General features: G+C 36.6%; 5 protein-coding genes and 1 pseudogene across 10 annotated transcripts; 3 read left to right on the top strand and 3 right to left on the bottom strand.

The window, feature by feature from the left end:
- Window positions 1–15,193: 15,193 nt before the first annotated feature.
- Window positions 15,194–50,353, bottom strand: LOC127422035 (relaxin receptor 2-like). 3 transcript variants are annotated; one of them, XM_051665363.1, is made up of 18 exons: window positions 50,226–50,353; window positions 46,792–46,935; window positions 46,388–46,465; window positions 45,385–45,490; window positions 40,145–40,216; window positions 38,364–38,435; window positions 36,713–36,784; window positions 34,334–34,405; window positions 33,944–34,018; window positions 31,869–31,940; window positions 30,896–30,967; window positions 30,734–30,805; window positions 26,317–26,388; window positions 25,862–25,933; window positions 25,161–25,390; window positions 20,305–20,715; window positions 16,517–16,735; window positions 15,194–16,275 (listed from the first exon to the last, which is right to left on the bottom strand). In XM_051665363.1, the coding sequence occupies exons 1-18, from the start codon at window positions 50,314–50,316 to the stop codon at window positions 16,022–16,024; spliced, it is 2,256 nt and encodes a 751-aa protein (XP_051521323.1). In that variant the 5' UTR covers window positions 50,317–50,353; the 3' UTR covers window positions 15,194–16,021. The 3 variants fall into 3 exon arrangements, with proteins under 3 accessions (XP_051521323.1, XP_051521324.1, XP_051521325.1); XM_051665365.1 differs by having other exon boundaries at window positions 16,120–16,275; window positions 16,517–16,689; XM_051665364.1 differs by lacking the exon at window positions 31,869–31,940 and having other exon boundaries at window positions 15,195–16,275.
- Window positions 50,354–54,141: 3,788 nt separating this feature from the next.
- LOC127421922 (beta-1,3-glucosyltransferase-like) lies at window positions 54,142–168,805 on the bottom strand. 3 transcript variants are annotated; one of them, XM_051665147.1, is made up of 16 exons: window positions 151,267–151,313; window positions 142,795–142,891; window positions 142,050–142,263; window positions 140,019–140,058; window positions 109,360–109,487; window positions 87,211–87,287; window positions 84,675–84,786; window positions 79,375–79,511; window positions 77,367–77,430; window positions 75,259–75,390; window positions 65,092–65,161; window positions 62,539–62,652; window positions 57,210–57,309; window positions 56,946–57,065; window positions 56,444–56,588; window positions 54,142–55,305 (listed from the first exon to the last, which is right to left on the bottom strand). In XM_051665147.1, the coding sequence occupies exons 3-16, from the start codon at window positions 142,050–142,052 to the stop codon at window positions 55,150–55,152; spliced, it is 1,398 nt and encodes a 465-aa protein (XP_051521107.1). In that variant the 5' UTR covers window positions 142,053–142,263; window positions 142,795–142,891; window positions 151,267–151,313; the 3' UTR covers window positions 54,142–55,149. The 3 variants fall into 3 exon arrangements, with proteins under 3 accessions (XP_051521107.1, XP_051521105.1, XP_051521106.1); XM_051665145.1 differs by lacking the exons at window positions 142,050–142,263; window positions 142,795–142,891 and adding an exon at window positions 168,526–168,805 and having other exon boundaries at window positions 54,143–55,305; XM_051665146.1 differs by lacking the exons at window positions 142,050–142,263; window positions 142,795–142,891 and adding an exon at window positions 168,526–168,805 and having other exon boundaries at window positions 54,151–55,305; window positions 109,378–109,487.
- An 804-nt stretch (window positions 168,806–169,609) lies between these two features.
- hsph1 (heat shock 105/110 protein 1) lies at window positions 169,610–184,130 on the top strand. 2 transcript variants are annotated; one of them, XM_051665142.1, is made up of 18 exons: window positions 169,610–169,949; window positions 170,876–170,933; window positions 171,019–171,159; window positions 173,110–173,232; window positions 173,601–173,700; window positions 173,788–173,921; window positions 174,010–174,254; window positions 174,905–175,133; window positions 176,545–176,651; window positions 176,829–176,962; window positions 178,170–178,372; window positions 179,056–179,169; window positions 179,835–179,972; window positions 180,262–180,387; window positions 181,228–181,335; window positions 181,659–181,778; window positions 181,943–182,104; window positions 183,133–184,130. In XM_051665142.1, the coding sequence occupies exons 1-18, from the start codon at window positions 169,843–169,845 to the stop codon at window positions 183,313–183,315; spliced, it is 2,532 nt and encodes an 843-aa protein (XP_051521102.1). In that variant the 5' UTR covers window positions 169,610–169,842; the 3' UTR covers window positions 183,316–184,130. The 2 variants fall into 2 exon arrangements, with proteins under 2 accessions (XP_051521102.1, XP_051521103.1); XM_051665143.1 differs by having other exon boundaries at window positions 169,832–169,949; window positions 170,881–170,933.
- Window positions 184,131–184,549: 419 nt separating this feature from the next.
- Window positions 184,550–228,756, bottom strand: wdr95 (WD40 repeat domain 95). Its single transcript, XM_051665498.1, has 30 exons — window positions 228,689–228,756; window positions 227,508–227,784; window positions 213,186–213,239; window positions 212,999–213,082; window positions 207,889–207,954; window positions 207,299–207,529; window positions 206,765–206,850; window positions 205,467–205,559; window positions 205,235–205,280; window positions 205,090–205,136; window positions 203,370–203,481; window positions 203,171–203,240; window positions 202,309–202,552; window positions 199,334–199,439; window positions 197,501–197,652; window positions 197,218–197,320; window positions 196,055–196,161; window positions 195,895–195,974; window positions 195,713–195,767; window positions 195,577–195,622; window positions 190,057–190,116; window positions 188,903–189,062; window positions 187,874–187,972; window positions 187,721–187,779; window positions 187,473–187,611; window positions 187,314–187,353; window positions 186,430–186,518; window positions 186,027–186,205; window positions 184,834–184,934; window positions 184,550–184,709 (listed from the first exon to the last, which is right to left on the bottom strand). Exons 1-30 carry the CDS (start codon window positions 228,754–228,756, stop codon window positions 184,550–184,552), a joined length of 3,213 nt encoding a protein of 1,070 aa, XP_051521458.1.
- Window positions 228,757–241,041: 12,285 nt separating this feature from the next.
- On the top strand, window positions 241,042–244,495 carry LOC127421923 (uncharacterized; annotated as a pseudogene).
- Window positions 244,496–246,345: 1,850 nt separating this feature from the next.
- LOC127421927 (high mobility group protein B1-like) lies at window positions 246,346–252,749 on the top strand. Its single transcript, XM_051665151.1, has 5 exons — window positions 246,346–246,479; window positions 251,117–251,272; window positions 251,427–251,572; window positions 251,664–251,838; window positions 251,966–252,749. Exons 2-5 carry the CDS (start codon window positions 251,126–251,128, stop codon window positions 252,092–252,094), a joined length of 597 nt encoding a protein of 198 aa, XP_051521111.1. The 5' UTR covers window positions 246,346–246,479; window positions 251,117–251,125; the 3' UTR covers window positions 252,095–252,749.
- Window positions 252,750–258,361: the final 5,612 nt, after the last annotated feature.

Here is a 258,361-nt window from a genome sequence, read left to right as displayed (position 1 = left end):
TTCAAACTTTGTTTAACCAAAGTCTTTCTAGCACTGTCGGCCATCTTTGGAACCCTCCTGGGAGGCTATATTTCCAGTCATGAAAGTGCAGCTCCTATCTCCTTGAATGGGGGAACACTGAAATCTACAAAACTGTCTGCCAAGCTTACGTTTAAATGGCATATTTAAAATCAGCAGTAAAATCAAACAACACTGGTATCATTAATTGTGCTTCTTTACCTTAGATTATGCTGAAAAACGCAATTTTAACGGCTTGTTTTGCTAATGCGCATGCGCATTCTCAAGTTGATTGACAGGCGATGTCTGAATCTAAAAGGTGATTGGCTCTTTTACCTGTAAGGCAGGACTTCCTTTCTACATCCATTGACCATTGGGCATGAACTTCTTTGTTGGATGTTCTAATTTCTCTCATTCATTTTAATAGAAGTGGCCCATCTCTACTAAATAGTCTCTGGTTTAACTTGACACAGCGACCTAAAAACTGTACATTTATGACCCGACGCAACCGAGACACTCCAAAAGCATCTGTGTGATGCAGATGTACATGGACACGTCCTTAAACATCCCCTTATAATAAATCTCAGACTGATTGATGCAAAATGAACTATAAGCCAATGATAGGCTTATGTTCAACAATATAGAAATAAACAATATATTGCATTCTAAAGCCACTTTTTGTATTGCCTTTTTTAATTCTTGTGTGCTAAAATAATGTAATGGATTTAAATTATCTGTATTTTATTCTTTTATAATAATATATAATTTATTTAGAATTTAAATATAACTATTTATAATTATTTAATCATTATATATTGAATTATTGTTATTTGAGGGGCTTTCAAAATATAAAATATTTATGTATGCGATTAATTGTGAATAATTAGATTAATTATCATGTATCAGATCGGCATATCATGTAATTAATTTGATTAAAAATTGTAATCGATTGACAGCCCTATAAAAAATACTTTTACAGCATTTACTAATCTTGGTTCATTTTAATTTCTTTATATACTATAGACATTTAAAAATATATAATTTTAAAAAAAATTTTTTTATTAAAAGTCAACAGTTCATGGAATACGAACTCAAATGAACAAACAATAAACAATTGTATTTTGATAAATTAACATTAACCTTAACATTTAAGATTAATAAATGCTGTAAAAAAACATTAATCATTGTTAAAGATACCTAACGTATTACTTAATGTTAACGAATGCTTCGCTTATAGCCAAGCTTCCAATTTTGCATGAATGAGCATATCAAAATACATCTGCTTTGTAAGAAAATATTTGCAGCTTTATTTAATATCAAATGTGAAACTTTGTCAGGTTTATATATTTCAGATTTGATACAAACCAAAATATACATCCCTCTAGGCAAAGTGAATTTTTTCATTAGTTGCTTTAGTTAGAAAATGTGTAAAGAGCACAAATGTAATAAAACTTACTAGAAGTAAAACTAAAACACATCAAGTCACATAAATAATGTAAAATACTGTAGATTTTTGGAAAGGCCTGTTGCACTCTAGAAGAAATAAATGGTGAAACTGCGCCCCCTAGAGTATAAAAGTACATAAAGTAAGTGTATAAAAGGTCTGGCACGACTTGAAACAAACTTGCATGTTTCAAGAATGCAATCCAATAAATGGCAACAGATGCACCTGATACTACATATGCTACATAAAAATAGATTTTATCAATTAAAAATGAACTAGGCTAAATAATAATCTAGTTAAAGGTGTCTTGTGACAAATTCACTTATCACAGAGCATGCTTTCTAAGATATTTTTTTTTAACTCAGTTCAATGTCAAAAACTGTTTCACAAGCTTTTGAAATGCAGAGCAGGTCTCTGTGGACTGTGAGAAGAAGGCAACAGTCTGGCCAAAGGAAGCCAACACCTCTGGGCAGTGGGAGAATTCAGCAAGCTGTTGCCATGGCGAGGGATATTTGAATTTGCATGTGCAGGGAAGGCCTGGGTAGGGTTGCACCAGCTGTGTGTAAGTTCTCACGTAAGTTAGCACCTAAAATTCACATTAAGGGCTTAGTAACTACTAGATAGTTTGTAACTAGGTCAGTGCTTAATTTGGTTGCACCACCTGTTCTTAAGGAAAGACTTAACTAGTAGGTCGTAAGCACTCTGTAAAGTAATGCGTAGTCACATAATATGACATTTACCTGAATTTATCCAATAAGCAGCCTTCCAATTTGTACACAGAAGTGTTAAAAAGCCATGAACTTTGATTTGATTTTGTTACGGTTGATGTTCAAACCTTGTTTGCTCACGTAACTGTCAGCTGTAATAAATTATATCCCCATTAAAATAAGATATGTAATAAAAGTAGATTTGATGAATAGTATATTTGCCCTGTGTATATAACAATATTATAGGAACTGTATCTAAAATAAATGAGAGGTGATAAATAAATACTAATACAACAGGCTGGAAAAACAGACATTTATTCATTTTAATATCCTATATATATTTTGAATGTGTTGAAACTTGACACCAGGTGACACACCCTGAAAATTGCACTGTTAGAACTGTTTTATGCTGAAGAGCCACTTAAAAGTACGTTTTCTCTCTCTCTCTCTCTCTCGTGAATGTAAATGAGTGTAAATGTCAACACCATCATATATGTCGAAAGGACTGAAGCCTGTCATGCAAAACACGAGCTCATTGATGTCATAAAATGTCAGTCTGCTTTTTTATTCCATCCATTACTCCTGGTCGGATTCCGTAAATATTTAGTTTATACGTAGGGTTACTTTCTACCTAAATTTAATGGTGCAACACTCAAATATTTAGTAGTGCGTAAATTGTGACTTAGTGCCCATTTACCCCACAACTAGGCTAAGTTTGAACTTATGCACAGCTGGTGCAATGCCCTGGTGAATAATTGATGAATGCCTATTATTAGAATAAACTCATTTAAAGTTAACTGTACTCAGGTGAGAATTATCTGTAAATTCTATAGAAATGAAGGGAGCGAATTTAAGTAACAGCTACAAGCATCTGCCGCTGTGCAAATAATCAACCTGACACACTTAGCTGGATAGTGTGTGTACTTTGTCTCTTACTTACATGTTATTTCGCAATCATTTGCACTCAATGTATGCCCAAACACTACAGGAGAGCACATCTGCAAATTAAGTTTAAAGTAGCAATAGATGATGAAAACAACCATTTTTAATTAACCACCTTGGTCCATCGATACATCCAACCATACAAAGGATTTTAAATTTGAATCAGCATCTTAGGGCAGCCAATAATGTAATGTCTGGGTATGATGAGAACATTGTATCATGTAACTCATCAAAGTAAAGAGCCCTTTCACCTGATCTCAGGTGTGTCCAGCCAAAGTGCTTCAGCTGCCATCTGGAGAGCCCAAGACTCCGACCACATTGGGAAGCAGCTATTGCTCCACAATGCAAACACAAACACACGTAAAGCTAGTCAGAGTAATTAAGAATATGCAGACACCTCCACTATAAGTTTAACACATGTTTTATACACATAAATCATAAGTTAGAGAGAGAGAGATACTGTAGTGTCCCCAAAAGTATTAGCACACTTATGCCACACTTAAAAATGTATTTCAAGAGATATTAAGTTACAAAATATCAAACCAGGTGGCATTTATATTTTAAAGACAGCACAATCACACTTTTCAAGCAAAACATTTAGCAAAAAGAAGTTTGTTATACTGTATATACTAATCAAAATTAAGACAAATTTAGTTGAACATGCCCATAAAGTAGTTAATGTGATAAACTAACTGTGGTTACTCTGCTAGGTCACCTGCATAAACTTGAGGGGAAATGACTTTATAATTCAACTACAAATTAACTTCAGACCAGTTGGTTAAAAGTAATTGCCAAAATGGGTAAGAAAAGCGAAGTTAGTTCTGAGAAAATAAATATTTTGTTTGCAGATACCACTTTTTAATATTGTTGTATGTATGGTGGCAGATCATGTCAGATAAATTACTTTTATTCCCTCTCACACAAATTACAAGTAAAACAGCAGATTATTCATAAACCGTTACTTTTCATTCTGTTCCTCTCACAATGCTATATTATGACATTTAAACTTTTACTATAGCGCATGACTTGCAAGGCGATACATTTAAACATTTACATTACATAACCAACTATATTTACAATTCATTTGCACGGTACACTCAAAAAAAGATTTTTTAGTTACTTAAAATGAGCTAATGTAGCATAATTCTTTGATATTTTGTTACAACTTAATTTCATTGTGTACAATCAATTTAAATTTGTAAAATGGAATGTCACTTAATCTATTTGTGATGGAGGAACTTTTTTATTGCCCATAACCAGATATATGTGATGTCAGATTCCCAGAATGCACCCCAACATGAGTAAAAACTGTGAATTAATCTCTTACAGTTTTTTTTCAATCCCTTTGGCTCTCAAATCTCTGAACAATTAGTTTCTTGTTCACACTAGATTTGAAATCATTAAAGCAAATTGCATGTGTTTTGACACGTGTGCAAAAGAGAAAGTACAATTTGCACAATAACTAAATGCACATGGCTTGTTGATCAAAACTGATGATGATGAGTTGATTCTCAGTGAAATTGTCATACTCTTCACAACTTCTAAACATTCATTCATCGTGTGAGCCATCACATGCAAAATGATCCATTCAATTATCAAAATCTCTCAGACATACATGTATATTCCATAAATATCTATGACATGGAATGTGTGTAATGTCTAAATCTCTGGCCAGACCAATAAGAGTGACAGCATGTCCACCAAGAAGATGGGACCTTGTAGTGTTACGTACTGTGACGAGGTACAATTTATTGTTTTTTACAGAACTACTGCAGGTTTTTACATATTTTTTTATTTTTTTGCATGGATTTCATTTTGTGGCAATTTTCTGTTCACTATATATGACTTTACATGTAAGAAATGTGTAAAAATTGACACGCAAATGTGAATTTTCTGTTGTTTACATAAACTACAAAATTGCTACAAAAATAAATTTACTGTATACATACAAATGTGCATATCCTTTTTCTGTGTACTACAGTATTGTACAGTATTGACTTTTCCCAGTAAACTTTTACCTACTGTTGAAATCGGTATCTAAAAAGCTCAGTGTGATACACAATAGCATTCAACTAGACAAAACTGACATTCTTGTATAGTACAGTAAGTTGTCAGTGTCAACAAAAAAGTAGAACAAAAATGAAATTTGTATATAACAAACATTTCCAGGGTTGACTGCCATGGTGAAAAAACATCTAAACATTTTGACCAGTACGGCTCACACGATGACAAAAAAAACTTTTCATTTGGTGACACAATAACTAGGTTTTGAGGCATGAATTAAATGTTTTTGGTGAGTTACTACATTATGCAGACATGCAATAGAGTTGTGATGTCCCATAAAACTGTTGTGAGTTTAGAGAATGTTAAGACTGTTTCAAAAAATGAGCCAAAGCGATTGAGAAAAACTGTAATATTTGTTTTTTGCAGAATTAGCACTAGTGGTGTTGTGTTTGTTGTTCCTATGGGTTTTGTGTCATGTGAGTGCATCTATTTCCATGACTGCTGAGTGTCACTGTCATTGTGGTTTGTGTGATGGATGTTAAGGACCCCACATGCCTGGTTAGAAAGCTTGACTTAAAACTCATTGGCAAGATGTCATCCTCTATTGCTGAGACTACAAGCTTACGGCTTTTAAAACATCCAACAACATATGTTTGACCAAATAAAAAAAAAATAAAAAAAAATGATGACTGACCAATTTATATCTAGTAGAGACATCTACTAAATGAATTCAAGTTCGTACAACAAAATTTGTTAAAATTCATTCAAATATATTAGTTTTGTTGAGAAATTTTAAATTTAAATGTGTGGAAAAGATTTCCTTAATTTTATTAAGTTCATTGAACATTTTTATTTTTTGAGTGTGGCTCAACTGATAGTGTTACACTTGCAACCCGAAGGACTGAGTCCAAAGAGTACACGAGTTGACACGTGATCCAAAAGTGTCAATATGTTGTGGTTGCTTCAGCAGTTGCGCTTTTCATTTCACATTTGACTATTGATTAGATTAAGGTTTAAGGTGGGGAGGTGTGTTTTAATGATTTAAAACTCGATAGAGCACTAATCTTAAAGGGATAGTTCACCCAAAAATTCTCTCATAATTTACTCACCCACATGCAATCCCAGATGTGTATGAATTTCTTTCAACTGCAGAACACAAACAAAGATTTTTAGAAGAATGTTTCAGCTCTGTAGGTCCATACAATGCAAGTGAATGGTGATCAGACCTTTCAAGATAAAAAAAATCACATATAATACAGCATCAAATAATGACCATATGACTCCAGTGGTTAAATCTATATCTTCAGAAGTGATATGATAGATGTGGGTGAGAAACAGATCAATATTTAAGTCATTTTCTTTACTTTTTTAGTGAAAGTGGAGATTTATAGGTAAAAAAAGGATTGAAATATTGATTTGTTTCTCACCCAAAGTGATTGCATCGCTTCAGAAGACATTCTGCCTTTATGTGATTTTTGGAGCTTGAAAGGTCTGGTCACCATTCACTTACATTGTATGGACCTACAGAGCTGAAATATTCTTTTAAAAATCTTCGTTTGTGTTAAGCAGAAGAAAGAAAGTCATATACATCTGGCATGGCATGAGGGTGAGAAAATGATGAGAGAATTTTCATTTTGGGGTGAACTATGCCTTTAAAAACCTCATCTGTTTGGGAGGACATTTAACTTGCTTTTAGCGCCACACAGTTGACATTTAACCTCGGAACTGCCGCAGTACATATAAGGAACCACATAATGTAATTTTGCAAAAATGTTGCCACAGTCACGTAATTTTCATGAGATAAGGCTGGTTCTAATGCACTGGAATTCATATATTCTGTCTGTTCAAATACTTTTTGGGGCCTCTTTAGATGATTCCATTTTCAAGTCCTTGCTCAGAAATATATGCTTTGTGCCTGCAATGGTGACGACTGCAGTTTGCCAATGAACATAGCATTCCCAGGGTTGAGGCTGGTGTTTGCTACATGAAAGTTCCGGTTCTATCCGCTCCACTGATAATGGGGTCTTTCATGGCACTTGGGTCCTCACCCTGCACCTGTCTCTCAGACTGCATGCCCGTCAGCAAACAGAGGTGGGGCTAACATCTTACATCCAATCAAACTGCTTGGAAACAGCTAATAGGTGGACCTAACAACTCTTCACCCTATGGCATCGCAGAGAAACGATGCCAATGACACAGGCAGAACCACTCGTATCCAGTTACAGCCAGGTGATTCTGTTCTTTTTTGAGCCCAGCATCGATACACACAATAAGTGCTCATTGTTCAGTCTTCAAGATGGGAAGAGGAAATCAGCCGTTGGCTCAGGTTCAACAATCAAGCGTTTGACACTCACAAATGATGTCCTCTGTCTCAAGTGACACCAGAAGACGTTGGTTTTTGAATGTCCCTGTGCCTTAGCCACTTTCTGATCGCCAGTGTGCATGCCAAGTCATCATTGAACTGCATACGAACAGATCTCCAGGCTAATTAGAGATATTCACTGGAGCTTTAAGTTGAAACGCAGGGGAAATATGTGTTGGCGGATGAACATGAGGAACATTGAAATATAGAGGAAGAACATGAGTATGTAATTTATACCAGATCATAAAGCTCCTGCCCACCTACTCACATATTTATAGTACTGTACTAAAACCAGCACGGTTGCCTGAGAAACAAGCAGGAACAAGATGTTCTACTGATCAAAGTGATCCACGGGAATGTCCTGTCACAATGTACAAGATTATGTCTATGCCATTATAAAATAAACTCAATGTGAATTACAACAAATAATTTAAATTGAGCCTATGTTGTAAAGGTCAACTGAGGTGATGGGGGTGTGGTTGTGTGTCTGTCTGCGGGAGAGAGAGAGAGAGGTAAGCCTCGTCACCTGGGTTGTCATCATCTCTAACACCTGTTTCTTGTTGTAGTGATGGCGGAGGGAGATATAAAAAGGCGCACGAGGTGTCAGAGTACCAGAGAGAGAGACTGTACCTGTGTGGGCTCAATAGAATCCTTTGCTCATTTGTTGAGTGCCTTTTTGTTTATGTTTTATGAACAACGCTGAAGAGTTATAAAAATACTCACGTTGACAGTTCGCTGCCCCTGACTCCATTGCTTAGGCAGCGAACCTTCTACAGTGGGGACGAAACCTGGGATTCTTGGAGGACAACAACATCATGGAGTCTTCACCACTGGGTGAAGTCATCAAGTCCCTTGCCAGCATCCAGCAAACACAACATCAGGCCCTCATGGAGTTACGCCTGGAGCAGGAGCAGTGTTTCCAACTCCTGCTCCAGGCTCAAACAGAGGACCGACAGGCATTCCGGAGCCTGATGGACCGAGAGGGTGCTGCAGCTGCGACCCTGGAGCCCACATCACCGGTGACCCTCGTCAAAATGGGGCCAGGCGATGATCCCGAGGCCTTCCTCGACCCCTTTGAAAAGACCGCTGAAGTGTGGAAGTGGCCTCCCGACCAGTGGGCGGCCCGCCTGTTAACGCTACTCTCTGGGGAAGCACAGCTAGCGGCCCAGCAACTTCCTGCTGCCAGCCTCCTTGAGGATAAAGACCTGAAGAGGGCCATCGTGCAATGGGTTGGTCGTTCTCCCGAACAGAGCCCGAACAGAGCCACCAGCGTTTCTGGTCCCTGAGTTTCGGGGCCCACGGCCGCACATTTGCTTTTGCACAACAGCTCTGGGATGCCTGCCAGAAATGGATGCTGGCTGAGGGAGCCCACAGCGCCGTGGAGATCGTCAACCTGGTGACATTCGAGCAGTTAATCTCCCAGCTTCCTTGAGGGATGGCAGAGTGGGTCCAACTGCTAGAGGAGGCAGTTCAGCTGGCCGAGGACTACATGGCAGTGTTTCTGGGAGGCAGTGAACCAGAAGCTCTTCCTTCACTCTCTTCTCTCTCTCTCCCCCCTGCTTCTCAACCAAGTGAGAGTCATCGATGGTCAACATCTCCAGCCGGGCGTCGCACTCACGTACTCATATTTTTTGATTATTAAAGATTGGTTGTATCGAGTGATACAGGACACTCAAACATAAGAAAATACAACCCAGTTATTAGTTCCGAAGAGCTGTCGGGAAACCCTCTTCCAGGCAGCTCACTATAATCCAATGAATGGCCATTCAGGTCACGAGAAAAACCTGAACCGAATAATGGCCCTTTTTTTTGGCCGGGCACGGGGACGTTTGCAGGTGCGGCATGCTGTGAATGTCAGTTGGTAAATCCACCGGCCACTCCAAAAGCGCCATTGCTCCCCCTACCGCTGATCGAGGTCCCCATTGAGAAAATTGGCATGGACCTCATCGGGCCATTAGAATGGACCACACGCAGGCATCTCAGCACGTAGTGTTGCAGAGGCACTCTTCAGAATAATCTCCCAAGTGGGGATTCCAAAAGAAATCCTCACTGATCAAGGCACTACCTTTATGTCACAAACACTACGTGAACTATACGAATTGTTAGGTATTAAATCGATTCGCACCAGTGTTTATCACCCACAAACAGATGGGTTGGTGGAACAATTTAATAAAACCTTAAAAAATATGATTCATAAGTTCGTACACGAGGATGCTAGGAATTGGGATAAGTGGCTCAAACCCCTGTTATCTGCAGTGCGAGAGATCCCGCAAACCTCCACAGGGATTTCCCATTTCAAGCTGCTGTATGGGCTTCGGCCACGCAGCATTCTCAATGTCAATAGGGAAGCTTGGGAGGAGGGACCTTCAAACAGTAAATATTAAATTCAGTACGTTCTTGATCTTAAAGCAAAACTCCACATTTTGGGTCGATTAACACAGGAGAATTTGCTCCAAGCTCAGGAACGTCAAAGCCGGCTGTATGACAGGGGCACTCAACTACGGGAATTCACACTGGGAGATAAAGTGCTTGTATTACTGCCCACCTCAAGCTCTAAATTACTCACCAAGTGGCAAGGGCCCTTTGAGGTCACACGGTGAGTCGGAGATCTTGACAATGAGGTTAAGCGAAAGGATAGGGGCGGAGCACGTCAAGTTTACCATCTCAACCTCCTAAAATTATGGAGGGAGGCAGTCCCTGTGGCCTTAGTGACGGTAGTCCCCGAGAAGGCAGAGCTCGGGCCGGAGGTGACTCTCAAACCAAATTAATTATCCCCGGTCCCATGTGGAGACCAACTCTCACCATCACAGGTCACAGACGTGACCAAGTTGCAATCGGAATTTGCGGATGTGTTCTTCCCTCTCCCCGGTCGCATGAACCTCATAGAGCACCACATCGAGGCCACCCCGGGGGTGGTGGTTCGTAGCCACCCCTATCGCCTTCCTGAACACAAAAAAGTTTGTTAAAGAAGAATTAGAGGCAACGCTTGATATGGGCGTAATAGACAACTCGCACATCGATTGGGCCAGCCCTGTGGTTCTGGTACCTAAGAGTGACGGGACGGTCCAGTTCCGTGTAGACTATCACAAAGTGAAAGTGGATTGACGAATTGCTCGATCGGTTGGACACGGCTCAATTTTATTCGACACTGGACTTAACAAAGGGTTATTGGCAGATCCTTTTAACTTCAATCTCCTGAGAAAAAAACTGCTTTTTCCACACCGTTCAGCTTACACCAATTTGTGATCCTTCCATTCGGTTTGTTCGGGGCCCCGTCACATTTCAGCGTCTCATGGATAAAATGATCAGACCCCATACAGCATATGCCGCCGCATATTTAGATGATATTATTATCTATAGTAATGACTGGCGGCGGCACATGCAACATCTGAGAGCTGTCCTGAGGTCGCTGCAACAGGCGGGACTCACAGCCAACCCGAAGAAGTGCACAATTGGGCAGGTGGAAGTTCGGTTTCTGGGGTTCCACTTGGGCCACAGGCAGGTGCGTCCCCAGGTTAACAAAACCGCAGCGATCACGGCCTGTCCAAGGCCTAAGACCAGATAGGAGATAAGACAGTTTCTGGGGCTGGCTGGCTACTACCGAAGGTTTGTACCTAGTTACTCTGATGTCACCAGCCCGCTGACCGATCTTACTAGAAAGGGGGCCCCCGATCCATTCCAGTGGATGGAGTCGTGCCAACAGGCTTTCCTAAAAATAAAACCACGCTTTGTTGGGGGCCACTTTTGCATGCTCCTAATTTCTCTCTCCCCTTTATTTTACCGACAGATGGATCTGACAGAGGGCTGGGGCAGTGTCTCGCAGAATGTGGAGGGGGAGGAGCAACCGGTGCTGTACATTAGTCGTAAGCTCTCGCTGAGAGAGACTAAGTACAGCACCATAGAGAAGGAGTGTCTAGCAATCAAGTGGGCCGTCCTCACTCTCTGCTACTACCTGCTGGGGCAGGCCTTCACCCTCTATTCCGATCACGCCCCACTCCAGTGGCTCCACTGCATGAAGGATACCAATGTGCGGATCACCCGTTGGTACCTAGCACTTCAGACGTTTAAATATGAGGTGGTCCACAGACCAGGAGCGCAGATGGCTGTGGCTGACTTTCTCTCCAGAAATTGGGAGGGAGTTGGCAGGCCGGATGTTGCCCTGGCCTGAGTTGGGCGGTTGGGATATGTGGTGATGGGGGCATGGTCGTGTGTCTGTCTGCGGGAGAGAGAGAGCGGTAAGGCTCGTCATCTGGGTTGTCATTTTCTCTAACACCTGTTTCTTGTTGAAGTGATGGCGGAGGGAGACATAAAAAGGCACACGAGGCATCATAGTGACAGAGAGAGACTGTACCTGTGTGTGCTCGATAGAAGCCTTTACTCGTTTGTGTGTGTGTGACTTCTTGGCCACTGAGTGCCTTTTTGTTTATGTTTTATGAACGACGCTGAAGAGTAATAAAAATACTCACGTTGACAGTTCGCTGCCTCCTGACTCCATCATTGCTTAGACAATGAACCTTTTAGGTACATCGACTAACACTGTTAGTTCCGCCAGATTCTATTTCCTATTCTAAAACAATGATTATTATTATACTGAAAAGCAGACAGGAACTTTGCAATTATTTGCCATAAGCAACCACATGCAGCTACACTAAAACACCTAAATGCACCTTCCTACAGTACATGTTAGTAAGGAATTGCATTCAAGATTTTTCTAGATCAGCAGCAAACTTACTCTTTGTTGCAGAAACATTTCAAAAACTGATTACGACAAAACTTTATTTCGACTTGTCCCTCTTTTCTTTTTTTTTCTTCTTTTTTTTTTTAAGTCAAAATTTGGGTTACAGTGAGGCACTTGTAATGGAAGTGAATGGGGCCAATCCGTAAAGCTAAAATTCTCACCATTTTTTAAAGTATAGCCACAATACGAAAACAATATGCATGTTAACATGATTTTAGTATGATAAAATGGCATACTAACCTTTTCTGTGTAAAGTTATATCCAATTTTACAACTCTGTTACCATGGCGACGTAATGCTAAACCCTAAAAGGACAACTTTACAGCTCAAATAATACACAAGTTTTAACAGAATTAATTTAAGTGCTTTTATAAAATTATAAGCTTCACATTTCTGCCTTTAAACCCTCCAAAAATTGGCCCCATTCACTTCCATTATAAGATTTTTTTGCGCTTTTTTAAAGAAAAGGAGAGTTGGGTTGAAATAATTTTTTTGTGGTAATCAACACTGTGCCACAAACGCTGTTGACTGAGCTTAACTCGTATTGAAACCGGAATATTACTTAAAGGAATAGTTCACCCAAAAATGAAAAATTGCTGATAATTTACTCACCCTCAGGCCATCCAAGATGTTCTTTCTTCATCAAAACAGAATTTAAGACTTTTAGGATTTCATTTCAGGCCTCCTCCTCTAAACAATGCAAGTGAATGTCCTCCATTTTTTGACGGTCCAAAATGCATATTTAGGGTGCATCAAAATAATCCACATGACTCCAGTCGACAAATAAAGTTCTTCTGAATGCAAACGATTTATTATTTTTAGAAACAAAACAATACTTATGTACTTTTTAACTACAAATGTTCGCTTCCGTACATCTCTGTGGCGTGCGCTCATGAGAGGGATGATGTAAGTTCGTTGGTAAGGTCACGCATCACGTGGAGGAGGAGTAAAGAAGCGCGTCATTGTTTACATTGTTTTGTTATTATTATTATTATTATTTGGAAATGATTTTTTATTTAATTTTAAATTGTTTTGAAATTGTTTTGGACTGTTTTGGTTTGTGAACGGCACAAGTTTCTCTTGTAAACAATGACGCGCTTCCTGACTTCCTGCAGAACTTTATTTGTCGACTGGAGTCGTGGATTATTTTGATGCACCCTAAATATGCATTTTGGACCATCAAAAAATGGAGGACATTCACTTGCATTGTTTAGAAGAGGAGGCCTGAAATAAAATCCTAAAAGTCTTAAATTCTGTTTTGATGAAGAAAGAAACTCAGATACATCTTGGATGGCCTGAGGGTGAGGGTGAGCAAATATTCATTTTTGGGTGAACTACTCCTTTAAGACAAGTCTTCATGAGGCTAATCTTGTCACAATAGTATAAAACATGGAAAACCTTGGTTTACAGTTTACTGGCATTAAATTGCACATTATTGAACATATTAAAAATGTTTTACATCATAGGATTTGGCAGTCCTTCTATCAGCATTGATATAAGCCTACATAATGCCTTATTTTGTCAAACTCTGTATTTATTTACCAGGAATGTATCAAAGCTTGTTCATATGTCGATTAATATCCCTCCATTCAGGTCTATTCCCTAACTAGAGGCAGCCTAATGTTGAAACATATACTTAAGTGGGACAACTGAAGTAGTTTAAAGACTTTGTATTTGTATAAAATATGCCAGTCAAAACACCTGCATAACGGTTTGGGTAATTATAGTGTAGTGAAAGTAATACAACATACAATTATAGCCCATTCATGCAAATGTACTGATGTTGTACAGTTGAATTTACCATAAAAAAATGAAAAAGACTAATAAATTCGACCTATAAACTATTAAAGAAAGATGATTATTTTTTTTAAATCATAAAACTGGTTAAAATAGAGATGTCACTCTGAAAGGGTCTAGCGTTTTTATGTTTAATGCAACCTATTTTGTCATGCGCAACATGTTTCAGCCTCATCACATCACGCATCATTTCTCGCGACCAAAATTAGCCTTCTTCCAAGTACAGAACCTTTCTTGGAACGGGATTCAGGAAATGTTAAAGGATAGGGTTGAAGTTATGAATATTTCATACAAAGTGTGGACTTACTGGGGTAACAAATTAATTCGCTGCAAATTAAGGTCGCTAAAATAAGCGAATAAACCTACCTGTGAGAGGACGACTTTTCTCGACTATTCCACCATAAAAGTTGATGCTGAGCGGTGAATTCTCACACTTGCCTTGAGGTATACGCAGCTTCTGCCTCGTTTCAACTGTCAATCAACAGAGCAGCGTGAAGAATCAAACTCCTCCTACTGAATTAATCACCTCCCACTAACAGCGTCTTGAAACAGTAGCCCACGCTTGATGCGTCAAAGTGCCCTCACAAAATTACCATGGTAACCATAATTTCCGCCAATATACCAGTTACATTTATTTTTACTACTGTAAGATCAAACATTAATATGGGATATCGGCATCAAACAGGCTTAGAAACATTTTGTCATTTTAATGTATTTTATGTTTATTAATTATATTATTTATTGTAAAAATATATTATTAATACATTTATATATTGATATATTTATTAATATAAAACAATTGGGAGTCTTATTTTTTTCTGTATGTGTATGTATACAGTATGTGTATATGTAAATATGTATGTATATGTGTACATATTTTTATAAATTTTTTTATAAATATTATCTGTAATTTGGGCAGTTCTTGGCCATCTTTCTGTATATAGTCATATGATTTGTGATCTATATGCTCTTTTTATACAAATATGAAAATGTTGATCACAAAAAATATATATAAAAATTATATATATTTATAATCAAACATTATATAAGTATATCATATTCATTTTAATATTTATTTAAAAATGTATAACAATTTTATAATTTAATATTTATTTGTAAACATTATTGTTATTATTATTATTATTATTATTATTATTACAAAAAATTACAAATCAATGTGGTAATGTTTTATGAGTTTAGGGCCATATCAGAGCTGAATGTGCATCTTAATCATCTTTATACTCACTGTAATTTAAATTATTTATTATGAATGGTAAAAGGACTATGAGGAATGTCACATGACTAAATGAATTAAGGATATAATTAACTCTAGCTGAATTGTACATACTTGCTGCTATAACAGTAAAATGAGTAAAGAGTTTAGTGTATGTGCACCACAATATTACAATTCTTTAATCTAGTAAACACAGGATAACAAATAATAAACAATAACGAATACATTTGTGACACTACAGTGTTACAAAAAAATAAAATAAAAGCAAAACACAACATAAAACATTAGTGGGTATTTTTATCTTTTTGCAGAGAGCTAAATGACAATTCAGACACAAATAAATACACTACAAAAAGATAATACAAAAATTATACATCATAATTTGTAAATATTTGTCCACTGCTGATGGCTGTTGCACAGTTTAAAAGCCTCTGGCACATCTCACAAAACAGATCAGTGTATATCCGAAAACCTACTGACAAGTGAGGTGGTAGGAGATCTTCAGGAGATTTTGATTTCGTGGACAATCCACTCCCAAGTGTTCAAACACAGTGACTGGATATCTTGCTTTTTATGGTAAATTTGAACACTTTTGCATTATTGTCTGACCATAACAGCTCCAAGTGTTTGATCAAGCATAGGACTACAATGAACACCATTAAGTCTTCAAAATTACCAAATTTAAACGTAGTCCATGATCCTGTGGTAATGCCAGTCCACCTCTAAGGAACTTTTTTGTGACTCTGTAGATCCACTACAGACAAAGTTCAAAATCCAGTGTATACAAATGGATATCTTCAGCTGGTGTCTGTGTCTAATACAGACTGTGGATTGTAGCTGCAATGGTAGCAGGAGGACCTTGAGGGGTCCATGTAAATAACAGAGCTTGTGAGACTCTTGCAGTCCTGTTTGAATCTTGGTTGTCTCTGCCAATGGCACCATAGAAGTTTCACCTGTTCTCTGAATAAGCTGGTTGTCAACGTGTAAAGGATGGGATTCAAGGCACTGTTGATTGGGAGGATGAAGATCACCACCCACGATGTGATGGTTCCTGTGGGAGAAGATAAGAGGGGACATTTCTCTTAGTAAAATACATAGTTTTCTTTCATGTAAATTGGATAAGATCCAGAAGATCTACTCAAAGTGAACATAGCACTCATAAACACAGCCAGTCAAAATATATATTGACAGCAAAAAAGTAATTGATATTTACTTGTATAATAATATCATTTAAATATATTATACAACAATTGCAACACTAACCTCCACGACACATTATTATGCATTCTAACCTGGTATCTCCACTTCCAGCAGAGAGAGGATTTTGACCAGGAATATGGGAATCCAGCAGAGGGCATCAGAGAACACGATGAAGAAAAAGCGGTGGGCCATGGCCACATCCTTGTGCAGCCCTCCACGCAGCTCTGTGGCATTGATGCTGGTCTTGTAGATGGAGTAAAACATGCTGGAGTAGGAGACGACAATGATGAGGAAGGCCATCAGGTTAAGTCCTACACAAGCATAAACACAAAACTCTAATTGAACCACAGCATAAAGTGCAATGTAAACAGGGCCAAGGCCTTCTCGGTACTGAGAATGGGTGACTCCTTAACTGTGATGACCATTCTACTTAATGTGCAGGAAAATAACTTTCATCAGTGCAATGTGGTTGCTGCCATGAATGAGTGATATCAGCAGCAAGTTGCCAAACAAACAAGAAAGATATTTTTATAGGACTGTAATGGTTTTGTCCACTTATATGTTAGTCAATGTTTCATGTGCCAAAAATTTCGACAGATTTTGTTTTTGGATTACCATACCCCACTCTCTGTCTGACACCTAGACTTTAACATGCTGTTTTTGCAGAACATACCTTTTAGACTTTCATGTAAATTACCTTTGTTATGACTGGCTAACCTCAATGCATGTGAAATGAGTACTGTAATAATGTTTACTTAATAGCTTGTGGATTTGCAAAGCCGTCTTTTTCTGGTGTTACGGAATAATAGTATCTCATACTTTCTCTTATACCGTGACTGGGAAGGCTTAAAAGTTGCTGAATAGAGAATAGGTATTGGTGTGTAAATGTTTCCGGTGTTGTGACGAAATCTGACTCCCCACCCGATTCATACTCCCTGTTACCTGATTGGTCCCTATCCCTAAAGCTTACCCCTATCCCTATCCCTAACCATAGTATTGGTCCTTATCCCTAAAGCTTACCCCTATATCTATCCCTAACCATAGTATTGGTCCCTATCCCTAAAGGCCACCCTTACACGTAGCCCTAAACCTAACCATACTAGGGAGTCAAAAATCGGCATGACACCAGTCATTCTCATGGTTGTGACATCAACATCCATGAAGATTTCTGAACGAACCATTGTGTCCCTTTGTTTTTGTAGTAAACGCCAAACATCTCTTCACAGTGCCCCCGGTGTAGTCCAATATCCAAGTGAAAGGCTCTAATGAGCCGGTACTTTTGAATCTACAGTGTGCAACATACAGCGCTACTAGTGCGGTCAGATTCCCGAACAAATTATTCTTATGACCCGGTTGTTTTGAATCTACAGCGCTACTAGTGTAGTGTGCGGTTCCCGAATAAATGACTCTTATGAGCTGGTTATTTTTAGAGAATCAAACACACGTTATTCAGTGAAGTTCTCGAACGAAATGAACCAAGAACTGTTAGTGTGTTATGTAACGTTATACTTAAAGGTGCACTCAGTCATTTTTTCCTCCTTGAGAAAGTTTAACTCCTAAAGACATGAATTGTAATTTTGCAATATATATAGGAAATCATGACCACTCACATTAAAATGAAGACTCCAGCCAAATCAGTAACATTATCAGAGCTGTTTTATTCTACATGGAGATGGTCCGCACATGGGGGCAGCCATGTTAGAATCACATGACCAGCCGAATACTCACTTAATCTCATTAACCCTCCTGTTATTTGACACTTTCAATTACTGATTAAAATAGTCATGGCTGACTGTGAATTCTAAATTTCCACAGTGGCATCTGAAAATGAAAACTACTGATTTTAAACGATGCTGCATCAAAGCCACTAGGCGTCAGTGTAACTCCAAGATGACACAAAGACAAAAGTTACTGAGTGCCCCTTTAAGTATAACATTTAAAAAGGTTACAGCTTAGATTCAATTTAATGGTCTTTTTGGACTTGGGAGGGAGTTATGAGCTCTAAAAGTTTGACTATCTCTATTCTCTACACTGTGCATGGAACCCTTTTTTTTTTTTTTTAAAAGTGAGGAAAATCTGTGATATGAACATGAGCGGCGCTAAGGGTGGGCTACCAGGGCTTAAGCCACAAATGTAACAATATATTTTAATATTAAGTAATATATTAAAGATACCTGTCTTTCTACAGTATTGATTACACCAAATACAGACTCAATTCAGTACACAGGTGCTGTGTTGTTGGCAGCTACTTTCCAGCACATGTTCGTGCATGCAAGAAGAGCACTCACAACACGCGATTGCAGTTATGTGTCTGGTCAACATTCTAGTCTTGGTGAGAGTCTGTGTTGAATTGGTCCATCCATATACAGTAAGTACCAAATATTTAGATATATATATATAGGCCTAACCTTAAAACAAAGAGTAATATACACTCACTGAGCACTTTATTAGGAACACTATGGTCCCAATAAAGTGCCCAACGTGGTCTTCTGCTGTTGTAGCCCATTCGCCTCAAGGTTCTACATGCTTTGCATTCTGAGATGCTATTCTGCTCACTACAATTGTACAGAGCAGTTATCTGAGTTACCGTAGCCTTTCTGTCAGCTCGAACCAGTCTGACCATTCTCTGTTGACCTCTCTCATCAACAAGGCATTTCTGTCCGCAGAACTGCCGCTCGCTGGATGTTTTTTGTTTTTGGCACCATTCTGGGTAAACTCTAGAGCAGTGGTTCTCAACCAGGGGGCCGGGACCCACTAGGGGGCCTTAGCACACTACCAAGGGGGCCTCAAGATGATTTAAAATTAATTAAAAATAAGAAATATTACAATAATCCAACTTAATTAAAATGCTAAACTTTAAATTAAGATAAATGACTTCAAATTATAAACAAATTCTTCTGAAACTTTACGGAAAAAAAAAATTTGGAAAATTATCCATGATTAATTATTTTAATCAGACACGTCTAGTTTCGGGGGAGGGGGCCTTCAAATATTGTCTTGAACAGTCAGGGGCCTTGGAGTCAAAAAGGTTGAGAACCACTGCTCTAGAGACTGTTGTGCGTGAAAATCCCAGGAGATCAGCTGTTACAGAAATACTCTAACCAGCCTGCCTGGCACCAATAATCATGCCATGGTCGAAATCACTGAGATCACATTTTTTCCCTATTCTGATGGTTGATGTGAACATGAATTGACCCGTATCTGCATGATTTTATGCAATGCAATGCTGCCACAGGATTGGCTACATGAATAAGTAGGTGTACAGGTGTTCCTAATAAAGTGCTAATTGAGTGTATACAGATGTGCTCAAGGAATTTACGAACTTTAAGTCACAAGCTAGGACATTTGCGTTTTTTGCAAAACTCTTTTAACAAGACACAATACCATGAAACTGACAAACTTTGGAAAATCTAGCAACTAATTTTTCCTCATAATTACCTACTTTAGCCTATTTACAGCATGCCATCTTCTAAACTATCTTAAAGCATCCATACACAATGTGCATCAAACTACGGAAAGCCGAAAGGGCCAATATTGTATGTGTTTTTTTTAAAGTACATTCAAGTTTTTTAAGCACGTAGTTTTCTGACCTTCAAGAGTATCTGAAGCTGAGACAAAATTTAGTAGAACCTTTTAGTTTAAGTTCCAGTATTATTTAAAGATTTACTTTATAAATGACATCTCACAGAAATAACATTTAAACGTATGTTATAAAGTGCTTTATTTTACAATATTTCTTCAAAGGATGGCCTCATATGTATCCACAGAGGTCTGGGCTAAGCCCAGAATATCCACTGACCCTAGAACCACCCCTGGATATGACCTCTTTAACATTTATTAACTACATCAAATGTTTTTACCATTGGTAAAACAAACTCACCAAGAAAAATTCCAGTTGAATATCCTTTCGCAATGGGCTTTTCCAGGCGCTCTGAGTGAAGAGGGAAACACACGCCGTTGTGTCCGTAGTAATTGCCAAACATATCCTCATTGAATAGTGGCACAGCAGCTATACAGATTCCCAGGAGCCATATAGAGGTCAGGACAGCAAAAGTTTGACCCTTGCTTGGTCGTAAGTGACTGAATGGAAAAACAATGACCAGGAATTTCTCCATGGTCAAGTAGGTGAGCAACATGACGGAAACTTCGGAGGACAGCATAGCCATGAAGCCAATGGTACGACACTCTAGGCTCTCCATCCACAGCTGTGCATTCTTGTTATATTCACCCCGGAACTTCACATCAAAGACCCCCACAAAAAAAAGATAGACCCCCATCAGGCAATCTGCACCTGGGAACAAATGGAGCATTATTGTTAATGACTCCTCTTTGATTAATACACATTGGATGACAGAAGCTGAACTCATTAATGAATAAAAAGCTTGCTAAATGCCCTGATTTACAATTTGGTACTAAGCCAAAAAGCTAGAAGTTTTTTTGAGTAGATTTGTGAAAATGCTTCTATTTTGCCTTTACACATTTTATTATCAGCACCCCCACTATTTTCAGAAGCACCCTCAGCAATTTTTATCTGGAACCAGGCCTGATCATAACATTTAAAAAATTCTAACCCCAGATCGCCACTTATTATAACACACACAAACGAAATGGAAACTCCTGCTCAAGAACTGTAGATTTTTCTTCTGCATTAGACACTTACTTAATGAAAACTATTTCAAAAAGTGGTAGGGACAAAATTGGCTAAGGCAAAAAGTGTTAGGGACATGTCACACCCATATAATATGCCTAACACCAACAGATTGCTTCAAATGTTTATATTGTTAGTGAATAAAGTATTCATTCAAAGTATTCAAGTCAAAATATTCATTTGATGGAAGTGGTCCTGACTGAACCAATGATTTTTGTCCTCTAAACCCTATCCCAAACCGTAACCATGATTTTAATAGGAAAATAACTTTTGTGTAGCATGTTAGAAAGGAAACACTGGGTTTGGAACAAGATGAGGAAAGCATGTTACAGGGTATTGACATACATCAGTCATTTGTATTGCATAAATAAATATAGAAAGAGTAACCAAATTTGTTCAGACGATTCATTTCCTAAAATAAAGTGTTGGGTAGGAGGCTAGCTAAAATTTTATGCCTTTATTGTATCGATTTTAAATTCTTTTTGTTGATTAGTTGGTCTTTATGGGAATAAAAGTCATACTGTACCTTTTTGTACAAGCCAAGTTGTATGGTATCTTATGATTTAGCCATACCATACAAATCATTATGAGTTGTTTTGCAAAAATGTCATTTTCAAAAGACAAAACTCCCACACAACACAAGACAACACTAACAGGTCAGAAATCATTCTTACAAAACAGGTGCATAATCAAAGCATGTGTGGTAATGACATTGCAGGGTAAATTGGACATCTTTCCTAGCATTATTTGTGGCACCAACCCAGGAATGCCAGCATTTGGGGAAGATGCCGAGGACTTGCAAAGAAGAGCTAGAATTGATTACTTGAAATGATTGTAATAGAGAGTGAATCCTGTGTGTAGAGAATTGCGAGAGGGTTATAGATTTCCTGTCCAGTCATGACAGCTTGTCAGCATTGGGACACTCTGGTTAAAAGGGACAGACAGTTAGTGAACCTGAGTAAACAGGGTTTTTTAACATCTCAGCAAGTGCTTACTGCAGGAAATAACACTGTCAACTGATCTCACATATACACTACCTGTATGATTACTGAAAGTCTAAGTAAAAGGAGAGTTCTTCAGTGAGACAGCTACATAACCAAATGTACCCACATGTTTTTTAAATAAATGGAAATACATGAGATGTGTATATCTATCATTATATAAGGACAAAATGGGTGCAGGAACAGTTATAATTCAAGGGCTCGGTGCCCTTGAAAATGGTTTCTTCCATCCTGCGCCATGTTGATTCCATAACAGTACTCTGCCAAATATAGTGAATGAAACCTACTAAAACAGATGTACACTGGCAGCCAAAAGTTTGGAATAATGTACAGATTTTGCTCTTATGGAAAGAAATTGGTACTTTAATTCACCAAAGTGGCATTCAACTGATCACAATGTATAGTCAGGACATTAATAACATGAAAAATATTGTATAAATTACAATTTGAAAAAAATTTCAGAACTTCTTAAACTACTTCAAAGAGTTCTCATCAAAAAATCCTCCATGTGCAGCAATGACAGCTTTGCAGATCCTTGGCATTCTAGCTGTCAGTTTGTCCAGAAACTCAGGTGACATTTCACCCCACGCTTCCTGTAGCACTTGCCATAGATGTGGCTGTCTTGTCGGGCACTTCTCACGCACCTTACAGTCTAGCTGATCCCACAAAAGCTCAATGGGGTTAAGATCCATAAATCTCTTTTCCAATTATTGGTTGTCCAATGTCTGTGTTTCTTTGCCCACTCTAACCTTTTCTTTTTGTTTTTCTGTTTCAAAAGTGGCTTTTTCTTTGCAATTCTTTCCCTAAGGCCTGCACATCTGAGTCTTCTCTTTACTGTTGTACATGAAACTGGTGTTGAGCGGGTAGAATTCAATGAAGCTGTCAGCTGAGGACATGTGAGATGTCTATTTCTCAAACTAGAGACTCTGATGTACTTATCCTCTTGTTTAGTTGTACATCTGGCCTTCCTTGTACATCTCTTTCCGTCCTTGTTAGAGCCAGTTGTCCTTTGTCTTTGAAGACTGTAGTGTACACCTTTGTATGAAATCTTCAGTTTTTTTGGCAATTTGAAGCATTGTATAGCCTTCATTCCTCAAAACAATTATTGACTGATGAGTTTCTAGAGAAAGCTGTTTCTTTTTTGCCATTTTTGACCTAATATTGACCTTAAGACATGCCAGTCTATTGCATACTATGGCAACTCAAAAACAAACACAAAGACAATGTTAAGCTTCATTTAATGAACCAAATAGCTTTCAGTTGTGTTTGATATAATGGCAAGTGATTTTCTAGTACCAAATTAGCAATTTAGCATGATTACTCAAGGATAATGTGTTGGAGTGATGGCTGTTGGAAATGGGGCCTGTCTAGATTTGATCAAAAATGACTTTTTTCAAATAGTGATGGTGCTGTTTTTTACATCAGTAATGTCCTGACTATAATTTGTGATCAGTTGAATGCTACTTTTGTGAATTAAAGTACCAATTTCCTTTCGAAACAGCAAAATCTGTACATTTATCTAAACCTTTGGCCACCAGTGTATGTCCTTTCTGTCATCATTGGAGAGTGCCTCCTTCAAAATATGTTTCTCTGACTGCAGTACATAGGCAAACATTTTAAATAGTACTAGGTTTGCATTTGCTGAAGAAAATTGTCTGCAAGGACAATTTACTATGCAAATATTGCAATGATGTCACCACCTTCCGTTAGATTTTGAAATCGATGGAGGTCAAGTGAGATTTTCAAACTTAGAGATAATGCACCCAAAAATGAAAATTCTCTCATCATTTACTCACCCTGATGCCATTCCAGATGTGTATGACTTTCTTTCTTCTGCTGAACACAAACAAAGATTTTTAGAAGAATATCTCAGCTTTGTAGGTCCTCACAATGCAAGTGAATGGGTAACAAAATTCTGAAGGTCCAAAAAGCACATAAAGGCAGCATAAAAGTAATCCATATCATCAGAAGCAATAGGTATGGATGAGAAAATATTTAAGTCATTTTTTACTATAAATTATCCTCCCTGCCCTGTAGGTGGTGATATGCACAAAGAATGCGAATCACTAGAAAACAAGAGAAGAAGATTGTGAAAGTGGAGATTGATAGAACTTAAAAAAGGACTTAAATATTGATCTGTTTCTCACCCACACTTATCATATCACTTCAGAAGGCTTGGATTTAATCATTGGAGTCTTATCAGGATTATGTTTATGGTGCCTTTTTGTGTTCAGCAGAAGAAAGAAAGTCATACACATATGGGATGGCATGAGGGTGAGTAAATGATGAGAGAATTTTCATTTTTGGGTGAACTATCCCTTTAAATCCTAAATTTCTTAAATGGATTAAAGTTTTAATTAAAAAAAAAAAAAAAAATATATATATATATATATATATATAATAAAAAAAGAACATTACAATTTTTTTTTTGCATATAATAAATTATAGTTTTCTAGAATTAGGGGTTTAAAACAAATCCCAACCAGCATGTTTGAGGAATATCAATATACTGTAGTGTTGCCTTGCAATCACTGTAATAAAAGGAAAATTACCACAATGTACAACAGCTTACACAGGTGAGTTTCTTATTTTTTTTTTTTTTTTTACCTAATTTGGAATGCCCAATTCCCAGTGTGCTTTTAAGTCCTCGTGGTCGCGTAGTGATTCGCCTCAATCCAGGTGGCGGAGGATGAATCCCAGTTGCCTCCACATCTGAGACCATCTACCCACGCATCGTATTACGTGGCTTGTTGAGCGTGTTGCCATGGAGACATAGCGCGTGTGGAGGCTTCACGCATCCGCGCTCAACTCACCACGCGCCCCACCGAGAACAAACCACACTGTAGCGACCACGAGGAGGTTACCCCGTGTGACTCTACCCTCCCTAGCAACCGGGGCAATTTGGTTGCTTAGGAGACCTGGCTGGAGTCACTCAGCACACCCTGGGATTCGAACTAGCGAACTAGCGAACTCCAGGGGTGGTAGCCAGCGTGTTTTTCCACTGAGCTACCCAGGCCCCTACACAAGTGAGTTTAATAATAAACCAATGTGGGCGGCATAGGTCAAATGTATACCTCTGGTACTCACAACACAAAACCTTGATGCAGAGAGCATGCAGGTTGTTTTCAGCCCGCAGGACCGTCCGCATCCCAATGACAAACAGGTTCCCAAAGCAGGTGATGAAAGCCATGACCCACACAGACACACGAAGGACTACATTAGCCAACAGATCCTCAAGAGACGAGAGCCCGTCTGAGTTTGGTTTACACTTTCGCACATGTGGGGCGTAAAAGCAGTACTGGAACTTCTTGAAATATCTGAGAGAAAATGTATAATATTTTTAAATTGATAATAAATATTAAAAAATTCTATGTTCTTGGGTTAAATCCAGCTATGTCAGATTTATGATTTAAAGGTGAAGTTTATATAATTTCTGTTGCACGGATCAAACAGAATTGTATCGGGATTCCGAAATGTATCAGAAAATAATGGACTGTTTCCAAAGTGGTCATGACAGAAGGTCATGTATTATTATAATTTTTTGTCTTGCTTTCTTGAAATAACTGTTGTTTTGCCGAGATCATGAGGAAAAGGCCATGATTTTGAGAAAACAAAAGTTAAAAATAAAAATCTTGGTGCTATGTGAAATGACACTTCACCTTTAAAACAAATATATAATGTGTATAGAAAAATTCTGAATAAAGGAAAAACAAATATAAATACCAATACCACACAAATATATGCATATATCTGTTCACATTATAGGATAAGTAGAATCAGATATCTACATGTAGGACAGGTTATCCATGGACCGGAACATGCGTGTCTGGATGTTTGGGATCTCCACTCCCTCCAGGCCACTGCAAAAATTTTAGAGTTTTAGAATTCATTCCCTTTTATCAAGGGCCTTTGGTTATTCCGCTGATAAACACTGTCTTGGTACAGTCTCTGTACACAAGTTCTGAACCTCAGTGGATACTGGAATTTCCAATTCTGGCACACTGGCACGGTTTTTTGTTTACTTTTTGTTTTCTTTTCAATCTGCTCTCATGCTTAAAACAAGCCACAAACACTAATTTGATTAATACGTGAGAATCATGCTTTGCCTGTTTCTAAGAGGGACATCTGAAAACAAACATTTTTGTGTGATCACTAAAGCATATCGGATTTATATAATTTTTGTTGAAAATGTTCCAAAGAGCACTCAAAGGTAAAGTTTGTAATTTCACTGTAAATTACTTACAGTGACTGGAGATGAATAAGTTGGTCAAATTGGCCTGGATGGATTTGGTCCAGTGGGTTCTGGGATAGATTCCTACAAATGAGAACACACACAGTAGGACATTTCAAGGTGTAGTACTATACAAAAGCAACAGCAGAGCTTTAAAAGATGAACACATATACAGTTGTGCTCAAAAGTTTGCACACCATGGAAGAAATTGTGAAATTTTGGCATTGATTTTGAAAATGTGACTGATCATGCAAAAAAACTGTCTTTTATTTAAGGATAGTGATCATATGAAGCCATTTATTATCACATAGTTTTTTGGCTCCTTTTTAAATCATATTGATAACAGAAATCACCCAAATGGCCCTGATAAAAAGTTTACATACCCTTGAATGTTTGGCCTTGTTACAAACACACAAGGTGACACACACAGTTTTAAATGGCAATCAAAGTTTAATTTCCAACACCTGTGGCTTTTTAAATTGCAATTAGTGTCTGAGTTTGTTAGCTCTCACGTGGATGCACTGAGCAGGCTAGATACTGAGCCATAGGGAGTAGAAAAGAACTGTCAAAAGACCTGCTTAACAAGGTAATGGAACTTTATAAAGATGGAAAAGGATATAAAAAGATATCCAAAGCCTTGACAATGCCAGTCAGTACTGTTCAATCACTTATTAAGAAGTGGAAAATTCGGGGATCTCTTGATACCAAGCCAAGGTCAGGTAGACCAAGAAAGATTTCAGACACAACTGCCAGAAGAATTGTTCGGGATAGAAAGAAAAACCCATAATATGGTGAATTTTGATACACCCAGTTACACATTTGCTCTTTGATGCAAAACATGGCAAAGAAGTCAAATTCCTCGGGCTCTGGAGATATTAAAAGACACTTACGTGTTCAGGATGAAAGCCCCGACAGACCTACAGACCGGGGACTCGATTTGGATGGCATGGCGGGAGAAGGAATCCAGCGTCAGTTGTCCAACATGTCGGTGATGTTGACGAAGATTCTTGCTGACTTGGAGGATCTCGCTGTAATACATCGATCGATTACGGCGATGGAAACAAAATTATTTAGAGTTAGTTACAAGAGTGACTGATGTTGAGAGACAAATCGATTGTCTGGAGTCTTCGGAGAGGGAATTAACCTCTAATCCGCCCGCGACCAAAGCTGATTTGGAACATCTCCTTGAAAAGCTTGAAGATCTTGAGAATAGAAGATGCAGGAATAACGTTCGAATTGTTGGAATTCCTGAGCATGAGGAGGGCAGAGATATGGTGAAATTCCTAGAGGAGCTTTTCCCGAGTCTGCTCGACATAACAGGCCACAAGCTGGAAATCGAGTGAGCTCACAGAGACCCAGCTCACAGATTTGCTGAGGGAGACAGGCCCCAACCGATTCTGGCCAGATTTCTGAGATCATCCGATAAAGATCTTGTGTTGCGCCAGGCGAGGAGCAAAGGGAAGCTTTCTTGGAATATAAGAAACTCTTACATCAGCGAAAGATTACATTTGCTCTGATGTTTCCAGCCAAACTGAGAATAGAAACGAAGGTCGGTCGCAAAGTATTTACATGTCCAAATCAGGCAATGTCTTTTATTGAATCAATGTCTGAGTAAACCACTGGATGTTTCTCATGTGAGTGGGTCGACTCGCTGTACTTACTCTTGAGGAAGATGGGCATCATTTTGGTTTCTTTTTTCTTTTTGTGTTGGCTCCGCCGTGTGGCTGGAGCTTGTTTTGTGAATAACACTTTTCCTTAAAGAAATTTTGCATTGAAGTTCCCGGCCAGTTTGAGAGTGGACACTACGGATGACCGCAAAATATCTACATGCTCACACAAAGGATGTCTTTTATAAAGTTGACGGATTGTGTAAGTCATGGTATATACTTTTATGCGGCCTCCGAGTGAATTGACTCGACCACCCGGGGAACCGGGATGGAAAGGAGGATGATTTTCCAGGGGTGGTGGCGGGAGGTGTGGCGCATAAGCTTCTGCTTTACGCGGATGATATTTTATCATTTGATATTACTAGATCTATGCCTTGCCTCCACAGAATTATTAATTCCTTTTCCAAGTTCTCAGGATACAAAGTCAATTGGGCTAAATCCGAAGCTTTGGCTCTGACAGCGTACTGCCCAGTAACGGCTTTTCAGCCGGGTGCCTTCCAGTGGCCCAAACAGGGCATTAAGTATTTGGGGATTTTATTCCCAGCAAATTTGTCTGATTTAGTTAGTGTTAATTTTGACCCTTTAATACAAAGGTTTTTGAGCGATGTGAGCAGGTGGGCTTCATTACATTTATCGATGATTGGGAAGGTTAATGTTATTAAAATGAATTGTATTCCAAAATGTAACTACCTGCTACAATCTCTCCCAGTAGATGTCCCCCTCTCTTATTTCAAGGAATTTGATAGCATAGCGAAGTCCTTCATTTGGAATGGTAAACATCCCAGATTGCATTTTAATAAGTTACATAGGCTGATAGACAAAGGAGGGCTAGGCCTACCCAAGATTTTGTTTTATTACTATGCGTTCAGTCTCAGATATTTGGATCATTGGTCACTTCCACCTGAGCGAGCCCCTCCCTGGTTTGTTATTGAACAGGCAGTTCTTGCCCCTATTTTGCCATTACAAAGCATCTCTATCAAACTAATCGGAAAAGTTACACCACGTTATTTCGCATGTACACTTGGTATGGACTAAAGTGTCCAGATTGTTTAAATTGGACACTTATTTAAATGTTGCCTCGAGCATATGGCAGAACCCAAGACTGTGTATTGGCAAGTCTCCTTTCTGCTGGCCAGAGTGGATTGTGAGGGGGGTTGCTACACTCGGTGACCTATATGAAAGTGGAGTGTTGAGATCGTTTGAAAACTTGGTCCAACATTTTGGGATCCCCAGACCTCAGTTTAATAGGTATTTACAACTGCGCCACCTGCTTTGTACTATTTTTGGGAGTAGCATACATCCCCCTAAGGAGGCAGATGCTTTGGGAGAGGTGATTGCGGCTTTTGGAAAAGGTCATGAGGCACCAGTGTACTACTCCCTGTTAATTCAGAGTATGGGGGATGGAGCCTTAACTTCTCTCAAGAGAGTATGGGAGAAAGATTTCAACTTGGCATTGGAGGAAGGAATGTGGGCTAAGATTCTTAAAAATGTTAAGTCTGCATCTAGTGATGCAAGGGTGCGTCTTATACAATTCAAAATTTTGCATAGATTTTATTGGACCCCCTCTAGACTGTATAGGCTTGGTCTTAAAGACACACCCACCTGCTGGAGATGCCAATCGGAGGATGGAGACATGGCCCGTGTTTTTTGGTGGTGTGTCGAGATCCAGAAATTCTGGTTGAAGGTTCAGAATTTTGTGTGCGACGTGGTGGGCACTCAGGTTTCGTTTTGCCCCAGACTTTGTGTTCTGGGCGATGGGGCGGTCATTGATGTGGGGGATGGCCTTATAGAGAACTGGGTTCTGACATGTGTGATGATTGCCAGGCAGGTTATTATGAGGGGTTGGAGGTCAGCTGGTGCGCCCCCATATCTGGAGTGGTGCACGGAGGTGGGGAGGGTGGCAGCTTATGAGGAGGTGTCATCGGGAAGACGGGGTGGCTTGGATAAGTTTATTCGGAAATGGGGCAGGTATTTGGAGTTTTTGGAGGGCTCTCAGGTGGGGTGTGGAGAGAGCAGTGTATTATAGTTAGTATGATTATTATGTGTGTGTGTGTATGTGTATATATATATATATATATATATTTATGCATATGTATTTATGTTTGTATATGTACGTATGTATATGTGTGTGTATATATATATATATATATATATATATATATATATATATTATATATATATATATATATGTATATATGTGTGTCGGTTAGATTTTTATTTCTAAAACTTTTCTTATGTTTGACCACAGGGTGGTTTTTTGGGGGGGGCGGGGTTGTGGGGTTTAAATGTTGATTTTATATATATATATATATATATATATATATATATGTTTACATTTCATAGCTAGTGTATGATTTAATAAAAAATGTTAATTACAAATAGACAGTATCTATACTGCCCATTCTGAACATACAGTAGGCTATTATTCCTAAAAACCAGAGGAAGAAAATACTATTATTCCTGATGATGTACTAACAATATGAGTAAAAGTGTATTATTGAAGGATGGGGCAATGGCAACTATTTTGGACCAAACAAAATGGAAAATTTCAGAAAATTGTCAAGAAAAACTAAATTTTGACTGGTGTTGGTGGAAGCAGCCTTGACTAACATTATAGGTGGACCTAATAAATTAAAAAAAAAAATATATATATATATACAATATATATCACCCCTTTAAAATATGTTTGTATATTAATTGAAGCTACATCTTCCAAATCTGTTCTAATAATAATAGTTGTTTAACTGACAGCAAATACTCACAGAATTTGCAAAGAAGGCAAATCCCAGAATATTCTGATTGGCAGCTCCTTTATCAAATTACTGGACAGGTCCCTGCAAAAAGTGATAAGGACATGTCAAATATTAAATTGTTCTTTTTCTCTTATCCTTGCATACACTCATCCACAGCAATGTTTCACTCACAGATCTCCCAGCATGCGCAGGCTTTGGAAGGTGTTCTCCGGCAAACTCTTGAGTAGATTCGCTCTCAGTGATCTAGAGAACAGCAGAAGACAGAAGATCATCAAGCCTCATCTAGATGACCCTTGATGAGGCTTTGTGATTTGAAACTTTGTCAATCAGCCCTGTGTAATTGTTTCTGTTGTCAAAACTGGCCATCATCAGCTACAGCTCGAAATAAAGATACTAGGCTCCACAGCACTCAACTTCCAGGGGTAAAGAGAACGAAAACAAGGAGGTACTTCAGGTAGATACAGTAGTCCCAAAGACACTTATAAGCTGCACTTAAAAATTTATGAATATCATTGCATTAGATTACAAAATATCAAATCAAATTGCATCTATTTTATATAAGTTATCACAAGCACACTTAACAAGCAAAACGTTTCATAAAAACAAATCTGTTACTGTAGGTTTGAAATAAAACTTTTATAAAAAAAATAAAAAATGAAACTGCTGTTATGTACATGTATGAAAAGTTTTTTGCTATACATTATCTAGTTGTCAAACTTTTAGTGGAAAATGTGCATAGTTAATGTGATGAACTAAACTCATCTACAACTCACTTCATACTGGACATCCACTAAAATCACATTGTTATTTGGAAAATTTGTAAGAAAGATCTAGCATTATTTGTTTGCAGATGCCACTTGATGTGATATATTGTTATGCAATGATATGCAGACATTTTTAAGAGTGACTTACGTCTACAAATAATTTTTGACGTCACTGACCGAGTCTAAAATTGTTGATTTTACATGCGGAGTTACACAGCATATGGTATGACTTAATAGGTAGATACGACAGACAGACAGACAGACAGATAGATACTGTAGATAGATAGATAGATAGATAGAAATGTTTATCTCTTTTTTTGGCCATTTGCGCCTCACTTCCCTACAGCTCTTCAAGAAAGCTGTATTTTGTTAATACTCACAGTACAGTAAGATGTTCACAAGTGAGTAAGGTGGACAAGCCCATTGTCATAATGTGGTTCTCCTCAATGTCCCTTTAAGGGAACATATCAGAAAGCATATCGATGTGGAACATTCATTATGCAAAAAAATACCTGACAGACAAAATTGCTCTAAGTGAATAAAATATAAATACAATATTGACATATTGATCTGTACATATTACATACACACAGTACATGATATTAAGAAGTAATGACAGCTGAAGGCCTGAAAGGATTTAGTTTCACACAGATAAACACATGGACACATCCTGTTGCTTTTGGCTGTCAATAATGGACGCCATGGCCAACGAGAGCATAATGGTGCATTTGCAACTAAGCACATACTGTTCTTGTACTACACAGAGACAATAACAAGAAGGATGAACCCAAGGTAGCATTTGCGCAGCATTTAAATCTGGCAGGGATTTTGTAGTGCACATCCTAAGAAAGTACTAAAAGTAATAAAAATATACATTATGTACGAGTCTTTGACTAAATAAACTCACCTTGCCTAACTTTTGCCCATGAAACCCATCAGTAATGCTTCGCAAAAAAAAACGTTAAGTTATGAGCATTGCTCAATATTCAATGAACACTACTCTGATGGTCAAAATGTAAATACATAAAGAACTTGCACAATATAATATGAAAAACAATAACTGACATAAAATAATATTCATATGAAAGAATGGAGATAGTGGTGGATATTGGTTAGTCATTTTGAGATGTCTGTTTCCCACACAATACATGCTACTCATTTATTTAATATTGTTCACTGCAAGGTCAGTCCCCTTCGTAACACATGCACAGCTCATGCTTCTCCCTCTCAGTTTTGCAGCTTTTTTAGTTTGCACTCTCACGCTCAAACACTTTGTTGTTTTTAGCACTACTAGTGCCAAAATGAATTTCAGTTCAAGAGATATTTCATATACACCACTACTGTTGACTATCTAGCAATATATAATTAGTTTGTCATTATGTGACCCACATTTGGTCATAACATGATGTGACGACTGGTACAACTGCACTACAGGCAGCTCACTTGTCTAATCAGGCACAAACACAGCAAGAAATAAAAAAAATCTTATGAGACAATAAAGTTTTGATTAATGACCCTTTTTTCATTAGTGAATGATGAACAATGTTCTAAAGTATGTGAGACCTGTGAGTGAGTGGTTCATCAACAAACCATAAAACATTATGTTAGTCATTCATTTGTTAGTCTTACACTTAAAATAGTGAAAAGAATTTCACTTAAAATCCCTTTAAAAAGTATATTTCATATTTTATTTTACAGTATAGTGCATCAAAAGTTTTAAGAAGTAGATCCTAGGGGTCTGAGTAGTTCAGCGAGTATTGACGCTGACTACAAGCCCTGGAGTCGCAAGTTCAAATCCAGGGTGTGCTGAGTGACTCCAGCCAGGTCTCCTAAGCAACCAAACTGGCCCGGTTGCTAGGGAAGATAGAGTCACATGGGGTAACCTCCTCGTGGTCGCTATAATGTGTGGTTTTTGCTCTTTGTGGGGCGTGTGGTGAGTTGTGCGTGGATGCCGCGGAGAATAGCATGGGCCTCCACACACGCCACGTCTCCGCGGTAATGCGCTCAATAAGCCACATGATAAGATGCGCTGACTGACGGTCTCAGACGCGGAGGCAACTGAGATTTGTCCTCCGACACCCGGATTGAGGTGAGTCACTACGCCACCATGAGGACTTAGAGCGCATTGGGAATTGGGCATTCCAAATTGGGGAGAAAAAAAAAAGATGTAGATCCTGAAAATAATTTATATAAACTGGAAGTAAATATGTTTTTCAATGACATATTCTTAATTTTAGATTTTTACCTGGTCCCCCTAATTCAAAATGTTTGCTTACATCTTTGATGTATGTTATTCATGGAAATGCAGTGTCTTGTTACAAAGACATGATTGTATTTAACTTGTGTTTAAGTAGGCAAAAAAAAAATTCTTTGTCAATCTCTGTTAAACTCAAAAGGATCATGCAAATACTAAGTTGTGATAGTTACACTGAGTAAAAGAAAAGTGGATACTTACAGCCAGCTGAGTAAGGGCATATGGGCACAGAGTCTGGCAGAGGGGAGTTGCTCCAGAGAGGTATTCACCATTGACCTACAGTAAACAAACCATTTGGCGTGGTGAGTCACAGTTTAAGAAACATTATAACCTCAGCACACACCTTGTCCAGATATTAAAATGAAATGCTTTGAATAATTAAAAAAGCAAAGTATACATTTTTGAAGCCACATTTTTTGTGACTGAACAGACATAGGGATGTAAATATAAATTGTAATAATTCTGAAGAACAGCACATTTGCATACAAATAATGGCATTTATAAAAAAAATTTAAAAATATTTTTTTTAAAAAAAGCAGGAAATGAAGTGCATCATTTCATAATGGAAAATGTATAAATAGAGACACTTACAGGAAAAAGAGGGAACTCAGGCCAGTAAATGTGTTTGCTGTAATTGTTGCAATAGGATTGCCATCCAAAATTCTAAATAAGATCAAACAAGAACAATTCAAAACCTGCAAAAAATGGCAACGACAACCCACCCTGCCAAACTAATGGACTAATGATTTTTGCTGCCTTTCCATAATTCACTTTGACAACATATAGTTTATATGATGCTGTCATGCTATACTATTTTAACTCTTATATTGTGTTCGGGTCAAAACTGACCGATTAACTTTTTTTTCCCCCTATAAACTGTAGTTTATTAAATCATTTTCATAAAATTTTATTGGATTTATTTAACTCTGTTACACCTGTGGTGTTCCCGGTCTAAAGTAACCGGCCATTGGAAATGAATGGATTAGACTAAAAAATACAGAAATATTAAGTGTTGAGGAGCATCCAAATCCTTTAGATGAGCAGATATGTGGATGTGTGTTTGCACACACAAACTCCTCAGATATGTGCACAAACACACACACACGCATGTTGGTGCGGCTATCCTTATGAGGACTCTCCATAGACATAATAATTTTTATACTGTATGAACTATAGATTCTATCCCCAAACCCTATCCCTAAACCTAACCCTCACAATTATTATTATTATAAATTTGATTTTTTTTGCATTTTTAAATAATAAAAAAAACCAAACATTGTTTAGTATTTTTTTAAGCGATTTGAATTATGGGGACACTAGAAATGTCCTCATAAACCACATTTATAGCATAATACCCTTGTAATTACCAGTTTGTAACCTAAAAAAACTTCCTTGTAAACCACCCAAACCTGCCCAACACACACACACACACACACACACACACACACAGCCCTTTTGTACATCGCCTTTCCATGTACACTCTTTGAGGAATATTTCAAGATCTACTTACATTATGTTGTGTTTGGGCTCGTTTGAATCAGGATAGTCTGCTGCAAGTTAAGATTTGTCATTGTCTATGTTGTTATGTATGTTTCAGGAAGTAATAAGGAAAAACATGACAAAAAGACACTATTTATTATATTTATGTGTGTCAGTGGGAATTTCATACACTAAAACTCACTACAGTTTGGCCTCTGGGTGAAACAAATTTGTTCATTGCATTTTACTAATTGAGACCTTTCCAACGATATATATATAACACATAGCTATCTCATCTTTTTTATGTTTTTACCAACTCTGAATATAAAATTAGCAAATTATGAAAACAAAACAGTTCTAATATGTCAGAAAATTAAAAATCATTATGTAAGAATTGGTAGGATCAGCTACATGCATTGTAAAATCCAGATTCTAAGCTTTAAAAGAACACCTATTGTGTTCAGATCAAGTAAGTGGTTATTAAATTATTACAGAAATTTGTATTTATTTATTTTTTTCGCAGGGAGTGCCCCCCACTAGCTCGTTATGAACTCAGTTCAATGAATCCTACTATAAATAAAAAATCTATTTTTTTAAAATATGTTCCAAAAAGAAGTACAAAACTTGTCATAATTACTAAAAAAGAAGTTGGCAAAAAGATCTAATGCAACATCTTGGGATAATATATGCAATATGAGAGATTTATTAACAATCTGAGTGGGCCGGTCATTTTTTACTGGGAACACAAAAGGTGTTAGCACAAACTAACACAACACAAGTGTTAAATGCACCTTGAAACTATTTTTAATGTACCAACGCATTACAAATAGATTAAATATTTTAAAACAGATTTTTCTTGTTCAAAAGCAAGATTAAATATGAATGTTGTGTTTAATCTACAAATTCAAAATAAAATGATTTGTGTCTTGGTAACCTGTTTATCCTAACTTAGTTAAAACTGGACCAACTACCACTATTTTAGAAATGCAGTAACATTATTTTACAGATTTTATGCAACAATTTGAATAATTTGCCTTTAGTTGGTGGCAGTTTTAAGTGCTTTATCCATATGAATGGCATTTGAGTGGTTGACGCATAACATGTCCATGGACTTATATTTTAACAATTTGTATGAATAAGGCTAACTATAAATTTTTCGATGCTGTGACTGATCACTGTTTCTTTTATAAGTTTTTTCACCATATATAATCACCTTTTTGCCTTCATTATAGTTCATAAAAAATGGTTCAGCAGTGTGACAAATGAATATTTAAAAGTACAAATATGCCATATAATCTAGTATAAAGTACGCAGTGTATGACTAATTTTAAGTCATAAAAGCTGCATGCATAATAACTATAAAATAATAAGCAAAATAGCTTTAGATGGAGGCTTGCATGTCATATCACAGGACATGCCTACTTTCTAAAAGCATGTTATGTCAACTACCCATTTACAGCTTGTTGTTGTTGTGTTGTTAGTTGTACTCACAACCACTTGAGTTTATGAAGGTCACTGAACACTCCAGGAGGAAGCAGTGAAATGCAGTTTTGGCTCAAAGATCTGCAACACAAGATACAGCAATTATTGTCTTTATCTTTCCCTATCTCCACTCCCCTCCCTGTGCTTCCTTCCTGTACAATTAAAACAACTGAATAAAATAAGGGTGGGAACACTGTCTGAACTATAAACCCACAGCAGTATTTTCTAAAGTTGAGGTGTCACTCTATCATTGAGCCCTGCATGTTTGTTTGTAACAAAGACAAAACAATTTCCTTGTATTAAAGGAATGTTCTGGGTTAAATAAAACTGAAGCTTTATCGAAAGCATTGCATCATAAAGATTAAAAAACTAAACAAAAAACATTAGGCAATCTACAACAGTGTTGGGAAGGCTACTTTGAAACTGTAGCTTCCTAATCTACAAGCCACTAATAACTTAAAGCAGTTTAACCACTGTTAAGCTGCTCTTTAAAGGATAGTTCACCCAAAAATGAAAATTCTCTCATCATTCACTCACCTTCATGCCATCCCAGATGTGTATGACTTTCTTTCTTCCGCAGAACACAAATGAAGATTTTTAGAAGAATATTTCAGCTCTGTAGGTCCTTTCAATGCAAGTGAATGGTGACCAAAAATCTGAAGGTTAAAAAAGCAGATGAAAGCAGCATAAAAGTAATCCATAAGACTCCAGTGGTTAAATCTACATCTTCTAAAGCAATATGACAGGTGTGGGTAAGAAACAGATTAATATTAAGTATTATATTATATATATAGTGTAATATATACGTATTTTTTAACTATAAATCTCCACTTTCACTTTCAGAAGTAAAAGTGAAACTAAACAGGTGCCAACATGACTTTCAGATGTGAGAGTGAAAGTGAAATTGCAGATTGATAGTAAAAAAGGACTTAAATATTGATCTGGTTCTCACCCACACTTATATCGCTTTAGAAGATATGGATTTAACCACTGGAGTCATATGGATTACTTTTATGCTGCTTTTATCTGCTTTTTGGACCTTCAGATTTCTGGCCACCATCCACTTGCATTCAAAGGATCAACAGAGCTGAAATATTGTTCTTAAAAAGAAAGAAAGTCATACACAGCTGGAAGGGCATGAAGGTGAGTAAATGATGCAAGAATTTTCATCTTTGGTTGAACTATCCCTTTAAGCTGCTCTTTAAAACAGTACTTTTATATATATATATATATATATATATATATATATATATATATATATATATATATATATATATATATATATATATATATATAACAATTAGATTATATTTATATTAGGGTGACATTTAACAATTAAGGTGACAACATTAAATTGAACATATACATTTATACTGAATATAAACTAATAAAACTACAATTATGACAATTATGACTATTTGAGTCCAAATATAGTGATAAACAGCAATTAAACAAATCTTTAGCTTAAAAAATGAAGGCAACATCTCTTTACACGTTGGAAAATAGCTTTAATGGAAAAGCTACATTTTTGTGAAAATAACTGAGCTACTGTCATGCTACTAAAAATTTAAGTAGGTTAGTAGCATCACTACTTTTAGTTACTCCCCAGCACTTGGTACAACTGTTGTTAGTCTGTATCTTGCCAAATAAACGCACTTACAGTTTTTGTAGCTTGTATAGTCCATTAAAAGCCTGAATGGAAACTGTTCCAATGCAATTTTCCTGGAGAAATCTAAGGGAAGAAAAAAACAAAAAAAAAAACAATCAGCAATTTAAGCAAAAGATGGTTGTTTAACAGGTGTACAAAACTATGTAGCTCAGAGAAATCTAACCTGTTGAAAAGGGGAATTTTACCATTTTGAAACAACAGGGGTAGCTCCAAAAGAGTAAGTGAATTTAGAATATTATTTTGTCTATGAATCACTTAGGCATGCCATCTTTGGAGTGTCTAAAGAACTGTACCCAAACACACATAACAACATGTACTTAAAGAATGAATATATATTTGAATATTAAAGAACAGATTTAGCCCCTTAATCAGCAAAAATGAGCCTATGTGTCTGTTCATCGTCAGCCAAGCTGACAAAAACTTTTCTTCTTTATAGCTACTACTTCAATATCTAAAATAACACCCATTAAACAGTGATAATGTTCTTAGACTACACAATTAATCTAGTGCTTGTTATCCAATGCAGATCTGTCTTTTGAAAGGCTCGTTAATCAATAGACAGCAACAAAAATAATCCAAGGTTTAATAGTGTGCTATAAAGAAACCTGCCAATATTGAGATTAACAAGCAGCAACAAGCTCTAATGAAGGTGACCATTGCCTCATCATAAAAGCTTCACTGGATTCAGCAGAAACGTTAATCAATAGTTCCGTCTTGGTTGTATCAGCTCCAGGAACCAATTATGTTTTGTGTCACATAAACAGGGCACGCTGACCATTAAATCAAGCCTCAGTGTTGATCTGTTGGCTTGGTGGCTGTGTATAACATCTTCCAAAGATCAATGCAATAAAAGTTGCAGCATCTACCTTGGGGAGGTCTTAGGACATCAATTAGTATGCATGCATGAGACAATAACGCTACTAAGATACAACAAACTGAAAGTAGCAGATAATGAGGGTACGGACACTGATAAATCGATGTTTTAAATTTACATGATTTAATTCATTTTGGGCTTGCAATCTTTCACACTCAAATTTAAAAGCTCACCATTTACACATACTGTACATAACTGCCAACAATTGGTTTTATTTTTTCAGACTTTTTCACAACATAGTGCACCCTTTTGGACCTGCTGGCAGGTCAGCAGAGTTGAAGAGTTTCATGTACATCAGTTCCACGTGAATTAATTAAGTACAGTACATAAACATATTATTTCCTCTTGGTTTAGTTAAGTCTTTGCCAGAAAACATAATTTGTTCATTTAATTCCAACATAATGGAATAAAGTTATTTTTAAATGACCCAATTAAGTACCCTAAAAGTGATTTTATATGCATTCCTAACATGACTGATTTCTTCAGTTTTCAATAATATGTTTGTTTCACATTACGTTTTATGTTATTATGTTAGGCTAGTTCACTACCATTTCCATAAAAAAAAATTAAGGTGACTGAATGCAATGAAATCAAGTTTTAACAAAATGTTGCATTTGCTAATTTTAACTAAGTAAATGTAACAATCATCAAAAACATTTTTTTGCGCAGTTGTTGAACATACTTTATTCACCCTACATAATGTAATCTAGCAGAGTACACCTTTTAAAGAATTTTATTAACTGAAAGCAAAGATAACAATTTCAGAAGAGAAACACAATTATGTTGTGTAGATCACAAATAATATGATTTAGTAAATTGGACCTGCGTTTTCCAGTATTTTCAGTGAGTGATATATACATGTGCGCAAGCATGCATCTCAGAAATTCTTTGTACTTACAGTCTCTGTAGTTGCATGTTTTTGATGAAAGCCTCATCAGGTAATATGCGAATCTCATTGCTCTTCAAGGACCTGCAACAGCAACAAAAAGACAGTTACACATTTAATGATGCATTTGTGCACTGAGATTAATATTTAAATCTTGTAATATTACAGGTTTCATGAAGGACACTTATAATGGGGAATCAAATTTCCCTTGATATTTTGAGATAAAAGAGTTCACTGTACTATGAAAGCATTTTGTAACTTTCAGAACCTAATTTAAGTTGTCCAAAATGTAATTGTTTAAAATTTCTAATGTCAGAAACCTGAAATATTAACATATGACCACCCACATTTAGACACGTGGAAAACGGTCAAAAAAAGTTATGACTGTTTTGACACACGCTTTTCAGTAACATTATTAAAACAAGATAAATTTACTTGAGAAGCAAAATGGCATAAGGTATTTTTATTTTGTCTAGTTTCAAGAAATTTTTTAATAATTTTAGTAAAATTTGGTAACATTTGTGTGTATAACAAGTAAACACTACTTGCTAATGGGAATGGGAAATTATTTAAAGGGAAAACAAGTTTATTTTTGCAAGTTTATTTTTCCCCATTGGAAAATCGTTTTTGTTTGTTATCCATCCATTTTCTTTACCACTTAGTCCATTAGGGTCGCGGTGGCAATAGGGAGAGCAGAGAGGCCCAGACATCCCTGTCCCTTGCAACTTCCACCAGTTCAACCCGGGGGATCCCCAGCCGCTCCCAGACCAACTGGGAGACATAATCTCTCCAGCGGGTCCTGGGCCGACCTCTGGGTCTCTTCCTAGTTGGCCATGCCTGGAACACCTTCAACGAGAGGTGCCCAGGGAGCATCCTTACCAGATGCCCGAACCACCTCCACTGGCTCCTCTCAATGCGGAAGAGTAGCGGCTCTACTCTGAGTTCCTCCCGGATGGCCAAACTCCTCACCCTGTCACGGAGAGTGAGTTCCGCCACTCTACGGAGAAAACAAATTTCAGCCACTTGTCTCTGTGATCTTATTCTTTCTGTCATTACCCAGAGTTCATGACCATAGTTGAGGGTAGGGATGTAGACGATAGGTAAACAGAGAGCTTGGTCTTATGGCTCAGCTCCTCCTTCACCACAACAGTCTGATACAGCGACCACATTACTGCTGCCACTGTTCCCAGTCTGCAGCTGATATCACGCTCCCTTCTCCCCTCATTCATGAATAAGACCCCAAAATACTTACATAAACTCCTCCACCTGGGGTAAATATTCTCCCCTTACCTGAAGGGGGCATGCCATCCTTTTCCATGAGAGAACCATGGACTCAGACTCGGAGGTGCTGATCCTCATACCAATTGCTTCACACTCGGCTGCAAACAATTCCAACACATGCTGGAGGCATCCATGTGACGGTGCCAAAAAGACAACATCATCCACAAAAAGCAGAGACATTACCTTCCGGCCCCCATATAGAATACCCTCCTGCCCTCGGCCGCGCCTCGATATCCTGTCCATGAAAATCACAAACAGGAGTGGAGAGAACTACCCTGGTATTTGGCACACACTCTCCGGTCCCCTTTCTTAAATATAGGGACCACCACCCTGGTTTGCCAATCCAAAGGCACATGTCCCCGAGGTCCATGCAACATTGCAGAGGTGTGTCAGCCATGACAGCCCCACAACATCCAGGGCCTTAAGCAGTTCCTGGCGAATCTCATCCACCCCCGGAGCTTTGCCACTGAAAAGCTTCCCAACTACCTCCATGACTTCCACAAGCGAAATGGACTCTGATACCCCGGAAGCCTCTGGCCCTGCCTCCTGTAAGGGAGGCATATCTCTAGGGTTTAGGAGTTCCTTGAAGTGTTCCTTCAACCTCCCGACAATGTCCTCATTTGAGGTCAGAGTTTCTCCACCTTTGCTGAACACAGCTTGAGCGAGGCTCCTCCGACCCCTCCTGGGCTGCCAGATGCTTCTCCAGAACCTCTTTAAGGCCAACAGAAAGTCTTTTTCCATGGCCTCACCAAACTCCTCCCATGCTCCGGACTTTGCTTCTGCAATCACAGCCACTGCCACCTTTTTTGCCTGCCAGTATCTATCTGCTGAGTCAGGAGTCCCCTGAGCCAACCAGGCCCTAAAGGCCTCCTTTTTCAGCTTGATGGCTTCCCTTACCACCAGTGTCCCCAGCGGGTTCTGGGTTGCCGCCGTGACTGTTTGTTATTGCTTTAAGCATAAATCCCTCCAAATTTTGTAATATTTCTCTGATTTCTTAAGACTTAAAATCTTATGTTATTCTGCTTCTCAAGTAATTTTTTCTTGTTTTGAGGATGTTTTTATATTTTTCCCTGAAAACAATACAAAAATACTGCCTATAAAAGATTTGTTGCAATACATTATAAGTGGACCTCACAGAGAAAATTCAATAATTATAATATATGATATGACCCATTGAAAATTCTCACATTCAAATCTGATAACAGATGAGATTAGATAGACTGTGTGAGAGTGTGGGCTTTATATATACAGTTGAAGTCAGAGGTTTACATACACCTTAGCCAAATACATTTAAACTCTACATAATTGTTTTTCACAATTCCTGACATTTAGTCATAGAAAACATACCCTGTCTAAGGTCAGTTAGTATCACTACTTTATTTTAAGAATGTTAAATGTCAGAATAATAGTAGAGAGAATTATTTATTTCAGCTTTTATTTCTTTCATCACATTCCCAGTGGGTCAGAAGTTTAAATACACTTTGTTAGTATTTGGTAGCATTGCCTTTAAAAAATTTTAACTTGGGTCAAATGTTTTGGGTAGCTTTCCACAAGCTTCTCATAATAAGTTGCTGGAATTCTGGCCCATTCCTCCAGACAGAACTGGTGTAACTGAGTCAGGTTTGTAGGCCTCCTTGCTCTCACATGCTTTTTCAGTTCTGCCCACATATTTTCTTTCGGATTGAGGTCAGGGCTTTGTGATGGCCACTCCAATACCTTGACTTTGTTGTCCTTAAGCCATTTTGCCACAACTTTGGAGGTATGCTTGTGGTCATTGTCCATTTGGAAGACCCATTTGCGACCGAGCTTCCTGGCTGAAGTCTTGAGATGTTGCTTCAATATATCCACATAATTTTCCTTCCTCATGATGGCTTCTATTTTGTGAAGTGCACCAGTCCATCTTGCATCAAAGCACCCCCACAACATGATGCTGCCACCCCCTTGCGTCACGGTTGGGATGGTGTTCTCTGGGGCTTGCAAGCCTCACCCTTTTTCCTCCAAACATAACGATGGTCATTATGGCCAAACAGTTCCATTTTTGTTTCATCAGACCAAAGGACATTTCTACAAAAATTAAGATCTTTGACCCATGTGCACTTGCAAACTGCAGTCTGGCTTTTTATGGCAGTTTTAGAGCAGTGGCTTCTGTCTTGCTGAGCAGCCTTTCAGGTTATGTCATTAGGACTCGTTTTACTGTGGATATAGATACTTGTCTACCTGTTTCCTCCAGCATCTTCACAAGGTCCTTTGCTGTTGTTCTGGGATTGATTTGCACTTTTCGCACCAAACTATGTTCATCTCTAGGAGGCAGAATGTGTTTCCTTCCTGAGCGGTATGATGGCTGTGTAGTCCCATGGTGTTTATACTTGCATACTATTGTTTGTACAGATGAACATGGTACCTTCAGGCATTTGGAAATTGCTCCAAGGATGAACCAGAATTGTGGAGGTCCACAATTTTTTTTTCTGAGGTCTTGGCAGATTTCTTTTGATTTTACCATGATGTCAAGCAAAGAGGCACTGAGTTTGAAGGTAGGCCTTAAAATACATCCACAGGTACATCACCAATTGACTCCAATTAGCCAATTATCCTATCAGAAGCTAGTTGGCCAATTGCCTAAAGGCTTGACATCATTTTCTGGAATTTCTCAAGCTGCTAAAGGCACAGTTAACTTAGTGTATGTAAACTTCTGACCAATGGAATTGTGATATGGTCAATTAAAAGTGAAACAATCTGTCTGTAAACAATTGTTGGAAAAATTACTCATGTCATGCACAAAGTAGATGTCCTAAATGACTTGCCAAAACTATAGTTTGCTAATATGAAATTTGTGGAGTGGTTAAAAAACGAGTTTTAATGACTTCAACCAAAGTGTATGTAAACTTCTGACTTCAACTGTATACAGTATATACAGTATATACGTACTGTATATATCATTATAAAAACATTTAATTCTTAAAATATTTTAAGACATTCTATTACTTCCTTTTTGTTAGTAACCCATGACCTCAATCATTAAATTACCAAGAACTATAAGCAGGGTTGGGAGGGTAACTTTTAAAATGTATTCCACTACAGATTACAGAATACATGCTCTAAAATGTAATTTGTAACATTCAGTTAGATTACTCAAGATCAGTAACATAATCTAAATACTTTGGATTACTTCTTCAGGACTGGAAGATTTTTTCACTTGTTTTTACTATAAAAAATCTGCCAATACAGTAAGATGAAACATGTTAAAACTACATTCTCTGAAAAAAGCCTTAATATCTTATGGAGTGTTGCTTCTAAAACAAGATAAAGCAAACTGATCTTGTCTTAAGGATTTTTGATATTTTTTACAGAAAAAACAACACAAAAATTATCATCAAGAATAAGACTTTTGCCCTAATATCAAAGGTTTTACTTGAGAAAAAAAATATGATCTAACATGGATTATCTTGGTGAAAAAATATGATCGTGCCTGGTAACAACTGCATGTAAAATGGCTCGAAATAGCATTTTAGCTTAATATAAAGCTAAATGTTCTTATGACAATTTACACAAGGTTTATTTCTATTTCTGCTGCTCCAAACTTACTTCAAACTTACATCTCTGTCTGCTCGTATAAATATAACATATCTTAAGAATGTGTTTCACCGCTTATCAAACGCTCTTTGGATCATAACATTTTTATGGGTAAATGTTTTCCAACTGAATGGACTAAATATTAAATGGAAAAAATAAAAAAGTAGTCATCTCTTCAGTAATCAAAATATTTTTTGAATTGAACTGTATTCTGATTACAATTTACATTTAAATTGTAACTGTAGAGGAATACAGTTATAATATTTTGTATTTTAAATACATAATCTGGTATTTAATGCATTCTGTTACTCCTGACTATAAGTCATAATCAATTACAGTTCTCATCCACATGTTGATACACGTCTACAAAGTAACACAAATTTGCAATGAAAGCTGCGTACAGGGAGGTAACACTGGCTGACACCTGCGGAATGGAATTCAAGCTGACACGCACGCAGTGGACCTCCGTGTTAATGCACTGGCAGCGATCTGGGTACTGCTCCAAATCTACAAGGCAGCACAGGAAAGAGAGACACACACATGCACATGCACGCACACACAGACATACAATTTTTTTTCTTTTTCTTTTTTCTTTTTTTTTGCTCAAGGGACCAGATTTTGCATTGGACATCAACTGGCAACCCAACACAGTACAAAATGTAAGTTACCCATATTTATTGTAGTAGGGGTCATATTTTATTTTACTTTGCATAGGTTTAGATAGGTTTTTGAGGATGAGGGCATGTCACACAACTTGTTTGTGTTAGTATCTGCAGAATTTGACTAGCTTATCAAAAGACTGATGAATTTGCAGCAAAATGGATTTGACGTCAACAACAAAATATATGGGAACCGTTTCCTCCATTTTAAAAACTGAAGAGCCTATTTATTTTGATTGTCTAATTATGACAGATTATGACAGGTTAGTTGCATTTTATTAACTGCAATTAGCATTTTTCCCCCTGCTGTCTGCAGCCACTTCAGTAGAGCTGAGAACCACTGTATTAAAATATAGAATATAAACACAATAATGAGGATGGAGCAAATAAAAGAAAATAAATTGAAATAAAAAACTAACATCAACAAGAAATATATTATGGTAATATACAGAGTTTATGGTAGGTCTCTCTTTAAAGGTTTACAAGTAATCAATAAAACTATATTTCCCTACGGAAAAAAATAAAAATTGCTACTTCTGACTGGTTGTCAAATAAAAATGTTTGCATTTGAAACAGTTTACTGTTTGCCTCCATCACAGTCTGTAATAGTTGTAGTAGTTTTGTAGTGCACAATCCTTAAAGGCTCCATAAAACATTTTATGACAACTTTAAGCCATCTAGTATTGTGTTTCTGAGAGAGTAAAATGTCTGTCAAGAGGTAATGACTGTATTAGGTGTATTTTACAGCAGTCTGTAGTAAGCTCTTGTGGATTAACCCTTTTAAATGCCCGGTCGAAGAGGTCGGCCCAGCCACTGTTATCCCCTTTAGAGAGATGGACAGTTGATGAGATAGAGGTCAAATTGCATACACACAAACACACACACAGACACACACACACACTGTCAGTTAAGTATACATGATGATAATAAAATATAAATAACTTCATCTCAATTAATTTTTCATGCCCATTTATGTATTTATTTAGTAGCCGTGTAATAAGTGGGATAAATGTAAGTCAGTGGATCATTATCGTAACATGATCCCATCAGGGTAATCAGGGCCCCAACATCTAACTGTATATTATCCCTTACTAATAAGCTGTGAAGAGCTATTTTATTGAGTGACTGTGGATGTGGAACGGCTCTGACCACAATTGTCCTCGTCAGCTCCGTTGGGACAGTCTTTCTGGCCGTTGCAGTGGAGAACCTGTGGCAGACATATGCTCACATTGCCACATGGAAATTGACCCAGTGGACAGTCCTCTAAAGGCCTGTTGTCCAGCCCTGCTGTTTCTACAATAGACAAGAGCATTCTTGAGAAATCACTTCAAACACTTGCTACTGCTTGTTTATAAATATCTTTTAAATCCACTTTCATATGTTAAAGGATAGTTTACTCATCCTTGTGTTGTTCCAAACCCATATGAATTTATTTCTTAGGTGGAGAAATAACAAAAGGAGATTTTAGGCAGAATGACAGCCTCAGTCAGCATTCAGTTTCAGTGCATCTTTTTTTGACCATACAATGAAAGTGAATGGTGACTGTCAGGGACTATACACTCACTTAACACTTTATTAGGAACACTATTCTAATCCTGGGTAGGGCCTTCCTTTGCTCTCAAAACAGCCTCAATGATGTTGGAAACATTTCTTTGAGATTCTGGTCCATGTTGACATTATTGCATCACAATTTCTACAGATTTGTCAGCTGTACATTCATGCTGCGAATCTCCCATTCTACCACATCCCAACGGTGTTCTATTGGATTCAGATCCGGTGACTGGGAAGGCCACTGAAGAACAGGGTACTCATTATCATGTTCATATCACAAAGCAATAGTCATCTTAAACTGGTTTCATGTGTATTATCATGCTGGAAGTAGCCATTAGAAGATGGGTACAATTGGCCATGAAAGGATACACATGGTTAGCAACAATACTCAAAAAGGCTGTGGCATTCATGCAATGATTAATTGGAATTAACAAGACCAAAGTGTGCCAAGAAAACATTCCCTACACCGTTACACCATCATAGGGCTGAACGATTTGGACAAAAAAAAAAAATCGAATTGCAATAATTTTGAAAATAATTGCGATTGCGATTTGAACTGTGATATGATAAACATAAAAAAAAATAAAAAAAAAACGTGTGATTCCTTCTAACAAAAATTAAACAATGTTTTGCCCATGGTTTACTGCCAACTGGAAATACTGTTCTAGAAAGGCTGTTCACACTTGAATTCTTTAAAAAAAAAAAAAAAAAAAAAAATTTGAAACCCTGTCAACTTGAATTTTATATTATTGCAATAATAATAATGTTAAGAAATTGTTATAGAAATATATTATTGTATAATAATAATTATCATCATTATTATTATTTAATAGTAATTTATTTCTTTAATAACTTCTTAACTTACTATGCAGTCCCGGTAAACCCTCAAGCTTTTATTTCAGTGGAAGCTTTTATTATTATTAAGTGACGAAAGTTTATATTGTTTGAAGTTGAGTTGACAACAGCCTTTTAATGCACTGAAATGCTCTAATCTGCCTTGCTGTCAACAAAAACCCGCTCTCATGATGTTATTTTAAATGTGTATAGTAAATTGTAGCGGCCAGACATCGAGGTATGTGAAATTACACAAATGTGCAATTAAAGTAAATCTGCTGTGCTTTAAATTATGCACTCAGTGCACGTTAGCACACCTAACTGATCTGAGAGCACATCTGTCACTTAGGGCACCAGATAGATAGAGTTTGTGTGTATGGAGCACAGAACCACTCTGAAACCACATGTGTAACACAATAATCCCATTTACATGTTTTTAAGATACAGTAGCACTATACACTACAGACAAAATAGCTGTGCTGCCACAGGATTGGCTGATTAGATAATGGCATGAATAAGTAGGTGTACATGTGTTCCCAATAAAGTGCTCATTTAGTGTATCTTTGAGTGGAAAGATGGCATTAAATTATTTTACTTTAACAAATAACATTTTAATGCTTTAGTGCTTTACAAAGGGTCCAGAAATACAGAGGAGAGAGACTGGCCTCATCACACCACAATAAAGTCATTGAATCTTTATATGATCTCTAACCTTTATCTTACAAAATTCATCTAGAGTTAAGACTTAGTTATGAATCGAACCTTTAAGTATGGATTTGAGAATTTCATGACGAATTGGCCTATAGTCAGTGTGAATTTTCTGAGGCCTCTGTAATCCTCCTGAGATCAGTCTGAATCATCAGTTGTAACTGTCTGTTCAGTACTTGTTTTGAAATGTGTTCAGCTTCAATAGGAACTCAGAGTACACGTCTGAGATGAGACATTATGCCGTCTGAAGGCAACTACAGGAAAAAGGCAAAATCTCGCACTTTCATATCCCATTTTTTGACTACACTTTCAATGCAAGTGCAAAAATCAACATAAGTATAGGCTACTTGATTAACATTTTATAAAAAACATAAATTATGCACTATAATACATTTGATATACATGTGCTTCTTCACTAACTTAATTGTTAACATTAGTAAACTACATTAGTTAACATTAACTACTAATGAGAAATACTTTTTCAGAACGTTTTAATCTTGCTTGCTTACTGCTTATTTCAAAATATACTGATACTTTATTATTATTATTATTATTATTATTATTATTAAAAGCTGCGTAACAGTTCTTAAAATTGTTAACATTGTTTTTAGCATTAAGAACTAACATGAATATATGTGAAGTATACATTGCCAATATAAGCAAGATTAATCATTGCTGTAAAGATCTAATGTTTGTTCATTATTAGTCCATGATACCTAATGCATTTCCTAATGTTAATAAATAGAACATTATTGTGAAGCTTTACCACATAATTAAGCAATCAAACCATAATAACACCACACATTTTAAGAACAAACCCTTTACTCTTTTTATTTTTCAATGTGGGGTTTTCAAACTTTTTGATGCCAAGGAGCCCCAAATATGATAAACCCCCTTGCAAGGACCCTCAGCTATTTATTTCAATTTATAGAGTCATTTATACTGTCAAAAATAGTAAGTGTAATATTATAAAGACATGTTGTTTGCAAAAAAATTATAAAAGGCTTTTATATTGTTATTGCACTAAAGACTAAATAAATAATTAAATATGATCTAGAAAATATTTACTCTGTATTAAGTAGACAGTGTATCCTTTTACTTCACAATATTAATATCATTTTATTAGAAACTGTTTAGGCTATAAACCTGAAGCTTTACAATGTACAAGTACAATCACAACACAAGTACAATCTATTCTTGAACGTATGTACATTGCAAAGAAGGCGATATATATATATATATATGATTTCTTCCTCTTGCCAACAGTAGCTACGTAGTATGGAGATATTACACTTAGATCAATTTACGATGTTCAGTTAAATACTAAAGCATGTACTGGGAACTACAGCTATATAAGGAACATTAGCACAAGACTGACCCAAAAACGGCAACAAGTCAGTCTTATTTTTTTGTCTTAGACAAAGCACCCAGCACTTGTTTCAATGGCATTAATCATTTGATGGATTGTTTGTTAAATATTTATAACATACCTATGATCGCTGATATCGATATCGTGAAAAATATCCATATTAAAAGTAAATCAGATGGAAAAGCGGACTCAACACACCTAACGAATCTCATTGCATCGCCGCGTCAGTCGTATATGCCCACGTGTCCAATGACATTTTATCCAAGCATCGAGTAAAAAAAAAAAAAAAAAAAACGCGTCAGAGTGCGTTTACAGGCGGAATACAGGTGCAAGCCTATTGCATGTAGAGGTGATACAGAGAGAGAGAGAGAGAGAGAGAGAGAGAGTCTCAGTGCTGATGTGGTTGCTATGGAATCTGCTCATCCTCACTAACCGCTGTGTTCTTTGTTAAAGCAATGACCATGAATGGTCGTGTGTAAGTGTTGTTGAGATTTAGTTAAAACAATATGATCATATTATTTCTCACTCAGGTTTTTCAGATCAACCCCTATAGCCTACATTTTGAACTTTGGAAGATAATGAATGCTACTGTAATCTACATAAATTACAAATAGCCTATTCCGTAAAAGAACATTTGAAGAAATGTGACTTAAAACTGTAGATGTTGAGGGGAAACATCAAATCTCGTTTTCTTGGTTCATTTTTAACCCATTTAAGAATTCAAAAATGTATACTTGTACGCAATGTCAGGGTGTTTTGGGTGATTATAGGGTATAACTAAATGGTGAGGCACTTACAATGGAATTGAATGGGGCCAATCTGTAAACGTTAAAATACTTACTGTTTCAAAAGTATAGCCACAAGACATAAATAATATGCATGTTAATATGATTTTAGTGTGATAAAATCCCTTCCTAACCTTTTCTGTATAAAGTTATAGCCACTTTTTCAGCTACATTGCCATGGCATTGTAATGTCAACAAACCCCAAACCCCTAAAACACAACGATTTAAACAACTTTACAGCTCAAATAATACATGAATTTCAACTGTTAATGTAAGTGGTCGTATAAAATAAGCTTCACATTTCTGAAGAAAAAGAGGGATGAGTCGAAATATTTTTTTTTTTTTTTTTTTGTGGTAATCAACATTATGCCACAAATGCTGTCGATTGAGCTTTAAGGTGCTGTAAGGGAATTTAGGCATTCTACTTTCAGGAGACTTTAGCCACGCCCCCTCTTTCCAAACCCCTGCTCTCCAAAGATACCAGAATGAGCTTTATTGAGACCGACATCATGCAGAAATGGTTGTTAAGAACAACAGCAGCAAAACAGCGCCCTTAACTGACAACTTGGCATTAAAATGGCCATAAACCTTAATAATTTGCTGAAACTACAATATGTCAGAGACTGCGGCCCGCGGACACATATTTGTTTGCTGTTTACAGAGTCTAGAGCTGTCACAGTGACCGGTGAGATATCTCAAGACACTTGTTTCATTAATATATTTTAGGGAGTAGGAGAATTTGGTTCATATCTTTAGATGAAAAAAATCGCTTACAGCAGGGTTTCTCAATCTTTTGCCCACTGCGACCCACTTTTTTTGAACGCCAGTCATCTATGACCAACAGGGACCCACTTTGGTGCTGCTGGCTGAAGTTTCCAGATGGTCCCTTACGACAATTTCCAAAGTATATCAGGGTTAAATTAATGATCTTGTATGATTTTGCGGTGATGCCATCAGACCAGCTTAAATATGGGACAAATAATTTCATCTTTAAATACAGGATGACTCCGTATTTTACGGGATGGGTGGCAACCCTACTTGGGTCTGCCACTCTGAAATGATGATGTCCACAGATTGGATTGCATTTAGACTAGCACAGTAATGCATGGAGCTAGTGCATGTCATGCAACTCTACGTAAAGACATCATTTGGACCATTCATTGAAGCACATGGCTTTTCCTACCACTGCTACGCAGATGACACGCAGCTCTACCTGTCGTTCCAGCCTGATGACCCTGCTGTCTCAGCTTATATCTCTGCCTGCCTCTCTGACTTTTCGGCCTGGATGAAGAAACGGCACCTTAAGCTCAATCTTGCCAAGACAGAACTCCTTGCGATCCCAGCCAACCCATCTGTTGACCACTAACCAGAACAGCTTGGAACCTGGGAGTGGTGGTAGATGACCATCTTAATTTTACGGCCCACATCTCATCAACTGCCTGGTTTTACAGATTCGCGCTCTACAACATAAGGAAAATCAGACCTTTTCTGTCTAAATATGCTGCACAGCTCCTGGTCCAAGCTCTGGTCATTTAAAGACTGGACTAGTGTAATGCTTTGTTGGTTGGCCTCCCAGCTAACACAATTAAGCCACTGCAGATGGTCCAGAATGCAGCAGCATGTCTGGTCTTCAATCAGCCAAAAAGGGCTCATGTCACCCCACTCTTGATTTCACTTCACTGGCTACTTGTAATTACCCGCATCAAATTCAATGCTTTAACTCTGGCCTTCAGGACAGCCAATCAAACTGCACCCTCTTGCTTCAATTCACTTCTCCAGGTCTATGCTCCAACTCGCTCTCTGCAGTCTATGAAGGAGCGGAGCACTTCATTGTCTCTGTTCCTCTGTGGTGGAATGAACTTCCAACCTTCACACGATCTACTGAAACTATCTCAACATTCAAGAACCAACTAAAAAACACATCTGTTCCACGAGTACTTAACCAATCCACACTATTTGCACTTACTGTACACAAAAATAAATAAATAAATAAATAAATCCTTCTCTGTCTCTTTCTTCTGCTCCACCCACCTTGAGAGCTTGGCAGTACAACACTTAAGATGTTGTTGAATTTTGTATGACAAATGACTTGCTATGTTCCTCATTTGTAAGTCGCTTTGGATAAAAGCATCTGCAAAATGACTAAATGTAAATCTAGCAAAAACAACGATTAAATCAACTTTACAGCTCAAACAATACATGAGTTTTAACAGAAGAATTAATGTGCTTTCATAAAATTATAAGCTTCACATTTCTGCCTTTAAACCCTAAAAAAAATGGCCCCATTCACTTCAGTTGTAAATGCATCACTGTAACCTCGATTTTTACCTTTTTTTTTTTTTTTTTTTTATACAGAAAAGGAGGGTCAACCCGAAATTCTGTGGTAATCAACATTATGCCAAAAATGCTGTTTATTGAGCTTAACTTGTAAACGCGGAATATTCCTTTAACTGTGTTAACGGAGTTCAGATTGTGATAATTATGGAATGCTGGTGCTTTCTACGTGAGCAAAACAAATTTGTATTTAAAAAAGGTTTTGAAAAACATAAAAACACAAATAAAACAGGTTTAACAGATTTAGTGTCTTCCTTTAAATGGTGCGATCATGATTTGGGATAATTTACTAATACAATGGATTTATCATATATACAATTATGAAAAAAAAAAAAAAAAAAAAATAGAATTGACAATTCCAGTTATGTGCAATCACAACTGTTTTACAATGGCTTCAAGTATGGCTCATCTAATCAGATTTTAGAGCTGAAATAGTTTTATAAAGACCCTTTTGGAAGTTGCATAGCCAGTATAATTGAATCTTGCTAATTATTAAGTGGGCATAAAAAAAAAAAAAAAAAAAAAATAAAAAAAATATGAATTGACATGAAAATGCTTTACCATTGAAAATGTGTCATATTTACAGCATTTATTATGCTTATATCAGGTCAGTTTAATCAGAGTCCTCTTCCACCACAGAGGACAAAATTAATTTCCTTCCCCCTTATCTCAAATTAATCAGGTGAACACAATCTTACAGTTACTGTACCCACCACTTTTTTCTTCTCTCATTTCACAGGGCTCGGACAGCACCTTCCCTTGAAGCAAAGAAAAGCAATAGTGGCAAGACTTTGCCATTAATTTGGTGCAGATTTAAATTAAGTATTAAGTATTTTTGAGGAGTGCAGTTGAGCAGACAAACCGGGAGAAGAGGTCTCATCTTGTGATGCTTTTATTCATCATCAAACATTCAAAAAATGAATTATTCATTTTAATTGATACATTCCTAAACTCTCAATTTTTATTTAGTAGTGACAATGATTAGAACATCCTGTGTTGTTGCATCATGGTGTTTATAACAAGTGAACCTCGGATAACTTCCCTGAAGTGTACAAACACTGTGGTGATTTCAACCTATGGTTCTGTTTGTTTGAGTGGTTTGGGCATATCAACTTCGGTCCAAACAACAGTGTGAATTTGAGCTGGGCCAATGGAAGGAGTGTTTGGAAACCAATTTGGAACCAGTTATTTTTGCAATACTTTTTGGTGCTTAGTGGCAAAGAAATTCCACACTACACCTTCAAGTTTCATTTTATTTTTTATCTCAGTGAACAATCTATTACAAACAGCCGAGTAAGACTCTCATTACCATGGACAAACATTAACTTACATCTACAGTAGAAATGCCATAGAGACTAGAATAGAAATCTCTTGAGACTAGTACTTTGGTGTACAGTCTAATTTTAATATTATCGTTAATTATAACCAACTATGTTCCTGTGCTCAAATTCACTTGTAGCATTATGGGCCTAAAACAACCTCCCAACACATTTTTCAATTATGAAATGCAGTCAGTTTAGCTCTTAATTCTGAAATCAGGACTCTGCAACCACTCATTTAAGGCAAAAGGAAATAGTTTATCGCACATTTCAAAATTAAAATAAACAGATTCACTTTTATTTATTTATTTATTTATTTTTTTAGAAAACAAGTGTTCAAAAATAAACCTACCAATTACCCTGGATAGGTCATGATAATTGCAGACTATAAATATTTCAGATATATTTTTGAGACATGCAACGCTTGGCAAAACACAGTGAAATAGACATTCATACATGTTTGTGCAATATTCACAATATAAAAAAACATACAAGAATGGAGACCGCTGGTAACTTTTACCCATGTGTCAGACCAGAAAGAATTTGCATAAATGCACACATTCCTATTCACACACACACACACACACACACACATGAAACTTTGACACTATAATTCCTCTTTAGTGCCTTTTTGTAGTCCATCTGTATTTTTGTCCTTCAACCACTTGTTAAAGACTTCAATCGGCTCTATGTTCCAGTGTTTGTGGAAGGAAACTGGGGTCTGGTGGGCCAAAAACTCCTTTGCATAATCTTCTGGACGGGCCTGAGATAGAATATGAAAATAAACAGAGACACAGATCTGATTAGTCTTACTAGACAAAAATAAAACTCCAATGACTACTTTGTTCCTCTTATTTGGTACACCAAAAGAATGTTCAAAAAACAATTTTTCCCCCCAAGTGACATGTTCCTTAAAAAATAAGATCAGCAATAAAAAGTCTCAGACATTAACCTTTATATTAAGGGGCAACACTGGAAATTTACCTTTAGGGCATATTGATTTTCTAACTATATGTAACACAGTCTGCCATATAGGCCTATATGTCAAATACTTACATTGAATCAGTTAATTGGAAAAATGAGCTGATCTGAGCATTTATGACTTCTAGCCGTAAAATTATATTAACATAAATTACACAAGTAGCTCTAAATAAAGCAGAACAATAACCAATCTGCTAGAATACATTTTAAATAATTGGCCCGTCCATATGTAAGATACAACTCTCGACTGGCTCCCGTCATGGTTATTGGGGCGTTATTGGATTGTTTTTGTCTCATTCATTGTTTTCAGAGCTAAAATATCTTCATATCATAACACTCATCTCAGAGCCAGCAAATATCTGATATCTACATTCACTGCAGTGTCTGAAGAGGTACTAAACATTGCAAAAATAAGTTTGAATTAGTCAAATTAGTTAATTTGTCATGTTTTCCAGTAAAAAATATAACCATTGAAACAAGATACATTTACTTGAAAAGTAACACTGCATAAGATATTTTGACTTATTTTCAGAGAATATATCTTGAATATAAGTGTATTTTGTAGGTCATTTCCACATGTTTTAAGGAATAAGAAATAAAAAATAAGTGAAAAAATGCACAAGATATATTCTCTGAAAAAAAAAAGTTGAAATATTTTAGGCTGAACTATTTGATCTGAATATTTGATTATGCACTGTGTCATGTATATTTGGACAGACAGATGTAGCTGGACTACAACTTTGCATGTAAAAATCCTAAGTCATCATCACACTGAGACAACCATTTGGAAAAAATGACTCATAAAATGAAATATTTTTTTGTTCTAAAACTGCTAAATGTTTTCTTTGAGGGATAGGGTTAAGGATTGGGTAAGAATTTGTGTAATTATAAATAGCTTTAAAAAACAGTAGTGTGTTTACCTGGTGGAAGAGTGGACTGTGTGTAACAGGGACTCGTAGAGCATTGAGACACATGCCCAAAACCATGTCATCAGGGGCGTCGTTACTGTAGCACTTACAGCCGCTGGCCAATAACTGGACCACAGCCTCTCGACTAAACACCATCCTATATAATACACAACACAACAATACTTACTACCATACTCACTGACCTCTCCGATGTACATTCAAAAACACTGGTCTTGCACAATATTATTGAGTATTGTGATAACGGTCATTTAATTTCCTTTGTCCTGCTCTTGCAATGTCTGTAAAAATACCACATAAGAGACTGTCACATTTACAGAAACCACAGTCACTTACAGTAAGTAAAATTTTGTTAGTATTGTTCGCAAAATACACTACAACACTGCACATGTGAAATTACCTTTGGACAAATTAGAGAGCTCATTTTGATAATGTAGACAGCTAAATATCAGAAAAAAGGAAAATAATTGAAAAAGAACATTTTGTAGACACTCACCCCCCACCACCAGTGATGTAACTGTAGCCTCCCTGGCCCAAACCATAACCATAGCGCTCTCCCAGACACACTGCCTCACTGGACTCATAACAGCTCAGCAAGGCCTGCAGTCTGGGCAAGCTGGGAAAACCAAACACATTATGCCACCCACTAATATGTTAACAGATATAAACACCACTTATTCCTCTTAAAACCATAACATTTTCCCAGAAATTAGGCAAATGTTGTCTGCATGTACACAAACAGACAGCTTACACCCCTTACCTTATAAGAGTATCATCATCCACAATTAACAGCCAATCAGTCTTTGGCACCGCACTGCTTAGAAATCTCCTCAAGATAGCAAATGTTTTCCCACAGTGACCTTTAAGTGGACAGAGACATTATAAGGGGAGAAATGGTCCACTTGTTTAAAAATACATTTTTAGAACAGAGAACTGCCGCTCGCTGGATGTTTTTTGTTTTTGGCACCATTCGGAGTAAATTCTAGAGACTGTTGTGTGTGAAAATCACAGGAGATCAGCAGTTACAGAAATACTCAAACCAGTCCATCATTTTCTCAATTCTGATGGTTGATGTGAACATTAACTGAAGCTCCTGACCCGTATCTGCATGATTTTATGCACTGCAATGCTGCCACATGATTGGCTGATTAGATAATAGCATGGATGATTGTTGGTGCCAGACAGGCTGGTGTATATATATATATACACTATATTGCCAAAAGTATTCGCTCACCTACCTTTAGACGCATATGAACTTAAGTGACATCCCATTCTTAATCCATAGGGTTTAATATGACGTCGGCCTACCCTTTGCAGCTATAACAGCTTCAACTCTTCTGGGAAGGCTTTCCACAAGGTTTAGGAGTGTGTTTATGGGAATTTTTGACCATTCTTCCAGAAGCGCATTTGTGAGGTCAGACACTGATGTTGGACGAGAAGGCCTGGCTCACAGTCTTCGCTCTAATTCATCCCAAAGGTGCTCTATCGGGTTGAGGTCAGGACTCTGTGCAGGCCAGTCAAGTTCTTCCACACCACACTCGCTCATCCATGTCTTTATGGACCTTGCTTTGTGCACTGGTGCGCAGTCATGTTGGAACAGGAAGGGGCCATCCCCAAACTGTTCCCACAAAGTTGGGAGCATGGAATTGTCCAAAATCTCTTGGTATGCTGAAGCATTCAGAGTTCCTTTCACTGGAACTAAGGGGCCAAGCCCAGCTCCTGAAAAACAACCCCACACCATAATCCCCCCTCCACCAAACTTCACAGTTGGCACAATGCAGTCAGACAAGTACCGTTCTCCTGGCAACCGCCAAACCCAGACTCGTCCATCAGATAGCCAGATGGAGAAGCGTGATTCGTCACTCCAGAGAACCCGTCTCCACTGCTCTAGAGTCCAGTGGCGGCGTGCTTTACACCACTGCATCCGACGCTTTGCATTGCACTTGGTGATGTATGGCTTGGATGCAGCTGCTCGGCCATGGAAACCCATTCCATGAAGCTCTCTACGCACTGTTCTTGAGCTAATCTGAAGGCCACATGAACTTTGGAGGTCTGTAGCGATTGACTCTGCAGAAAGTTGGCGACCTCTGCGCACTATGCGCCTCAGCATCCGCTGACCCCGCTCTGTCATTTTACGTGGCCTACCACTTCGTGGCTGAGTTGCTGTCATTCCCAATCGCTTTCACTTTGTTATAATACCACTGACAGTTGACTGTGGAATATTTAGTAGCGAGGAAATTTCATGACTGGACTTGTTGCACAGGTGGCATCCTATCACATTACCACGCTGGAATTCACTGAGCTCCTGAGAGCGGCCCATTCTTTCACAAATGTTTGTAGAAGCAGTCTGCATGCCTAGGTGCTTCATTTTATACACCTGTGGCCATGGAAGTGATTGGAACACCTGAATTCAATTATTTGGATGGGTGAGCGAATACTTTTGGCAATATAGTGTATATATATATATATATATATATATATATATATATATATATATATATATATATATAAAAACTACTTAATATGCTTTGAAAATTTCATGCTGACCAAGAAAATTCATGCAGCATCCTCATAAAATATATATGTCTTCCATCATGTTGTATACAGACAGAAATTCAATTATCCAGCCTCTACAACTTCATATAAAAAACCCAGAGGCAAGTTAACTTTGTCTGACTTTCCTGAGCACTTTACAATTAATCTTTTAACCTCAATGCTGTCATTCAGCTGTCAGGACAAACAGCCAAATAAGACACACTGTCTGTCCACAACCTGAATGGAAACAGCAATGGTACTCAAGAGAATGCAACACTATATCTTTGATATGTATTTTTTGGATAAGTAACAGAGACATGATGTGATACCTCACAGTATCTAAGGAAACTTTTTCATTAGCAAACAATCACATAATGATATTGAATAGAGATAGTGACTAAAGAAGTTCTAGCATCAGAAAGAAAATAAAAGAGAAGGGGAAGACCCCGAAGGCACTGTTCATATAGAAGAATGCAGGAACTGCTCAGTGAGAATGTAGTGAGAAAAACATAAAAGCAAATTTGGCAAAGAAGTCTGAGGGAAAAGGGCAGAACAGGATGTGCTGCTGCCAAAATTTACAGGGGGAACAGGAACCACTCCATAACAGAGTGGCGGCCCATCAGATAGCCTTCAACCATGTCAACCATGAGTTAAACACTCCCCCAAGGCAGCGTCTCTCAGGACAGTAATGACAACTCTGTCTCTTCTTCATAGGGACACCACCCGAGGTGTGATGGGCTTTATGAAATACATGCAGCATCCTAGGACAGGGAAGGACTGAATACACGAACCTTATGTAATTGATATATAAATTACTGCAAGTATTGCAATGGAACAAACCATACTTTACCTTAAATATACTGTAGAGTATGTAGAAATATTAAAGGTACACTACAAAGTATTTCTCTTTAATTTTTCATTAGAAATGAACAAAATACCATTATTCAGGTGTCTGTGTTCAAAACCGCATTCTTGCCTTATCCTATTTACTAAGCCTACAATAAGGATTTTACATTCAGAGCTATCAGGTTTCCATTTGGCAGGAAATTAACATTTGATTTAATAACTTGTATGGCAAATTAACCCAATAGTTAAACCATTTTTTCTTATGTTTTAGCCCTCTGAACCCTAAATCTAAGCCCTCCAAATGCAGTGAGCGAGACTACACTCTACCAACAATAATAAAAGCAAGAATCCTCTTGTTCTTTGGCTTTGACATCGGGTGAGAATATGAGAGCAACCTAATTGAATGCAGAGAGTGGGATTCTTAGTCACAAATTTATACACTTATGAATAAACAAGGAGTAAGAACAGAATGTGCCAATAGCTTTTCGTAACATCAAACAGAATGGAGAAGATGACCAAACAAGGGGATGACCCATACGTTTTTTCACCCTGTTGCCAACACTAGTTCATTCCTGCAGTGTGATGAATTAATTTATTAAAAGGTATAAACATTCCACGAAGTCTCTCTATTAATAATGTCCAAGGTCATAAAAGCTGAAATGCATTGTAATTTAAAAAAAAAGAAGAATTAGCAAATAGTTGTTTAAAATTGCTTTAGATGGAGAATCAGCATGTCACACCGCAGGGCATGTCAACGTCCCAAAAGTTTTTCATATCAACCACACTTACACTTAAATAGGGCACACAAAATGGCAAATTAAAAGTATCCACAACAAAATATGAAGGTCTCCCACTTTGTGGCTCTTATAGGTCTTCCTGTTTTAATTACAAGCCAAGAACCGAGTTTACTTCATAATAATGATAACCATCTAATAGGTCAATAGTGACAAACTGCCATGAATGTGTGACATTTTTGGAAAGAGATAATGAATGTTGACCCTCGAGAGATGTCCCGACACAGCATTTACTGACTGTTTCCTACACGCCTAAATTACTCCATGAAATTACATGGTTCCTCATGAACATAAACCAGCTGAAAATTTTAATGAAATCAGATTTTTTGACTGGAACAGAAAGTGATCTGGTATTTTCAGGTCCTTTCTGCTTGTGTGTCACAAAGTATAAGATCAAGAACAAACACATAATGCTCCTTTAGAGAATGATTCACACTGTTAGATCCATAATTCATCCTTCCAATGAAAAAAAAAAAGACAAATTCTTAATCAGCATTTTTGTTTGAGTACATATTTAAACATCCTTAAAGCGAGATGAATTAACCTATGTAACAAATTGTACATGAGTTTAAAGAGAAGTATTAATGTAAGTGCTTTTCTAAAATTATAAGCTTGACATTTCTGCCTTTAAACCCTCCAAAGATTTAGCCCTTTACTTCCATTGTAAATGCCTCGATTTTTGCTTTTTTAATAAAGAAAAGGACAGAAAATTCGAAATTATTTTTTGTGGTAATCAACATTATGCCACACAAATGCTGTCCATTGAGCTTAACTTGTATAGAATCAAGAATATTCCTTAAATGACTTCTCTTTATAGAATATGTTCAGTTAAGTATTTTTCCTTGTTTTAAGCATACATTTAATTCATTAAGTCATGTTTGTGCTTAAAATAAGAAGAAGAAAAAATGAATTGTAAGTTCATTTATAATGAATTTATTATAATGAATTCATAATAAAACTATATGCCAATGGCGTAAGAAAAATAAACTTAATTCATGATAAATTTTCAATGAGAAAATTTAATAAATTCAATGAGCCCCTAAAACTCAGATGGCTCTACTACATCCAGCCTGAAGCACTATACAAACAACTTAAAGCTTACCCTACGCTAAAAGTTTTCATTAGAGGTATTAAAGCTTTTAAATATCATTTTGAACATTCCCTTACAAAGCAAGAAAATTATAATGTTTATGAAAATTAAAAAAAGAGACAATAGTATGCTTCGGTACATTTGTATATGAAAAGCATAGCGATTCCCAAGGCACAATGCTACTGTGGCGCAAGGAAAAGTTGCAACAATAGACCGAAATAAACGTATACATTTATTTATATTGTATATATTGATTTAAAACTTAAAAATATACAATAATAGACTGAAGGAAACTCCAAACAGTATTTTGACACTTCTGGACACCTAAATCATACATTAATTTATTTTTTAATAATTTCATATCATTTGATAACAAAATAAAGTGGTATCTGAAAACAAATGAACTAACTTCCTTAGAGCTAACTTCACTTTTTTTAGGCATTTTTGCAATTACTTTTAATCAGCCGGACTCAAAGTGATTTATTGTGGACCATCTCAATTTCACACAGGTGTCCTTGCAGAGGAACCACAGGTGTAGTTCATCACATTAACTATGGACATGTTTCGCTAATGTCCAAATACTTTTGAATAAATATATCTATTATATTATAATTTTAAACCTAACAAACTTCTCTGTGTTAAAGGTTTTCCTTGAAAAAAGTGTTTGTGCTATAGTTCTTTAAAATAACTAACACTTGGTTTGATATTTTGTCATTTTTAAGTGTGGCTTCTGTGTTCAAATACTTTTTCGGGCAATAGTATCTAACATCATCAATATACAAGGTTATGAGTATAAAAGCATAAGATTTATATAGAGTGCTCACCTCTCTCTGTGTTGGGCACTCCCAGATTAATGGTTGGTATAGAGGGATCGGCGTAATCGCTGTAGTACTCAAGCAGCGTTGCCTGCTTACCCCATGTTTTCTTCACCACAGGGACTGTCATGGATGAACATGGAATCAGATAATATTTTATCAGTTAATAAAAGAAAATCTCCACAATCCTCAAATTTATTAGCTGTGACAGTGATCAAAACTTTATATATAAGTCTTTGGAGGTCATTTAATATCACATTTTTTTTTTTTTTTATGTTGGAGATCAAAATTTAATTTCTCCCCATGGAAACAACCGGATGAGATATACACAATTCCCAATCTAGCAATCGGCAAATCCCCTAAACCAACCTGCAAATGGCTTACTTACAGTTGCTTCTGCATATTAAGTTTGGATAGCAAAAAGTAGGCATATTTTAATGTCGAAAAAATTGCACACCTTTAAATGGTGTGAATGAGAAATAAGAGTATTACAGATAATAATGAGCACTTTCTACAGAAAAGAAAGGCTTATTCACTGTTCACAGTTTTGTAACTGGCTGTTCGATCTTATTCCCCAGGTGTAATAATAATTCATCCATTTATAGCAGGACTTTGTGAATATAGCAGTTTTATCTCAAAATAATTACAGGGACAATTATTTCCCCTTATACCATATACAGTGCATTCAGAAAGTATTCAGACCCCTTCATTTTTTCACATTTAGTTATATTGCAGCCTTATGCTAAAATGCTTAAAAAAAAATGTGTCCACATAAATCTACACTCCATACCCAATAATGACAAAGCAAAAAACAGATTTTTGATAACTTTGCAAATTTATTAAAAAGAAAAAACTGAAATGTCACATTGACATAAGTATTCAGACCCTTTGCTATGACACTTGAAATTTAGATCAGGTGCATCCCATTTCTCTAGGTCATCTTTGAGATGTTTCTATACTTTGACTGCAGTCCACCGGTGGCAAATTCAATTGATTGGACATGATTTGGAAAGGCACACACCTGTCTATATAAGGTCTCACAGCTGAAAATGCATATCAGAGGAAAAACCAAGCCATGAGGTCAAATAAACTGCCTGCAGAGCTCAGAGACAGAACTGTATTGAGGCACAGATCTGGGGAAGGCTACAAAAAATTTGGCTGCATTGAAGGTTCCCAAGAGCACAGTGGCTTCCAAAATTGTTAAATGGAAGAAGTTTGGAACAACCAGGACTCTTCCTAGAGCTGGCAGCCTGGCCAAACTGAGCAATTGGGGGAGAAGGGCCTTGGTAAGAGAGGTGACCAAGAACCCGATGGTCACTCTGGTTGAGCTCCAGAGATCATGTGTGGAGATGGGAGAAACTTGCAGAAGGACAACCATCACTGCAACACTCCACCGATCTGGGCTTTATGGCAGAGTGGCCAGACAGAAGCCTCTCCTCAGTGATATAAACACACAAAAAAGCACCTAAAGTACTCTCAGACTGTGAGAAACAAGAGTCTCTGGTCTGATGAAATGAAAATTGATCTGTTTGGTGTCAGTTTGAAGCGTCATATCTGGAGGAAACCAGGCACCGCTCATCACCTGTGCAATACCATCCCAACGGTCAAACATGGTGGTGGCAGCATCATGCTGTGGAGGTGTTTTTCAGTGGCAGGGACTGGGGGACTGATCAGGGTTGAAGGAAAGCTGAATGCAGCAAAATACAGAGATATCCTAAATGAAAACCTGGTCCAGAGCATTCAGGACCTCAGACTGGGTCGAAGGTTCACCTTCCAACAGGACAATGACCCTAAGCACACAGCCAAGACAACGCAAGAGTGGCTTAGGGACAACTCTGTAAATGTCCTTGAGTGGCCCAGCCAGAGCCCGGACTTGAACCCAATCGAACATCTCTGGAGAGACCTGAAAATGGCTGTCCACCGACAGTCTCCATCCAACCTGAGAGCTTGAGAGGCTCTGCAGAGAAGAATGGCAGAAAATCCCAAAATCCAGGTGCGCAAAGCTTGTCGCATCTTACCCAAAAAGACTTGAGGCTGTATTAACTGCCAAACGTGCTTCAATTAAGGGTCTGAATACTTATGTCAATGTATTTCAGTTTTTTATATTAATAAATTTGCAAAGTTATCAAAAATCTGGTTTTTGCTTTGTCATTATGGGGTATGGAGTGTAGATTGATGTGAAAAAAAATAATAAGTGAATGCATTTTAGCATAAGGCTGCAACATAAAAGAAATTGAAAAAAATGAAGGGGTCTGAATACTTTCTGAATGCACTGTACCACCCTTAAAACTCTTGAAAGTTACTTGAGAAAGATAATTATTATAATCGGTGCAATAAGATAGATGCAACTGACATGTCAGTTGGTTTGGCTGTATTTTTTTTGCTTTCCCAGATGGCTCATTGAATTTAAACTACAACACTTTATCTGTTGGACTGATGCCTGGGGACGGTTGCACCAGCTATGTGTAAGTTACAACTTAGCCTAGTTGTGGCATAAATGGGCACTAAGTCACAATTTACTTATGTGTTAGAAGTACTGATTTTCAAGAACGTACAACTTACCTCTTTCGGAATGGAACTTCTTACAAGTTTTCACCGCTACAAAAAGGTTTTCACTCTTAATGGGCTGGCCCTGGAGATACACAGATTAAGAGAAACTTTAGACATATTTTTACTCAGTTCTATACTAGGGATGCACCGGTATGTGAATTTTTGGCCGATACAATACCGTCTAAAAAACAAATTATAGACCAATATGATAACGATACTGATATTTTGCCAATTATTTGTTTAACTTAGAAATTATGCTTTAAAAATGTACAAAAGCTTTTTTTTTTTTTTTACTGTTCTAACAATATATAATTTCCATTGAATATGGATTGGATCTGTTGAACAAAGGTCAAAATTTTGAGAGCCACAATGACATAGAAATAGAAGATAAAAATATAAAAAAGATACAAAAAATAACTAAATATGATAACATGATGATTGATATGACAAAATGTTATTTTGTACTTCTGCTGACTGAAGCGCTGAATGCAGACTATATTTTAAAATGCCTTTTAAGTTTTAGTAACCACAAAAGGCCATATTGTTATTTTTTCTTAATTCAATCAATCATGCAGAATTAATTTATATCATACTGATGTCTCAGAAGTCAAAGTCTGCTGGTTTCAAAGTGTTTTGAACTGTTTCTCTCATCATGTAGCCTATAGGTAAGTGCCGATTTCTGTCACATCCGAGAAAGAAACAAATGAGAAAGAAAAATAAAATATTGCATGTTCTTAGGAGTGCCAACCCTTCTGGATTGCGCATTTGAATTGAGTTTTTACCAAGTGTGGTTCTAATTAATTGTGAATTAAACAATCTGTTTTTAATATCTGCGGTTTCATGCTAATAACCAATATGCTGATGGTTTTCATTTGGTCAATAATTGGCTGATAAATATCGGCAGCCGATACATTGGTGCATCCCTACTCTATACCAGTAAAAAGATTTAACAGCAATAAAAGATTAGTCACTCTTAATATTTTTGTCCTGTTTTCCAGTACAAATACCTAAACATCCTAAAAACAAGATACATTTACATTTATAGGAAAAATTTAAAATAAAAAGAATAGTTTTCAGAGAATATATCTTTAATTGGGTTTATTCTTCTTACGACACAAAATAGTTTTCTAATAGCTGTTTTTGTTTTAAGCCTAAACCTCACTTAATTTATTTTTAGATTAAAGGCCAAAACATACTCTACACAAGTACGTGAAGGCAAACACTTCGATTTCAAGTGTAAATGAATTCCAAAATGTCTCAGAAAGCAATTTATAACATAACGCAATTACACGATGCATTCTCAACATTGCCACCAGGGGTGCTATAGCGAGATTAGTGTGAACTGTCCACTTCCACAGTGAGTTTTTTTTTTTTATTTCAAGCCAACTACTCTCATGGCGGGGCAACAGTTTGAAGAGAATATTGCTGAACAAGTAAATAAAAGTAATATTATTTATAGCAACTTACCAGAACAATAATATATCCTATTTAATGGAACAGACATTTGAAGGTAACTCTATCGGACCTGCCACGTTAATGCAAGAACGCAAGTTAAAGTTGCTGTAATAATTTCAGCCGTTCTACTTCCACGAGACTGAGCCTTTGGATAAGTCACGCCCTCTCTTTCCAAAACCTTTAACTTCAGAAATACCAAAATGAGCTTTATAGACCAATCCTTTGGTAACATCACACATGGAAGTGAAGGCAGAAACCATCTGCAAACAATAAACTTTTATCGGATTTCGTTGTTAAAAATGATTTTGAGGGTTCTCGTAGATGGCTGTGGCTTCAAGCCATCAACAGAGCTGACTGGACTGAGAAGATCATTTCAACTCACTGCTTTGCAGCAAACATATAAAGCGAACATTACAGATATGTTATTAGCTCATATTGTATTGTTTGTATAGCTAAGAATATTTGAGTATTTATGATGATTTTGTGTCGTACTTTCGTTTAATCATCTAATCTGTCAAATCTAACACAACAGTCTATTGGCTTTCTGCCACTACTTACTGCGCATGCAGTTTTGTAAACAACAGGATTGGTCTATTGAGAGCAGAAATGGTTGTTAAAAACAACAGTAGTAAAATAGTGCCCCTTAACTGTTATGAACAACATGGCTTAAAATATGCCTCAATAGTTCGTTGCAACTACAATACAATGAGAATGCGCAAAATGATTGACAGGCAGAAAGCGTCAGAGACCGCAGCCCGCTGACACATTTTTGTTTGCTGTTTACAGAGTCTAGAGCTGTCACAGAGACCAGTGAGATATATCAGAGCTATTATTTCATTAATATCTTTCAGGAAGTAGGAACATTTTTTTGCATCCCTTTCCATGAAAAAATCTCTTACTGCACCTTTAAACATATGGCAACGCAGTGGCCAAGCACTTGCATCTGCATTAAGGTACTTGCATAGAGTTTGCCTTTATACCTAAAACAAGAGAATTTTTTGTAAAAATCTTTTGCGTTGTTTTTTTTTAAATTTTAAATATAATATTCATTAATTGTTTTGTAGTTTAGAACAGGAGCTCCCCAGGGGGCTGCAAGGGAGTCTGCAGAAAATTGCGAAGAAAAAAAAGTGCATAAAATATTTTTGAAAAGAAGTTTGACATTAAAGAATTTTGCATTATTACAATTTCATTTTGCTTTCTTAACCCTTAAACTCATACTTTGGGTATTTAGAGACCCGGGACCTCATTCCACCCCGTGTACCTCATCCATTTTTTGGAGTTGTGCCCACACCTCTTTAGTATTCCTCAATCCATCTCTTATAAATAGTGTAACACACAAAAAATGGCAAAATTGCAACAAAACAAAAAAATACAATAAAATTGTATATTGTGTATAGGGTCTCTAGAGACCCGAGGCATGCAAGATTGTCATTTTTTTTTTTTTTTTTTGCACTTCCATAAATTAGATTTAATCTATTTAAGTTTACTATCACAGGATACATATACTGTATCTTTGTTTATTACAAGAGAAATTAGTAATATATTCAAACAAATAAATACTATATCACATTGAAATTCTGTGCAACAATGAACTATCAACAATGATGAATTATCAGTATTTTATATGAGTATACACATAAATAATATACATGTTATTTCTTACTCAAGGTGGCACTGATGTTTCAATGATATACTTGATTTACATTTGACATTGCTATTTAACGAAGACACAACATCAAGTAAACTAATAGCAAGTACAACACATGAACAGTATAATATGACTACTGTCATTAAGGTGTTCTACTGAAATAATGTAAGTTGTGCATCTATTTAGACTCAACAAGTGCCCGAGAAAATACACATAAGACACACATAAGCTACACATAAGTTACACATAAGTTACACGTGTAGATTATGTGTTATGTGTAGCTCAATATGTGTTTCACAGCCAGTTGCATTTCATGAAATTTCAGTGTGAAAATAATTAATCCTGTACTTGATTTGTCCTGATTTGTTGCATTATCTATTTAATTTATGAAAAATAAAACATCAAAATATATCAAAATATATTTTAGTTTATTGTTTTCTAATTGTCTTGAAAATATATTTACAATTTTACACTATTTGGGCATTTTGTAAATCCATTGTTGATAGATATAAATGCCGGGTCTCTAAAGACCCGAATATGTAAGAGTGTTTGGGAAAATAACCATGCATTTAAGGGTTAAGACTGGTCAAAAATCATGAGATTAATTACTGCAAGAAATAAAAAGAATCTGCCTATGGTTTTATGATTATGGTTTTATTTCTACTTAAAATATATCTACCTTTAGCTGCCACCTTTACTTTGTTCAACAGGAATTATATGGCCATATTCTCTGTAAAACTTCTTTGGAACTATATTTATTGTAAAAAGCACTATACAAATATTGTATATTTGAATTTAATTGAACATGTTTCTCCTCAGGTAGTGATAGTGAAAAAAAGATTTAAAAAATACAATGTAAACTTAATACAAAGAAAATATAATTACCTTTGATAATATTTTGCAGACTGAGATTTGCAAAATGTTAGGGACTAACAGCTTCAGTCACCGTTCACTTTCATTATATGGAAAAAAGATGCAGTTAAAGTGAATGGTGACTGCGGCTGTTATTTTGCATAATACAGTTGAAGTCAGAAGTTTACATACACTTAGGTTGAAGTCATTAAACCTCATTTTTTAACCACTCCACATTAGCAAACTATAGTTTTGGCTAGTCGTTTAGGACATCTACTTTGTGCATGACATGAGTAATTTTTTCAACAATTGTTTACAGACAGATTGTTTCACTTTTAATTGACTATATCACAATTCCAGTGGGTCAGAAGTTTCCATACACTAAGTTAACTGTGCCTTTAAGCAGCTTGGAATATTCCAGAAAATTATGTCAAGCCTTTAGACAATTAGCTTCTGATAGGAGGTGTACTGAATTGGAGGTGGACCTGTGGATGTATTTTAAGGATTACCTTCAAACTCAGTGCCTCTTTGCTTGACATCAAGGGAAAATCAAAAGAAATCAGCCAAGACCTCATAAAAAAAGTATTAACACCATGGGACCACGCAGCTATCATACTGCTCAGGAAGGAGACGCATTCTGTCTCCTAGAGATGAACGTAGTTTGGTGCAAAAAGTGCAAATCAATCCCAGAACAACAGCAAAGGACCATGTGAAGATGCTGGAGGAAACAGGTAGACAAGTATCTATATCCACAGTAAAATGAGTCCTATATTGACATAACCTGAAAGGCTGCTCAGCAAGGAAGAAGCCACTGCCCAAAACTGCCATAAAAAAGACAGTTTGCATGTGCACATGGGGACAAATATCTTACTTTTTGGAGAAATGCCCTCTGGTCTAATGAAACAAAAACTGAACTGTTTGGCCATAATGACCATCGTTATATTTGGAGGAAAAAGGGTGAGGCTTGCAAGCTGAAGAAAACCATCCCAACTGTGAAGCATGGGGGTGGCAGCATCATGTTGTGGGGGTGCTTTGCTGCAGGAGGGACTTGTGCACTTCACAAAATAGATGGCATCATGAGGAAGGAAAATTATGTGGATATATTGAAGCAACATCTCAAGACATCAGCCAGGAAGTTAAAGCTCGGTCACAAATGGGTCTTCCAATGGATAATGACCCCAAGCATACCTCCAAAATTGTGGCAAAATGGCTTAAGGACAACAAAGTCACTGCCAAATGTATTTGGCTAAGGTGTATGTAAACTTCTGACTTCAACTGTATATCCAAATAATATATTTTATGAAAGAAAGTCATGTTGGGTTAGAATAACATGAGGGTGAGTAAATGATGACAGAACTGTAGATTTTTGGTAATCTAACCCATTAAGAGTTAAAGCAGCGCTTATCACTAACAGTTTAAAAAAATAAAAAATAATAATTACTTGTCCCCTGGAAATATATGTCCTTCCAAATCAATCTAGTGAGTTTTGCTCTTTCATCAAACAAACAATCCAACTTTTTTACATGTCAGTGTGTGTCTGTATGAATTTCTGGTTAAAGTTTTAGTTATGGATCTGAGGGGGGCATGCAAACACCAGATAATGTCAACTCTGAGGTAAGAGTGCTTAGCACTGCTCAAGGGAGAGAATGTTTTGCGCCAGACACAGTGTGAATATTAAAGACTGGCAGATTCCAGACATTTATACTCTGTGGGGACGAGAGATAAAACATTAGGGCAGGAGAGGAGATCTGCCCCTGACTACAAGCTGTTGCCCTTTTAGAATAGCCTGTAGTTGAGATGACTGGTGTAACTGTGCTACAAAAAGACGTGGTTATTTAATATATTATGTTGGTTTAATTATTTATTTAATCCTTATGTTGGCTTGGTAAGCCCACTGAAAATGTATTTCTTTCTACAAGGTTTGACATGGTTGAGATAAGACATTTTTGCACAAAAAAAAAAAAAAAAAAAAAACTTACACTACCATTTTTCTTTATAATGTGTGTTATACAATGCATTCTAAAGTTTAATTATTAGAATTGAGGTGTTTTAACACCACCTGAATAAAAACAATTCCAGAAGAATAGGGCTATTTGTCACTTAAGGGAAATATAAATCTACAACTACAAGGGGCTTGCACACAACGAACGCAACCTTGTGCTACAAAAAATAAAAAAACACAGCTTTTTTAACCACTGAAATTATATAAAAAACTGCAAGTATGGCACAAAGGTCTAAGACATCAGTCTAGTGTATGTTTACATAAGAAATCATCTGAAAAACAGCACGGACAGACTCTGTATGAACGGCCCCAGCGGTTTTGAGTCAAAAATCCAATTGCAAAATCGCTTGAGTTCTCTAGCAGTAGTTATCTTTCAAAGACCAAGTTGAAAACTAGATTCAATTAGCCTTAAATTAGAATAACTTTTGTTCTAAACTAAAATTCCAATATTGTCATACTTTGTAATGGCTCTTGGATAAACAGGTGAACACTATAAAACCAAACTGGGATACAGTAAGGCAAGGTTCAACTGCATATACTCAAAATACATTTTAACCATAAGGTTTTCAATACATTTGTGTTTCTTATAAATGTCAGGTAGGGGCAAGTTGTCACACTGATTTACCATTAACTAATTACAATATCTGTTGGCCAAAACAATGGTTTGTTGTTTTTGTACATTTTGTATGATACCCTTTCCACTTTTGCATGTTAACTATTTATTAATTGTTTTGTTTCACAACTGTTTAAAGTTTGCTTAAAGGAACATTCCGTTAAGCTCAAAAGCTTTAACTTAAGCTCAATTAAAAGCTTTTGTGGCATAATGTTGATTACCACAACAAAAAATTTTTTTTGACTTGTCCCTCATTTTCAGTTCAATGCAAATATCTGGGTTACAGTAAGGCACTTAAAATGGAAGTGAATGGGACCAATTTTTTAGAGAGTTTAAATGCAAAAAAGTGAAGCTTATAATTTTATAACAGCACTTACATGAATTCTTCTGTTTACAAAAAGTGATTTTAAAAAACAATGCACCGTGATAAATATTCAATTGAGAAAATAGTGTGATCCTGGTCTCCCCGAATACATTTCAACACTGTCCCCAAAATAATATACCTTATTAAAAGGAAAATTTCCATTCCATCATGAGGTGAGAACTGACAAGCACATTTGCATCTGTGAACAAAAAGTGACTGAAAGGTACGAAAAATGTAATTGCTTCATATCACTATAATAATATATAAAAGCTTTTCAAATATGACTCTTTGGTTTAACTAAATTTAGAGTCCCAAACTGATTATGAATTCTGAAATGCAATATTTCAAACAGAAACCTTAAAGTAGCATATAAATCAGTGACTTTGTAATGGTCCATAATGATAACAGGGGACAGGCTCTTTAATGCAGTTGATGCTGATGTCGGTAAACAGCCTGGCTTCACATTTTCATACTCAATTGTGAAAAATTTGAAGCATATCACTTCTATAGGAACAAATGGCAGCTGAGACTAAAACAGGATAAAAGACCAGGAATATGCATTAGAACAAATGGATTTTTAATTTGATTTAAAAAAAAAAATTCCGGGCTCAAACCCAGAGGCTCTAAATCTTCATCATGCTCATGTATTAATTTATGCGATTCATTTTTCAAAGGTTTTAAAACTTTGGCAAGCCGACAAGGCTTTAAGACGTACTGCTGCATAAAGAATCAAAACAAAACAATAGGCTATGTACTAAATTACTTCACTGAAATTACACCTTAAAAGCGAGGTGTACAATTTCTGTGGGTGGAATTGCAAAAAAAAATGGCTTTCTTCAAACAGGTTTCCCAAACAGTCCACCCATCTTCCAATGGCCGAATAAAGATAGTCCTGCCCGAAACTCATGCAATTGGTGGAGCCCATATAGCTATGTCATGCTGGTGTCTAGACTTTTCAACAGACAAATTACTTGCTTACTGTTACATTTTAAGCTGAGGTGAGATACAGGGCCGGAGTGGCAATCGGGAAAATCGGGAGAATTCCTGCTGGGCCCAGGGCTGGAGTGGGATTTTACTACTATTTATTTTACTCATTTACTTGCATTGAATAGACCAACAGATGCTGAGATATTCTTCTAAACATCTTCATTCATGTTCTGCAGAAGAAAGTCTTACACATCTGGGATGGCATGAGGGTGAGGAAATGATCAAATATCCCTTTAACATTCATTTATTTTTACAACACATACAATGAAGTCTTATGACAAAGTGAAAATCTTAGTGAATGCCGTATGTGGTATAATGACATGGAGAGCTTTGCATATGTAATTGCATATATTTCATATTTTTGCTGTGATCTTGTTTTATTGTTATCATCTTCACCTCCAACCCCCCTTTTGGGTGTGGGCTTACTTGGACATGACATCCCGGGCTGAATATGAATCCCAGTCCGGCCCTGGTGAGATAAAATCATTTTAAAAGATACTCTCCCCAGTTTTTTCCTCCATAAAAAGGATTATCCCTCAAGAAATTAATAGTGGTTTTCAAAAATAAGTTAAAACGATGTACACTTACATGAGCTGAAGACTCCAGCCATATTGGCAGCCTAAAAAAAGCAGTTTTAATATACACAGAGTGGCTCGCCTCATAGGGGCCACCAGGCTAAGATCACATGATAAGCTGAAAACTACTCATGTTATCTGACAATTTCAGACACTGAATAAATTAAATATGGCTTACTGCGAATAAAGCATTTTCTTTTTTTTTTTTTTTACAATGGCACTGAAAACTGAAAACTTTTGCTTTAGTGTGATGTTGAATACTTGCTGCTAGGTGTCAGTATAAGTTTGCAAGGTCTGCCCACGAAACGAAGAAAAAATTGCACGTTTAACATAAAAAAATAAATAAAATAAAAAGTACATACTTCACCTATAAGGGATTAAGCTATTTAAAGGGATAATTCTCTTACCATTTACTCAAACTTGTATGTCTTTCTTCTGCAATATATGAACAAAGATATTTTATGTCCTCTTTGGAGCTTGAAAGTCACAATTTTCTTTCCTCATGATGCCATGTATTTTGTAAAGTGCACCAGTCCCTCCTGCAGCAAAGCACCCCCAAAACATGATGCTGTCACCCCCATGCTTCACAGTTGGTATGGTGTTCTTCGGCTAGCAAGCCTCACCCTTTTTCCTCCAAACATAACAATGGCCAATATGGCCAAACAGTAACATTTTTGTTTCATTAGACCAGAGGACATTTCTCAAAAAAGATGAAAGGGGAAAAAGATATTTGCCCCTATAGTGCACTTGCAAACTGTAGTCTGGCTTTTTATGGTGGTTTTGGAGCATTGACTTCTTCCTTGCTGAGCAGCCTTTCAGGTTATGTTTATATAGGAATCGTTTTACTGTGGATATAGATACTTGTCTACCTGTTTCCTCCAGCATCTTCACAAGCTCCTTTGCTGTTGTTCTGGGATTGATTTGCACTTTTCACACCAAACTACGTTCATCACTTGGAGACAGAATGTTTCTCCTTCCTGAGTGGTATGATGGCTGTGTGGTCCCATGGTGTTTATACTTGTATACTAATGTTTGTACAGATAAATGTGGTACCTTCAGGCATTTGGAAATTGCTCGCAAGGATGAACCAGACTTGTGGAGGTCCACAATTATTTTTCTGAGGTCTTGGCTGATTTCTGTTGATTTTCCCATGATGTCAAGTAAAGAGGCACTGAGTTTGAAGGTAGGCCTTAAAATACATCCACAGTTACACCTCCAATTCCATACACCTCCTATTAGAAGCTAATTGGCTAATTGTCTAAAGGCTTGACATCATTTACTGGAATTTTCCAAGCCGCTTAAAGGCACAGTTAACTTAGTATATGTAAACTTCTGACCTACTGGAATAGTGATATAGTCAATTAAAAGTGAAACAATCTGTCTGTCTGTAAACAATTGTTGGAAAATTACTTGTGTCATGCACAAAGTAGATGTTCTAAACGACTAGCCAAAACAATAGTTTGCTAATATTAAATCTGTGGAGTGGTTAAAAAATGAGTTATAATGACTTCAATCTAAGTGTATGTAAACTTCTGACTTTAACTGCAAGTGCAAATCATGGTACGGAAACTCTTACCTTACTAAGATTTGCACTTTCTCCCCTGTCAGCCATCTCCACATACTGATTAGAGGTGTGTGTGAAAGGTGTGTTAAGTGCTCTTGCTATGTGTCGAGGTTACCTACACACTGTGGTGAGTGGCTGTTGACAGTGGTGGCACAGTGTTGGGCAACTGGAGAGCGCTCAGGCAACGTGCAAAGTTCTGGAACCGCCGTTAATCGAGGCCCCTTTCCGTCCTCCCAGATATACAGCGCCACCTGTAGGATGAGGTGTACTTTGAACCACATACAGCTAAAATTCCTCAGTGCTTTTGAGCAAGTACACCTAAAGATGGTTCTTCAACACAGCTTCAGGCCAACATATGAATGAAAACAAGAAAGTAGAAATATCAGGTCATGGTATTTATGATAATTTCAATGCCCTCATACATACGGATAACCATTTACAATTTCTAACAAAAATATCACATAAAAAAGACATGATCGATAGAAACATATTCAGTAGATGTACCTGCACGTATAATGATGGACATGTGCAATAAATTTATTGTGAAATAAAAAAAGTTATATTTTGCTGCTTTTAGTCCATATCGATTAGCTTTAAGGTAATCTATATGCTAGTGTAATTCTAAACATTGACAAAATTAGTTTTCAGAAGATAAAAACATTTAAAATCTTTTTGTTTGCCATACTGGATTTTCACTGATAACTAGTGATGTGTATGCAGCATCATTCAAACACAGTACTTTTTTTATTGCCATTGTAGAAATTCACTATTCACAGTCAGTCATAAATACTTTAATCCATTAGTAAAAGTTTCCAATAATAGGGTGGTTTACTGAGATTGTATTTGACTGGTTATGTGATTCTAACATGGCAGCTCCTATTAGGGGATCCTCTCCATGTAGAATAAAAGGTTTTTATAAGGTTACTGATATGACTGGAGTTTCATCTCTTGATTTGAGTGCTCACGATTTTCTAAATTTGTTTCAAAATTACTGTTAATTTGTTTTACGGAGGAATAAATTACTGAGTGCATGTTTAAGTGCTAAACAATGCAATATCTCACGTGAACACACAGACACCATAAATTCGTTTCTCTCAAAGTGCTCATGAACAAGCAATAGACGTCAAGATTTTCAAATAAAAATTACTTCAATTTAGGATTGTTTTAAACCAAAACCTATCGTATACCTTCAGAAGACTTGGAATATGAGGTTTGAGTTGCATGGATTGCTTTTATAATACTTTTGGGTCCTTTTATAAGCTTTATAGTGAAACACTATCCACTGCAATTGTAATGAGAAGATGGACTGTGATATTCATTAAAACAACTTTTATGTTCTTCATAAGAAAGAAAATCATACAGGTTTGGAATGACAAAAGGGTAAATTATGAGAGAATTTTCATTTTTGGGTAAATCATTCATTGATACCAATTCATTCATTACTGTATGTATATTTATATTTTGTTTCTCTGTTTGATTAGGCTTTTAATAATGTTTAAATGGCTTAATAGCTTATTTTTGTGTAAATATTAAAATTCAAATAGAAATGATGCAGAGAAGGGGAAATAAATATCAGGAAATGTTGCAAGCCAAATTCAAACTCACATAACCTTCATGAGCACCACTGCAGCTCACAAGTGCTAATAATTAATTCTTTAAATTAGTGCAAACAAATATAAATTTATTGTTGATGATTTGGAACATTAAAAATCCATCAAAAGCAAGGTAAGAAATGTTCTTATTTCTATATATATATAATTAGGTCCCCGAAACAGGACAATGTGATTCTCGATGTGCATCCTAATAAGTTATCAGACTGTCTGAACTAAGCTCTGCAGGGAGCTCTGTGGAGAGGAACAAACTAAATGAGACATGTGAGGGAGAAAAAACATATTACTTATCCTGAAAAAGGTACAGAGAACATGGTGTTTTTTAGAGACTATGGACTGAATGGGGTAAATCTTTTTTCGAGAAGAATTTGATGGAAAGAAAGGGTGTGTGTGTGTGTATGTGAGTGAGTGAGTGAGAGAGAGAGAGAGAGAGAGAGAGAGAGAGAGCAAGAGAGAGGGTGAGGGATAGATTAAAGAAGTTTGGTTTGAAGCTTTCCATTGCAATGACATAACACCTACCATCAAGTTCATCAACCCCTTTATTAAAATTAAAATAATGACAAAGTCCATCACTGGAGCTGATTTAATACTCGATTAAGGGAGAAGAAAATTCTCACCTCATGTTTTAGATCTATGGTGAAGTCTGACTTTAAAGGCTCTTGTTCAATTTTGCTTGCCAACCTAAAAGGCAAAAGAGCAGCAAAATTAATGAACTAAAACAAAAACAAGAAATATAAATAACACTCAAATACCTCTCCAAAATATAACATTTCAAATCAGACCAACAAAAAGTATGAAAAACAACCAAGTTCCATGGCAACATATGTACCATGCAAACTGTAATCATTCTATAATGTACCATGGTAACAGTGATGGGTAAATTTCTCAAAGTAAGTAATCCACTATAAATGACTAATTATTTCTCTAAAATTGTAATAAGATTATTGATTACTTCATCGGAAAAGTAATCACATTACTAAATACTTTCGTTTTGTTACTTTCTAAAAAACGAATAATTATTTTTTTCTTCTGCTCAACAAAGTGAAAATATGTATGTATTTCCTCCTTGTTCATTGTCGCACCCGAGTCATACATTTGTAATAAAATGACTAGTTGGGGCGCAAACCTTTTAGCTGTCACAGAAAAACAAAGAGATGTTCATATTAATATAATTCATGTTTTAAATAAATAATACATATTTAGAAATATGTGTGATCCAAGTAATGTATTTAAAAGTAATGAATTTATTAACTGTAATCTGATTACAAAAATTAAAATGTTATGTGCTACACTGTTTTTGACTAAAAAGTAACTAGATTCATTAGTGCATGTTAATCCAATAATAAAAAAAGCTTGTCTGTGAAATCTTTCCATCAATATTTAATAACTTGGTTGCCTCTAAAATGACCCCATTTCAGCTGGCGCCATAAATTCCTTTTATTTTTCATCCCCTCCCCTCCAACCACCTGACTCTATTCAGGTATGTAACTGTAACTTTTCTTAATCTCACAATCTAAATTTTTTCTAATTGAATATAACATTTTATGTCAGATAGCAACTGAGGTGAAAAGTTGTGAGCAGACATAATTTTTTTATTTTTTAAATAAACTTTCAGAAACTGTAAGAATAACACAAATAAAATAGTTTTAATACATTTCATTTACTGGGACAATCTTTTGTAAAAGCATATCAAAGTATAAAAAAATGTAATAATAAAAAAGTATTAAAAGCATATAAACAGGGTTGGGAGGGTTACTTTTGAAATGTATTCCACTACAGATTACAGAATATATGAAGTAAAATGTAATTTGTAACATATTTCATTAGTTTACTCAAAGTTACTCAGTAACATATTCTAAATACTTTGGATTACTTCTTCAGCACTGGTAGATTTTTTCACTTGTTTTAAATATAAAAAAATCTGCCAGTACAGTAAGACAAAATACAGATGTTAAAACATATTCTAAAATAAAATAAAAACTAAATATCTTATGCAGTGTTGCTTCTAAAAAAGTTTTTTTTTTAGATAATTTTACAGAAAAACAAAACAAATTCTCATGAAGAATAATTTTTCTTTGCCCTAATATCAAAGGTCTTACTAGAGAAAAAAGATAATGATCTAACTATTTTCTTTATAAAAAAAATATAGTCGTGCCTGGTAACAGGTGCAAGTAACATGGCCAGAAATAGCATTTTAGCTTAGCATAAAGCTAAACATTCACTTGACAATTTACATGAGGTTTATTTCTATTTCTGCTGCTCCAAACTTACTTCTCTGTCTGCTATCTTAGGAAAGTGTTTCACAGCTGTTTAAACGCCCTTTGGATCACATCATTTATTTGGATAAATGTTTTCCAACTAAATAGACTAAATATTAAATTAAACAAATGACAATAAAATGCAAAGTAATCTCTTCAGTAAAATACTTTTTGAATGTAACTGTATTCTGATGACCAACAATTTAAAATGTAACTGTAGTGGAATACAGTTACTAATATTTTGTATTTTAAATACGTAATCCTGTTACATGTATTCTGTTACTCCCCAACTCTGCATATAAAGCATATATTGAAATAGCTCAACCTAAGCATATTCGTTCTAGTGACTTCAGTGATTCATTCTAACCTGTTGACAAGAGGGATGCTAAGCGCCCATCCAGCAGAGAAGTCTGGGTACTTGAAGGCTGTGGGGTTTTCAGAGAAGGCATAATGATGGATGATGGTGGACTCTTCATCATGTAGTGGCTTGCCAAGAAACCACTCCTGAGGACACAATGTGGAGATCACATACTGAGTGATGGTCATCTTAGGCTAAATTACACTGTTACAGCTGCCACCCATTTAAATGCCACAGCTTGCACAGCTGGGCAAATGGAAATAAAGAGTTTGGCTTGAATGCAATGATTTTGAAATCTGATCTTGTCTGCTTGTAAATTGTATGAATCATATCAGTTAAAAAGCTTTCCAGACACTGTTTACACTTTTAAAAAAGATATTCAGGACCTCGTTTCCCAAAAGCATTGTAAGCCTAAGTAGACTGTAAAAATGATCGTATGAATTATCTTAGAATTATGGGCTGTATCCCAAAAGCATCGAAACGTAAGTAGTACTTGAAAATCTATGTAAATCTACGTGTGCTCTGGAATATTCGTAGAGCGCTTACGAGCATTGTAAGGACACAGACTTATGCTGGACAATCACAAAATTTCACAGTTAATGTTGAGATTATCACACTTCATGCAGTAGTATTCAATGTGACCAAGATACTTTTATTTGGAATTTTGTTTGTAAACAGAATAGCATTATATAGGTCTACTTATCAAATCAATTAGCCTATATATTTTGATTAGGCTATCTAACCTATAATAATATACAGTATAATTATATAGTTAGAAAAAATTCATAAAATAGATTAACAAATGACTGCAAAAATAATTATGCCTAAATCAATAAATTACCTACACGGATTTGTGTGCACAACCACATAGTTGGTACAAAAAGGCAGCACGACTGTTTTGCAAATTAAATTCAGAGGGAATGGAGGTGTTTTATTTAAGAGTAAAATTGTCTGTCTTGGCTTGTCAAAATGTCTTCCCACTTTTCTCCTCTTCAACAACCTCCTCATCTTCCCCTCAGGCACTCAAGTGCGCTCTTGCCTGACAACAATGTGCAACATTGGCAATTATCACTTTGGGGAGCAAAGAGCAAACCTTCGCTTGATTGGTGCTCAGCCTCCAGCTTTCTACTTTGCACTCCGCTGATAACATGGTGAACCTCATTATATTTAATACATGCTTTTCATTGACAGGATCATTCACAGTGCCTTTGTGGCTAACGGCAGTCCATTAACATATGTCTTAACTGACCCTGGAAGCAAATGCACCTCAACCCACAGACTTTGTGAAAACGAAACATTGCAAATGCACATCTGATGAATAAAGCAGTGATTGTCTAAAGGTAAATTGTAAGTATTTATAAAGTTATGCACATATATAATGAAGTTACACTGACGACTGACACAACACTGTTGCATTTCAGCACCTCAAATATGGACAGCAACTCTCTTAAGTAGCACTTAAAACGCACATAAAACAATAAAGAATGTTTTTAAAAATCTATATACATTATATATACACTGGTGGCCAAAAGTTTGGAATAATGTACAGATTTTGCTCTTATGGAAAGAAATTGGCACTTTTATTCACCAAAGTGGCATTCAACTGATCACAGTGTATAGTCAGGACATTAATAATGTGAAAATTACAATTACAATTTGAAAAAAAATGTTCAGAGCTTCTTAAACTACTTCAAAGAGTTCTCATCATAAAATCCTCCATGTGCAGCAATGACAGCTTTGCAGATCCTTGGCATTCTAGCTGTCAGTTTGTCCAGTCCAGTTACTCAGGTGACATTTCACCCCACGCTTCCTGTAGCACTTGCCATAGATGTGGCTGTCTTGTCGGGCACTTCTCACGCGCCTTACTGTCTAGCTGATCCCACAAAAGCTCAATGGGGTTAAGATCCATAACACTCTTTTCCAATTATCTGTTGTCCAATGTCTGTGTTTCTTTGCCCACTCTAACCTTTTCTTTTTGTTTTTCTGTTTCAAAAGTGGCTTTTTCTTTGCAATTCTTTCCCTAAGGCCTGCACCCCTGTGTCTTCTCTTTACTGTTGTACATGAAACTGGTGTTGAGCAGGTAATATTCAATGAAGCTGTCAACTGATGACATGTGAGGCATCTATTTCTCAAACTAGAGACTCTGATGTACTTATCCCCTTGTTCAGTTGTACATCTGGTCCTTCCACATCTCCTTCTGTCCTTGTTAGAGCCAGTTGTCCTTTGTCTTTGAAGACTGTAGTATACACCTTTGTATGAAATCTTAGTGCATGTTAATCATTGTATAGCCTTCATTCCTCAAAACAATTATTGACTGATGAGTTTCTTGAGCTCTGAAGCTGTTTCTTTTTTTGCCATTTTTGACCTAATATTGACCTTAAGACATGCCAGTCTATTGCATACTGTGGTAACTCAAAAACAAACACAAAGACTGAGGCTTCATTTAATGAACCAAATAGCTTTCAACTGTGTTTGATATAATGGCAAGTGAATTTCTAGGACCAAATTAGCAATTTAGCATGATTACAAAATGTATAAAAAAATGATTGTGAAAAAATGATCAAAATTACTTTTTTCAAATAATGATGGTGCTGTTTTTTATATCAATAATGTCCTGATTATACTTTGTGATCAGTTGAATGCCACTTTGGTGAATTAAAGAACAAATTTCCCTCCGAAACAGCAAAATCTGTACATTATTCCAAACTTTTGGCTGCCAGTATACATACACACTGAACTACTATTTTACTGTACAAAATTAAACTAAATAGGTAAAGTTAATCAATACAAAATTTTATGTTGGATTGACAAAGCCTTGTCTGAAAATTTAAACTAGCTTTTAAACTTTGAAGTTCGATGGTTACACAGACATTACAGTAAAACAAACCACCAGCCACAGTAGCTATCTTATTAGATTTTTAGACAGAATAGAGAGAGAGAGAGAGAGAGAGAAACTTAAAGGTGCTGTAAGTGATTTTGTTATGGAAAGATATGCAAAAATGTTCTTACTCATCTAAAAATATTAATGAAATAAGTGCCCTGAGATATCTCACCGGTCTCTGTGACAGCTCTAGACACTAGAATGTGTCCGTGGTACACGGACAATGATGCTTTTGATCTGTCAATAATTTTGCACATTCTCATAGTATTGTAGTTGCAGCAAATTATTGAGGCATAATGCATTTTTAAGCCATGTTGTTCTTAACAGTTGTCAGTTGAGAGTGCTGTTTTACTACTGTTGTTTTTAACAACTGTTTCAGTTCTCAATAAAACTCATTTTGGTATCTTTGGAGTTTGGGGTTTTAGAAAGAGGGGGCGTGGCTAATCCACCGGCTAAATCTCGTGGAAGTAGAACGGCTGAAATCACTTACAGCACCTTAAAAGCAGATTAAAGCAGAAATTTTTCAGCAGAGATGGCCCACTTCTATTAAAATGAATGGGAGATATTGGAACGCTCAACCAAGGAGCTCTGAGCACCCAACGGTCAACGGATGTAGAAAGGAAGTGCTGCCTTACAGTTAAAAGAGCCAATCACCTTTTAGACACAGACATCACCTGTCAATCAACTCTAGAACACGCATGCGCATTAGTTATACAAATTTGTGTTTTTTTAGTAATATAAGGTAAAGTATCACAGTTTCTGATTCCAGTATTGTCAGATTTTATTGCTGATTTGAAATATGCTCTTTGATCGTAATCTTGACCGACCGTTTTTGAGATTTTTCGGTCTTTCTCCATTCAAGTAGATAGGAGCTGCACTGGCATGACTGGAAATAGCCTCCCGAGAGCGTTCCAAAGATGGCCGACAATGGACTGACTTGCTAGAAAGACTTTGTTTAAAGGCCTTTTGTGGGTTTGTTTTCATTTTAATTTTTGCAGTTGGAGTTTGAATTAACAAGCATTCTGTTGGCCTGTTTGAACATTCTGCCAATGTACATTTATGGGATTTTTCAGATATTTTATTGTCCGCTGTGTGAACACTGTAAGGCCGATCAGTTAGAAAAGTTAAAGCTTATTATTTCAGAACAGTCTGAAGGTATGTACCAAGTTTGGTGGATATAGTTTAAAAGCTCTAGGAGGAGTTATAGTTAGAATTTCTGGTGTTTTGTCAAGCCAAAACAATGTCTTGGTTTTTATTGGACTAACAAGTGCAAGTGATCTAAGCAAGATCTTGCTAGCTCAGATTGTTATCCTTACATTACTAACTGTATTATTTTCCTAAATAAAATTACGACTATTGCCATAGGTATAAGCAAATACTTTAATTCATTTCTTGAAGAAAAAATATTACACAGCGTTGTGTGCCAATACCATGGCATTTAAATAAAGTAAATGCATAAAATGAAAAGTGGACACCTGTGATGAGTCGCTTGTACATTTTACATGACAGACTAGGGTTAAACAACAGAAAATCTAATTTCAATCATTTTGAAAAATATTGCAATTGTGATATGACTATTAGAAAGAGAAAGAGATAGCTATAGATACTTAACTAGGTTGAAGAATTTTAGAGTGGTCATCTAATCACAGCCATAGTACAACAGCAGGATTGCAAGTATGATGCTAAAGCTCAACGAATGGAACACAATGCAGGAGTCCCAAGACACAGTTCTTTTAACTTGACATGCCAGCTACTACGCAAGATGCTGAAAAAAATTGTCTATAGCATTTTTACACAGAAAAACAATTACAAAACAGAACAGATCCATGTTCATTGTGAACGGCCCCTTAGATTGTACCTTGTTCAATCAGAGTAAAATTTTGTGCATGGAGCATCCACTGAGTTTATTGATCAGGACAAATCATTTCACAGTTCCATGAGAAGAGTAATGCCAGACCGCAAATCAATTTCTCAGAACAACTGTCAACATAAAATGCTAACACCCTTGGGTTTAACATTTAACATAATTCACATTGACATCAATTGGAAAAAAGACCAAAAAACAGCCTCATGAAAGCAGGTAACACACTGGCCAATTGAAAAGATTTTGGCATGTGGTATTTTAATGACATGAAATGTGTCGTACACGTTGTATCAAAATGACTGTAACTTAAACTGAATGGCAACTGTAACTGGATAAGACGTCTTGATAAAATGGCATTATGGAATATTAATAAAGACAGCACTGGGTCACACCAGTCTATCCGCACAAATGTTGGCGACAAGAACATCAAGTGAATGTCTTGTGTAATTTGATCGAAGACAAGGCAGCATAATTACAGAGACGTGCATTCTTTGGAAACAGTGCAGCCAAAGGAAAAGCCTGGATGGATTTTACAAACAGTGATTGCACATGAAAGGTTCTTACTTTCCTGCAGTCAATTGTTCTGAGGACTTGATGAAGTTTTTGAAGTTTCACCCTGGTGTCCTCCTCCAAAAACATGATCCACGAAGAGTTCTTCCCAAACTGGGATGACAAGCTAAAGAAAAGGACAGTGTGTCTTATCAGCAATTTTGAAGAAGTAAAAAAACTTCAATCCATTTAACAAAAACATATCACTGACATTATTTTATTTAGAAAAAATACAGTCAGATCCAAAAGTCTTTGTCCACTTGTGAAAATGCTTCTACGGTATACAGCTTTTATTATTTTGTTTAATTACAAATTATATTTTTAGCATACCGATTTGAAAGAAAAGATGTCTTGAATAAATAACATGATTTCAGAATATTTCAGTATTTGTTATGTCCCCTTTTGTTTTAATGACAGCATGCACTCGAGCAGGCATGGACTCCACAAGTTTGTGCAGATCCATGTTATTCCAGCATGATTTGAAAATGTTCCAAATAGCATTTTGTGTGCTTCAATTGACAAATGGAAATCAGATTTTTTTGTACAAAGGAGTTAACATGGTTAATGTTAAAAATTTTGTTTATTTGAGTAGTAACCTAGAAATTGTGCAGAATATATATTTCACTATATAGAAATGCTATTAGAATCCAAAATAAAATAATACAATATAAATATAATACATGTAAAATATAGTAATATTATGGGCCTAAAGAACTAATATATATATATATATATATATATATATATATATATATACATATATATATATATATCACACACACACACACACACTACCGGTCAAAAGTTTTGAAACACTTACTCATTCTTTATTATAATTTTTTTTTCTTCACATTTTAGAATAATAGTAAAGTCATCAAAACTATGGAATAACACAAATGGAACTATGGGAATTATGTTGTGACTAAACAAAATCCAAAATAAATCAAAACTGTTTTATATTTTAGCATCTTCATAGTCACCCTTTGCCTACAATTTGCAGAAATGTACTCTTAAACAGTACTGAAGGAGTTGCATCTATGTTGGGCACTTATTGGCTGCTTTTCTTTATTATTTGGCCCAAGTTATACATTTAAAAAAAAAAAAAAAAAAAAAATGTTTTTTTATTACATTTTAGATTTATAATGAAATAAATTAATACGGTGGCACAATTATATTTTTGTCTACAAAACTAATTTCAAACATTTAAGCATACACCTTCAAATCAAAAGATTTTTAAGATCATGAGAAACATTTCGGTCAAGTGTTTCAAAACTTTTGACCGGTAGTGTGTGTGTGTGTGTGTGTGTGTGTGTGTATATATATATATGTTATTAAACTGTTATAAACATGTAATTGCTATATATTTATACACAAATGAGCCAAAACATAATGGTCAATCACAGGTGAATTGAATAACGTTGATCATCTCCTAATAAGGCCACATGTCAACATCTGGGTAGATTAGATGGTAAGCGAACAATCAGTTCTCGTAGTCAACGTGTTGAATGCAGGAGTAAAGACCTGAGCAACTCTGACAAGGGCCAGTTTGTTATGGCCAGACGACTGGGTCAGAACATCTCTGAAACGGCAAGGCTTGTGGGGTGCTTCCAGTCAGCAGTGATGAGTACCTACTGACAGTGGTCCGAGGAGAGGGAAACAAAGGCTATCCCATCTGGTCCGAACCGACAGAAGATATACTGTGGCACAAGTCACAGAAAATTTTAATGCTGGTTACGGGAAGAATGTGTCACAACACACAGTGCATCGCACCCTGTTGTGTATGGGGCTGTGTAGCCGCAGACCGGTCAGAGTGGCCATGATGACCCATCCACCGTCGAAAGCACCTATAATGGGCACACGAGCATTGGAACTGGACCTTGGAGCAGTGGAAGAAGGTTGCCTGTCCGATGAGTCCTGTTTTCTTTTACATCACATGGATGGCCATGTACGTGTGCAATGTTTACCTGGTGAAGTGATGGCACCAGAATGCACTGTGGGAAGACGACAAGCTGGTGGAGGGAGTGTGATGCTCTAGGCAATGTTCTGCTGGGAAACCCTGGGTACGCCATTCATGTGGACATTAATTTGACACGTGCCACCTACCTAAACATCGTTGCAGACCAGGTAAACCCCTTCATGGCAATAGTATTCCCTGATGGAAGTGGTAATGTCTTGGTAACATATACCACAGGACACATTCATGGGTCTTGTATAGTCCATGCTTCAGTAGATTGGCGCTGTTTTGACGGCACGTGGAGGACAAACAGCATCTAACGGCAGGTGGTCATAATGTTTTGGCTCTTCAGTGTACGCATTATATACTATTGTATACAGTATGTAATTACACAAAATGCAAATATCGTATGTTAGTATTAAGATGCAAAATGTATTTCTAGTATTTAAACTTAATGTGAACAGCATCTATAGTTTTTATACTAAGTATAAGTTACCTCTGGCAAAATTAAGCAATAATCAATGCAATTCTCATTATAACCTTTAACACTGTGATTTCACCCTGCTGAGTGTTTATAATGTCAGTTACAGCACTTACTAGGGCAATAGCGGGAGAATGCTCCAATCTCCTCCATTGTCTGACAGTGTGTGCAGGAGGTGGATTACAGGGGGACTCTGAAAGAGACAAACACTCCATTACAGCTACTGTCAGATGAAGAAAATATGGGAAGATACCACGAGAACTCTCACAGCTATCAAATGCATCTGTAGGAATTAAGACAGCGGTTTTCTTTCAGAGCAACAGCCAGAACACTGGATGGACTTCAAGGAGAGAGCTATATCAGTTTAAACAGAACCAGACCAGTTTTTTCTCCCCAAAACACTAAACATTTCCAGTGAATTCTGATATGGATTAAGTTTCTTATGTAGTTGCCAAACATTGGCAGTCCGCTCCAGCAAAATGTTTTATACAAATGTAATATACAGTTGTAACAATATTGATCTAACGTCTTCAGCTTAGATTAACGTGATACTGATGACCATTTTCAATTTACTGCAGACATTTTTGCTGCTGTATTATTACGTGAGTCATAAACTCCCACAGCGGGATCAATATCCCAAAGAAACAAGTGAAAATAATGAGGCGCTGTTACATAAAATTGCTTGTTCATCTTCACCTCAGACACAGAATTAACTCATATTTCAATTAATAACTCCTAAAAGCACTACAAAAGCATCTTTATTTGAGTAGGTACATAAAAACATTCGTAAATTAACGACAGCTTTGAAACATCCTTAAGTCTATTAAGTGCAACTTAAATGTATCTTTTTTTGCATATTTTAGTTTGAGAAAAAGGAACATTTAATAAATTGTATTTGTGTATTTTGATCATTGGAAAGCCATTGTATACTATTTCAGAGGATTAAAAATAAAATAAAATAAAATTGCATTGAAAACACTTTTGACTTGAATGATAGGTCTAAATTTGACACATAGACGAATCATAAGAATCAGAATGAGCTTTATTGCCAAGTATGCTTACACACACAAGGAATTTGTCATGGTAACAGAAGCTTCCAGTGCAATGAGAATACAAAAAATATACATATACAACATATACATACAAACATTTGAAATTTATATATAAACACATATATATATATATATATATAAACATGCCTGACTGTTCTGGTGCTCAGTGCTCTGTAGCGCCGATCAGAGGGCAACAGTTCAAAAAGATTGTGTGCTGGGTGAATAGGGTCCAAAGCGATTTTTCCTGCCTTTTTCCTCACTCTGGAGGTGTACAGTTCTTGGAGGGTGGGAAGGTGAGAACCAATAGTACGTTCAGCAGTCCGGACTATACTTTGAAGTCTTCTGATGTCTGACTTGGTAGCTGATCCAAACCAGACAGTTATAGAAGTGCAGAGGACAGATTCAATAACTGCTGAGTAGAACTGTATCAGCAGCACCTGTGGCAGGTTGAACTTCCTCAGCTGGCGAAGGAAGTACAATCTCTGCTGGGCCTTTTTCACAATGGAGTCAATGTGGGTCTCCCACTTTAGGTCCTGTGAAATGGTAGTGCCCAGGAACCTGAATGACTCCACTGCTACCACATTCCTTCTGTAAGCAGGCTCATCGTCATCTTGGATAATTCTGTGCACTCCTACAATAATCTACGTTTTACAAAAAACAATTAAAACTGTAACAGATAAAGGTCGGGCAAGGAGGAGAAGGGAACCGGCTGAACAGTCAACGTAAATTTTAATATCAAACTCAACATAAAACACACACACACACATGCAGTGCGGCCGCATGCATCTCTCTCACTCTCTCAAACTGGCTGATTCAGCGCCGGCCATACACCCTCAAGGCCCAATTCAGAGCTTCCGGCCGTTCTGTCAGCCGGTTGTCCACCTCGCCTCCTGGGAACCTAGGGGAGAGACAAGGAGAGGCGTGGGGAGAGGCAAAAGGCGAGCGGGAGACACACAGGGAGAGAGAGAGAGGAGAGAGAGAGAGAGAAAACTTGCTTGCCAGTTCCCAGACACGCTGTCACCCGATCCTCAACCGCTCCTCCGCCCTCTGGCGACCGGAAGCGACCCCTCCATCCCCAGGCAGATGGCCGTGGCTGCTCCCCTGGAGGATGGCAGTGGTGAGGACTCCAAGACAGCACATCCCTCCTCCCTCCCAGGCACATAAACATAAACAAACACACACACATGCAGCGCGGCCGCGTGCGTATCTCTCTCTCTCTCAAACTGCCGTCTCCGGCTCCCCTTTATCTCGCTCTCCTGCTGATCATCTGATGCCCTCCTCCTCGTCACATAAACACTGTCATATTTCATCAACACTATATCATCATCAACAGTTGATCTTTAGTGATGGCTTGTCATAAATTTCAGATTTGGCTTAATGATTGTGAAATGATCTGCAACAGCTGAAATCACTCACAAGCCCCCACGTGCTTGGAGAAAATACAACAGTTCCATGTTTTCACTCTGAGGGACGCAGCGCATACATTTATTTAATTAAATCATATTCTTTTGAAGTTTGATAATCACATTAGGTAATATCACGATTACTGTCTTTCTGCTATCAAATTTTAGACCTCTTTAAATAAAAATTAAGATTTTGTTGTATCATTTAAGATATTTAAAACTTTTTAAGACCTTACATTTTGGAGAACTGAAGACATTTTAAGACTTTAAGGATCTGCGGGAACCCTGCCTAAGCCCAAAGAGAAAAGGATGACTAAATATAGATCCGAGGACTTTGTAACACTCATTTTGTGTCTTTATCCAACACATGAGGATGTGAAAAGAGCATGAGAAATGGATTGTGATTACAGCGTAATTTAGGGTGAGGATGATGAAGATGGGGGTCAGCGAGACCTTGCTACCTTATTATACCTCTCGGGAAAACAAAAAGTCACTCTCAATCACATGGCAACAGTGGCGTGAAATTAGTAAGTGTACGCCATTCTAATCTTAGGTGTTTGATCTGTCTTTCCAACTGTATGTCGTAGGGAGAGACAGTACATAAAGTAACAAAGCCAACATATAAGAAAGACCCTAACAGTTTGTCCCTTATTATCTTTTAATTATCAGGTGGTGGTTGAGTAGAGTCCCCCTATACCAGGGGTCAGGGGCAGGAGGATATTCTGGCCAAACAGACCACAGTAGTAACTAATTTATAGATTGTCACTGTAACCAACCAGTGGTCAACATCATTTCAAGACTCACATGTCCTTGGCAAACCTAGGACTACAGGATTTATTTATATAAATTACTGCCATTATAAAGACAAATGCACATGTGTGCTAGCAAGTGAAATGTTCTGCACCAATTACAGTATAATTATTGTATTTCATCACATACACACAGACGTGTGTAATAATAATTGATAAACCATATCAATAAAATATCGTACCTGTTGAGTAAGGAAAAAGCCATCTCTGGGTCGCTTTTAAATCCTTTCAGATCCCGGAGTTGTCGCCACCACTGAAAAGCCAAGCCGAAGTTGATTAGGGTTTTATTATGGACTCTGTCACTTTCCCTTTTTGCTTTGTACACTGCTCTGTTCAGGGGTTCTTTGTTTTTACAACCGGTGATTCCCCGGAGGTTTGCCGTTTTGAATAATCCATGGTAAATTTTTCTCGTTTGTTGTGACAACAAACTTTCAGCTTCAGCTACTCCCACACATGCGCTACAGTAGCCGGATCTTATTTTCTAGAGAATGACGTATGTATGCAATTTCCCGTAAAATCCATCCCAACAGCTCTAAAATATAAATGATTATTATAGGTTTATCAAAGTGTATTTGGGTAAAGATGGTTTGGAAGATGGATTTTTGTTGCACTCTCTCATTAATAACATTTTGTTATTTTTTTAACAAAAATAAAAAAAATTACAGTGTATCTTTAAGAATAAGATGAGCTCTGAATAATTACAAAATGACAAATAATGGCAAGTTACAACAAATACAATATCAACAGCATAAATAAAATCGACAAACAGTACAGCTATGAGCAGTACATAGTCATTTGCATAATTTAATCATATCACAAAGCATTAGTGGGAGCTGAATAATGCTCACGATCAAAAAAAATGCATAAAATAAGTCATGAAAAATATTAATTTGTGGCTATTTGAGCCTTTGAGGCTTACTTTGTTTAAAGGATAGCAGAAACAGCACTTGTCAAAGCACAGGGCTTTTCACTTTTTCTCAAGAATAATCTGGGGAAGGAATTAAAACACTGCAGATATAAAAGATGCAAAAAACTCACATAGAGGGAAAATATGAGCAATTAATCTGCAAAGATCTACACTTTAAGAGGTATGTTTTTTGGTTTCTATTTATATTTGTTTAAATGTATACATGTACATATTCTGGCCAACTTTGTTTTCATTTATTTATTTTTTAATAAAAATGTACACATTGTTATGTGGGTAATTGAAGTGAGATTTTAAGCACTGTCATCAATGTCCTGCTGTGTGACACTTTCTTCATCTAACTACTATCTAAGAACATTTTATGATCTTGTATAACTATATATACATACATAATATATTATTATACTTGTTTCCACAACCTCATATTAACTAAGACAATAGTTTATTTGCACTTCTCGAAAAAAACTGAAAGGTGATTAAGTTCTTTAAAAACTTTGAAGAAATGCTGACTTGTCACAGCACCTAAAATACACACTTTCCCTTGTACTTTCATGTACATTTTAACCTAACATCTGTATGTTGGGAAAAAATGTTTCCGGACATGTTATCTGTCTGAGCTATAAAGCGCTTATTTTAGTGCTTTCTATAAAAAATCCACTCATCACATTTACAATGGTTTTATATGTTTTAAAATTATGACAATTTTTGCACTGTGGGGCCCGTTGTCATGACTAGCAATCAATAGAAATTTCATTTTTTGAACACAAACATTTTAAATTGAGCTGGAAAATGAAATCAATGAGCCAGTGTGTTATGGTGTGGTGTGGTGTGTTGCGGGATGGGTTTGGTAGGCCGCTCTGGGCCAGAAAGTACAGGGCCACTTTTTAGTCCCAGTCCACCCCTGCCAGGGGTACTCAATAGGCGGACTCCGGTCCAGATCCGGACCAAAGAACAATTCAGTCCGGACCGAGATCTAAACCTTTGTTTTAGTTATATGACACCTGGCTAAGTGATTGTGTAAGCATATGTTTATACATGCGTGGCGCTGGCGTGTCCAGCGCTACACGCTTATTCCCTTGCGCTGAACACGCTTTTATTCCTGCGCTCTGTGCGTTGCCACTCTCCCTGCTGTAGAGACCCCGCATAAAGCCTGATTCACTGTACGTAGTTGCAGGCGTGGTTATTTTTAAGAACAGTAGTGGAGACACCACTACAGATACTGACATATTTCGCTTAAACACACTGCAGAAAACAAAAATGAAGCAAAGTGAAACTATCTTCATCTGTCTTATGTGTGATTCAGACAGGTCAGCTAAGCCAGTTTTGTGTCAGGACAATTTAACATGCCGCCTATAGACAATAATGTTTTTTTTCCGTCTAAATTTAGCATGATTAATCAGCATGTTATGCCTTTCATAATAATCAAACCGATTTTTGTTCTAATTTTGTGTAAATTAAGCACAGATGTCATCATGGCATGGGTGGCAAGGAAAGCCTATTTATATTTTAATAAACAAACAGTATTTTAATGCTTTACTGTTGTTATGTAAATTGTTTGTTTGTAACTTAGTAGATTCTCACTTCAAGGCCAACATTAAAATGGTCCATTCAGACTTTTACATATTTATACATTTTCCTCTCAAGGGACACTCCTATTTTTATCCGTTCAAAGACCTCCTATGTCCCATACATATATATTATGAATGTAAAAATATTTAAGCACAAAAACTGGACTGCTGTCATTTAGCTTAAAAACAAACTGCTGATATAATCTTTTAATATTCATATCCAAGTTCCCTCGACTGATGAAGTCTTGATTAAATATTTTAAACTTTTGGTAGAAGATCCCTCAGACCTCACTACTTTGGCTGTCTCTGGGCACCCAATGTCCTCATCCCTGCCCAGTTTTGAAGAGACTATTTTGACTGTTTAGAATTTTATTTTTATTTAGTTTTTTACAAAGTACTATTGCTGCCAACGTGGCAAGTTATAAAAACTATTAATATATATATATATATATATATTTTAGAATTTCATAGCCATATAACATAAAGTAAGCTACGTACTATTATCCAGACCTTTGCTGGGGAGGAAATGAAGAGACCGGACCTCTTGGAACTTTAATTGAGTACCCCTGCCCTATACTATGTAAATCACTTTGAGTGTCTAGAGAAGCGCTAATATATATATATATACACACATACAGGTGCATCTCAATAAATTAGAATGTCGTGGAAAAGTTCATTTATTTCAGTAATTCAACTCAAATCGTGAAACTCGTGTATTAAATAAATTCAATGCACACAGACTGAAGTAGTTTAAGTCTTTGGTTCTTTTAATTGTGATGATTTTGGCTCACATTTAACAAAAACCCACCAATTCACTATCTCAAAAAATTAGAATATGGTGACATGCCAATCAGCTAATCAACTCAAAACACCTGCAAATGTTTCCTGAGCCTTCAAAATGGTCTCTCAGTTTGGTTCACTAGGCTACACAATCATGGGGAAGACTGCTGATCTGACAGTTGTCCAGAAGACAATCATTGACACCCTTCACAAGTAGGGTAAGCCACAAACATTCATTGCCAAAGAAGCTGGCTGTTCACAGAGTGCTGTATCCAAGCATGTTAACAGAAAGTTGAGTAGAAGGAAAAAGTGTGGAAGAAAAAGATGCACAACCGAGAGAACCGCAGCCTTATGAGGATTGTCAAGCAAAATCGATTCAAGAATTTGGGTGAACTTCACAAGGAATGGACTGAGGCTGGGGTCAAGGCATCAAGAGCCACCACACACAGACGTGTCAAGGAATTTGGCTACAGTTGTCGTATTTCTCTTGTTAAGCCACTCCTGAACCACAGACAACGTCAGAGGCGTCTTACCTGGGCTAAGGATAAGAAGAACTGGACTGTTGCCCAGTGGTCCAAAGTCCTCCTTTCAGATGAGAGCAAGTTTTGAATTTCATTTGGAAACCAAGGTCCTAGAGTCTGGAGGAAGGGTGGAGAAGCTCATAGCCCAAGTTGCTTGAAGTCCAGTGTTAAGTATCCACAGTCTGTGATGATTTGGGGTGCAATGTCATTTGCTGGTGTTGGTCCATTGTGTTTTTTGAAAACCAAAGTCACTGCACCCGTTTACCAAGACATTTTGGAGCACTTCATGCTTCCTTCTGCTGACCAGCTTTTTAAAGATGCTGATTTCATTTTCCAGCAGGATTTGGCACCTGCCCACACTGCCAAAAGCACCAAAAGTTGGTTAAATGACCATGGTGTTGGTGTGCTTGACTGGCCAGCAAACTCACCAGACCTGAACCCCATAGAGAATCTATGGGGTATTGTCAAAAGGAAAATGAGAAACAAGAGACCAAAAAATGCAGATGAGCTGAAGGCCACTGTCAAAGAAACCTGGGCTTCCATACCACCTCAACAGTGCCACAAACTGATCACCTCCATGCCACGCCGAATTGAGGCAGTAATTAAAGCAAAAGGAGCCCCTACCAAGTATTGAGTACATATACAGTAAATGAACATACTTTCCAGAAGGCCAACAATTCACTAAAATTGTTTTTTTTTATTGGTCTTATGATGTATTCTAATTTTTTGAGATAGTGAATTGGTGGGTTTTTGTTAAATGTGAGCCAAAATCATCACAATTAAAAGAACCAAAGACTTAAACTACTTCAGTCTGTGTGCACTGAATTTATTTAATACACGAGTTTCACAATTTGAGTTGAATTACTGAAATAAATGAACTTTTCCACGACATTCTAATTTATTGAGATGCACCTGTGTGTGTGTGTGTATATATATATATATATATATATATATATATATATATATATATATATAAAACGTTCATTTTAAAGATTTATTTCAACCATAAATGAACATTAATTGAACATCATTTCAAAATGAGATGTTAGGCAGCCGCATAATGTAAGCCTCAGTCACCATTCACTTACATTGTATGTAAAAAGGATGCAATCAAAGTGAATGGTGACTGAGGCAAAAATTCTGCCTAACATTTCCTTTTGTGTTCAGAGTATGAAAAAACATCTAACGTGTTTGTATAAAAATGAGGGTGAGTAAATCTTGACTTAATTTTTATTTTTGGGAGAACTTGCTGGTAAACAAATTGAGGTTTTTACCATCACCGGAAAAGTTCACTTTCTCAATTATGGGCTTGGTATACATTTACCTTTGTGCCATTTTTTTTTTTTTTTATGAAATAGTATTTTAATCTAAAAGAGATACAAATGCGCTTAAATGTCAGGCTTCGTGTGGACAAATGCCTTCGAAAACATTATAAATGAACTGATGATGTAATAAAACCATCTTTGGAAACTAGGTTGATAGCTTAAAATACTGTTAACACAACAAATACATGTGGGATATTGTGCCCAGCAACAAATAATTTTAAGCAGAAAAATGACAATGATCCCATTAAACTAATCTTTTAACAAAGAATAATGTCAACAAATATACATGAGCTGCATTTCCTATCCAACAGGCTGCATCCAAACTGTATTTTAAAAAGCTCCATGTCAGGTGAAACTAATAGAAATCATGTGGATGCATTTCAATCGTGAGGTCAGGTTGACTTAGCTAATGTTCTCTGTCCATTCACCTACTTACCATGGCGATTGGGGCAAACATAATATATCACATTGGCCTGCTAAAGAGTGTTGAATCTAACCATGTCTGTGTGTCAGTGTAATTTATTAGGCAAATTTAAGAAAAAAAAAAAAAAAAAAAAAAAGGCCTCCTCGCTGTCTATAATGAATTACCCAGGTGTCTTTTTCCACGTAATTTGCAATTACAGAACTCACTCCACTGCTTCTATAAATTATGAGGCATACTTTAATAGTTATATCTTGAGAATACATCAATGCTCATTGAAGGCACTACTTTTCAATATTTTCTAAACGCATACTGAGAGCTTTCTGCGAACTCCATGGACTTGTACCAAATGGCACACTTGATGTGGACTTGCAGTCTCGTAGCCTTCATTTGCATGTGCCCGCGAAGTCACGTTGTCAGAAATTACAGAAAACTTTTAAAAATCGAGTTTAAAATACATGCATCAACTTTGCAGCAAAAAAAGTTAAGCCACGAATATCAAGAAGTTTTCTTAGGGTTACTCCATTTGACCTGAACAAAATGTACCTTTTTATAAAAATGTAAAAAAAAAATTTTTTACTCTGATTACCTAAGAAAATATACCTTTTATCACATCATGTTTGCCGTCAGGTTAGGACACAGTGTGACTGTGGCTGCCTGTAGCCTCCTCTATGTTTCAGTTTGATTTCGGAGTACTCAGTTCAAAAAGATAAGGCTGGGCATAGAAATGCATCAATTCTTCGACTACAAACTCTTCAGACATATTTAATAAATTCTGTTTTCTGTGCAGCTGTGTTGTGTTCTGTTGTCACTATTGCTGTGGTGGAACTGTTTTTAGATAAACAAGTTTTCGCTTGACACTGTCGCGAAACTGTTGCTCTCGTGCCCTATCATGAATGCACACAGGAGATGAGCACAACATTTTTTCACAATTTCTCCCTTTGTGTTAAGAAACAGAAAGTCATATAAGGTTTTAACAACACAGTAAATAATGACTGAATTTTCATTTTTTGATGAACTACTCTTAACTTCACACACAGTCATGAGAGTGTAAAGGGGCCTTTCTTTGTTTTGTAACATGACAACAAAATGGCTATATGCATGTTGGCTACAACACCTGACTTTGGTTTGGTGGACAAAAGTTTTGCTGAAAAATAAAAAAAGATTAATAACATTTTAAAACAAAATTCTTCTGAATTTGTTTTAAGAAATAATAAAAAAAAGAACATTCAAAACAATATTTTAAAGCTTTTTTGTTTCTTAGTTTTTTAATTTAAGCCCCAGATATAAATCTAAATTACTTTTGAACTGAAAACATTTTCATCATATAGTAGAGGTGTATTCAAGTCATTGATTTGTGTAAATCACATTTTTCATGTATTTTTGAGTAACTTAATAGATCTGGACAAACAATTAGCACCATGTCATTGGCCCATAAAGCTGGGATAGCAGAAAGTATTGTGGAATCGGAAACATAATAATCAAAAACATTACAAACATTACCTATAAAGGTGAAGTGGGTAATTTCTGTACCACTAGCGTAACAAAACAGAATTGCAAAAATAATCAGTTTTAAAAAAGGTTTACAAAACACTCCCCTCATCTTCCATTGGTCGGGTAAACATATACAGTGGTGTGAAAAAGTGTTTGCCCCCTTCCTGATTTCTTATTTTTTTGCATGTTTGTCACACTTAAATGTTTCAGATCATCAAACAAGTTTAAATATTAGTCAAAGATAACACAAGTAAACACAAAATGCAGTTTTTAAATGAAGGTTGTTGTTATTAAGGGAAAACAAAATCCAAACCTACATGGCCCTGTGTGAAAAAGTGACTGCCCCCTAAACCTAATAACTGGTTGGGCCAACCTTAGCAGCAACAACTGCAATCAAGCGTTTGCGATAACTTGCAATGAGTCTTTTACAGCGCTGTGGAGGAATTTTGACCCACTCATCTTTGCAGAATTGTTGTAATTCAGCCACATTGGAGGGTTTTTGAGCATGAACTGCCTTTTTAAGGTCATGCCACAGCATCTCAATAGGATTCAGGTCAGGACTTTGACTAGGCCACTCCAAAGTCTTCATTTTGTTTTTCTTCAGCCATTCAGAGGTGGACTTGCTGGTGTGTTTTGGATCATTGTCCTGCTGCAGAACCCAAGTTCGCTTCAGCTTGAGGTCACGAACAGATGGCCGGATATTCTCCTTCAGGATTTTTTGGTAGACAGCAGAATTAATGGTTCCATTTATCACAGCAAGTCTTCCAGGTCCTGAAGCAGCAAAACAGCCCCAGACCATCACACTACCACCACCATATTTTACTGTTGGTATGATGTTCTTTTTCTGAAATGCGGTGTTACTTTTATTCCAGATCTAATGGGACACACACCTTCCAAAAAGTTCAACTTTTGTCTCGTCAGTCCACAGAGTATTTTCCCAAAAGTCTTGGGGATCATCAAGATGTTTTCTGGCAAAAATGAGACGAGCCTTAATGTTCTTTTTGCTCAGCAGTGGTTTTCGTCTTGGAACTCTGCCATGCAGGCCATTTTTGCCCAGTCTCTTTCTTATGGTGGAGTCATGAACACTGACCTTAACTGAGGCAAGTGAGGCCTGCAGTTCTTTGGATGTTGTTGTGGGGTCTTTTGTGACCTCTTGGATGAGTCGTCGCTGTGCTCTTGGGGTAATTTTGGTCGGCCGGCCACTCCTGGGAAGGTTCACCACTGTTCTATGTTTTCACCATTTGTGGATAATGGCTCTCACTGTGGTTCTCTGGAGTCCCAAAGCTTTAGAAATGGCTTTATAACCTTTTCCAGACTGATAGATCTCAATTACTTTCTTTCTCATTTGTTCCTGAATTTCTTTGGATCTCGGCATGATGTCTAGCTTTTGAAGGTCTTTTGGTCTACTTCACTTGGTCAGGCAGGTCCTATTTAAGTTATTTCTTGATTGAGAACAGGTGTGGCAGTAATCAGGCCTGGGTGTGGCTAGAGAAATTGAACTCAGGTGTGATAAACCACAGTTATGTTTTAACAGGTGGGGCAAAAACTTTTTCACACAGGGCCATGTAGGTTTGGATTTTGTTTTCCCTTAATAATAACAACCTTCATTTAAAAACTGCATTTTGTGTTTACTTGTGTTATCTTTGACTAATATTTAAACTTGTTTGATGATCTGAAACATTTAAGTGTGACAAACATGCAAAAAAATAAGAAATCAGGAAGGGGGCAAACACTTTTTCACACCACTGTAGTCTTGCCCCAAACTTACATCATAGGTTCAGCCAATGTTACTATGTTGGGCTATATCCCCTTTAAGGGACCAGTTCAGTTGCAGCCAAACTGAGTTTATACACTTCTGTGCCCTCTCTGGGACTTAAGAGTGGATGGATGATTATCTCAGTAACTGTGTCTATGGACTCTGCAGGTCTGGGGTTTCTTGAATTTGCTCGATGTTGTGTGCGCCCACTGTTCACTTCTTTGGCCCTCCAGTGGTGGAACAAATACCCATATCCTTTACAGCACAGTCACTGCTAACTGTACACTGGGGGCTGAATATGAGGAAACAACCAATGTTCTTGAGCACTATGTGGTCAGATAGGCTCTATGTCATAGGGCATCTGAAGCAACAATGGTCACAAAGAGTGATAAATATCAATTGTAATTTAAACTGACAATCCAGGAGTTGACTGGGTTCAGGGACTGACAAAGTAGTGTTAAGGTGGTGAAATATGGGCATTTTTTTTGTAGCACATAGGTGTTAGACGTCCAAATCCAGCTAAAGAGAATAAAATTGCTCTATGGAGAGCAATTATGCATGGGCAATACAAGGCTATTGCCTCATTTCTCAGACTAGTGCTGACATCTTGTGGAAATGCACATTAAGCATTGAGAAGATCAGAGGGAGACCTTGTGCACAAGTTATGAGAGATTTTCCTCCAATGGTTTGATAGCAGAGTGAGGCTTTTAGGGAGTGATAAAGTTGTATCTTATCTCTTAAAGGAATATTGCAGGTTCAATGGAAGTTCAACTGACAGCATATGTGGCATAATGTTGATTACCACAAAAAATTATTTGACTCGTTCCTCCTTTTCTTATGAAAAAGCAAAAATAGAGGTGAATGGTGCCAATTTTTAGAGGGCGTAAAAGCAGAAATGTGAAGCTTATAATTTTGTAAAAGCACCTAAATTAATTCTTCTGTTAAAACTTGTGTATTATTTGAGCTGTTGTTTAAATTGTAATATTTATGATCATTTAAGGGTTATGTCATGGCAACGAAGTTGAAATATTAGAAATAACATTACACAGAAATGGCTAATAAGCAATTTTATCATGCTAAATTTATCTTAACACACATACTGTATATGTCTTATGGCTATACTTTTGATACAGTGAGTATTTTAACGTTTACGGATTGGCCCCATTCAATTCCATTGTAAGTGCCTCACTGTAACATGGCATTTTAAGTCTAAATCAATGTTAATGGTAATCAAATTTATGCCACAAATTCTTTCAATTGAGCTAAACTTGTTCCTTTAACTTGTACAGTGGCCAAAAAAAGAAAGAAAAGTGGGACACTTAAAAATGTATGAATTTTACTGCATTAAACAACAAATATCTAAGCAAGTGGCATCTGCTAACAAATTATGTCAGATCTTTTCTCTGAACTAAGTTAACTTGTAACCAACCAGTTTTTTACTTGATGTACAAAGTCAGCTCCCCTTAAGGTGTCCTAGCAGAGAAACCACAGGTGCAGTTCATCACATAAACTATGGACATTTTTACACAAAGTTTAAACATCAGAGAATGTCAAAAAAAAAAAAAAAAGTATCTGAAATTTGAACGGTACATCTATTGTTTAATCACCTACTGACACAAACTGTTTTGCAAGAAAAGCATTCGTAGATGTGTGACTTGTGTGTCCATATGCGTTTTGAATTTACAAAGGTTTCTTACCAGAAGTTCAAGCACATTATTCATTTATCTGAGTTTCAAAGTTGTATGGAATTCGGTTACATCATGCATCATTGTTTTTGTGTCCTTGCCATTGACAAAAGGCCGTCAAGTTTCCTGATGCTTCAGAACATTTTTTTGACTGACAGAATAGTCACTGGCTCTGAATGAGGAGATATGAATGAACTTTGCACTTGAACATATTTGAAACCTCCGAAGAATCATAATTAGGGAATGCTGTTGGTTTGATGATTATTGATTTTAAAATGATCAAAGGATGTCAACAATAGCGACTAAAAATTCAATAAAAAATTCACACACGAGCTTTAAAAGGAATATTTTTGGGTTTAATACGAGTTAAACTCAATCGACAGCATTTGTGGCATAATCATTGTTCCCACTCTTTTCAAGGCACAATTTTCCAGGACATTTTATGTGCCCAACAAGTGTAATATTTAAGCAAAATATGGCCACACTCACACATTCATTATGAAGTGCGCATCACTTACAGATTATATATTTATTCAATTAAATCACATACTTCTGCAGTTTATCACACTAGGACATATCGTAATTTTAATTTGATTAATTGTGCATTCAAACATTCATTTTCATCCAAATATGTCATATTCCATGACATTCTGCGTTTTAAAGCTAATGCCATTTTTATGTCTAGATTCCGGGATTCTGTCCGTGTTTTCTGCATACCACATGTAGTAACCAGATAAGTATAGTAATCTAAGTATAGTAAGTGTAGTAAGTATAAGCAGATTCCAATTGTTGAATTATTGAAAAATAATTCACATCCCGAGGTGTGATCCTGAATCACCACACTACCAAATCAGTAGTCCGACTGTCATCTTTGTCTAAAGTTTATAACTAAAATTGTTTTGTGGTTAACACAACAGCAAAGTTGGAACTAAAAAATCGTATTTTGTTCTATATCAATACTTAAACCATTTTGTCAGAGCAAAGTAAAGAGGACAGCAGATAAGCAGAGAAAGTATGTGACAGGGATTTGTTCGTGACAGTTGACCATTGACATTGTTTCACAATGTGCAGCCAACAGAAGTGACAAAACGGTACGAATTTGTGTATTTGAATTCTATTTCGAGTTCTGATCGCTACCTTGTTTTTGTGCATGTAAAACACTGTTAGCAACACAGTCAAACAGTTCGATTATACTAAACTATTTTCCAGAACAAATAATTATTTTCCAGGACATTTAGGCATTTTCTAATTTTCTATGACTGGAAAACTGCATTGCAAAATTCATGGGTACCCTGATAATGCTGATTACTACAAAAGAGTATTTCGACTTGTTCCTCCTTTAAAATAAACAAAACAACAAAAAAAAAAAAAAAAAAAAAAAAATCTGAGTTACAGTGAGACACTTACAATGGAATTGAATGGGGTCAATCTGTAAACATTAAAATACTCACTGTTTCAAAAGTATAGCCACAAGATGTAAACAGTATGCTTGTTAAAATCACTAACCTATTCCGTGTAAAGTTAATCAAATTTTACAACTTTGATGCCATGACGCCATAACATCATTGACAAATAACTATCAGTTAATTTACCTAGAAGAGTAGTTCGCCTCAAAGACGCCATCTTAACTTTACAGCTCAAATAACACAAGTTTTAAAAGAAGAATGAATGTAAGTTATTTTATAAAATTATAAGCTTCACATTTCTGCTTCTAAACCATCCAAAAATTGGCCCCCATTCATTTCCATTTTAAGTGCCTCACTGTAACCCAGATTTTTCCTTTTTTAAAGAAAAGGAGGGATGAGTCAAAATGATTTTTGTGATCATTAACATTATTCCATAAATGCTGTCAAATCAGCTTGACTTGTATTGAAACTGGAATATTCCGTTAACCCTTGTGCGACCTTTTGTTTTTTTCGATCATTTTGGCTGTGTTAATGCCAACGGCATACATTTTGCCAAAGGTGTGTATTTTGGGGGGAATTTTGATATTTCAACCTCAGTTCCTAAAATACATCTATAACACATCTTTTGTGTACACAAAATAGTTACATTCAGGACCTTCAGGACAAAAATGTCCCCACTGAAACCCATTAAATCTGCAATATTTGATCCCAGTGCCATTAAAGCATAAAATCATGAATTCTATGATATTGTGCTTTCATTCCCTGAAGCCCTGGTTTCAAAATTTAAATTTGTAATATTTTCCACCAGATGGCGCCATTTTACTCATGTTTAACCTATGGAGCAAATACATGCTTTTTTCCTATTTTCTGTTTGCTGTATTATAGAGTACTGCAGGCCAATTGAAAAAAATGATGCAGCTAAAATTGTGTGGGTGTGTTGGTATGGATGTCAGAGTGTGTTTTGTATGTGTGTATTGAGAAATTTGTGTGTGAAAAACAACAGCTGCTTTATGTAAACAAGCTAGCATTTAAAGGGTTAAAATCCTGAAAATATTTGGTAGTTATGGTCAGGACTGATGTTGGTTAAAAAATCTAAGTCAGTGAAAGTGGAAAATAACATTAAAATATTATATTTTTATGGCAGTTTTTTGACATGAACATTTTTGCCCTCTAAGGTCCTGAGTGTGAGTTTTTTTTTTTTTTTTTTATCTGACACTGCACAAAAAAATATTAATGCATCAAAATCAATGTTGTTGCTAATCACTGAAATATCCCAGACTGTGATGATCAAAAAAAAATAAATAAATAAAATAAAAAAAATCCCCTTAGCATTTAGTATATAGATTTTTTTTTTTTTTATATAAAAAACAACAGCGGCATTATATAAACAAACTGGCATTTAAAGGGTTATAATCCTGAAAATGAATTAATATTTGGTAGTTATGATCAGGACTGATGTTGGTTAAAATAATTAACTCATTGAAAGTGGAAGATAATATTAATATATAATATTATTATGGCAGTTGTTTGACGTGGACATTTTTGTCCTCGAAGGACCTCAGAGTAACCTTCTTTTATTGACGCACAAGAGTTAAGGTTCTATATGATAGGCGGCACAGTGGCTCCCTGACACATCACAGCAAGAAGGTCCCGGGTTCAGGACCATTTTGTGTGGAGTTTGCATGTTCTCCACATGTTCACGAGGGGTTTCCTCCGGGTGCTCCGGTTTCCCCCACAGTAAAAAAAAAACATGCAGGTTAAGTGAATTAGAAACTCTAAATTGCCCATAGGTGTGAGTGAGAGTGTGAATGTGTATGCCTGTATGTGTTAGACCTGTGATGGACTGGCCATCCACTGTCCAGGGTGTTTCCCTGCCTTTGGCCAGAGACAGCTGGGACAGGCTCCAGCACTACCCGTGACTACATAGGACAAGTGGCAATAGATGGATGGATGGATGGGTGGGTTCTATGTGATAGTACACACTTGATCATTGTTACCATGCAATTACTGTGATGGAACTGTAATGAACTATACTGTATTACATTCCTTTCACTACATTAGTGATCAGAAATGCCTCCTACTCAGCAACTAATCTGACAAAAGAAAAATAATAGAATTGGAAAGATAAATGGAACTTGTTTACTGCAATATAACTCAATTAATGAGAAAAAGGTGTAGAAAATCTAGTGTACATCCTCTAAAAAATTATAGATTCTTTTGGGAAAAAGAGAAGCCTGAAAATGAAAGGAAGCAGAACAGATATGGTGGAGGATAACAGAGATTTCTTAATCTGGTTTTGATTGGATCGGAGTGTGACAGCTCAGTGAACTGGAGGTTATTGCAGTTTGGCACTCCAGTTTTTAGAATCGGCAGACAGAAAGAGTTAGTCTACAAAAGCAGTATACTATCAGTTTTTTTTTTTTTTTTTTGGAGGGGGTGTGTGGGTGGGGGGAGGTGGGGAGGGGTAGACTATTATATTTTCACCCTCAACGGATGGTCTCCATGCTGGGAAATAAAAAGATGGCAGTATTGAGAATTAAATACTGAGGCTGAACCCAACCGTTTCTCTCAATGCAATCAAGCTTTTAACATTCTGAAATCCACCAATATACTTATTTAAAATGTCACTATATGAACTGTCCTTGCCTTCCCTGAAACGAGAATTTCCAATAGGACAGGTTATGAAAAATTAAGTGAGAAATGCAAATGTAAGATTGCATAAAAATATGTATAGAATTTATAACAGTATTACTTAAAATAGATAAGTGTACTTGAAATATAACACTATAAAATTCTAAATGCAATTTTAGATAGTGATATAATAATAATAATAATAATAATAACAATAATAATAATAAGTAGTTTAATTTATATAGCGCCTTTCCAGAGCTCAAGGACACTTTACAATAGTAACACAATAATACACAAACAAAGAACAGTCACAAAAACACAGTTCAGATAGCACAGTCATTGAGAGTGAATACATAACACATTAAGATAAATAACACTGAGAAAACAAAAAGGTTTAAATTGAGATTTAAACTCAGAAGAGATGCTGCGAAGTGTCAGGGGGAGTGAATTCCATATATTGGGTGTTACTACGCTGAATGACCTGCCACCCATAGTAGAGAGGCGAGATCTAGGGACAGAAAGGAGTCCGGACCCAGAAGACCTAAGCGAGCGGATCGGGTTGTAGGGGAAAAACAATTCACTAAGATAGTGAGGTGCCAGACCATGAAGTGATTTAAATGTAAGCAGGATTAGCTTATATTTAATGCGAAACAAAACTGGTAACCAGTGAAGTTCAAACAGGAATGGAGTAATATGAGCTGAGCGCTTGGTATGTGTAAGAATTCTAGCAGCAGAATTTTGAATATATTGCAACCTAGCAATAGAGTTAGCAAGTAAACCAACGAAGAGGGCATTGCAATAGTCAAGACGTGAGGATATAAATGCATGAACCAGTGTTTCGGCATCTTTGAGACTAATAAAGGGACGAAGGCGAGCAATGCGGCGAAGGTGAAAGAAGGCAATTTTAGATAAATAATTTTTTTTGTAAGTGTTGGTGTTCCAATAATAATGATCTCAGTTTTATCCATGTTCAATTTTAGGAAGTTGGAGTTAAGCCATTTTTTTAATTTCATTTACACATGTTGATAGTGGACTGGTCTGGAGAGTGGGAGCAGATCATATTTGAATGTCATCAGCATAACAGTGGTAACTGAAACTGTGGTGGCGATATATATACCCAAAGGCAGTATATATATAATGAATAGAAGAGGTCCAAGAACCGATCCCTGAGGGACACCTAATTTCAGGGAAACAGTAGGTGACTGATAATTTTGCATTGAAATGTAAAACTGTCTATCCGTGAAGTATGAAGAAAGCCAGGAGAGAGCAGCACCAGTGACATCAACATCCAAGAGGCAGGAGAGAAGTAATTCATGGCAAAAAGTATCAAAAGCAGAACTAAGATCAAGTAATAGAAGAACGGATAGAGAACCAGAGTCACCAGTGAGTAGTTAGAAAGAACAGTAGGGTCAAAGTTAGGTTTTTTTAAGGACTGGAGTTACTGCTGCAGTTTTAAGTGGTAAAGGGAGAGAAGCAGAAGCTAGAGATCTGTTTATGAAATGTGAGATAGGTGTGGAGATGACAGAATGACAGAGTTTGAGGAGGGATGTGGGAGCAGGATCAAGTCAGCAAGATGAAGAATTGGACTTCAGTATTAAATCAATGATAAAGGAGGGGTTTGTAGGAGTAAAACTAGACAAATACTGACAAGAGTGGTCTGGCATAAAACTAAAATCTGAAGCCTCATCTATAAAGCACTGGCGGACAGCATTCAACTTTACCAGGAAATAATTCAGGAAAGAACAACAAAGCTCATCAGATGCATTGACATCATGAGCTGGAGGTTGGGTAAGCTTATTTATCGTGTCAAACAAAATCTTGGGCCTACTGCTTGCTTTATTGATAATTCTAGAGACATAGTTAGACCGTGCAGAGTTCAGAGCAATTTTGTATGCATTGAGGTGTTCAATGAGGGCTAGATGGTGAACAGTAAGACCTGTTTTCCTATAAAGCCTCTCAAGCTGTCTACCAGTGACTTTTAAGGCCCGGATCTCAGGTGTATACCGGGGGAAGTGTGGGAGGAGGGAACAGATCTAGTCTTAATAGGAACATGCTCATGCAAAATTTCAGAAATAACAGAGTGGTACTTAGAAAGTATCAATGAAGGACAGGAGACATCAAAGACATCAGAAATTGCAGAGGAAGCGATGGAAGCAGAAAATAATGAGACATCGACAGATTTAAGGTCACGATAGGATATCATTTTGTTATTGCATTTTTTCTGAGCAGCTAGACTAAAACTAAATTCAATAAGCTTATGATCAGAGATGACAGTGTCAAAAGGAGACACTAAAGCAATATCAAACCCAAATGTACTGATTAAATCAAGAATATGACCATGAGTATGAGTAGAAAAAGACACCTGTTGAGTCAAATTAAAACAGTCAAAAACAGTTCAGATGAATTAGAGCAAACTGTATCCACATGAATATTAAAGTCACCAAGCAGGAGGACACGAGATGACGAAGCACAGGCAAGAGTCAACAGTTCACTGAGTTCTGAAAAAAAGTCAGATTGAGCCTTAGGAGGACGATATAGTAGAATAATTGTGAGAAGACAGTGAGAATCAGCCTTCAATACCATATATTCAAATGTATTTGTGTTGTGGAAATCAAGTTGGGCGAGACGCGAATCATTTCGACAGATGAAAGCAAGGCCACCCCCCCTTGCCATGTAGCCGCGGTCTGGACAGGTGTTTATATCCATCTGGTGTAAGAAGGTTCAGCTGCAAATAATCAATGGCTGCTTGCCAGGTTTCAATGAATAGTAACATGTCCAGGTTATTGTCAGTGATTATTTCATTGAGGTAATAGGCTTTATCAGAGATGGAACGACAATTCAGAAGAGCAAAGTGACAACATGAAACATCAGGGTTGATCGACGAATTATGTTGCTGGTCATCGCTGTTAAGATATGTCAATGATCGGCTTATTCTGCAGTCAGTAGAAGGGAGCTTAGACTTAGGTGGAGCCCTGTTGTTAGACCAGATGCATAGGATAGCAGCAAGCATTGAACAGTGAATGTTCAGGGATCTTCTGGATGAGCAGTGTATATATCGTGGACGACGTGTAATTCCAAGCATCTGACAGTACTCATATGTCGCAGAATCAAGGTGCAGATGGCAGTTTAAAGCCCTGAGTTGAGATGATGAGTATGCAATTTCCATTTCAGTTTTGTCAACAAAAGTGAAGCAAAATAAAAGCAGAATGAGCGCTAATGCCCGAGGCATATTTACACTGATAGATATAATGCGGGCCACCAGCGATACCACATTAGCCAGAGCCCCAACCCTCACATCACCAATATACAGCTCACCAAAAGGAAGGCAACCCATCCAAACAGTAAACAGTAAACGATCAGCGCAACTGACACAGAGAGCGTCAACTCATCAGCCAAGCCGAAAGCGGTGGCAGACAAAGCGGGGAGAGAGCTCGCAGCAGGCCGATGGCCAAACAAGCATCAGGCAGCACAAAATTGGAACATCAAAATATCAGGATCCAAGAGAGTCCAAAACAGAAAAAGTTGGGGAACCAAAAAACGAAATAATCCAAACAAGGCACAGAACAGAACAAAACAGACAGAACAAACGATAGTCCAGGTGTGAAGCAGCATCCAAACGCCCCGGAAAAGAACAGAGTCCGTCAGAGCAAAAAAAATCTTAAAATACACTGTAAAGCCTAATGCTGTTATTACTGGAAAACTCAATGTTGAGGTGGGGGTGTGATCGAGCGCCGATCTGTGGAGAGTGAGGTCCGGGAAAGCTGAGTGGTTAAGGATTTACACCTGTGCTAACACCTGTTTGTGTTCCCAGTGAGCTGTGACATGGAGATAAAAGGGGAGGAGACGGCGGCAGATGAGAGAGAGCCGAGCTTCAAGCTGTGTGTGTGTGTGATTTAAGAGTGTTCCGCTGAAAAGCGAGGTTTTGTGTAAAATAAAAGACTGTAGTATTGGAACGAAGTACGCCGTCTCCCGCTTCCTCATTCCCTGGAACTAAGGGATTTATTACACTTAAGTTGTCGTAATTAAACATTACTTGAAATGTCACAGTTCAATAAGCTGTGTTATTGTATGATCTAAGTTTGAGTCCATTCAATGAAAATGATTAAGTAGAAACAACAACATTTAAACAGCAATTCAAAGTTAAGTCTACTTGCATATTAGTTACCTTAACTAAAAGAGTATTTCATTCTAAGTTCATTCTATATGATCACAAATTGAACTTAATTACACAAGTTTTTGGAGATGCCATTACCCAATTACATTGAGGGAATTAAAGTCAACTTATTAGGGTTTTCAGTGTACAATGGGGTTAAAAAATTCACTTCTTAAAATGCTTCTTTTAATTGTCATTTCTCTATGTTCTGAACTGATGTATGATAAATGTTGTCAGTGTAGTGCTTTCTGCAACATTACGTAAAAAAAACATGCAAGACATGTTGTCAAAAAGTCATGAACCAAGAAAGTTAAAGTGTGAATATGGTGAACATACATTTTGACTTTTCTGTACCTCTTCGAGAGCTTGTATCTGCAGAAGAAGGTCTTTTCTGAGTTTCTCTGCCTGCCGCACATGGAAAGAATTCCTCTGGCTCTGGATGATAAACACCACATCTCTCAAGTCTACAGCAAACACAGAGGAAAACAAATACAATGCCATACCATTAATTTGATTTCAGCGGAGAACTCAAAGATCTCCCATTGAGAGTGATGACATTTATCATTTGACATTTAGTGTGTGTCAGATGGATTTTGCTGCTAATTTATCTATGAGAAGCACAAATTCAAATGCCAAACACAGGAATGACAAGTGGATTGTTCTTCTAAAACCTCTAAATTCCAAATTCTTGAGCAAATATTAACCAAATATAATATTTCAAGTAGTTTAGGAATGCAAAAGTATTTTTTTTTAACATCAATTAAACAAATATGCATTTTTTCAATGTGATTTTTGGATGTTTTAAAAAGTTCAATTATTGTATGTGGTAATTGCCAACATGCCACATATAGTATTTCTAGTTTAACTTGATATAGTTTATACACAGATAAGCCAAAACATTTTGACCACTCACAGGTGAAGTAAATAATGCTGATCATCTCCTAACAAGGCCACATGTCAAGGCCAGGATAGATTAGATGGTAAGCAAACAATCAGTTCTTGTAGTCAATGTGTTGAATGCAGGAGAAATGGGCAGGAGTAAAGACCTGAGCAACTTTGACAAGGGCCAAATTGTTATGGCCAGACGATGGTCAGAGGATCTCTGAAACTGCAAGGCTTGTGGGGTGCTCCCAGTCAGCAGTGGTGAGTGCCTACCGACAGTGGTCCAAGGAGGGACAAACAACAAACCGGTGACAGGGTGTTGGGTGCCCAAGTCTCATCAACGCACGAGGGCAATAAAGGCTATCCCGTCTGGGCCGAACCGACAGAAGGTCTACTGTGGCACAAGTCACAGAAAATGATGGTTACAGGAGGAATGTGTCACAACATGCAGTGCATCACCCTGCTGCGTATGGGGCTGCATAGCTGCAGACTGGTCAAAATGCCCATGATGACCCCAGCCCACCGTCGAAAGCACCAACAATGGGCACGCGAGCATCGGAACTGGACCTTAGAGCAGTGGACAAAGGTCACCTAGTCCGATGAGTCCCGTTTTCTTTTACATCACGTAGACGACTGTGTACGTGTGCGCCATTTACCTGGGGAAGTGATGGCACCAGGATGCACTGTGTGAAGATGACAAGCCGTTGGAGGGTGTGTGATGCACTGGGCAATGTTCTGCTGGGAAACCCTGGGTCCGGCCATTCATGTGGACGTCAATTTAACAAGTGCCACCTACCTAAACATCGTTGCAGACCAGGTACACCCCTTCATGGCAATGGTATTCGCTGATGGCAGTAGCCTCTTTCAACAGGATAATGTGCCCTGCCACACTGCACAAACTGTTTGGGAATGGTTTGTTGCCCTGGCCTCCAAATTCCCCAGATCTCAATCTGATTGAGCATCTGTGGGATGTGCTGGACCAACAAGTCTGATCCACGGCGGCTCCACCTCGCAACTTACAGGACTTGAAGGATCTGCTGCTAATGTTTTAGTGCCAGATACTACAAGACACTTTCAGGGGTCTTGTAGAGTCCATGCCTCGGTGGGTTGACGTTGTTTTGGTGGCACGTGGAGGACCAACAGCATATTAGGCAGGTGGTCATAATGTTTTGGCTCATCAGTGTAAATAAATAAATACAAAATGTCAGAGCAATGGCACGGTTATTAGCACATGTGCTTGTGACACGTTACACCTTGATGCTTATGCAGGTTTGAGTCCAGCCTGCAACACATCCTAACCCCATCCCTCCTCTCAGTCAAGTAATTTCCTGTTAAATGTGTAACTGATCTTGTTGATGAATATGGATTATGATGCATTTATAAAAATAAAAAAAAATATGGAAATGTTCAAGTATTTGTTATCGACAGCTACTTTCTGCAATACCTGTAAATTGGGAAAAAAAAAACATTTAAAAAGGTTAAGGAATGAATCAGGTATTGCTGGAAAAATATTTTAATATATCTATCCCATGGAGAGATGTCTTTAGGTCCCTTTATGAGACATCATTAAGTGTACAAATGTGGGCTTTTCAGTTTAAATTATTTTATAAAATATTACCTTCAAAAAGGAAGCTTTGTAAGTGGAACATTGAATTGGATTCCTCCTGTAGATTTTGTTCAGTGGAGGAGTTAGATATTATGCGTTTATTTTGGTATTGTCCTTTTGTTGTTTCCTTTTGGTCTAATATAGTAAATTGGTTAGTTACACTTGACATTAAACTACCACTGAATCCACATCCTAACCCCATCCCCCCTCTCAGTCAAGTAATTTCATGTTAAATGTGTAAATGATCTTGTTGATGAATATGGATTATGATGCATTTATAAAAAAAAAAATATGGAAATGTTCAAGTATTTGTTATTGACAGCTACTTTCTGCAATACCTGTAAACTGGAAAAAAAACATTTAAAAAGGTTAAGGAATGAATCATTACCTGTTGCCTGAATATAAAATTGATATATGGTTAATAAAATGTCAAATTAATAAAGACATATAAAATTTTGCTATACAACATAAAAATATATGTTTATTGCCACAGCGCTTCAGGTATTGCTGGAAAAATCCTTTTAATATATCTATCCCACGGAGAGATGTTTTTAGGTCCCTTTATGAGACATCATTAAGTGTACAAATGTGGGCTTTTCAGTTTAAATTATTTTATAAAATATTACCTTCAAAAAGGAAGCTTTGTAAGTGGAACATTGAATTGGATTCCTCCTGTAGATTTTGTTCAGTGGAGGAGGAAGATATTATGCGTTTATTTTGGTATTGCCCTTTTGTTGTTTCCTTTTGGTCTAATATAGTAAATTGGTTAGCTACACTTGACATTAAACTACCACTGAATCCATACATGATAATTTGGGGTCAGTATACACAAAAAAAAGTTAAAGTATTACTTTGAAAAGGTATTTATTATTAAAACCAAGGGTATTTAAGATTTGAGTATTCCTGCATTTAAAGCATATCTGAAGTACTATTATTTATTAGAAAAAATGACAAGAACTCGAACAGGTAAAGATATGTTTTTTTAAAAATGGGCAAAATTGGTGAGCTTTTTGAAGATTAATTAAGTTTTGTGTAAGGTTTTCTTTCCACTGTAACAAGTTAAATGATTTGCTATTTATAAGATTTTTATTTGTAAGTCTAAATGCATAATACTTACAGTGCATCTGGAAAGTATTCACAGCGCTTCACTTTTTCCACATTTTGTTATGTTACAGCCTTATTCCAATGGATTAAATTCATTATTTTCCTCAAATTTCTACAAACAATACCCCATAATGACAATGTGAAAGAAGTTTGTTTGAAATCTTTGCAAATGTATTAAAAAGAAAAAAAAAGAAATCCGAGGCAAGAATTAAATACAAAACAAAATCTAGTCTTCACTATGCAGAACTCTCAACCAGACTCAAGGTCAAGACTCAGTTCTGCTACTCATCTACAATAGCAGTTTCGCCCTTATAATAACCTCTTGAAAGTCTCCTGAATAATACATATATGATTAAATTACAATGAGTTCTAAAAACAGAGAATGAACTCAAATAACCTTGGAATAAATGTGTCAAAATAACCATAAATGGTAGCGAGTGGGCCTGATAAAAATGACTCTGTTAAAAGGCCTGTGAGTGGTGACTTTGATATGGGTGTAATTAGATGTTGATCTAATGCACTGAGATGCTGCTCACACCGAGTACAATGTGTGACATTTCTCGAATGTCACAACAGTCACTGCAACCTTTACATGAACTTTATATTTACCATCAAACCACAAGGGCCATGGAACAACATCTGCATTTATGTATTTGCAATACATAAACTAATATGACATAGAATCTAAAAAAATGATTAAAAAAGTTATTTAAAAAGCTAGTTCAACCAAAAATGACAATTCTGTCATTATTTTCTCATCCTCGTGGAGTTGTTCCAAACCCGTATGATTTTCTTTCTTTCGTGCAACACAAAAGGAGACATTTTGCAAATTGATGAAACTGCTCCTTTCCATGAAAGTGAATGGGAATGGATGCTGTTAAGCTCCAAAAGTGGCAATAAAACAACATATGCTGTATTGTTTTTCTGCTTTTAGTCCATATCTACTAGTTTTAAGGTCATCTTTTTGCTAGTGTACATCTAAACATTAACTAAATTAATTTTCAGAGGATATAAGCATTTAAAATCTGCAGTCTCTCTCTTCCAACTAAAAGGAACATCCATGATGTCAGAAACCTTGTCCAATCAAATGCTTTCAACTAAAACACACCCTCCCCTTACAACTGTTCAGCGCATCTGGCTGTGTTCTGTGATCATGCCTTTGCAGGGCACTTCGAAGGGAACACAATCCATGTTGTAGGGTCATTTCAAACAGAATTTCCTAAGAATCGCTTAAAAAGTGAGTTCTGATTACCGTTATCCTCAGCCATATGAAGCTCTCACAGTGGAGTGAAACTGTCTTTGAAGGGAGTAGGGCACGGTCACTTCTGAATGGGACGTGCCAATGCGGGAGATGGGCGCAAGAAAATTGTTCGAATTTATTTATATAAACTGTAGGTTTCAACTCGAATAAGTGTTCTGTAATTTTTATACTTAGTTTACTGTGATTCAAAACATGGATATGTTGTCTTTTACTCGCTTCTTTTTTCTATATTCATCTGTTTTGGCACTGGCTCCAGCCTCGTTGTAAGCAAAGACTGCGATGCGCTTGTTTGTGGGCTTGTTATGCAGTAACCGGTTTAGTTAGATCATCATTCGCTTCTCAAGTGTTTAGAAAAACTAGCTGGCATTTAGATCTCTTCTCAAGTTTCCCTGGTAAGTGACTCTGACATGAGCAGCATGGTTAAAAGGGGTATGTGTGTGTGGCTGTACTGGCTATCTTGACATGTCCAACCCCTCATTTCCTGTTTCAGCAGGAAATACATCAAAACACCAAATCAAATCAGGCTCATCAAAGCACTTCACGGGGACTTTAAAAAGGCATATACAGAGCACGGGCTGTACGTATGGACTAATTTTATGATGCTTTTTTTGTAATTTTTGGAGCTTGACAGCTACCATCTCCATTTGCGTTTCACACTGGTTTGGAACAGAGGTCTGCACGGGCCTTAAAATGAAACCCAAACCTGACCCATACCCGAGACAGTGTGGCCCGACCCTACCCTGCCTGAATGATACCGTCAGATTTTAAGCCCGAACCCGACCCCAAAATCGTTCAGTGTCTTTATAATTTCTTCTCCTATCAAGTACTGTTGCAATAGGCTATATTTTATGTAAGCATATAGGCAACATTCATAACACTATTGAATCAGTAACACTTTTAAGAAGGCACGGCAAACCCTCAGTACATTAGAGCAGAAGAGAAAAAAAACATTGTCTTACCATTTATGCGCTGAAACTTTGCTTAATATGAAATAATGCAACAGTCCCCTCTTTGCAGCCTGAACTTGTTTAGAATGATGAATGTTTGTAACACCTGCGCTTAAAACAAGCTAGACGAAACACAACAAATGAAACGGAGGGCAGTTGTCTCGACATGCGCTTTTGAAAAAAAGTCATTTTTAACTTGACACGGTGTTTAAAATGTGCCGGTCCTGCACGAAACGATGAAGAAACAGTGAGACACAGTGCAACAGTCAAAGACATTCGGCATAGGAAAAAATGGGGAAACAGAACAGACGCACGCAAAAGCCTGTTCGGTTGTAACGGCCCCTAACTAACGCGAAACAAGTTCGGTAGGTTTATTTTTTTTTATTCATTACAAACCCGACCCGAACCCAAAGCCCTACTTGAAAAACTGCCCCGAACCCGGCCCAAAACCTGTCGAGTTCTCAGGTCCCATTGGGCACGGTCAGGTTGCATACCTCTAGTTTGGAATGACATGAGGGTGAGTAAATGAGGACATTTGTTCAGTTGACATGATTTTTCCAACCTAGTTCTCGTTTATTCTGCATCAGTTTACATACATGAACCCTACAGGAAACCATACACAGCTTTAAAAGCTATTTACTGGTTATACATCATAATTAAAAGCCTCCTCACAGGTGCAGTGTAAATGCAGATGTTTTTCTGAAGAAATTAACTTATATTCCACTTCATTACACAACAACACCCACACAATGAAAACACACAGTAAATCCGTAGGCTGTATAAGAGAATTAACTTTGCTTTCATACATTTTCCAGAGCGAGAAAGCTCTGGCATGTAATAAAACCCATGCAGCAATGAGAAGTGTCACTTCTTTAATAAGTCTTGCAGTCACTTCATCATGCACTCCATTCCCGTTTAACTCCAGCACATGAACAAGGCACTCTGCCAGCCATGGCTTTCTGGATGTCTTTATTTTCGAGTGTTTGCACAAACATGCGTCCAAAAAGTTAATATTGCATGCCATAAATTATGATTAAACAGCAAGAGTTTTTCACTTTGTGACATTTTTAAGCAGCTCTGAGAAATTAGGCTCATTTGTCAACAACACAAACAAGATTACATGCACAAGGAAGGCGACAGCTTGGTAATCTTTCTCCACGACTAGCCGAGAGAGCGGGAATGCATGAAACAGCTGACGTGAGCAAGACTGTTGGAGGAATACATTTAAAATTAACTGTGCCAGCTGCTAGCGATGTTTATTTCTAAAACATGCACTGTCTGCATTGTTTTAGGAACCAACTTATGTAAATCATTTAAAAGCACAAACATGCCCAAAACATTACCCCAAGAAATCCATATTTTGCAGGCAGGTTCTGTGTGCTAAGTTGTGCAGGATACATCAGCTACAACTACAATCTGGCACAGTTTATGGAGACTGTACAGCATCACTCCACCACTGCAATCCAACACCTAAATCGGCTCTTTAAAATGCCGAAAGTACACTTGGCTACACTGCATATCTGAATATACTGTATGTTATACGTTATAAAGCTCTTTTCCATCATTTGATATTTTTTCGAAGAGTTTTGCTGCCATGATAATTAGAAGATGCATACATCGGAGATGTAAACATCTGTTTTAAATAAAATTCTGTTTAACGCCTGCTTTCAGTAGGTGCGAATAGCACTGACGTTTATGAATATCATGCAATCTATCCACCTTTTTCCTGATTTCTCCATGGGCAGCGCCATTACGGTGAGAGACTTCCTCTTGGATGCTCCGCACTTCCACTCCAGGTGGCTTAATACCTGCTGGAAAATGAATGTTACACCGATAAGCCCCCCCCCCCCCAAAGCTGGCAATGCCGAATAATTTTGAGTCTCACCAGATATAATAAGCAGAGGTTGCATTAACCCAATTCTCCGTCAGTTGCCTATTTTTTTAAAACACTGACGGATATTTCCAAATTCTGTTCATCATTTTGGCAGATAACAATGATGGAAAACATTTCAACCAAGCTAATTTAAAAACGAATCATTTTTACGAGGATCGTATCTCATGTCATGCTGCGAGTGTATGTGACAGTGTTTTGTCAGCAGTCTGTGTGAGAAGGGTGAAATATTTGCGTGCTTTGTCTAAAGGTTGATTTTGAGGCAATTTTATCCATTTTTTAATAACTGTCCAATAAGTGAAAGGATATTACTTGATGCAGGGGCTAAATGCCCCGCATAAAACACATTGATTTAGCCTTTTAACCCAAGTGTGGTGTAAAAGGCTCCCTCACCACCTTTTTTTAAAAACTAAATTTTAATAAAAACAACCTATGGGGGGGCCTGGGTAGCTCAGTGATAAAAGACACTGGCTACCACCCCTGGAGTTCGCTAGTTCAAATCCCAGGGCGTGCTGAGTGACTCCAGCCAGGTCTCCTAAGCAACCAAATTGGCCTGGTTGCTAGGGAGGGTAGAGTCACATGGAGTAACCTCCTCGTGGTCGCTATAATGTGGTCCATTCTCGGTGGGGCGCATGGTGAGTTAAGCGTGGATGCCACGGTGGATGGCGTGAAGCCTCCACACACACTATGTCTCCGTGGCAACACGCTCAACAAGCCACGTGATAAGATGCGCAGGTTGACGGTCTCAGATGCAGAGGCAACTGGGATTTGTTCTCCGCCACCCAGATTGAAGCAAATCACTACGTGACCACAAGGACTTAAAAGCACATTGGGAATTGGGCATTCCAAATTGGGAGAAAAAGGGGAAAAAAATAAAAACAAAAAACAAAAAAACAATAATAAAAACAACCTTCAATTATTATTTCTTTTTACACAAATTATGTTGCTCCAATATATATATAAAAAATAAAATAAAAATTCCCCCTGATTTGAGACCAGAAAAAAAGCTAATTTTCCTTCAGGTGTGCCTTTAGCCCTATTGTATCCAATATCTAAACAATTATATTGTTCTTTGACTTTTCCATGTTTTTTTGTTTGTCTATTATATTTAATTTAGATTAATGGTGATGTTGAGGTTTGTGGCATATCTATTTTAGAAGAGAAAAAAAAAGATAAATGAACAAGTCAACAGTGTAGACGGAGAGGTGACAAGCTTCTGAAATTGTTCAGGTAAGATTATATTTGACAAAGACATCAAGGATTTTTTGTTTCTTTGTGTGTGCTTTGATTCTTTGGTTCTGGTTTACTGGACCAATGTTTGACCAGTTCATACACTGTTTCTACATAGTTCTAATTATTTAAGTTTTATCATAAAAAATGCTGATGTTTCTTAAAAGTTCAGTTGATATGCTTTCTTTCAAATGATATCACATATTCTTAAAAACATGAAACATATTCTAAATTTTTTTTATTCTTTCAAACTATCACATCATGAAGAGAGTCTGATTTAGAATGTGTCCCCCCAGTTTACAGATCGTTCCTAAACCCCTGCCTGAGACCAATGAATTTCCATTGATTTTCAAGATTTTTCCAGTCCTTCCAGATTACTGGACAAAGATTCCTAAAAATCACATTATAGAGACTGCACTCGCAGTAGGTAATGTCTAGCTAATGCAGTACTTTAAACAAGAGAGTAATTAGAAAAATCTATATTGACTATAGAAATTTCCATTACTTTTCCATAACTTAATTTCCACAATATTTTCAGGCCTAGAAATAACCATTTTAAAATGATCTAATATTTACAGGTTTTTCATGACCGTGGGAAACCCAGTAATTTAAATATGTATGGCACAGCACTAAACCAAAACATTTAGCGCCTGGTTTGAGCACAATGCTCAAAATGGAGTGGTGGTGGCGTAGTGGACTAAAGCACTGAACTGGTAAGCAAAATGTTGTTGGTTCAATCCCCACAGCCACCACCATTGTGTCCTTGAGCAAGGCACTTAACTCCAGGTTGCTCCAGGGGGATTGTCCCTGTAATAAGGGCACTGTAAGTTGCTTTGGATAAAAGCATCTGCCAAATGTAAAATCGGTGCAACTTTTTAGTGTATTTTTACCTGTGTGTGGATTATGGAGCTTGTGTAGAGATTGAGCTTCAGTTATTGTGCGTTGTCATGAAATCATTTTCCTCCAGCTGCAAAGTGATTAATCACATGGCTTTTACAGCTTAGGTGATTGTCTCAAAAATTTCTGAACCATTAGCAAAGATGGCAGATTTCATATTGCTTGCTTTCTTGGGGGTCCTGCACAAGCTGAGCGACTGCCATTGAGATATATGGGAATGCTAACAAATTTGCAGGCTTTCTTGGTGGTCATGCACTAGCTGAGCAACTGCCATTGAAGTAAATAGGAATGCTAACAAATAACTTTCTCCAGACCAGAGGTAGGTAGTAACACGCAACATTTACTTTGTAACATTTACTTGAGTAACTTTTCGAAGAAAAAAAAATTACTTTTAGAGTAGGTTTAAAAGTGGGTACTTTTTACTCTTACTCAAGTAAATTTCTAATGAATGAAAGTTCCTGTCGTTACATTACTGGGTTTAATTTTAATTAATGCGTAACTTATTGAGAGATTACTGAATGGAGCTTTTACGACAGCAGAAGTTCACACAGTTGCGCACGCTGTCACAGACTGTCAGTCAAGCTGAGTCTATCACTGCTGCAGCATCATGCTCTTCAAACAAAGTGAAACACTTTCTTCGCTCTGCACAGTGAAAAAAAGATTATTTCGTCATGCAATGCCTTCATTTAACACCAAGACGTGGATATTTCAAGATTAAAATTGCAGCTCCAACTTAAGGCAACACATTGAGGTAAGTTGTGGCTCTAATGATAATGTAGGCTTTTCTGTGACATGGTGATGGACATTTTCAGGGTGATTCTGTAAATATGGGCTCTTGTGACATTAGTTTTTAAGTGTACATTTATAAATCAGTGCAGAAATATATCAGCGAGCTTTGTCCCGCGTCCCGCATGTCATGAGCAGTATTTACGCATTTACTCTGTGCCCTCGCGTGGGTACTGGAAACTATCACAGCTACTTCGGGCTGATTAGTGCATGTGGATTAAACTGCCTAATGTATAAATCCATGTAAACATCCAAGTTACAGACAGCATTTCTGTGTGTGCACAGCAAGGCGCACGCGTGAGAGATGCGCGGGCACGAGGCGATCGTATGATGAAGAGAGTGTTGCGCGACCGAGGTTGGGGCCTTACCCAGGCTGCGTACTCTGAGTTTAGGGAGTGGTGGTACTGCTGTACAGAAATAATGATCTAAATTCTTTAGACACTGAAAACTCTAACTACACTGAACTAAGAATCCATGCAGGACTTTAAAAGCTATGAAATTGCGAAAGTAGGCATTAATAAAGCATGATCTTGCTTTGGTTTATGTTTCAGCATTATAAATAATGTCCCTGTGGGACACTGTTCACGTTTTCACCGTAATAATTACTAGAAGTTTCCAAACCTCTCTTCTTATTGACAAATTCATCTAGATCTGACAAGAGCCCTTAAAGGAATAATTCACCCAAAAATGAAAATGCCAGATGTGTATGACTTTCTTTAATCTGCTGAACTCAAATGAAGATTTTTAGAAGAATTTCTCAATTTCTCAAGTAAGTCATACACATCTGGGATGGCATGAGGGTGACTAAATGATGAGAGAATTTTCATATTTGGGTGAATTATTCCTTTAAAGTGATAGCTCAGCCATAATTTTATATTCTGTCCCTGCCCTCAAGTTGTTCCAAACCCATGTGACCTTCTGTATTCTGTGTAACCCAAAAGATGTTAGACAGAATGTTAGGGACTGACAGTCTCAGTCACATTCACTTTCAAAATATAGAGCGAAAAAAAAAAACATTCACTGAAAGTAAATAGTGACTCAGGCAAACATTCTGTCTAAAATCTCCTTATTGTGCTGCATGGAAGAAGGAAAGTCAGATGGGTTTGGAACAACATTATGGTGAATGACAGATTTTCCATTAATAATAATAATAATTCTGTAATACATGTTAAATGTGTATTATTTAATGGAATATAGGGGAGTTAACATCCATTATGTCATTCATGAAAGTAACGAGTTACTCACTACTTGAGTCCTCTTTTAATTGGATACTTTCTTACTCAATTATTTATGTTAAAATGTAACTTTTACTTGAGTACAATTGTTGGCTACTCTACCCACCACTGCTCCAGATATTAAATACCTTCTTGGCTCAAGCACTCTCTGTCCATGCAAGGCCAAGGGCGACAGTGCTAGGGGTCATTGGCAGAAGCTGTAATGTAGTGTCATGCTGCTTTAATTTAGTGTTACTGTTTGCCATCTCCACTCTGTACTTCTCCACCTAAAAGCAGCTATTGATCTGCTGGCTCTGATGGGAAGGGAATTTACCTTCTAAACCAGGCCATGCCCATCTCCAACAGATCCGCCTGCCTCGGGGAGAGAAGCTTAGAAAGAAAATGTACAGCATTCACTCCAGCACATTTTTTACATCCTAGAGCTTTGAGCAGCACAATGCCACTTTTAAAACCCTCTGTGCTAAGTCTGCTTTTTAAGTTTGTGTATGGATGCGAGTATCTGTATGTGCATACAGAAGTGCCAGAGTAATATTAATAGTATGCATGCATATCAGTGTATTAAGCATGATCTGTAATATAGAACTGGATAGCTGACACAACGGTTAAATGCCAGCAGCAGGTGAAGCCACTGGAAGTGTTTAAATGGCCATATTATAATAATGGTTATCCAGACCCATAGAGTATCAGAGATAAAGCTCTTGCTGATCTCTAATTTTCTCTCTCGAATGCCTCTGTGGTGTCAGAATGAAAGCACAGAGCAATGTGTATAAAAAAAATAATTAAAAATTAAGGAAGGGTTTCACTGGTGTGGCCTCCACACTAATGGCATTTAATTAATCATCAAACAACTGAACTGCAGTGAGATGGAAAAAGGCAAACTCTTCTGGCATTGTATCTTTCTTTTTGACCTTACATAGCGGCCCAATCCACTCCCTGCTCGGACTCCATCACCTTTGTACGCTCTAAACATGCGGACGCAGATAGGGCAAAGTTAGCAATTAAAATGTTATTGAATTATAGAGTAGGGCTTTTAAGAAGCAATTATTTGTCTAAGACACTACAAAGCAGATCATCTCAGAATGCTAAAAATGCAGAGAATAACTTAGTCCCAAAACCAAGTGAACCGTCTCGCTGCTACAGTATGCAGCTGCCTTCTAAGGGACAGTTCACACTAAACTCGTTTGTGTGCACAGTTTTAAGTGAGGGTGCAAAAAGGTTTTAACGTTTTTTTTTACTTTTCTTCCCGAGACACCTGCATTCGGTTTTATTCAATAAGCTGCATAGCTTTTGTAAATGTTGTGTTCAGTTTGAATGGCCCCTTAAATTTAACATTTGCATTGCATAACCAACTACTGTACATTTTCAAGCTTGTACGAGTGAGTAATTTTCATGAGATCAGGCTAGATACATGTGATGCTTTCTTAAAATCTGGCCAAAACGAGGTATCTTAGGAGAGAGCATAATTAAATTGCCTAGTTTTTGGAATAGCCTTTACATTCGGAGCATGCCTATGATGCCTTAAAATGCTGCCTCTGTAGGTTTTGGAATAGAGCAAATGTATCAATCTCTTCAATCTCTCAGTGAAGCTCCTTTTTGGCTGAAGAGGCCAACTAAACTGTGAAAAGAGAAAACGCAGAAGTGCCTGGAGCTCAGAGAACCAAGTAATGAACAAAACAGTTTTTTATACATTTATCTGATTATAGGTATATCAGATATCATCTGATTATAGGGCTTGGAGGCATATGATCTTTCGTCAAGTTTATCTTTTTTCGCCCTTGTTTTTATTTCTCTCTCCCACCCTTCTCGTTCCACAATTTGCATTCCATGAAGGGTGTGACTCCAAAGATAAAGGGACTGAATCTTTGGGATAAAAGAGATGCAGGAAAATTGGATGAGATGCAGGAAAATTGGGCTTCAGTCACCTGTTTTGTTTTCCCCATACAAAGCATCACCTTCAGAGCTTTACCCTTTACTTATGTTTTTTGCTTTTTGCTCTCCAAGGCCTGCTATTCAATCTCAGAGTCCTTGAATTTCAGAAAGACCAATACCTAATAAGATACTGATAAACAATGAGCCAAGTCTTTAGACTTTCAGCATCTGTTGAATGCAAGTGTATCATTATATTCACAAAAAAGAAACAACTCAAACAGAACATACTGTGATGCATCTTCCCGAGAACCGAAACCAATAAGATCCCATTCCACTGTGCCACAACAAGCTGTAACCCCATGAAGACAATGGGATTGGGAAAGAACGGGAGTACACTAAAAACGCTGAAGAGAAAATAGCACATTTATCCCCCAAGGGTGGTGAATAAGCAAGACCAGGTGCAGTAGAATGACTGGAGTGAATTAAATGTTAGTTAGTAAATATACAGCCTTGACAAAGCAGACTGATTATGGAGTAAAACTCTATTATTTTCAAGATATAATATTTAGGCCTAAATGGCATCACATGCCAATTTTACCTCCAAAGTCTAGGCACAAAAGAAATAAGACCTTGAGTGGTTATGATAACCATAGGCAAAATGCACAAAACCACTCTCCAGTAAGCGATTTTCCAGAGGACAGCTGAACAGTTGGTGGCATTGTCTTTGTTGAAAATGGGGTTGGGAAAATTTAAAGATATCTTGCACAACCAACCCACAGGCAATAAAGACTTTCACAGAGCCACTTTGCTTGGATAAGCTATAAAAAGTGAAACGTCTTTCATGTGCATTCACACTGTCTCAAATCGAAATCTTGCATGACTGGTTAGTCAAGACATACAGCAGCTGCTGAAGTGTGAAAAATGGTAAAAACTAAAAAACAAATTCCTGAAGATTAGTGTGCTTGAAGATTCAATCAAAGTGTGTACTATTGCTCATCACTGCTGAAGTAATTAGAGGTGATGTTTGAGGGTGTAACAGCGGGAAGCACAACGTGTGCCATTAAACCAGTCTACCTACCGTTTTAGGCTTATTCTCCCCTGTCTGACCTTTGCTCAATAAGCCCTGGCTCTGCCTTTTTCATCTCCTGGCTTTTCCAACATTAATTGGAGCCACACAGACCCAACAAGTCTCAAATCAACATCGGAAGGTTAAGCAGACACATTGCATCAATAATTAGAGAGATTGAAAACGCCTCTGCACATGCCAGATCGAATGCAAAGAAACAAAGGCAACTGCCTGCATGTGTGTGCATGTGTGGTACATCCATTCACCTGGCACAAACCAAAACTGACAGGTCACCGCGCCTGAGGTAGCAAGAGCACACATAAAGGACAGTCACCTTGTACCCCCCTCCCCGGAGGTCTGTCAACTCTTAAAGGGATAGTTCACCCAAAAAATATTCCATCATTATTTATTCACCTTCATGCCTTTCCAAACCTGCATTCTGTTAGTTTCAAGTTTATTGTCAAACAGTAAAATAAGTAGCCTATAAAATCATGTGCCATATTTTAAGTCCTCTAAAGCCAGATGATAGCTTTGTGTGAGGAAAAGTCAGAAACTTACACTACCGTTCAAAAGTTTAGGGTCACTTGCCTAAAATGTTTCTCATGATCCTAAAAACCTTTTGATCCGAAGGCGTATGCTTAAATGTTTGAAATTAGTTTTGTAGACAAAAATATAACTGTGCCAACATATACATTTATTTAATTACAAAACTAAAATGTTATTTAAAATACAAAAGATTTTGAAATTGATGACTTGGACCGAATAATTAAGCAGCCACTAAGTGCCCAACATAGATGGGAACTCCAATACTGTTTAAAAAGCATCCCAGGGTGATACTTCAAGAAGTTGGTTGAGAAAATGCCAAGATTACATTGTCTGCAAATTCTAGGCAAAGTGTGGCCACTTTGAAGATGCTAAAATATAACACAGTTTTGATTTATTTTGGATTTTTTTAGTCACAACATAATTCCCATAGTTCCATTTCTATTATTCCATAGTTGTGATGACTTTACTATTATTCGAAAATGTAAAAAAAAAAAAAAAAAAAAAAAAAGAATGAGTAAGTGACCATAAACTTTTGAATGGTAGTGTAAGTCGTTATTTACTGATAATCTTGTCCTCTAGTGAGCTGTTAACTCAAGAACTGGATCGCTGATACAGTCAGTTGAACTCGATAACCTGATCATTGATTTACGGAGTCGAACTCAAGAATTTAAACATTGATTCAATGAGTTGAACTTGAGACCCAGATTCAGTCATTCACCTAAGAACCGGATCATTGATTTAGTCGAGCGACAGAACAACATAGAACAACATGACAGTGAGTAAATGATGATAGACTGTTCATTTTTGGGTGAACCATTCCTTCAATGCTTACCAGATGCAAAACTAAAAACAATACTGGCCCAATAATGGCCCAATTTTTCACCTATTCCTAAATTAAATTTAGTTTGAACAATAATAGGCATCTTTTTAAATGACAGAGACACACAAGAAGGGCCATTAAGCTGTATGAAGGAACAATGAGAATGTCAAAAGTGGATTTTGCACACTCGGTTGTGGGCGATGGGAGACAAGAAAGGATGTCACTGGCTCATTTCCATAAGCAGTGGCATTGTGCATCCTGGCCCGGAGCTGATTGTTTCAGTGTAGGACTGGCTGTGCTCCAGTGACTCAGATCATTGTGCTGCTGTAGATGTAATGATTTGGAGTGATCCAAGTCTGTATGCAAAGCTGCTCAATCCCTTTCCACTCACTGGGGTAATATAAGAGGGAGAGAGGGAGTGAGGGGGAGAGAGAGAGAGAGAGAAAATGGAAGGGATCAAAAAAGAAAGGGGAAAAAATGATGGGAGAGATGGAATGAAAGCGATTAAAACAGATAAGAGAGAGCAAAGAGAAGCCAACATGAGTGTTCAAGCCAATAAAGGCAAGCTGTATCAATCAAAGCAAAAACAGCTCTTCTGATATTAGACCCCCTTAGGTGGCACAGGAGGACAGTAATTAAAATGCACAATATTCTGCCATTTTAGGCTTAAATGAAAAGCTTTCTGGTGGAAAAAAAGGAAAATATAAATATTCACACAGCATGACTAGTACACCATGATTTAAGGGTAACTGAATTTGTAATCATTTCTTACATCTTCTTTATATACCTGTGAATTTGTCTTTAAAGCAGTGTTGTATAAAGTACACAATCGTCATACTTAAGTAAAAGTAAAGATAACTTTATGGAAATTGACTTAAGTCAAAAGTAAAGTAGGCCATGAAAAAATACTTAAGTACATTTAATATCAGCTACTTTAATACTTAGGTACATTATTGATTCATACACATGGTACCTTGGTTAAATGTAATTGGAAACCGTATTTCACAACATTCATAATGTTTAAGCCAAAAACGTATTAAATTAATTAACAGCCAAAAACCCAGATTAAAACATACATTAACACTCTCTTCATATTAAATCTTCTTATTAAAAAGCACGTGTTGTCCCGGGCTCCCCTCATGATTTTTATTCAGATTTGCCAAACAAATCATTCAGTAAGCTTTTTGAACCAATTTGACTGATTCAAAAAAATGACATTGGTTAAAAGGTTCAACTCAAATGATTTGTTTGCGAAACAGACATTGCTATAACCGAGCCGCATGCTGTCTACATATACAGCTGTTATTTTTTGCGGTATTCGGTCGCAACAGTAACAAAAGGGTCTGGAGAAATGTATTGGTGAAAAAGTATTAATTTTTCCTTCAAAATATAGTGAAAAAAAAGTAAAAGTCGAAATATTCAAAAACTATGAGAAATGAGTGTCACTAATTACAGTAACAATGTATTTGTACTTCATTACTATACACTTCTGCTTTAATGGAATAGTTCACCCCCCTCAAAAAAAAAAAAAGAAAAAATACATTTTAAATCGCACTGCTCGTTCCAAACCCACGTGCGGTTATTTTTTTACTGTGAATCACAAAAGAAAGTGTTGACGAATTTTCAAACATCTCTTTTTTCATAAGATAGTTCATAGCAACCATGTCTGTCAAGCACTAAAAAGGGACAAAAAAGCACCAAAAGAAATGTCCCAAGTCTCCAATATTCCAATTCTCCCGACACCATATGTCAGCTTTGAGTAAGAAACAAACTGAAATTTAAGTTGTTATTCACTGTTAACATTCCCCTCTGGCGAAGCTCTGAAACCTAAACAAATGCACAAAGCACTGGACTAGGTTGACGTTTTTTAAGCCAAAATTCCATTGCTCGCATGCATCAAAAACCAAATGTGATGCACCAGTTCAGAATATGCAGAAATAAGAATGACATTTGAAAGCTGCAGCAGAGGGGAAGCGTATCATTGAATAATGACTTTTGGTCTGTTCCTCACACAAAGCTATAATATGGAAAGGTCAGTGACATAAATAGAGATTTCAAAAGGAGAGAAAGAGTGTTTGAGAGAAAATGAGACAGAAATGTGCTAGAGGAAGGAAAGGAGAAAAAGCGCATACTTTTTTTTTTTTTTTTTTGGCAGAACAGGAAAAAGAATAACACTCATTATGATTCTCAGCAAGGGTTGGACATCAGAAATCCGCCTGGACTCCAACACCTGAAGTTAGACAAGGGAGCTCCAGCCAGTTTAATCACACTCATTAAAATGCTGTAGTCCCCGTCTCTGCTCACAACTCACCCAAAGACTAATGAGCATTGAAGGCAGTTTTAAACCTCCTACTTTGCATCAATAATTCAGGGCCTGGAGGCAGCTCAGCTTTAAAAGTTTCCAAATCTGTGAGCCTCATTATCAGGTTTTAAACTGTTCTCCGCTCCAAGGAAGTGGATTGAGTAAACATGATTTTCGGCACTTAAAAAAGGCTGAGTTTTACTTTCATCACTCCATCTTTGCATATTCACAGTGAGTAAAAGAGATGAGTCTTTCAGTAGAGGTAATGCCACAAGCTTTTCTGAGAAGAATCCCAGAAAAGGAATGCAGGTCACTCAAGTTCAGAGAGATTCAAGAAAAACATGGGACAAGAAGGAAGATAGATATGAAGTAGAAGAGTTGCTTTTTTAGTCTCATGGCCTATCAGGCAAGATCAACCTTGTGGTGCTCAACAGTTTATTTTAACCATGTGTAGGTATACAACAGACAATATTCCTACAGCATAATATTGGCCATATCTAAGGGTGGGCGATATATTGAAGATTCACAAATACTGTATTTTCAAAATAATCTTGCTGGCCACATAAGATGTAGGAACATCGTGAATGTCGTGATAATTTTGATGCAGCATTAAATTCCCTAAAGAGCGTATTTTTAGACTACTCATACAGACTACCTTGTCTTGCAACTCACAAGTATTAAATCGCTAATACATGGATATTTTTATAGCATTTGTGATTTAAACTTTAATAGCATAAACAGTGTTAGAGTTGGTAAGTTTGATTCATTTCTGTAAAACAATTTCAGTCAATTCAAAATTGTGATTCATCGATTTGTCAGCATTAAAAATGATTATTTACAGAACTCCCCTGGTATAATTGTAACTGACAGGAACAGGAGAGAGCAAACAGGATCGACAAGAGAACAGGGCTAGAGAACAAGACGAGACAGGGAACAGGATACAAGGCAAGAGAACAAGATAACAATATAAACTCGCACTGGACAGCAAACACGAGGAGCTAAAATATGGAGAGAAATAAAGCGGGTTAATTCAGGGCAGGTGTTAACAATGAAACAATAACTAGCAAACAAGGAGGTGGGGTGTGACATCAGACCGAGAAGCACGCGGCGCTACAGAAACAATAACAAAGCCGCGTGCTCTCACAAGCAGGCAAAACATTCGATTGGCAAGAGCGCACATCGCCCAGACAAAGAGGCAATGTACACTCACGCCACTCGACAAACACGATGAGAGAAGACACTTGTGTGAGAGTTCGGCCACACCTTACCGAAGTGACCGAACCTCAGCACAAACATGAAGACAACTCACGGCCCAGGCGCGTGGCGCAAAGTGCGTCTGTGGACGCAAGAGGCAGATACGAAGACTGAAATAGATATTTGACGCGAGTGCATGCAGCCAAAATGACACAAGCGAGATGCACCCACGTCAATAACAGACAGACGAGAAGTATGAATGTCCAGGTCCCGACACAGACCGGAACCGAACTAGACAGGAAGTCAGGACCCAGACACCATACTACAGACATGAAACACAACAGACAGAAGAGCGCACATTCAGGAATAAAACAGGGGCCGCACGCTCCCATGAAGACAGACATGGGTGAATAATGCCACGGCCCCAATGACACTTCATTTCCATTTTGGAATTGACACAAGGAAATGTTAACACTTCTCTCAATTGGCCAAGTGGACGTAGTAATCGCAGATGCGGATAATTGCGAATTGGCAAAATATTGGTGGACTATTCAGCCTGGCTGATACTGTATATCAGTAAGATAATTATAAATATCATTCTTTCATGCAATGTGTGAGTAAAAAAGGTTTGATTAGTTTTTTTAACTAGATTTTTACTGTATTTTATGTCTTAATGATTCATCTGGTTGAAAAAAAAAAATGACATTATTAAGCCATTTCAGAGCAAATATACAATCAAATTGAGATTTTGAGAAATTGTCATATCAAAGGCAGAAATTGTAAAAATACTTGGTACATGCCCAAGAAATAACTCTGATGTCACTCCAGTATGAACAATGGCTCAGGTCTTAATCATATTTACTGGCTTCATCACATTAATATAGCTGCAAGCGGCAATCATCGGGGTCCAAGCACATTAATATAATCAGAATTGACAGAAATGATCCAGTGGATGCCAAATAATACAAATTGACAGAATAGTTCCTCCCTAACCTAAATTTGCTGAAAATTGTGTACCAAAATTTTGAAGCTGTAAAATGCACAAAGGAATCATAAAATTAATCCATACGATTACATTGGTGAAATCCATATCTTTTGTAGCAAATTCATTCAAGAGTTATGACCAAAAATATGATTTTTGTTTGTTTTATTTGTTTTGTCTGTGTCAAATGAACAAACCGGAAGACTCTACTATGTTCTGGTGCAGAGATATACAGGTGCATCTCAATAAATTAGAATGTCGTGGAAAAGTGCATTTATTTCAGTAATTCAACTCAAATTGTGAAACTCGTGTATTAAATAAATTCAATGCACACAGACTGAAGTAGTTTAAGTCTTTGGTTCTTTTAATTGTGATGATTTTAGTCTCACATTTAACAAAAACCCACCAATTCACTATCTCAAAAAATTAGAATATTTTGACATGCCAATCAGCTAATCAACTCAAAACACCTGCAAAGGTTTCCTGAGCCTTCAAAATGGTCTCTCAGTTTGGTTCACTAGGCTACACAATCATGGGGAAGACTGCTGATCTGACAGTTGTCCAGAAGACAATCACTGACACCCTTCACAAGGAGGGTAAGCCACAAACATTCATTGCCAAAGAAGCTGGCTGTTCACAGAGTGCTGTATCCAAGCATGTTAACAGAAAGTTGAGTGGAAGGAAAAAGTGTGGAAGAAAAAGATGCACAACCAACCGAGAGAACCGCAGCGTTATGATTGTCCAGCAAAATTGATTCAAGAATTTGGGTGAACTTCACAAGGAATGGACTGAGGCTGGGGTCAAGGCATCAAGAGCCACCACACACAGACATGTCAAGGAATTTGGCTACAGTTGTCGTATTCCTCTTGTTAAGCCACTCCTGAACCACAGACAACGTCAGAGGCGTCTTACCTGGGCTAAGGAGAAGAACTGGACTGCTGCCCAGTGTTCCAAAGTCCTCTTTTCAGATGAGAGCAAGTTTTGTATTTCATTTGGAAACCAAGGTCCTAGAGTCTGGAGGAAGGGTGGAGAAGCTCATAGCCCAAGTTGCTTGAAGTCCAGTGTTAAGTTTCCACAGTCTGTGATGGTTAAGGGTGCAATGTCATCTGCTGGTGTTGGTCCATTGTGTTTTTTGAAAACCAAAGTCACTGCACCTGTTTACCAAGAAATTTTGGAGCACTTCATGCTTCCTTCTGCTGACCAGCTTTTTAAAGATGCTGATTTCATTATCCAGCAGGATTTGGCACCTGCCCACACTGCCAAAAGCACCAAAAGTTGGTTAAATGACCATGGTGTTGGTGTGCTTGACTGGCCAGCAAACTCACCAGACCTGAACCCCATAGAGAGTCTATGGGGTATTGTCAAGAGGAAAATGAGAAACAAGAGACCAAAAAATGCAGATGAGCTGAAGGCCACTGTCAAAGAAACCTGGGCTTCCATACCACCTCAGCAGTGCCACAAACTGATCACCTCCATGCCACGCCGAATTGAGGCAGTAATTAAAGCAAAAGGAGCCCCTACCAAGTATTGAGTACATATACAGTAAATGAACATACTTTCCAGAAGGCCAACAATTCACTAAAAATGTTTTTTTTATTGGTCTTATGATGTATTCTAATTTTTTGAGATAGTGAATTGGTGGGTTTTTGTTAAATGTGAGCCAAAATCATCACAATTAAAAGAACCAAAGACTTAAACTACTTCAGTCTGTGTGCATTGAATTTATTTAATACATGAGTTTCACAATTTGTGTTGAATTACTGAAATAAATGAACTTTTCCACGACATTCTAATTTATTGAGATGCACCTGTATGTTTTGTTACTTGGTTGCTAGGGTAACCCCATCTGGATGCTAGGCAGTTACCAAGGTGATATTCAAAAGGCTCCTTGCTACCCTGAGTCAAATTAATGAAACCAGAAGTCTCTCCAATGTTCTGGTGCAGAGATACACTATGTTGCCAAAAGTATTCGCTCATCTGCCTTTAGACACATATGAACTTAAGTGACATCCCATTCTTAATCCATAGGGTTTAATATGACGTCGGCCCACCCTTTGCAGCTATAACAGCTTCAACTCTTCTGGAAAGGCTTTCCACAAGGTTTAGGAGTGTGTTTATGGGAATTTTTGACCATTCTTCCAGAAGCGCATTTGTGAGGTCAGACACTGATGTTGGACGAGAAGGCCTGGCTCGCAGTCTTCGCTCTAATTCATCCCAAAGGTGCTCTATCGGGTTGAGGTCAGGACTCTGTGCAGGCCAGGCAAGTTCTTCCACACCAAACTCGCTCATCCATGTCTTTATGGACCTTGCTTTGTGCACTGGTGCGCAGTCATGTTGGAACAGGAAGGGGCCATCCCCAAACTGTTCCCACAAATTTGGGAGCATGGAATTGTCCAAAATCTCTTGGTATGCTGAAGCATTCAGAGTTCCTTTCACTGGAACTAAGGGGCCAAGCCCAGCTCCTGAAAAACAACCCCACACCATAATCCCCCCTCCACCAAACTTCACAGTTGGCACAATGCAGTAAGACAAGTACCATTCTCCTGGCAACCGCCAAACCCAGACTCGTCCATCAGATTGCCAGATGGTGAAGCGTGATTTGTCACTCCAGAGAACGCATCTCCACTGCTCTAGAGTCCAGTGGCGGCGTGCTTTACACCACTGCACCCAATGCTTTGCATTGCACTTGGTGATGTATGGCTTGGATGCAGCTGCTCGGCCATGGAAACCCATTCCATGAAGCTCTCTACGCACTGTTCTTGAGCTAATCTGAAGGCCACATGAACTTTGGAGGTCTGTAGCGATTGACTCTGCAGAAAGTTGGCGACCTCTGCGCACTATGCGCCTCAGCATCCGCTGACCCCGCTCTGTCATTTTAAGTGGCCTACCACTTCGTGGCTGAGTTACTGTCATTCCCAATCGCTTCCACTTTGTTATAATACCACTGACAGTTGACTGTGGAATATTTAGTAGCGAGGACATTTCACGACTGGACTTGTTGCACAGATGGCATCCTATCACAGTACCACGCTGAAATTCACTGAGCTCCTGAAAGCGGCCCATTCTTTCACAAATGTTTGTAGAAGCAGTCTGCATGCCTAGGTGCTTCATTTTATACACCTGTGGCCATGGAAGTGATTGGAACACCTGAATTCAATTATTTGGATGGGTGAGCGAATACTTTTGGCAATATAGTGTATGTGATTTGTTACATGGATGCTAGGGTAATCCCATCTGTTGCTAGGCAGTTACCAGGGTAATACGCAAAAGGCTCCTTGCTATCCTGAGTCAAATGAACGTAACCTGAAGTCACAATGATGTTCTGGTGCAAAGATATGTGATTAGTTACTTGGTTGCTAGGGTAACCCCATTGGTTGCTAGGCAGTTACCAAGGTGATCCTCAAAAGGCTCCTTGCTACCCTGAGTCAAATGAACAATGCTAGAAGTCTCTACGATGTTCTGGTGCAGAGATATGTGATTTGTTACTTGGTTGCTAGGATAACCCCATCTGGTTGCTAGGCAGTTACCAAGGTGATCCTCAAAAGGCTCATTGCTACCCTGAGACAAATGAATGAAACCAGAAGTCTCTCTGATATTCTGGTGCAGAGATATGTGATTTGTTAATTGGTTGCTGAGGTAACCCCATTTGGTTACTAGGTAGTTACCAAGATGATAATCAAATGGCTCCTTGCTACCCTGAGTCAAATTAACAAAACCAGATGTCTCTATAATGTTCTGGTGCAGAGATATGTGATTTGTTACATGGTTGCTAGGGTAACCCCATCTGTTGCTAGGCAGTTACCAGGGTAATACGCAAAAGGCTCCTTGCTATCCTGAGTCAAATGAATGAAACCGGAAGACTCTATGTTGTTCTGGTGCAGAGATATGTGATTTGTTACTTGGTTGCTAGGGTAACCCCATATGGTTGCTAAGCAGTTAACAAGGTGATACTCAAAAATGCTCCTTGCTACCCTGAGTCAAATGAACGATGCTGGAAGTCTCTACGATGTTCTGGTGCAGAGATATGTGATTTGTTACTTGGTTGTTAGTGTAACCCCATCTGGTTGCTATGCAGTTACCAAGGTGATCCTCAAAAGGCTACTTGCTACCCTGAGTCAAATGAACGAAACCAGAATTCTCTACGACATTCTGATCCGGAGATCCCCATCTAAGCATTTTGATGGAAGTCAATGAGGTTTGATTACTAGGGTGCTCTAAATGGCTGCTAGGGCGTGGCTAAGTAGTTTCCATGATGATAGTTGAACAATGATTGCTCATCCAAGTTAAACAAGCCAACTGTCATTTCTCTAGGACATTCTGATCCAAAAATATCACTCTCAGCCATTTTGAATGTAAGTCAATGGGATTTGGTTGCTAGGGTGCGGCTAAGTATTTTCTATGATGATACCTGAAGTCTGATTGCTCACCCAAGTAAAACAAGCCAACTGTCATTTCTCTAGGACATTCTGATCCAAAGATACCACTCTCAGCCATTTTGAATGGAAGTCAATGGGGTTTGGTTGTTAGGGTGCTCTAAATGGTTGCTAGGGCATGGCTAAGTAGTTTTTCAAGTGGATACATGAAAACTGATTGCTCACCCAAGTGAAACAAGCCAACTGTCATGTCTGTAGTCCATTCTGATCCAAAGATATCCCTCTCAGCCATTTTTAATGGAGGTCAATAGGGCTGGTTGCTAGGGTGCTCTAAATGGTTGCTAGGGCGCTCTAAATGGTTGCTAGGGCATGGCTAGCCAGTGACCAGAGAGATTTTTATTGGCTGATTACTAACCTGACTCAAAAGATCCAATCCCCAAATGTCTACAAAATTCTGTTCTGAAGATATTCTTCTGAGCCATTTTGAATGGAAGTCTATGGGAGTGGTTGCTAGGGTGCCGTAAATGGTTGCTAGGGCATGGCTACGCCACTTCCAAGATGATACTTAAAGACTGATTGGTAGCCCGAGTGAAATGAGCCCACCCCTATGTCTCTAAGACATTCTGATTGGGAGATATGATCCCACAAAATGAATCGTCTTGTCATAGTAGGAAAAAAAAATTAAACTTGTTTTCATGGGCAAGAGCCTTGCCATAGTATGCCTATGGGGCATTTTTGGGCTGGTTTTAAGGCAGCATTTTACAGTTTTCAGACAAAGCCATAGAGAAATGACGCGAGACAGAAATGGGGATAATGGTAAAATAAACACATAATTTAATTCCAGACATATGTAAACATATCCCTAAAATAATGTGACAGTTAATCATGTCTGGCAACTTGACAAATATGTTTTCAATATGTTTAGGATATGTAAAAATTAAGGTGACATTTGATTATCTATAATCATTTTGGAAATCACAGATTTATTTGCAAACTAATATTATAAATATATACTAATATATTGTCAGTGTACCACGTTTCTTCAAATAAATTTATATGCATTCATACACATGAAAGCCTTTGACTTAAAAGGATTTCTTATCCTGTGGCTCCCTTTGGTGTACAAATAATAGTATTACTGCTTTCATTGGTCAGTTAAAATGGCTGATTATTTAAAATTTGCTGTTAGCCCCCGTTCATCATAAATCCATGAAATTTAGTAGAATTCCTCAGAATGTCCTGTTTTCCATATTTACACAGTTTTGTGAAGTTTGGCATTTGTTACGCTACATTTGGACGTTTAGTTTGGTAGATATAGGTAAATTTCGATTACATGGACGACGCCTGACCAGTTCGTTGGCTTATATCTTTGTAACGCTTCGACAAAATAAAATTATTTTGATAACTTTTTGTCAGGAGGTGATAGATGATGCGTTCCAAATTTCGTTCGAATCGGACATACGGCCTTGGAGGAGTTCGAAAAAGTAAATTTTCTCAAATTCAAAATGGCGCAAACAATTTAATAGACAGAAATGAAATTGGAGATATACATTTTGTAGACCCCGACTCAAGGATTCAGAGGAAAAAAAGAATTTTGATCCTTGCCCTTACGGTACCAGAGTTATGACCACAAACGCAAAGGTGCTTATTATAGCGCCATCTAGCGCATATAATGGTGCTTGGACCCCTAATAAGAAAATCGGAACAAATACACTAGGGTTCCTGCACCTTCGGTGCTTTGACCCCTAATAAATCAATGATGGCTGCACATCGAAGGTGTTGTGTTATGAAATCAAAGTTTCCCCTTAGTATTGGCACAAACACACAAGTAAAGCCGGGTTAATCCACCATAATATTTTGGCTTAAATCTACATAAGATATTTTTTCATATGACTTGAAATGAGAATATGAGGATTCATGGATAACAAGCTTTAGAAAAAGTTTGAGCCATTTTGTTGTAATTTTGCATTATTAAAAGGATACATGTGGTGTTTTACAAACCATAACTTGTTAAAGGAAGTTCACCATAAATTAAAATTCTTTCATAATTTACCCACCCTTATGTCATTCCAAACATGTACCATTTTATTTGTTCCATAACACAGAAGAAGAAGAAGAAGAAATAATAATAATAATAATTTTTATTTATTTTTTGCATAATGTCCAAGCTGCATCAGATCCGGTTTGACATTGATGCTTGTTAACGAGACAAACAAGAATACAAATAAACTGAATTGAACTAAATTAAAAATAAATCTTGTGTGATGCATCTTGATGCAGCAATTTTGAATGTGCATAGGCGCAAACGAGAAATGAGAGCTATGGCGAAGTAAAGTCTTTCAGCGAATATTGACATACATTTATGTCTGTTCCCCATACAGAGCCATTGTGTGCTTTTTCAAGGCTTAAAATACAGTGTGTGAGTTTTATGGACCATTATAATGGAGCTTTTAGTCTATTTTCATTGTATGGAAAAGAGCAAGCTTGGACATTCAGAAACATATCTCCTTTTGTATTTAAAAAAAGAAATAAAATCAAGTGAATCTTTTTCTTTTTCAGGCTTTGACTGAAAATGATGCATTATTTATTTATTTGCTTGATCTGTAAAGCACTTTGGGTCAACTTCTGTTGTTTTTAAATGTACAATAAAAATAAAGGTTGACTTGACTAACTTGACTTTGACTGAGATTGAATGCAGTCAAACAAGCATTATTTATTTAAAAGAAACCTTGAAAATTCTCCCTTTTGAAAACAGGAAACTTACAGTTCAGTTAAGCTGTGAGGTATTGTTATCTCACCCCTCCTGATGCTCTTTAAAGACAGCATTATACTGAGAGGTTAAGTGCACCATATGAGTGTTTACCATAAGCATTTCACTGATCTTCAATGATGCATAAAAAAGAAAGCACTAGCCCTGACATTCAAAACATCCAAGGACACTCCTGAATAGGAACAACGTTTAATTTTACAGTTTGATGTGTCACTAAAAACCAGAGTAAATAACTTAAAATGTATGCTTTTATCCCTTTTTGAATGTTCAAATAGCCCATTTCTCAACCACTCCATCCAGTTCTACCTTCACACTTCATTAGATAAAAAAAAAAAAGATAAGACAGGACCGAGAGCAAAATACCACCATAGCAACAGTAACTGTGTTAAGTGACTATGATGCACAGTGCTGAAGAGCCATTTGGTACTACAGCTCTGGAGTGGTGAATGGTGAATGTGGAGAGTAAACCCGGCCTGCTTTAAGGGGTTCTTGTTTCGATTATAACCAATTCAGGAAATGTGCTTGCTTTCAAACCCTTCTCAAAAGCAATATCTGAGATAAAAGGAATACAACTTTGAAAGTAATTGTTCTGCGTCACTCATCACTCACAGAAAAGGCTCTGAGAATATTCTTAATCATGCCACAGGTTGAACCATTAGAAATACCTTTTTGACAGAAAGACTTCAGTGAGATTAGATAAGCATCTTTGCACTTCAAGCTTCTTTCAACTATTTGATGTATGAAAGTCATTATATTTCTACAACTCAACCTCCACTTGATGAAGTTGATTAATGGCTGTACTTGCCTACGTTCTTTCCATCTTGTACTCATTTTCAGTCAGACTAAGGATAATTTCAAACAAACATCATTGTACTCGATAGAGCTGTTCAGTCTGTAGTCCTAAAACCCACAAGAGAATAAGCATTTTCAAGCCATGGGTTCCCTCGAGAATTTCCGTTGCATTTTTAGAATAGTAGTTTTCGATGTATAAATAAAATAAGGTCAGTGTTTAACATTCTTTAAAGAGACTTGTTTTGTTTAATAACCTAAATTACTTGCAGTCAAACCTCAAGTTAATTTTGAAATGGAAGTTGATAAGTTGCTAAATAAGGCCTACAACTACCACAAGGATGAGAAGTACCTGCTGGACGAATCAGACAACCACTGTTGTCTGTACTTTAAGGCAAGGTACAATGGTGTCTAATTTATGTTGTAGAACAAAACATTAAAGTATCTTTATGTAATGTTAACTACAGACCTTATTTTTTACTCATTCGAAAAATTGCTATTCTAGAAATCCATCGGAAATTCCAAAGGGAACCCATGGCAAATAGCCCTCCATATTGTCCCACAAATTGACATTATGACTGAGAAGCTCTAGTCTGCTTTTTTATAACCTTGTGTGACCCCGCATACACATGCGTGGACGTTGTATTTTGGCTTCGCTATATGCAATGCGTAAATTTAATTCATTTAAACTGACTGAATACTGTTCACAACACTCTAGACTGTCATTTAAGGATTAAAATTCTGGTGCAACAAGTCACATGAGACAACAACATGATGTTGATTTCCGTGAAGCGCTTCTATAGGCACAGAGCCAACAAAAGTGTCTGTGGTAAGAAACCGCAACGTTTTTCATTGAAACCTATTTGGGTGTAAAGAGAAGCATCTCTAGTTTAGTCTGATATGCTGCTTTAAAAAATGCACTCATTTGTCACACAACAGTGCGCTGATAAACATGATGTCCACATATGTGGATTCTGGGACATTATTCCATCAAAAGCTTTCAACATTAATACATCTGTGGGTCATTTCACTTTATTTTAATATAAATGTTATATTTTATTTTGTTATCACTGTACAACACGGTTCTATTCATTAGCATTAGTAAATTCATTACTATTTTTATTGTGCATTTTCACACTGAGAATCAATGGGTTCATTCAAAACCAACTTTATATAAAGTCAGGATGAAAATGAGGTGCATTTCCAACTGTTCTGAGACCAGTGCAGACAGTCAGCACACTGGATGTTAAGTCATTTGATAAACAGGGAGCAAGGGAGCATCCTATAGCTCTCTATGCCGCTAAGTGCATTCACTCCTAAAATCTGACTTAAAGTTCAGTTTCAGGCAGCAGATGATGTTTGGACCACTCAACATGTTTGGCAGACATAGGACAATGGTATTCAGTACATGGATTCAGAATTTATAATGTATAATTTTATTTTAACATGGTTGGCAGTGATTGGATGATGCTGGTCATTACTTTAAATCAGAATTATTTATGCTTATTTCTGATGTTATGTCTGTAATGTCTCAAAAACATGAATAACCAACACTGCTGGAAACATAAACAATATGATGAAAAAAATCTGACTTTCTATAGCTTGGTATTATTTAAAATAACTTAGTCCTGTTGTCCACATATATGGACATCAATTTCTAGGAAATCTATTTGCTCTAGAAATGTTTTTTTTTTTTTTTGTTTGCTTGTTTATTCTGTGCTACTAGTTACAAATCAAAAAGGGGAATGGAAAATGCACACAGCAGTCACACTCAGGTCTCTGGAGGATAAAGGCTCATTTAATAGCTGTACATAATTGAAAACACCGTCTACACTTTGACAAACTGTTTAGCTGCTTTCATCTTTCAAGATATCCTGATCATTCCTGTCTTACTCTACCTAATCTGTTGTTCTTCCACACAGATTTCATTTGTTACACCACTTCAGGGTTTGAGGTTATGAGAATAAAGATTTCAAATTACTATGATAATTTCGTCTATATTGTCTATAGCGCCTTCTGTTTGGATATTTTTACGTAACTGCAAGAGCCAAAATTACAAGCCTTTTAATAAACACCTGCGATTGTTCATCATGCTGGATTACCATAATTTGCCTCGCTGCACTGAAATATCAAACACATACAGCACCCTGCAAACGGTGACCCAAATCAATTAAGTGTGCCCTCAAAATCTAATGCTGCTGCACCAATAAGAGAGTTGTGCCTGCTAAAGCAATTCTAAAATAAACCTTATGCCCATGATCAAATAGATCCCAGAAGGCTCTGTTTGATCATGTTGTAAGAACAAGAGTTTACCTGCTTGAAACCGTACTATAACATGACTTGTAGGCACTGACAGCCTGATTATTTCAGTGGGATTTTGGTTTCTTTAGAAAACTGCTCACAATCCATTTTCGAAAAGATAACAGAAGCTGCTTGGATACTTACCGAGATGACTCTCTGAGGGAGGTTTGTCAGCATTGTGCATCTGAGAAGAGAAATTGAGAGATAGACAACATAAGGGGCAAGGAAGGAATTTTTACAAAAAAATGTTCCAGAAAGAAAATAAAAGTCCAACCTGGAGGCACTCAATAAATCATTCTTTTTGACAAGAAAATCCAGCGCTATTAAAGCTTGTCAATAAGTAATAATACCACCTAAAACTTAGAGAAAGAGAGAGAGACAAGACATATCATCTCAAGTAAGGTATCTTCAATTCCTCCTGGAAAGTTCCTACCGTGGCGGAACGACCCACCCCTCCCTCTCGTCATCATCGCCCTGCCTCTTAGGGCCGTCCTTCAGCCAGGCTCACGACGGGAGTTGGGCAGGAGAAGAGGTACATAATTAATAAGACTCGTTGGGGTGGCGTTTGATGAGGCTCACTTGAATGCTGCCATAAAAATGCAGAGCACGCCTCTTCTCGGGGAACCGGCTTCTATTCTCCACGTGCACACACTGTCATCTTAGCAGGCCCAGGATCAAAACGGGGAGGGTTTGGCCGAGTTAGATGTGTCGCCCTTTCGTTTTGGACACAATGCCCTCTGGACACTATTTGCTCCATTTTATGTTTATTATTATTTTCAATAAATGCCTCTCAGAGGCTTGACACCACACCCACTGTGTCTGTCTCTTGCTCTTCAAATGTAAAAAACAAAACATGCATAGCAATTTTGCCCTAAAAAAAAAAGGTGGAGTGCCTCAGCCAGCGGACAATGATGCAAAAGTAACTTAACATACAACTATTTAATTCATTTAGTTACTTTTTTAAGAAGTAACACAATATTCTACTTATAGAATAGTTACTTTTAAAAGTAACGTTTCTCAAAACTGATTACAATTGGTCATGTCATAAAATATCTATATATTGATTTTTGATCTGCATGTTATTTTATCAATATATTTTTGAGGCATCGCTATACTAACATTAGCCAACATTTAAATTAGAAGCCTAATTTGCGTGCTTTCCTATTCACTAAGTTGGGCTTCTGTTTAATGTCTGGTGTAATAGCATTGGGAGACCACAAGAGGGTGATATAACATTTAATGAAGTAGGTCGCAAGGCACAGGTATCACAACACAGGACCAGAATTTTAGAGTTACTTGCACATGATGCATACATGCTCAAAAGTTACAAAGGTTTTTGTACTTCTTTAAGAATGAACAAACTGACGTTGAGTTTGCAGGTTAGTGTATAAAACTGGTTTAACTGTGCAAACTGAACTATTAGAAATTATTATGCAATTTCTCTGTACGTATCTTTGAAGAGGTTTCATTCAAGCTGTCAAACCACAAAAAGAAATACTTGACACTGAAATACATTGTATTGGGTATATGAAAGATGCATATACACAGTATATCATCCACTGATGGCTAGAGTAGGCTCTTTGTCCTTTGATAATGATTTGAGTCAAATTTAATGGAAAACTATACAAGTTACTGCCTTTACAGATGGTGAGCCTTTGGTGTGTATGTAGCTTCATAGAAAATAATTATACTGAATTTTAGAACACGCCATGTTGTCCGCCAGGCCCGTCCCATGTGCGACCCCCTTTAATTTACCCTGCCGCTCACACTTTACCACAGTTTTGTTGAGAAATATGTTTGAAAAGACAAAGAATATTGTACAATGGGTGGCCCTATTTATATCTGAAAAACTCCCGTTATATATCGACAATCATCTGAAAATCTTCCGATTATTGATGCGTGAACAAGGCATCGATCCCAAGCCTAATATACAAAATCTTAATGACCCTAAAAATAGGCTTTATTTTTTATATGCAAAATTTTATTTTATCTTTTAATTTGAGAGTAAAATAGAAGCAGGAGTTTTTTTTTTTTTACATGTTTCATTAGAACCACCCATTTGCCATTCAGTATTTAGTAATGTACAGTAATTGCCATTCAAATACATTTTGAAATAGACAAAACATGGAGAGGATCCTCTAGGTTGCATGAACTAATAAGTTCACCATGATTCACCATGTCATTAGTCCCACCGAACTGTGTGGTTTCAGCACCCGAAGCTGATGCTGTTCTAACCCCAAGCACTCAGCTCAATTAGGGCATTAGGATCCTCATTCCGCCACAAGAGCTGTCAGTGCTGGCTGCCAACTGTGGAGGAAAGAGTGAATCGATCACACTTGCTGTTGCAGACTTTCAAGGATTCTTCCCCTCTCACCCCAAGTTTCAAGCCCTTAGGGAAAGAAGGAGAGAAGTGAGCAAATTCAAGCAATGCTTCTAAGGTCTCCCTCATCACATTGTGGCATTTAAGAGGATAACAAGTAAGAACAGCAATGTGCTTTGATTTATGGCGACCACTCTGCTAACAATTACTCTAGTCCTGAGCTCCAAGCAGTCTATGGAGAGCAAAATTTAAACAAGCCATATATCTTTACACAAGGCTGCACATGGCAAATCATTACAGGGTTGGAGAGGGAGTGGCTGAATCATCAAGGTGACGTTGTGAATCATGGCACTGTTAGAAGTTCAACCCATGGCAGCATGAAGCAGAGAAAGCCACACTGATACACTATAGAATGCAAACTTTACCTCCACTCATTATTCATTAACATAGGGCCATACACCTCTGGATCAACTTCATTCTGCACTGTGCAAAACAACATATTTTCAAACTTTACCACAGTAGCTTATGGACTGTCTGATGGAATAGTTGTTTTTAAAGGGATAGTTCACCTAAAAATGTAAATTGTCATCATTTACTCACCCTCACATTGTTACAAAACTGTATGACTTTGTCTTCAGTGAAATGAAAAAGCAGATGTTAAGCAGGATGAAAGCCTCAGTCACCATTCACTTCCAATCTATTGAAAAAAAAAAAATGCAATGAAAGTGAATGGTGACTGAGGATAGATTTAGCCAAACATACCCTTTTGGAACAGCAATTTCCTTTTTGAGTTAACTATCCATTTAAAGAAGCCCTGTATAATTAGGATGGTTTAGCCAACCATACACTTTTAAACAAAAAAGCAAAGATTCACAAGAAGTTGAGAGGGTCATGCATAATAAAAAGGACATTACTCAAATTAATTGTAATTGTCTAGAAAATTATTGTTGAAAGTGGTGATTTTTTTTTTTTTTTTTTTTCTTCAAAGCGGTTATAGCGGTGTTTTAAAGGAAATATATTTAGACATGCAGCTCAATAGTTCACCCAAAAATCAAAATTCGGTCATAATTTACTCACCCAAGACAGTCATACAGGTTGAGAACAACATGAGGGTGAGTGAATGATGACAGAATTTACATTTTAGAGTGAACTATCCCTTTAAAATCCCCTGACATCTTGCCAAGAACTAGCACAGGTTCCTTTCAGAAAAAAGTTCTCACCTATACACTGTATCTTTTCATAGATGCTTTCTATTTGTCATATAATCAACTGAGGACTGATATAAATCTGTTTGAAGACAGCTGATAACAGGATGCCAGGCAAAAGCGTTGGCAAGGAGCGCTATGCACTGTCAGATTTTTTTATCTGATTGCAATGAAAGGAAAATTTATGCACGGCAGAAAGGCCCACATCACATCAGAAGTGATTTAATTCAGTGCCAGGGGTGGGTACAAGGCACTGACTTAATTAGGCTCCATTACGTCAGACTCCTGTTCTTTGCACATATTTTCTGGAAGTCAACTAAACATGAGAAAATGGGCCATTGCCACAGCTGTTGTCTAGATAACGGAATTATGTAGAATAGAATAAGTCTTGGTGGTTACATCATGCTAATTTGCAGATTACAAAAATGAGAATAATATGTACATTAAAATTACATATGGTGGACATAGTTTTAATTAGGCTTTTGGAATGTGTCTTTTCCCAGACTTTTAGCAACTGACATGTTAGCTACAAGTGATTAAATCTTCATTTAAATTTTTGGAAAATGGGAAATTTTTCATGGTATTAAAAATGACTTAAAAACAAATCTGCCTGCATACCCACATCAGCCTAATTTATAAAGATGTTTATGGAGACATTTACAAAGATTCTAAAAAGAGGATTACATGTTCCATAGAGTGTACATATAATGTATAATTTATAAACTGGTACATGCTTGTTCTTACCTCACTTATAGGGTAACAAATTGAGCTAGGATTGCCACTGGTACCCACTTAAAAACATTCTATTATATTATATTTAAGACTGTGAATCGATAAAAACATTGTGACTGTAATCATACAGGTTTCTGTGATTAATCACGATTAATCATGGTACATGTAAAACAAATAATAATATTTAATCAAAAATATGTTTACTTTATCTCAACGAACTTGCAAAAAAATGGTTAGTTATCATTCAGTTTGAAATATTTACTTTTTTCTTCAAATAGATTTTATACACATTTCTACAGGTTTAAATATTTGATAAAAGAACAGTATAAGTTTACATGCCATAAAAGTGGACATGCTGTAATTGAAAGTTAAAAAGACTATTTTTCAGAGGACTATTTTAATTATAGGATAAAATGGGCAGATTCAATTTATATTATGCTTTATTGGCAAGATAAACTTAAGAGTACATTTCCATTACATTCCAGTACATTGCATTATAGAATACTATACTGTACATACAGATATAAAAGAAATTAAATGCTAAAGTTTATTTTCTTAAATTTTAAATATCAAAATGATTATTTTCTCTGGTTGTCATTCAGTCTCTATCACGCACACTTTGGGTTTCTCTCATGCTGTTTCGCTTTGACATTGACTGGTTCAGATGACAGTGAGTGAGCGTTTTCAGGCGAAGAGATACGGCAGCTTGCCCGTATCTCTCCCACACCTGGCTCACTGCTTGCATGTTAAGTCTCCATTCTCCATACAGTAAATTCACTGCAGTGTTTAATATGCCCGGGACATATGTTGTGTGTAATGAATAAGCATGTACTGTTCCACTAGGGATGGTACAAGAACCGGTTCTTGTCCAGAACCTGTTCCATTTTTTTTTTTTTAAACGTATGAACCGTATGATTTTCATAACTTTCAGTTCTGTTAATGGTTCCTGTACATGCAGTTTTCCACCAATATGGACCGAACACTGTCCAAAAATACTCTGTTTCCTGCAGCGCATTTCATTGACAGTGCTGCCCTCTACTGAATCTACAACATAAAACAGAGTGCTACCAGTGTATTTTAATTCCCAAACAAATGACTCTTATGACTCATAATTCAAAAACACTTTTGAATCTTTACAGCATAAAACATATGGTGCTTCCGATATAGTCTGATTCCCAAACAAATGACTCTTATGAGCTGGTTCTTTTAAGTTAATCAAAAACACTTCTACATCAGTTGGTGCGGTCACTGAATTATTTTATTACTGATGCTGAAGTTATGAATGTCCAACTTGAAATAAAATAATAACTGTTAAAGTCTTACAAGCCTGAAGTGCAACATTAGACTAAATAACACAATTGTCTCTGGATCTGTTACTATTATGTCATGTTGTACTGTTTATATATGACAATGCGTTGTTATCGATACATGAGCTTTGTTGTGATAAGTGAAATGTTATAAAATAATAAATGCATGAATGAAATATTCTAATCACGTTTCTTGTTTGTTTAGAATTTTTATTTAAAATAGTTAGTAACAATTATTGTATTACATTTATGACAAACACACGGATGTATTTCTTATTTGTTATATCTGCTTTGTAGAAACTTGAAATGATGTCATCATTTGGCAACAGATTGCAGAGGGCAGTAAATGCAATAAAAATAACATCTCTTATTTCCAAATAATTCTTTCTCAAAAGTACTACAATAATTGTTTCTGGAATGGGAATTGTTAAGCGGAATCGGAACCATTAAATTCCTTAAGATTCCTATATGCTCCACACAATCAGCTTCTGTGCTAGGATGTGCAGTCAAGTCGAGTGTGTACCTCCTGGAAATTGATATGGCAATTTTGGCCACAGGAAGTGGGGGAAAAACATTAGTGAAATTTCAGGAAATGCAAAAAACAGAAACTGCATTAACCACGGACATTTCTTTTAACTTGCTAAATCAGAAATGAAGACGTTAAATTTACTATATAAATTAACCGTATTATATTATAGACAGACGGACAGACAGAACGATGGATAAATGGATCTCGGGTCACCCATTTCAGTGATATCTGTTGTGTTGTAGGAATTAAACATTTTCTGTGTGCTTCTCCATAAAAACAATAATCACTTACAGCACCTTTAAGGATAACCGAAGAATGGGCAAAAGTGTTTTTTGTGGGCGTAAGTGATTTGTTCCGTCTCAAGTCTGGTTCAGAGTTGGGAAATTATAATGTTTCCTCTCCCACTATCCCCCACTTGCAATCTTTCTCCCTTTCACACACACACACACAGACACACACACAGACACAGTAAAGGTTATCTTGGTCAGCAGACACAAACAAAAGGAAGTGAAGCACAATCTGGAAAATGGAGACTGGCATTTAAAACCACTATTCACTAATATTATATAAAAAGAGTTCTTTGGTCATTTCGCGTGATATCTCCTTTTGTGTTTCAAGGAAGAAAGAAAATGACACTGAGTTGGAATGGCACTGACGTGAGTAAATAATGACAAAATAGTAATTTTTGTGTGAACTTCTTTGAAAAAAAAAAATCTTGCTTTTAGTGCTTTACAAGGTCATATGGGAATTTAATAAATTCCATAATTAGAGGGCTCTCAGGCCTGTACAATGGGAGCCCCTTTCACAGTTGATTCAACTCTTACTCAGCCAATTTCTATTCAATGGCCAATGGCAGACTGAGAAACTTCATGTACCGTCCCACCTATATCCTTTAGTTAAAGGAATCACTATCACAAAGCTCTACAAAGGAGTCTGTTTCTCTTGATCCGAGCATTGCGTCTCGTGATATCCCACCTACCGCCCCCCCCCCGTTTTGCTCATTTCCGTTGTGCTTCATCTAGCAGTTTGGACCTCAAGAATGCTTCATCTTTGCATTTGGGTCACATTGTAGCTAACATTTCATGAAATATTTAAAGCACAAGAGAAGCTGTATATTTTATACTGGTCTAACCACGGCTATATAAATGATGCAAAAAAATTCCATAAATAAGATTTACCGCAACTCCATCTTCATCCCTGGTGAAACCACGGTTGCAACCCCAAGGTTGAGAAGCTCTGATTTAAGCTAAGAATAACGTTTTGTTCCTTTACCAGTCCTATTGGTTGGACTGCCAAGACAAGGCAGGGTTGTAACACTCTTCTGGGGGATTCTATGAAAATCATCATAAAGGACAGTTCAGCACAGATGGTGAATTGCCAGTGAAAGCACATTGAGATTGCATGCTGCAGCAGAAAGTAGCTCGAGTAACATTTGCCAGCTGGCTCTCGATTTCCTTCATCTAAACCAGCACTGACAGGGCTCAACTTGTTTGAAGAGGTAAAAATGAATCACCAGTCATTTCACATGGGCCAGACTGCTTGAAATTATGGGCCAGAGTTTAATTGGAGTTAGGTTTAATGTGCAAGCTCGTCTTCCTGGACCAATTCAATCAAGGGAACCAGCATCCTTGATTGCACCGCCTTTCAATTTTTTGATATGCCAAGGCTGGTTCACTCTCTCTCTGTTCTCTCGATATATGGCAAAGTATTTCAGCACACCTTAGGCGCTGGCGCTCCAGTGACCTGTCGAGTCTTATTTGCCCTCCATTTTCTAAGCTATTTAGATTCAGAGTCCGGCATCCCTCCTTTAGGCTGCAAGGCCAATGTGGCTGGTAATTGAGAAAAAAGTTGACAGAAGAGATCATGCAAGATTGAAAAGCTGAAAATGAAAACTGCAACCTTGGTAGATCTTTTATGATGTGTGGGTTGTGTTGTACTGTAACTCAAAAATGATTTTCAGGTTGTGCATTTTATTCTCATATTTCAAGCCAAACTCTAATCTCTGACCTGTAACAAAGAGCAAGGACAAGTGTTTGTAGTGTTCTCTAATTTTAGCCTTACTTCTGAGATTGTTCTACATCACTTTGGCTTTATTTTCAATAGAGTAATTGTGATGGCATGCCAAACCTGAAATATCTCAGACTGACTGTTATGTGATCAAATCAACCCTTTATCAGGAAGAGAAATTATCTTTGGTAGGAACTCTTACAAGCCTTCTTGCAACTTTATTTTGCAGCCATTTGAACGCAGGGCTTAATTTTTGCTGAAATAAGCCAGGCACATCGTCTCTGAAAGAAATAATACTAATGTTGTCTATAACTTGTAATAACCCTGTAAAAAAATTTTTTAAAGTAGAGACACAGGTAGGGGAGGGCATATAAGCAAAAATGTATATTGTATATGTATCACGATATAAAAAAAAAAAAAATGTATGGAAATTTTTCATTTACCAAATTTTAAAAACACTGATGAATAATTCCAAATTGCCAAAATAACGCAAAACTAATGAGAGATAAAAATGATATAATAATTATAAAATAATGGTTATTTGTAGTGTAACCTCTGATTGGAATGTACATTCCCTTTAATGTGGCAGCATTTTGCATAACCACAAAAGAGATGACACTTATTACGTGTCTTCTATACTTAATACTTTAAGTATTTAATTATAAATATTTATATACTTAAATATTTTGTTCTGGTATATCGATTTAACCGGTTTATCACCCATCCTGTGATACAGGTTTTTAATGTTATTCATATGCATTAGCTTATGCTATCATGTCACAGCAGATAGGAAACCAAGTGGTCTGTTATGCATCTCTTAAAGGAATAGTTCACCCAAAAATGAAAATTCTCTCATCATTTACCCACCATCATGCCATCCCTGATGTGTATGACTTTCTTTCTTCTGCAGAACACAAACAAAGATTTTTAGAAGAATATCTCAGCTCTGTAGGTCCATACAATACAAGTAAATGGTGACCAAAACTTTAAATCTCCAAGAAGCACATAAAGGCAGCATAAAAGTAATTCATATGACTCCAGTGGTTTAATCCATGTCTTCTGAAGCGATCCACTCAGTTTTGGGTGAGAACAGATAAAATATCTTCCTTTTTCACTGTACATCTTGCCATGTTTTCAAGCTCGATTACACTTCCTAGTGCTTGACGAATGCGCAGAGCGCTGTGAAGTGTAATCAAGCTTGAAATAATGATTGCCAAGGAGACTGCTGATGTCAAGATTTATAATGAAAAAAGGAGTTATATTTGATCTGTTTTAACCCAAAAATCGATTAGATCGCTTCAGAAGATATGGATTAAACCACTGGATTACTTTTATGCTGCCTTAATGTGCTTTTTTGGAGCTTCAAAATTCTGGTCATCATTCACTTGCATTGTATGGACCTACAGAGCTGAGATATTCTTCTAAAAATCTTTGTTTGTGTTCTGCAGAAGAAAGAAAGTCAAACACATCTGGGATGGCATGAGGGTGAGTAAATGATGATGGAATTTTCATTTCTGGGTGAACTATTCCTTAAAAAGTCTCTAATAGCTGCGCAAGCACCTTTCATTTAGATTCCTGATTGCAACCAGTGATTCCTCATGGCCCGCACCCTGAGGACATGACATCAGGATGTCTTTGAAGAGCATTGATTTAACAGTAGGATGTCCTCAACAACTGTCCATCCTGTCATCCCAATGCTGTGCAATACAAGCGAAGCTTCTCATCTAGCCTATTTCATGTTTGGACATGTTCTGTTTCTTCTCTGTCTATTCATTAAAATTTCCTCCTTTGTGTTGGTACCAAGTATTGGAGTGGTTTTCCCTTTATTTACACTCATAACCCATAAATATGTGGCTGAACAATTTCACATTTAATTTGACCTGCTTAAAGAAAAAAGAGCAAGAAATCAATAACGAAGAGGAAATTGCTAGAAACTTGAAGTACAAAAACATCTTCTGAACCTGTTTCAAGATCTAAACACAATCATATTACATCTTCTCTTAGTTCTAGCATACTCACTTTCTCGTTCTCTCTATCCTGACCCAGAATGTCAGTGGAGTTTCTGCTTAAAACTTACAAAACCTAGAAGAGCTGCACCAGAAAACGAATGCATTAACTGTGAAACCTATCAGGGGAAAGCACAAACGGCTGATGCAATAAAAGAGGAGAGAGTTACTTGCCGCGAAGATCATGCTCTCAGCATTTCAACTGTGAAGGCCCCTGTCAAAGTCTCTTATACTTAGACAAACTCAATGTAATGTTTATTGGTAGACAACAAAACAGCCTGACAAGATAAAGATTTATCTGCTTTCAAAGACGAAACGAGTATTGATTAAAATGCAGAGATGTATCAAATTAAATATTTTATTTTTATTGGGACACCTTTGATTATCAGAATATGGTAAACAGAAGCTTGCATTCATGGCGTTGGATAGGGCTGGGCTGTATGACCCTCAGTATCTTGCGATGGTAGAAATGTGTCAACCAGCAGACATTCTGATAACCCCTTTATATCAGGGTTTATACATGAGCATTTAAAAAAAATCTGACACCAAGCCAAAACTTGGTGTCTACCCTTCTCAGATGGGCAATTCAATTGTAGACAGCTTTGTTAAGTATACAAGTATAAGTTTATAAGTATAAAAGTATTGATTTCATTTGAAACACACTGTAACTGTAGGTTTTTTACAGTTGTTTACAGCTTAGCACAACTTGGCACATTAATATTCAACTGATGACAATTGCAGCTGTAAAACTCTGGATGGATCAGCTATTTTACAACTGCTTTAATCAATACAAGACAATCATACTTAATAGTGTTAAATATGATAACTTCTTCTGTTTTTATCTCATGTTACATTAAGTAAAACTTTTGTAAGGATGCCAGATTTATAATTAATTTGTTACAAATAATCTTTTGGTTTGCATCCATCAAGTTCTGACAAATAAATAAATAAATTCAAATGAGATTTAAGTCCTTTCATTTGTAAAGTTTTTAAGTCAATACATTACCGAAAAATAGCCATCACTACATTATATAACATGTACAACTTTGGGGATGAATTTCAAAAGCAAAAAATAAATAAATAGCTATATTGTGCTATATTACCATTATATAAAATTACTCGTACTGTGATATAAGGTTTTGGTCATATCACCAGTGGTATGCCAGTGTTGGAGAAACAAAACTTGAACAAGGGATGATGGTTCTTGAGAAGCATACAAATAAAAAAGGAGAACAAGAGATATTACAGGTCTAGAATTCAAAACACAAACATGCAGTGATCCTTACCTTTGTGTGACTCTCCCCGTCATCTCCCTTTGCATTGATGAAGGGCACTGGAAAGGAAACCAAACAGAAAATGTCAGGCAGTTACAAACAAAGCCCAACAATGAGAGCACTGTCATCGAGCCATTTAAAATGCTGACAGAATTGAATATGAACTGAAAAGGATATGAACTGGTCTAAAAGCCTATGGTCTCATATAGCCAGACTTTTGACTAGATAGCATAAGGTCTGGTACACACTGCAGCTGATTATGGCGACCGACCAACCACCCAACGCAAAACGTCGGCAAAATAGTCTCAATCGTTTGTGCTGTAAAAATTTTCGTTTGTGCTGCTTCGGTTTTTTAGATATTAAAATAATATTTATAGGTCATTCCGAGGTCACTCAGCCCCCCACATGCTCCAAATTCACCCCAAATAGTCTCGTTTGTTTGAGCTCCGTTTGTGCTGGTTTGTGCTGTAAAAATTGTCGTTTGTGCTGCTTCGGTTTTTTAGATATTAAAATAATATTTATAGGTCATTCTGAGGTCACTCAGCCCCCCCCACATGCTCCAAATTCACCCCAAATAGTCTTGTTTGTTTGTGCTGGTTTGTGCTGGTAAAAGTTTAGTATGTGCTGCTTCGGATTTTTTAATATTAGACATTGAATTATAGGCGATGACGTCACCAGCCCCCCCACATGCTCTAAATTCACCCAAAATAGGCTCAATCGTTTGTGCTCCGTTGTGCTGGTTTGTGCCGGTAAAAGTTTGTTTGTGCTGCTTCGGTTTTTTTTAAATATTAGACATTGAATTACAGGCGAATTATAAATGCTGATATTTATTGAATACAATACTGACAGAATAAAATAGATCACTTTATGGTCACAAAAATCAAATATAGGTTAGTAGCAGTCTCGGTCATTCTGATTACTATATATTAGGCTACTATATTATATATTTCTAAAATAGGTCTATCTTGTTTTGTGTGTAGTCAGTATGATTTATGAGCAGTGAGCATTTTATTTCGGGTTTGTCATTTCAGTCTCTTACCAAAATGTTGGATGAAGATGTTTTAATACAACAACAACAACTCCTTCTTATCAATGTTTTTGTAGTCGCTATGGTGTTTATTAAAAACTTTATTGGTGTTCGGACAGCAGCAGCTCAATATTCATCTGGTGTCTGTCGGACTCTTTTTCTGTCACTCACTTCCGCTCAGCTCTGGGCACGAGAACAAAAGCGCAAATTTCCTCAATGTGAACACACTTTTAGAGTCGAATTGCCGAAGACTTTCAGTCAAGACTAATCATCACATCATTTGTTCAAAAAACAATTATCTTTACTTCATTCACTGGTCTTTCCTGATTGAACTTTTTATTTATTTACATGGAGTAACATCTGCTACACTTCACTGCCACCACTAGGCGCAAGTGACACTTCTGTTCAAGATGCTTGTGCAAATTAGTGTAGAGTTAGTAGAGAAAAAGTCGATATAAATCAAACTACAGAAGTTGTTACTAAATCAAATTTCTGGCCAATGTATGTACAATGTTTTAACACTGTCAGTTACAATATTATTTGTTAACTTTAAGAATAATGGTACAACATTCAAGAGAGCTAAGATTGTCAATGTTTATTGAACAGAAATCTCATTGCTAATACTAATATATGCTAATTACAGTTGCACATGTGACCCATGTTAGTTTTTTGAATACATTGTGCATCTAGGGGTCAACATTACCATATTGGTCCTAACATAAGATATATTATCCTTATATATTATATTATATTATCCTTATATTCGGACCAATACAGTAATACATGAAAACAAGTTTATACTGAACATGACATTTTTTTGAGTCAGGATTATTTAAGTGGGTAATTATGTTTTGCTTATGCCAGATGCCCAAGAAACCAGCAGTCAACAGAGATTCCATTTTCACTGTCCTGTGTTCATCAAAAGAGGCCATAGTCCAAAATGGCAACATAGCTACTCTTAATCAGAGCATCTGGACAGAGCTTAGTAAGCAGCTAGAAAACAAGATCACTGCAAAGGCTCTATACACTTTTGTTAAATTAAATAGACACAACATCTGGACTGCTTTAGTGTTTACTCATGAATGTGATCATGAAACAAATGGCAGTAGTGATGACACTAATTTTGAGCCAGGGTCCCTTTCACCCAGACCAAAAGATTGCTGGACTTCTGATCTTGAAGTTCCATTTCAGAAATGGATTGAATTCATGCCTGAAACGGTTAAATACAACAAGTTCTCTAAAATACAAAAGGGAATACACAATTTTAAGCCTGGCATCTGGACAAATGTAATAAATCATCACGTTTTTAAGTTTAAGTTTTTTAAAGGTCCATTATTTGTGTTAATGGATGTTCGATAGTACACAGCAATTAATATATATATATATATATATATATAGTACTAGTCAAAAGTTTGAAAACATTAAGATTTTTTAATGTTTCTGAAAGAAGTCTCTTCTGCTCACCAAGGCTGCATTTACTTGATCAAAAATACAGTAAAACAGTAATATTGTGAAATATTATTCCAATGTAAAACAGTTGTTTTCTATCTGAATATATAGTAAACTGTAATTTATTCCTGTGATCAAAGCTGAATTTCCAGCATCATTACTTCAGTGTCACACGATCCTTCAGAAATCATTCTAATATGCTGATTTGCTGCTCAAGAAACATTCATTATTATTATCAGTTGAAAACAGTTGTGCTGCTTTTTTTCTTCTTTTTTTTAGTGGAAACCATGATACACAACCATTCAAAGGTTTGGGGTAAGTAATTTATATCTATATCTATATATCTCTCTATATATATCTATATCTATATAGATAGATAGATAGATAGATATAGATATAAAATAATACATAGTATATTATGTATTATTTTATTTTATTATAATACATAGACAATTCAGTGTCTAATATATAAAAAACCGAAGCAGCACAAATGAAACTTTTACCGGCACAAACCAGCACAAACGAAGCACAAACAAACGAGACTATTTGGGGTGAATATGGAGCATGTGGGGGGGGGCTGAGTGACCTCAGAATGACCTATAAATATTATTTTAATATCTAAAAAACCGAAGCAGCACAAACGAAAATTTTTACAGCACAAACCAGCACAAATGGAGCACAAACGATTGAGACTATTTTGCCGACGTTTTGCGTTGGGTGGGGGCCAACTTCACGCAGGTGACCGACCATAGTTTATTTTGTTGAAGTTGTGTAAAATCAGCCAGTCAGATTAGAGATTGCCAGATCAAGAAAGGGCTTTCCAGTTTTGTGTGCAATATGTATCAGACAGTCAGCGAATGGACTGCAGCTGAGACTAAAAAGCCTATACTTTTATGTAAACATTAGGTGCTGCTCCTTTAAAATAATGAAGAGGGAGTTAAAAGCTGTCTGAATAGAGCATAATTTTTTACCCCTTTAATCTGTGCCAACTGTTAGGGACTTCTGTCTGCATCACGTGTTTTGCAAAGTTTTTCATTAGAGCATGAAGAGCTTCGCTCAAATTACATTGCCATTGATCCAGAGGAGAGAGTTGCTTTGCAAAGAGCCTCTAAATCGATACCAAGCATCAAAACAGCAGTTGCAGGGATGACTTTTCATGGCAGTGAAATCGTTGGGAGCAAGCTTTGACTTCTGAGAATAAGGCAAGGTTCTGGCCATTAAGCTGTCTTTGGCTCAGTTCGTAATTGCTTCTTTTAGTTGTCCGCTCCTCTGGTAACATGATCAAAGTCAGGCTATGACTATGTGCTTTAAAACTCCAGATTAACTCATATAAAAGGTTAAAAGGCATCTGGTTTACTTCACAAGTCCTTGCACAAACTGCTAAATATTCTTTGATTTCTTTCATTCATCTTTAATGCAGCTTCGGAAGACACCTTTGCGCCAGTAGTTGGTGAGAATTTTATATTGCTTCTTTATCACTGGCCCTCTATGCTTGTAACTAAATTATTTATGGAGTCCAGTTTTCTGCAGATGTCCAAAAGAACATGCAAGGCCTCCAGTGAAAGTTCAGCATTATGAAATTGAGCTCAGAAACTTTAATATAAACTTTAAAATGTTGTCAACATCTTAAAGTAATAAGCAAAACTATCTTTAGTTCCTTTCCCTAATGGTATGCTTGATAAATTAAACATGTATAACTGAATGACAGCGAGATGCGAACCTCTGTGGCTCCATTGCAAATGTCTGCCTGCTGCCTAAGTACAAAAACATCTTTAAATGCATTAACATGGACAGTGAAGGCAGCTACACTCTAACACTTGTTAAAAAAACAAAACAAGGCTGGTAAACATAACCATAAAGGCAACTGGAAGGAAATCTGGACTTGCAACATTAAAATTCAAAGCTAGCTCACAAATGAAGAAACATCGCACAATTTTACAAATTAGGAGAATTGAAAGGTCATGTGTAAATGTAACATGATTATTGGTGCTCATTAGATGCAAACAGTGCGAGTGATTCTGAGGTCCTAATTAGTCATTTGGGTCCTAAAATAACGCTATTGAAAATAATTGACATAAATACAAATTTATAGTGGTGCATTTGCACATTTTGTATGTGGTTGATCTATTAGTGTTAGACCCCCATATTGACCTCAAAATAACAGAAATGTCCATTAAAAAACCCATATCAACTAACTACAAGATCTATCCAATCAACCATTTACTGTATCGATCCATCCCAGAATACTTCTCAAGCCGTTACTTTTTTATTTTCTCACAAAATGCATGCCATTAATAATAAATTATCCATGGGTGAATGGCTTCACTCTGCCCTGAACATAATTGCTATTCTTTTTTTTTTCTTCACGGTGGTGGAATCATAAAAAGGCCATGGAATTTTCAGCATAAAAGTGGGTAGGATAAACTGAGGCCAGGCGATATATAGGTTTGCTGTCTCTGTGAGATAATTCTACCAAGAGTTCAACCAATTGTTTTTGATTGTTAATGACTCTTTGGCTCTAACTGTCATCATGCTAGCTCCATTAATGTGTACTTCTTTCTCAGCAGCAAGAACTAGATCAAAATTTCACCTCAAATCTAATATTTTGTATTAGTCAGAGTGCCATGACTGCAAAAGAAAAGTAATCCAGAAGACACATAATACGACACCTTCCTGAGTGCACCATTAAAACGACTGTAAAATGTAAGAAATATAAGTTTTCATACAAAGAGCTGTGTGCATTAACCAGACAGTGAAAACAGCACTCAGTTGCTTTCATCCCCACTATTCTGATGCTTCACAGCATCATCTTAAAAATGAGGAGGAACCATTATCAGAAACATGACACATGAATTCTAAATAAATCATTCTGAAAAAATAAATTAGTGAGAAAACTAAGAAGTGAGAAAATGGGTTTCAACAGAGAAAAAAATCTGTTCTTTCAGCATCACGACAGGCTGCATTCTCACTTAGCCTGTCAGGGTGGATTAAATATGCAACATTTGGCTTAAAAACCTTGGCTTCCCAGGAATGCATCCAAGTTCACTCCTCATTTTCTGACATATGTCGCTAACATTCAATCTTTTCATGGCGATCCCCTGAGGAGGGGTGGGTGAGAAAGACATGTGAGGGCCATTTGCCATGTCTGTGAGCACTACTTGCATGTAGCCGCAAGGGCTGATGTGACTACATCACTATGCAGCAAACTCCTTTATTGGCAGTGTTGCTTTTGACAACTGCTGGATATTTTCATCATAAAATTCCTGAGAGAAAATAATTTTTGTCTGAACTGACATCTATGCAAATTTTTTTTGATGTCTCAGAGATAAATGCAGAGAATAGAGGCTCCTTTACATGAAGAAGAACAAAGAGAAATGGGGAAATTAGAAGCTCTGGATGAAAGTTCTTCTAGTGTTTTAAGCGTTAGTGTTTTAGCTTTTAATCAAATTTCAGAAATCAATTATTTGAAAAGTACATTTGTAAAACTAATATGTCGTGAAAGACAGGATGGATGCAATTGATGTGAATGCATACTTCGTTTTGGAAGCTGAAATGACGTTTAAACTTCTTTTGATTATATAAAACCCTGTCATTGTGTCAGAAGATGCATTCATTTGCCTTGTTCTTTCGTCCAGGCCTCCAGACATTTCCATTTTCCCATCCAACCACTGTTTGCCTGAATCACACAGAATTGTTACTGCCACCTTATTTAAAATTGGACTATTGTCCTCAGAATTGCCTTTTTTTTTTCAAAGGAGGAAATGAGATTCCAAGTTTCAATGCGAGCAGTCACTTTGGTTTGGTTCCGGCAGCCAAACATATTGTTCATGCATGCGTGCCGATTTGTGCCTGAAAGTCTTTTCAAAGCCATGTCTTCACAACATTTTCTCTTCACGCTCTTTGACAGTGAGTAACAAACCGCATAAATCATTAAAACATTTATTTAATGGATAATTTTAACCTTATCATTTTATTTTTATCCTTGAGGCCCACTTTCAGTGTTAGTCCAGTTTAGTTTTCACCAAAAACATACTCAGTTTTCGTGACCATTTTTCACCTTTCTCTGACCTTTAGAAATAAATGTTTTTTTTTTAATGCTTTGTCTTTAAGACTTCTAAGTAAGACTTCCACACCATCTTACATGTGAAACGAGTAACTATGCTTACTCACAGGCTGCGGGTTTGCTGTCACATCCAATATAGTTTGTGCTGTCCCATCCTTCAACAACAGCCTCTTTGCACAGCCGTCATCGCATTGTGACAATCTGCGCTGATACGTGCAAAAAACGGTTAAGATTAGACTTATATAATCAACTAAAAATTAAATTCAGTCACTCTTTCTGAAAACTTCTGAGGGATATGCAGAACGGCAGGTGCTATACACAGACACAAAGCTTGGCAGAATTTTCCTCTTTTTACTCTAATTATTCTTCTGTTGTTAAATGATATCCTCACTGTGACAAGGACCACATTTTTTAAACAAAATAGGTGTCATTGTTGTGTAATTGTGGGTAATCTTGTGCTACTGTGTTCTGATAAATGGTCTTTTTGGAGTAGGGAGTAATTTTAGAGCTCTTTCGCTCCATGCCAGCGTCAAGCGCCACTTTGCCCTATACATGACAAGTGTTGCAGAACGTGCCAAACAAGAAAGCAGGAGGTGTGCAAAGTAAACACTGAAAACATAAATTTCTTGGTGACCTAAAATCAGCTAAAAGAACTAAAGTCTATGGATGCTCGGAAACAATATGGTAAACATTTATAAATACAAAGCGATTATGAAGCATTCAATATCTCTTTATAAAGTTTGACAGTTTAAAAATATGTCTTGTTCCTTTGTACTCTGAAAGGCATAATTAGTGAGGTAAAAGCGTGTGTGAAAATCACTATGGTGTAAAGTTAGACCCAAGGATTGCCCAGGGGCCTCTAAACCCAAAGGGCCCCAAGCTCTAAATCAATTATTTATTTATTTTGAGATATCTATTATAAATCCACATAAATGTCAGCCTTATGTGAAATAACATTTGTTCAGCTGAATGCGTGCTGGACAACAGCAGCAGTGTCAGCAAGCACAGACACTCGAGTGCGCGCTCAGGGAATCTGCGTCTCACAGGTACGGTGCGTTTATTTGATGGACTACAGAGAACAGCATCTAATTTACAAAACGCTTCCAAAGATAAGGTTTTTACCCCTGGCTGTGTACAAACTGATGGTTTAAATTCATATAAGTGACAGAATGGAGGACTTTAAAATGTTTAAGTCTTGTATGCATTTAATGTTTAATGATAAAGCGAAAGATGCCTTAATACCCTAAATATGTGCACGGTAACCTTGTAATATTTGGTTAACCGCGAGAGTTCACGAACGGTTATTCTGTTATTTGTCGGAGTCAGACTCGGAAATAAGAACATTTATTGCCATGGATGCATCAAACACAATCTCAGATTAGCAGGGAATAAAGTGCACAGTGAGCTATGAGCCGAAATAGCACAATACATAGGTCTTCAAATGATAAAATCACATTAAAGTTGAACAAAAATAATCTACGTCACTGCCTGCAATACAGAAGGCCTATTCTTAATAAATGGAAAATGCGTAATTCTGCCCGGGTAGGTTCACTTTCCTTGAGGCAACGAACACTGCAGTTTATAGGACTTATTCAGGATGCTTTGATTTTTAAGTGATTCAGCATTTAACTTGAGTAATTATTGTCTGCACACCAGAGCGAAAGGGGGAAAAAACATTGGCTCACTGTTTAACAAGCACTGAAACTTTGCCAGGTGAAAAAATCTGGAATAATGTGTAACAGTCACATTAAGTCCTCTTTGCAACATTCAACAGAATGTTGATTTGTGACACCAGCGCTGAAAATATTTGATGCAGTGCAACAAATGTTGAAACAGAACACAGGTGTCTCAAAATGCGTTTATAAATATTAAAGTTCTTTTAAACTTATGCAATGTCTAAAAAAATGCAACAGTCCTGTGTTGTGGCACGGCACAACGATCAAAGACGTCCGTCCAGTGCGTGCTTACATAGAAAAATGATTGTGAACATTCCGTAACTCGCCCTATAGCTTACTTTGAAAAACTGACCCAAACCTGGCCAAAACCTGTTGGTTTTTTCGGGTACCTTCAGACTCAGATCGGGTTGAAGAACTCTATATACGTGCAGAATAAACAAATAGTGATTTTGATATTTGAATACAGTGCACATCCCTATTAATAACGCATGATTTTGAATTCAAAATTCATAATGAATGAAAAATTCGGTTCATAATTGAAAAGTACATATAATTGGCCATGTCAGACATTGCTACAAACTTTTCTTCCATCTATTTGAAAAATCCAACCAAATCTGCCAAGCGTCCTGTAGTGCATAAAGGCAAACGTAGTCACGTCATGGGGGGCCCCCACGGTGTATCAGCCCATGGGCCTCTCAGGTCTTAATCTGTCCTTGGTTAGACCTGTCATTGCAAAGACAGACTTTGTGTTTAAGTATTATTATCGGCTGACGCTTCAAAAGGTCAACAGCAACAGGGTCAAATCTGAAATTGTTTAAACATTGAGCACCATGTTACTTTCCTCCATAGAGTTCAATGGGCAATGCTGACACATCATGAGTCACTTAAGCTTCAGCATTCTGAATGTTACAAAGTAGGCCTACATTTTATTTTAAAACATCAAGGAAAAATCAATTTGGTATGACCCCTTTAATATAAATTTTCAAATTAATTACTGTACATTTATCAAAAGTTATCAAAGGTATTTTACTCAATATACTTTGCAAATTGGTAATGAATCTATAACTGTTAAACAAAGGAGGGAATGCATAAAGGGAGCGACAATTTTCACATGTGAAGCAAACAAAAGCACACTGTTACTCCTTACACCTTAAATAAATAAATCACTACTATTCACTGATATTTCTCAGAGAAGCCCTAAAAGCTTTTCTGAAAGAATTACATTAATGGCATGTATTGCTTAACAAAGACATTCATATTACTGCCACTTAACTAATGTTCCTGTTATTAAATGATAATAATACTGTTCACTATCTCTGGATTCAGTCAGTGTTTATTAAATCCCTTATGCTCAGTACCAGGCCCTGCTGTGATGATTATTAGGGCCAGAAACAGTAGGGGCACTACACAAAAATTCTGTCTAAAAACATGAGTAAACCTGAGAGCCCCTTTAAACTATTGCTGATATTTAACCCAAATTATTTTCTTATAGCATTTCATTCAAAGTGAGTGGATCCTTTTAAAACAGGCAAAATATCATTGATGTATGAAGCTAATATGACCTGAAAGGATCATAACATATTTCTCCTCATCTTTCACATCACTTCGCAATCTCATTTTGAAAGTGGAGGGATGGCATGAAGTAAAAAGCTTTTTTGATGACCTGTCAGTAAGAAAAATGGAAAACGTTCAAAAGAAGCAGCTGTCAAAAAAGGTTTTGCGGAGAATGTCAGACCTAATAATCGCATCAAAGGCATGCTGTTAAATGTATAGGATGCATCTTCTGTTCTCTTAATAAACAAATATTGATTGCTCAAAAGATCTGGTTGAAAGAACAGTTTGATGACATCATGAGCAGGCTAGAATTTTATTATAAGTGATGTTAAGCTAAGCCAAACATCACTATTACTAGCCTATTGTTCATATAAGAGTCAGGGATTTAAACAAGTCCTAGTACTTTTCTAAGCGATGGGACTTGATGGGCACTGTAAAATTGCATGTATTGTCTTTTTAAATATGTAATATCTTTTTTACTGTATATGTTAAGGTAAACTACCTGTTGACCAATTACTTTTTTTTTTTTTACTGTAGAATTTTTACATTCTTTTTTATGGAAATTTTTTATGGTGAACCATCTAGCAATGCCCTGGATGCTACCCAAAACACCAGCAAGCACATAGCAACATGCTAAACCACTCAGAATAGGGCTTTTCAAACTTTTTTATGTCAAGAACCCCAAAATATGATGCTGCATTGTGAGAGACACCCTTCCTAAAGTGTAAATGCAGCTATATATTTTCATGTATAAAGACCCATTAATACTGTGTGTGAAAAATAGTAAGAGTAATATTATGCGGTTGTTGGCAAAATTAAATATTTGGCTTTATAATATCATTGTAAAGCCAGAAGAAATTATTACAATTTTATCTAGAAAATATTTACTTTGTCTTAAGTAAGCATTTTTTTTATGTATAAACCTGTAGAAAAAAATAATAATTTAATTTTCAATTTGACTGAAATTTATTTGTAGACTTTAAAAAAGCAGAAAGAAACATGTCGAATTTTGGTAAAAAAAAAAACAAAACAAAAAAAACTTTTTTATTTTTGACCCTTTTTTCTTTGAAATTTTCCACAGCACCCGAATGCAGCCCCCAAGGAGTTCCCGGACCCCAGTTTGAAAGCCCCTGACCTAGCACAACCAAGTTTCGTAGCAGCGAGTTTTACAAGGGCAAGCACCAGTCACATTTTCAGAAATTTCTGAAAATATACAAATCTAGTTTAAAATGAAAAGAAACCATACTCTGCATAACAATGTCTACACACAGATTATGAATCATGTGCAGCACCGTCTGTCAAAAAATAAATAAAACCGTGCATGAATATAAGAGTATTAAAGTGGATTAAACAGGTGGAAAAATCCCATTTATTTACATAGAAGCAGGAACCCGAGCCATATCTAAGGAGAGGAATATTAGACATGAAGGTGGCCTCTTTTGTCTTGGCCAGAAAGCAACCCTCTAGCAACCACCCAGAACACTTGAATCACCCAGAACAATGAATCGTTCAATGCCAAAATTTGCAGCACTGTCTGCCAAAAAAACCCATAAAACTTAGTGTTCAATTCTTCTGAGTATTTAAGTGAAACACTGTCCTTAAAGAGCAGGTTAGCAAGTTGGGAGAGAGAACACGCAAGAATTAGCATTCCTTTGCTCATCATAAATGCCTTGGTTGTCTTCACCTCCCATGGCTTTCAATCCCAAGCCAAATCCTAAGACTGCCTCTCACTGATAAGCAGAACAGAGCTTTAAGAATTCACAAAGCCAAGGTGATTTCATGCCATTCCTGACTTCCTGCTAAACTTAAGATATGCATTTGACAGTCACTTTTTCAGACATAGTTGTGTGGTGTGTTTATCTTTTAAACTGTCAGATGTAAACAACACTTTTCTCTTTTAAAACTGCTTGTTTAAAACTTCTCACGCCAGCATCGGAGTAACTTCTTAGGGAACAGAAAAGCATCTATGTTCAAGGCTTGAAGGGAAGGCTTAACAACACGTCTGCTGGTTATTTGGCCTTTTTCGGTGCTACCAAAACATTTTGGATGCACATTTTAAATGCCCCCATTAAATGTGACTTGCTGCACAACTGCATTGCCCTATGATCATTCTTTTGCCTGCAGGTACAGAAAAAAAGATATGTTCTCTCTTAAAGTGTCTCATTCTGCTCATCATGAATAATACAGTAGGGTAAAGCTGACATCTTGACATATACTGTACATATCATCAAAAGCACAGGAATTTCCTTACAGGGAAAAAAGTGATGAAAAGGTGTCTTCTCGGAAAGTAGGTTACTACCTCCAGTTATTAGGCAACACATGTCTCATTCTTGTGCAGTAAGGTATATTTTCTGTCCAACCCTGGTGCAAAGAGCCATTATTTCTTGATTTTGATTAGAAGATAACTGTCAGCATTTATATGAATCCATATTATTTTCTGTATTTGGAACTTAGTATTCCCAGCAAATTGGCTACACAGTCTGTTTTTGGAATAAAATGTCTAAAGGAATAATCATGGTTCAATAGAAGTTAAGCTCAATCAACAGCATTTGTGGCATAATGCTGAATACCACAAAAATTATTTTATGACTTGTCCCTCCTTTTCATTAAAAAAGCAAAAATGAAGGTTACTGTGAGGCACTTACAATGGTAGTGAATGGGGACAATTTTTGGAGGGTCTAAATACAGAAATGTGAAGCTTATAATTTTATAAAAGCACTTACATTAATTCTTCTGTTAAAACTTGTGTATTATTTGAGCTGCAAAGTTGTTTAAATCTTAATTTTTTACAGTCATTTTAGAGTTTTAGTGTTTATGGTGTTCATGGCAGCAAAGTTGTAAAATTGGATATACTGTAACTTTGCACAGAAAAGCTTAGTGATATTATTACACCAAAATCATGTTAAGGTGCATATTCAGGGTTGGGGAGTAACAGAATACATGTAAAGGGTTACATATTTAAAATACAAAATATAAGTAACTGTATTCCACTACAGAATTTAAATCATTAGTAATTAGAATACAGTTACATTCAGAAAGTATTTTGATTACTGAAGAGATTACTTTGCATTTTATTGTCATTTTTTTCATTTAATATTTAGTCTTTTTTTGGGCCGTTTACACAACAACGTTTTCGACTAAAAACGGAAAACTTTTTATGCGTTTTGGCTGTTCGTTTACATGACAACGGCGTTTTGGGGCCTGAAAACGCAAACTTTTGAAAACAGGTTTCAAACTGCAAGTTTTTAAAAATGATGCCTTTATCGTCTCCGTGTAAACATACAAAAACTTTTGAATTTGTGAAAACGAAGACGTCATGCGCATGCATATTACGTGTTATATAAAGAATGATGGATTGATAGGCATCAATTTGAGATGTATAATTATCAATATGAATACTGGTGTCTGTGCAAATAACAATAATCAACAATTTATTCATTTGGAGTGTTCTGTATGGAGTGTGAACATTGTACAGTAGGCAGAACCTGCAATTTGAAAATCTTGAAATGAATGTATGGATTCAGACGGGGAAAATGTATTTGTATTTTAAATGTTATTTATTTATTTAATTTTATTTGATGTACCTTTACCCTGCAATTCATTCACCCACCGCTTATGTATATAGCCTATAGACAGAGATGTGATGCCATGTACAGTATTCAATGATATGCTTAGAATATGAAAACATGAGGCAGTGAAAATGCATGTTCGATCCAGTGTACACAAGACCTCTCTCTCCGTCAGAAGATATCCATATAGAGTTCTGTCTGATATCCAAAACCAGTCAACATCAACAGCTTGTTATGTTAACTTACTCTCCTACCAGCCCAAGAGTCAGCAGGGGGAATACAGAAGGCAGGAGATGAAGTGAGCAGAGTTTATTGAATAATCTTGAGAGTTCAGTCTATAGGCATGCGCGCGAGTACTTCAAAACAATGTGTGAGATATTAAAAACTACAATGGCGGACTACAGGACTGTGTTTGTGTTGCTCAAGATTTTGAGTTTATTGATGCTTCTCCAGCAGTAATTGTAGTAAAAAAGCACACTCATCATCCGTCCAGACAAAATTGCTCGATGCTTTCGCCATCTTCATTGTTTGTATTCACCGCTCTGTGGAAGAACGCTTATGTGCGCAGGCGTGTAGTGTTTCTTTACAAAGTGACATCACCAACTACTGGCCTGGCATGCATAATATAGCGTTTTTTGTCATTTTCGCGGATCCGTGTGAACGGGGATCGTTTTGACAACGTTGTCGTCTGTATGCAAAACTTTTCAAAAACGCAAAGGAAAAACTTTTCCGTTTTTAGTACATCTTTGTCCTGTACACGTACCCTCAGATGGAAAACATTTATACATATAAATGATGTGATCCAAAGTGCATTTGAACAGCGGTGAAACACATTCTTATGAAGTGTTACATTCATACGAGCAGACAGAGAAGTAAGTTTGAAGTAAGTTTGGAGCAGAAGAAATAGAAATAAACCTTGTGTAAATTGTCAGCTTTACACTAAGCTAAAATGTTATTTCTAGCCATTTTACATGCACGTTACCAGGCACGATGATATTTTTTTATCAAGAAAATTCACGTTGGATCATAATTTCTTTTTTCTAGTAAGACCTTTGATATTAAGGCAAAAATCGTATTCTTGATAATAATGTTTGTATTGTTTTCCTGTAAAAATATCGAAAAATCCTTAAAACAAGATCAGTTTGATTTATCTTGTTTTAGAAACAACACTGCATAAGATATTTAGGGTTTTCAGATAATTTATTTTTAACGTGTATTTTGTCTTACTGTACTGGCAGAGTTTTTATAGTCAAAAGAAGTGAAAAAATCTACCAGTGCTGAAGAAGTAATCCAAAGTATTTAGAATACATTACTGACCTTGAGTAATCGAATGGAATATGTTACAAATTACATTTTACATCATGTATTCTGTAATCTGTAGTGGAATACATCTCAAAAGTAACCCTCCCAACCCTGCGCATATTGTTTACATCTTGTGGCTATACTTTTGAAATAGTGAGTATTTTAACATTTACGTTGTAAGTCCCTCACCGTAGTATGTTCAACGTGCTCTTTCCAATACAAATGGATGAGGTGCTGAACCTGACAACCTGAACACAACACAGAACACAGCTTAACCCAGCCTTATATTCCACTGCATCAGAAACACACAATTCATGGATTCAGGTGGTTGTTTGCTTGCTTCGACCCCACTATCCATAGTCCAAAAATGCATCTATTATACTGCCAGTATTTTACTTTAATCAATACTGTTCTATATATGCATTTGAGCTCCCATTAAAACATGTTTAATGTTACTAATTTGCTTTGCTGGAAAAGAGGAGGATGGCATCATTTAAAGGGATAGTTCACCCAAAAATGAAAATTCTATCATCATTTACATGTTGTTCCCAATCTGTACGACTTTCTTGTTCTTGAACAAAAAAGGAGATGTCAGGCAGAATGTTAGGGGCTGACAGTTTCACTCACCATTTACTATTGTTGCATCTTTTCCCTATGCAATGATGTCTGTCCTTAACATTCTGCCAAACATCTCATTTTGTGTTCTAAGGAAGAAAGAAAGTCATATGGACTTGGAACAACATGTGGGTAAGTAAATTACAAAATAATTTTCATTAATTAATGGTGATGACCAGATCCTCAGCTTGTGTCTAAAAGAACAAGAAGCTCAACTGTACTGAGACCCAGCCAATCACACCTATGATGGCCAAAGATGCAGTCTAGTTAGGCAGCTCAATATGTTTGACAAAGCCAAAATCACCTGGTGCCCAAAAATGCTGTCTAGGTAGGCAGCTCAACTAGGTTTGAGACAACAAAAATCACCTATGGTACCCAAAAACACTGTCTAGGTAGGCAGCTCAACTAGGTTGAGACAGCCAATCATACCTGTGATGCCCAAAAAATGCTGACCAATTAGGCAGCTCAACTAGGTTTTCAAATAGCCAATCATTCCTATGATGCCCACAAATGCTGTCAAAGTTGGCAGCTCAACTATGTTGAGACAGCCAGTCATTCTTATGATGCCCAAAAATGCTGTCAAAGTTGGCAGCTCAACTAGATTTTGCAATAGCCAATCATTCCTATGATGCCCAAAAATGCTGTCTAGGTAGGCAGCTCAACTAGGTTTGGAAATAGCCAATCATTCCTATAATGCCCAAAAATGCTGTCTAGTTAGGCAGCTCAACTAGGTTTTGCAATAGCCAATCATTCCAATGATGCCCAAAAAATACTGTCCAAGTAGGCAGCTCAACTAAGGTTTGAAATAGCCCCAAAATGCTGTCTAGATAGGCAGCTCAACTAGGTTTTGAAATAGCCAATCATTCCTATGATGCCCAAAAATGCTGTTTAGGTAGGCAGCTCAGCTAGGTTTTGAAATAGCCAATAATTCCTATGATGCCCAAAAAAAACCTGTCTAGATAGGCAGCTCAACTAGGTTTTGCAATAGCCAATCATTCATATGATGCCCCAAAAAATGCTGTCTATGTAGGCAGCTCAGCTAGGTTTTGCAATAGCCAATCATTCATATGATGCCCCAAAAAATGCTGTCTATGTAGGCAGCTCAACTAGGTTTTGAAATAGCCAATCATTCCTATGATGCCCAAAAATGCTGTTTAGGTAGGCAGCTCAGCTAGGTTTTGAAATAGCCAATAATTCCTATGATGCCCAAAAAAAACCTGTCTAGATAGGCAGCTCAACTAGGTTTTGAAATAGCCAACCATTCCTATGATGTACAAAAATGCTGTCAAAGTTGGCAGCTCAACTAGGTTTTGAAATAGCCAATCATACGTATGATTCCCCAAAATGCTGCCTAGGTAGGTAACTCAACTAGGTTTTGAGACACAACCAATCACACCCCTGATGCCCAAAAATACTGTCTATGTAGGCACCTCACTCTCGAGACACGGCCAATCCGGCATCATTCTGTAGGTTAATCGGATTTGATATGATTTTTCTGGTTTGTGCATTCAGTAAAACTGTAACACAGCCTTTGTTTTTAATTTCAGTATTTATACGTGGCAGTAACTTTTTACTTTTTTTTCCACTGAAGCCAATGGACATACATTCATTCTGCTAGACAACTAAGTTTTAAAACATTCTCATTTTTTTTTTTTTTTTTTTTTTTTAACTGATTCATGCAATTATCATGTTCGGCTGTAATTATTAATTTAAGATACATTTTAAACAGTCCTCATAACTTATGTTACATGAAGTGCAGCAAAATTGCTAAACTGAAATTAAGTGTCATTTGTACAGTTTAATGATTAAAAAAGGTCAATACCCTGCAAACAACTGTTCTCCAAATGTTTATACTTAAAAAGTTATTGAAACGTTTACTCTTCCAAAAAACAAAAACAAAAAAACAACAAAAAAAAACTGTCTCTCTCCATAAAAGACACCAACATGAACAAAAATAAACTTGAGATTAACGAACTGTAAAACTTCCTATAGATACTGGAGTAGAGAAATACTTACCAAGCGACCAAAGCAAGAAACATTTGGCAACACTGCATCCGTAACGAGAGTTTATGGGAAGCATAGTAAGAAGAAGCGCAGATAACACAGAATGTCAGGTCGCTGTAATTGTGCTGCTGCCTGTGAGCGGAGTGTTTGCACTGAATCCTGTCTCCAACACTCACTGCTGTATGCTCCGTGCCGGGGACGGATTGTTACAGAGCTTTGTTTTGTGGGGACATTTCCTGTTGAACACGCGTCTCAGCTGCGCCCTCTAGTTGTCACTTCACTAACTACCACATATGGGGCTGTTCATATCAAAGACATTTTTGCGTCCGTCCGCGCTGTTTATCAATCGTTTTCTAATGTAAACGTGTGCTAGACGGACCATCTTGACCGTTGCCCTGCGTCTCACCCTTTTCAGACGCTGTGTCAAGTTAAAAAGATTCTCAACTATTAAAACGCGTCTCGAGACACGTGCGTTCTGCTTCTCAGCCCAAGACGCGTTCGGTGTGAACGGCCCCTTACTGTCCCTAGTAACAAGTGCAAGTGTTACAATGTTTACTTTAACACAGCAGTGGTTATAAATTACATGTATGAATCGTTTAAACTACTCTGACTTTTCCTTTGTGTGTTTATATCAGGTTCCATGCTTTCACTCTATCTATCTATTTTCTATTACGAAAAATAATAAATAACATTTATAACATGTTTTATAACCTTTCTGTATTGATTTGAGAAAGCTGGCTGATGTATGTGAATGCTGGTCAAGTAAAAATACTCTTTTAATGCGAAAGACTGTCACAACTATCTCACAAGCGGACCACCATGAAGTCGTTTTTCGCGCGTAAAAATATCCGTTGCGACGGTGAATTAATGAATTATTATGTGGACTTAATTTTTTTGTACCGCCGAACCAATAATAAACTCATCCTCTCGCCTTCAAAAAAATTATTTGACAAGATATCATCCTCAGATTTGTCTTATTTATCGCTGTAACGGTGCCGTTCTCCTTTGTGGTCACCAGAGCAACTCTACTGACGCTAGTAGGCTGTTCGGAAAGCTCTGGAAATCATAACGCAATCAGCCGACTCACAGCGGGCGGGCTGGACCGAGCTGGGCCGCTGCTGCTGACTGCCGCAGCGCGAAGGATGGGCTGGAAGTTTCTGGAAAGTTCGCTCAAAATAGATATATATGGCTCGCGCGTAGTAAGCTTGCGCACGCTCTGGATTACCTAAACTGCATGGACTGATATACACACGGACGGATTATTTAAAAAAATAATAATATTTAGGAAGGATTTGTTTATCTGAGCTTTGTCTGAAGCCAGCTTCCGGGATGGCTGTCGTGGGCTTTGATGTGGGATTTCAGAATTGCTATATTGCTGTGGTCAAGAGCGGAGGCATCGAGACCATATCCAATGAATTCACAGACAGATGCACGCCGTAAGTGGATGCTGTGCTTGGTGATTGCAAATTAATAAAGCTTGCATGGCATGTCATTTCAATGTATTGGACGCATGTTGACAGGTTGTTTGTCAGTGTAGCATTTTATTTCATGACTTTCTCCACATGTGGTATCCACCCATCCTTAAAGGTTAACAAAAAAGCATTAGTCACACTTTAAAATTTGTATGTCTACTTGATATGCAATAGATGTTTATTTGTTGTGTTTAAAAAAGAAAGAAAAACGTCAGCAACCCACATGGCATGGTTCCACTTATAATCAGGGATGCAAACTACTCACCTTTCAGCTACAGTCACCTTATTTAAAGTTAATTTGCCTAAATGTTCCTTAAAAAAATCACTTGAAAGTGTAACTTTAAACTCAAACACTTTAAAAGCTTTACATGCAACACAGAAAGCTTGAGAAACATCAAACAAACAAACTAAAAATATACAGGATATCTAGAATACCTGCTATGACTTTTTCACCTCTCATGAGTTTGCATCCCTGTATGGACTTTTTAATTGGCCTATTTGTACTTTAAAATTAAAATTCTGTCATGATTTACTCACCCTCATGCTGTTCTAAACTTTCATGACTTTATTTCTTCCATGGGAAACGAAAGGAGGCAGAATGACAGCCTCAGTCACCATTTACTTTCATTGTATAGAACATTTCCAGTAAAAGTCAATGGTGACTGAGACTTGCATACTGCATAACATTTTTTTTTTTTTTTTTTTTTGTACCACAAAAAGAAAGTCATAAGATTTAACATTTTAGATGAACTATCCCTTTAAGTTATGGTGTCTCCTACCATTCCTCAGCCCTACAATGACCTGAATATATAAATGAGTGTGCATCTCTACGTTTAGTGCTATTTGCGTTCCTCGGAGCTTATATTTAATGTCTGAACATTTTCTTTTAGAGCAGTTGTATCGTTTGGTTCAAAGAACAGGGCCATCGGTAATGCTGCAAGAAACCAGGTAGGCCTATGAAAATACATGCAAAGACTGATCTTTAATGGGATGACTATGCAAGTATGCATCATTGATCTTTTTTCACTTGTAGATGATAACCAATCCTGGAAGCACTGTCTCTCATTTTAAGAGACTGCATGGCAGATTGTTTCATGATCGTGTTGTGCAAGCCGAGAGGGACAGTTTACCATATGATCTGGTACCACTAAGTGATGGGAAGGTTGGAGTCAAGGTAAACAGCTTGTTGCAGATAATACTGATATGGAGAGTCGGAGCCAGAATAATTTACCCGAGGGGGCATTTGAAATTTCGAAGGGGGCACAGATTTGTCACTTTACCCTAAGAAGTAACACTGCTGGAAATGAATTTCCTCTCTCCATGCTTGCACTTTTTTGTTACATCATTTATTTAAATCCTTATCCTAGTTAAACTCCTTTTCTTAAATCCATTTCCTTCTTTTAGCCTTTGAGCCTCTGAGCTATGACTGAATTATATGGCAGACAACATTTTTCTAATTATGAAGAGAGCAGTCAATTGATAGTCACCTTTCACCTGAAACCACAAATAGTTTAGGAATTAATTTGCTTTATTTTATTTATTTTACAATTGAGTTGAATATTCAGGCTGTCAAAATTGGTTCAAATACAACATTGACAGAGGGGACACAGTGGTCTGGCTGAGGGGGCACTGCATATTAGGGGCACTGTTATAATAATGCATATTTAAGCATATTATTTTTACATTTAATAAAGTATATTTTATCCCCATCATTATTGAATCCTCGTTTTATGTTTTTAGTTTACGGTGTTATTGTGTGCATTTCATAGACATAATATTATAGTAACTGAGGCTGGACAATATAGTATAAAAATAATAAAGTGTTTTATTGAACTCGTTTCAGCCATAACACGAGTTTAACCTCTTAAATTGAAAATTGTAGTACAATAAAAAAACTAATAGTAGATAAAACACTTGAATAATCATATTAAGATATACTGGTGGTGGCTGAGGAGAGTCCCTGTTCTCTATTTAAATGTGCTTTGAGTGTAGTGTCAGAAAAGCGATTTAAGTGTAAAATTAATTCAAATATGTACATGAGAGTGTTGTTTATCTTCATCAAAGCAAGTCATATTTTAGTTTCAAATGTTTAATCATATAACATAATGTCAACAGGAAAATAGCACATTTTGACTCGAGCTCCAGTCATGATCACACATAGGCAATGTTCAGGAAAGCTCAAATTGGGAGACTCATCCACCAGAAGAGCAGTGCCAGAACACGACTGACATAATGTATTCTTCCGCAAATGGCTTGCTATTTTAAGTTTTAACCACAGATGTCGCTGGAGAGCACAAAGTTACGTAGTGTAGCTTTACATTGACGTAAGGGCTAACTTAGATTGTTAAAAGGATGGTTCCCCCAAAAATGAAATTATTTACTCATTTTCGTACCACCCCAGATGTGTTTGACTTTCTTAATTCTGCTGAACACACAAAGATTTTTAGAATATATCAGCTCTGTTGGTCCTTACAATGCAAGTGAATGGTGGCCAGAAATCTGAAGGTCCAAAAATCACAAAGGCAGCATGAAAGTAATCTATACAACTCCAGTGGTTTAATATGTCTTCTGAAGCGATGCAATCACTTTGGGTGAGAAACAGATAAATATTTCAGTACCTTTTTTACTATATCTCCACTTTCACTTTCAGAATGTGACTTAAATATTGATCTGTTTCTCACCCACGCCAATCATATCACTTCTGAAGACAAAGATTTAACCACTGGAGTCTTATGGATTACTTCTATGCAGCCTTTATGTGATTTTGGAGTTTGAAAGGTGTGGTCACCATTCACTTGCGTTGTATGGACCTACAGAGCTGAAATATTCTTCTAAAAATCTTTGTTTGTGCTCAGCAGAAGAAAGTCATACACATCTGAGATGGCATGAGGGTGAGTAAATGATGAGAGAATTTTCATTTTTGGGTGAACTATCCCTTTAATATGCCAAATGGGCACGGTTATTGGCTGATGTTGATAATCTCAAAATACTTTAGCTAAATATTGGCCATTCACCGATCATGTTCACCGATATATCCATCGACCACTACCTAGGACAGGTTGTGTACATTTATCGTAGGGATTCTTTGAACTGCAAAAAGTTTAACTCTTAATGTCATAAATAGGTCATGTACCTCAACAAGGAGCACCAGTTCACCATTGAGCAGATCACGGCTATGCTGTTGACCAAAATGAAAGACATTGCTGAAACCAATCTACAAAAGAATGTGGTGGAGTGTGTCATCTCTGTAAGTTTTCTGGAATATTATACAGCAACATTGAACGCAGAAACTTATTAGAGCCTTGAATAACCCAACAAATAATTTCTTAACTTGTTTGATATTTAATGGATACCAGGGGCATGCACCAGAAATAGAAGCTTTTATTTCATTTGAAATTTGCTGCCTTTTCTCTCAAAAATTATTTATAGGGATAAAAATGTTTTTAAGTATAGCTCTGTCATGATATTTTAGAGAAAGGTTCTCCTCTGACAGTAGTAAATTTGAATCAGGCTTTTTTTTTTTTCATGGACACCACACATGTGCAAGCCACCAATCCGATGGTTTGTTTGTTTGTGTTATTTCTTTGGCCATACAAATTATTCTGTCACGCATAGATCCCCTCATTCTTCACTGATTCAGAAAGGAGGTCTGTACTGGATGCAACCAAGATTGCTGGCCTGAACTGCCTGAAACTAATGAATGACAATACCGCAGGTAACTTCTGAATACATATAACCTACAACAACAGTACCTATTCGACATCCAGCAATGCTGACAGTTCTGTATTATTCACCATCCCAGTGGCATTAAACTATGGCATATACAAGCAAGATCTCCCAGGCACCGATGAGAAACCAAAGATAGTGGTGTTTGTGGACATGGGCCACTCAGCTCTCCAGGTCTCTGTTTGTGCGTTCAACAAAGGTAAACTGAAGGTAAGCCTTCTCAAAGTAAGTCGGATGCATCTGTAGGTCCCAAAGTTTGCATTTCCAGGCACATCAGTGCACGCTCTGTACTTTGCAGGTGCTGTCTACTGCCTTTGATCCTTATTTGGGAGGAAGAGACTTTGATAAGAGGCTGGTAGAATACTTCTGTGCAGAATTTAAGTCCAAGTACAAGTTAGATGTAAAGTCCAAGGTGCGAGCTTTACTGAGGCTGACACAGGAGTGTGAGAAACTCAAGAAATTGATGAGCAGCAACTCAACAGACATTCCCCTCAACATTGAGTGCTTTATGGATGATAAGGACGTCTCTGGGAAAATGAACAGGTATACATGCCTCAAGATACAAACATGTTGCCTCAATCAAAACAATTTGTTGATGAAATATTTGGAGTTTCTTGAAGAACGTGCTTGCTTTTAAAGGAATAGTTCTCCCAAAATTAAACATTTTGTCATTATTTACTCACCTTTATGTTGTTCCAAACCAGTATGCTGTTGTTGTTGTTTTTGTTTTGTTTTTTTAGGAACACAAAATGAGAAGTTTTGAAAAATCTTCATACAGCTCTATTATAAGAATAAAAGTATACAGGTTTGGAATGATATGATAATAGTAAATAATGAGACAATTTACATTATTGGTTGAACGTCCTTTAAAAGTCATAAAGAAACTATTATGTTACAAATAACCAATGATTGATAAAGTATTTAAGCTCCATAGTGTTGAGTGGTCTTGTCAGTATCAGTGATATCACATCAAACCAGGCAGGTACTGTATTCTGACAGATAAAAGGTAGTTTGATTAAATTTTCCTGAACCTATATTGTTAGGTACAACACATATGATTATTTACAGCCATTTGCGTGTCAATGAAGGCACATTGCAGTTCCAGATGCATTTAAACTAATTTGATGCCATAAACAACATAGATGATCAACAAGGGAGGAAATCATAAGGAAATGCCTTCCTTTTCAATACAGGGCCAAATTTGAGGAGCTGTGTGCAGACCTGATTGAGAGAGTGACAGCTCCTTTGGTGGCAGCTCTAGAACAAGCTCAAGTGAAGCTACAAGACATCAGTGCAGTAGAGATTGTAGGGGGAGCTACACGAATACCTGCTGTGAAGGCCCAGATCAGCAAGTTCTTCAAAAGGGATGTGAGCACTACATTAAATGCAGATGAGGCAGTGGCCAGAGGCTGTGCATTACAGGTAAGTGGGTTTTATTCTACATAATAAGTAATATAACATGGATCATTTAAAGCTGAAGGGTGTAATTTTTTTCTACGTTAAAATACTTGCAGAGTACAGCTATAAGTAAGCCATTTGTAGGCTGATTAACACTGTGGCTCTATCAAAACATTGCTCCGTTTTTTTGAGCATCTCGACCAGGCCGACACAGCAACATTGACTCAACAAATGATGTGAGTTTGGGGCTGGTCTATCTGTTTGTCTAACCAATCAGGTATGCAAACTCCTCACCTTTCTCCTACCGGGGCAGATCGCTTGAGTGATTACAGCTACGACCATTCGTATGCTTGGCTACAGCAGCACGTGCAAAGTGATTCTGCATCAGACAGAAATGGAGCGTGAAGAGCTTGGAACAAGTGGCACTCTTGAAACTTTTAAAAACAAACTGAAGAGGAATGTTGTCTGTTTACTTTGGCATCGGCGTATGAGTCTACCTTGTTCATCAAGGAGAGAAAGGGGCGGAACATTGTTTTCAATGTTTATTGTGGACATCTCCTGCTTTCTTACATGGCAGACTTGTAAAATCACCCTTCGTGACACTTTCTGCAGCACTTGTCATGTGAGGGGCAAAACAGGCACTTGACGCTGGCGTTGAGTGAGTGTTGACGCGCTTGACGAAAGGACATTATTGAAACTCATAATAATTGTTATCAAGCTATTATTGCTGTCTTTTCTGATAAAATTCATGCTAAACAGTTTAAATACTGTAGAAAAGGATAGATCTACTTTGTTCTTATAATGCTTAAACATTATAACGTCTCTTAGTAGATTTCATCATGAACAACTGAAAATGATTCAATGACTCACTAATACATTAGATGCTCATGTAGCCTCTTAGTGGCATCTCTAGAAGTGGTCACTGAACTAATCAGTAAATGGACCTAAACAATTTTGTTAAACAGAACCAAGCCACACCAAAGTACCCTTTATTTTTGCAGCTAATTCTGCACAATTATGCAGTTAATTTGCAATACTCGAATCATTAAAAGAGCTGGAATTGGTGTTTTTATCTTAAAAAAAAATATCCCCGGAAAATATTGTGATTGTCTCACCTTTTTCGCCCCTCATGAGTTTGCATCCCTGCCAGTGGAAGACATGGGAAGTGTTCAGGAAACCTTTATGAAAATAATCGGTTATTTGTCCCATTTCTATTTAGTGAATCTAATGGTGCAGGAATTACACACTTCAGCTTTTAGAAGTAGAAAAGAAAACAGTATACTGTGTGTGTGTGTGTATGTATGTATATATATATATACATACACACACACACACACAGTATATAGACATATTGCAGACAAATCTATACAAAAATCAAATATGTATTCCATGCAAAAATAATCACAGTCTAATGATCTAATATTTTGTTCCATAGTGTGCCATGCTCTCTCCTGCATTCAGAGTGCGAGACTTCTCCATCACAGACACTATCCCATTTCCCATCTCTCTTTGCTGGTCCAGTGAAGCAGATGAAGGCAAATCGTAAGTCTGTCAGCTAGCCACAGTATATTCTTACTATATCAGAGCCAGGCATGGGCAAATGTGCTGCTATGTTTTTAGGATGTGTTAATTAGAATATCAAAACACATCTGCTTGCATAGGCTGTGATATGTGGCTCACACACTGATGTGCCTCTGGTTATTTGTTCTTTCCGTCCAGTTGTCACGAGATATTTGGCAGGAACCATCCCTGTCCATCGGCCAAAATGATCACATTTTACAGGAGCAAGCCTTTTGTTCTGGAGGCTTCTTATTCAGATCCAGCATCACTGCCCTTTACCGAGGCAAAGATCGGTGAGAATCAAGGAGTTTTCCTCAAGGCAATAGAGCAATATTTTTTGCATTACAGCATACAATTGAAACTTAACCCTTTAGGCACGGACCTGCCGAGGGGCCCCTGAGGAAAAATAAAGAATCAAAATATTAACAACTACAGTCTTGACCAACACAAAATAGGTATCATTTGAAAGCTTAGAAACTCTACTTTCCAGTGCACACAGGCATTAAGACCAAAACTGAACAAGTTGAAATTTACAGACAAATCATGAGTGTTCTGTTTTGATAATTTATTTAAAAATAATGCACTGTACATATTATTGTAATCAGTAATAACATCAAACTGATCAAATAGCCATGTGTCATATGTTGTTGGAAAGCTCTCAAAGAGCAGAATACAACCAGCCCATTTATTTTACTTACAGACAAAAATATAGCGAGTAATAGCTAAGAATATTTCTTAGACAGTTATGTTGGTGTTGCTAATATGGCGCGTTTTCGGTTATAACTTAACGAAAAATAAACGGGACATTAAATGTCACATACCATTATTTAGAGGAGGTGGTTATCTTTCAAACGAGCCCACACACAATGTAATGGATTACATACATAGATTAGATAATCCACACAAAGCACAATGTTACATATGGCCACCAGGAGATGGTGCCATGCAAATGACACAGACTTAATGTGTCATTTGACTCATTGAGTCATTCTGTGAAATCTCATTACTAAAATCATTGTTTTGTTTGCATGTGTAATTAGTTCTTATGCACAATTATTATGTTTTATTTGTTTGTTTTGGACACATGGAGACGTTTTTGGACCCTAGGATAAATTATTTTTGTAATGCTATAACTTTAGATTGTTTTGTTCTATCAACAAAACTTTCTGGAGCCACCTTATTTACACCCAGAGATATATAATGTCAAATAAGAAAAATAGTAAATTTTTGGCTCAGTTGTTATTTTTTGTTGTTTTTTTTTCTTAGGCTGAGAGTCTCAGAATGTATCATAATAACATTAGAAAATGTGAAAAGTTTTCTTTACAATGATACTAAACACTTGACCCTTTTTTTTAAAAATTGAATAAGCCTTTAATTTTGGGTATGCCACTTAAACAGGAAATCTTTAAAAACACCTTCATTGCTTAAAGGGTTGAATCATATTTGTGCATGTGTATGATTTAACTAAAAATCCTGATGTTGTTAATGATATCTCTACAGGTGAATATAAATTGCAGAACATTCAACCTCAAGAGAATGGAGACAAGGCAAAGGTGAAAGTTAAGGTTCAAGTAAATGCCAGTGGTATAGTCAGTGTCACCTCAGCCACTATGGTCCTGAGGGTCAGCTCTGACGATTCTGAAACCACAGAAATAAATGAAGATATTTACTATCATGATGGCTCTGATGAAATTGACATACAGGTAGGTACCCCTCTGAGCTGTCTCTGTATGGCAAGTCATAACTGTAAGTGTTCTAATAACTAAAGCAAATTATAGTGAAATTAAAGGGTTCACATGTCTTTTTTTTTGTTTGTTTGTTTTTTGTTTTCGTATTTTACTATATCATGACCGTTTCCCACTTTCTCTTTGTCTTTCTAGAATTAAATGGGCAGCAAGTATAGAACAAGTTGTTTTTGCAGCTTAGTTTCAATAAATGCTCTTTTTGGACTGGGAAGGAAGTTTTGAATTCTAAAAGTTACAGTTACAGTACAGTTTTCATAGTACATTAAGGTCTTGTATTTTAAAAGATCAAAGTTATTCTGATTCCTCATATGACCCCTTTAAATCCTTGTTGTCATATATTTATTACTGAATATATTTTCAGTTATTGGCAGGGGATGTTGTCTAATAATATTTGGATTTTATCTTGGAAAATGTGGCTGTTTAAGCTTTTAGCGACAAAATAAAAAAAGAACGGTAGGGTGGTAAGGTGTGTATGGAAAATTCTCTCTGTTAAGCTTTAATTGATAAATAATATTTATTTTGGATTAATGGGTTTCAATGAGGGTGACTGTGGGCTATTGGCATCTTGTTGTAATGCTGAAATGGTATTGCGTAGAATGTGTAGAAATGTAATCGTCAGCTCCCTGGAACTGTGATTGTAGGACAAGACACAAGAGACAAATGCTCATAACCAGCTCTCGGTAGACAAAGAAAACCTGCCAACAGCACAGTGTCCACCCATGGAAAAAGAGCAGAATCATAAAGACGCACTGAGTGTAAGTGAGCTACATCTCTCACTTACCGCTCACTTATAGCTTGTAAATTCAGCATATGGATAAAAAAGTGCCATCTGCATGTACTGCAAATTATCTTAAAGGGATAATTCACTATAAGTAATTCTATCATCATTTCAGGGATTCATACTACTCACTTTTCAGCTAAAGTCACCTTTTCTGAAACTATTTTGCCAAAAAAAAAGTTTGTGAAATTTTCTAGATTTTCCTTATCAAAATCACTTGAGAGGGTTACTTTAAACTTAAACACTTAAAAAAAATAATAATAAAAAATCTTTAAAATATATATATTTTTTAAATTCAACAAACAAATCAACAGAAATTATACATTTTTAACACCTGTTATGACTTTCACCTCTCATGAGTTTGTATCCCTGCATTTACTCACCCTAATGTTGTTCCAAACCTGTATGACTTTCTTTTGTTGAACACAAAAGGAAATGTTTGGCAGAATGACTGAAACCTAACACAATGCCTAACATATCCTTTTATGTTCCATGAAAGAAAGTAAGTCTTATATGTTTGGAACAACAAGTACATAATGATAAGATGATATAATTTTCATTTTTTGGTGAACTATCCCTTTTAGTATGTGCATGTTATGTCAGTTTAACATTATGCTAATGGATGTCATCTATACTTCACAGATGAATGGAGAAGTAACCAATCAACCCCCTGATGCAAAAAAAGCCAAGATGAAGGTCAAGCATATTGGACTTCCCATTGAGGAAACAATTACCCAACAGTTGCCAAAGGATTGCCTTAGCACTTACATAGAACAAGAGGTACTGCTGATTTTAATATTCATTGTCAGTTCCAGAGGGTCCACATGCAACAGGTGTTTTTAGTGTTGAATATTTCGATGAATGTCAAATGATTGTTCAAATGCTGTAGCAGTAATAGATATTTTGTTAGCATAAGAAAATAATATTGGTATCTTGACATTGCATGAAGCTAGAAACATACATTCTGATAATTTTTTTAATTTTTTTATATCAAATCTATTGAAATATCTACTGGTCCTTCTCACTAGCTGGCACTTTTTAAATTGTTCTTTTTCTTCCTTTTACACAGAGCAAAATGATACAGCAAGACTGCCAAGAAAAAGAGCGAAACAATGCTAAAAATGCAGTGGAGGAGAATGTATACCACTACAGACACAAGCTGGAGGGCCCTTATCAGTCGTTTTTAAGTGCTCAAGTAATGTATCATCCTTGTAGCTTTGCTTAACTGCCAATGGCGACTGAATTGAGAAATTTTACCGGCCATGACGTATTTTGCATTATTTTAAATAAAAAAATATATATATATTTTTGTCCCTATGAAAATGGGGTTATTTAGCTGTTGTTTCATAGTCTAGAAAGATAAATGAGTCTCCATCAATGGGTAAAACTGCCTGTCACAAAAAAGTGAATACCACTCTGGATTTTTGTTTGATGGTTTAATGGATGAAGATGTTTACACGTCTTCACATACAGTATTGGATCATTTTTTTTCCTACATAAACCTTTAATGATACATTTCAAACTGAGGAATAAGTTGCAACAAATGTTTTCTTTAGACAGTTTGTATCATGCTCACGATACTTACAGAAAATTATCGGCCTTACAATCCGACTGTAATGTTGCAATCTGAAAGTAATGTTGCATTTCCCAAGTTTCCAGCAACTGGTGAGTAACTCTGTTGTATTTACACACCAGATCCAATTTGTACTCAAATGTAATGCTTGGTGAGAGCTAATTTTGGACCTCTATAATCATAGTGACATATATAATCTGATACATTCATGGGAACTGTTATGCCTAGTTTTAGAGGCAGATTATTAACCGATTTGCAGTAATTTATTCATTGTTGATTTTAAATACTGCATATTTTCATGTTTTAGAATCTCTAAAGGTAATATTCCATTCATAAATGGAACAAAAATGTTTAAATCAAATGGTGGTTCGTAAAATCTGTTGGCTGATGAATCCAGCATAAAATATTGCAAAATATTGCAAATGTGTTTTTTTTTTTTTTTTTTTTTTTTTTTTTCTGCAGGACCATCACTCATTCTTTGAGCTTTTAAATGGCACAGAGAACTGGCTGTATGATGAGGGAGCAGACCAAGATAAGCAGACTTACCTTAACAAGTTGGCAGAAATTCAAGTGAGTTGTTTATCCTTTTTAAGAGCACACAAACACATTTGATCATAGATTCAACCCGTGGAAAAATGTACTCTACATCCTAACCAGTTGTTTGCTCATTTTGCTCTGTTCGATTTAAGTCCGGCCACAGTCAGTGTTTTAATTTACTTGCATGTTTTTGACAGCTTGCAGCATTTGGGATGACAGGTGCTTAGTTTAAAGGCTGGGAGACTAATTTGTGTGTCTCTCTGTTGCACTTTTGGAAGAGTGGTAATTTGCTGCTGTGTACTGCAAATCTAGCAGAAGCATTCTTGCTTACAAACCCTCATTGTCTTATTCCACAGAAACTGGGTTTACCTGTGCAAGACAGATACCAGGAGTCCATAAGGAGACCACAAATGTTTGAGGAGCTGTCAGCCAAAATACAGAGCTACATGACTGTTATGGAGGAGTATAAGAATGGAGTAAGAATATGTTTCATCACTATGTACCCCAGAGCAATACACTATACACTAATTATAGTCTATGTGTTTAATGTACTGTTATGTGTGACAGTAAGGTTTAACCTGCTAATGTAAGGAAGTTTGTAAGTGAAGTATGTTAATATTTCACAAACTCTGTCCCTCAGAGTGACAGTTACTGCCATATTGATGCCATGGACATGGACAAGGTGAGAGTGTGTATTGAAGATACTCAGGTGTGGATGACAAACATGCAGAATTCTCAGGATAAACTGACGCCTGATCGGGAACCTGCCATACACAGCACTCAGATCCAGGAGAAGTTACAGGTGAGGAAAGAATTCCAGAATCATGAACATGTTTCATTGGGAAACAGATCTAACAGAATTCCTACACATAATCAATATTGATTTTGTTTATGTCCAAGCAGCCACAGGAGGGTGGTGTTATTCCTGTCTTTTCTCAGTCAATCAAAAGAGCTTTTTATATCCTTAATGTATGATGCTACATTATTTATTTATATATATTTTACTTAATGGAGCATTTAAGTTAAATTCAATCAACAGCATTTGTAGCATAATGTTGATTAGAATAAAAATGAATTTCGACTTGTCCCCCTTTTTCTTAAAAAAAATAAAAATAAATGACAGTGAGTAAATGTTAAAATACTCACTGTTTCGTAAGTATAGCCACAAAACATAAACAATATGCATGTTAACATGATTTTAGTGTGATAAAATCGCTTAATAACCTTTTCTGTGTAAAGTTATATTGAATTTTACAACTTCGTTGCCATGAAGATGTAACACCATAAACCCTAAAATCCGTAAACAATGATTTAAACAACTTTACAGCTCAAATAATGCACAAGTTTTATCAGAATAATTAATGTAAGTGCTGTTATAAAATTATAAGCTTAAAATATCTGCATTGAAACCCTCCAAAATTTGGCCCCATTCACTTCCATTGTAAGTGCCTCACTGTTACCTCGATTTCTGGTTATTTTAAAGAAGAGGAGGGACGAGTCAAAATAATTTTTTGTGGTAATCAATGTCATGCCACAAATGCTGTCTATTGGGCTTAACTTGTATTGAATCTGAATATGCCTTAAAGTGAAAAAGTTTAATCAGGCATTCCTCAGTTTAATGCTGTAGTTCTAAATATATTTCAGCATCTGCAAAACTGTAGTTTTAATGATTAATTATATGATTAAATATATAAGAATTCAGAAAAGAGGGCTTAGAACGTAAATGTATTGATAATCCAAATACTGTATATTTGCATTCGGATTTGCATTTCAGGATATTTGAAATTTGTATGGAAGACTTTCAAAAATAGGACTTTTATAATTCTGCAGGCACTAAACAATGTTTGTGAGGAAATAGTATCCAAACCCAAGCCTAGAGTCGACTCTCCTATGGATGAAAAAAATATTCAACCAGAGCACCCACACAACATGAAAAGTCCAGAAGATGTGACAATGGAATACACAAATTTGATTCAAAATGAATCAAAAAGAAGCCATGTCAATATTGAGTAGCTTATTGCACAGGAAACTGAATATTGGTTGATTACATATATAGTAAATCACTGTTAGCACATGATTCTTTAAGGTTCATGTAAACACAATAATTGAAGCTTTTTTTATTATTATTATTATATGTAATGTTAAGAGGTACATTTGAACCTTATTTCTTATGTTAAGAGTAATATTCATCTGATTTCTCTGTACTTTTCGGTTATTATTCTGTGTTTGCAGTAATTATATACCTTGACATTTTGAAAGCATCCTTTTTCTTCAGTTTCAGTCTGGCAGCAAAGCTATTGAAATCCCTTTGGAGGCAGTTCCAATGCTGGTAACAAAGTTGAAAGCTGTAGTTTGATAAAACTAAAAGCTTCAGTGGTTATTTCTACATAAGAAGTTAACAGTAATGCAGTTGTAATAGCACAACATATTGAGTGAATAGCAAATTGCACTGAATTGTCATCAATTGAACTGTCACTAGCACACTGACTGAAAGAAAGTTTATACCAAAACTACCCAGACTGAAACTAGGGCACTACACAAAGCTGAAGTTTGCAATTTCAGAAATTGATGTACCAGGGCTGCTGTTATATGCTTGACTGTTTCTCTATATTTTTGCTGTGTACTCAATAGAGATTGTCTTGTAAAATGCAATATTAATTTATTTATGGCACATACTGACAGTGATATCTGTGCAGCTAGAAACGCATTGGCAATCATTGTGAAATTTGTTGATAAAGTGCATTGAGAATAGTGCAGTGCCTGGTGTTTGTTCCTTTGTGTTCTGCTTAAAACTTTTGTTGTAAGTCTGAAAACACAATAAAAGCAAATAAAAACTAAAACTTTTGAACTTTTTTCACAAGTGTCAGAAGGAAAGGTTAGAGAGGATGTTAGCCTCAGACACCATTCACTTTCATTTTTTATTTTTTTTATTTCTTCCATACAATGAAAGTGAATGGGGAATGAAGCCAACACTCTTGCTATCATCTTTTGTGTTCCATGGAAGAAAGAAAGTCTTACAGGTGAGTGTGGTGAGGGTGAGTAAATGGAAGAATTTTCACTTTTGTGTGAACTATCCCTTTAACAGTTAGAATGCGTGACTTCAAATCATGAGGGAATATCCTGAGGACAAAAACATTCAGACCACCACTACATTGATATCACTATCTTGTCATTTATTTAGTCAGGTGAATTTGATTTTGGAACAATCTTCATCTTCTCCTTACTGTAGGCATTGACATAGAAGTGACTAGTCATCCACACTGTTGGATTTGAATGTATCCATCTTTTGGAGGGAAAGATTTGGTCTTTTACATGTTGGTGGGGGAACAATAATATCGTAGTCATTCACAGAGTGGTAGTCTTTGAGATTTGTACTCTTAACATGTTCGAATATTGAATGGTGTTGCCTGCAATTCAGAAGAGTAGAGAAAATCCAATTTGTTACTGCTAAATTAGAACACTTGGGGTGCATTTAGATGTGAATTCATCCTCTTTTACTGGGTTGTTTACTTAAAATACAAACTAGCCAACCTCCTGCCAGGCACAGATGGATACCAGTTGTTTGTTTCATCATCGATATCTTTGTCATTGAGGATGGATGAAGTGTCACTCTCATAACTGAGTACATCAAGCTGCAATTAGAGCATATTAGGACTGCTTAAGAAAAAAAAAATCCCAGTATACATACTGTATATAATCTCTTTTTTAAATTTTTTTTTTTTTTTTTATCTATCACTGAGATTTTAATATGAACACCCTTAAAGGGATAGTTCCCTTCAAAAATGAAAATCTAATAATTTACTCACCCTCATGCCATCCCAGATGTGTATGACTTTGTAGGTCTGTAGGTCCTTAATGCGAATGGTACCAAAATTCTGAAGCTCCAAAAACATAAAGACAGCATAAAAGTAATCCATACAATTCCAGTGGTTAAATCCATATCTTCAGAAGCGATATGATGTGTGTGGGTGAGAAACAGATAAATATTTAAGTCATTTTTACCATAAATTCTCCTCCTTGCCTAGTAGTTGGCGATATGCACGAAGAATGCAAATCGCCAAAAACAAAAGAAGAAAGTGAAAATGGAGATTGTAAAAAATGACTGTTTCTGCTGATCTGTTTCTCAGCCACACCTATCATGTCACTTCTGAAGATATGGACTTTACCACTCAAGTCTTTTGGATAACCTTTATGCTGTCTTTATGTCCTTTTGGAGCTCTAGTACCCATTCACTTGCATTGTGAGGACCTACAGAGCTAAATATGATCTATTATCTAATATATTATTATATATTATTAATAGTATAAATCTTTGCTTGTGTTTAGCAGAAGAAAGAAAGTCATACACATCTGGGATGGCATATGGGTGAGTAAATGATGAGAGTTTTGGGTGAACTATCCCTTTAAGCACCCATTATAAACCCCAGACAGAATTTAGGGACTGTTTAGCACTTTCTGCGCTTATTTTAGTTGAAAGTCTGGAACGGATTTAAACATGGTAAAACATTTTCAGTAGAGCACTGCACTCTAATTGGCAGTTGAAAGCATTTTTAAAATAAAACTAAATATCTAATAAATATGCAAGGGGCAGGGGATATGTTATAACTGTGAATGATAGACATTCCAATCTTGCAGAATTCTGCACACACTGATTCCGTGTGTGCCTTCTAGTGTGCAAAATAGAGCTGAGAGATTTTTAAAATGGTTAATCCAAAAATATCTTACCTCACTGTTTATATTTTTCATTTTCTCAGAGTTGAGGACATCTGACACCTTGATTTCTTTCTCTAGTATTGGATGGGAGGGCATGCTTAAGGGATCTATGAGAATCTCATAGGCAACAGCTGGATGTTTCCAGGAAGATGGAGTGTGAATGCTCCAAATCTCTGCTTGCCCAAATGTACCTGTGGAGTTCAGTGTATGTTAGATTGTCACTTCGCGTCAAGCAGCTATTTAATCTTAGTTTAAAACCTGGATTGTCATCTAGCTGGTTCACACAATGTTTTATCCTTCAAGTAATTAATCAAATCAGTTGCTTCTGAGTGAGATACTTCTCACTCAGAAGTCAGCTCAATAATTGAAATTAAGTGAACAAAAGATCTCCATCTTCATGAAAAATCAGATGTACCTATAAAGTCACCATGGACATTCCACAATCGTACTGAGCAGTCCATTGAGGAGGTAAGCAGCAATTGATCATTCTCAATTATCTTCAAGCTTGAAAAGAAGTCATTATATTAATGAGATATTGTTAAAAATTCAGTCCTGTACACCTACTTATTCATGCGATATTCTAATCAGCCAATCGTGTGCCAACAGTGCAATGTCCCTTAATTTGTCTTGCATTAAATGTTTTTTTTAAAAGTTCCGTAAGGCCAAGTAAGTGATGCATAAAATCATGCTGATACGGGTCAGGGGCTTCAGTTAATGTTCACATCAACCATCAGAATGGAGAAAAAGTTTGATCTCAGTGATTTAGACCGTGGCATGATTGTTGGTGACAGATGGGCTGGTTTGAGTATTTCTGTAACTGCTAAATCTCCTGGGATTTTCACACACAACAAAGTTTACTCCGAATGGTGCCAAAAACAAAAAAACATCCAGTGAGTGGCAGTTCTGTGGACGGAAACGCCTTGTTGATGAGAAAGGTAGACCATCCACATCAAAGTTCGGGGAGGTGCGCATTCTGAGCTGCTCACTACAATTGTACAAAGTGGTTATCTAAATTACCGTGGACATTCTGTCAGCTCAATCCAGCCCGTCTGGCACCAAAAATCGTGCCACAGTCAAAATCACAGAGATCCAATTTTTTTCCCTATCCTGATGGTTGATGTGAACATTAACTGAAGCTCCTGACCCGTATCTGCATGATTTTATGCATTGCACTGCTGCCACATGATTGGCTGATTAAATAATCGTATGAAAATGTAGGTGTACATATATTCCTAATAAAGTGCTTAATGAGTGTATATATATTTAGTTAATTATGAGTGTACGGCTTATTGAACCTACCTAGTGATACTGCTTATGTGTGCACGCCAGAAGTTCACCTCTAGAAATAAGTAAACGAGAATTGAGTTTAAAATATTATTTTATTGTTTAACTTGCATTTTTAAAAGAAGTTCGGCAAACAAACTAAACAATAATAAAAAATGAAAAAAAATTCCTTACTTTCAGGAGGGTTTTGTTCAGGCTGCAGGGCGTATTGCTTGATATTGTAAACATCGATGTAGCCAACATGATCAGCTGTAAAAAGCAGGCTGTCATCCTGCGTTAAAGCCAGTTTCATAATCTGCTGCTTCAAGTGAGACTTAAATAACAGAAAGTGTGAATTAGAACCCTTGGCTTATTCTGTTGAATGATTTCATCAGCACTAAATCTGTAATCATACTTGAGAAAAGGTCAGTTATAATACTTACAGCCTGAAAAGACGTTATGAATTTCCCCCCATTCAGAACACTCCAGAAGTGAACAAAACCTGTGATAGAGATTAAATATCTTGAGTGAGCTTAGAAGTTCTGCATATTGTATATGAACTGATCTTTTTTAATCACGTAAAGACACAAGTTTACCTTGAGACCCTGAAGATACAAGCCAAGCAGAAGAAGACAATTCTGTAACGATTGCCCGAGTGTTTAAGAAGATAAGGCTCAGGACACTTGTGTTCCAAACTATCATATGCGATTAAAAAACAACAAATACTTCAGGCCCCCTTGGCATATTGCAACAACTCAAAATAAATGAGCAAAAACACATATTCAGAATAAAAGGAAAGAAAAGGTTTTTTGAAATAAATTTTCTATATTGTTCTTTAAATATTAAAATGTTATTTGTCACATTATAGGTCCCTCTTGGTTCTTCAAAGCACTAGAACATACAGTAATGTGCAAAAGTTTTAGGCACTTGTGAAAAATGTTGCATATTGAGGATTTCTTAAAAAAAATAATGCAATAAATAGTTTTCATTGATCAATTAATGTCACACAAAATCCATTAAACATAAAAAAAAGCTAAATCAATATTTGGTTTGACCACCTTTGCATTCAAAATAGCACCAATTCACCTACGTACACCTGGACACAGTTTTTCTTGTTTTTTGGCAGATAGGATGTTCCAAGCTTCTTGGACAATATGCCACAGTTCTATCTATTTAGTCTCAATTACTTCTGTCTCTTCATGTAATCCCAGACTGACTCGATGTTCAGTGGTGGGCACTGTGGGGGCCATGCCATCTGTTACTGGGCTCCCGGTTCTTCTTTTTCATTCTAATCTATTTGCAAAAGGAATGTTTGTCTAAAAATTATATTTCCCATTGACACACCAAAACTGAAGATATAAATAACCATTTTAAGACAAATGTTTTTGTGAAACATATTATGTGCCTAAGACTTTTGCACAGTACTGTAGATGGTTTTCTAAGGAACTATAAGAAATAAACATTTCCAAGGTTCTCCTACTGTATATCAGGTATCAGGCTTAAAAAAACTTTTTGATTCTAATTTGAAACCTTTATTTTAAGAAAGCACTCTAATTCCACTTTAAATATGTATGTGCTTTATAATGATGCTGTAAACCAGAATGTGCATAGGAATGTTAGCATACCATGAGTGCTGGTACTCTGAGGCTGAGGGGTCTGGAAGCGACATTGTATGCATCCAGATACTACATTCCATACGATGATTTCCCCATCGTAGCTGCCAGTGGCCAGGAGATTTGGTGCACATTGAGCAATGCACAGGATATCTTCTTTGTGCCCATTCCTCTATGAAAGACGTGAGTCAACACATTACTTCAACGTGCCCCAGCATATTTATTTTTCAACAGCTAATAATGAAGAGGATACACACTACAGTGGCATAAAAAGTATGCGGACACTTTGGAATTAGCTGGTTTTCTGCATTAATTGCTCATAAAATGTGATCTCATCTTCATTAAAGTCACAAGTATAGACAAAGCACAATGTGCTTAAGCTAACAACACACAAACCTGGCATCCAATAAATTAAACTAGATTGGAGGTGTGGGTTAGAGCTATTTTAACTTATAAAAACCACTCAAATATTTTGAGTGTGCTATTCACAAGAAGCATCTGCTGACGTGGAACATGCCTTGCAAAAAAAGAGATTTTGTAAGACCTACAATCAAGAATTGTTGCTTTGCATAAAGCTGGAAAAGGTTACAAAGTTATATTGAAGAGCTTAGATATTCATCTGTCCACAGATAGACACATTTTCTATAAATGGAGATTATTTAGTACTGTGGCTACTCTCCCTAGAAGTGGCTTTCCAGCCAAGATGACTTAAAGGGCACACTGCAGAATGCTCAGTGAGGTAAAAAAGAACTCTAGAGTGACAGCTAATGACTTAAAGGAATCATTAAAAAAACATGAAAACATCATCCCAATGGTGAAGTACGTTGGAGGGGGCATCATGATTTGGGGCTGCTTCAGGGCCTGGACCATTTACCATCATCGATGGAAAAATGAATTCCCAAGTTTATCAAGCTATACTACAGGATAATGTCAGGGTTGCTTTACGCCATCTGAAGGTCAGTAGAAGTTGAGTGATGTAGCAGGACAATGACTCTAAACATTGAAGTAAATCCACTACAGAATGGCTTTTGGAGTAGCCCAGTCAGAGCCCAGACCTTAACCTGATAGAGATACTGAGGAATGACCTCAAGGGAGCTGTTTACAGTGTGTGTGTGTGTGTGTGTGTGTGTGTGTGCGTGTGCGTGTTTGTGTTCGGGGATGCCAACCACATCTTCCTGCCATGAAGGTTTTGGTCTCTGGTTGTACTGAGTCTCCTCTGGAGAGTCCTGTCAAAAACAACAAAAAGTATTTATACTAGGGCTGTCAATTGATTAACCTTTTTTAATCTAATTATTTACACGATGTGCTGATTAATTAATCAAATAAATCGCATATATCAATATTTATGAGAAAGGCCCCAAAATGAAAATAATTTTGCAAATATAATTATAAATATTGTATATAATACATATTATAATTCAGATAATTTTGGTTGCGATATAAGTACGGGTGAGAAACAGAACAATATTCAAGTCCTTTTTTAATATAAATTATAATAATTTATAGTAAAAAGGACTACATTTTGATCTTTTTCTCACCCACACCTATCATATCGCAAGATATGGATTTAACCACTGGAGTCATATGGATTACTTTTTTGCTGACGTTATATGCTTTTTGATCTTCAACATTTTGGCCACCATTCACTTACATTTAATGGTCCTACGGAGCTGAGATATTTTTCAAAAAATCTTTGTTTGTGTTTAGCAAAACATAGAAAGTCATACACATCTGGGATGGCATGAGTATGAGTAAATGATGAAATAATTTTCATTTTGGGTGAGATTTCCCTTTAAATGTACAGTGGTGGCCAAAATTATTGGCACCCTTGGTAAATATGAGCAAAGAAGGCTGTGAAAAAAAATCTGCATTGTTTATCCTTTTGATCTTTCATTCAAAAAATTCACAAAAATCTAACCTTTAATTGAAGTAAAACAATTGAAAGAGGGGAAATATCTCATTATTAAATATTTTTCTCCAAAACACATTGGCCACAATTATTGGCACCCCTAGAAATTCTAATAAGTCAAATATATCTGAAGTATATTCCCATTCATATTTTAAATTTTTTAGTGCACCTGGGTGACTAGGAACATGACATTTTTCAGCCATGACTTCCTGTTTCACAGGGGTATAAATATGAGGTAACACACAGGCCAAATTCCCTTAATCATCAGTCACAGTGTGTTAGACTAAAGAATATAGTTCTGATGTGCGGCAAAAGGTTGCTGAGCTTCACAAAATGGGAAGTGGCTATAAGAAAATAGCCAAAGCATTGAAAAGGCCCATTTCCACCATCAGGGCAATAATTAACAAGTTCCAATCAACTGGAGATCTTAAGAATCGGCCTGGAAAAGGACGTGTGTCTATATTGTCTCCATGCACAGTGAGGAGGATGGTTCAAGTGGCCAAAGAATCTCCAAGGGTCACAGCTGGAGAATTGGGTCTTGGGGTCAGAAAGTCTCAAATAAAATAAAAGACATCACCTACATCACCACAAGTTGTTTGGGAGGGTTTCAAGAAACAAAAGCCTCTGCTCTCATCCAACAACAAACTCAAGCATCTTCAGTTTGCCAGACACTACTGGAACTTCAAATGTGACTGGGTTCCATGGTCAGATGAAACAAAAAAAGAGCTTTTTGGCAGCAAACACCAGAGATGGGTTTGGCACACACAGAGATGAAGTACCCAATGCCCATGGTTAAATGTGGTGCTGGATCTATAATGTTATGGGGCTGTTTTTCTGCCAGAGGTCCTGGACATCTTGTTCGGATACATGGCATCACAGACTCTATCAAATACCAACATATAAAAAATCTAAACCTGGCTGCCTCTTCCAGCAGGACAATGATCCACAACAAACATCAAAATCAACACAAAAATTGTTCAATGACCACAAAATCAAGGTTCTGCCATGGCCATCCCAGTCCCCTGACCTGGAAAACCCATAGAAAATTTGTGGGGTGAACTGAAGAGGAGAGTCCACCAACATGGACCTCTGAATTTGAAGGATCTGTAGAGATTCTGCATGGAGGAATGGTCTCAGATCCTTTGCCAGGTGTTCTCCAACCTCATTAAGCATTACAAGAGAAGAATCACAGCTGTTATCTTGGCAAAGAGAGGTTGCAAAAAGTATTGAATAAAAGGGTGCCAATAATTATGGCCAATGCATTTTGGAGAGAATTATGTATTTAATAATGAGATATTTCCTCTGTTTTAATTGTTTTACTTCAATTAAAGGTTAGATGTTTGTGATTTTTTTGAATGAAAGATCAAAAGGATAAACAATGCAGATTTATTTCACAGCCTTCTTTGCTCATATTTACCAAGGGTGCCAATATTTTTGGCTACAACTGTAGTTTGAAGAATGCTTCTCGAGATCCCTGCATTCAGTTGTGCTCGGTCCAGCTGTCTTTGAGTGCAAAAGCACGTCTGTGGAAGGCCTGTTGCTCTCATTGATTTAATGAATGGGAAGTACAGTTTACTTTCAAACACTATTATACAGGGTCAAAAATTTACATTTACCACACCAATAAAAAAAAACAAAAAAGCAAAAAAACGTCAAGACTGATCGTGATTTCTGGAATCTGGAGTAACAATAACAAACTTGGCTTCCTATGGTAAATTTTTAAGGAAATCTAAATTTTTAGGAGACTTGCAAGCTTCTTTTATAAGAAGTCATTGAGCATTTTTTTTTAACATATCACTTGTATCTCTTTAATTTGATTCATTCAGTCAAGAGTTTTGACAGGGAGTTTTTTAAAAGTCTTAAATGTAACATTTTACAGAGTAGGATAGAGTGAAGATAGTGGGATCTGTACTATCTTTAAAGTCCCTCTCCAGTCACTGGTTTAACCCCTAAAAACAGATCTTTGTTAATCAAAATTACATATTTAAAAGTTTTTTTCCATGACAATAATCCCTTCATGCCTTAAAATGGCTTAGGTATAACTCTACACCATTGCCTCATTTAGTATGCATGGATCTATGAATATGCAAATTAGTCCCCACCTCCATCTCCACTGGGGAGCTCACTGTACCCCCAGGATAAACTGATGGAACCGTGTTGGGCTTCAATATAAGTTTAGTGGCAAAACCCATCTGTTTTTGAGTAAAATTTTCAAAACAGTTCTCTGGAAAATGACTTCTGCAAACCTGAGTTTTCTCTAGAAGTTTTGCTGGGACATTACGATTTTTCCAAATAAACTGCACCCATTTATCTCGGATTTTTGGATCCTTTGGTAATACATGAAGGCTCACAATTTGTCCTTTTGCAACTTTGCATCCGAAAACATAACATGTCTTGCAAAATACCGATACAGTTGTGCTCAAAAGTTTGCATACCCTTGGAGAATTGGTAATATATGTACCATTTTTAAAGAAAACATGAGTGAGCAGGCAAAACACATTACTTTTATTTCTTATGGGATTCATATTCAACTGAAGGATATAACAGAATGGCACAATCATAAAACAAAACATGGCAACAATAAAAAAAAAAATGAAATGACCCCTGTTCAAAAGTCTGCATACCCTTAGTTCTTAATAATGTGTATTGCCCCCTTTAGCATCAATGACAGCGTGCAGTCTTTTGTAATAGTTGTCTATGAGGCTCCAAATTCTTGCAGGTGGTATAGCTGCCCATTCGTCTTGGCAAAATGCCTCCAGGTCATGCAAAGTCTTTGGTCATCTTGCATGAACCACACGTTTGAGATCTCCCCAGAGTGGCTCGATGATATTAAGGTCAGGAGACTGTGATGGCCACTCCAGAACCTTCACCTTTTTCTACTGTAACCACTGGAGTGTCAACTTGGCCTTGTGCTTAGGGTCACTGTCGTGCTGGAAAGTCCAAGAGCGTCTCATGTGCAACTTTCGTACAGAAGAATGCAAATTGTCTGCCAGTATTTCCTGATAACATGCTGCATTCATCTTGCCATCAATTTTCACAAGATTCCCTATGCCTTTAGAGCTCACACACTCCCAAAACATCAGTGAGCCACCACCATGCTTCACAGTGGGGATGTTATTCTTTTCATTATAGGCCTTGTTGACCCCTCTCCAAACATAGCGCTTATGGTTGTGACCATAAAGCTCTATTTTGGTCTCGTCACTCCAAATTACAATGTGCCAGAAGCTGTGAGGCGTGTCAAGGTGTTGTCGGGCATATTGTAACTGGGCTTTTTTGTGTCATTGGCGCAGTAAAGGCTTCTTTCTGGAAACTCGACCATTCAGCTCATTTTTGTTCATTCAAGTATCGTCGTATTGTGCTCCTTGAAACAACCACACCATCTTTTCCCAGAGCAGCCTGTATTTCTCCTGAGGTTACCTGTGGGTTTTTCTTTGTATCCCAAACAATTCTTCTGGCAGTTGTGGCTGAAATCTTTCTTGGTCTACCTGACCTTGGCTTGGTATCAAAAGATCCCAGAATTTTCCACTTCTTAATAAGTGATTGAACAGTTCTGACTGGCATTTTCAAGGATTTGGATATCTTTTTATATCCTTTTCCATCTTTATAAAGTTCCATTACCTTGTTACGTAGGTCTTTTGACAGTTTTTTTCTGCTCCCCATGGCTCAGTATCTAGCTTGCTCAGTGCATCCAAGTGAGAGCTAACAAACTCATTGACTATTTATACACAGACACTAATTGCAATTTAAAAAGCCACAGGTGTGGGAAATTAACCTTTAATTGCCATTTAAACCTGTGTGTGTCACCTTGTGTGTCTGTAACAAGGCCAAATATTCAAGGGTATATAAACTTTTGATCAGGGCCATTTGGATGATTTCTGTTATCATTATGATTTAAAAAGGAGCCAAACAACTATGTGATAATTAATGGCTTCATATGATCACTATCCTTAAATAAAAGAGTTTTTTTTGCATGATTAGTCATATTTTCAAAATCAATGCCAAAATTTCACAATTTCTGCCAGCGTATGCAAACTTTTGAGCACAACTATACGTAGCTACACCTGGCTTCTCCTGATACTCCTTGCTTCGCCCTAGTGTATGCTATTGATATGGAAAGCCCGACCCCGCAAGTTGACGGGATTGGTTCCTCAGGTTTGTGATGTATGAAACCCTGGCTGTCTGAATCTGTGTTTTTGAGACTGTCTTTGGAACTGCAGTTCCAAGGCGAAAATGCTCAGCCATAGCATTGACTGCTGATTTCACTCATGGTATGTCTTCTAGTATATAAAAAACACCATATGTACATGTAAACAAGGTTAAAAACTTGATTTTCAGTGGAGGGGGTCTTTAATAATAAATGTTCCTCTACCACTGAAAGAATAAATAAATCAAGATAGACTGAACTCAACACAGAACTGCCAAGAGATGTATTCTCCAATGGTGTCATAATCATGCACTGAAAGCATCTTTTTCCATAAACCTCAGAATATCTTGTCTAAAGGGAACTAAAGCCCTTTTTTAACTTTTGGAATAATGGACTGTCACAAGGGATGAAGAATAAACCACATGCAAATACTTCAGCACTCAAGCACTATAGTGGAGGGAGGATCACAGAACTAAATGAAATATGGAAATGGACTGAACAACAATAAAAGTCGAGACTACCAGGGGGAGAAACAGGTCACAGCAGTCAACCATTTTATGAGAGCCATCTGGGAAATTATGTAGATATAAAATAAGGAAGCAGGTTCGTTCCCTTTTTCTCCTTTATACTCACCAAGTAAATGTCAATCCTGCGGCCCCAACCAACAGAAATCAAAAATCTGCCAAAATAAATAAAAAAGCGACTCAGCCAAAAATGAGAGGATAAATATCCTTGGAGATTATGCCACTCACAGTGAGCGGAGACTTACGCGTTCCTGTGAAGTGTAAGATAAGTGCAGTCACAAATCTCGGCACGTCTTCCGTCTGGGGAAAAACATAAACCAGCTCAGGGTTTCACAACAGCTTTAGAAGATGTGTGAGATAATATCTTTGAATCTGTCAAAATCAAAGCAAATACACATTAAGAACTTATAAAATACAATACACTGACCTCTACTTAGTATCTTCACGCATTGGCCATTGTTAAAGTTCCACATCTTAAGGCAGCCATCTCTTCCACCAGTCATAAGCCTGTCAAATATAAAAAAAGAATACAATAAAGCAAAAATAAAAACAAAAATAAAACAATTATTTTGCGATTTCACAACAACCTCCTTCCGGATGTGTCGAACGCCATGCAGGTAATAGCAGACTCTCCGTGAGCACATCCAAACTCAAACACTTGAGCTCCAGTGTCTATGTCCCAGACTTTTATAACCTGAATTCAAATAAATCCATATGTTAAAGCTCTTCTTTGGAGGGACTGTTCCTTTAATAAAGAACAGAGCTTCTTATGAGCTGAAATGTCAAGTTTAGGAGCTGGAATCCCATTTAAAATCTGATAAACCAAAAATTAAGAATCATTTAGGTGCAAGTTTATATCAAAGCTATAGTTTTCGATCTGTTCCTTATACAGTACATCTTATGGCTTTACGCATTCATGAGTACTTGGAAGAAGTTTATTCACAGTGGTTCGCACTCATGTGAGAACTTATGTTGTTTTTAGCACTAAACAACATAATTTCTTGAGTACTCGTGTTCTGGTACTATAAATATCCACTTTCATTTTGAAAGTTAAAGTGAAAGTGGAGATTTATAGTAAAAAATGACTTTAATATTGATCTGTTTCTCACCCACAGTTACCATATTGCTTTTGAAGATATGGATTTAATGACTGGAGTCTTATGAATTACTTTTATGCTGCTTTTATCTTCTTTTTTGACCTTCAGATTTCTGGACGCCATTTGCTGGACCAACAGAGTTAAGATATTTTTCTAAAAATCTTCATTTTTGTTTTGCATAAGAAAGAAAGTCATACACATCTGGGATGGCATAAGGGTGAGTGAAAGATTTGAGAATTTATTTTTGGGTGAACTATCCCTTTAAGCTTGAAAGTTAGGCCCACTGACATGCACAGAACAGGGGTGCCCTTTTGGTCAAGGGGAATTTTAAGCAGAGGTGCCTTTAAGAGCGCGCGCTACAGCACAATCCCCCACAGTATTCATTAAAACATCTCCTTTTGTGTTCTGCATAGTAAAGAAAGTCTGGAATGACATTAGGGGGTGTAAATTATCCTTTAAGGACACAGTGATGATAAAAGATCTCTGGCCAGTTTGTTGGTTGCCTGTACCTGGTTCACCTGGTGGATTTCAAAGACAGATAAGTACCAGTCCAGTATAAAAGATCAGGTATAAAATGGTCCACCAATGAGCATGAGGAACACTCATGCATTTATATCCTCAATGTGTTCCACGTTCTCTTTAATGCCACTCACCGAGCCCAGCGAGCAGCTCACCACCTGTCTAAACTCCACACTGTATCCGCAGCACAACACAGGCTCTTTATGGGACACAATATGATTGCCCTTAGGCTGTGTTCTAAAACAGAGGGAATACAGAGGAATTTCAATGAAAGAAAAAGACACAAAACTGATGACAACCAATACTAAATGGACATAAAAATTATTCTAAAATAAATTACAGATAACCTTCTTTTAATCAAGAAAAAACAATAGAGAAGACTTTGAGATATAAGAACTTTGAACAAAGAACACATACTTTGTCTGAAGGGATAGTAAGGCAAGGGAATCTGTGGCAATGTAGAGCCCCTTCACAGCAGAATAATAGAGGCATGCTGATAATTCTCCTTGGATTTGACTTGCTTTTGGATGGGCAGTAAACAGACAAGTCTGGTCCTGAATATGCCATATCTAGAAAAAATTTCAATATATAACAAAACATGCATTTTCATATTTATGTAGTACTGACCCATAACTCTGATCAATGGATAGGCAATGCAGTTAATTTAGCATTTCGTTTTACAAAATATGATGTGACCAGAATTTTTAAGATTGTCTTTTTCATAAGGAAAAATTTGATTTTTTTTAATTTAATAAATCAATATTTTAATTAATAAAAATACCTTTGTAAACAATGCATACATTTTGCATTACTTGCATAATTTTCACATCAGTGTTACTTTAAACAGTCATTTACAACAAATTACTAATTGCTCCTCTAAAATAATAATCAGATTACTGACTTTACTGATTACTTCATCAAAAAAGTAACTTTTAGGTAATAATGAATTAATTATTACTTTTAAGTTACTTTCTAAAACAATTCACAGAAAAGCTTTTTTTATTCTGCTTAAAAAATTCTAAATAATTTCAGTATTTCCTCATTATTTATTGACTGTCAGTTAGTGGGGCACACATCCTTCAACTGTCACAAAACCCAAACAGATGTACATATTAACGTAATTCATGTTTTAAATGTATTCAGCATATTTATATTATTTTAGGAATGTGTAAGCAAAGTAATTAAAGGGATATTTCACCCAAAAATTAAAATTCTCTCATCATTTACTCACCCTCATGCCATACCAGATGTGTATAACTTTCTTTCTTCTGCTGAACACAAACAAAGAATTTTAAAAGAATATCTCTGCTTTCAGGTCCATACAATGCAAGTGAATGGTGGACAGAACTTTGAAGGTCCAAAATGCATACAAAGGCAGCATAAAAGTAACCCATACGATATGATAGGTGTGGGTGAGAACAGTTCAATATTTAAGTCATTTATTTTACTATAAATTCTCCTCCCTGCCCAGTAGGTAGCGATATGCACGAAGAATACGAATCACCAAAAACAGAAGAAGAATATGAATGTCGGGATTGATCATAAAAAAAGGACTTAAATATTGATCTGTTTCTCACCCACACTTATCATATCACTTTTATAGATGTGGATTTATATAGACCTACAAACTTCTGGCCAAAATTCACTTGCATTGTATGGACCTACAGAGCTTAGATATTTTTCTAAAAATCTTTGTTTGTGTTCAGCAGAGGAAAGAAAGTCATACACATCTGGTATGGCATGAAAGTGAGTAAGAAATTTGAGAATTTTAAATTTTGGGTGAACTATTCCTTTAATGTCTGTAACTGAAACTTGGTAAATGTAATCTGATTATAAGAATTTTAAAATGTAATTGTCTACACTTTGTACAAAAAATTTATTAGATTACAGTAATTAATTACTTTGTAATTAGATTACACCTACAACTGTCAACACTGCCCTTAAATCCAAAAAAGCAGTAACTACGCCAACAATTTTTTAATTGTGCAGTCAAATGCGGATTATCAAATAGTGTCATTCTGTTTTCTCTGAATTTGAAAAAAATTGTGCACAGGGCAGATCATAGACGCGATTTAGGTCAAATTTATATTAATATTGACAAAATTAGTTATATTAGCTACATTAGTTAATTAGTCTAGTTTCAGTGATTTAGTTTTGCAGGGCAGGTCAGTAACATTAAATATTGATTGGTGTTGATCAGTGTCTGGATCTAGAGTGGTGAAATCTTCTTGTTTGGGTTAATTGCCTCACCTTAGCAGTGTTGTCGGTGGAGACTGAGAAAATGTGTCCATCTTCTGAGGCTATACAAAGGTAGGAAATAGAGGCATTGTGACCTTTCAAAATCCCTCTTGGCCACCTGTCATTTTCAGAGTGTAAAAAATTACTAGCCTGGCAAATTGTAATACTTCAGTACTGTATCACAAGCAGGGTTAGGAGGGTTACTTTTGAAATGTATTCCACTACAGATTACAGAATACATGCTGTAAAATGTAATTTGTAACGTATTTCATTAGATTACTCAAGGTCAGTAACATATTCTAAATACTTTGGATTACTTCTTCAGCACTGGTAGATTTTTTTCACTTGTTTTGACTATAAAAACTCTGCCAGTACAGTAAGACAAAATACACGTTAAAAATACATTCTCTGAAAAACCTAAATATCTTATGCAGTGTTGTTTCTAAAACAAGATAAATCAAACTGATCTTGTTTTAAGGATTTTTAGATATTTTTACAGGAAAACAATACAAAAATTATTATCAAAAATATGATTTTTGCCCTAATATCAAAGGTCTTACTTGAAAAAATGAAATTATGATCCAATGTGAATTTTCTTGATAAAAAAATATGATCGTGCCTGGTAACGTGCATGTAAAATGGCTAGAAATAGCATTTTAGCTTAGCGTAAAGCTGACAATTTACACAAGGTTTATTTCTGTTTCTTCTGCTCCAAACTTACTTCAAACTTACTTCTCTGTCTGCTCGTATGAATGTAACACTTCATAAGAAAGTGTTTCACCGCTGTTCAAATAAACTTTGGATCGCATCATTTATATGTATAAATGTTTTCCATCTGAAAGGACTAAATATTAAATGAAACAAATGACAATAAAATGCAAAGTAATCTCTTCAGTAATCAAAATACTTTTTGAATGTAATTGTATTCTAAATACCAATGATTTAAATTGTAACTGTAGTGGAATACAGTTACTTATATTTTGTATTTTAAATACGTAATCCCGTTACATGTATTTCATTACTCCCCAACCCTAATCACAAGGTTTCATCTGTGTGCATTTCATATTTGTTATGATTACCAACTGGTTTTGCTTCAGGGCCCAGATTTTATATGAAGTGGCAACCTAACACAGTACCAAAATTGTTAATCATCAACATTACATGAATTTCAGGCCCAACAATAAGCAAAATTATTAATATGGCATAAACTGAATAGGAATATTGATTATTTTGGTTTTTGTCTCTGGAATGTCTTATGGTTTCATGCTTTCCAAACAAAAAAAAATTGTAGTCGGCACCAACCATGTTTTTCTTGCATGGTTTTGGTGATGGGTTTCGAGGATCAGAGCATGTCACGCAACCTGTCCATCCTATGTATGCTTATATGGTTGTTGCATTTTATTGTTTGCATTCAGCATTGTTTTCCATGTTGTCTGCAAACCTACCAGAACAGACCCATTTTTGTGTCACAATCCATCAGTTGAGAACCACTGTCAAACATAGCAAAGTCTTTGTCTAGATTGTCCAGATTGTTTAGATAGAAACCAGTCGTCTAAGACAGAGGTTTTCAAAATATGATGATTGCCTTGTGAGGGACCCCCTTCCTAAAAAATAAAGGCAGCTAAATATTTTCATGAATAAAGACCAATTTATGTTGTGCGTTAAAATGAGTAAGCGTAATATTATAATGACAAAAATGTGGTAAAATTAATAGTCTTTATTTTGCCACAGTACTAAAGCAAAAAAAAAAAAACAAACAAAAAAAACATTGGGCTTGATTCGATAAGTCTAAGTGGTCGTAAAAATAAAAAAAGGGACACCTTTGGTATTTGCGGTCAAAACTGACCGACCGAAGTTGTGAGAGGATAACAAACTCACAATACCGAACACTCACAATGCAGATCACACACACACACACTTAAACCAGCCAGATGGGCTGGTTTGAGTATTTCTGTAACTACTGATCTCCTGGGATTTTCACACAAAACAGTCTCTAGAATTTACTCAGAATGGTGCCAAAAACAAATAAAAAAAACATCCAGTGAGCAGCAGTTCTGTGGACGGAAATGCCTTGTTGATGAGAGAGGTCAACGGAGAATGGCCAGACTGGTTTGAACTGACAAAGTCTACAGTAACTCGGATAACCGCTCTGTACAATTGTTGTGAGAAGAATATAATCTCAGAATGCTATTTTGAGATGTGGGTTGGCGCTGTTTTGGCAGCACGAGGGGGACCTACACAATATTAGGCAGGTGGTTTTAATGTTGTGGCTGATCGGTGTATATATCCAAATGCATATTTTGTGATAAAATATAAAATTAGGATACAATAAGCCATCAGACTACACAGTAGGTGGCTACAGCAATCTACTGGCTGTTACTGGCATGACATGTTTTTCAAGTCAAGTTATTTATATTTTGTTCACCAAATGGCAGCAATCTGCCTCCAATTCACACATTCTCATATTTTCTTAATGTTTCAACTTATAGAAGTATACGTTCTGAATTTTTTTTTTTTTTTTTTCAAATATGTGCTTATTTGTATTTGCAAATGAATGGTAAAAGTTTGAAATGTACATGTAAATAAGATCAAAATAGCATAAAATCCCAAAAGAAATCCATAATGTTATTGTTCTTACTTCAGGGAAGAAGAAATGTTGTCATTATCATCATCATCATCATCATCATCATCATCAAAAAAAAAAAAAAAAAAAGGGTTACTCATCTGACCCTTCCGGTCAAAAATTACTGCAAATACCAAAGGGAGGTGCCATTTTTTAATACCATAGGAGGGTTAAGACATTTTTTATTTTAATTTTCAATTTGATCGACCATTATTTGTATTTTGCAGCATAATGTTGAATTTTGGTAAACTTTTTAAGTTTTTAAAATAATTGTTTGAAAACCCCTGGTCTAAGTATCTTAAAAATAATAGGAATCAAAAGATCCCACTTTATAAAGAATGTATCATCCAGATGTAAGCCATACCCAGGTACGTGAGGATTCCACATGCGCAACAGCCTGTCCATCCCCCCGGTGACCAAAATGTTATGACTCTTGCAGAAATCAAAGGTCATTACTCCTTTACAAACGGTGAAGACTGTTTGGTCACCGGCTGCCCTCTGCAGAGGAGTGCTTGTGTTGGGTACAACTTGCTTAGACTTTCCCTCTCCACTCAACACTGACAACCTTCTCATTTGCGCTTCGATGTTGGTTGATGGAAGAATGCACCCTAATTATAAACACATTTTCAAACTTTCATACACAAGCACAATCACATACACACTCAAAGAGATCACAGTAGACAGATGGCTCAAAGCCCTTTTCCCCTTTTTTCCTGAGTCACAGCATGTTATTCAAATGAGTTTAACTGGAGTTCACTTCATTGAGAGTTTTGACAGATTTCTCCTCGGGCATTAAACATGCAAGATGCTATTTTTTTTTCTGTCATGATAAACAGGCCTCGCTCAGAATACAGAACACACTTTTTTCACACTGTTGAATGAATCTCACAAAGAACATTTAAAGGTCATTTATAATCCCCAAAATCAAAAGAAAAAAAAGCCTTCTAAAAATCAAAAGGATCATTAAGATTTTACGCATGGCTGCCATTATTTTACATTATTTGTGACATTATTTTCATGATGATTAATGTTATGAAAATAAGGCTTTATGCGAAAATATAATTTCCTGTTTTTTCTTTTGACTTTGAGGTGAATTTTGACCCAGACATGTTCTCGACAGGCTCTGTGAGATTCACCCTATTAAATAACAACAACAGAAAATGAAGATAATGATCACATCAACTCACATTTTGTATAAAGGGAAAAAAGTAATTTTTCATTGTTACCGATTACAAGGGCGGAGTCTTCATGGTTTGATGTGGATACAATGGCACGTATGCTTTGAAAATATTTCACCTGAAATGATAATAAAATATTGTTACAGTTTAGACCCTTGTTATTTTCTCTTGCTCAAAACCAACTAGAATTACAAAAGATATAACCCTAACCTAACAATTTATATATATATATGTGCATAAACTTAACCTTTGACACCCAGTCTTGGTGGACTTTCCATCTGATATATGTTATTTTTGGAACTGCATGGTCAATGCTGATGTTTGGCACATTCTCAACCTTCGGCAAGTTTTCCCACAATCTATGGCATAAATGCAAGAATTTAGAAACCATGAATAAATAATCCCAGGCAATCCACAGGCTCATATCCAAAATATATTTAGGTCTATGTGGTTTTGCTTACATTGTAATTAAAATGAAATATATAAAGGCTTGCACTGATAAATAAGACCACAAAGTAAAAATGATTAAATGTCTCATTGTTCTGCAAAAGAAAAACTTTAAGCTATAAATATTACACTTGCAGCCAAAAGTTTGGTATAATGAACAGATTTAGCTGTTTCAGAAGAAAATTGGTACTTTTATTCACTAAAGTGGCATTCAGCTAATCACAATGTATAGTCAGGACACAATTTGAAAAAAAATTTCAGAACTTCTTAAACTACTTCAAAGAGTTCTCATCAAAAAATCCTCCACGTGCAACAATGACAGCTTTGCAGATTCTTGGCATTCTAGCTGTCAGTTTGTCCAGATTCTCAGGTGACATTTCACCCCACGCTTCCTGTAGCACTTGCCATAGATGTGGCTGTCTTGTCAGGCACTTCTCACACACCTTACAGTCTAGCTGATCCCACAAAAGCTCAATGGGGTTAAGATCCATAACAGTCTTTTCCAATTAACTGTTGTCCAATGTCTTTGTTTCTTTGCCCACTCTAACCTTTTCTTTTTGTTTTTCTGTTTCAAAAGTGGCTTTTTCTTTGCAATTCTTCCCATAAGGCCTGCACCCCTGAGTCTTCTCTTTACTGTTGTACATGAAACTGGTGTTGAGCGGGTAGAATTCAATGAAGCTGTCAGCTGAGGACATGTGAGGCATCTATTTCTCAAACTAGAGACTCTGATGTACTTATCCTCTTGTTTAATTGTATCTGGATATTCTACATCTCTTTCTGTCCTTGTTAGAGCCAGTTGTCCTTTGTCTTTGAAGACTTTAGTGTTCACCTTTGTATGAAATATTCAGTTTTTTGGCAATTTAAAGCATTGTATAGCCTTCATTCCTCAAAACAATTATTGACTGATGGGTTTCTTTCTTTTTGCATTTTTTACCTAATATTGACATTAAGACATGCAAGTCTATTGCATACTGTGGCAACTCACAAACAAACACAAAGACAATGTTAAGCTTCATTTAACGAACCAAATAGATTTAAACTGTGTTTGATATAATAGCAAGTGATTTTCTAGTACCAAATTATGAATTTAGCATGATTACTCAAGGATAAGGTGTTGGAGTGATGGCTGCTGGAAATGGGGCCTGTCTAGATTTGATCAAAAATGACTTTTTTCAAATAGTGATGGTGCTGTAGTTTTTACATCAGTAATGTCCTGACTATACTTTGTGATCAGCTGAATGCTACTTTGGTGAATTAAAGTACCAATTTCCTTCTGAAACAGCAAAATCTGTACATTATTCCAAACTTTTGGCCGCCAGTGTATATATAAGCATATTATTATAACATGCTTATTATGACAGATCAGTTGTCTTTCAGCAAATCTCTCCAGTGACCTGTGTCAAGGTTTACTTATTCATTTATTCATTAATTTATGAAAATGAAGAGCCTGCATTCATGACTTGCATGTTTTTACAAAAATCTGCACATGAAAAATGAGGATTATAAAAAAAACTGTTTACCTCAGTGTGTCCCAGACCGATTTCATTAATATGATATTCACACAGCCCTAGAATGCCAAAAGCTTTGTGATTAATATAAAAATTATAATGATGTGAAATTCATACATTCTGAACTGAATCTGTTTCGCATTGTGAATACACATACCTGAGTATCCCCATATAAAATGATACATTCATGTGTGCCAGTAGAACTGTCAAGGCAATATTTTATTTTTAATTAAAAGAAAAGCAAACATTGAAATATGATCAAATTGTTCTGATTGTAAATATTGAAGTACTAAAATAAAAAATGCACGATGCAACATAAGTCTCTGTTGTTTCAAATTGTCACTGTTTCTTTAAATGTTGGATCAGCTATGGGTCTGGATTATGCTTACCAGCAATCCAGGTTTAAAGGCACAGTTTCAAGTGAACTCAGTTGACAGCAAGGTGCCAAAGAGGGAAGCTCGTAAAACTGGATCTCTCTGGCTCTGTAAAGTGTGGGAAGAGATGCTGTTAGGACTAATTGAGGTAAAGGCTGAGATCAGATGTAGCTGATGTGTTAAAAAGTTTTCTCTCAGAACAAAATTACAAGCTGTAGGTTAAAGGAATAGTTCACCCAAAAATGAAAAGTCTCTCATGATTTATTCACTCTCATGCCATCCCAGATGTCTATGACTTCTTCTGCAGAACACAAATGAAGATTTTTTAGAAGAATATCTCAGCTCTGTAGGTCCTTTCAATGCAAGTCAGAAATCTGAAGGTCCAAAAAGCAGATAATAGCAGCATAAAAGTAATCCATAAGACTCCAGTGGTTAAATCCATATCTTCAGAAGCGATATGATAAGTGTGAGTAAGAAACAGATCAATATTTAAATCCTTTTTTACTATAAATCTCCACTTTCACATCAGATATGAAAGTGAATGTGGAGATTTACAGAAAAAAGGACTTAAATATTGATCTGTTTCTTACCTACACTTATCATATCGATTTTGAAGGTATGGATTTAACAACTGGATTCATATGGATTACTTTTCTGCTGCTTTAATCTGCTATTTGGAACTTCAGATTTCTAGTCATCATTCACTTGCACTGAAAGGAGCTACAGAGCTGAGATATTCTTCTAAAAATCTTAATTTGTGTTCAGCAGAAGAAAGTCATACACATCTGAGATAGTATGAGAGTGAATAAATCATGAGAGACTTTTCATTTTTGGGTGAACAATCCCTTTAAAGTTGCAAGGCACTTAAAGGAACAGTTCACCCAAAAATGAAAATCCTGTCATCCTTTAAAATTACTTTTTCTGCTTAAAGGAGAAAATGTATTTGCATGTAAAATTTGTTTTACATGCAATTACAATAACTGAGGACTGAAAAAAGGACACAGCACCATAAAGGTTGTCCATTAGAATCGTGTGCAATAGTCCAAGTCTTTTCGAGCGACATGATAGCTTTGTGTGAAAAACAGACCCTAATTTATTAATAACTTAATTTATGTACTTTTTGAAGCTTAAAAGCTTCAGGTCCCCATTCGTTGTAGTCACATGAAAAACAACAACTAGCACAGTCTTCAGAATTTCTTCACATTGTCATGGAAAGTAGCATGCCATGGGCAAAAATCTTGCTGAGAAGATTAAGTATACTAGAGATTAAAGACAAAAACAACAAAAAACATTGTGTCATAAAAGCTGTTTACCCGGTTCCAATAATCAGTATATTATACTCTGGCATTAGCACAGAATCAGTTGCCCGTTTTGATTTTCGACCAACTGGTCTCTCTGCCTGGATATAGAACAAGAGACATTATGAAAATCTTATATGGGATGCATATAGAGTGGCCCCCAAAAGTATCTGAACACTTTTTGGACACTTATGTCACACTTAAAATATCATACAAAGTAGATGAAATGCAAACAAATAATGCACATTTTTCCTCAGAAATAGCCATTTTTGGTATTACTTTTAACCAACTGTTCCCAAAGTAAGTTTCAGTGGAATTATAACATTTGTTCCCCTAAAGTTTACAGGTGTCCTAGCAAAAACAGGTAGTTCACCACATTACGGTCATGTTCAACAAAGTTTAACAACTAGAAATGTCCAAATACTTGTTGTTTTAAAATGTTTTAATACGTGAAACCTAAGAAACAAAAAAATGCAGGATCTAATTTCATGAGATGTAATCAATGAAAATTAATCCAGCTAGAATATCTAAAAACACCAGGTAACCCACAAACACATTCTTGGTCTTCTTCAGTTGAAGCTTGGTGGTCCAGAAGCTGACGACCCCATCTTCTCTGAGAGTGACAATGGTGCCATCGGGAATGAGATGGATTTTCAGGATGGGCTCACCACGGGTAAGAGCCTTAATGTTAGCAGGCAATGCGAAGGCCGCCATCTTACTGCGACGCACAGTTTCTTCCTTCTTCTTGTCCTCCAGATGCATATATGTGCAGAACTCATGCTAAAAGACAGGAAAAAACACTTAAACAGAGTTTAACAGAATTTGCAGTCTATTGAAAATGATGGAATAATTAAAAAATCCAGATCTGCTTTATTGTAAAAAGCATTTCATATTCCAACAGTTCAAAATAATATTGTAGAAGGCATTTACTCCATTGCACTAATAGCTCTATGGCACTGTTTTTAGTATTTCATTGGAAATGTTACTGAGAGCATCTGCTTAAAAAAAAAAATTATGAATTAAATAAAAAACTTAGTTGTAAATGTACTTAATTGTATGTTTGTATATAATTGTATGTTTATCTATTAAAAGAGGAGAGGGGTTTGAGATTTAAAGGGGAATCTTTGAATTATTCATACCCACTCAATCTTGCCATCGTCAGTGTAATCAATCTTCATGAATAGTTGCTGAATTTGAACATCTTTCTGTGGCATTTCAAGAAGTGTTAGGCCAAGATAATGGGTGGAAGACAGTGAGACAGAAAACAGTGTTCAGTCATATTAGGCATCTATTAATAAATCCATTTACACAATTGTCAGACTATAACTGAGGCTGCATCCAAAAGCTAAGGCAGCTGACTTGCTGCCTATTCAGTTTATGCCTTAAAGGGATAGTTCACCCGAAAATGTAATTCTCTCATCATTTACTCACTTCCATGCCATCCTAGATGTGTATGACTTTCTTTGTTCTGCTGAACAAAAACAATAATTTTTAGAAGAATATCTGAACTCTGTAGGTCAATTCAAAGCAAGTGAATGGTGGGCAAAACTTTGAAGCTCTAAAAATCCCTAAAATTGTTATTCATGTTGGCACTAACGATGTCCAGCTTCACCAGTCGGAGATTACTAAAGATAATGTTAAAGAGGTGTGTGAACCTGCAAAAACGATGTCAGACACTGTAATATGCTCTGGCCCCCTCCCTGCTCGTCATGGTGACTAGGTTTATAGTAGGTTAGTGTACTGAACAGCTGGATGTCTGTGTGGTGTCCGGAGAACAGCATAGGATTTATAGACAATTGGATGTTTTTGGGGTAGACCTGACCTGCTAAAGAGAGACGGACTTTATCCCTCCAAGGAAGATGCCGCTCTCCTCTCTAGTAATTTGGCTCATAGTATTAATAGCGATAGTATTTGACTAACTGGGGCCCAGGTCAGGAAGCAGACAAACTGGTTAATCCGAACATCTGCTAGCTGTCTTGAGATGTCACACAGGTCACATAAACAACAACACATAGAGACTGTATCACCTAGATATCATATAGAGACTGTGTCTGTTCCCCAAACTACCAAACACAAACCCCTCACTAAATCATTTAGAAAAAAATTGATTAATGTCAAACCAGCAAGGTTGTACTTTTTTCAAAAAAAAAAAAAAAAAAAAAACATTTTAAGATAAACATCATATAAAGGTAGGGCTACTAAACATTAGATCTCTTTCTATCAAAGCACTAATTGTAAATTAAATTATTAAAGATCATAGTTTGGATGCGCTCTGCTTGACTGAAACCTGGCTTGAACCGGACGAATATATTAATTTAAATGAATCTACTCCCTCAGGTTATTGTTATAAACATGGGCCTCATCTGAAGGGTCAAGTAGGAGGTGTTGCTACAATTTACAGTGAAGTTTTTGGTGTTACTCAGAGGACAGGATATAAGTTTAAGTCTTTTGAACTAATTATGCTTAATGTGACACCGTCAGATATAAATAAAAAATCTCTGTTGTCTTTTGCCCTTGCTACAGTATATAGATCACTTAAGCCATACTCAGATTTCCTTGGTGAATTTGCAAATCAAATCTTGTAGTTACTGTAGATAGAGTTTTAATTGTTGGTGACTTCAATATTCACATAGATAATGAAAATGACACATTGGGATTAGCATTTATTGATATTCTCAACTCTCTTGGAGTCAGACAAAATGTGACAGGACCAACTCATTGCCATAATCATATGCTAGATTTAATTCTGTCATATGGAGTTGATGTTGATACTATAGAAATTCTACTGCAGAGCAATGACATCTCAGATTATAACCTCATCTCTTGATTGCTTCGATCAGCTAATGTCACTCAATCTACACCATGCTATCGTTCAGGTAGAACTATTCTTTAAACCACTAAAGATAGCTTCACTAATAATCTTCCAGAATTGTATCACATACTCAGTAAGCCAAAAAGTCTAGGAGAACTTGATGTAATAACAGAAAATATAAATACAGCCTTCTCTAGCACTCTTGATAGTGTTGCCCCCCTTCGATTAAAGAAAATTAAAGAAAAAAGCCCCGTACCATGGTACAATGATCACACTCATGTTCTCAAGAGAGCAGCTCGGAAAATGGAGTGCAAGTGGAAGAATACAAAATTAGAGGTATTTCATGGTGCATGGAAGGATACTGTCTGTAGCTACAGACAGGCACTAAAAGCTGCCAGGCCAGCATATAATAGCAAATTATAGAAAATAACCACAACTATCCTAGGTGTTTATTCAGTACTGTGGCTAAATTGGATAGGAATAAAGCATCGACTGAACCAGATATTCCGTCGCAGCACAATAGTAATGACTTCATGAATTTCTTTACTGATAAATAAGAAATCAGCAGAAATAAAATTGGAATTGTGTAATCAAATGTCACTGCACCTCAGAAAAGAGTGTCTCATAATTTTCCTCACAAGCAACTTCAATCCTACACTGTCATAGGTCATGAAGAGCTACTGTAACAAAACTTATAAAAAAATCAAAAGCCACAACATGTATGTTAGATCCAATACCAACTAAGCTCTTAAAAGAGGCATTCCCTGTAATCTCAGAACCTCTTCTTAATATTATTAACTCCTCGATATCCTTAGGACACGTCCCAAGAAACTTTAAAATGACAGTTATCAAACCGCTTATTAAGAAGCCACAACATGATTCTGGAGAATGGGCTAATTACAGACCGATTTCAAATCTCCCATTTTTGTTGAAAATACTAGAAAAGGTATTGTCCTCCCAACTATGCTCATTTCTACAGAGAAATGGAATATATGAACAATTTCAGTCAGGATTTAGGCCCCATCACAGTACAGAGACTGCACTTATCAGAGTTACAAATGACTTGCTCTTTTCATCTGATCGCGGCTGCATTTCTCTTCTAGTGCTTTTAGATCTTAGTGCTGCCTTTGACACGATAGATCATGATATTCTCTTGAATAGGCTGGAGAATTATTGGCATCAGTAGACTTGAATTAGCATGATTTAGGTCCAATTTATCAGACCACTACCACTTTGTATGTGTAAACAAGGAATTGTCAAATCAAACAAAAGTATGGAGTGCCACAGTGATCAATTTTAGGGCCTCTGCTTTTCTCCTTATATGCTTCCTTTGGGAGATATTATCAGGAATCGTGGAATAAGTTTCCACTGTTATGCCGACAATACCCAACTTTATATTTCTTCTAAACCTGATGAAATTTCAAAATTCTCAAATTAGCAGAGTGTATCAATGAAATCAAAGATTGGATGGCCATAAATTTCTTTCAACTCAATTCAGACAAAACAGAGGTACTAATTATTGGACCAAAAACCTCAAAAAATAAGCCGCTAAAATATAATATGGCTCTTGATGGATGTACTGTTTCTTCGTCTTCTACAGCGAAGAACTTAGGTGTTATATTTGATACCAGTCTGTCCTTTGAAAATCACATTTCCAATGTTTGTAGAACAGCATTCTTCCACTTCAGAAATATTGCTAAGTTACGACACGTGCTCTCTGTTGCTGGTGCCGAAAAACGTATTCATGAGTTCATGACCTCAAGACTAGATTATTGTAATGCATTACTTGGAGGATGTCCAGCAAGTTCAATAAATAAACTCCAATTGGTTCAAAATGCAGCTGCCAGAGTGCTGACTAGAACCAAGAAATATGATCATGTTAGCCCCATTTTATCGTTGTTACATTGGCTAGCTGTTAAATTTCGTATTAATTTTAAATTCTGTTAACTACATACAAAGCTTTGAATAGTCTAGCTCCACAGTACTTAAGTGACCTTCTGCCGCGATATATTCCTTCACGTTCATTATGATCACAAAATTCTGGCCTGTTAATAGTTCCTAGAATATCAAAATCCACAAAAGGAGGTAGATCCTTTTCCTATTTGGTTCCTAAACTATGGAATAAACTCCCTAACACTGTTCAGGGACACAGACACACTCACTCAGTTTAAGTCTAGACTAAAAACTCATCTATTTAGCCAGGCATACACCTAATTTATCCATCAACCCACAATTAGGCTGCTTTAGTTAGGTCTGCCGGAACCAGAAACATTTCTCATAATCTATAACTCTGCAATAAATTGAATGGCATGTATGCTAATATTATTCTATTTGTTTCCCTGTCTCAATCCTGGGATTCATATCCCGATGTTACCAGAGCCAGCCAGATCCAGCTCCGTTCCTACTTGGTGTCAGACTCCACTGCTACGTGTCGCTTAGTGATGACAACAAACTACAGCCGGTGCTAGCCAGACATCCCTTCAGTCTTTCACGATGGACTTCAAAGGATGAACTGATGCCAACTCCAACTGTAAGACATCGGATACTTCATATGCCACTGCCTGAACCTTGGACTTAGGATGGACCCCACCGAACCTCACCGAAATTACCTGCCAGCTGTACTGCGATGCACCTCGTTGATCTCTGCCTGCACCACCTTTGTCTATTGATGGACTACACTCTTGAAATGGAATACATAGACTATCAATTAATTGCCAACAAAAGCCTTCATCAGCCAACTAACAAAGGACAATGCATCTATGTGAACTTCTGCAGATAATCCAGGATGGATTTAAAAGACATTAGTCATTCATTATAGTTCATACAAAATTTTTGTTTAAACACTGGACCTTAACACTTAATTAGTTTACCAATTTTAAACCATGACTTGCACTGCACACAAATAACTAATATTGGCATTATATTCAAGCTGTTTAGCCAGAGGGGAACTGGCCCCCACAGTGAGCCTGGTTTCTCCCAAGGTTATTTTTCTCCATTAACCAACATCTTTGGCTTGCTCATTGGGGTTCTAAATACAATTATTATTTACTTATTTAATGATTTATTCTTATACATAATTTACACTCATATTTAATCAAACTACACAATAATGATTCTAAGACTTTTTAGATATTACAGTTTCATTGTCTGTTAAAGAATGATTATCTGTAAAGCTGCTTTGAAACGATGTGTGTTGTGAAAAGCGCTATACAAATAAAAATGACTTGACTTAACTTATTTTCATCCTACCTCTGTAAACAGCCTCCAAAAGCAGTATTTTCCAGCTTTCGGATGCAGCCGAAATCTACTGTAAATGTACGATATACCTCTAAGGATATTTACAGTATAAAGTTATAAAGAGAGATTAAGTAAACATATCTTAACTGTTTTCATCCTGAAAAGGCTTTAAGAAAGACAAGGGTTTGAAAAATACTCACAACTTCTTGTAAACCCAGACATTTTTTCACAACAGATCGAAATTGTGGGTAATCAAGTTTATCAATGCCATTCTTTGCAAATTCCTGCACAAGAGAATTATTAACAAATAATTATCTGAAATATCTGTCAGTCGTATTCACATAATAAAATGATTTCCTTGTGATATAAGTACTTCAACTTACTTACATCAAAGGCCAGTTTAAGTTGTTTTATATTTTCACAGGACAACATCTGCTCAATCTGTTTTGGATATAAAAGGTATATTAAAAAAAATTAAATCAGGCATACATTTCAAAACTAATATACATTTCAAAAAGCGTGTATATAAGGCAAAGAAAACACACTTTACATTAGCACAATAAATGCAGGTCTCAACTTGAGTACTACAGAGAAAGGTATAAAGAGGATTGTATGGAAGTAAATTCATGACTTATGTCTCTGAAACATAAAAGCATGTTGAATTGCTCAAATCGGAAAAATAAATGCACTGTATTATCAGTGCTTGCATTTAAATGCGTTGGATTTACTGTGCTTGCATTTTGGGAGGCTAAAATTTAACATTGTTGTATTTTTATGCATTGAATATTTCATTTGGAAACATTTCACAATTAATTTAATTGTTAAAATTTCAACAATAAATATTCACCTTCCAAAGTTCATTTCCAAAATATTCAGTTAATTTCAAAATACAATCTAGATTTTTTCGACAGGTAATATTCAGCCCATTCTATTTTGCTTAACAAAATTCGCTTCCTCAAATTCAGTGGTTCAAATTCAGTTGGAAATTCAAACTTCCACATCCGGTAACTGCAGGAAAAGCAGCAGAGTACTGATGCACAATCTCCAACTGGTGCTTTACGTTCTCACCAGTAGGTGGTGGAATGCAATCGGCTGTTGACTGCTGAATACCAAAGCTACAGGTAGAGAGAACAGCAATGAACGTTTTGATAGTCTGTTTTTCAAAATTGTTCTTGGGTAGAAAATAGATAAATATTTGATTTGCACACGTGGGTGGGCACAAAACACACCTTTCCACTGATTGGTCATCCCACGTCATCATCAGTTCCTCAAAAGAATAATTATCCACTGCTGCTCAACTTTTATTGCAACTACATATTATCTCTCTCTCATTAAACAATCGGACTAAGGAATGCCTGTGACACAAACCGTACTAGTCAGGGAAGGGTATAGACAGGGCTTCGTGTCAACTTTCTTCTGTGTGGGCATGGGTTCTGCAACCTGCATGTGCCATAGAAATATTAGTTGTCTGTTTTAGAAAAAGCCCATTGATGTCCCTCGCATCTGCACGCAAACTTACTTCTTAGACACACAGCCTGTTTTATTTAGCTGTCAGCTATCAAAATCTCTATCAAAAGGTGTGGTGAAGCTGCGCACCCAGCGAGACCCACTGGACCATTGTAGTGAAGTGCAGACCATTATGTGCAATGCACTGGCTTTTAAAAATTTTTATAAAATGATTGCCGATACATTATCCAGGTTATTACACAGCTCAAATGTTTGAAGAGCTGATTGCTGTGTAGGTAGGTATTACGTATAATGTAGTTGGGTGACCAGTCCTGAATTGGAAAATTTTGTCTCATTTCACTTATTTGTCCATGGCTGGGTTTCCCAAGGCACTAAGTAGAACGTTAGCATCACTAAAGAAATTCTTAATCTCTACGGCACGTTTACCAAAAAGCATCGCTATCAAAGTAGTAACGTAAAAACGTAACGAGGAGTTTGAGCTGCTCTAAATTCGTAAGTGCAACTTTAATGTATCTTTCTTGCATTTTTTACAGTTTATCAGAGAATAAGAAACATTTAATAACTTGTATTGATATATTTGGATCATTGGAAAGCCATAGCCAGAAATAAGACTTTGGGTGTGCCAAGGGAAAACTGTGTGCAAGAACTGAAGCACAATAAAGTGAAATTTTTTGTAACTTTAACAACAATTGCCATTCACAAATGTAAAATTTTTTAGCACTAAATTGATTTTCTATTTAGCCCCGTGTTACATTATAATGAATTGATTAGCCTAAACAAATTAATGACACTTTTATCAATGGAGTTGGTAGGCCTGTTAATATATCAAAATATTAGGCTTAATATTTAGCAATAAAATTTTATTAAATTATTTTAAAACGTTACATAATTATTTTCCAAAATCCAGAAGAAAAATGCACAAGTAAATGAAGGGACAATTTGCACTAACTGACAAAAAGTACTACACCAGATTTTACATTCACTGATTCAAAAACTTAGTTTAGGAAAAGAAATAAATGTGTGATGCATTTTATGAAATAGAAAAATGACAATACCGTGTGCATTCAGTTTCCAGCAAAAGAAACAAACTTTTGGCTATATTAGAGCCCCTCATTATGATTCACATTCAGTGTGTTCACAAACATGCATTTCTATCATTAATCTCTATAAAGCTGAGCATCAGTCTGAAACCCTGTCATCACCATTTCTTTAATTAAATGCAATGATTGTCATTAACTTTCTCAACAAGGTGACATATAATTTCCATGCTTGTCAGTACTTCCACATTATTTTCATGTTGAGAAGACAAATTCCTGGACATACTGGTCAAGGTTTCAGCATTGGACAGGACAGCTCCCGTAAAGTAGCATTTAAGTTCTACATTATAACGAGCAATCTAAGTAATTAATATAATGTTAGCCTAGATAAGATTATTTTAATGTTTATTCAATTTTTATTTCTGTCATACATTTCTGATTTAAAAAATCCTCAACTGTGTAGAAGTTCTTGGTTTTATGCAGATATGGACATAGTTCAGGAAATGCAAAATAAATAAATAAATAAAAAACAAGGCTCAGTTTTCACCATGGAACAATGTTAGATAAAAAAAGTACATGTTCCAGCAAATCATATTAATGGAATAATTACATCTTACATATTAATTTAATACTGTGGTCATCCTACTTCATTATGCCTATGTCTACCTACACAGCAATCAGTGATTCAGGGCCGGTTATAGACATTGAGAGGCCATAGGCAACATTTCTTTTGCAGGCCCCTTGAATGTTTTTTTTTTTTTTTTTTTTTTGCAGGCTTTGTCAAATCTAATCAAAAGTCAAGTAGTTTTCGACTAGTTCTTCCACAGAGGTGCTCATTGTTGTAGCCTAGTAACTTCTAAACAACACTTTTTTATCTGATAAAGTGATAAAAACCTGTGCACCTCATAAGAGCTGCCAGCCAATCAGAATGGATTTTCTGACAGCTCTTGCAATTTATGCTGCAATTTACATCATGCTTGCTGTGAATGGTATGTGGCAATTTCATGCCGTCTGAGACTGAGACTAACCCTTAGCATTGACCAAATTAAATTCACCTTCAAACATCCTTAACTTAATTGTTTTGTGTTTTACAAGTACAGAAACTTAAACATAGATAGATCATAGATAGATAATCAATCCCATTCCCATACCACGTTTTAAAATAATAATGACATCTTATATTACTATTAATATTCATGTTCAGGTAAATTCTAGCCATTTCTGAAACTCCAACACACCAAAGAATATGCATTTTCCTATTTCCTGCTTTGTAGTAAACACTACAAGAATAAATACAACCATTTTAATAAATATTTGTATTAACATTCATTATACATTATATTCATTATAATGTTATTATATTAATTTACATTAACTATCAACTACTAATATGAATAGTCTATTAGAGGAACACATGGCATGGTGTTTCTACAAGAAACATGTTGAATTCAGTGTTACTGTGTCAAAGTTCAACATCTTTAAGCTTGGTCTCTTCAAGTCAAGCATCTAGATAAAGGACTCACAAGCATGACTTGTCAGGCAAACAGAATAATATTTTGCATTTTATTTGATCGCCTCTCAATTTCTCCTGCTCTTGTTTTTGCATACTGCCAGGGGCGGCCTGGCCATAGAGAGAACCGGGACTTTTCCCGGTGGGCCGGCAGTGAAACGGGGCCAAATGGCTGAAAGTAGATTGCTCGTTATAATGTCGAACTTAAAGGGGACCTATTATGCAAAATTCACTTTTACATGGTGTTTGAACATAAATGTGAGTCGGCAGTGTGTGTACACAACAACCCTACAATGTTAAAAGTCCACCCACCCCTCTTCCTTATATTTCTATAAATCAAAAACAGTGTCTCAAAATGATTGGTTTTCGTATCCGCTCTAAAGTGATGTCACTTTAGAGCAGGCCACACCCACGACTGGTGACGGACTCCACCCTATTATCATAGATCCTCCCCTGAGTGATCGACACACTGTCCGCCATTTTTTTCCATGCTGGAGCAGCTACAGTGAGAAGAATAATGTCTCTGCTTCGTAAGCATCATAAGTGTTCTGTTGTTGGCTGTAAAAGTGAACATAAGAGTCTTCATGTACTCCCAGCATCAGAGCCACTGAAGATGCAGTGGACAAGTTTTGTTTTTGAAGCAAATGTGCCCCAAAAAATACCAAAATTCATGTATGTTTGTGCAAATCATTTTACACCGGACTGCTTTGTGAATGAGGGTCAATATAAAGCAGGATTTTCAAAAAATTTGACTCTCAAGCATGGATCAGTACCAACTGTTCTTGTTCCAGCTTTATATCCTGAAGCTGTAAGTATCGCACTTTATATTTGTGAATGTTTGCAAATCGCCTTTCCGAAAGTGCTTGTTAGCTGATTCCACGGCTAATGCAGCTAAAGTTACCATTGTCTCTGACTGTATTCACGGAGACCAGAGCTATGTCGTTATAGCTTGTTTGCACATGACATCATGTCACTGCGTTGCTGTGGCGTGAAATGCAGATGGAGGGCAGGAAGTGATTTTCTACTTAAGAAGCACTATCACAAACTCAAAATGCCTATGTTTTGCGTCGTTTACGGTTGCTCATACATATCTGGCTGAACTCTGGTATTTATGGTGTCAGTCATATTGGTTCTGATTTGTTGTTGCTATAGTATCAGAAGCACCAGCTGTAAAGGCACAGCCCTCTTCCGGAAAGAGGGCAGGGAGCAGCAGCTCATTTGCATTTAAAGAGACACACACGAAAACAGCGTGTTTTTGATTCCACCCAAAAAGAGGCATTTACAACATGGTATAATAAATGATACGTGGGGTATTGTAAGCTGAAACTTCACAGACACATTCTGGGGACACCTGAGACTTATATTACATCATGTAAAAAGGGGCATAATAGGTCTCCTTTAAGTGCTTCGTTACGGGAGCTGTCCTGTCCAAAGGTGATGATTACATTGGCCAGTAGGCTATGTCCAGGAGATTGTCTTCTCAACTTGAAAATAATATGGAAATACTATCAAACAAGTTGTTTGTAAACTTGTCGAGCTGTCAAAATTGATTAACTATTACAGAATTTAATTAAAGAAATAATGATGGCTTTAGTAAGATGGAGTTTCATATGTATTGATGCTCAATCATATAGAAGAATGAAAGTGATGCAATAAATGCATGTAACGTGAATATACGTGATGTGAATCATAAGGGGCTCTCACATAGCCTAAAGTTTTGTTCCTTTGGCTGGAAACTGAACAAATGCACACAGAACAGGATTAATATGATGGGCATCAGTATTGAACTACTCATAGACCTGTCCAAATATTAATAAATCATCTGGTTAGAGTGTGAGGCACTGTGCAGGCTACTTGTACCCTTACTGCCTTGTAAATAGCCGATTTGATACATACATTGGGGGGAGGAGGAAGAGGAGGAGGAAGTGAGAGAGGGAATCTCTCATTCCACACTCTCTCTCTAATCTCCTTTATTTTTTTTTATTTTTTTTTGTTTGATTCCATTTGTGACAAACACAACATAAAATAAAGAAACAATTATACATTAAACCCCACCCCCCACAAACATGCACTACAGTGGTCACCAACAATTATATATATATAAAAAAATAAAAATAAAATAAAAAAAGTATACTTTCAAAAAACAACAAAAATGCACATACACATCTAAACTAGAAATCCCTCTCCACTGCCCCTCCCCAAGGAACCTCCAAAAAAGACAAATATCCACCCCATTTCCTATCAAACAAATCCCATTTTCCCAGCCTTCTAAAAATCTCCTCCTCAAATGCTGCCACCCCGCCCATCTCCTCACACCACTCCCGAAACGAGGGTGCCCCAGCCGACTTCCACCCCCTGAGGATAATTTGTCTGCCGATCATAACTCTGGCTAGGACACAACTTTTTAAATGACTATCCCCAATATTAATGACCGCCCCATCGTCTAAGACACAGAGTCTGGGGCAAAATGAAAACTGAGTGTCCAATACATCGCACATAAAGCTCTGAACCCTCAACCAAAATTCTTGGGTCTTAACACATCCCCAAAAAACATGGGTTATGTCCCCATCTTCTGATTTGCATCACCAGCAGGTGGGTGTGTCTTTAAGACCAAGCCTATATAATCTAGAGGGGGTCCAATAGACTCTATGTAAAATCTTAAATTGCATCAGACACACCCTTGCATCTCTAGATGTAGACTTGATGTTTTTTAGAATCCTAGCCCACACTCCCTCCTCCAATACCAAGTTTAAATCTTTCTCCCATAATCTCTTAAGAGATGTTGAAGCTCTGGCCCCCAGACTCTGAATTAGCAGAATTAACTCTAACTAAATCACACAAATTTGCTGGGAATAAAATGCTCAAATACTTAATGGTCGGTTTGGGCCACTGGATGGCACCTGGCTGAAAAGCTGTTACTGGGCAGTACGCTGTCAGAGCCAAAGCTTCAGATTTAGACCAAATGACTCTGTATCCTGAGAACACTGTGGAGGCAAGGCATTGATCTAGTGGGGTCGGAGACAAATAATAAAATATAATCTGCATAAAGCTAAATCTTATGTGCCATACCTCCCGCCACCACCCCTGGAAAATCATCTTCCTTTCTTATCACAGCTGCTAATGGTTCCAGGGCAAGACAGAGCAATAATGGGGAAAGAAGGCAACCCTGCCGGGTGCCCCTGTCCAGAGTAAAATATTCTGAAATGAATCCATTTGTTTGTACCGCCGCTACCGGGTGTCTATAAATAGGGTTGGGGAGTAACAAAATACATGTAACGGGAATACGTATTTAAAATACAAAATATATGTAACTGTATTCCACTACAGTCACAATTTAAATCATTGGTATTTAGAATACAGTTACATTCAAAAAGTATTTTGATTACTGAAGAGATTACTTTGCATTTTATTGTCATTTGTTTCATTTAATATTTAGTCCTTTCAGGTGGAAAATTTTATACATATAAATTATGCGATCCAAAGTGCATTTGAACAGCGGTGAAACACTTTCTTATGATGTGTGGCATTCATATGAGCAGACAGAGAAGTACGTTTGAAGTAAGTTTGGAGCACAAGAAGTAGAAATAAACCTTGTGTAAATTGTCAGCTTTACACTAAGCTAAAATGCTATTTCTAGCCATTTTACATGCACATGTTACCAGGCACGATCATATTTTTTTATCAAGAAAATTCACGTTGGATCATAATTTCTTTTTTTCTAGTAAGACATTAGATATTAGGGAAATTTTTTTTATTCTTGATAATAATTTTTGTATTGTTTTCCTGTAAAAATATCTAAAAATCCTTAAAACAATATCAATTTGATTTATCTTTTTTTAGAAACAACACTGCATAAGATATTTAGGTTTTTCAGAGAATGTATTTTTAACGTGTATTTTGTCTTACTGTACTGGCAGAGTTTTTATAGTCAAAACAAGTTAAAAAAAATGTACCAGTGCTGAAGAAGTAATCCAAAGTATTTAGAATACATTACTGACCTTGAGTAATCTAATTAAATATGTTACAAATTACATTTTACAGCATGTACTCTGTAATCTGTAGTGGAATACATTTAAAAAGTAACCCTCCCAACCCTGTCTATAAAGTAACCTAATCCATCCAACAAAAGTATTCCCGAACCTGTATATTTCCAAAATCTTAAAAAGATTACTCCATTCTACCATATCAAACGCCTTTTTGGCATTAAGTGAGATGGCAGCGACGGGAGTCTGATCATTCGCCAATGACCACATAATATTGATGAAACGCCTAATGTTGTCAGAAGAGCTGTGGCCCTGAATAAACCCCACCTGATCTATATGTATAGGAGATGTCATAACTTTACAAAATTGGTTAGCCAAAATTTTTGACAATATTTTTACGTCTAGCTGGATCAGGGAAATTGGATGGTAACTCTTACACTCGCTTGGATCTTTGTCCTTTTTAAGAATCAAACTTATCCGGGCTTGTGTCATGGTTGGCAGAAGCTTTCCATTCTTTAATGATTCTGTATAAAATTCGTATAAAATCTGTATAAAATCGGTTTGGGCCACTGGATGGCACCTGGCTGAAAAGCTGTTACTGGGCAGTACGCTGTCAGAGCCAAAGCTTCAGATTTAGACCAAATGACTCTGTATCCTGAGAACACTGTGGAGGCAAGGCATTGATCTAGTGGGGTCGGAGACAAATAATAAAATATAATCTGCATAAAGCTAAATCTTATGTGCCATACCTCCCGCCACCACCCCTGGAAAATCATCTTCCTTTCTTATCACAGCTGCTAATGGTTCCAGGGCAAGACAGAGCAATAATGGGGAAAGAAGGCAACCCTGCCGGGTGCCCCTGTCCAGAGTAAAATATTCTGAAATGAATCCATTTGTTTGTACCGCCGCTACCGGGTGTCTATAAATAGGGTTGGGGAGTAACAAAATACATGTAACGGGAATACGTATTTAAAATACAAAATATATGTAACTGTATTCCACTACAGTCACAATTTAAATCATTGGTATTTAGAATACAGTTACATTCAAAAAGTATTTTGATTACTGAAGAGATTACTTTGCATTTTATTGTCATTTGTTTCATTTAATATTTAGTCCTTTCAGGTGGAAAATTTTATACATATAAATTATGCGATCCAAAGTGCATTTGAACAGCGGTGAAACACTTTCTTATGATGTGTGGCATTCATATGAGCAGACAGAGAAGTACGTTTGAAGTAAGTTTGGAGCACAAGAAGTAGAAATAAACCTTGTGTAAATTGTCAGCTTTACACTAAGCTAAAATGCTATTTCTAGCCATTTTACATGCACATGTTACCAGGCACGATCATATTTTTTTATCAAGAAAATTCACGTTGGATCATAATTTCTTTTTTTCTAGTAAGACATTAGATATTAGGGAAATTTTTTTTATTCTTGATAATAATTTTTGTATTGTTTTCCTGTAAAAATATCTAAAAATCCTTAAAACAATATCAATTTGATTTATCTTTTTTTAGAAACAACACTGCATAAGATATTTAGGTTTTTCAGAGAATGTATTTTTAACGTGTATTTTGTCTTACTGTACTGGCAGAGTTTTTATAGTCAAAACAAGTTAAAAAAAATGTACCAGTGCTGAAGAAGTAATCCAAAGTATTTAGAATACATTACTGACCTTGAGTAATCTAATTAAATATGTTACAAATTACATTTTACAGCATGTACTCTGTAATCTGTAGTGGAATACATTTAAAAAGTAACCCTCCCAACCCTGTCTATAAAGTAACCTAATCCATCCAACAAAAGTATTCCCGAACCTGTATATTTCCAAAATCTTAAAAAGATTACTCCATTCTACCATATCAAACGCCTTTTTGGCATTAAGTGAGATGGCAGCGACGGGAGTCTGATCATTCGCCAATGACCACATAATATTGATGAAACGCCTAATGTTGTCAGAAGAGCTGTGGCCCTGAATAAACCCCACCTGATCTATATGTATAGGAGATGTCATAACTTTACAAAATTGGTTAGCCAAAATTTTTGACAATATTTTTACGTCTAGCTGGATCAGGGAAATTGGATGGTAACTCTTACACTCGCTTGGATCTTTGTCCTTTTTAAGAATCAAACTTATCCGGGCTTGTGTCATGGTTGGCAGAAGCTTTCCATTCTTTAATGATTCTGTATAAAATTCTAACAAAAGTGCAGCCAGTTCTGTAGCATAAGATCTAAAAAATTCAGCGGCAAAGCCATCTGTCCCCTGGAGACTTGCCTGTAGGCAAGGCCTTAATTACCTTGCCAAGCTCCTCCAAGGATATCTCAGAATCAAGATCATTTTTTTGCTCAGTCGTCAGTTTAGGGAGTTCTAATGGTTCCACAAAATTTCTAATATCTTCATCAGTAGACGAAGACATGGAGCTATAGAGATCAAGATAGAATTCTTTAAAAGCATTATTAATATCAATGGCCGAGGTAAAAATTTCACCACCAGCAGATTTCACTGAGGGAATGGTAGAAAAAGACTCTCTCTGCTTTATATATCTAGCCAAAAGATTCCCTGCTTTGTCCCCCGACTCAACGTATAACTGTCTTGCCCTGAATAGCCAAAACTCCACCTTCTGTGACAAAATAGTATTATATCTATATTTCAATCGGGTCAATTCTCTGTGGCCATCAGACGACATTCGGCGCTTCAGCTCTGCCTCGGTGCTTTTAATATTCCCTTCCAACTCCACGAGTTCTCGTGCTTTGAATTTTTTGATGAATGAGGCATACTGGATGATCTGACCCCTAAGAATGGCTTAGAACTGACCCAAGCCATGCCCACAGTGGATACTGAGGACTAGTTGGTCTCCATATAAACATTGATTTCAGCCTTTAACATTTGTTGAAATTCACACTTTTTAATCCTCTGAAATAGTTTACAATGGCTTTTCAATGATCAAAATATATTAATACAATTTATTAAATGTCCCATTTTCTTTGATAAACTGTGAAAGATGCCAGAAAGATATGTTTAAGTTGCACTTAATGGATTTAAGAGTGGTTCAAAGCTTTATGAACGTTTTTACAAACTACTTAGATAACTATGCTTTTGGGAAACGCGCCATAGAGACGAAGTACTATTTAAGTGCTACTAACGTCTTGCTTAGTGCTTTGGGAAACCCAGCCATTATTTGAAAGCCATGGCTTGGGAGCATATGATGTGCACAAGTTGATTTGCCAGGTTAAAATAAACTGCAAAATGAAACCTAATTTTAAAATGAACTGATTTCAGTGGGTGGCATTTTGTCAATGCTTATCATAAACCATACCCAAAAATATTTTACTTAATTGTAATTAAATTATAAACAAATCAACAATAAACCGAAGTGCTGTTTTTATTTTATCATTTGTTTATCTCATGTAACAACCGGTTATGATTCAACTGACTTCTATTATTTAATTGACTATCTGCTGATTTTATTTAACTACTATATGAAGTGCAGCAGTTAAAGAAACAAAGTGAGCCCAGTTTAAAATCTGTGGTCAACTGCATATTAATTAAAGAGTGTTGACAGGGCATTTCTCCTTGAGGTAAGGTAAAACAGATCCAAAAAGACTTTGGATAACGAAATTTGTGTTTAATTATGTTGGTTTTAGTAAATACAAATATGTGTCTGTGACTTGGCACAATGGAGTTCTTGTTCATTGTAAATATGGCAACAGCTGCTCCTGAAACCGTGACACAAAACGCTGTGGAAGCACTATCATAGGGTAAATGTACAAACATTCACTGATTAAGTGGAGATCTGCACTTTGCGCCCAAACTGATACCAGTGATATCAATGCAGAACAATGTGCGTGTAACATTGCCCTTCGTTAAAGAGAAGGAATGTGGGAAGATGTGCCAAGATAGACAATTTCCCCATAAATACAGTATAACATCTACATCATTCCTTTTGAATTTAATACAATATCATGCGTCCACTTTGAACCAACTCGTGCACAAAGGTAGGCCTATTGTTTATTGATTTAGACCTAATTAATTTTTCATTCATTCATTTATTATTTTTATTGTAATATACTTTTTTATTTAATTTTCTCATTTTTGTTCATTTCTTTTCAAATTGAAAAACAAACTATCAAAACATACATGGCTGTTCTCTCAACCTGTAGCTTTGGTCTTCAGCAGTCAACAGCCAATTGCATTGTACCACCTACTGGTGAGAACGAATAGCATCAGGTGGAGATTGTGCACCGGTACTCTGCTTTTCCTGCAGTTACCAGATGTGGAAGTTTGAATTTCCAAACAAATTTGAACCACTGAATTTAAGGAAGTGAATTTTGTTGAGCGAAATAGAACGGGCTGAATTTTACCTGTAGAAAAATCTAGATTGTATTTTCAAATTAACTAAATATTTTGTAAATTAACTTTGGAAGGTGAATATATATATATATATATATATATATATATATATATATATATATATATATATATTGTTGAATTTTTAATAATTAAATTAGTTGTGAAATGTTTCCAAATGAAATATTCAATGCTTAAAAATACAACAATGTTAAATTCCTCGCCTCGCAAAATGCAAGCACAGTAAATTCAACGCATTTAAATGTAAGCACTGATAATACAATGCATTTATTTTTTTCGATTAGAGCAATTCAACATGCTTTTATGCTTCAAAGACTTTAGTCATGAATTTACTTCCATAGGATTGACAAAGATCATAGTGCATGTATTTTGTTTGAAATTTGTTGGATGACCCAATGGCACCTGCCAGCATCTAAAAAAATGAAACTGGAGTTTGCCTTTTATTTAATGTTGTGGCCCAAAAAGATCATTGCTTCATCAGTCTGCTGGGAATCAAGAGATTACATGTCAGTCAAATATCTCAGTGTACCCAAAATAGCTTAGGGGCACTGTACTGTAAGGTTCTTTGGATAAAAGCAGTTATAAGCAACAGAATTAGCCTTTTATTTCTACCACCTAAGATTTCTTCCTCAGACAGCCAGATCTACACAAGTGCCTCATGGTTCAGAGAACATGATTTAGGTTCACAATACCTATCCAGTATGTCCAGCATTCTAGATCCCCTAACAACTGAACTGCTTGCAACTTCAGCCCACCAGATCCCCACAGACACAAATTGAACTGTGTGATGACAGCCAAGTAAGTAAATACAGTAAATGAATAAATAAAAGGAATGCTATACTGTGCATTTTCTATCATCTTCAGCTCCAAAATAACGCAACAGAGTCTCACCAATAAAAGTTCAAACTGCAAATAATTCTTACAATATGACAGTAATGAGACTTGATACTGTAACAGTGATTGATTACTTACTTTAGAAAATGTTTGGCAAAGGGATTAGCTTAAATACTCATGACAGGTAGGCTATAGATTTAAACTTTTATGACTAATTCAGTGTGCAGTCAGATGGCAAACTGACTGCAGCACACACACATTTCGGTTTGATGGGCACCCCATCGGTTTAGCTTACTCTGGTACAAGCTCAAGCACTCTGCAGATGTAAATAATGCAAGTCTATTGTGTCAGGTCATCCATTCAGTGGTCATAAGATATTGCCATGATCTGGTGCCTATCCAAAGGTCAGACAGCTAATTAATTAATGGATTCTGGTTTTGATTCAAAATGTCGTTTCTGGCAAAGGCCCAACTTTGTTTTGGCTGTGCCATTTGCAATGAATTTCCTAAGTGCCTATGTATCTATTGTACTCCAGTGACACCTTGAGGTCAAGAGCACGAATGGGTCTGACCAAAATGTCACTACTTGGTAACGTTACAAAGACATTAAAAACCTGCGACATAAAAAATATATATATTTTAAAATAATTAAATAATAAATAAGTAATTCAAAACTATGCAATGGTTAGAAACATATACTAAAGGATGCTTTAGCACCCTTTCATTAACTTACCTAAGATTGATATAGTATGATATAATCTTTGAGTTCAATGGTGCTATAAAGGTCAGTTATTTCAACAGTTTTGAAAAATGCAAAACACAATGCATGGAATGAAAAGGAGGGAGGAGTCTGTGCGGAAGTGGGCGGAGTGAAATGTACGCCCACAAATGCATGTGTTAAAATGCAATAACGCAAAACATGTATTTTTATTTCATTCAGTTAATGAAAAGATTAATGCCTTTTTGAATTGAAAATATCAATAAATGCTCGTTTGCATATTTTGGGGGGATATTTTGAGAATGTTTCGCGCAGTTTTACCGCGAGTGTCAGTACAGCGCCTTGTTTCAAACAAGTCTGATAAACACCTGTCCATAATTCTTGACACTTTCTCAAAACCAATTCTTTTCAGAGGTGCCATTCCGAGGTGTTTGTCGTTGATAGAGAGTCTGTAGCAGTCAGCAAAGGCATGGCAACTCCAGAGTCACGACACAAGTGTCTGAGACACTCCTCACAGATCCATAAGGCCCATATTGAATATCAAATTATTTGCAGTGATTTAATGGGTGAAAGAATATTCTTTCATCCATTAGAACATTGCAAATAATTTTATTTTGATCTGTGAGGAGTGTCTCAGTCCAGCTGGCCAATTCTCTAACCTGTCATTATAACATATAATTTGCATACAGAAGATGCTGAGGCAAATTGCCATATAATCAAGTGAACATTTTTGTTTGGAAATAAAACCAAGCAGCAGATGTTGCTCAAGTGTGACCTTTTGACTTTTACCTTGAGCTCATTAAGTGTGTAGGCCGGATCTCTATAGCCTTGGCGCATTATGAGTTTAGTGCTGTCTCCCAGGGTAAGAGAGTGTCGCCTAGGTTTTTGCTTCAGGAGCTCCATCTTTAGCCAATCAGGAAGCTTTGGGCTCCTCTCAGTAGGGCCTGTATTACTGAGGATGGACCCACCAGAAGGGGACACCCCGGCAGTTCGCTGTCTATACCCCAAGCCCCTCTTCTGGTTCTGCCCAGCAGCTCCATTCACTGGTCCAAGCTCTGTCAAAATACTGCATAAGAACGTAGTTTTGAATTTATTATTATTATTTTATAAGATAGGTGGTTATTAATGTTCCTCATCCCATTCCACCACATTACCTTTCTCTTAAGTAAAGACTACAGGCATGCCAGATTTCTGTTACTACACACATAGCATTACACAGAGCTTAAGACCTGAAAACAGTTTTGAAAACTGATTATGAAACTAAACCCCATTTGTAAAGTTTATATGTTTAAGAAACATGTGGCAGGACATTTTAAAGAACAATAAATATCTTATAAATTGGTGTTTTCAGTTTAATAATCTAACTAAATTAGCTTCAAACCATGAACTACTTTGTCTTTACTCATGGCTAATGGGAGAACATTCTTTTGTTGAAATAAGGTAGTAGTTCTGTATGGATAATGTTGTATAGCAGCAAAAGATAAGAGATATAGTACATACATATTATTTTTGATGTTGTATGCCATAATAATCTGGAAAAGACTAAAAATGCAAGTGGCAAACCTTAATGGCAAAACTGCCAGGTACACCAACCATGTTACATATTGCAAAGTGAAAGCCAAGGGGTGGAATGGAATCAAATTAGAGTCAAACAATATCTTCAACAATGTAAAAGAATGACTACTCAAAGACAGAGACTGTTACAGTCTTCTGACACGCCACCAGCATTTATCTTGTCAATGCCTAGCAACAGTAAACACTATGAACAACAGGAGGAGCAATACAGAAAGTCAGATGCTTGAAAATCCCTAAATACAAATATGGTGTCAAACCACGTCATCACACTGAGATGAAAAGCCATACAGCACAACAAACTAGTCTCATTTATCAGTGGCCGTTGCAAAGTAGTGTTGAGCAATTGAGCCATGTCACACCTGTTGCAGCTCTACAAAAATTATATTTCAGAATACCTGGGCTTGTTCTGGGTCTCAAGTTTGGCTCCAGCAGATGATGCCCGATGTTTCCTGCCTAGCGGCATATCTGGAGAGATTTTAAAGCGTCTTTATTCTACTTGGTTTGGCTTTCTTTCTCCTTAGAGGCTGCTTGCTTGTTTTGTTGCACACGCCATAGCTGCGTGCCGATCTACCCAGAGCTACAGGCACAGCACACCTGAGTCTCAGGTTACCTGATACACAAAACAGAGTGGGATGGCTCCTTGTAGTATGTGCTGTAGCTTATTTTGTTATTTAAAACCACTTTGGAGGAGCAACAATTAAATCCCCTTTATTAAACAAAAATAAATAAAGTGGATATAGTGCTTCATGAAACAGCACTTTCTAAAAATTCTGTTCACCATAAACTGATTTTCTTCCTTTTTTAAGATTCAGTCTTCTACTTATGATGTATATTGAATTGCTTAATGCAAAACACTTCAACATCCTTATTTGACAATTATGAAACCTCTTTTTCAGTAAATTTAGACTTAATGGGAGAAATGGTGATGAAATGTTTTTTTCCCACAGTTTTAGTTTGCTGTGCACATGCATAACTCTTAACTGTGAAATTAGTAGTTCACCTGACATCGGATAAGTTTTATGACTTTACTATATCACTTTGAACAAGAATAGGACAGACACTGGTTCTGTTAAAAACATAATTTCCAGCACTAATGGAGTGTTATTATTGAATAATTTTAGAACATAAGAGATCGAACCATTAGCAATTATTTTCAGGGGTGTAATGTAATTGAGTAAAAATACTTAAGTATTATTTTTGGGGATTTGTACTTTACTCGAGTGCAATTTAACAGAATGCTTGTACTTTTACTTAATTACATTTCCAAAGAAAAAATAGTACTTTTTACTCCTTACAATTTTATTTAAACTTGAAAAGTACTCATTACATTTTTGCAGATCCTTTTCTTTCATCTTACTGGACTGAAGCCGCCCTTTTACTGTATTCGACAAAGGACAGATGACAGACCAGAAGTCAGTCATTTCAAATGGACTGTCGCACGGTGGCTATGTTCCGACCATCTGCAGAGGCGTAATTTCGGATCTGATTTGAGCTTCGGATATGTTGAAATAGTTGTGTGACTAGACCGTATGTGACCGCCCGACTGAATGTGATGTATTCATTCAAGACTGTATGCACGAAGTGAGAAACTAAACTTTATTCTAAACGCCTACTACCTCTACAGATTGGACAGTTATAAAGTAAAAAATTATCATGCATACTGCAAATATATACTGTATATAAATACAAAAGGCATTTGTTATTAAATGTGTATATGTCATTTATTTCTACACTTGCCTTCATATTTAAATAATATCTATGAGTTTCTACTCCCTATTTGCTGAACTGTTGTTGTTGTTGTTAGGCAACTATTAATAATAATAATAACAACTATAAAACCAGCAATGATAATGACGATAATAATGATAATAAAAATAATGGAATCTGAGTAAATATGAATTATGAATTTTATTGAATTCATACATATGCCCAACAGCAAGGTTTGGTAGCAAACCTCAGAAAACAATTCACAAAACCAACAACAGTACTAACTTTCTTCAAAGCTTCATTTGGTTTAAAAAAATAAAATAAAAAAAAATAATATTTATCTTTCTCTATGTCTCAAGGGGCTGGGTGCTCTGACATCGCAATTTGTAAGTGCCATCTCCCATGCAACGAGCATTGCGTGACTGTTGCAACGTTTTTGCAAAATAAAATTATGTGGTTCAAGTCTCAGGGCAGTTCCGAAGTGAAATGTCCACTGTGTGGCAGGTGTGTTCTACCTCCTGAAGGAAAATCATAACAGTTAAAAAAAACAATACACTAAGTGATTCATGCAGTTTTCATGGTTCAAAATGCCATCTTCATAAAGGCCCAGGTCAGGCGGTCATCCTCAGTGGACATCCTCTGCAGTTTGGGGGGAGCATGCGAGAATACACAAGGACTCTTTATCTTCCATTCTTGATCAGAGGGGCTAGCTATGTGCTGCAATGTCTTCACATCTCCCTTTTCTGCAGAGTAGAAGTTAGGTGTTTTTATACTGTATTGGTTATATTTAGAAGATATGGACAGGGAATATAATTTCGAACACGTAGAAGCGATGTTTTAAACCAGAGCACAGGATATCTAGGATACTCCAACGAAGCATCAAAATTCTGTGCCAAAAAAGATACGGATTAAGGAAGTATAGGCATTTCTCAACTATCCAATGGAAGTAGGGAATCTCAATGTAGTAGGCAAATTGTGTAAAGTGTTTGAAAATGCCCACTGATTGGGTAAGGCCCATTTGTGTTCTGCAGAGACACTAGTCTTGGATTAAGCAGTACAGTATCTGAGGTGACCTATACTATATTATTGCTTTTTAAAGGTGTAATTAATGCATTTTAGCCAAAACGTAGTCTAAAAAAATAATATAGCCTGCTGTCAGTTCTCACTTTTGTCAAATACATTTTAACAAAACTGTTGAAGCTTCTGTTGCTGGATTGTTTTAAGCAATGATGAGACATCTGTAGATTTAATTCCAAAGTGTGTGGTCTGCTGTTTAAAGTTTTCTTGATTGTTTTATTTTATTTATTTATTTTTTCACCCTTTTTCTCCCAATTTGGAATGCCCAATTCCCAATGTGCTCTAAGTCCTCATGGTCACGTAGTGATTCGCCTCAGTCCGGGTGGCGGAGGACGAATCCCAGTTGCCTCCGCGTCTGAGACCGTCAACCCGCGCATCTTATCACCTGGCTTGTTGAGTGCGTTGCCACGGAGACAGCGCGTGTGGAGGCTTCACGCCATCCACCACGGCAACCATGCTCAACTCACCACGCGCCTCACCGAGAAGAACCACATTATAGTGACCACGAGGAGGTTACCCCATGTGACTCTACCCTCCCTAGCAACCGTGCCAATTTGGTTGCTTAGTTTTCTTGATTGTTGATGTGACTGTAAACCACATTGGGACAAATATGTAAAAGTAACCATATGTGTTAATCTTTTTTTTTTAATCTGAGTGTCATACTGGTGAGTGTATACAGTATTAGTGTTATATTAATAAGTGTGCATTCACATTGATCTTCCTGGTACTTCTATAGGTGATGCCTTTGTGTTTGTATTGTGTCTATAGGCAGGGTTGGGGAGTAACGAAATACAAGGAATATGTATTTAAAATATAAAATATAAGTAACTTTATTCCACTACAGTTACAATTTAAATCATTGATATTTAGAATACAGTTACATTCAAAAAATATTTTGATTACTGAAGAGATTACTTTGCATTTTATTGCCATTTGTTTCATTTAATATTTAGTCCTTTCAGATGGAAAACATATATACATATAAATGATGCGATCCAAAGTGCATTTGAACAGCGGTGAAACACTTTCTTATGAAGTGTTACATTCATACGAGCAGACAGAGAAGTAAGTTTGAAGTAAGTTTGGAGCACAAGAAATAGAAATAAACCTTGTGTAAATTGTCAGCTTTACGCTAAGCTAAAATGCTGTTTCTAGCCATTTTACATGCACAGGTTACCAGGCACGATCACATTTCTTTATCCAGAAAATTCACGTTGGATCATAACTTCTTTTTTCTAGTAAGACCTTTGATCTTAGGGCAAAAATCATATTCTTGATAATAATTTTTGTATTGTTTTCCTGTAAAAAATATCTAAAAAAACCAAGATCAATTAGATTTATCTTGTTTTAGAAACAACACTGCATAAGATATTTAGGTTTTTCAGAGAATGTATTTTTAACATGTATTTTGTCTTACTGTACTGGCAGAGTTTTTATAGTCAAAACAAGTGAAAAAATCTACTGGTGCTGAAGAAGTATCCAAAGTATTTAGAATACGTTACTGACCTTGAGTAATCTAATGAAATACGTTACAAATTACACTTTACAGCATGTATTCTGTAATCTGTAGTGGAATACATTTCAAAAGTAACCCTCCCAACCCTGTCTATAGGCTACCAACAGGGGTGGTTGTCATTTCAAAGTTGAAACAGAAATTAAAAAATTTACCAGTACCCCTCGCTGCTAGACCATGCAGCTTATTACACCCTTAGCAGAAGTTGTTTCCCAGAAGCTCAACTTTTTGTTTGGGTGGGCGAGAATTCTGCCTCATTTCAGTTCACTCACAGGTGAAGTGAATAATGTTGATCATCTCCTATCAAGGCCACATGTCAAGGTCTGGGTAGATTAGATGGTAAGCAAACAATCAGTTCTCGTAGTCAAAGTGTTGAATGCAGGAGAAATGGGCGATTTTGACAAGGGCCATATTGTTATGGTCAGACGACTGAGTCAGAGCATCTCTGAAACGCCAAAGCTTGTGGGGCTCTCCCGGTCAGCAGTGGTGAGTACCTACTGACAGTGGTCCGAGGAGGGACAAACCACAAACCAGCGACAGGGTATTGGGCACCCTGTTTAGGCTCATCGACGCACGAGGGCAACGAAGGCTATCCCGTCAGGTCCACCAAAATTTTTAATGATGGTTACGGGAGGAATGTTTCACAACACGCAGTGCATCACACCCGCTGTGTATGGGGTTACATAGCCGCAGACCAGTCAGAGTGCCCATGATGACCACTGTCCACCATCGAAATTGCCTACAATGGGCACGCGAGCGTCGGAACTGGACCTTGGAGCAGTGGAAATAGGATGTCTGTTCTGAAGATGGCCGTGTATGTGTGTGCCGTTTACCTAGGAAAGTGATGGCATCAGAATTCACTGTCGGTGGAGGGAGTGTGATTCTCTGGGCAATGTTCTGTTGGGAAATCCTCATGGGAAATGTGGACATCAATTTGACACATGCCACCTACACTGTAAAAAATTGCTGTAAATTTACGGCCAAATTCCTACAGCAATCTACTGTGATTCTTAAATACAATAGTTTGCTGTAAAAATGTTGCATTCTGGGAGATCAAGAGCAGGCTCATTAAGTGACTAGTTTTACAGAAAAAAGCTGTTGTATGCAAGGCATTATGGGAAAATGAACATTTAAAATCATGATATCATCTTCAAAATCAACCTTTGAAGCAATGTACATGTTAAATGTACAATGTTGCCAGGAATGAACAGTATATTTTTTATGAAACCTGCACACAGTAAAATAACAGTATAGAACTGCCTTGTGGGTTATAATGGTGAAATACCCATAAGACTTTGCACTTGAATAAGTATGTATGCTTTGGCAATGCATTGGGGCTAAAAAACAAAAAACAAAAACAAAAACAAAACAAAAAATTATTTAGACTTAATAGAAGTCTTAGTTTAATTAGTGTTGTTGTTTTGTTATCAATAGCTGTGTTTTGTTTGAAGTCACCATTATGGTGATTAGTGTTCTCTTGAGCTGCTGGCACCTTGGACCTTCTTTATTATTATACTATGTTCTTCCAGCCAGTCAATTTGTGTTTAAGTACAACACAAATTGTTACACTGTGTCACTTAGAAGACAAAACCTAAGGTCAGCCTGAACGTCTGATCCTACCTGGCAAAAGGTACTATATGTGGCAATAGTGATGCATTACACATACAAACATTACACATACAAAAATAAAATACTAATCACATGATGTTTATATAAGCCATGGTACAGTATAGTAAATTGATATTTATACATGCTACCTATACAAACCCATGTGGTCAATGTGAAAAATCACTATTTTTACAATTTATTTTTCATATTTATGCTACTTCTACAAACCAATGTCCATTCGAACATTGTTTCCTTTGCACATTCCTGTATTAAAACTCATACATACACTAGTCATCTTATATTGTAATTCTTTTTGTCTAGCTGTTGTATTTCTGTATGTAATGGATGCTTCTGATCAGAGGTCAAATTCTTTGTGTGTGTTTGAGCACATCTGGCCAATAACAATGTCATATATGATGGTATCAGATGGCAATACCATGGTACTTTCAGATACAATTACCATATTTATGTACTTTTCTGTATTTACATGGTTCTTCAAAGTATTTCAAAAAATACCATGGCACTATCATGGTAAATTGATATATGATTACCATATTCATATACGGTACAATTTAATTTAAATGGTGCTTCAAGGTAATTCAGAGAATACCATGGCACTACTATGGTACATTACTAGCCCATATTATTAATTTATTCATATAACATTGCATTAACATGTTGCCCCCAGGTAATGGTACATGTGCAAAAAACATGGTAAAGCCATGGTACTTTTTTGATGTGTTTTCATATAAGCTACTAAATATTTTGATACTCTTTTGGCGGTGACTTTACCTGCAGTGCCGTTCACAAGCTGCACACGTATTTAACTTAATAAAGACCTTCTTCATCACTGGCAAACGATAGGATGCATTTTCAGGTTTTGTTTCCATTGATTGTAAATCCACTGCAACCAGCGTTATCTTTATTTTCCGTGTTTTAAAATATTCTGTGAGCATGTTGGCAAGTGAGCGCACGCACCAAATGATTCAGCAGCATGCGCGTGAGCTTTCTGTGTCATTCAGATTGAATCGGGAACCGATTCATACCCAGGGTTGGGAGGGTTACTTTTGAAATGTATTCCACTACAGATTACAGGATACATGCTGTAAAATATCATTTGTAATGTATTCCATTAGATTACTCAAGGTCAGTAACGTATTCTAAATACTTTGGTTTACTTCTTCACTACTGGTAGATTTTTTTAACTTGTTTTGACTATAAAACTCTGCCAGCACAGTAAGACAAAATACACATGTTTAAAATACATTCTCTGAAAAACCTAAATATCTTATGCAGTGTTGTTACTAAAACAAGATAAATCAAACTGATCTTGTTTTAAATATTTTTAGATCGTTTTACAGGAAAATAATACAAAAAATATTATCAAGAATACAATTTTTGCCCTAATATCAAAGGTCTTACTAGAAAAAAAGAAATTATGATCCAGCGTGAATTTTCTTGATAAAAAAATATGATCGTGCCTGGTAACGTGCATGTAAAATGGCTAGAAATAGCATTTTAGCTTAGTGTAAAGCTGTCAGTTTACACAAGGTTTATTTCTATTTCTTCTGCTTAAAACTTACTTCAAACGTACTTCTCTGTCTGCTCGTATGAATGTAACACTTCATAAGAAAGTGTTTCACTGCTGTTCAAATAAACTTTGGATCGCATCTTTTATATGTATATATGTTTTCCATCTGAAAGGACTAAATATTAAATGACACAAATGACAATAAAATGCAAAGTAATCTCTTCAGTAATCTAAATACATTTTGAATGTAACTGTATTCTAAATATCAATGATTGAAATTGTAACTGTAGTGGAATACAGTTACTTATTTTTGTATTTTAAATACGTAATCCTGTTACATGTATTCTGTTACTCCCCAACACTTTTCATAATGCTTTGCTATCACGTGTGACTAATTAATTGTAAAGAATCGACTCAGATGAGCTATTCATTTGTGAGTCTGACATCTTTAGTTCTGATTCAGAACTGGCGATAGAAAACACCAGGTGTGCTTTTATCAAAGCTACACCGCTACCTAATCAAAAATATAGCTTCGCTACTGAAAAGCTACTTGATTTAAAAACTAGTGAAGCTACCACCTCGCTACTCAGAAATGTAAGCTAATAGCTTTACTATTTGTAGCAAAGCTACTGCCCATCACTGGGCGCCACTGGACCACATCACTATGTCAGGGCGGATACTTGTGTTGGTAATCTCCCTAGGGAACTGGAGATTCCTGCCGAGATTGACTGTCATTCTCCAGTCCTGGGTGAAAGATACTATCCTTGGTGGAACCCTTGGCGTGGCACTTGCATTGCATTCTGACAAATTGGATGTTATGACACACTGGTGGAGGGTGACCTCTACTCATGTCCTGTCTGCACTGCTCAGGACATGGTCGTGTTGCCACCTGTTGCGCCCTTGGGAGAGTGCGCTACAAGCTGAACTTCCTTTAACATAATGCTCCTGGCATGAGATCTACTGTAATTCAAACAAATGTTTCTGTCAAAACAGTATGCTGTACCTGCAGACATGATGTTACTTGGACATTCGGGCTTCATACTAGTGACACGAGTGTGCAAATGAGCAAAATAAAAAACTTTTTTTTTTTTTGACAAATGCTTTTCCAGGACAGAGGCACTGCCCCTGTTATTGCACTGCCCTTCCCCTAGATCCACTCCTGTTACTTTTCATCAAATCAAGATCACAGGACAGGCAGATGCAGATTACATTGCAAGAGAAAAATCCACACAGCGCTTGGCATTAGCGGATATAAGCTGAAATGGGCAGCCGCGTTATACCGTACGGGACGCGACTGGCCGAAGAGGGCAACTTCGCGATGTTGCATGCGACAAAAATGACGTTATCGCAGCGTTGGCGGAAGTGCGCTTTGACTTCACTAGACCCCAATTCGCGCGGTGGTGTGCAGGGGCGGACTGGCCATAGGGAGAACCGGTACTTTTCCTGGTGGGCCGGCTGCAAAGCAGGGCCGAATGGGTGGCGATAAGCTGAAACGGGCCGCCGCGTTAATGCGTACAGGCCACGACTGGCTGAAGAAGGCCACACTGAAAACAATTGCTGTAATTTTTACAGTAAATATTTACAATAGACTACTGTATTTTGCTATGAATTGTGGGAACATGCTAAATAATTGCTGTAAATTTTACAGTAATATCTACAATAAGATGCTGTGTTTTTTAAGGTAGACTACTGTTATTGCATTTTCCTATGAATTCTGGGAACATGATTATGCAGTAAATGCTACAGGATATCATGTATACAATTGTTATATTTTTATTTATTTTTTTAAAGAAGAAAAAAGCCAACTGTTGCACAAGTTTTGAAATAAAATGTTGGAACTTCACAAGTAATAACACTAAAGTAATAGTCAATTGTAATAAATACAACCTTTTAAACAAATTATTTACACCATGTAGACTCTGACATTTGATTATATAATGTACACATTTAGTAGTTTAAAACTGTTGGTTTTCAAAAACACACATGATTAGACAATGACATCGGCGTAGCGCAGTGAGTGTGATGTCATTTCGTCATCAGCAGCGGACATTTTGGGACTTTTTGCGTGCTGCATAACCGCTCAATTTTCGTGCTCACCTCATACGCGCTACAATTAAGTTGTATCAAGAGTGTAGCCAGTAATTCATGCTTCAGTTAAAACTTGAAATCCTGTTACATCCAATTATTCTTTTACCAGTCATCAAGATCTTTCATTGTATAACTATTATTTTTATTTTGTGACATTGCAAAAGGGATAATCTAGATTATCTGTCCAATTTTATGATACTGAATTTGCTTGGTGAGTCCAAAGTCACAGATCTACGATTTTCTTCATCATGAAAGTGACCGGGCTTCCATATTACTATTACATTTTCGATAACTGTTCGGTATAAAATTATTTTAGATTGTTGGTAGTAGTCATGTAAACTTTTAAACATTGCAATTAAATTTATAAAATTAAATTGTGTAGGTTTTATGCAACTCAGTAGTGGTTCACTTGACTGCCAAGCCATTAGCTAATTAGCACTTGTTTGTTCGATGAAGATGAAGTTTTTTTTTATGTTTTAGTTTTATGGTAATATTACTTGTAATGGTGCATGGTATTCATATTTGTACTTAAGTTGTTCATTAGAAAGTACATTGGAAATTGCCGTGCACATGCTTTATTGCTGTGCATGTATTAGCTTGTGAAGTTTTGAATTTTGCAGTTGAACATGTTTATGTCAATTCTGTAATAATGAGAGTAGTACAATCCTGAGTTTTGTGCAGCATGTGAAATTGTATAGAAATGTGCCTAATTCAGGATTTAGATGTGGTGTGCCAGACTGCCTACGTGTTTTCAATAAGTTTTCTTCATTGAAGTCCCAAATACAGACATCACAGGGAACATCAGAGGTCTGCTAAAGAGTATCAGGCACAGATGTGTGATAAAACATTTAAATGCCATGTACACTTTTGTGAAGTTCAGTGTGGGATCCTAACAAATTTTTTTCTAATTTGAAGAGCCATATTCAGTCAGGTCTGGAGATCTGGTGCCCATTTGTTTGCAACAGGACATTTAAGGTGAGATCTACACTCGCATCACATGTATCACGGACACATAAAATGTGCTCTGTAAACCATTTGATAGAGCCTGCTATGGCCATGGAAACTCCAGTTTCTGATGTTATGTCTGAGAGTGAGAGATCGGAGGCTGTAGAGCACAATTTTCCTGAAGTTGTGGATTAATCTCTTTTTCTAAGAAATTTAACCCTCTTCTATCTGAAACTGCAAGCAAAAATTGCTATTACCTGAGTCTACCATTCAAGGCATTGTTGAAGATTTTCAAAATATCCATGACATTGGGCAGTCTTATTTTCTAAGCAAACTGAGAGAAAAGCTTGCTTTGCTTGAATTACAAGAGGTGAGGATTAATGATGTGATTGATCAGTTGTCTAGGGAGGATTTGCTGACAGCTTGTAATAGTGGTGTTCTAAATACAGCACAGAGGAGAAAGACTGCTTTCAAGCAAGATTTCCACTATGTTGAGCCAGTCCCTTTTTTTCTAAGAGTTAGTGAAAGAAATGGGAAAGAGTGCTTTGCTCAGTATGTCCCAGTTAAGCAGACCATTAGTGCTCTGTTTCAGTGCCAGTCTGTGAGGGATCAATATGAACAGATGCACTCACAAACAGCTGAAAATGGTCTGTTTCAGGATGTAAAGGATGGTAAGAATTTTTCTGAAAATTCTCTGTTTCAAACTAATCCATCATCTTTGGGTTTGATCATTTATCAGGATTCATTTGAGGTGGTAAATCCTTTGGGCTCAGCTAGAAAGAAACACAAATTACTGGCAGTTTATCTTACCTTGTCTGATATTTTACCTCACAACAGGTCAAACATAGACCACATGCAACATGTTCTTTTGTGTAATGAGCAAGATTTTAAGCACTTTGGACCAGCTCATGTTTTTAAATCACTAATTGAAGGTATCAAAGATCTTCAAGAGAATGGTGTTGTGAATGATGGCAAAACTTTGAAAGCTTCTTTGTATTCCATCGTAGGTGACAACCTGGGATCCCACACCATTGGTGGTTTTGTCTAAATTTTAGCCGAAGCCTACATTTCTGCAGGTATTGCACCATTGACAGAGACACATTTTATGCCGCACCTTTGGAACCTGCTATAAACTGTGGAGTCTTATGAGAGAAACATTCAGGAACTTGCTGCTAGTGGCGATAATGTAGTTAATGGATTCTTTTCATGTTTGTCAGCCTGGCTTGACCCCCTGCCTTGGCCATGACCTCTTTGAGGGTGTTGTGGCATCTGATCTTAAGCTGTACATTGATTACTTGGTAAATCAAGAGAAATACTTTACTTTCATAGAGCTTAACCGCGATTTTAAACAGTTTGAATACACAGGAAATGATTCTGCCAATAAACCAGCTGAGATTTACTCAGGGAGTGAGAAGCTTTGTGGTCATGCTGTTCAGAACTGTTGTCTTTTAAGACTTTTACCAGTTATTGTTGGACACCGGATTAAGGATCCAGAATCAGAAGTGTGGCAGCTTGTTCTACTCCTCAGACAAGTTGTAGACCTATTTTGTGCACCAGCAATACTGGCAGATCAGGTCACTTATCTGAAAGTGCTCATTGATGAGTACATTCAGTTTAGGTGTGTGACTTTCTCTTCAAAGCCTCTCAAGCCTAAACATCACTACTTGTGCCGTTACCCAGAGCTTATAAAACAATTTGGACCACTCAATCGCTTATGGACTATGCAGTATGAGAGCAAACATACCTACTTCAAGCAATGTGCTAGAAAATTGCACAACTTCAAAAACTTATGTGCAACACTTGCAGAAAGGCACCAGCTTCTCCAAGCTTATTTAAGTGTTAGAAACCTCTTTCAGCTTTCTGTGCAAGTTGAGAAAGACTCTGAATTTTATTCTGATGATTATAACGAAGCGATCAAGGAATCAGTTGATCATTTTGATTTTCAGCCAGGCAATACATTAGTAGCTACTGAAATCACTTTGAAAGGAACAAAGTACAGGAAAGGCATGGTTGTTCTTTTGGTCAGTAATGATGAGCATTTGGAGGTTGGCAGAATTAAACTAATTCTTGTTCACCAGAATTCAGTGGTCCACTTTATGTCTGAGAAATGACATGCTGTGCAGTTGGTGGATTTGGGTGTACACTGCATAACAGATGAGGACCCAAGATATATCTGTGTACTTCAAGAGGAGCTATTAGATTATTACCCTCTCCAGGAGTACAAAACACGTGGCTTGCCTGTGATTGTGTTACACCACTCTTTTCCATCTTTTTAAGGTATGTCCAATTTAGAGGAGATAAAACTCGCCATCTACTTTTCGTTACCTGGTCTCTCTGATGAAACGCTTCAAAAATTGATCCATGGGCTTACTGCTATTGGTGTTGAAACAAAAGCTGACCTCCACTATGTGAATGAAGAAGACCTCATGGAATACCTCAGGCCTATCCAATGTTGCAAACTACTAAATGCATGGAAAAATTAAGGTATTTTAATTGCTCTTCAAGTAGACAGAAAAATTACTACTACTACTACTTGTTACAAATGTCCATTTGAAAAATATTGTTAAATGTTCCACATTCAAAATTCACTTTTTCTATTGGTTATTTATGTTAGAACAAGCCAGCTGCTCGACTCCCCAACGCTCATCACATCAAGTTCTTTCTGATACATCAAGTTCAGGATCAGAGAGTTCTTCAAGTTCTACACCATCTCGTTCTTCTGCTTGCTCCTCAGCATCTTGTGCCTGGGCTGAAACAGGTGCCTTGGGAAGTCATGCCTTCTGGAATTAAATTGGCCATTGCAAATTAAAAAAAAAATCACCAGCTGATCGAAGGCCGCTAGTAAGGATATTAGTGGATAACAAGTGAAAACATGAAGTCAACCCATAAAAGGCACAGTGTCAGACTGTAGTGTAGAACATTGTTAAACAGTACCCGGACAGCTTTGCTGATGTTCTGTCTGATGTTGGAGAAAAGAACGACTACGATCATCGTGTAGAACCATAAGCCAGAGCTCAAGAAGGCCGGCTGATCAATATGGTTGTGTCAGTTGGCAGCCAGAGGAGCTTCCTGCAGGAGAAAATGATGACACTCTAAAAGAGAAGCGCAAGCAAATGGTACTGCTTCATTCTACTGAAGGGATGTCTGGAGCCAATAGAGGAGAACTTGACAAGTTGATGGAGGTCACATATTGCCGTGATATAAACACCACACCACCTCCGCCACTGTCTGAACTAAAGGACTCATGGCCTTACCTGTTTTGTCTGAAGGGGATCTTTTTACATTGCCATTTGCTTACTGACATCTCAGTGCTCCAAAGAATCATGGAGAGCATTGAAGAGAAAGGGAAGAGGATTCTAAGATTTTTTCAAGAAAAGCCAACAAACAATGAGGTGCATGCTGTTCTGTCAAAATATCAAGAGGGAAATTCTCTGGTCCTGTGCATCCTGCAACTCTTAATGGAGAACAGAATCCCTTCTAATTGAAGCTGATTTAAGTAATATCATTTTGATTTTTTATGTCTTAAAATTTGAACAGTAATACAAAATAATGTAATTATTGTATTTTTTTTATTTTATTTTTTTAGGTAGCAGCAATTGCAGCCGACATGGAAAGAGATGGACTACTGGATTCACCCGCACTGATCATCCAAGGTAATTTCCTTTACTTTGTGTCTCTCAGTGTCTCCATTAAACACACTATTCTTTGCTTTCTAGCTCTGCACATGCATACCTCTTTGTCCCGTACTGTTTATTCTCTCTCACTTTTATGATCTGTTTTAAAACTAAATTTTTTGCCACCTCTGTTCCTATATTCTATTTCACAGTTCTGTTCTCACTCCTATATTGCTTCCATAGTGAGCTCTCTCTGTGGCCTGATTTTTTGTTATTGTCTCTGAACCATTCTTTCTCCTTAGTAACAGAAATCCTTATTAGTAACCGTAATCTTCATTATCTTTTAGTTTATAATATTATAGTATCAGTGTCTTTATTAGTTAACATGAACTACCCATGAACCATACTTTTACAACACTTATTAATCTATGCCCTTCCATATTTTTTTATAGGTGAATCCATGACCCCAAGCGAGTGGATGGTGTCAGTCAAAAGGGAAGTTGTCCTGGGCCCATGTTCAGAGGTATTCTGAACCTCTGTTCAGAGGCCTGGCAGCATTGTTTGTAACCTATTACAACTTAAACCTTGCTTATCAGGATGAAGCTGCATGCACGCTGGAATTTATTCAGAGGTATGTCAGAGCATAAACTCTTACTCAATATTTATTGCAGACATCCAAATTTTCTTGACTTTTTTAGGTTTTCAGGTTAGGATGATTTATCAGGATTAGATATTTTATGGAAATGTTTTCAAACAAACAAGAAAAAATTGCTAACTGCACACTGAATTGAGTACAGACTAAGAAAAGTCTAGCAAAAATATTTTATTCACTGCATGGTGCAAAAAAGTGCAAGGTGCATGTGGATTAAAAACTAGACAAGCACAAGCAGAATTTCAGCAAGTTGCTTTCCTCAGTGCTCACATTCCAGCAAACATTCACTCTTTTCTTTGTAGACTAATTAAGGATAATCAGCTGGATTCAGTTAGCAAGAGTAGAACATCAAGAGAGTATAGCAGTTAACAAGTACAGCAAAAAACATTACAAATGTACAACTGCAACAAATAATCTATTACAAATATGCAAATAATTAAAATACTACAAACAATGCAAAACCATATAAAAAATAAATAAATATTTTTATTTATAAAAAACAATCAAATAAAACAATTATTAGAATAATAATAATAATAACAACAAAAAATAAATTAATAAAATAAATCAATGAAATATGATAATTAAAAAGAATATACTTATAAAATAATAATAATTTTAAAAATTAAAAACAATAAATGTATTCGTCTCTGTCTCAACTTTTTCGGAGCGTGTTGCAGCCATCAAAATCAAAATTTGTTTATTTACAAAATACAATTTGGTCAGTGAAAATATTGGAAATATTTATTTTTTCTTTTTTTCAGTTAAATAAAGTTGAAAGAGAATTAACCACAGATTCTTGATTTTATTGCATTTTACAAAATGTCCCAACTTTTCTGGAAATGTGGTTGTACTCCAATACAGTACAACTCTCCCCAAAGCAATATCTTAAGGAGATAATTTAACTGCTCCATAATCACGGCGGGCTCACTTTAGACAATGCACTAGATGCAGTGGATAGCAGTGCGCAATGATTTACATTTTATATAGCCACATTTTTAGAAATGTGCTTTTAAAAATGCTAAACACAAGGATGGAAATCCAGAATAGAGCTCAGTCTGTAGGCAATAGGCAGTGCTAAATTCTGCACATAATCTGTATAATAATGAAATAATCTGTACATTTGTTTATTGTAAACATGGAAGGCTAAATATTTTCATATTTAAATTTCTGATAAAGTTAAATATGACCCTAACTCTTCATTAAATGAAATGAAATGTTAATGAAATGTGATTTAAAATGACACTTAGCTTTATCTGACAAATTTAGTATTTTATTGTTTGAGTATATGCTGTTTTTTGATAATTGGATGTTGTGGGTGTTTTTCACAGAGGAATTGTTGGCATTAACCCGGAAACTGGATCAAAAGTTGCTGCTGGAAAGTGAGACGAGAAAATGCATGGAATGAACCCACATGTATGCACACTGCTATGAAAGCTAATGGACTTTGAATGGCTTGCAATTTAAAAAAAAGAAAGTATTCCAATGGAACTGAAATAAGAGACTGTGACCAGATATTCAAGTTCACGATTGATGTTCAAGTTAATGTACATGCAGTGTCTTGCCTTTTCATGGAGCTGGCAAGTTCAGACCATTTCTTTTGTGTTAGTTTATTTAAACTTTGAGTTTATGACTGAAGTTCAGTCACACTGTAGGGATGTGTTCCCTTTATGGTTGATAATGAAATGCTGCTGTTCTCAGTGGTTCTTGTTGTGGAAGTAGTTTTCTTTATTTATTTTTTTCGAGTATTTCCAAGGCTAAAGCCTTTCATTTATTGTGCAATCTCCATTTTTGTTTCTCCAAATATGTTTTGGAAACTGGTGCTTATGTTAAATGGCCATTATTGTACAATAAATTGTTACATTTATGAAAACCTGTTATTTTGAAGGTTTTATTATTCACATTACACATTAAATTGACAAAAAGGGAAAGACTACTGAAATTTACAGCAAAAGTAGGTTTACACACTATATCACAGCTATATTGAAAAATCTCAATTGTGGTTAATTTAGTGAATTGAATTTCACAACAAATGCTCTAATTTACTGTAAAATGTATGTATAGCAGTACATGTAAGTTCACAGTTGCTCTTGTAATTTCACTCACATTCATAAACATTATTTCTACTGTAATTTTACAGTGACAGATGTAAAAAAAACAGATAAAGCATAAATATACAGCAGTGTGCTGTGTTTTTACAGTACAGTTGTAATTAATGATTTACAGTACTCTTGTACATTTACAGTGCACGAAACGGCGCTGCAATATGTAGAAAACACATTTGGGTTTGCTTATATTTCATGAATTAGGCAAATTTACTTCTCAGTCACTACACTGCATGTTAGCATTTCTATAAGAGTTTATGTGAATGTAAGCATGAATGTAAGCATTTGAATGTACATTTTATAAGCATAAAATATAGTAGAGGTGAATGTCACACTGAATGTTGTAGAGACTGTGGCATTGCTCTTTAGATTTAAATTGTTTTGAATAGTTTGTGTGAAAAATGTTTAATACTGTAGCAAATCTATATACATGTATACATTTATAGGAGTAAGGTATAAAGGTATATCAGCTGACGAATAAAAACAAAACCAGATTGAATTGATGCTTTTATTACAAAGATTTTTGTAAAGGTTTTAAGTAGTTGTGTCTGACTGGCAAACTACCTCTTCTCACTACTACTTTCAGCTGATTCAGATGATATATTCTCTGAGCTGCCCCATGTCGTTTCACAGAATCGCGCGACTGCGGGTGCGTCAAGTATAAACACCTCCAGAATTTAAGGAAGTGCGCGCGCGGTCTGCGGTCCGGCGTACTGCGGTGCAAGGCGAAAGTATAAACAAGGCGGAGACTTACAACAAATAGGCTAATAGTGCATATACATTTTTATTTTATTTATTTTTTTACCATAAAGAAAGCAAGAGATATGACTGACAACCTGACGCGAGTCATTGAAAATGTATATGTACTATGTATATGTATTATTTTTTTCTTCTTCCAGCATTTATGAACGTGCAGTTGTGCAGTGAAACCATTGAAATACTGTATTCAATGCAAATATTCATCATACATTTTGAAACCTTTATTTCAGCTACAATAGTGTGTCAGCATGTACTACAGTAAATACATAGCAGTACAAAACGCCTAACATCATTACACTAGTATCAATGGAAGCTTTTTCATATTCACGCGCCGTTTAAAAATATGACGTTTCACCAAGCAACCACCAACCACACTTCGGCTCTCGTTCCGGCTATAGACCGCCGGCAGCCAATCACGGACGCTCAAGACTTGGCGGTAGCCAATAGGATTCGTGACAGTATGCCGTGTCTCTCTTGAGCGGAGGGCTCTGCACGCACTTGGAAGAGCACGCATCAGTGTTATTGTACCTCAAACACCCCATTATCTAGGCATCCACAGAAGCTGCAGATAGAGAAGGCTTTCCGTGGTGAGTTTTGTCAAAAATATGCCTTTACTGATGATTTTCCAAATAGCATCGAATTCTACAACAATTTCCCCCCCCTTGGTAGTTGCGTATTTAGCGAACGCAGAGCTGACCCATCTTTGTCAGAATCTATTCGCTAGTCAGTCTGTACGTTTAGTAACAGTAAAATGTCCTGACTGGAAAAATCTTTTAAAGGTAACATAACATTACTATTTTATATTTTCTTTGAAAATACAATAATTTATGGTCTTTATTAAGATGTCTTTTTTTCTGGTAGCCATCCCAGCTAAGGCAGTTAGCTTTTTGAGTCTTCAGCCTAAGCTGTTATTGTGTGAGGAGCTAGTTAAGTGCGTGGCATTCTCACATTTGGATAAAAATAACATCGGATAGATTAACACAGCCTGAGGGAATATTCTCGTCATTTTGTGCATTTTAACTCTTCAAAACGGGACGACTGCGGCCGTGCTCTGTAGTGTAATATGGCTGGCTTGCCCAGGATATTCAGTGCGTTTTGCCTGTTTGAGTGGCGGGGGATGGAGACAGACAGTGTTAGCGCCATTCAACTTCAATAATAAAATTAAAATTCAACGAGGCTCGTTTGTATCGCTTTTTCACGTCGTACAAAAGCCCGAGAATCTATTTAGTGGAACGCTGGTATTTTCCAAGTGAGAACGAGCAAGAAAGAGGGGGTAAATATATATTCATATTGTTTTCCACCACCGGTGTTGTGTGCGTATGCGGCTCTGACTGGCAGACATAAAGAGAGAGTGGAAGCCATGTTGGCTCAGCTAACTGTGCTCATGTGGCTCCAGTTGAACGGCGGAGTAACGAGAGTGAACTCCCATTGCAAAGCGCTTATAGTAACAGACACCGTGTCCATACCGACCGACTTCTTTCATAGGGGAGGCGATCATATCGGAAAGCGGCGATCCAGAGGCGTAAAAACGGATGAAGTGCACTGATTTTGGTCCTCGGAATTACTCAGGAATGTGGGAGGAGACAATTTAGTGGGACTTTCTCTCATGAAGACGGCTTTTTCAAAATGGAAGAAGAAATATTATTGTTGCACCGATTAGGCATTTTAAGGCGGGCCCTAAATAATATAATCTGCCCACTCTTGGTCGAGGGCCCTACAAAGATTCAGTTAATGTGCGACAACAAAACAATATTAAGAGGGTAAAATGGTGGGGATTAATATTAAATTATTAAATATGCGGTTTTATGCGTGAAATGGAGGATGTCCTTGTCTTTCACTGTGAACTTGAGAAGGACGCTCCAGTCTTTGTGCATTTCTCCATCACTCAATGAATCAATGACTGCACTCCATACACTTAAAAAAGTGATTTTAAGATTCAAAATTTATGGAATTTTTTTATGAATTGAAATGCGTTAGTCTTAAAATTAACACATTTCAATTCATAAGAAAATTCCATAAATTTGAATTAAATAATCTTTAAAGTAAAATATATAATATACAATGTTTTATGTGTGTGTGTGTGTGTGTATGTATGTATATATATATATATATATATATATATATATATATATATATATATATATATATATATATATATTAGCCTATTTTTAAGATTTACGCATTTCAATTTCATAAAATTTTAGCAAATTAAATTGTGTAATGATGAACAAAATTAAATTAAAACTTGAAAAATTTAGATTTTTTATAACTTATAATGATAATAATAATAAACTAAGTTTTAATTTTGTTAAACATTACATTTACAGCACTTACATTTACTGCATATATATATATATATATATATATATATATATATATATATATATATGCAGTAAATGTATATATATATACTGCAGTATATTGGCCTATTTTTACGTTTTAATTCTATCAAATTAATTGTGTAGTAATGAACAAATTTAAATTAAAACTTAAAAATATTTTTTAATTTAATATATATATTTTTATGTATTTTATTTTTTTATTTTAAATAATGAAAATAATTTGTTTTAATTTTGTTACACATTACACAATTCAATTTGATGGAATTATATGATATTGAAATGTGATATTTATCAATAATAAAAATAGGCTAAAATATTTTTTTGAGTGTAATGTGATTTCACTGCACATTTCATCATGGTGAATTTGGAAAGTCTTAATTTCATCTAAGCAGATTTTGTGCAAATATGCTCTTCACAGCACATAATAATGACATGCTGAATATTTAAGAGAACCTTCTTAACCCTTAAATGCATGGGAATTTCACCAAACAACCTTTTAAACCTTTCCCTCTCCTTGTCTGTGGTCTCCACATGCTTTAAAACGTCCACCATTGTGCTTGTACTAAAGCAATCCAAAATCACTTGCTTAAATGACTGGTGTCCTGTTGCTCTGACCCCCATCATCAGCAAATGCTTTGAGAGACTACTCAGAGATTACATCTGCTCTGTGCTGCCTACCTCACTGGACCCACTGCAGTTTGCTTACCGCAACAACCGCTCCACTGATGATGCCATTGCATCTACAATACACACTGCTCTCTCCCACCTGGAAAAAAGGAACACTTATGTGAGAATGCTGTTTGTAGACTCAGCATTCAACACCATAGTGCCCTCCAAGCTTGATGTGAGGTTCTGGGCTTAAACAGCTCGCTGTGCAGCTGGATCCTGGACTTCCTGTCAAGCAGACCCCAGGTGGTCAGAATGGGCAGCAACATCTCATCACTGACCCTCAAAACTGGAGCCCCACAGGGCTGTGTTCTCAGCCCACTCCTGTATTCCCTGTACACACATGACTGTGTGGCAACACATAGCTCCAATGCCATCATTAAGTTTGCTGATGATACGATGGTGGTAGGTCTGATCACTGACAATGATGAAACAGCCTGCAGAGAGGAGGTGCACACTCTGACATGCTGGTGTCAGGAGCACAACCTCTCCCTCAATGTCAGTAAGACAAAGGAGCTTGTGGTGGACTTCAGGAGAAAAGACAGAGAACACAGCCCCATCACCATCAGCAGAGCACCGGTGGAGAGAGTCAGCAGCTTCAAGTTCGTCAGTGTCCACATCACTGAGGAACTCACATGGTCCGTCCACACTGAGGCCATTGTGAAGAAGGCTCACCAGTGCCTCTTCTTCCTGAGATGGCTGAGGAAGTTTGGAATGAACCACCACATCCTTGCACGGTTCTACACCAGCACTGTAGAGAGCATCCTGACTGGCTGCATCACCGCCTGGTACGGCAACAGCACCGCCCTCAACCGCAAAGCCCTGTAAAATGTGGTGCGAACTGCCATACACATAATCAGAGGTGAGCTTCCCTCCCTCCAGGACATATATACCAGGCGGTGTGTGAAAAAAGCTCGGAGGATCATCAGAGACTCCAGCCACCCAAGCCATGGGCTGCTCTCACTGCTACCACCAGGCAGGCGGTATCGCAGCATCAGGACCCGCGCCAGCCGACTTCATGACAGCTTCTTCCCCCAAGCAATCAGACTTTTGAACTCTTGATCGCTCACGATGATACATATATATCAGCACCACACTTTATTAGCCTCAGACTGGACCCACATTTTATACTTCACTTTGACAGCTGAATGTCAACACAACACTTCATATTATTTCCACTGATTACATGGGGTACAGTGTATTTTTGTTGTATACAGTCTTCTTATTTTGTGTATATTGTATATTATTAGGTGAATATTGTATATTGTGTTGTGTAACAGATGTGTAAACTGTGTTATGTGTAAATCAGATGTTTATTGTAATTGTCATACTGCTGTTACTTGGAATTGCACCCAAGACTTTCACCCATTGTTGCACTTGTGTATGATGGAGTGACAATAAAGGGATTTGAAACACTTGGGTCTTGCACTTATTTCTATCATAAATGGTTCTACAAAATTCCCATATACTGTAACATTTTCTAAATATTTTCAAGACAATTAGAAAATAATAGAATAATATATGTTTTGATGTTTTATTTTATGGCTTCATTACTTTAACACTGAAATGTCCTGAGACGCAGCTAGCGGTCAAAAACATATTGAGCTATACATAACACAAAAGTTAGATATTTGTACTGTACACTAAGTATTTTCTCAGTCTAAATAGGTGCATAACTTATATAATTTCAGCAGTACTTGCTATAGTTTGTACTTGCAATAGTTTACCATGTGGTTTCTTTATCAAATAGCAAAGTCAAATATAAATCAATTCAATCACTGAAACAACAGCGCCACCATGAGTAAGAAATAACATGTATAATGTATGAGTACACGCATATGTAATAATGATAAAATCATCATTGTATATAATTCATTGTTGCACAGAAAAGTATTGCGATATAGTATTTATTTGTATATATAAGTACTCATTCTCTTGTAATAAACAAAAAATAGATATCCTTTGATAGTAAACTCATAGATATGAAATAATTATAAAAATATAATTTGTGTGCAAAAGAAAAAAAAAAAAAGACACTCTTACATACCTAGGGTCTCTAATGACCCTATACACTTTAATGGGTTAATCCTAGTAATTAGCCCCCCCCCCCCCCACTAAGAAATCCCCAAAACATGTATGTTTTTCTTTTTATGCTATTTTTTAATTTATTTATTTTTTATTGAGTATAATTGTTTTTATTCTTATTTTTTCTTCAGAGGGTAAAGATGGGTAAAGATCCAAGGAAGCCCAGAGGAAAGATGTCCTCTTATGCATACTTTGTGCAAACCTGCCGTGAAGAACACAAAAAGAAGCATCCTGAAGCCTCTGTTAACTTCTCTGAATTCTCCAAGAAGTGTTCGGAGCGATGGAAGGTACTGTTATGATTTTTATTTATTTATTTTTAAAAAGAAGATGCTGTTAACACATTAGTTGTGCTTCTAGGCCTATTTTGGTATTGTACTGTTTTTACATTTTTATTTTTTAAAAGTTGCACTTTTTGATACAGAATTTTCTTATTCTGAACAGACAATGTCTGCCAAAGAAAAGGGTAAGTTTGAGGACATGGCCAAGCAAGATAAGGTCCGTTATGAGAGAGAGATGAAAAACTACATCCCACCTAAGGGTGAGAAGAAGAGGCGATTTAAGGATCCCAACGCGCCGAAGAGACCACCGTACGTTCACCCACGTTTTTACTTCACTATTAAAATTTGTCAGTTTTTCAAGATTTTTTTTTTATTTCAATGTTTTTTTTCCCTCTAACAGGTCGGCATTCTTCATTTTCTGTGGAGATTATCGTCCTAAAATTAAGGGTGAGAACCCAGGTCTGACCATTGGAGACATTGCTAAGAAGCTCGGAGAAATGTGGAATAGCTCATCGGCTGAGGTGAAGCAACCTTATGAGAAGAAGGCTGCAAAGCTCAAGGAAAAGTATGATAAGGTAATGTAAGCTTCCTATTTTACTTGAATGTTCTTGAACTTGCTAATGAATCATTGTTATGCTAAATAGATTGTTACATTGCAGATGCATCCTGTCTCGTTCGTTAATAAAGTTTTATGTTCTGTAGGATATTGCCCTATACCGCACAAAGGGAATTGCAGGCTTGTCCAAAAAATATGGTGGGGAGGATTATGATGAGGATGAAGACGAAGAGGAGGAGGAGGAGGAGGAAGAAGAGGAGGAGGATGACGAGTAGACTAGCTACTGATGAAGCCTAGGTTCTTGTTCATGCCATAAACCCAATTGTACATGATTTACATCTTCTAACGTAATACAGCAGAAACAAGAATTGTTAGGCTGTGTATATGTGACGTTTTTAAGATGTACAGTGTTATTCTCCTTTTGTAAAGTTAACACTATGTGTCTTCAGTCTTTTCGTTTTTTTTCTTCGTTTTTCATTAGTGGTAGTTCTTGCCAGGAACAGTTTCAGAGTTATGCGAATGATATTAATTGAACTGTTTCTCTAAATGTGCATAGCACAGTTATCTGGTTTATGTAGATCTGTAGTGCACTATCATATTAGTTTTTAAAAATATTTTTCGTATTTGCTGTCATAAGGTCCTTTTAACTGTACTTTGAATACCACTCTAATTACAAGAATGCAGCTTTGTTTGACATTCTAGAATGTGTCTGAAGTAAACATTTATTTTTTTTTTAGAAAATGGTCCTGTTTGTTTTCTTCCTTTATAGCTATTCTTAATACCTGAAGTGATTGTACCAATGATGAGTAGTTCTGGCTTATCTGAATAGTGTGATTGGTCCATGTATGCGTTGTATTATGAATTGGTTCATTATTGCAATATCATCAAAGAAATTATCTTCATCAGGCAATTAAACATTGTAGCACTTTGGAGACTGGAGAGATTATTGAAGTATCTAATTATTTATGTGAAATTCATAATATTTTCTTGATTTGCATGGAGTTGTGGAGTATTGGATTATGCATCGGGCATCACATAAAGGTCCTGATCAAAAATGGAGAGAAGATGGTATTGGAAAATTTAAAATTAGATAAGAAATAACATTTAAAGACACCCTGAGAAAAAATATAGTATGGCAATTTGTATCTTAGAATCAGTGCACTCATTTATTTTATATATACATTGAGCACTATTTAGGCATTGCCAAGGTATGACATTTGCCCTCTTGGTATACAACAGCAGTTAAAACTAACGTCTTTTATGTTCCCTCTGCTCTATCCTTGATTAATGGAAATACAAGTGCAGGGGAAAGTGTTCTTCAAAGAGGTACACTGAAACATGGCAGATGTAAATACAGTGACGTCCTGTGGCTGTCATGTGCAATTGTATTATTTATTAATGTCACGCATGCATAGATGACGTAATCTTATTGAGGTTTCACCTTGACGTCCTGGACAAGGACCAGTTCTACAAAGAAGGAAAAAAACAGAAATAACAGTAGCAACTATTCAAGTGAAATTGTAACTGCCGTTTTGTGGGTTAAATATCGTTAGACATTCATGAACGTAATTGGTTTTATAGTTCACAAGCAAGAAGCATTGTTGTTTTTGTTTTGTTGTTGTCATGGCTTTTTGTAAACCAAATGTAGTTTTAGTTGATACTACAAATACCGTTTTAATAAATAAGTGTGATCAAGCGAGTTAACTTGACGACATAATTGACAACTGCCCTGGAGGCAGTTAAATAGATGAGGAAAAGAAAAGAAAAAAACACACCACAGATTTCAGTGTACACCAGGTGGCGCTTGTAGTTTTTGGTAGCAGAACAGGGCCATTACAACCCAAATCAGTTTTAATGATTTGGTTAATTGAGCCTTTTAATTACAGTTTGACAAAGCAGTGAAGCAAAGAAAGTGCCTCTAAATTTTCTTGAGATGTTTTTTTTTTTTTGTTTGTTTGTTTTTTTTTAAAGATTTACGCATATTAATTTCTTATCAAAATGCCATCAAATGGAATTGAGTAATCTTTAATAAAATAAAAATTCAGTTTGATGGAATTTTGTTATGAAATTGAAATGCATGCATCCTAAAAATACAATTTGTTTTTATTTTTGTATTTTTTATATGACCACAGTGAGTATTTTTACCCCAAATACTATCCTTTCACATATTTTACAGATACTGAAAAACTAGTGATTTAATCATCTTTATACTGAAAATCATAAACAAGTCTTTTATCTCAAAATACAGTATATGTGATCTCATTACTTCTGCAACATGCTACTTTGTGTTTTGGGAGAAATTACAAATCAAAAAGGCCAAAGGCCCAGGAGGCCAAAGGCCAATTACCTACAGTAATGTATTTCATTACAGAACATTCACTTTTCATAAGAAATGTAGCTATATGGCTGGGAAACCACTGACTCTTCATTCTGCAGTGGCAAAATATGATTTTTCCTCTTAACATATTGAATAAAAGACAATTACGTCACCTATAAGGTGCAACCTCAAATTATGTGCTGAAACCCATTTTAAGTTTTTGTTTATCTATTGGCCTTGCTGTATTTGCCTAGCTGAAAGAATTCAGCTTTTGTTTTGCTTTATGCACAAACACTTTTGTAGCCAATTCTTTTTTTGTTTTTTTTTGTTTTGTTTTTTTGCATCATCAACTAACTCAAGCCCTTTGTGAACTAATTTACTCGTCAGCATAAACAGACAGTAGGATTCACAGTAGGACAAATCAGTATGGGGGTATTTCATTCTGTCTTCTAGAGTTGTTTCAAGAAAGATTAATATTCACTCTGATTGTTCTTGTCTTTTATGATACTGTTCAATGGTTGTCCGGTGGCTCCTTTTTTACAGCTTCCATTTACCTTCTGGGTAAGTGCCATGCTGGCATCCTATGAATTCAAATGGAGAAAAGAAGAGGACAGAAGATCATTTGGCTGCCATGTGAGAGAGGAAAACATTTAAATAGATCATTGTCACTTCACATTAAATGTGGACAGACTGATATGGCATCAAGTCATTGTAAGACAAGAACCAACTTGCAAACAAAACCCAGCGCCAACTTAATACTTGCACTATGTTAAAAAAAATAGTGATTAAATCAAGAAATTGAAATGCACCAGGGAAACTTTAAATAATATATATATATATATATATATATATATATATATATATATATATATATATATATATATTATTATTATTAAAAATCTATAAAAGCATACATTCAAATGTAACTTCCTGTGCTAAAGATTTATAGCTTACTAATAGCCTACTTATAGGCTGTAGTTTTATTACTCAGATCGAATACACTCAATTTAAAAACAGAGTATATCTTACGTACATATAGTCTATACAATACAAATACTGTGTGATATGATGTAAATAAATAATGCTGAATAAATTAAAATTACCATGTCATTAAAACAGTTTGGTGACTTTTAACTGCGCGCCAAGAGAGGCGGTATCAGAAAGCACCAATAAAATCACTGTTCTGGTATCAGTCACACCACAGAACCACATTTGATACCGGACAGAGCGACGGTGCATACAAATAATCAGTGGATGTTTAAAGATGTATGTCCGAGAAATGTTCTTGTATGTACAGAGAGGTAACTGGATACGAGCATAGATGGACATGTTTGGATTAATACATTTATGTGCGGTGAGTATTATAATGCAAATTTGAAATAAAGTATTTGAACGCTTTTGGGACATTCAGAAAATATTACAGTTATCAGCAAGTCCAAAGCTAATGAAATTGAACGCACCTCCTTTATTTATTATACAGTATTAATAAATGATAATAGATAGCCTAATGTGCATAATATCAAGAATAATATAGTCTTATAATCAATGACGACCGTGAACCGAGTTACTAGATTAATTTAGTGTAACTGGTCTCATTGTAAAGGTGACCAATATTATATTAGGCCTATACAAATGTGAATATAATTTAATACTAAACAACTTATACTACATTGAACGTTAAACCTAAATAAATGTATACTAAATAAAAATAAATAAATAAATAAATAAAAATACAAAACTAGAAAACTATTTTATGTGATTTAAAACAATGTGATAAACAGCAGCAGTTAACTACATTTTAAGGTTCAAAAAGTAGACGCAGTGACGCGCAGGGGCTCAAGTGAATCAGTGAATCGTTTAATTTGTAAACTCGTTTGAACAAACCGTTTCAATAAAAATAAGTTGACTTCCCAATGCTATATATATAAGTAAATTGGTGAATCACTTTTCATAACTAATTAATTTACATGAACTGTCCGAATGAACCGATTCTTAAAGGAATATTCAGAGTTCAGTACAAGTTAATTACACTGTTTACCACAAAAATGAATTTGGACTGGTCCCTCCTTTTCTTTAAAAAAAAAAAAAAAAAGTAAAAATCTGGGTTACAGTGAGGCACTTACAATGGAAGTGAATGGGGCCAATCTGTAAACATTAAAATACTTGCTAGTATAGCCACAAGACAAACAATATATGTGTTAACATGATTTTAGTGTGATATTGTAACTTCGTTGCCATGACGATGTTATGTCAACAAATACAAAACCATAAAATGACTGTAAAAATGACGATTTAAACAAATGTATAGCTCAAATACATGGGTTATAACAAAAGAATTAATGTAAGTGCTTTTATAAAATTATAAGCTTCTCATTTCTGTCTTTAAACCTTCCAAAAAATGGCCCCATTAACTTCCATTGTAAGTGCCTCACTGTAACCTCGATTCTTGTTTTGTTTTTGTTTTTTTAAAAAAAGAAAAGGAGGGACGAGTCGAAATATATTTTTGTGGCTTAATTTGTATTGAACCGGGAGTATTCCTGTAAGAATGGTTACTGCGACTGATTATTATCAAAGTCTCTCTAGCAAGTCAGTCCTCTGTCGGCCATCTTTGGAATGCTCTTGGGATGGTATTGCCATTCATGACAGTGCACCGCCTATCTACTTGAATGGTGAAACACAGAAATCTCATAAACGGTTGGTAAAGATTACGATCAAAGGACATATTTCAAATCAGCAATAAAATCGGACAACACTAGAATTATAAATTGTGCTTTGTTACCTCAGATAATGCAAAAAAAAAACAACATATTTTTCCCGGCTTGCATGGCTAATGCGCATGTGTCTTCTCAAGTTGATTGACTGGCGATGTCTGTATCCAAAAGGTGATTATTTTACCTGTAAGGTGGGACTTCTTTCCACATCCATTGACCGTTGGGCATTCCAATTTCTCCCATTTATTTTAATAGAAGTGGCCCATCTCTGCTAAATAATCTCTGTTATTACATCAACTCGTTCTGATGTATAAAAACAGTGATGTAACATTTTGTGACGCAACACAGTTTCTTTGCTGTTAAAAGTATCTCATTACAGAAAGAGCGACACAATTGGGAATAACTTCTATCAAGGTACTGAAAAAGTTAGTAGCGTCGCTACTTTTAGTACTTTTAAGTTACTCGCCAACACTGCTCTTTGGGTACCAGACTGCCTAGATCTAAGTTGACATTTTAGAGCACAACAAAGGCAGGCACCTGGGGAACCCACATAAAGAAACATATTCAGGTTGGCGTGGGATACTGTGGTAAGGGGAGAGCAACAAGAGCTCTCGAAGAATGGACCTTGTACAAATCAAGGTGTACGGTTGCTGCTTTCAGAAAAGGTCTCTCTCACAATGAACCCTTTCCCTATGCCATGTGGGATTTAAAGGCTGAAACTTTTCCATGTCTGTTGGTATTTTGGTCCACATCTTCCACATGTTTTACCATCAGTGGATATCTCTAATGTATTGATAAAGGTAATTTCTTAATCCCTACACCTCCACCCTCACCCACAGATTGTTTTCAGGTTTGCAGTGTATGGTGTTTGCTGCACCAGTTCACCAGGTACGGTGTGGACTCACAGCAGCGAGAAGAAGTGGTTCAATGTCTCAGCTATGCCATCCATGAGAAAACCTGGTTTAGATCCACTTCGAGGTAGAAGGTTCACACAGCTATCCTTTTCCAAGTCTGCATATTCATTTGAAGTGAAGGAAGACACAACCCCTGGTGAGCATTGTTTTGTTTATATATATATATATATATATATATATATATATATATATATATATATATATATATATATATGATTAATTTAGTGTATTATTTTGTTTGTGAGCATTATTTTGAAAAAAAAAAAAAAAAATCTACTTATATAATGTTATCCACTTTGAAAGTGTGTAAGAATATAGACTGCTTTCCCTGAACATAAGCACCCAGACTCAGCTGCTGTTGTTCTTGGCATAAAATGTGGATACCCCACTGTAGCCATAGATACTTATTAAGCATGTCTGAAATTGTATATTAGACATGTAGGTGGTGTTCGTATTCCATAAACTTTTAATCTCTTTCCCCTAAAAGCAACCTCCAACTGTGTATTACTGTAATAAGGCAATCTGGGGCAAATTTTCAATAATTCAAACAGCAAATATGAAATTGTGCTATCCAGTACTGTCCTGATTGTTTTGTGACAG

Source organism: Myxocyprinus asiaticus, chromosome 31 (genome assembly GCF_019703515.2).
Source record: "Myxocyprinus asiaticus isolate MX2 ecotype Aquarium Trade chromosome 31, UBuf_Myxa_2, whole genome shotgun sequence".
In the NCBI taxonomy this organism is placed as follows: Eukaryota; Metazoa; Chordata; class Actinopteri; order Cypriniformes; family Catostomidae; genus Myxocyprinus; species Myxocyprinus asiaticus.
The sequence above is the reverse complement of the archived record's forward strand: the minus strand, read 5'-3'. Positions and strand labels throughout refer to the sequence as shown.

Bases quoted from the DNA above. Each gene is read 5' to 3' on its own strand.
- LOC127422035 (XM_051665363.1), bottom strand. From the start codon at position 50,316: ATGAGATTCGTTAGGTGTGTTGAGTCCGCTTTTCCATCTGATTTACTT. The intron at 36,785-38,363 runs GTAAGTGCGTTT...CTTGTGTTGCAG, and splicing joins CTATACAAGCTACAAAAACT to ATCTTTGAGCCAAAACTGCA. The intron at 16,276-16,516 runs GTTAGAATGCAT...CTTCTCCCACAG, and splicing joins GCTGGAAGTGGAGATACCAG to GAACCATCACATCGTGGGTG.
- LOC127421922 (XM_051665145.1), bottom strand. From the start codon at position 168,589: ATGCTTCCCATAAACTCTCGTTACGGATGCAGTGTTGCCAAATGTTTC. The intron at 109,488-140,018 runs GTAAGTATCCAA...TGTTTGCTGTAG, and splicing joins TCCCTCAGAGAGTCATCTCG to ACTTGAGAGATGTGGTGTTT. The intron at 77,431-79,374 runs GTTAGAATGAAT...TTTGCCTTTTAG, and splicing joins AGCATCCCTCTTGTCAACAG to GTTGGCAAGCAAAATTGAAC.
- hsph1 (XM_051665142.1), top strand. From the start codon at position 169,843: ATGGCTGTCGTGGGCTTTGATGTGGGATTTCAGAATTGCTATATTGCT. The intron at 176,652-176,828 runs GTAAGTCTGTCA...CTTTCCGTCCAG, and splicing joins GAAGCAGATGAAGGCAAATC to TTGTCACGAGATATTTGGCA. The intron at 176,963-178,169 runs GTGAGAATCAAG...ATATCTCTACAG, and splicing joins CTTTACCGAGGCAAAGATCG to GTGAATATAAATTGCAGAAC.
- wdr95 (XM_051665498.1), bottom strand. From the start codon at position 228,756: ATGCCGCTAGGCAGGAAACATCGGGCATCATCTGCTGGAGCCAAACTT. The intron at 207,530-207,888 runs GTATGAATAATT...CCTGTCTTTTAG, and splicing joins ACGATGGCAAGATTGAGTGG to CATGAGTTCTGCACATATAT. The intron at 195,975-196,054 runs GTTGTTGTGAAA...TATATTTGACAG, and splicing joins TTCGACACATCCGGAAGGAG to GCTTATGACTGGTGGAAGAG.
- LOC127421927 (XM_051665151.1), top strand. From the start codon at position 251,126: ATGGGTAAAGATCCAAGGAAGCCCAGAGGAAAGATGTCCTCTTATGCA. The intron at 251,573-251,663 runs GTACGTTCACCC...TCCCTCTAACAG, and splicing joins AACGCGCCGAAGAGACCACC to GTCGGCATTCTTCATTTTCT. The intron at 251,839-251,965 runs GTAATGTAAGCT...TATGTTCTGTAG, and splicing joins TCAAGGAAAAGTATGATAAG to GATATTGCCCTATACCGCAC.